Source organism: Emydura macquarii, unplaced genomic scaffold (genome assembly GCF_026122565.2).
Source record: "Emydura macquarii macquarii isolate MOO-44397 ecotype Brisbane River unplaced genomic scaffold, CSIRO-AGI_Emac_v2 contig_499, whole genome shotgun sequence".
In the NCBI taxonomy this organism is placed as follows: Eukaryota; Metazoa; Chordata; order Testudines; family Chelidae; genus Emydura; species Emydura macquarii.
The window spans coordinates 2,368,431-2,656,788 of record NW_027130636.1 but is presented as its reverse complement, the minus strand read 5'-3'; the positions used below and the strand labels follow the sequence as shown (position 1 = coordinate 2,656,788).

General features: G+C 44.1%; 1 protein-coding gene across 1 annotated transcript; it reads left to right on the top strand.

Annotated features, from left to right (window-relative positions):
• Nucleotides 1–252,003: 252,003 nt before the first annotated feature.
• Nucleotides 252,004–252,726, top strand: SOX14 (SRY-box transcription factor 14). The gene has a single exon (XM_067538623.1). The coding sequence runs from the start codon at nt 252,004–252,006 to the stop codon at nt 252,724–252,726; it is 723 nt and encodes a 240-aa protein (XP_067394724.1).
• Nucleotides 252,727–288,358: the final 35,632 nt, after the last annotated feature.

Below are 288,358 nucleotides of genomic sequence, written 5' to 3'. Positions count from 1 at the left end.
TCACATCCACCGCCTTCCCTTTTCCTCCTCCTCCTGGCTGTTCACGGCTGGGGTCTCCGTCTCAGGCTCCTCCATGGTAACCAGGGTGGTGTGCTGGGCTCTGGTGAGGTCTCCACCAAGTATAGCAGCAGATTTGTGGCTCAGCACTAGATTGATTGTTGGCCTCCCTGCTTTGTGGTATGCCTGGCGCAGTTCCTTCACTTTCACGTGGTACTGCTGCATATCCCTATCATGCCCCCACTCCTGCACTCCTATACAATCTCTTCGTAGATGTCCACGTTTCTGCAGCTGGTCCATAGCTGTGCCTGCACAACCTCTTCTTCCCACAGGCCCTGGAGATCCAATACCTCTTGTCTACACCAGGCGGGACCATGTCTGGTGTGTGCAGCTGGCACAGTTGGTTCGGCAGTGGCACAGAACAAGGAAGAGCTGCTAGGTGTGCTTGCCAAGGTGGGCAATCAGGAAGAGGCATTTAAGAAAATAGGTGGGGTTTCTGAAGGGGGAAGGCAGCGGGAAGGGCTTCTGGACTCCATTTCCCCTGGGTTGTGGAGTTCACAGTTGTGACCAGAGTGGTCACTGTCGCAGGGTACGGTGCATTGTGGGACAGCTTCTGGAGGACTGTTAGGGTTGACAAAGGTCATGCAGTATCTACACTCGCATTGCGGTGACCTTAGAGGTCTATGCCATCTGGGGACATGGTATTATTGTGTTGCCATAATGGGATGTGTACGTCGTCTCGAGACAAATCTGAGCGTAGATGCATGCACCAATCGATCAATGCAAGGTGACTTATGTTGGCCTATCTTTGTAGTGCAGGTCAGGCCACAGATGAGATCTGCTTCTGTGGAGCTGGAAGCACTGCCACACTTTGGCTTGATTCACAGTCCAGTGGAACTCTGCAGAAGCGACTGCTGAGTAACATTGGTGGACATCACAGTGGGGATAGCACTCTGTATCTTTGCCTGGCGTTTGGTGCCTGACAACCAGAGAGGCCACCTCTAATTGGAGTGTGTGTGTCTCTGTGTAGTGGTGGCTCTTCTGTCTTGTTCTCCTTGTGTTGTTCCTGGTTGGTTTCGCCGTGGAAGGACTACGGAACTTTAGCTAAACCTCTACTCCGAGGACCTGCGCAGATGCAGGCACTTTGACATGGAGTTGTCGTTGTGTTATAAGTGGAGTGCTTGGATTCTATCTCTGAGAATGTGTGTGTGGTGCAGGGACTTACCTAGCACACTTTCCTCCACAAATTATTTCTTCTTCATTCCTCAGGGTCACCAGGAAAGAACAATAGAAGATTTTGGGCCTGCCTTCCCCTCCTATGTAGACACTCTCTGAGAGAAGCACTCAGTGGAATGGCTACAGTCAGTGTTTGTGTGGCTGCAAATCATCTTATTTTGGCAGACATCATCTTGCGTTCTCTCTCACCCACTGATGTGTCTGTACCCAGTCTATAAGAGCTGGTTTTGTCTTGTTGGACAGAGAGATTGTGCAAGCAGGTTGAGTGCTTGGGCTTTGAGGCAGATGTGCCATAAATGTCTGAAACAAAGCTGCATACTGTCTGACCCACAGAACATTTCAAAGCCCAATCGGCAATCTGCATGCACATTCCAGCGCAGTGAAGGATAGACTGGTTCCCCTATCGCACAGTTCCATACCCAGATGTACTTTATGGCTGGGTCTACACTAGGGAATTTTATAACTAATTCCCACTGTGGTAAAGCCAGACATTGAACTCAGATCTCCGGAGTTCCAGTTCCATGCCTCCACCGAAAGATAATCCTTTTACTATGCAATGCCTTTTTGCTCCATCTACGCTGCAAATTATTTAGCTCTAGTTTTGCAATACGGCCTTTTTCAAACTAAATTTCAAATCTTCTTTCCTTGCAACAGCCAGAATTGTTCTTAGTCTAACATCATGTGCCTCTATATTTTGTGTTTTTTCCCCTTTCAGACCAAGACATCCTCAGTGTAAGTGGTAGCACACTCTATTCCTTCTAACATCCCTGCTACTTTCTTATGGAACATTTCTGGCGCTCTAAAGATACAAAAGGTTTTAATTATGATTAAGCCAAGACATTTCTACAATTTCCAACTGTAAATAAACAGCCTGTTTTGGATAATGGAGGTAATGGTTTGCATTTCAAATCTATTGATACAGTTACTTCTAACCTCTAATTTTTGCTTGTAATATTTTCTGTGTTTAAATCAATTTTTTCTGCCATTGAATGTAGTCTTTTTTTTTCTTTTTTAAACTGAGTGATAAAGCATATGTTTCATCATACAGTGATGGTATTGCCTTTTTATTCTTGGATATTTTTTGAGGACTTTTTCTATTGTTAGGCTGGATTGTGTTAACATCATCTTTTTTGGGGTATGAAAGTGGAAGGGCATGTTTTTAGATCTTGCTTTATAAACATGTTATTGATATAATAAATTACACATACAAATAAGCAAGATACCAAAAAGTAACCAAAGGGCACAGCTCAGTGTGCACCAAATGGCATGGTACAAATAAATAAAACAGTTGCCAGATTGGATCAGTCCCACTGTCCATCCGATGCAGTATCCTGTCTCCAACAGCGGCCAGCACCAAAGGAAGGAGAGGAAAACCCCCCGGGCCCTAGCCAGCAAATGTGGTATAATTTAACCCCTGTGAAAGTCTCATCTTAATGCCTAATTGTTGGGTAAATCATAGAATAGAACCATAGAAGTGTAGGCCTGGAAGGGACGTCAACAGGTCATCTAGTCCCGTCTCCTGCACTCAAGGCAGGACTAAGTAGTAACTAGACCAGGTGTTTGTCTAACCTGTTGTTAAAAACAATGACGGAGATTCCAATGAGGCACTTCTTTCACCTAGAGACAAATGCTGACCTGGTTAGTGAAAAGGCTCTCCTTCTTCACTGCTTTATCAGTACCCTTTTGTCTGTCTTGTCTTTTTAGATGTAAACGCATCCAGGCAGGGACTGTCTCTGACTCTGTATGTTGTTTAGCACAATGGTCTCTGTTCTTGGTTGGGGCTTTCAGGCTTTTCAGATACCATGCTGATGGGCCCAGTGTAAGAATAATAATATAAATAGTAATATAAATAATAATCTCTGAGACTTTTTTCCCTCCACCATTGGATGTACCTAAGTCCCAGCTCAACAGGCCATCCCTACTGAGCAAGGCACTTAAGCACGTGCATAAACACTTTGCTAAATTGGGGCCCTAATCAATTGTCTAGCTAAAAATCTTTCCATTTTAAATTTCACCATTCATGTTCAGAGCACGTCTGAACCCACTTTGTCAGGGGAAATGGATTTTCCTTCGGTAGAGTAATAATCATAGTTACCTTGATGTATAAGAAAATGCAGTATAGTTCCTTCATGCAATCAAATTCATCCAGCACCCCTGTAAATTATCCTAGTACATTATGTTGACTGAGGTCAATTAAGGCCACCATTAATAGGTTAGAACTCTTTTATTTCTTCCTGAGCTGTAATCTCCAAACCAGAATGAGTTTAAACAACTTCATTCAGTAACTAACAGTGACCTCATGTTGCTTTTAAACATACATCCCACAGCTATTACCTCATTGTCAGTAATTTCTCTTTATTATATGTTGCTGATTTTGCCCTTTATTTTAATTCATATTTGATTCTTGTCTAAATGGCTCCTGAAACCCATTGGCTTGGGTTCCTGTACCAAATTTAACAGTGAGCATGTATCATTCAGTTTCAACATTACTTGCTGTTCTTCACAGTTATCATTCCTGACATGGGAACAGGATACTGTTCATCTAGCGCTGTTCTAGCATTTTGAATTTCAGTGGTTGAATGTACAACACTTGTTTGCATATTTCTGCACAAACGATTCCTTCTGTTGTAATTTCTGCAGCCTTTCTCATATGCAGCATCCTTATTTCAACCACATCTGCTCATCTTTCAATTTAGTTTTCTGCTTACTGATGGCTCTGCCTATTTTTAATTAAACCTGCTTCCGAGGAGACCTCCACCCCAGGTGATTCTGTCTTTCCTTCCTGGGTGACCAGCGTTTTCTCTTGAGATCATGGCCCCAAATTCATATTACTTAAGAACATGCTGCTCCATCCCTGTTCAGCACAGCACTTAAGCACAAGCTAAATTTAAGGACATGTTTAAGTCTTAAGAGTCTGTCCTGCATAGGGATGCTTCCCTGAGCCAGGGCCTTTGGCATGTCTGTAGTTCTGTACATATCTAAGGCTTTGGGCCAAATTTTGCCCATTCCCTGTATAAGAGTGCAAGGAATGGGGGAAAGCGTGCAGAAGTTCTCCCTCCCAACACACCTTTGCCAATCCTGTTCAAGAACACAGCCCAACTGCAGTCCTTGTGATCAGGCTAACACTACCACCAAAAAGAGGGTGAGCTGGGACAGGCCCTGGCCCTACTTCCACCTCGCATTGGCTAATACAGCAGAGTAATTAATTTTTAAAATGTGTAATGGCTGAACGTTTCAGATACCATGCTGATGGGCCCAGCGTAAGAGTCTGGCAAGACTAGACTAGACTAGACTTGTCCTCTGGTGCCCTGTCAAAGATAATACAGATGATCCAAAAGAGAATGCTTAGGCCATTTTTGTGGCTCCAAATTGGCCTCCAAGGGCTTGGTTTCCAGACCTGTTAATGATGTCCGTACAAACGCCATTTCACATGCCCTACCAGGAGCGTCTCCTGATATCAGGCCCACGGGTACCCCTGGAACCAAGAAAGCTCCAGCCAACAGCCTGTCTATTGGAAGGGGCAGCTAGGAAAAAGCGCATACTTCATGGTACTAATTAATCATTGTGAGTACAATATTCTTTAGGAGTATTTTGGCCTCTTCTTGAACAAGGAAGTGTAGAAACTCTCAAAAAACAAGAAAAACAACAGGGAAAAAATGACCAGAAAGTTTCCACGTGTCAGGAGTATTTAGTTTGGCTTCATGATCACAGTTTTCAAGGACATAAAAGGTTGTTACAAGGAGGAGGAAGAAAAATTGTTCTCATTAACCTCTGAGGATAGGACAAGAAGCAATGGGCTTAAATTGCAGCCAGGTTGATTCAGATTGGACATTTGGAAAAACTTCCTATAATCTTTGATTGTTACTGACCGGGCTGAAGTTGACTTAGGCCCAGATCCCCAAAGGTATTTAGGCACCTAACTCCCACTGAAATCAATTGGCATAGCTACGGGTGGGCCTGAGTGAAGCATGACCCACACACTTTGAAAGCAGGCCCTCCCAATCAGATTTCATGCAATTCATCCCGTGGTTTTATCAGCCTCTGTTTTGCTTGTGACACAAGGCTTGTCCCCACCCGTGTCAACCACAGGCCCCACCAAAAAATCAGTTCTGGCCTCTAGGAATCCTGCAAAGACTTCCCGTGTGCTGAGCTTTACACACTGACTAATATCACTGACTTCCAGGCTTCAAGACATAACCCACAGCCTGTTTAGTAAGTTTAGTAAGTATTCTTACAAGGCCAGATGAAAGTCCTTTTAAGCCGATGGCAAGATTGATTTCTTCAGACTTCAGATCTGGCCTACACAGTATATTGCACAGTATCAAGCTCTGGCTAGCAATTTGCAATAGTTTTGAATAGAATGAAAAATAACAGAGATGTAGACTAGAGAATAACAGCCCAACATATGGTTACATTTAAAGTGTCAAATGTGGAGCCTAAAGGAAAAGGGAAGTATCGAGTGGATGTCTATCATTTTAAAGACTGGCCTGGCATATTCTTTCCCAGTACAGAACCATTAACCATTTTTTAAAGTCAATAATCAATGAGTGTCTAATTTGTTGCACTGACATTTGTGCTGGTTTCAGTTCAATGATTTAATTAAAAGTAGAATAGTTTTTTCAGACATCAAGGTGGGGGTCTCTGCATCCAGATAAATTTTGACCTTTGTGGTGAAAACACTTGAATGAGATTAAGCCTCAAATCCCACTGATCGAAGAACTAATGTCTCCTTTGACACATTTGATTGGTCGGGCCCACTGAATGCATTACTCAAGGGCTGGCAATGGGTATTTTAAGGTGATATGCATGGCCCAATGGTCATGCTGGGGAGAGGAAACAGCAACAAAAAAATAGACAATGTGGGGAGAGGAACAGTTTTAAAAAAGAAAAAAGCTATACAAAAACACCTTGGATCCTCTTTCCTTGCTCTGAGGTATCCCTCTTTCTTAATCTGCACAGCTGCAGCTTGTCCGGGAGGCCCTGGGACCTGCACTCTGCTAATTGAAGTGCAGATGAATGAAGGTTTTCTCAGTATGAAGTGCAGCTTTTCTTTATGAAGCACCATCTCAAATGCACCTAGTTTTGATGCCCGGGCTTGATAAAGACACATTGAAAAGAGGAGAAAAGAAATAGTAGCAAGGTACGCCCAGTGGAACAGCACTCACTTTAATTGCTTCTGGAACTTTTCACCTGGGCCTTATCAATAGGACTAATTCTCGCAGAGATGAGAACACAGGCAAACCTGGATCAAGAAAATGGATTTGATTTATTTCCCGTGAGAGATAATTGGGTTGTTTTCTCTTTGTTATGAAGACTGATAATAGCAAATGAATAAGCCTGGGCTTCTACTTAGCCATCCTCTGATCTTCCTGCGGTGGAGGGGGATGCTAACAATAGTGTGTTTATGGTCATGCAGTACCAGGAAAGCACGGCTATTTTTAATACAGTGACAGCTGGGCCCTTTCATAACAGGGCCTATGATTGTTATTACTGACATTATGGTAGCACCTGGAGGCCCAAATGAGATTGTGGCCCCACTGCGCTAGATACTGCACATATGTATAGCCTGAAACAGTCCTTGCCATGAGGAGCTTACAGTCGAAATAGACAAGAGTGGGGCAAATGAAGTATTATTAACCCTGTTGTATGGCATGGGAACCGATGCACCCAGAGATTAAGTGACTAGCTCAGGATGATGCAGGGAGTCCATGGCAGAGCCATGAATTAAACCTCCATTCCAGGGCTGGAGCCTGCTGCCTTAATTACAGAATTGTCCTTTCTCTCTAATTTGCTCAAGATAATCTAAGAGAGAGACAAGGTGGGTGAGGTAATGTCTTTTATTGGCCGAACTTCTGTTGGTGGAAGGGACAAGCTTTCGAGCTACACAGAGCTCTTCTTTAGGTCTGGGGAAAGAAAGGTACTTTGAAAGATAACCCTTGAAGCTTACTGCTTGCTGATCCTCCAATGAATCCATTGCCTGTTATTGATCACACTGTAATGCTACACCCTACTCGCCTTGTGGTCCCATTGACGCTATCAAAACACACGTTCATTCAACTATTCATTAAAAACGCATCCAACCTAGCCCAAGTGGCTGATGTCACGCTTGGTCAGTGTCAAACAAATAAAAGCGTGCGTGGCGGGGTGTACCAACCCCGCCCTGGGCCTGACGGGGTTAAAGGACAATCCTAGGCCCAGGTAGCTCCACCCCTCCAGCCCTGCAGAGCATGCTTCAACTGGAGAAGAAGTTGAAAAGGGAGCAACCCAGCTCAGAAAGGGGGAGAAGGACGATCTACCTCGAGGCTCCTGGACAAGAGCAGCAGAGAAACCTCCCTGAGAGGAATCTGTGTGTGTGCTGGAGGAGAGAAGCAGCTGGTAGGAAGTGACCCAGAAAGGGCAACTCAGAGAGCACTTTAGGGTGCTGGATACGGTCGACCCTCATAGGGATCCAACCCAGAGGGCCCGGACTCACCTACTGACTGCCTCTGCTGCTGGAAGTGCCTAAGCCTCCTGCCCACCTCACTCCCTTCTGGTAAGACAAGGGACTGGACTGAAAGATCTTCCCGCTGGGAGGTGGCCGCTGAGCCTGCAGGGCTCATATTAATTCCGTTTGCAAAATCTAGAGGCCAGTTTTTCAGCAGGTGCAAATCATTACAGCTCCATTGACTTCCATGGAGTTACCCTGACTGACACCAGCTGAGGATCTGTCCCAGGAAGTACCTAGCTAACAATGTTTTCCTGAAATGCAACGAACACATGTTTGCTTGGTCCAGACCTTAAACCTGTGTCCCTCTCACAGCAGGGAGACTCCAAACTAAAGGGAATTTATAACCCTTCCTCACATTGACTAGCACTTATTTACCCAATTAGTCCCAGCAAAGCACTGGAATGGGTTACCTAGGGAGCTGGTGGAATCTCCATCCTTAGAGGTTTCTGAGGCCCGGCTTGACAAAGCCCTGGCTGGGATGGTTTAGTTGGCGTTGGTCCTGCTTTGAGCAGGGAGTGGGACTAGATGACCTTCTCAGCTCCCTGCCAACCCTTATCTTCTGTGATTCTATGATAGCAATGGAATTGCTTGCATCAGTAGGAGCCAGGTTGCAGAGGCTGGCTCTTGCTTGGAGCAGCTGTTTGGGAAGGAGCAGTGTCACCCGGACACAGCTCCCTGTTAGCTCAATATGTGTCTCCATGACAGAAGGAACAGAGCCTGAGGTGTTTTGGTGAGTAGGGAGAGAAACTGAGGTGGGTGAAAGCATAGCTTACCCTGCAGACCTAAGGAATGCAGAAGAGAGGAGCGGACGTGGCTAGCTGGGCCAGAGAGGTGAGCTGGGGAAGCAAAAGAAAGAAGCAGTGAGGGGAAGTATAATCTAGTCCTGCTAACCCAGCAGAAGACCAAGAGTGAGCTGGGCAAAGCAGCGGGACGCAGGGGGATGAGACCATGTCAAACAGAGTGGAAAGGGAGTTCAGTGAGCACAGGCAGAATTTGCAGGCTGTGTGAGGCCTTCAGAGGGTGGTCTCTGTACTAAACATTGGTTCCAGACAGACGGGATTCCCGGACTGTATTGCCTTCTTTTTCTGCTGTATATAATTACAAACTCATGTCTGGTATGCTCCACACCTGAGTCCTCTGTAACACCGGTATTATCATCGGGGATCTCAGAAAACGTACCAGATGCCACAGAAGAACCTCTATGAACTCCACCATGGTCATTTATGGAGCTAGCTGCCTACAGGGGAAGTTACTCTTGATTCCCAGCAGTTAGTGATTGTTGTAAGTGTTAAATTCCAAGTGGGGATTTTCAGAATTTGCTCAGCATTGTCTGAGATTTGCTCCTACTGAAGGCAATGCTTTACAACTCACTTTGATAGGAGCAGAGTTTAGGTCAGGAGCATTCTCTCTAGACAGACATTATGGGTAACATTTTCAAAAGCACCCAAGTGATTAGGTTCCTATGCCCCATTAATTTGCCATTGGACAGCAGCACCTGAGTCACTTAGGTCCAGATCCCCAAAGGTACTTATGCATCTAACTCCTAATGAGAATCAGGCATCTGTGGAGATCTGAGCCTCAAACACTGGTGAAACTGTTACCCTGTCTCTCAGTTTAATTGTTCATCGGGTACAGCAGAGCAACATTTTCCCAGCTGAATGTTATTGACTGCTGCCACTGCAGCACAGTGGGTGTAACTCTTGTAGCAGCAGGAAGATAAAATATTAAATTTCTCGCTTTCGTGGCATGCCCAGCCCACTCCATTATATTCTTCAGTTTCCTAAACATTTCCCCCACATCTTAACTAACTGATCCTTAACAACGCACTTTAGAAGCTCAGTAAAAATGAATAATGTTATCCCTGAGAAAAATTAAACAGTATCTTGTTATCGGTGTTCTCCCATCTTTTTGAGTAAATGAGTTAAAAAAGAAATGGCCTGAATAGCAGATTAACCAACTGACAGTGCTAACCACAGTTGAGAAAAGATTTCCAAGTGGTGCTCGGCATTCTCCTTCTCTCCAGGGAAAGAACAGTGTTCGTATTCCTGAGGAAAGGTATTAATAAAAATGTTATTAAAAAATTAAATTGCCACCACCTGGGAAATCTAATTAAATACAGAAAAGTCTCATTTCCTATATTCCTACATTTATGAAACCCTCAGTTTACAGGTCATTTGGGTTTAGAAAATCATACAGGCAATTCCATTACAAATGGTGTGTTAAAACATTATGATCTGATTTGCAGAGGTGGTGAAGCACAGCTTCCATTGGCTTGTCTAGAAATTTTGTGCCCAACACATCTGAAAATCAGGGCCTAAATATCCCAAGTTAGTCACTCAACAACTGAAGCATAGGGCACTCGTAAGAATTCTAGTTGTAGTGCACAGTCTTGCTCCTATAGAAGTCAATACCAAAAAAAAGCTCCCATTGACATCAGTGGTAACAGGGCTTGGCCCATAATTGCCCTTGAACTTGATGGCCATGTCTACATGGGCAAAAAGGGTTTTCAGCTGTGACTACATCTGTGTTAAGAGGGGGGTTTCAACAGAGTTACCCTTACGCAGCTGGAGAACACATCCTTTTCCCAAGCTGTCCTGTCCAGAGGGAACAAGAATGGCCTTAACATTACCAAATCATCAATAATTTTTTAAATTGCAAACTATTTTCTTCTCTTTTTCAAGAAGAATTAACTAAATTAATTAATTGATTAGCTAAGGTTAGTCCTGCTTTGAGCAAGGGGGTTGAACTAGATGACCTCCTAAGGTTCCTTCCAACTCTAATATTCAATGATTCTATATGGAGCGTTTGAATGGGGTGGCAGCAAGTCATTTTTGAACTAGAGGGAGACCAAGAAACACTGACACATTCACAATTTAAAATCAGGGTAACTTTTTAATGATCTGTAATTCAAAAACCATTTCATGACTTTCCTTCAGACTTGGCAGAAACATTCTTCTTTGCTTTCAGAGTAAATCTGGCAGTGTTCGCCTCAAATCAATTGTCCAAGTCACAGTTAGGGAGGACAAAAATAAAGTTACTACTGGAAATATGGTAGCATAATCTAGTTGCAACTTAACTATGGAGAATTTACTCCATAAAGTTTTGTATTTGCAAACGTAGTTTCATAGATTTAAAAGCCAGAGAGGACAGCTGAAATCATCTAGTCTGACCTCCTGCATTATACAGGCCTAAGAATTTTATTCAGAAATGGAGGGAGATATTCTTCCCTGCTACAAAAATGAACATTGTTCTGACCAGTAAGTTCTAGTTGCACTATGAGCTAGACTGTGTATCTAGGATAGAACAACAATCCGAACGGCTAGTAAGGGTCCGTGTACAGATAATACCGCAGTTTATTTTTTTCTTTTGAATTTCTCTCCCCCTCTTTGCTCATTTGTAAATGATCTCTCAATGGCCCTGATCCTGGATCTGTGCCTGAGCAGAGCCCAATGGATTCCACTGAGCTGCTGTGAATGCAGTTGCCTGCGGTAAGAATACAAATGAATTACGTTGGGTTCAGTGTTTGCTCTGTTTTTCACCATATTATTATACTGGATTTACTCTTTTCTTGCTTTCTCAGAGTCTCTTCTAATCAGAATGTAAACCTAATAACCTTCATGTATGATTTGAATGTCTGATCCTTCTAGTGTTTCAGTGGATTTAAAATATAGGTACCCTGGGGTTTTTTCACTCCAATTAATTGTTCGTTAATGAAGATTGACTATTCCTAAATATTTTGTAGATAGAATTTTCTGAGTATGACGCTGAATGTGAACTTTGTCAAAATTCCCAATAGTTCTCCAAAACGTGTCAGCATGGTTTAACTGGCCCAATCCCATTCTATTTCTGGTACGAGAACATTAGCTAGACGTACAAGTTGCTGACATGAGAATCGGAGTGCAGGGATATCTGGACAATATTTATTCTTTTTCCTTGTGTTTGATAAAAGCACGGACAAAGTTGATGGAAGTAACTAATCGGATACCACAGATACATAGACACTGAGAAACTGCTAATTACAACCCAGACCAGTATTTGTCCGGGATCAAAAGGCAATGCATAGCAATCAATATTCCTGAGATTAAGGCTTTCTTTACATCCCACAACTACCGAGTGAGGAAGCATGTCAATTTCACTTCAAATGGCATGCCTGGCCCATCTTTCAGAAAAGATTGGTGCTGCAGTGAGAATGAGCACATTCTATGAGAGCACCACACCCCAGGACACATCAACCAGCTTTGATAGCTCACCATGCAGAAGAACTAATCCCAGACCATGGAAGACACCATGAAAACTGCTCTTGGTCATTGCAGTGGACCAGGAAAAAAGGAAGAATTGGAACCTATATTTGATGTAGTGATTACTTTTGCACGATTGGCTATATATCAAAGGATCTGCTCGCTCAGCCTCTGACAGTGCTGCAAGCTTGTGTATTTGCAGAAGAAATTAGTTCAGCATTTTAACGATGAGAGCCTAAGCCAAAACCCAACAAAGCCAATGGAAAGAGACCCATTGATTTCAATGGACTTTGGATCAGGTTCGTACAAATCTTTTTCTCCACTGTGAAGATTTTATCAAGATGCTTCAGAAACCAAGTTCATTATTTCATTGGATTTTCTCAAGGAATCGAGGAGAAGCTGTTCCAACTGAAGATCATAAGCCTCAATTTAGAAAAATATGGGACTGTCCACACAAATGTGGCTGTCTACTTGTGTTTTACTGCTATAACCGAGTGACTATGTGTAAGTACAAAACCTTTTGTACATGTTGTCCATGTACTGAGCTCTGATGCTTCATTCCTGATCAATGTCCAATGGTTCATGGGAACATATGAGTTAGAAAGCCATTTAATGGGGTCTGAAATGTATTTCAGAAGTAGGCAGCTGAGTGACACCATTTACGCACATGAAGGTTTCCAGAGTCAGGCTTTGTCTCATCCATAGATCTTCCTTGACCTTCCAAATCCACAGCTTTGCTGTGAAACTTACCAAGAGATTTCAAAGGTCTTGAATCTGTCCAAAACCAAAAATGAATGTATTTTATTTGGCGGAGACAAATGCGTGCCAGTAGTGATCATCTCTATGTAGCATTGCCATTCTACCTTGATGTCATGTACACAACTATGCATCCGATAACAAGGACCTAGCGCATCTTCCTCTTCTCTTGTTGACTTTCAGCCTCTGCATGCGGCTGCAGTGCCATGAATGGTACCAGAATGTTCCAACGCAAGAGATTGGAAAACTGCATACTACCTAAATGTCTAAAGATTGCCACAAGATCATCTTTGTTCAGGAGATTCCTGCCCACAAGCCTAACTCAGATATGGTAAAAGTGTCTTTAAGGCCAGGAATTCTGGAACACAGGAACTGATAACTCTCAATAGGACCAGTGCTCCACAAAGTACAATATCCAGCCCCAGATCCTGCTCCTCTAAATCACCTTTTTGCTCCCCACTCTGGCCTTCAGTGATTCAAGAATAGCTACTTCCTGAAAAATAAGGGTATGTTACTTAGAACAGAATCAAGAGTAGCTTCTTTTCTTGTGTGCTCTACAACTGCTCATTATACTGGTACTATAATAATAATAATAATAATATCTACCTCTTTGATAGTGCTTTGCATCAGTAGATCTCAAATTGCTTTAGAAAGGAGATCAGTAACATTATCCCCTAAACTTTCTTCCTGTCTATACACAGGTATTACATTAGTCCACTGATTAGAAGCATCCACCGTTTCCCAGAAATGTTTTTTATAACTACATTCTCATCTGTTCCCAAGCCTTCTAGATCAAATGCTTTCATTTTTTTAAAGTCTCTTGCATTGGGAAATAGCCGTTTACAAGGCCTAATTTTGCTCTCATAGCAGCGTATATCAGGATTAATTCCGCAGAAGTTTATGGAGTTAGGCCAATGTATAACAGACTGATAAGAGAACAAGGTCAGCATTGTTGGGTTTGTTTATTTGGAATTATGTGTATTGCTTTAGAATGATAAAATGCACCGATTCAAAAGCAGGTTCACTGCAAAATACAATCAGAAAGGTTTCTTACTTCACATAACACAGCAAAACAATCATTTACAAGCAGCTAATATTTTATTGTTGTTCAATATCACAGAGCTCAGAAAAGGACAGGGAAAAGGAAGAAATAAGTAAAAGCAAAGAAGTGGAGAATGGTAAATTTCACCATCCCTCAGCTTAGATTACTTCATCAAACAGGCCAATTTACAATATTTTTGCTAAAGTGTTTCACAAAAGAACCCACCATCAGTGAGAAAACTAGTGTGTTTTATCAGCAAATAACAGCACAGATTTACAGACACAGGGTCCCAGGACTGGTTGAACCCATTCCAACATGGATGGAGTGGTTTTTTTTCCCCCGTCGCCTACAAATTGCCATCAACAGAAGTTGAATTAGCATCCAGTTACTTTTATCACGTTCCTCTGAGTTCAGATACCCCAAGATACAAGATTCTAGAGAATTTGGTACTGAAAAAACACTGTTTTTTTTCAATATTATACAGAGCAAGTGACCAATATTAAGATAATTTTGGTTTCACTGTATGCCTGTATTAAAAGATTTTTAATTGCCATCCTCTTACATACACCTGTGACCTCAGTTTTTCCCGTCCTCTAAAGCAGCTGTAATTTCTGTCCTCTGATCGCCTGCAGGACAAGTAGTTGCCTTGTGTTATTCACATCTCTAGCAGATCTCTTTGTCTGACCTGATTGCTCTTCAGCATCTTCTAGTTTCTTACTTCTTACCTCTTACTGAAACTAAGCTCTTCAAACCTAGTCCATTTTCTGTGCCTGCAGTTTGGCTCCATTTTGGCTCATATTTAATAGATATATAAGTGCCTTCACCCCTCCTCCCCCCCCAAAGATTCCTTAGTTACAGAATGACAGAATGTTTGCTGTTACAATGGCCTCTTTTAGTGAATTAAATTAGTGGTATTCAAATGTATGGGTTTTTTTGTCCTTTTTTTTAGAGGTACACATATATTTGTCCATTTTTAGACGTACACATATATTTTATACAAATACAAAAGAAAGTTATTCAGGTTGCAAAGTCTAGCATTCAAGCATTAGGAAATGCCAGCCTGAATGGGGTCTGTACAACCTTAAGTCTGCCCCCTTCTTTGTAGGCATTATGATACAGTATTTAATTACATGATCCCTTGCTACTCTTTTCCTGCAGAGGGCAGGTCGTGCTCAGGGAATGAGGCAGCTATTGAATATTTATTTTTATCCTTCTCATTCAATGTGTGGCCCCAGACCTCACTGATCTAATTTTCACCTACGGCTCTGAATAGCAATCAGTGTTTGCTCCCCTTGTCTCCGGTCTTGGACTTCTCCCGGAGCCCCTCCAATTAATTTTCAGTTTTAGGTCAAATAGATCTAAATGGGGATGTTTCTCTCCGTGGATCAGGCTACAATGCAATCAAGCAGTGTGATTACAGCACATGTAGCTGATACCGGATCTAGCTAAATGAACGCTGGGTTGAGTAACAACAGCAATGGAACTACAGCAGCATGCATAGTGACCACTCACGTATGTACCCAGATTCCTGGGTCGGTAGAGTTAGCTTATGCTGAAACTTGCCCTGCCACTCACGCTGTTGCGGCTTCACGGCTATTATTACTTGAGCTAGCTCAGATATATCTACGTGTGCTGTAACCACCCCTCTTGATTGCAGCATGGATGTAACCTGTGTTTCAGATTATAACTCGTTGATAATGTGCAAAGTGGGGGATTGTCTCACAGATCCAGCAAACTCCTAGGTCCTAACCAAACTGGGATCAAGTCCATGCTAGCCATAATCATATTTAACCACACCTGCTGCTACCAGAGTTTTAGCCCTATTTGCTTCAATAGCATGGAGGATAGGACTCTTGTGAATGTGAACCATGTTATAAAGCAAAAACAACGAGAGTCCTGTAGCATCTTAAAGACTAACAAATTTCTGCGGGCATAAGCTTTCATGGGCAGCAACCCACTTCGTCAACCCTTGAAAGCTTATGTCCGCAGAAATTTGTTAGTCTTTAAGGTGCTACAGGACTCTCATTGTTTTTGCTGTATACAGACTAACACGGTTACCCCTCTGGAACTTTTCACCATGTTAAAAAGCCATGTGTGAGACCACATGGGGCTGGTTTGCACTGAGGATATTAAGGGTCTAGTGAAAGTCTAGCTCTATTGTTGCTATACAGCATTGGGTGTGCCGCTTTGGACAGGCCACAGTCATTCTTATAGACCTGCTTTGAGCTCACACTGGGGTTGCATTGGTGTGGGACCAATGGTAGGAGAATTCCCTAACATTCTCAAGGTGAAGGCAACGAAAGAGTGGATGTCTCTCTTGCACTATTTGGCTAGCACAGCAAAAATAAGTCTTGATCCATGCTGGTCTGGAAAAGAAAGTATGCTAGAACCCTGCTAGAATACCCAGTCTAGTTTTGATCCTAGTTATCCTCTCAGATAACTGCTTTTTTTTCTGTGTAGTCCTTCAGTTTTGATGAAACCCACCTCCGCCATATTGCTGGCACTGAATAATCTTGTTCCACTCCAAGATGTCCCTGCAAAGTGCTCAGATGGAACAGCTTTCAGGAACTGTTGCATTATTCCACTATCTCTGTTTCTCTGTGCTTGCCTATGTAATGTTCTTCCCTTACAAATTTCATCTTGTTGTACTGTGCATCCAAACGATTCAGTGATGGAGCGCACCAGGAAAAAAAATTATAATGCCATTAAAAGTTATCATAAATTTCAGATCAGCATCACTTCTAATCCGATACACAATTTTACTGCCTCTATAAAGTAGGTGATTTGCAGTGGTCTGAGGCGTCTCCTGGAGCGTTTTACTTCTTTTTAAATTAAACACACCAACTTTGTGCTGAATTCAGAGTGCGGACATAAAAAAAGGGGTAAAAAAGAGAGGGAAGGGACATCAGATGGGAATTGCAATTGAATCTTTATATATGCCATCTTGGCACTGTGGTACTAAATATAGTGCCAGGTAAATAAATGTGCTGAAATATTCAGAATAAAAAACAAATGTTCCAATAGCAGAAGAAGTGAGCACTGAAAATGTTTCCCTAGCTGCTATGCTTTAAAGTGCTGTTGTTTAAACCTCCTGAAAGCGTTGAGGTCTTATGTATTTAATGCACTAAATTATATACTGTGCACAAGTGTCTATTTTATATAGTATATTATGTGCTTTCTGAATGCTCCCACAGGGTGAGCAGTAAACACAGAATATCCAATTAGTATAAATGTGATATCATGCCATTTCACATATAAATTTTTTAGAATTGGAAATGTAAATAGACAACATTTTATAAAGAAGTATTTGAAGCTTAGATTAGAGATATAGTAATTATGCAACAATGCAAAAGCAACCTGCTTTGTAAATTCATAGGGGCTAAGGCCAGGAGAGACCATTGTGGTCATCTAATCTGACCTCCTTGATATCACAGGGCAGAGAATTTCACTCAGGGATTCTTGCATCTAATCCAATAATTTGTGGTTGAACTAGAGCGTGTTTAGAAAGAGATCCAGTCTTGATTTAAAGCCCCCAAGTGGTGACAAGGATATAATTTGCCATGGTTCCAATGTTGGCTGTTCCAATGGTTAATTATTTTCACTGGTTTTTTTATAAAGTTACATCATATTTCCAGTTTGAGTTGTTCTAACTTAACTTCCAGCCATTGGGTCTGTGAGGCCACTGTCTGCTAGATCAAAGAACTCACTGCTATCAGATTCAACCTGTAGACTGTCTTTCTAACACTCAACTGAGCTATTGCAGTTGCTGTTGTAAGAACAATTTCTAATTTAGTTATATCAGTTTATTAAATGACTCCTTATTTTTAACCTGTGTAAAAGTAGTGAGTGGTGTCCAGGGTGTAATAACAGTTCAATGTTACAAAAGGGTTAAAATAATTCCTGAGAGTGTAGTGCAAAGCCATACTCAGAGGGCACTATACCAGGGCTAAATGAAATATTTTTAACCTAGAGAATTTTTTTGGTTACTGTTACTGCCTTCTCAGAGAAATGACAGAGGTTAATGAAACTAATAGCACAAACTGTCCTGTTGATTGTGATGACGCTGCTGGAATTACTTGTGTGAGTAAGTGCTCACCAGTATCAGCAAGGAATTCACAACCTGGCCCCTAAAAATAAGTGTTTTATTAACTTTTCTGTTTTCTCCCCTCCAGCTGCTCTTCCTCTCGGGTTGCTGTAAAGCAAAGCAATGCAGTCATTCAACATTCCAGCCGTTCAAGAATAACTCAGTTTCAGCACTCCTTTCAAGGACCACCGTCATATCAAGAATCATAGACTCATAGGACTGGAAAGACCCTTGTGAGGTCACCTAGTCCAACCCCCTGCACTCATGACAAGATCCAAAATTATCTAGATCGTCCCTGACAGGTGTTTGTCTAACCTGCTCTTAAAAATCTCCAGTGATGGAGATTCCTCAACCTCCTTAGGCAATTTATTCCAGTGATTAACCACATTGATAGTTAGGAAGTTTTTCCTAATGTCCAATCTAAACTGCCCTTGCTGCAATTTAAGCCCATTGCTTCTTGTCCTGTCCTCAGATGTTAAGGAGAACAATTTTTCTCCTTCCTCCTTGAAACCAACTTTTATGTACTTGAGAACTGTTATCATAGCCCACCTCAGTCTTCCCTTCTCCAGACTAAACAAACCCAATTTTTTCAATCTTCCCTCATAGGTCCTGTTTTCTAGACCTTTAATCATTTTTGTTGCTCTTCTCTGGACTTCCTCCAGTTTGTCCACATCTTTCCTGAAATGTGGCACCCAGAACTGGACACAATACTCCAGTTGAGGCCATATCAATGTGGATTAGAGTGTAAGAATTCTCGTGTCTTGCTTACAAGACGCCTGCTAATACATCCTACAATGACGTTTGCTTTTCTTGCAACAGTGTTACACTGTTGTCTCATATTTAGCCTGTGATCCACTAAGACCCCCAAGTCCCGTTCTGCAGTACTCTTTCCTAGGCAGTCATTTCCCATTTTGTATGTGTGAAACTGATTGTTCCTTCCTTAGTAGAGTACTTTGCATTTGTCCTTATTACATTTCATCCTATTTACTTCAGACCATTTCTCCAGTTTGTCCAGATCATTTTGAATTTTAATCCTATCCTCCAAAGAACTTGCAACCCCTCCAGCTTGGTATTGTCTGCAAACTTTATAAGTGTACTCAATATGCCATTATCTAAATCATTGATGAAGATATTGAATAGAACCGGACCCAGAACTGATCCCTGTGGGACCCCGTTCGATATGCCCTTCCAGTTTGACTGTGAACCATTGACAACTATCCTCTGAGAATTATTTTCCAACCAGTTATGCACCTACCTTATAGTTGCTCCATCTAGGTTGTATTTTCCTAGATTGTTTATGAGAAGGTCATGCGAGACAGTATCAAAAGCCTTACTAAAGTCAAGCTATACCACATCTACCACTTCCCCCCATCCACAAGGCTTATTACCTGCCAAAGAAAGCTATCAGATTGGTTTGACATGATTTGTTCTTGACAAATTCATGCTGTTACTTATCGCCTTATTATCTTCTTGGTGTTTGCAAATTGATTGCTTAATTATTTGCTCCATTATCTTTCGGGGTATTGAAGTTAAGATGACTGTGTCTGTAATTCCCCAGTTTGTCCTTATTCCCCTTTTAATAGATTGGCACTATATTTGCCCTTTTCCAGTCCTCTGTAATCTCTCCTGTTTTCCATAATTTTTCAAAGATAATTGCTAACGGCTCAGGTATGTCCTCAGTCAGCGCCTTAAGATTCTAGGGTGTATTTCATCAGGCCCTGGTATCTTGGAGGCATCTAACTTGTCTAAATAATTTTAACTTGTTCTTTCCCAATTTTAGCCTCTTATCCTACGTCATTTTCACTGGCATTCACTGTGTTAGATATCCGATCACTACTAACCTTTTCAGTGAAAACTGAAAGAAAAAAGTCATTTAGCACTTCTGACATTTCCACGCTTTCTGTTATTCTTTTCCCTCCCTCATTGAGTAATGGTCCTACCTTGTCCTTGGTCTTCCTCTTGCTTCTAATGTATTTGTAGTATGTTTTTTTACCCTTTATATCTCTAGATAGTTTTATCTCATTTTTGTGCCTTTGTTTTTTTAGTGTTGTCCCTACTTACTTGTGTTATTTGTTTATATTCGTCTTTTGTAATTTGACCTAATTTCCACTTTTTGTAGGACTCTTTTTTGAGTTTCAGATCATTGAAGATCTCCTCGTTAAGCCAGGTGGTCTCTTGCCATACTTCCGATCTTCCTACGCAGTGGGATAGTTTGCTCTTGTGTCCTTAATAATGTCTCTTTGAAAAACTACCAACTCTCTTGAACTGTTTTTCCCGTTAGACTTACTTCCCATGGGATCTTACCTACCAACTCCCTGAGTTTGCTAAAGTCTGCCTTCTTGAAATCCATTATTTTTATTGTGCTGTTTTCCCTCCTACCTTTCCTTAGAATCACGGACTCTATCATTTCATGATCACTTTCACCCAAGCTGCCATCCACTTTCAAATTCCCAACCAGCTCCTTCTATATTTGTCAAAATCAAATCTAGAACAGCCTCTCCTCTACTAGCTTTCTCCACCTTCTGAAATAAAAAATGGTCTTCAATACATTCCAAGAGCTTGTTGGATAATCCGTGCCCTGCCATGTTATTTTCCCAACAGATGTTTGGATAGTTGAAGTCCCCCATCATCACAAAGGGCTGTGCTTTGGATGATTTTGTTAGCTGTTTAAAAAAAGCATCTTCCACCTCTTCTTCCTGGTTAGGTGGTCTATAGTAGACCCCTACCATGACATCACCCTGTTTTTTTATCCCTTTAATCCTTACTTTCAACAAGTCTGTCTCCTATTTCCATCTCAATCGCAGCCCAAGTGTATACCTCTTTGATATACAAGGCAACACCTGCTCTTTTTTTGACCTGCCTGTCCTGAGCAAGCTGTACCCTTCTATCCCAATATTCCAGTTATGCATATTATCTCACCAAGTCTCTGTGATGCCAACTATGTCATAGTTGTATTTATTAACTAACATTTCACGTTCTTCCGGCTTATTCTCCATACTTCTTGCATTAGTATACAGACATTTAAGATACTGATTTGATTTCCTCCCCATGTTCTCTCTTGTCTCTCCCTTATCCCTGCTATACGGCCCCAGTTTCTGACTCTTCTCCCAGGTTTTCATGTTTTTGACTTCATGTTTTGTCACCTCCACCGCCGAACCTAGTTTAAAGCCTTTCTCACTAGGTTAGCAGGTCTGTATCCAAATTGGCTCTTCCCCTTCCTTGATAGGTGGACCCCATCTCTACTCAGCCATCCTGCTTCCTGGAACAACATCCTGTGGTCAAGGAAGCCAAAGCCCTCCAATACTTTATGATTGCCAGGATCAAAGGCAGCTTGCAGAGCTGAAAGAATCACCATGGATGTCTGACGTCCATCCATCACCAGGAGATCAGTGAGCAACAAAACCAATGCTTGTTTTATTTATTTAATTTTTTTTACCATGCTCAGGCTTGAAAGCAGATTGACTGATATCTGGGAAAGCTGAAGGCTCTAGGTATAGATATGGAAATTAGGCATACACTTTTAATAGCAAGAGCAATTGATCATTTGAACAATTTACCAATTATTGTGGTGGATTCTCCATCACTGACAATTTTTAAATCAAGATTGGATATTTTTCTAAAAGATCTGCTCTAGGACTTTATTTTGGGGAAGCTCTCTGGCCTGCAGTACGCAGCAGGTCAGATAAGATGATCACAATGGTCCTTTCTGGGCTTGGATTCTCTGATATTGCCAGGGATGCCTCAGGATAAACGTCACAAACATCTTTCTTTAGGAAAGGGAGGTTCAAAACAGCTCAAAAACTGGTCAGATTGCATCTCATTTAGAAACAGTTTCTTAGGCAGGTTCCACAATTACTTCCTGAAGAACATCTGGCATAATGGCCTCCCAAAGATGTCACATTGCCAGTCTCCACCAGTTCACTTCCCAGTGCTTCCTGTTAGCCTTCACCAGATAACCACTTGCTCTCCAAAGCTCTTTGGTGCCTTCAGGGTCTTCACTGTGAAAGAAAGAGAGAGAGAGAATTTCAGGACTATAAATGAAGAGTTGATAGAAAACAGAGTGGAAAGGTGTCTGCACCTGTGAGGCCTCCAGCCGTCAGGGCATCCTGACCCCGGAGCTTCCACCCAAGCCCTAGTCTTGACTTGATGGGAATGTGGCCTGCATATCCCACTGACAAATGCCAGCTGGGGGAACTACCAGGTGTGAGAGGTGCTGGATGGTGGAGTCCCTCAGGAAACAGGTTAAAGAGCTGCAGGACAAGGTGGCTTGCTTGCCTAGTATCCCAGTGTATGAGGTTTTCATCGACAGGACTCACATGGAACCAGCTGGGATGGAGGTTGACTACAGCATCACCAGAGGAGAAAGGATAACCAGCTGCTTTATGGGGAGGAGACTGGCTGTTGGCCCCCTGGGGCAGTAGACAGTGACCACCCTGCACCCAGGTCTCCTGTTCATCGAGGTGAAGAACCAGTATGCTATGATGGCCACAGGAGCTGAGGAGCAGATCCAATGGCTGAGGAGGAAGAGTCCCCTTTGCCCAAGGCTGGTATGCTCATGGCCGCCACACCCAGCAGAAGAAGATGTCAGGTGCTAGTGGTCAGGGACTCCTTTCTGAAGGGAATGGAGACATCCATCTAACAACCTGAAATGATGTCCTGGGAAGTCTGCTGCCTGTCTGGAGCCCATATCCAAGATGTTGCGGAAAGATTGCTGAGGCTCATCCATGCTTCCGATCGCTACCCCATGCTGCTCATCCACATGAGCATCAATGATACTGCCAGGTATGACCCTGAGCTGATCAGCAGTGACCATAAGGCTCTGGGAGCTGGGGGGAAGGAGCTCAGAGTGCAATTTGTGTCTTTGTCCATCATCCTGGTTGAAAGTAAGGGCCCAGATGGGGACATGCACATCCTGGTCATGAATGCATGGCTGTGCAGTTGGTGTTGATGGGAGGATTTTAGCTTCCTTAACCATGGGATGTTATTGTGGGAAGAAGGTCTGCCGGGAAGAGATGGGGTCCACCTGACCAAAAAGGGGGAGAACATCTTCATGCACTGATTTGCCAGCCGAGTGAGGAGAGCTTTAAACTATGTTCAAAGGGGGCAGGGGACAAAATCCCACAGGTATGTATAAAAAAAGTGACCTTAACTGAGAGTTAGATGTTGTGGAGGACATGGAAAATTACAATAGGGTCTTAGTAGCAACAAGAGAGAAATCAGTGTGGGAATCTGCTTATCTCCTTAGATGTCTATTTACAAATGTAAAGAGCATGGGAATAAACAGGAGTGTAGGAAGCCGCTGTGGCCTCCCACGGAGCCAGAGCCTGAGGAAGGACCCCAGCGCTCTGATTGGCTCAACTCACGCCCTGCCCCGGAATCCGCCCGGCAACAAGGGACCCGGGCCATGATAGGACCATCCAGCCAGGCCAATTGGCAGCCGCAGGGCGGAGCCCCAACAGGAAGGGGAAGTACAAAAGCCTGGCCCCTGAGCTCAGTAGGGCCCAGACTGTTGCCAGAGGCAGACGTGCTGCCCCGCCAGCCGAGGCCTAGGCTAGAGCCTAGCCACCGCTGACGAACCCCGGCCCCACCTGGGCCAGGGGATTGGATAGGGCCCTCGAAAAGCTGGACTAGACAACCTGGCCAGGACGACTGGGCCGAGTTACCCCGACCCCGAGCCCAGGACCGTGCTCGAGAACCGCCAGACTGGGCCGAGACCCCAGACCAGCCCGAGTGGCGGGCACCCCCGGAGGCCGGGCCGGATTTGGAGGAACTGCCGGCCGCCGAGCACCTCCCTGCCGCAGGGCTGGACTTGGAGGAGTTGCCTGAGGCTGAGCTGCTCCCAACATATATCGACCTGGAGGAGCTGCCCCCTGAAGAGGAGCTACCTGCCTTACCCCCGGTCGATCAGGAAGGACTGACGGTGCTACCCCAGGTGGACTATTTTTGCGGCACGGAGGAGGCAGGTACTGGGGTCAGTGGGGAGGAAGGAACCCCTGCCTAGGGGTTGGAGCAACGGACTCTTGTTTGCTCGCCCTGCCTGAGGGCCTGAGCGATCCGCCTCTGCTCACCCTGCCTAGGGGTTGGAGCAACAGACTCTTGTTCGCTCGCCCTGCCTGAGGGCCTGAGCGATCCGCCTCTGCTCACCCTGCCTAGGGGTTGGAGCAACTGACCCTTCGTGCACTCGCCCCGACTGAGGGCCTGAGCGAGTAACTGCTACTCACCCTGCCTAAGGGTGGACTATTCGGACTACTCACTTGCCAAGTGCGAGCTATTCCCTGTCTGTAGGAAGCCGCTGTGGCCTCCCACAGAGCCAACCCTCCTACAAGGAGGAACTGCAACTATTAGCACTTAAGCTAAATTATGACTTACTCAGCATCACAAAGACTTGGTGGGATAACTCTCCTGACTGGAATATTGGTATAGAGGGGCACAGCTTGTTTAGGAAGGATAGGCAGGATAAAAAGGTTGCATTCTACATGAACAATATATACACTTGTTCTGAAGTCGAGCAAGAGATGAGAGGCTGACCAGTTGAAAGTCTCTGGGTAAAGATAAAAGGGGTAAAAAATAGAGTGACATCATGGTAGGGATCTACTATAGACCACCAAATTAGGAAGAGGAGGTGGATGAGGCATTTCAAAAACAAAGTATGGATGTATCCAAAATATAAGACCTGATAGTAATGGCAGACTTTAACTACACAAATATCTTTTGAAAGGGTAATATGAAAAAACACAAAATTTCCAGTGAGTACTTGGAATGTAGTAGGAATCCAGGAAAGAGGATTACTGTGCTGGGATGGTCTCTATCTATCAAATACTGGGAAGAGCATCTTTGGACATCATCTGGCTAACCTGATAAGGAGAGCTTTAACTAGGTCCTATGGGGGATGGTGATGAAAATCTGGCCAATGCTCATCTAGGCTCATGTAATGAAGACAAGAGGAAGGGACTAATTTCTGGAGAAGGGACTAGAAATCACAATTGCATTAAAAAGGGTAGTCTGCAAAATATCTTCAATGCCTATATACAAATTCAAGGAGTAGGGGAAAAGCAGGATGAACTGGAAGTCATGGTATATGAAGAAAATTATGACTTAATTAGCATTCCAGAGACTTGGTAGGACAACCCCCAGGGTTGGAGTACCAGCATTGAGGGATTTAGCTTGTTCTGAAAGGTAGGTATGGGGGAAAAGGAGGAGATATTGCATATGTGTCAAGAATGTATACACTTGCTCCGAGATCCAAGAGGAAGTGACCTCCTGAAAGTCTCTGGGTGAGGATAAAAAGGAAAAAGAACAGTAGCGATGTTATTCTGGGGGTCTATTCTAGACCACTAAACTAGGAAGAGGAAGTGAACGATTCATTCTACAAGCAGGTAACAAGATTAGCTAGCACGTATGAGCTACTATTAATGGGGGGATTTTAACTTCCCTGATATCTGTTGGAAGACTGATTAGGGACAACTTTTTGTTTCAGAAAGTGGAGGAAGTAGGGGGACAGTCATTTTAGACTTGATTCTGACCAACAGGAAGGAATTGGTAGCAAATCTGAAGGCAATTTGCATGAAAGTGATCATGAAAGGATAAACTTCAGGATTCTAATCAGAGGAAGGAGTGAGAGCAGCAGAACAAGGACAATGGATTTCAAAAAGGCAGACTTCAACAAACTCAGAGAACTTGTAGGTAAGGTCCTATAGGAATAAAATCTAAGGGGAAAAAGGAATTCAAGACAACTGGCAGTTTCTCAAGGAGGAGAATATTAAAGGCACAACTGTAAACCATTGTGATGCAAAAGAAAGATAGAAAGGAAAATAAGAGGCTGATATGGCTCCATCAGGAGCTCTTTAAGAATCTGAAAAGCAAAAAGGAATCCTACAAAAAATGGAAACATGGACAAATTATTAAGGAGGAGTACAAAAGAATAACACAAGCATGCAGGGACAAACTCAGAAAGGCTGAAGCACAAAATAAGTTACACCTTGGAAGGGACATAAAAGGCAAAAAGAAGAGGTTCTATAAATACAGTAGGAGAAAGAGAAAGATGAAGGAACGTGTAGGTCCACTACTTAGTGGAGAAGGAGAGTTAATAAAGAATGACCTCAAGAAGGCTGGGGTGTTTTAATGCCTATTTTGCTACAGTCCTCACCAAAAAGGTTAATGGTGACCAGATACTCAACACAATTAATATTAACAACAAAGGTGAACAAACACAAGCCAAAATAGAGGAAGAACAGGTTAGAGAATATTTAGATAAGTTAGATGTAATCAAGTCGGTAGGGCCTGACAAAATTCATCCTAGGGCACTTAAAGAACTAGCTGAAGCAATGTCAGGACTATTAGCAATTATCTTTGAGACCTCCTGGAGGATGGGAGAGGTTCCAGAGGACTGGAGAGGAGCAAACATAGTACCTATTTTTAAAAAGGGGAACAAAGAGGACCTAGGGAATTCTAGACAAGTCAGCCTAACTTCAATACTTGGAAAGATACTGGAACAAATTATTAAACAATCAATTTGCAAGCACCTGGAGAATAACAGGGTTATAAGGAATAACTGATATGGATTTGTCAGGAACAAATCATGTCAAAGCAACCTAATTTCCTTCTTCGACAGGGTTACTGGCCTAATGGATGGGGGAAACAGTAGAGGTGATACCTCTTGATTTTAGTAAGGCTGTTGACACAGTCCCACATAAAATTCTCTTAAGCAAATTAGGAAATGCGGTCTAGATTAAATTACTCTAAGGTGGGAGCAAAACTAGTTGACAGACATACTCAGAGTGTAGTTATCAGTGTTTCACTGTCACACTGGGAGAGTGTATCTAGTGTGGTCGCAGAGGGTCAGTCCTGGATCTGGTACTATTCAATATATTCATTAATGGGTTGGATAATGGAGTGGAGGATTGGCTTATACAATTTTCAGATGACACCAAGCTGGGAAGGGTTGTAAGCACTTCGTAGGACAGGGTTAGAATTCAAAATGACCTTGGCAAATTGGAGATTTCGTCCGAATTCAACAAGATGAAATTCAAGAAAGATAAGGGCAAAGTACTTTGCTTAGGAAGGAAAAATCAAATGCACAACTACAAAGTGAGGAATAGCAGGCTAGGCAGTAATACTGCTGAAGAGGATTGGGGGTTATAGTGGATTTATAGTGGATCACAAATTGAATATGAATCAACAATATGATGCAGTGGTGAAACTGTGGTTTATTAACAGGAGTGTGGTATGGAAGAGGTGGAAGATAACTGTCCCACCCTACTTGGCACTGGTGAGGCCTCAGCTGGATGACTGTGTTCAATTCTGGGTACCACACTTTAGGAGAGATGTGCACAAATTGGAGAAAGTCAAGAGGTGAGCAACACAAATGGTAAAAGGTTTAGAGGACAAGACCAATGAGGAAAGGTTAAAAAGCCTGTCATGTTTAGCTGTGACAAAAGAAGGCTGAGGGAGGACCTGATAGTCTTCTAATATGTTAAGGGCTGCTACAAAGAGGACTGTGAGCAATTGTTCTCCATGTTGTTCTCCATTGCTCTCCAGTGTTGTCCACACAAGGTAGGACAAAAACAATGGGCTTAATCTGCAACAAAGGTGATTTAGGGTTGATATTAGGAAAAATGTATTAACTATAATGGTAGTTAAGTTCTGGACTAGGCTTCCAAGAGAGGTTGTGGAATCCCTATCCTTGGAGGTTTTTAAGAACAGGTTGGACACCTGTCAGGGATGGTCTAGGTTTACTTGGTCTGGATTTAATGCAGGGGGCTGACCTGATTACATTTCTATGAAAAAAAGACCAAAGGGGAAAAATGTACTTATGTCTTTCCCTGTGGGTAAAACTCTGCATATCAGGCTCTACTTCAGGAGCAGCTTCCAGACTCCAGCCAACTACGAGAAGGTAAAAGAGAAAAGACGTTAGAATAAGAACACAATGGACAATTACAAAATCATGGTATGTGTAGGTTCAGCTATGTCTTACTGTTACCTTGTGCTCCACTGTCTGTTTGATCCTTCAGTTATTTTTTGTCCTATATTTAGATTGTCAGCTCTTCGGGGGTAGAAAATGTCTGTTTGTTCTGGATTTGTACAGCACCAAGCGCAATCTATGGTTGGGGCTACTAAGTGCTACAACAACGAACAACAATGACTCTGACTACTACTAATAATACATAAACTAATCAAAACCACCTTCCCTAAGAACTGTTCATCGGAATATCAACACAACTCCATCAGCACTCCGAGGCCAGCCCTCTCCCCCAGGATTCCTCATATGGTTACTATTAGCACTCATTATTTCTTTGTGGTGGCACCAATGATGTGCTCAGTGCTTTCCAAACATTCCCAGGGGATGGACCCTGCCTTGAGGAGTTCACAGCCTAAAGGAGGAAGAGGAGAACAACAAATAGAGATTTGAAAACAACAAGCTAATTATATTCACTGAAGGAAAGGCTTAAATGTGGTACCAACTTGTGCTGGCCACCACGCCGCTTTACTCAACATGTGGGAGGAGGAAGAGGCCGAGGAAGGTTTATTCTGATTGAGGCTTTACAGTTATGAAATTCTTTCGTTCTTTGTGAAATCAGGCACCGTCACTTTCTCGTTTCGGGGGAGGCTGATTTCATTTTGCTCTTTGTTTAGTTTGAATGTTTTACATTTTGTATTTTAATTAAAGTTAATTTTCTTTGGTCTGTCCTCTGTGCATTAATCCAAGGGTTTCTATGCAAAGCCAGCTCCCACCCATAGCTGGCTTGTAGCAGAGCTGATGATCAATGCAGGATGTTGTGAGCTCCTGTTGTGGCTTACTGGCTCCTTTACCCTGGGACATCCTCCTTCAGCATCAGTGTTGCCTTGAGGGCAGAGCACCAGACTGGGAATCAGGAGACCTGGATTCCTGTCTCTGCCACTGGCCTGCTAGGTGACCTTGGGCAAATCACTTCCCCTCTCTATGCCTCAGTTTCCCCATCTGTACAATGGGAATAGTGATACTGACCTCCTTTGTAAAACACTTTGAGATTTACTGATGAAAATTGCTGGAATACAAGCTAGGTATTGTTATTATTTTTTCTTCACCTCAACTTCTGAGCAGCAGCCAGCTGCCTTTTTCTGAACCTACTCTTCTGCACAGGGTGCCTCACAGCACATTGCACTCGGCCGCAGCCTCTAGGCAATAATACTCAATTTATTTATTTACACTTAATATAGTTTAAAAGATGCCTATCCAAAAGTGTAGCAACCCCATTGACAATGCAATGAAATCCCAGCAGCAATAAAGCGATAATTTCAATAGGAACTCTGCCAGCAAGACCCCACCAGAGACCTCACCAGAGACCCCTTTCCACCCTCTCCAAGAGCCCAGTCAAACACATACGCGATGTTTGCAGCGTGTTTGAAAGGTCGCCAAATTTGGGCCATTTTGGACCAAGGAGAGCCAGAGTCCTGGAGTCTGCAGACAGCACGCCCTGCCAGCTGCCTCCTCTCTTTTATATGACCACAGGGAGAGAGACGATTCCTCAAGTAGGGCTTTATAGACCAATGGGCAGCCAGTGCAGATCCCAGAGCACTGGGGCTATGCGCTCCCAGCAAGATGCCCCATTCAGTAAGCGAGCTGCCATCTTCCCCACCAGCTTCGGTCTCTGAATGGTCTTAATAATAATTAATCGTAATGCCTGATGATGGTGCTGTGAATTATTTCTACGTATATCCTTTCATTGGAATTTTCCCCATCTGTTGCTTTTTCCAAGGCCTCTCAGTTTTTGTGTAACAATTTACCTGTTCTTTGCTGCAATTTTCCACTGTGTTTTAACAAATTAAACATCTTTGTGTCTAAAGTTATGAATTTTGGCCATGTATTGGTATCCCAAATGGCTTTGTTCCTGGGTGCTATCCCCCAGACAGAATTTACTCCAAGTCCAGACAGCTATGTGTTGATTGCCCATTAGGGACACTTCACTGTAACAATGGGCCATCAAAGACATTCATCCCACCCAGTAAGCCTTTCCTGTGGATGGCTCAGAAACAATATGGACAATGACTGCTCCTGTGAATCATCAAAGCTTGTTAGGGACATGTGATATGTTCATCTGACCCTGGACTCCCTCTTGGACCAGAAACTTTCCACAAACAGAGGCTGTGAGCTGTGTGTGAAACAGTAAATTTCCAAGCACATGGTAAAGGGTATAAAAGACATCTCCATTTTGCCTCTTTCCTGCCCTGACTGCCTGGACTGTGGATTTACAACTAAAAGGAGCATTTTGAACTACGGACTGAGGCCCTTCCAATCTTTTGGAAGTTACCTGAGAGACTTTACAGGACAGCAGTTAATTCCAACACTGCTTTGATCTTGATGTATTAACACTGAAAACCCATTTATATATATATGATCTATTAACCATTTATACCTTTTCTTTTCTTTTCTTTTCTTTTCTTTTCTTTTCTTAAAACTTTAGTTTGTAGTTACTAAAGGCTTGGTATCAGTGTGATTATTGAGTAAGGCTATGTCTACACTAACGGCGGCAAAGCAGCTGCCGTCAGATCGACTTATCTGGATTGACTGAGCCGTCAGTGAAGACCCGCTCAGTCGATCCAGAAATGGACGTACTACAACCACCTCCTCAAGTGGCGTAGCGCTACATCGATGGGAATGCGGTGTCCGTCGGCGCAGTGCAATGAAGACAGCGCGCAGAAGAGAAGCGCAGAAGTCGACGGGAGTTATTCAAGTTGTTTGCGTACATTGCGTAACTCCCATCGACTGCTGCCGAATCGCCGAGGTAAGTGTAGACCAAGCCTAAGATCTGAGTTATATATTGACCGGGGTAAGTGGCTGATCTCATGAGCCATATATCTGATGAAACTGGCTTTCAGTAACCACTCATCTTAAAGTCTAGAGTCTGGGTGGTGAGAGAAGAACTGGAATGCCTAAGGAGACTACAAATGTTTAATTTTTTGTTAACCAATGTGGTGAGACAGAAGTTTACTTTTGATACTGACTTGGTGTAATCTAATAATAGAATAACCACCAGTTTGGGGTGAGTCAGCCCTACTCCTCAGCAGTTTGTCCTGCATTTGGCATCCTCACCTGTGACCCACTGAGGCATGGTAACGGCTACATCGAGCAGTTTGGCACAGTTCTGTAGTAGTGACAGATTCCAGTCAAAAAGAGCCTGGGATTGAAGCGTGGCAGGTGAGGACAAAGTGATATGGGCAGTGCTCTGTGGGAAAGCATGCACTAATCAACACAATTATTTGCTCAGTCCTCTAAGCACTGTAATTCAATGCAATATTTTTAAGATCATGTCAGGATTCAGAGTTTCAGTTGCAGCTACCAGTTACCAGTTGTGTTGCTGAGGTTCCATTGATTGTTGCTCAAGGGACAAGCTGTATGGACACTGCTGAATCGCTCTCTCCCTCTCACTTTTTGTTGCTCACTGTTCAAATTCGAGATTTGTTTAATCAGGACATATTAGTAACTTGACAGGAGTCTGGCTGGAAGAGAGAGAAGGGGGGTGGATATAGAAAGGGGAATGTGTCTCTATTGGCAGGACAAGACTGTTACTCATTTGTCAGCATTGCAGGCCAGATGTGCAAGGAAGTGGAATAATGCAGGTGTGGCTCCACCAACAGATACTGCACAGCCAGAAAATGTTACCTTGGTAAAGTGGGGTCAGATTCTGGTGTCTCTGTCATTTACTAAGCCCTAACCTATCACTTGGGATACATTGTATATGGAACAGTCTCTAATGTTAAAGGAAGGGTTTAAATTAGAATGGTTTCTCATTAAAACTTGGTGGATCACATCTATTTCCCATCAATTATTTCCACAGCAAACTGGCTCCGTGTACATGTGTGAGGGTTTGTGAGAGGAGATACACCTTTTCACCACCATATTTCAGGTTTGAATCTACATCCATCAGGATCAAGGCTGTGATTTTCTAAGGGACCAAAGGGATTTAGGGCAGTTGGGTAATGAACTCTTTGATAAATCAGCCCAGATATTACCACCCTTGCTGGCTGTTCTGTGGGTTATTATTATGTGTTGTATTATGGCAGTGCCCCAGCTGAGATTGGGATCCGTTGTGCTAGGCGCTGTGTATACTCACAGTGAGAGGAAATCCTTGTTCTGAGCAGCTTGCAATCTAAATCAACAAGACAGGCAAAGGATGGGAGAGAGAGAGTACTTTTCTCCCCACAGATGGGAAACTGAGGCACTGTCTTTTGCCGAAGGTCACACAGGAAGTCTGAGGACCGAACATATCATGTACTTAAAAATGATTTGGGACCCCAGGTCACCGAGCAACATAGGGTGGGATTTTCCAAAACTCTCAGCATCACCCTAACTCTGCTCTGAGTTCAAGTCAATGGTAAAGACCCCACTGGATTCAATGGGAGCAAAGCTAGGCCAACGCTGAGTGCTTGGGAAAATCTTCCCCTTCAGGTCACTTTTCCAAGAATGGAAGCATGTCAATATAGCCGTGCACAGAGAACAATATCTCTATATGCACTGATGCCCTAGTACAGACATGATCCAAAGCCCATTGAAATCAATTGTACTCTTTCTTTCTACAGAACACATGGGGTGGGCATCTTCCCTGAGGGTGGCCTGGTTTCTATTTTAAACAATGGGAACAGTTGTTTCATGGTCGGTGGGCTGGGTTATAGCATGAGAGGAGTTCGTGTTTCTAAAACTAAACCGGCTCTGTATTAAGAGATCTCTTTACAGAAATGCTGCAGCTGCAGCTAAATTCAAAGCCATGTGCACCCAGGTTCATTTCCTGGTGCCTCCTCCAAACTCTTCCCTCCTGCAACATAGGCACCTCCCTCCAAGTTCCATGCAGGTCGCTACATCTTTCCTTTGATCAGTTTTTGTTATTGTGTCTTTTGTGCCACCGTTTGCTGACTTGATGAGGCCAGAGGTTACTAGTACATAACCCACTATAAGGGCATGGCCTTTCCGACAGCCCATTGTGGCCTGCTAGGCCTCATAGTTCTCAAACCAGGTCTTCAAACCAGGCTCTTCAAACCAGGCTCCTACTTTGTCTTACTGTTGTTGGTGCAGACTTCCTTCCACCCTCCATTCTGTTGGGTGACATCCTCTTGGTCCTCTCTGTTGCTCATATACCTCATTTCTGACTCTCCTACTTCAGGAAAGCTGATGGTTGTGGTGTCAGCCTGCCCTTTGTCTCTGAGGAACTGGTCTGGCCACTGCCTAGACTTGGACCATACTTTAGAAACACCATACAGTGGCATCTTATAACTTTACACACAATGTTGTCATATACATCTTACCAGGACAATAATGATCAGCAAATTATGAATTTTCAAATCATAGAATCATAGAATATTAGAGTTGGAAGGGACCTCAGGAGGTCATCTAGTCCAGCCCCCTGCTCAAAGCAGGACTAACCTCAGCTATATCATCCCAACCAGGGCTTTGTCAAGCCTCAGCTTAAAAACCTCTAAGGATGGAGATTCCACCACCCCCTAGGTAACCCATTCCAGTGCTTCACCACCCTCCTAGTAAAAAACTTTTTCCTAATGTCCAACCTAGACCTCCTGTCCTGCAACTTGAGACCATTGCTCCTTGTTCTGTCATGATACCTCTCCTGGCATACTTTGTACAAAGGTTATTACAATAGTGTGCAAGGGGTAAATACAGGGGTACAGTCTGTTGTAGGGTTGTCACAGTTTTGTATCATGGTCCTGGATGGCCTCTTCCTTGACATCTCCTACAGTAAGAACATCATCAGATACAATCTTGATGCCGGGGAGTCCTTCTAGTGCTTGGTTCAGTTTACGCTAGAGCATCTCTGGAGCTTTGTATGGCAAAGGCTGTCAGGTGGGTGGAGGGCTCATGTAGCTCAATGGGCCAGAACTCATTCTTGTCATCACAGTGAACACTTGCTGTGGATAAACCAGGTAACATGTCCTCAATCGCTGGTAATGGGGAGTGACTTCTCCTAATGGTCTCTTCAGTGGTGTTGGGTCAATGCAGATCTTCAGTTCACCTGAAGATTTTCTCATCACTTCTAGGCTTCCCCTGGGCAGTTCAGCTGCTCTTGCCATTTGGAGGCATTTTTCTAAGTTTAAATCTGTTTCTCTTAACAATCTTTCCTTTAAGCTGGAATCGTGAGTCTCCCTGGTTTTCACTGGGGTATCTTTAATGTCTCCAGAGTTATATGTGAGCACCAGAGTTCTCAACTCTGTAACATAAGTATCGATTCCCTTGTCTGCTTCTTGATTTTGGTTAAAAAGAAAGTCTTTCTCCATAGTCCCAGTCTGTCTGGGGTCACAGTTCTCTTCAGACATCTTATCAGCTGTTCCCATGTTTCAGGGATGATTCCTGACAACAGAGTCTCATCCACTTTCCATCCTCCCTCCTATCCACTCCAATGAGATAATAACAAAATTTACCTTAGTTTCCTCATCTTTATCCCCCATGGTCAGCTCTGAACAGAGACTCAATTTTTGCTTCCACTGCTTCCATGCTCATAAAACGTTTTTTATCTGGAAATCATGCTTCCTAGTGGTTTAAGTCCCACCATGCTGCCTCTTTGCTCTGTTTCTAGCTGTTGCTTTGTTTTCCTGTTAACCACTCTTCCGTATTATGTGTTTCAGTAGACTAGCCGTTGCCACCATGTTTCATGTATCACATGCTGGGTGACAACATGAGTGGACTTCATGTTTCTAAAACTAAACTGGCTCTTTATTAAGAGAACTATTTACAAAGGTACTGCAACTGCAGCTGGCATTCCAGCCAGGTGCACACAAACTGACTTCTCAGTGCCTCCTCCAAACTCTTCCCTCCTTCAGCCTGTGCTCCTTCCTTCCAGTTCCATGCAGGTTACTACAGCGGTGGCATCTTTATGAGAGGTTGTCTCACTTATACATAGGAAGGCTTTAGTGAAATGGTAGATATCTTTATTGAAGGCAACCTATGGATTCAACCCCACAGTGAACAATGAAAAAGAGAGAGAGAAAAATCAAATGTACAAGAAGCAGACTCAGTAACATGTGGCAAGGCTACAGTGAAATGGTGGCCATCTTTACAGAAGGAATGATAATTTTATTCTATTGGGTCGCTTCCGTCCCACTGTAACTTTTGGGAAATGGCATATTGAATCAGGGCAAATTGTGAATGTAATGGGAAAGATAGGATACAACAGTTATTAATAACCTACAAGTTAATGTTGCCGTGTGTATATCTTGTACTAGTTTTCAATATGTTTTAACTCTTTGGAAAGATTGAAATAATAAATCAGCCATTTGCTAGCAAAAGGGATCCAAAAAAGGATGAGCCAGGGAGGGAAAGAAACTCTTCTTAAAGTGTCCATTTTAAATTAATTTTATCCCAGGAGGGAAAGAAAGTCCTCTTAAAGCTCCCATTTTAAATTAATTTTATCCCAGAAACAAAGTCACAGATTTAACTAAAAAATCCTCAGAAAATGTAATCTTGATCCACAGATCAAGTGCTGTAAATTTGGGATAGTGAAAAATCCAAACTCGGCCTTAATTACAGAGTTCACCTCTGCAACACTGGAACAGGGTGAGATATTGCCTTGAAGACACTGTCCTGTTTCAAGGTTGCTGCAGAAAGAAAACACCCCAGTGAAAACTCCAGAGTGCTTGTGTGTCAGGAGATGTTGCCCCTGCCATAGCAGTGTGTTGGGCAGGCTGAACCAGCCCTTTGGCTATTACCTGAGCGTCTCCTGCAGCAGGTTTCTGCCTTGCCACCAGGTAGAGTGCCAGAGAGAATAGACCCTGCTCTCCCCCAAGTGCAGCAACCATAATTGTGCATGGTTCTTGCATGGGGGCACATGTTTGGGGGAAGCCTCCAGGTATTCTCTTGCTGCTATGCACAGCCCAGGGACAATCTGGTTTCCAATATGTGACTATTTCTAGATAATGTCAACGTTCTATGCAACGTCATGTTTTTTTTTTCCTCTCTCTCTCTCTCTCTCTCTCACACACACACACCCAGGCGCACACCAAACTTTTTCCAACAAAGGTTTCTCGTTCTCTGTCCCACATAATTCCGGCAGCCCTAAAAAGGAGATATTTCATGCCCTTCTAATACAGCGTTTGCAGATAGGTTATATTGATTTAACTACGAAAGCGAATAAAAACCATAGCACTAAGGATAATTGCCAAATATTGATACTGGTAGAAAACTGATATCACTTAAATACAGAATATGGCCCTAATTTCCTATTCATATAGATGATTAAGTTCCACATTATGGACCAGATCCCCAGCTGCTGTTAATTAGCGTAGCACCACTGAAGTCAAAGGCACTATGCTGATTTACACCAGCTGAGAAACTGGCCATATATTTGTAAATGAGCACGTAAGAAACCAAGACAGCAAAGTATTTCACATTAGTTTAAACCTCTCCCACTCCCCCAATACTACTTTTTATATGGGAATTCCTCACAGAGTCTTAGCTACCAAGCATACAGCTACAGTCTTGTCTTGCTTTCCCCTGTCAGTAGTAATTACTCTGCACTCTTATGATTTAACGTAATACAAAACTAAGGAAACTGATGGGGATAAGATGGCAAGACAAGGTTCTAGATACTGAGATTCTCCTATGGGCAGGTATTCCAAGCAGTTGTACTCTGTGGATGAAATCACAGATGAGATGGGCAGGCCATGTCACCAGATTGTCAAATGAGCAACTGCTAAAGAAGATCTTTTATGGTGAGCTAAAGGAGGGAAAGCTCTCGCAGCGAGGCCAGAAGAAACATTTCAAAGACTCTCTCAAGTTATCTCTGAGGCGTTTCAACATTGACCCAGAGTTTTGGGAAGATCTTGCTGAAGATTGTTCTCCCTGGCAAAGTCTCATCCATACTGGTGTAGGCCCAAAGCTTGATTTTGTTATATTGATTTTATGTGAAATACTTTTATTTTTTTGGTACGTGATAAACCACTACAGCAGTCTCTGTGAGGCTTTGCATTTTGAGTATGTAGGGTGATCTGTTTATTATTCATAAGTTTGTTTGAAACCACCATTTGTTTGTCTGAAACTAACATTTGGTTATTGATTATTTTGTTTGTAAAGTTTCTCAAGATTATTTTATGAAACTATTGCTTTTGTTGAAGTACACATTTTAAAATTATTGCTTAAAGTAACATCAGCAAATGTTTTAAAACAGAAAGATTTAATGTTAAATAAGGATGTTTTGTAATAATAGTGAATGTTTGAAATAAAATGAAATGTTATTGTTTTTGGAGGCCTCTTGTTTTTTTAGTTACAAGTTTTAAGTAAATGTTAAAAAATTAGAGTGTAAATAAATAATGTGTGTATGTAAAACCAAAGAGTGGCGAAAAAAGGCACCAGCCTCAAATGTTCAAGGAAGTGAAAATAACAAGTTTTATGACCCAGACGGCCGAAGACTGCCCACCCTAATGACCCTAGAATTCACCTTAAAAAACAAAAACAAAATGAACTATAAAAAATAACAACGATGGTCATGCTTGCAAAACACGGGTGATTAATAATCACACCAGAATGCAGATGCAGCATAACAAAGCAGAACCTATAAAATGGCATAAGAACTTACCCCTATAAAAGGGGACAAAAAAATGAGGACTTTGGGTTTGGTTCTACTATCATCCTCCAGGAGCATCGGTGCGTGCCAGCAGACCCCTGCTCCCTCCCTCATGTCTTAGCCACCTGGCCAGTGGACTAACACGAGCAACTGAGGCTGGTAACTATACTTCATCTTTGTAGAACCTTGTGTGTGTGTGTGAAAGTGTGCAGGCAATAACTTTTTGAAATGTTTGTGTCCACAATAAACATGGCGTATCGCCTTGTCCCCCTGAATAAGATCCTGCTGTTTACTTTATGAGCATAACGTTTTAAGTGTTCTTTACACCAGCGATCATACTTAACATACCAAATCAAAATCACTCTTTAAAAATTCTCTCCTTCATCTTGGTTTTCCTATATATCTCCACAGTGATGCACACTGCCAGTGCAACGTTCACCTTAACCCGTTCCCCTTCCTCCCCAAGGAGAGTGCGCTGGGGCTTCCCCAAACTGTTCAGGCCATGACTATCCTGCCACTGACATCTTCATAAGGAAAAGGCCTCTCTTGGGATTTCCCTGCATGAAACTGCTGGCAATGGTGCTTTTCCCTTTGTGAGGTTTTAATGAGTTTGAAATTGTCTCTGCAGATTTGCCAGGAAAGAAAACGATGTTTATTTTGCTTTAGCTGGGATGCCACCCTCTAGACATGACGAAAGACCTCTGCACTCCCACCAGCCACAGCATGCACAGAAACGGGCTTTCGAGTGCTTTAATGGTTTTTACTTCTTTTTCCTGAATAACAAACACTGCTCCTTTCCTTTTCATTCTTGTTTTTTCGCCCTCAGGAACAGGGATATCACTTACTTGTACACTGACAAACTAGCTTTGCCTCTTTGAAATAGCGCCATTCCTTCATCTTCAGTGCCACACACATGTCAAATGACATCTGTACCAAAGTTTTGTCATTAGCCTGTGTTCATCTGCATTGGACTGTCTTTGTCATCTGTTAGCTTCTAGAGGTTCTACCTTTACCCATATGCTGTTGGAACATTTTTCTTACCAAGGCTACATCATCTATTTTAAATTTTCTTCCTGGCCTGATCTTTCTCTTGGTATCTTCTCCAGCTGCTTAGGCCATGTCTTCCCATCCCGATTCAGCTATTGCGGACATAGTCATGATCTTTGGATAGAAACAAGTGCCCCTAGACCATGCCTGACAGGTTTTTGGCCAACCTGTTCTTTAAAACCTCCAGTGATGGGGATTCCACAACCTTCCTTGGAAGCCTATTCCAGTACTTGCCCTTATAGTAAGAAAGGTTTTCCTAATATCTAACCTAAATCTCCCTTGCTGCAGATTAAGCTCATTACTTGTTGTCCTGCTTTCTTCAGTGGACATGGAGAACATTTGATCACGATCCTCTTTATAGCAGCCCTTAACGTATTCGAAGACTGTTATCAGATCCCCCCTCAGCCTTCTTATTTCAAGACTAAACATGCCCAGTTTTTTTTAACCATTCTTCATAGGTCAGGTTTGCTAAAGCTTTTATAATTTTTGTTGCTCTCTTTTGGAGACTCTCCAGTTTGTTCACATCTTTCTTAAAATGTAGCACTCAAAATGCATACAATACTCTACCTGAGGCTTCACCAGGACCGAAAAGAGCAAAACAATTACTTCCCATATGTTACATTCACCCCAGAATTATAATGATATGTCAGAATGATAGTCTTTTTTGCAACTGCTTCACAATTGTCTAGGTTGTTTTAAATTCTAATCCTATACGCCAAAGTGCGTGCAACCCTTCCCAACTTGATGTCAACTGCAAATTTTATAAGCATACTCTCCACTCCTTTATCCAAGTCATTAATGAAGCTACTGAATACTGGAGTCAGGAATGACTCCTGTAGAACTCCACTAGATACTCTTTTGAGTATGGTCAACAATCTGCACCCACCTTTTACTAATTTAATCTAGACCGCGTTTCTCTTGTTTGTCTGTGCATATTTCATGTAGTTCTATGTCAAAAGCCTTACTAAAATCAATATATATCACATCTACAACTCCCCCCCCGCCTCTGCACTAGGCAAATATTCCTGTCAAAGAAGGAAAGTAGGTTGGTTGGGTATGATTTATTCTTGGTAAATCCATATTGGCTATTCCTTATTATCTTATTATCCTCTAGGTGTTTATAAATTGATTGTTTAATCATTTGGTTTAGTATTTTTCCAGGTATCGAAGTTAGGCTGACTTGTCTATAATCCCCCAGGTCCTGTTTGTTTCCTTTTAAAATATATGTACTATTTTTTACCCTTCTCTAGTCTTCTGGGTCTTCACCCATCCTGCATGAGTTCTCAAAGATAATTGCTAATGGTTCCAAGAATGTTTCAGTGAGGTCCTTACGTACCCTAGTATGAATTTCATCAGGACCTACTGACTTGAACAAATCTAATTTATCTAAATATCCTTTAGATACATTTTTCCTTCATCTTTCTCTTGCTTCTGCTGTATTTATAGAACCTCTTCTTATTGCTTTTTATATCCCCTGCTAGGTGTAACTCATTTTGTCCTGTAGCTTTTCTGATTTTGTCTCTATATCCTTGTGTTATTCTTTTGTACTCATCCTTAGCAAATTGTTCTAGTTTCCACTTTTTGTAGGACTCCTTTTTGCTTTCCAGATCCTTAAAGAGCTCCTGATGGAACCCTATTGGCCTTTTACTACTATTCCTATCTTTCCTTTGCAGCTGGACAGTTTGCTGTTGTGCCTTTAATATTGTCTCCTTGAAAAACAGCCAGCTCTCCTGAATTCCTTTATCCCTTAGATTTTCATCCTATGGTATCTTATTTACCAGTTCTCTGAATGTTGGGGATGTAATGCCGGATCCCAAATTTTGGCTGAGCTGTGCTGAGTGCAGGACGCATAGTGTGTGTAGGGAAAGGTCACTTCTATTATTCCATTCCACTCCCCTCTTCCTGTGTCTGACTGGGGACCAAAGTGGCCCCTGGCATAACATAGAGTAGCCTAAGGGCTGTTCTAAACTACAGTGTTTAACACTGACCCCTGGGGCTCCCTCCTCTGGCCAGGCATTGAGGGTTACAATACACTCTAGCCACTCCTCCTCCCACCACAGCTCACCCAGGAATGCCGCTTATCCCAGAGGCACAGAGCTAGCTATAGCAGCTTTCCCTAGCTTGGAAACCACTGGAGCATGGCCCCCAGCTATTCTGTTAGGGCAGCTTTCTGTCCCCTCTGTGCCTGTGGAGCAGTGCATAAGGGACAGAGCTATGGGCAAGTGTCTGTCTCTTAAAGTGCTGTTCTGACCTAAAAATACCTGTGACAGGGTTACTTGGCCTTTGCTGCTCCCAGGAGGGGGCCTTGTGGTCCTACTATACCTTGTCCCGAGAAGCAGTCAGCTGAGAGGAGAACAGCTGCAAAGGTGAGTCCTCCAAGCTTACCTAGAGAGGACTTTCAGGAGTGGCCATTTTGGAAACCACAGACACCTGATCCTCCAAGAGCTAGAGGGTCTAGCAACAGCCAATCAGAGCCCTGATGGCTCAGATAACAGGAACTGTCTGGTCTTAGCATGGCAGCCCCAGCTGTGCCCAAAGGAGGGAAGGGGCCAGGCCAGGCCAGACCATGCCAAAGGAGCCTGCCCATTAGACAGAACTCATGGCTGGCTGAACTTACACAGCTGGGGTTGCAGAGACAAGGAACTGAAGATGCTGGCCCTGAGATAGAGCTGGAGATAAAGGGCCTGGTAGGAAGAGGCCCAGGGAAGAAGCAGCACTGAATTGAACAAAGCAGTACCTGGCTGCTGTGTATAGGGTCCCTGGGCTGGAAACTGGAGTAGTGGGTGGATTGTGGTTTTCCTACTGGCCCACATTGGCATAAACCCTGAGAAGGGGACAGATCTTATTGGAAGCCCAAACAAAGGGCTGAATTTAAAGAGTCCTGAGCTGGGGCTAAAGACACCAGCAAGGGCAAATAGACTCTTTGTTTATTGGACATTGTAATACCCCATAAGGGGTTCATTTGGACTTTGGACTTGGCCCATCAAGGTCATCCAGCAGCCTGTGGGGGGCACCAAGGAAGAGACCTACTCACCACCTCCTGGAGGTGCTCAAAAGGTGAGTGTCTCTGTAAAAACAATATTGCTATACCTAGGTTTGAACAGATTTCTCAGAAAGGATCATGAAAAATTAGAGACTGCAAATATTGCCGTAGGTGCTCGGCTGCTACCTTCTGAGTTGAGCTGGCTGAAAATTCAAAGTACAAAAATTCACAGGAATTTTCTGGATATTTTAAAACTTTTTTTTTAATTATTGAAGGTTTTCCTGAATTTTATGTCTGGTCAAAAACCCTCAGAAATTCAACAGTATCTGGGGTTTTCTTTTAATCAAAAATCAGAAACTTAGCCAAAACTCAAAATGTCTACTTCTGGGTCATCCCTGAAGACCATGCTTTTAGTTCTGCCCTATCATACAATGACCTAGTTCTTGGTAACTGATAAGTGACATTTCCAGTGGACGTTTTCTGAGGAACAAAGAATAGAAATGGGTAGGTAGAGTTCCAGTTGCAGATGCTATCGGGCATCTGTGATCCAAGACATTGCCAGCTTTCCTGATCTTTACATACATACAGTCCTACTTGAATGGTCCAGCATCTCTTGAAAGATCAAATGTAGCATCTAGTTCAGGCACCCTTCAAAGTGTCAGAAAGCCACCGGTCCTCCAATGCTGTGAGTAGTGCCCCTCATAAATGGCTCTGAAATAACCATCTCAACAGACAGCAGACCCCGAATCCCTAAAATAAGTGATGATCTTAAAATGTCTCTTTCTAGCCTCTGTTTTCAAGTCCTTGAGAAGAATTTTAGTTTAACTACTTTGGTCTTGGGACAAAGCCCAATCATACTGGGGATCCTAACTCTTAGAATTCATATCAGCTCTGCAACATGAAGTACAAGTTGTATCAAATGTGCAACTATATTTACTGCTAGGAAGGCTCTTACTACCAGGTGTTGCAAACGTGAGCAATGGGCTGTTTCACCTCTATGATAACTCTTTTTATTACATTTTGAAGCTATTGCCCCTGTATGCTGCAGTGTCAAAGAACTATCTGGATCAACAATTCCTCCTTTAACAGAGATTACCCATTGCTGAAGTGCCACTCTATATTACCACCTCCAGAAAACAGCATTATTCCTTACACCTGCTGACTTTCTGTAACTGGATGAACTGGCATTTACTTCAACGTTGACTCCAGTGATGGAAGGCTTTAGGAATGTTTGTGTACTCGGACTTATCAATCACTCCACTGAACTGCACCAGGCAGAGTATTCGGTCAATTGGACACGTGACGCTTGAGCAACTGTTACAGCCCACAGCAGCACACAGAGTGAAACTCACCTCCAGGTGGAGGGCTAGCATGGGCCTTTGCATCATTTAAATTACACTTAAGTCTTCAAAATAGGAGTAAAGTGAAGCGTATGTCTTTCTGCTGGCCCTTTGCACAAGGGTCAATTTCACCCTTAGAGCATAAAATCCATGCAGCTGGGTACCTGGTGTGTAGCGCTGAGCCAGCCAGAGTCAAAATCCCGACTTCAGAGCTGTAGGCACTCAGACACCACAGTCAAACGTTTCATTTTATATTTCTTTGTGGTCACCTGCTTTTCCAACTGAGTGCAATCTTCCACTGTCTGTGTGTTTTGTGTTCTTGTCCATGTGCCTTTGACTCAGGGTCAGTATGGGGACCTATCCCATAGGAGCAGAAATCCTTGCACAGCGGAAATAGGCAGGGAGCATATGGAGAAAACTAACTTCCCTCCATATGGAAGATGTGAGGCTTAGAGCTCTGTCATAGAAAAGCATAGCTCTACTCGTACAGCATGAATTGCTGAATCTCCAAGACACTGAGAGGATTTGGAATCTCTGGGAGTAGGGGGTGCTGAAACAAATATTGTGGTGGGGAGCTAAGAACTATGGGGGAGCTTACAGACCTGGTCCAGTTCCTTTGCCACTAATGGGACAGACACTAAAATTAGCCCAAGCTCTTTTGCTGCCTGCAACTATCCTCCGAAGCAGAGAGCACCATGTCTCTTCTGATGTAGAATACTTCTTGCTTACTTTATCTGTGGGATGAAGTTTCTGTGTTTGAGGGCAAAAAGACAAAGAAAAGCAGGTGGCTAGGAATGTCCCTTCTTGCTTTTCATTGGCAATGTTTTCTGCAGAAAGGACCTGGGGGTTACAGTGGACAAGAAGCTGGATATGAGTCAACAGTTTGCCCTGTTTGCCAAGAAGGCTAATTGCATATTAGGCTGCATTAGTAGGAGCATTGCCAGCAGATGGAGGGAAGTGATAATTCCCTTCTATTCAGCATTGGTGAGGCCTCATCTGGAGTGCTGTGTCCAGTTTTGTGCCTCCCACTACAGAAAGGTTGTGGACAAATTGGAGAGAGTACAGTGGAGGGCAATGAAAATGATTAGGGGGCTGGAGCACATGACTTATGAGGAGAGGCTGAGCTTACTAGGCTTGTTTAGTTTTCAGAAGAGAAAAGTGAGGGGGGATTTGATCACGGCCTTCATCTACGTGAAGGGGGGGTTCCAAAGAAGATGGCGCTAAGCTGCTCTCAGTGGTGTAAGATGACATAACAAGGAGCAATGGTCTCAAGTTGCAGTGGGGGAGGTCTAGGTTGGATATTAGGAAAACATTTTTCACTAGGAGGCTGGTGAAGCACTGGAATGGGTTACCTAGGAAGGTGGTGGAGTCTCCATCCATAGAAGTTTTTAAGGCCCGGCTTGACAAAGCCCTAGCTGGGATGGTTTAGTTGGGGTTGGCCCTGCTTTGAGCAGGGGGTTGGACTAGATACCTCCTGAGGTCCCTTCCAACCCACATCTTCTATGATTCCAGTGTCTCTCCTTCCCCTGCTGATGACTCTGGGGCATTCCGGTGGTTGCTGGCTGATGTTGCACAGGTTCAGGGAGGAAGGAAGGTTTAGTGATGGAGGTACTGGTGGGGGATGTAGGAGGTGCAGGTTCAAGTCCACGCTTTGCCCTGGACTTCCTGGGTGACCAGGGGCAAGTTTGTAGCCCTCTCTGTGTCTCAGTTCCCCATCTGTAACATGGGATCTCAGAGAGGAGAGGGGCACTACTGGGAATAGAATGTCATGCAGTCACACCCTTATGACTGGATTGGTCACGAGGCCATGAGGACTGTATGAATGACAGGAGCAGTCTGAGACGTCTTTGCTCCAATGTGGAAGAACTAGTCCCGAAGGATGATGTGTTTCCATCACAGAAGCTTGTCCCAGCTGAAAAATGAAGAGGACATTAATGCACCATTTCCAGGAAAGCAATGGTGTCCCGCTGAGCTGACTAAATTAAAACGTCCACGCCACAGAATTCTTTCCTGTGCACTTCGGTTGCCAGGCAGACTAAACCGTCTGAACTATACTGGTGGTGACAGTTGCTGAAAATAAATTAAATGTGATATTAAGTGTGTGATTTTTGCCTTGTGCACACATGCACACATTTTGGAATAATGTCATTCAGATAATAGAAAACCAGGGCAGGTGCTGTAATAATAAGGTCATCCAAACTTTATTCTGCCGCATGATTTCCATGCTATATCAAAAGTGAGATCTCCTCAGAAATAAATGGATAGCTGCACCAATATTCTGTGCTCCATCAGTGGAAAAATCCCTGGCCACCAATACTGAAAGATTGTTTCTTGCATATGGGGGATCATGCCTCTTTTGAAGAGATGATGCACAGAAAAAATGACATGCTTTTTAAGTGAAGAGAAATTTGGAGTGATTTCGGTGATACATTAGCCAGTAAAGATGATTAATATTGATTGTTTTGTGGAAACGGCTTGCATACACAGTTGGTGTTGGAGGATAAAATATATCAAGTTGTTGCTTGCTTCATCGGGAGTTCAGTAGAGGACTGTAATTGTATTTATTTATTTTGATAGTCAGGACTTCTGGTTGGTCTTTACTTTTATTTCTTCAATGTATATGTATTTGGTGTGTATGCTTCTTTTGCCTCTTGTCCTGCCCTCTGTGGCAAGAGAGAACAATTTTTCTCCATCTTTTTTATGGCAATTTTCAAATATTTGAAGACCACTATCATGTCACCGCAGATCTCCTCTTTTCCAAACTAAATATACCAGTTACTTCAGCCTTTGTTCATATGTCTTGCATTCCATCCCCATGATCATCTTTGTCGCTTGCCTCTGGATCCTTTCCAGTTTCTCCACATCCTCTCTATACGGCAGTGACAAAAATTGGACAAAGTACTCCATCTGAGACCCAACCCGCACCAAGTAGAGGGGTAATATGACCTCTTGTGACTTGCATGCTATGCCTCTGTTAATGCAACCCAAAATTGCATTTGCTTTTTTTGTAACAGCATCGCATTGTTGACTCCCAGATCCTTCTCACCAGGGCTGCTGTCAAGCCAGTTTTCCCCTTTCTGTATTTGTGCATTTGGTTTTTCTTCCCTAAATGTAGCATCTTACATTTGCCTTTGTTGAATTTCCTTTTGTTGTCTATAGCTCAGTTCTCCAATTTATCAAGATCCCTTTGAATTTTAGTTCTCTCTCCAAGGTATTTGCAACCTCCCCTAGTCATCTGCAAATTTGATCAGTATGTTCTCTATTCCTACATCCAGGTCATTAATAAAGATGTTAAATAACACCGGACCTAGAACAGATCTCTGTGGAACTCTACTTTCATTCTCTTTATCTGTAAAGGTAACAACTCAGCACAACTGAGAAAGCTAAGTCCACGTGACCAACCTACTCCAATTTGTTTGTTACATTCTGCATCTCTTCACATTTGTATTTCATATACAGTGCTGGCTTGTTTGTCTGGTAGATCATTGGAATGTCTTCTGAAAATTCCTGAATTGTTTATTGATTTCAAAATGGTTCCGTGTTTGTGGATCATTCTGGTGTCTGTCTCTGTGTTATTTTGTAATGCTATTTATTTATTTTTGGCACCATTCCTTGTTTGGCGTAGCATCTATGCCACTTGATGTAGCACAATAGAGAGAGCGTCAGCCAGAAGGTCTAAAATTCACTCTTTCAGTAGGAAACTCTAGTGAATTGTGCACTGAACTGAAACTCAGGCAACTGGGTTTAATTCCCACCACATTTGCAGACTCCCCAGGTGACATTTAAATCTACCCTGCCCCTCAGTGCCCCCTCCATACAATTGGGATAATACTGTACTAACTTACAGGAGGGTTATATGAACAAAATCTATTAAGGAGTGCAAATTGCTCAGGTATTATAGTGATTAAGGCCTTGTAATTACCTATGTGGATAGATTGACTTGTATAACTCTCCACAGATAGTCCTACAGATTTCACCAGGCCTATTTGAGGAGTAAGGCACTACTCCATGTGTGCGCCATAAAGATGGCAGAACCAGGGCCTTAATAAAGAAGATGGGCTCAGAGACGGTGTCTCTTCATGAATCTGATATTTTGGAGAGCACTCCCCTTACTCTGCAGAGACTGAGGGACAGAGGCTCAGAAAAAATGACTCAGCTGCCATGACTGTGAGCGTATTAAAGGTGTGTGTGTGTGTGTGTGTGTGTATAGAGAGAAGGATGGATAAAGTATTAGTAGCAATAGTAGGTAGGATACTGGAAGGATAGATCAGATGTAGCTAGATAGATGGCTGAGAGCTAGCTAGACTCTATGTAGGCCTCAAACATCCTTTGGAGACTCTCAGATGCACGAAACTGAGAGCAGAACCTGAGACAGGAGCTTGGTTATGGTAGATCACTCAGCAGGAGAATAAAGGATCTGAGGACTCTCAGAACCAGAGGAGCGAAGAGATCCCCTCTGCCAGCATAACAGCCGAGCTGGGTTTTTGGTCTGAGCCAAAGAAGAGCTCTCTGGATCAAACACCCCCACGGGAGACCCTGGCAGGCTCACTTGGGCAGGATCTGTGCTGTCAAGGACCGCAGAGAGATGAAGGTGCAGGGGTTCAGGTGGCCTCTCAGAGACAAAGGGGTTGAGTGCAGACAGTGGATTGGGGAAGCCATAGTTTTAGGTCACTGATTCTCCAGCCTTCTCCATGGGAAGGCAACCCCCATCAGGTTCCCTGCCAGAAGAACAAAGTGGAAACAGATAAAAAATATCCCATGAGGGGGCTGCGGGGTGGGAGGCTGGAAATACTTTAAAGTTCCTCTAGTCTTTTTGATGGGAAAACGTGATGGAAAGTGGGGGTTGGACTAGATGACCTCCTGAAGCCCCTTCCAACCCTCATCTTCTATGAAGGTGCCCAGGGGAGCAGGAGAAGGATGTGGTGAGCCCCTGCTGGCAGCAGACTCAAGGTACAGCACAGCCCGTGGCAGCAAGTCTCACAGCCAGGGGTGAGAGACGCAGGCTGGCGGGGCTTGTGCTCCAGTGCTGAAAAGGGCTGGGTGGACATTGCGGCTTCAGAGCCCAGCCCTCTCCCTAAACTTCAGATCTCAAGCTCCGGCCTGAGGCTGGACATCTACACAACCATAGCGCATGCCCAAGTCTGTCAGCCCGGCCTCTGAGACTCGCAGCTGTGGGCTGCCGTTCACATTGGATGTGACCCCTCAGGGGCACTGAGGGCAGAGGTGGCCATCGGCCTGGAAGCTACTCCTGATTTACACCATTGTGAGTGAGAGGCGGATCACTTCCAGACTGACAGCAGGGAGCTGTCAAGCTGAACCATGTTGGCTGTGCTCTCCATGTGGATTACAGATACCCGCCAGCGGCCATACCTAGGCACAATGGAGTAAGCTGAGTACCCAATTGCAGCCTCAGCTCTGAATTGCATTTTTTGTGTGTGGGTTTAAATCAGCCCCTTAATGTTATTTGAGCATAGATATATATATATATATTTTTTGGTGGTGGTGATGGTTTAGTTTCTCTCTTAACAGGAAAAAATGATCAAAAATAAGAAAACAATCACTGTTTGAAAGTGAATGAAGGGCGCCTCCCCCTCCCCCACCCCCTTTTCCTACTTTGACATCTCAGTGGTTTTTTTTTTCTCTCTTTTAGCCGTGGTTTCTGGAATAGGTGATAACTGCCAGTAATAGGATTAGCATTGATTTCTTTAGCAAGAACAGAGATGTGGCAGTTCCAGCCATTTACTGAACTGCCAGCTTTGAAATATCAAAAAAAAGAAAGAAAAAGAAATCTGCAGGAAAAAAAAAAAGCTTCTTGCAGCATTTTAAAGAAAGGAAAGCCTGTGTGAATTAAAATACACACACACACACACACACACACACACACACACAGAGTATATAAATATATATATATATCATACGTATATTATATATATGTATCTCGTTTGGCGCTTTTTTTGTTATTGTGAGATAAAGGATCAAAAGGACTGTCTCTGTTCTAAGCTTCAAGAAAGCCTTTTTTAAAATTCATTTGGCTTTCTTTAGCTTTCACTTGCTAACATATTTTAGGAGCTAATCTTACATAGTTACTATTGTATGCTGACTTTTTTTAACCTTGAAATGCAAGCAAAGACAGTGCGAGAAAGAGGGGGAAATAAAGAGATTCGTGCAAGAAAGGAAGAAAAAGAAAGGGGATGTGCCGATGGAGGCTGGCTGACTCTCTGGCGTTGACAAGTGTTGATATGGAACCCACCCGACCACAACTTTGATATCGCTTCGTCTTTCCTTATTGCCAGTTGTGTACTCCCACAAAGAGCGACGCAAACGGCACACCCAGCTCTCGGGGTCTGCACCAAACCCTCCCCATTTGCTTCAATAAGCTGCTAGGAGTCCTGGGTCACGATAAGGATGGGCCATACCTGCAATTGTTTTGCTTTATGGGCTTTAGGGCTGTGAAGTATCTTCTACTATCCAGGTGTCAGCTGTCCCCATTTGACTCTCATGTGAAATAATAGCTATAGCTGAAACTATGCCTTTAAACAACCCTTCCCCTTCTCCTAGGATTACCAGGGGCTGCCAGTTAAAAATATGGAAATCCAATGCTATTGCAAAAAAAGGGTGTACAATGCCAGCTCCTGCATCGCAATGATGCTTAGAAAAGAGTGGTGGGCAAACTTCCACTGCTTTCACATTTGGGTCCATTTTGGAAATGTATCCAGAGTCTCTGAACTAGTAGATGCATCAGATCCTGCAGACACTCTGTCCACACATAACCACCCACACTCCACAACCTCCCACAGTCCCTTCCTTCCAATTGGCTTCCCTTAGCTGGTCTTATTATCTTTGGGGTTGGCTCAGTGATGTTCTGCTCCACTTCCGTGTGTTTAAGAAGTGGCCTGCAAACTTCCTTCCCCTTTCAGCATATTTGGAAAAAGCCAGATAGGCTTTTTCCTCTAATCTCTTGGATTTGGATCTCAAATCTGCAGCACCCTTCGGCATTTTCAGAGAGCTGCTGGGAAGTCCTAGCCTCTACTGATTTCTTTGGAGGTATTTTGTAAAATGTGCAGATGACACCACGCTGATAGGTGTTGCAAGAACTTCAGGGGACAGAATTAGTATTCAAAATGAACTTCATAAGTTGGAGTATTGATCAGGGATGGTCTAGGTAGACTTGGTCCTGCCTCAGCATGGGGGGATGGACTATATGGCCTCTTGAGGTCCCTTCCAGCCCTACATTTCTATGATGTCTCCCCTCCATGCTCTGGAGGTGGGCAAAGGGTACCTCATATTTCTTTCTCTCTCTCCACCGAGGGAGCAATGAGAATTTATTCCCTCACTCCTTCAGCACCTGAGGAACTTCTTACCATCTCGGAGAAAAACTCTGCTGGGGACATTTCTGGGGGATATCAGGCACTTCTGCCCCTTTTCCTCTTCGTGGAAGAGATGAAGTGCACCTCACGTCATCTTTCACCCCTCCCAGGGGAAGCAAGTGATATCTTCCATTTCCTCCTAGTAGGGAGAATGTGTATTTTGTCTCCCACCTGCTAGGTTTGGAGTTTCCTGGCAGATCTCTTCTTCGGCCCATATAGATGTGCAGCTACCATGCTGCTGGTCAATGCTTCCATGCTTTGCTGTGTGAGCAGCAATGCCAGCTAGATTCCTGAAGCTGTATCTTCTTCATGGGAACGCTGTTATTTGCACTGGCTTCTTGCTTCCTTCTGGGAGAAATTGGAGGCATTGGTTCTGCATGATCTGGGATTTGGGTAGCTGGGATATTGTCTCTTGCCCTTTGTCAAACCATGGCAGATAAAGTTTGCTGGGCTGCTACTGGTACCAATTTGTGATTCTGAACTTTCCAGGACAGAAGGGCATTTCTCCAAGGAGGGCCCGGATCTTTAGAATTCACTGACCTTGGTGGTCCATCAGAGCCTGAGTTTGGAAGCCTTCAAGATAAAATGCAAGGCACATTTATTATTATAACCCTTGTCTTTCCACATCATGTGCTGGACTCTGTGCATGTGAGTAGTACCATTGACTTCAGCTGACCCATTCAGACGCATGCGGAAAGCTCTGCACGGGATGGAATTATTTTTGGGTTTCAAGTTTTTTAAAATGAAATCAACGTGTCCATGAAGCAGCTCTGATTTACTGTTGCTGAGGATCAGCCCCTCTGTGTGCAATAAATCTGTACACAAACATGTACTGGATTGTTCTGGTTAGTTTTCTTTATTAAATTTCAGCAGAATCATTCAGGGCTAGGTTGGGCCTGTGTCTCCTCTTGCTTCCATAAATGCAAATCAAGAATAACTCTGTTAAAGTCAATGTAGCTCCATCCATGGCAGAGGAGAATTAGGCCCACTAGTTCTAGAAGCAACCAGGTTTCATTAAATTGTATATAATTTGCTGGCAACAGTATGGATATCTACTTTGGTGGCCAAGCCTATGATGTCTCTGGGGCTGCCAATTCTATAGTTACATTAAGTAGTCCAATATTATTTTAGACCATCCAGTTTTCCCCCAGAAGATTCAGGTAAAAGACACAGAATTATCCTGAAGGGATTATTTATTTTTATATCCAATAATCGTGATGCTCTGGAGAACTGAAAGAGACCAGAACCACATCAAGACCCCATGGATTCTCCTGGTCTTCTTACAAGATAAATGTCTCATCTGGTTTAGTACCAGTGGCAGTTCTAATAGCCATGGCGTGGGTACCAGTCTTGGTTTCTTGACTAACAAAGGGACTATTCTAGTTAGTCCCAAAGTACTCAATGGTATAAAGGTCATCAGATTATTCATATGCCTTTTAGGGTCTGACACTGTCTACACTACAATGTAAGCCCAGGCTTAGTAGAACTTGAGTTAGCAGATCCTGGATTTGTTAACTTAGGGTTTGAGAGTCTCTGCTCATTTGTAATCCTAGATTAGAAATTGTTGAACATGGGTCCCAGCCTGGGGCTCCAATGGTGGACCGATCCTCCAAGAATGTAGCTAATTCTTTTTAGAATCCAGTTATAATTTTGACTTTCACAACTTCACTTGGCAATGAGTTCCACAGATTGACATTGTGTTGTGTGAAGAAGTAATTCCTTATGTTTGTCTTAAGCCTGCTGCCTTAAACCTGATCATCATTGGGTGAGCCTTGGTTCTTGTATTATGTGAAAGCGTAAATATCCTTTTCTTATTCATGTTCTCCACACTATTCATGATTTTACAGACCTCTATCATATAGAATAATAGAATATTAGGATTGGAAGGGACCTCAGGAGGTCATCTAGTCCAACCTCCTGCTCATATCTCCCCTTAGTCATCCCTTTTCCAAGCTGAAAAGTCCCAGTCTCTTTAATGTCTCCTCGTATGGAAGCTGTTCCACACCCTTAAACATTTTTGTTGCCTTTCTCTGTACATTTTCCAATTCTAATATAACTTTCTTGAGATGGGGCAACCAGCCCTTTACACAGTATTCAAGGTGTGGAGGCTTAACTCTGCCCTCTTATATGTGTGCAATAGAGCCATTAATTACATGATCAAATACTATGTTTTGAAAAAATAAAATACATCATGCATTTTTTCCTACAACTACAGATATTATGGGTAACATGCTGTAATATATTTTTTATTCCGTATACTAATTTCAATGGTATGAGGCTCTTGAATGTCATTACTGACTTAAGGTTAAATCCTCAGGATGGCTCTTTGTCGCCTTCAGATAAGACTAATGCAAGACAGACTAAAGAAGCTGAACGTGGCACCCTGCTCAGTGAGTGGGGCATATTACGCCACGCATGTCAGACGGGTGTTTCATAATCTGCACTGGCTGCCTCTTGGTTTCCAGGTGGCGTGAGAGGCGTTGGTTTTGATGAGAGCTGCTGGGAGGATGGCAATTCTATTGTGTGGCAAAGTTTGAGGTTTCATCATTTGTTTTCCTTCCACCTTGGAACAAAAGCAAAACCTCCTTGAATTTGTTTAGGACCATAAAATTCACAAGGCTGGGTGTGCAGCCTGGTGGTGGGGGCCTGAGCTTCACGTGAGTTATGTAGCCCAGATAAATCAAAGACTGGAACCTGGGTTTCTCTGCTCCCAGCACGGTGCCCAGACCACCAAGCTATAGGCAAACCTGTTAGATGAAAACTTCATTGACGTTAAAACAGCTCCATGAAATGTCAGCCAAAATGTTCCAACCAGCTCGAGCTTAACCCCATAAAGTCCTAAATGGCCTACGACCTGCCTCTCTCCCCATGAGCTATGGCTGCAGTTGACACCAGCGAAGGTGCCGGAGTTGGAGCTCTGTTAGCTTAATAAAGATGGAGCATCTGGCAGGCCCCGTCGACTTTGGAATTTTCTCCTCTTGCCTGACCTTGGCACTAAACAGATTGACTGTGTGTATTGCAAAGGCGTGCTGCAAAGCTCATGTCTGTACTTAGACATTGGGGAGGGAGGTGTTGCTTGAAGGAGGCTAGTTGGGGAGTCAGATGCTCTTTGTACTTGTTACCTTTTAGCTGTAAAAGGTGTCAGTATATAGTGGAGTTTGCTGAGGTGCTTGGCCTCTTCTTACTATTTGCTTATTTTAAATGAATGTCAAGGACCTTGACTCATGGATACAGGAGTCTCTATCTGCCTTTGTTTTATAAATCTAAATGAAAAGATCTAGTCATCTAAAATGCTCAAAAATTCAAAATGTTGGCAAAAGAATTTGGCCAAAAATATTCAGCATTTTTCAACTAGCTTTAATAGCTAAAGGTAGGTATGATTGTTTTACAGTAGTACCACAGAGGCCTCTATACAGGTACACATTACTCCTGTGTTCTTGGTTTTATCTCAGCAACTGGCTGATTTATATGAATTCTAGTTTTTGTATTCTTGTTCAGGTGACTTTTACATGTTTATCTATTGCCATCTATCTATATATCATCAACAGTAATGAAAGTAATAATAATCCTCTGGTGTTATTTGTCTTGCCATAGCTTCTTCAGTCCTGGAAAAAAAACAGGATCCAAACATTATTAAGAAACGAGAAGCTACAACAGCAGCTGCCCCTCCGAATACCTGTGGAGAGAGTGCAGGAAAATAATCGATAAAGTACAGGTTAAAATAAATCCACACCTTCCAGCAGCCATCTCACGTTTGCTGCCCCCAGTCACACTTAGGCACCCTTTACACGTGGTTTATAAAAATGAATGCATAGTTAATAGCTTGTTATATGCATGTTACAGACACGAGCAGCATGTGGCATAGAGGGTCACGTGCTCATCAATAGATGGTATTATAGATGGTTAGAAGCCAGGGCTGTATGCAACCTATTGACATTTTGGGATCTATAACAATGGATTAGCCATTTATTAAAATATCCGTTAATCATTTATTAGACCTTTATACCCTATTTATTAATGGAAATTTAATACAGGTGTGACCCCTGAGGACCACAAATCCTTCTCTGCCCCTGTATGGTTCGGAGGGTCAGCCAGCTAGGTCACCCCTTTCTGAGGTGTAGCTTTAATCCGCTCTCCGCTCTCAGCAAGCGTCTCTGGCTCCTGAAGAGGAAGCAGAGCAGGGAGCATTGAGTGAATGGCTAGCCACTGCTCTCCACGCCATTGCTGGAGCTGCAATCTGAGCAGGGTGAGCAGCAAAGAGAAGTGGCGGGGAGGGGGAGGGGGCATCCTAACTTCTCCTACGGGGCTGGATGAGGGCTTTGACAATCTAGCCCTGTACTGGCCACATGCCGGCTATAGGTTTAATAATACCTTCTCCTATAGATCTTATATAGAATGCAAGGGTGAGAGAGAAATTCCCTAAAGGGCTTTGTTCTCTACTGCTGGTTTGAATGCATTATTTAAGGGCTTTTCCTCTCTCCCCTCCTTTTTCTATTGTCCCATTTCCTTCTTCCTTCTCCCTTCTATCCTTTGTCCTTTCTACCTTCCTTTATTTCTGTCTGCGTCACTGAGAAGTGCTGGGTGGTTCTCTGGTCTAGGGAGGTCTCAGCGATATGGTGCTATAACATTTTGGTAGGTCTGGCAGGCCGTGGTCTCTTGCTGATTAGTGGCAGTAAAGTGTTCCACAGTTTGGGATGCTCTGTTGCATGCTACAGAGGGTTCCCCGCCCATTCCTAAGCCTTCCAAGGGCCCTCTAGAACCCCACCCTCCGTAGCTGTAAAGCACTCCATTGGAAGAGTTGCTTTCAAGAAGCCAGTTCCAGTAAATGACAATTTGTATTGGTCCTGCAAACTGTGCGGCCATTCTTGAGCGCTGTCTACCGTCACCTCATCTCTTTACAAATCTACAAGGTGGGTGAAGTCATTTCTTTTATTGGACCAACTTCTGTTGGTGAGAGAGACAAGTTTTAGAGCTTACACCAAGGTTGTCTTCAGGTCCCATGTAAGCTCAGAAGCTTGTGTCTCACACCAAAAGATGGTGGTTCAGTGAAAGATCCTACCTCATCCACTTTGTCTCTCTAACATCCTGGCACCAACACAGCTACGCTTCTTTCTTCTACAGAGCACTCCTTCCTGTAGCAGTGAATTTGCTCCCAGGATCATTATTTTCCAAGTGGGAATACACTAAACTTTGAATTAGAACTTCACTTTTAAACATGTACATAATTCAACACATACCTGTGTAGCTCAACCACAAGATCTTGGGCTAATGCAAGAATCAGTGGATAAATTTTCTCACTCATGATATGCAGGAGATGGGACTAGACGATCATAATGGTCCCTTCTGGTTTTTGTAATCTGCTAATCTACACTATTTCATTTTTGGGCATGGGCCAAAGCCCATCCTGAAGTCAGTGGGTTACAATTAACCTTTTCTTAGCATCTGATAACTTTTAGAATTTCAGTTCCACTCTTAAGCCCCATTCTGATGCTCTAATTGTGGCTGCCGCGCTGCGGGACGTTCATCGCTCCTTCCCAGGGCTCTCACAGCTCAGACAATCCTTTTATATCTCTTTCTCTTTAATTTCCTGTAATTAGCTATGCTATAGCTTGTGTGCACACCAGGGGACACTCGGAGAACAGAACATAGCAAACTCCTCGGAGAATATCCCACACCCACCCACCTATCCATCCTCTGCTGTTTAGAGCCATGCTGGGTTGCGATTGCCTGCAATGTCTGTCTTGGCAGTGTTCAGATTCAATTGATTGTTCACATCTTACAATGTCAGCTCATGGGGATGTCTGAATTTTACTGCTTGGGTCTTTTCCATTCATGATCATTTTTCATAGAAGCCCATATTCCAACAATTCCAGCACTTAATTTGACCTATGTTAGGGTTGGCTGGAAAACAGCCATGATGTTTTGCAAAGAACTTTGAGGTTTCAAAGTTGGCTTTTATTCTGTATTGGAATGCAAATAAGCCCGTTTGAAATTTTTCATGAAAAAACAGGAGATTGATCTCCCTAGAATAGCCAATAACATGGTGATCAGGGCATCCCCTCCAGGTTCAAGTCCTTATTTCAAGTCAAGCAGAGTAGGAACGTGAATCTGTCTCCCCAACCTCCCAAGGGAGTGCCCTAACCACGAGGCTACTAGATGTTCTAGCGCCTGCCTCGCCAACTCAGGTTTTTCACATAAAGGAATTGTTTTCTTGCCAGCCCTAGTTAGGAGCACTTTGCCATCTTTATGGACAGTGCCATATTGAGGCTCCATGGACAGGGCCAAAACTTACGTCACTGCTTCCCCGAAAGGGATTTTATTAAGTGAGCTGCTTTAACAGATGAGAAAAGGAGTGAGAGAGCCCAGAGGTTCCAATGGGCAGTTCGGCCTGCAGGATCTGGTTTATTCTCCTGGTTAATGGCAGTGTTTTACCAGAGGACAGAACACATGCCCTGCCACCTGGCCCCCGATCAGGATCCTCAGTTTTGTGGCCTCGTATCTGTTCTTATGATTATTCTCTTGCGTTCCCTTCAGTGGAGATTCTTCTGAACCTGCTAGAGCGTAGCAGCGGCCACAGGAATGCTACAGGCAACCTTCAGGGCTTGGATCTCCCAGCCAAGGTCTTGAAGGATCTCTAAAGGAATGGAAAACAGGAACAACTGACTCTGCCTTATATAAAAACAATCCTATGTCATTAACTGTATGCAGGATAGCAGCATCCCAAGGAGCCTCCGTAGAGTCCTGATGGTGACTTTCTCTTGGAAGTAAGCCCTGATTAGTAGGCCATCTAGGAAAGGGTAAATGTGGTACCCCTTCTTGTCAAACAGATGCATTTGGGACCATGAGTGCTTTCCTTGGGGGAAGGGAAAAGTCCAAAAGTCAGGACTTTGTACGGGACGTGGGTGCAGTTGTCAGAGAACCTCAGGAATTCCTCATGGCATGGCTGGATTAAGATATAGAGTTGAATAGCTGCCACAACTGACGTGAAGGTCACACCACACAACTCCACCATGATGTGTTAGTTGTTTTGTCTGAGATCTAAGGCTGTCCTGTCTCCTTTGGATCTCTTGGGCATCACAGGGAAACAGAGAAAATTGATTGAACTCCAGTAAACACTCCTGCCACAGCGCTTCCTTCACTGCAGTTCCCAGGGACTGTAAGATTTGTGCTCTGGGGACTGTGCCTTTAAGGGCTGAGCTTCCCAGACAGAGGATGAGTGCTGATGGCAGTCCCTTCTGTTCCCGGGCTATTCTGAGGTTTGAGAAATTGTACATCTGTTGCTGGAGGATTGGTGTGAGCCCATGTTGAATAATCTCCAAGATCCACTTGTCTTTTGTTAAGTGTTTCCATTGCTGGATAACCTCCTCCCCCACACACAGTTTCTTCCCCATGGACCTACTTGAGATGTGTAGATCAGCCACATCCGAGGCTGCCTTTCTTGGCTGGAATTTACTGTGGTTTGTCATTAAATGCCTGCCTGCATGTGCCACTGAAGGAAATGATTTCTTAGCTTTAGCGAGACCTCTCAAAATAGGTTCTTGTCCTAGCACTGCCTGCGGGGTGTTAGGTAAATGGAGGATCTCCTTGAAGAACTGCCGTGTCAGGGCCCTTCGTTGAACTGTGCGGGGTTCCATTACCAGGTGGCATTTCTGCAGCTGTGTCTAATTGCCAGTGCTCTGGGTCGAAGGTAATTGGAGAGCAACGAAGCGAGGGCCCAGACAGCTTTCCTGTGGCAGAGAAGTGTTTATTCTTGCTTCCAAGACTGCAAAGTGAACAGGAAGCTGACACAAAAAGCTGCAACAGAGCCTGGCATTTTGCACATTTCCCACCCCTTTGATTGGGCTCCTTGTTTTGTTCTGCCATTCTGAGAGCTCTCCTGAGGAGGCAGAGGGGGAGAGACGTCCTCTTGCAGGTCCTCAGCACCCCTCTTTTCTGCTCCCCTGATTCAGTAACCCTGCTCACAAAAGCTAGCGATAAAAAAACAATCCAAAGATTCCTTGAGCTGGTTCATGCCAAGTGATTGTAAATTCTAATGGAAGTGTGAATCGTAGAGGTCTTGTCCCCACCAAATGTCCATCTTTGGAGTCCCAGGATTCTGGATTTTTTTTAGAAGATCCCAGCCCATATATAGCAGCTTATGAGCCTATTAACACCTCTGAGCTAATGCAGCTAATCCATTAGTTCAAGAGGTGACTCCCATGATTTCTCATACAAAGCTCCAGGATTCAAGCCTCCAAGCACTCTTCTCCCAGAAAGCAAATTACCCACATACTGTGTTTTAAACTTCCATCTGCTCAGAAATTGGGACGGCGGCAGTTCCAGAGGGGAGAGATGATTCTGACTTGCCAGTAAGAGGAAGAGATTATTTGGCTCTTGCTTGAGCAGAAATTGACAAATCAATACTGGTTGCATGTACAGGTGGCCATGAGGCAATAAGCGAGGAGCATTCACCCAACTGAAATCATGTGACTAGTACTTCTAACGTAGTGTACAATGTAAAGGTGAAAATGGATGTAAAGGTGAAAAGTAAGCAAAGGAAGACGAATAGGCCTGTGTCACTGCAGAATACGGTATAATGCAGCGGTGTTCTTGCTGTATACCCCATAAATACCCAGCTTCGGCAGAGGAAATTAAAGCTGCAGCTAGCAGGCCAAATCTTTCAGATCCTGGCTAGCATGGACTTTCAAGTCATCTCAGTGACCTTAACCATGGTCAAGAACCCTTGGACATTGGACCATCCCTGAAAAGCCTTCAGCTAAATGTTGTAAGTCTCTCAGCTGCAAAATGCTCCATTCTCCAGTCCCTAGCCTTCAAACATAACACGGCTGTAATCTGCCTTCAGGAGATACATGTCCACTCCTTTTCAGCTCATCACCTTAACATCAAAGGTGAGTTACTCTCTGCAGAGCTGTCCTACACTTACATGGGAGTTGATCTTGCTGACACAGAACCTCTTCCATTTAATTCAGATCTCTCTGATAGTGTGGAAGTTGATCATTTCACAATGGCAAATATGTACAAGGCCCCTAACTGGTCCTGGCCTACTCCAAATATTCTCCCTAAGTTCCCATACTGTCTATGGTGGAGATTTTAATAGCGACCACACTACCTGGGGACACAATAGAAAGTCAGATCAAAATGGAGTGGACCTTTTGGACTGGACTTTGATCCATGACTTTTACCTCCTCCATGACCCAAAACAACGGGATACTTCCATTTTGCCAGGTGGAAGCAAAACTACTCTCCTGACCTCACCTGGAGTACCAGCACAGGCAATCATCCACTCCCAGGTATAAGCAGTGTATTGACAAACTTCCCACATAGTCAACATTGTCCGAGCCTTACCAAAGTTGGAGTAACCAAACCTGTTGTGAGCACCAGTAAAAGCCCTTCCTGGAACTATTGGAAAACGAACTGGCCCAGCTTTATGCAATGCATCGACTGATAGATCACTTGTATTCCACACAACGCATCTACTGAAGAAGCTTACATATTGTCCACAAAAGCCATTTGCAAAGCTGCCACTATGTCAATTCTAAAAGGTTGTTATAAGAGCTACAGTCTCCGCCTAGATGAGACGTGTGGAGAACTCCTCAAGCAACATGAGTGGCAAGCTAGACATTGCCACACATGTTTTAGACAGCTTGAACACTTCTAGAAGAGCAAGGTGGGAGCAGGCTGCTGTGGATATAAACGTGTCAAGATCCAGCCACAAAGCCTGCTCAGATAATCACTGCTCAGAAGCCTTCAGCACAGTGCCATTACCCAATCTCTCCAAACAGCATTGCTAGCCACTTGATAAATGTCACAAGGGCAGATAAGGACAAAAAGTTTTGAAGGAGAGGTGAAGAAGAAATGGCAGCAATATAAACAGTGTATACCTAAAACCAGAGAAGACTTCCAGCCTTTCACTGCAGATAGGAAGGGCGATTAATACACTGAAAACAGGTAAAATTTGTAGTCTTGATAACATCTTACTTGACTTCCTGAAGAACGTGGGAAAACTAGCAGAGAATGGCTAGAGTCATCCCCGGAGAATAAAATACCTAAGATCTGGTGCATAGCAGAAGGAATAGCCTTGCCAAAACTGGAGAAAAACCACTGTCTTGCTGCAAGTTACTTTCCCATCTCTTTGCTAAGCTGTGTGTAGAAATTACTTGAAAGGCTTATTCTTCTAAGAATCGCCTCCAGTGTTAATGATATCCTCAGTGTATCTCAAGCAGGTTTCAGACCAAGCCACAGTACTTGTGTTCAAGTGCTGGCACTCACCAGCTACATTTAGAATGGCTTGCAAACCAAGCAGAAGTCATGTGCAGCGTTCCTAGATCTTACTACTGTGTGACACAATCTGGCATACAGTCATACTGTACAACTGTCAATGGTGCTATGGAAGTGGATGGAGAACTGTTGCTGAAAGGCTGCTGGTTCTAAGTTTCACTTGGAGAAAAACCCAGCTTCTGGAGGTCTCAAAAATGGTCTACCTCAGTTCTAACACCAACACTTTTCAACATCTTCACAAATGACCTTCCCAATTTTATCTGTGCAGGTGACATCTGTTTAGCAGCATAGAATCTGGATTTCAGTCACCTAGAAGAAGTGTTGAATACTGACATGAAAGAGATGGCCCACTATTGCAAAATATGGAGACACAAACTTAGTGCCCAAAAGCGTGTTTCCAGATGCTTCCATCCGTATTACATAAAGGCCAACAAACAGCTCAATATATTTCTGAATTGTCACAGGCTTGTCTTCAAGCAAAGCTTGTGTACTTAGTTGTTACATTGGACCGTGCTTGACATTCAAGGAACACCTTACCAAGATCTCGCTGAAAATAAAGACAAGAAACATCCGGCTCAGCAAACTAGCTGGTTCTGCCAATGCATCGACACTGAGAAATTCTGGATTGTCTTGTGCTATTCTGTGGAAGAGTAGTGCTCCTCTGACGGACTCAGCTCTTCTCACACAGGACTAGTAGACATTCAGCTCAATAAACCAACCGGTTAATAACAGGTACCGGGGCCTGGCTGCCAGTCCTGTCGAAGGTCGACCCTCCTGACATCAGACAAGAAGTCACCTTGCAGAATTTGTTTCCTAAGGTGCAAGACATGCCACTTCTAACCATATTTAAAGATGTTTTTAATCCACTGAATCACCATTTCAAATCAAGGCACCCTGTTTGGACAATTCCCTTAAGGACCCTTGATCTCCCCTCCAGATGCTGTACTAGGTGGCAAGAACAAGCTTCAAACATATCCAATGCCTATCTCATGACAAATCCAACAGTTCGGCCCCCAGTTTTGACCTTCCGTGTCATCTTTGGGTAAAGCTGAATCGCTTCAGATGTGGTGTGAGCAGATGTGCTGATAATGACTAGAATTGGGGCTTTTGTGATTCCCTTCTTTGCCACTCTGGACAGTTGCACTCACTGGCAAGGGATGTCTGGTTCCCTTATGGAACTTTCACAATACTCTTCCCTAGCTATTGAATAGTTAAGACACTTAGACAAACACGTTTGATTTGACCATCTATCTATCTATCTAGTAAAAAGGCAAGACATTTGGGAAATACTCAATGTCTCATTGAATTCACATGCTCAAGTGCATTGCTGAATCAGAACTTACAACATAAAATGTTATGATGTTATGAAACCTAGGACTTGGTCCGACAGAACTTATTCATGAGAAACTTTCATTGACTTCTCACAAGCGTAATGTTAAGTAGGTGCTTACTTGCTTTGCTGGATTGGGGCCTTAGTGAATTTAAGCAAAGTGTAATGAGAGAAGTGTTAACGTCCATAAGTGTGGACGAGAGCTGGAGTATCCCGAGTTGCAGTGTAAAGTGTAACACATTATTGTTCCACTGGGGAATAAACTAAAAGAACAAGTGGCATCCAGTGTGGCATAACAAAGCACTGCCGGAAGATACGGGTGTAAAGAAGGAACCTGTAGTGAAAAGGGAGGAAGGGGAAGAGCACTAAAAAAGAATATACAGTCAGTTAAGGCTTGCAGGGAAAAGATAAGGAGAGCTGAAAGAGCAGAAAGGCTTAGGGGGAATAAAAAGAGCTTTTACAATTATATCAGGGAAAAGGGAATACGAGAGAGAAAGTAGTTCCATTAATAAATGAAGAGGGAGACAAAATCAATGGTGTTTCTAAAATGGCAGAGTTGCTGAACTCCCTTTCACCATCGGTATTTAACAAGGTAAGCAAAGAACAGGGGCATGGCAAGTTATTAAAACAAGGAGGGCTTTGGCTATACGATTCTTTGGATAAAAAGCAGTTTATGGGAGTATGTGACTCGGATCATCAAATTTGCTGTACAAGTTAGATAATGTGCTTTTCAGGGCCTTAAGGGAATCAGCTACTGCATTTACTAAATCTTTGGCAATTGCTCTTGAAATACAATAGGGCACTGATAAGGATGGGCAAATGTGATACTGCAGTTTTTTAAAAGTCCTGGCAATTACCATCTGGCAAATATAAATTCACTCCCTAGTAAAATACAATAACAAATACCAGGAGAAAGCCATATTGAAGCTCCTTGGGTGAAGTTCTGATCCTACTAAGGGTAATGGGAGTTTTGCCATTGAGTTCCGTGGGGCAGGATAGGACCCCTAGAGCATATCAGAACCCTAGGCAACAAGCAGGATGAGTTTGCAAAGAATAAGCACAGCAGGGCAGCTTGGCCATTTCTTTGCTCTAGAGGGCTAGATCGTGCCCAAGGAGCTGTGAAGCATGTTTGGGGGCAAGTGAAGTCGCCTAGACTGACTCAGCCAGAATTCCTGGCATGGGGGGCTCCCAGGCATGGCAGCATGGCAGATAGGACCCCGAGTCAGGAAAGCACTCTGTACAACGTTCTTCAAAAATGACATTTGCTTCTAAGCATTGTCACGTGGATGGAAAAACGGGCTGCAGGGCTGGAATCCAGAGACTCTGTGGTTGGCGGAGCCCTTGCTGACTGCCCATAGATTGCTGACTGGTCACACATAACTCATTGAAATCAAAGGGAAATCAATGGGAGGCAGGCACATAAATACCTTTAAAAATCTGGCCGATAGGGCTGAGTCCCCTCATTCTTTCCAATGGTTAAATTGCATTAAAAGCTAGATTAAAATACCTTAAATACTTTCCAAATATCACTTTCCCATATAAGCAATTGCTGCTGTTGCTTTGAGGTTGTTATGCGGTGGCGAGTGAGAGAGGAGAAGGTCTGCCTGACTGCAAATGGGAGACAGGTGTCCGTAGGATAACCTGTCTGGGAAGATCTGATTCATGACATAAACAAGCTCGAGCGCAGTTGCTGTATACAAAGGGTATGAAAATACAGTGATACAGCAACTATATTGGGTGGGATCAGGTCAGCATTGGGTTGGGAGGCAATGATCAGGGGAATGTCGGTGCCTGCCAGAGGGTTTATATTAATTTTTTAAAATGTAACATTTTCAATCATGAAGACATGAACAGAGCATTAACTAAGTTTGCAAATGGTGCTGAACTGGGAACGGTTCTAAATAGCAATGGACAAAAGGGGACCTGGATTATAAAGGACTCAGGACAAGGGTGACAACCAGGAATTAATTCAGGGATGTTCCACACCCTGTGTGCTGCAGGAGGTCAGGCTAGATGATCATGAGAGTTTCTTGCTGGCATAAACTCTCCTTGCTTCTTTGAAGTCCAATCTGTCGTCTGCTGGAGGCGAGTGAAGGCCTTCCATGTGCTTCAGTGGGAGTTGGATTAGGGCCAAAGTGAGATATACATCAACCTGGGAAAAGTGCACTCTGAAACAACTGGAAAATAATAAACGTGCACAGAGAAAGGAAGGTGACGCTTTAGATGCGCTACTACCAAAAAAGAGCTACAGTAAAGGAGTGCGTGGTCGGGGAAATATTAAGGGCCTGATCCTGAGATGTGTTCCATGCACATATGTCTTGCTGAAGTCTTTGGGATTTATATTTACATTCCACATTCAAGTCCGTAATATGACAGTATAATGAGACAGGGAAATTTTGGACTGTATATACTGAGATATGATGTCATGGATCAGGAGGGTAATAATGGTTCTTTATAGTCAAGGCCCCAGATATTCCACAAGATCAGAATTAATCTCTTGATACAGAACTGTGATCCAGAATCTCAACTTTCTTTTTTAAAGATAGTGGGTGAAATCCTTGCCTCACTGAAGTTAATGGATGTTTTGCCATTGACTTTAATGAGGCCAGGATTTAACCATTTTTACAAAACATTTTATTAAAGCAAAGTTACAATAAAATGTTAACATGCTACAGCATGCATTACTATTATTTAGTCAGGATCTGGTTACTATTCAAAGGATCTGGCTAAAGATTCTGGTTATGAAAATAACATTGAAAAGGTGACTCACCTATAAACCAGTGTGGTGCTGTCTGCCTGATTTTCAGAGAGCCTGAGACAATAGCTCTGAGGAATGTGAACATCCCCATTCATCTCAATGGGGTGTTAAGTCTGGAACCTAAAAATGACACTCACTCAGTCATAGGTTTGGGTCTATTACAAGAGTGGGTGGATGATGTTCTGTGGCCTGCATTGTACAGGAGGTCAGACTAGATGATCATAATGGTCCCTTCTGACCGTAAAGTCTATGAGTGTGAGTCTATGACAAGTGGCAGCATACTGAACATGTAGGGACAATGTAAAATAAACTAAATTTAATATAAAAATTAGTAACATATGGATGGCTGTACTAACTCTATAATCCATTTTCACAATTCTCTTAAAACCTCCATTTGTAAAATGAAACCGCGGCAGAATTTCTACTAGAGTGTTTCAAAATCTAAAGATGTCACTGCAGGCTGTAGGGACCGTGACACGCAATCTAGGGACGTTTCCTGTAGAATTTAAATCCAGCTTGCTACAGAGCACACGGGGGGCCTTGTTGGTTATATTCTGGTGAGACCCCCGCCTGGAATGCCACATTCCATTTTGAGCACTCCATTTCCCACAGGAAATAGATAAATTGGAAAGAGAGGCAGACGTAGTAAGAAAAGAGGGGAAATATTAAAGGACAATGTAATGTAATGTGACGGAGTCAGCACTGAGCACAGGAAGCTGCAATAAGGTAGGTTTCCTGTAATTAAAAAGATGATTGCTGTGGGAGCCTCACGGGTTTTGTTTAAAATGGCAGTTTTCCCACCATTAGTCTAGCAGTTCAGGTGCACTTGTCGGTAGGGTTAGATGACCCTGTGGTAAACATGCCAGCAGTCAGACTCTACTAAAGTTCCCAGCATTAATAACACCATTGGAACTGCCCCGTGTCTAATGTTGCCAGTACCGATGCCACCACTGGGTGAATAACAGTTTAATGAGAGACGAGATGCCACACTGAAGCAGGAGTGGTAGGATATTCACTGGGTCAAGAGAGGGGAGGATGAGAGCCTTTGAATCAGGGTGTGTGGAGGCTACTGGCAGGGAAAAGGGGGAGACAGATGAAACTAGTATCCTCAAGTGATTTTCTCATAGCTACCAAAGTGTGAAACTGGAAGTAAGAGTGTCTGAAGAGTGTAATTGTTTGAGGTGGTCGAAGATGGATAAACAAGAGTAATAGGGTGAGACTAAAACAAAGAAAACTGAGCAGTTTATGAGGAAATATTTCTGAAAAACCAGTTCTATTAGGCTGTGGGAAATGTTGAAGTGCTGTGTGCACCATTCCTCCCGTCTTAAACAATGAGAGTGGAGAAGGCACCAAAGAATTTGCTCTAGGGAACTTTTCTGTATTGGAAGGGGAATGGGTAATGTAGCCCAGGATTTGTTTTAAATCTCTAATTTCTATGATTTCGTGACATGCTAAATACACTGATACATAGTCAGCTTGGCATATCCAATTTTACTCTGCTACCAATAAGTAATTTGTCACACTAGACTCTTTGGGATGAATTCATCAAAAGGAACAACAGGGAAATGTTTTTTATTTGTAAAATGTGTGGAATTAGGGTGGGATTTTCAAAAGCACTGAATCCCGGCCCAACTCTGCGTCAGTAAAGTCACTGGGAAAACACCCATTGAATTGAATGGGAGCAGCGTTAGCCTGGTGCAGAGGGCTATTGAGAACCCCACCTTTGACTGAATAAAATCCTTCTTGTATTTGGTATTTCTTTGCTTTTTTTAAGGTAATATGAAGAAAAACAATGGTAAAGAATAGCTCTTATGAAAGCATCTGCTTTTTTATTTACGGAAAATGAATATTAAACAACTACGGAAGTTTTATCTCCAGTAATTTACTCAGTTGTGATTTTCTAAAAACAATAGTCATCTCAGCTCATCGCTATAGCTACTGGTTACAAAAATATATACTGAAGTTCTCTAATATAGTGAAATACCAAATAGGAAATGCCATGTATTCATTAAAATTTAACAGAGGCTTGAGGACACTGGACAGTGATATCCGTCCAGGTGAAGTTCATCCAGTTGTTCTCATGGCTGTGTTGAACCAGAGAAAATAGTTATGAATGAGGTCTTCATAGAAACAAAAGGATCAGACAACGGCTTCTTAGCTCACCTCACTTCCTTTTTCAGAGTAGAAGGATTATTTTCTTCATACCTCACATGCTCACTATTTTCCATCTGGGAATCGCAGTCAACACTTCCAGAGAGCAATTGCCTGGAACTCAACCACATACATATCTTGGATGTTGATTTTTAGTCACTAGCAACAGTAATCTGTGACACAGTGATATTCATACCTGAGACTGTCTGATGCATGGCAATGTATTTCCTTTCTGTCAGAAAACAGCAAGTTATTCAATTTTGTATGTGAGTTAGTTCAGAAAGGACAGCTTTACTGTCCTGGACCTAACAAAGAACACTGTGACTTCTACCCTTCCAATGCCCTAAGTACAGCCTCAACAAACATGAAACATTTTAGCCATTTGACATTGTTCCATTCCAAAGCATTGAGACTCAAGAAGAGCGTTTAAAACTCTTTATTACAAGCTCTTGCAATGATGAAATGCACAAATTGTCACCAGCTTCATCACCTCTTCAAGTGTTGTTGAGTTTACTTAACACAGAATGCCTCTTTATGAATCATGCAACGACATCCCACTGTTACTGTAACTAGGGCTGCTTGAAAAGGTTCCAATGACACATTTTCCCATCAGAAATTTTGGTTTTGTCAAAATCAAAATTTTCCGAGGGAAAAGATTGCTTTTGGTGGATTTTTTTCCCCAGGAGAACTGAAAACAAAATGCTTCATTTAGGGTCAACATTTATCTCTGCATCTGCCTGAGATGCTCCAGAGCTGCATCTATGAGTCCCCCTCAGTGGCTCAGCTAGAAGTTATAGGCCACAGTGCATCATGGGGGATGTAGTCTGGACAGGGAGCAGAGCCCATAGAGGTGAATGGTGTCATGAGGGACTTGGAACTACAACTCCTCTGAAGCGCAGTAACTCAGACAGATGCAGAGATTAACATTGACTCCACAATGAAATATTTTGTTTTGGGAATGTTGAAAGATTTCAATATTTCTGAATGAAATGTTGTCTGAACTTTTTGTTCTATGAAAAGTTTCAATATTTTGCATTTCTTCCTGATTTGCAATGAAAACAAACTTGAAATATTGGAATTTTTCAATCAGCTCCATTTGTAACCATCTTCCTTATCAAGTTACTGAATGAAACCTGCACTAGAATTGATTGTAGTAGACGCTCCATCTGTTCCCAATGACTCAATGCTTGTTGATAATGTCTGATTCTGAAAAGGCCTGAACCACTGTACCATACATATATTTACCCATAATTCTTCCCACCAACGCCAACAATTTAATTAGTTCTTCTCACATTTTGTCTCTTGTTGTACATCTCATGAGTCATGATACCTTGCCAACCATGTCTGAGAATTTAGATCAGTGGCCTAAAAAATGTTGGGAATATACAGTTTTTCAAGTCATTCATATGTTGGACTTTCTCTTCAGCTGCATTTCTGCACACAGCACAGAAATTCTCTAATGCATCAAATGATTTTCTCTTTGTTCTGAAAATTTCAGCACAAGAAACCATCACCTCCTTAATCAGCCGCTTCCAGTCAGTGGTTCCTAGGCAGTACAATATGAGACACTTGAGAAGTAACAGCAACCAGATCATTTAAATTATGAACAAATTTTGCAACCTTTTTGTAGCTTTCTTATCAGATATTCCTTTTGTTCTTCTCTTATCAGCCAGCAAAGATTCTTATAGGTTTGCTTGCAAATAATGTCTGAGGTTGAATGTTTTGGTAATCATACATTCTGAACAAAGAAAACGTAACCTAGACAAAACAGATGTGGATCATGTTTTGAACATTCTTCTAATGCTTTTTTGCCAAGTCTTATCACAGAAATGGCTCATCTCATTTGGCAACATTCCAGCCAGCTTCCCTGAGCTCTCTGCCCCCTACACCTCATGTTCTGTATCTTGATTCCTGTTCCCACTCACAGATTTGCCTCCCCATGATCTTTTTAATTCTTCAGAAGCTCTCATGGACCTTAGTAGAATCTGCATCAGGCTCACAGTGACTGTTGATGAATTACCACCCCAGAAGGTCCTGTGGACTTTAGAAGGTCATTAAAATAGGCTTTTAGATCCTATGTGGATGACAATATGTTTGTTCCAGGTACTGCATGCTGGGTAATAACATGAGAGGACTCCATGTTTCTATCATGAAACTGACAACTATTTCCACAGATGTTGCAACTGCAGCTGGTGTTCTAGCCATATGCACCCAGACTGACTTCCCAGTGTCTCCTCCAACCTCTTCCCTTCTGCAATCGGTGTGCCTCCTCCAAGTTCAATAAAGGTTGCTACAGTGCTAAACAACTAGGATTTGTATATGCAAACCAAAACTTGGGTCACTAAATGATTACAAGGAGAAATGAACCTTATCACTCCAACAGGCATGTGATCACTGCAGACACAACTTAAATATCTCCCATCAAACTCCAAATATTATTAAAATTCTCACAAAAGGGAAAAATGCATTAGACCTCATTGCTCCAGTTAGAATAAAAACACACCCACTGTCTAATGCTCTTGCTAGATTTTTCTGCAATTCTTGCCTCATTTTATTCCAGCTCATTACAAGTATCTGAAAAGCTCCCTGATCTTTATGGCCTCGTTAAACCGGCTTGGGTCATATCACATCAACTATCCCTGATTTTAACCCAAGTTTTGGGATAGGAATATGTAATGCCCGTCTCTTTCCAGGTTTATACCCCTCTTATTTCTGTATCACACCCACCACTCTTCCAGCTGAGGTGACCTGGCTGTGACTCTTTTCAGTGGCTGTTGGCTGACTGTGATGCTTTGGGGGTTCAACCGAAGTGGTTGTATCACCAACTGAACAACAACTCAGGCTGCCTTAAATGCTATGCTGCTCTGGCTCATGGCCCTGATATCAATAGCCAGCATACAAGCATGCGGGTCATACCCTGGCTTCAACCACCCAATTACTTTTTCAGGGTGACCCCCAAATTCCCCCAAGTTCCACATTTCACCCCCTTCAGTGACCCGCCCTCTGCTGGAGCACTTGCAGACGTTATTACGTTCACTGGTCCTTTAAAGAGACACTAAACAGCACCTCATTAATTTAACTGGGGTTTGACAAACACTCTTCATTCAATCACAGCACTGTGATGGTTTATAGTAAAGTTAAAAGAAGTTTATTAAACAAAAAGTCATAGGTTTAAGTGATACCAAATATAAGGAATAAAGCTAGAAAGAATTACAAGCAAACCTAAGTAAAAATATGCTTTTAGGACTAAAGCTTAATTTCAGCAAGTTACAATATTTGCCTAAGCAGGTTTCCCCCTATGCTCAGTTCCCAGAGACTTCAGCCCCCTGGGTTGAAGGACCCAATGTTCTGTGATTTCAGGAGCTCTGGCCTCTTTAGTTTCTCAAGTGATGGATGCCAAAATGTTTTTTTCCCCCTCTCCTTATATCTTCCGAAAGTTCATAGACCTGCTTCAAGAGGCAGGAAAGCTTCCTGGCGTGCAGACTCCATCCCCTGTCAAGATTAAGTAATCATCTTTCACAATTTGCTCACCTCATGGCTTTATTTACCTTGCATATCAATGTGGTTTTCTTTGCCTTTGGTCACACCTGGCTTAATTTACATCGGAGACACATTAAAGCAGGTGGAATCATATTCCTTTGTCTGGAGCAAGCATTGCTTAGGCACATTTTAAGAATGTATTTGCAGCACATATCCAGAAAGTCCTTTGTGGGCTTACCATATGTACGTCATGCAAGACTATTAAGGATCATGAGTTATTAGTTGTCCATGATATGTTACAAGTCACCTTTTGGCTCAGTATCATGACAACAGTGTGACCAGAGGCATAGCGGTGCTCTAAAAGGCTTACACTAACCTACAACCTTACTACAAGAAAGGTATGCCTGCCCTCTCTTACTTAGGGTCCTAGCTTACACCTTTGAGGACACTGGCACTCCATTTCCAGGGAGCACTGCTAGTCTTTGCTGACCTGGGGGATGTTAGACCAATATGGGGGAATTTTCAACTCTCTCTAGTAAGCAGTTTTCCTACCAGACCCATGCAAACTGAAAAATGTGAAAAATGCTATAATGGCAAATTGGCATACATTCACTGACACTGAGCATGCAAAAATTCACTCTTCAAAATTCTTGCACCAAGATTCTGGATTGTCATCTATGGGGCTAAATTCTGTCTCATTGCAGACATACCATGAAACGAGGGCAGGCGGAGGCTGAGGCAGACACCTGTCCTTACATAGAAGGGCTTCAGGGTGCTACGCATGGGCAAATCACCGTAGAACAAAGATTGATCGGTCCTCATGCCCTGCCCTGAGCAAACTATTCAGGCAGGGCAAGGAGGAGGAGGGGTTGTGAGCCTGCCCCTCCTGTGTAATAGCCCACAGAGCCGGAGCAGCACACAGAGGGGAAGGAAACCTAACACACGTCAGGTTTCTGTGCAAACTGAGGCTGGATAGTCTGCTAGCAAAGAGCATTAATTTGCACCCACACTCTGGATGGTAGAAGTTCTACACAGAGCATAAATCGCACCAAGAGCATAAATCAGGGAAGAGGCATGTATGTAGAGTTCATTGCTGGTGCAGGGTGCATAGATGCAGGAAGATGATCGAGGCCTTGATCCATGCCATGCCCTGGTCAGAGCGGACCAATGGCATGCTTTTTTCGTGGGCTTTGGTGGCATGATGGTCTGGTGCAGGAATCGTCCATTTCACGCTCCTCGTCTAGAGTGTGGCTTCTACGGGGGAGGGGGAGTGCTATCACCATGAATTGGCCCTAAGTAAGGAAAAACCCAAATCTGGCTCATTAGAAAATTAAAAACTATGTGTCGATGAGAAGAGCCTTTCCGCTTCCTTTGCCCCCCTGGCGTGGGACTTTCTGCAGTGGGTTGGTTTCTGTGGCCTTAGGAAGTTAGGTCAAGACCCAACCTTTTGTTTTGAAACCATTAAAAGTCCTATCCCGTGGCCCAAACTCACATGGTAAAACATCCACCAATGAAACCCCTTTCTGATTTCAGTGTCTTTTTCATGTGGGCACCTTCACCTGTGGACGGACCATGACAATGCTGCAAGTGGAACGGCAAAAGCATTGGTTAGCCTACACACAAAGGGACCATTTACCATCTGGGGAGTGGGGATGCAGAGAGAGAAGCCACCCGGGGTACCTCTTCCTAGCTGCATGCCTCTGAGAGGCTGCTAGAGATGTTCTTATGTCATATATTACAACGTGATCTAATAGCCTCAGGTCTGCTAAAACAAGGCAGGTGCTCATACTTACTTCACAGCAAACAGTGTCACACAGTGTGTGGTAAATAATAATGCACAGAAATACCATTAAAAAACTATTAGTGTAATATATTTGCCTCCACACGGCCGTGTAGACGCAGAACCTATATTTCCTGTTTATTTGTTCCATTTGTTTATTTTACTGGACCACCCCATAAACCTGGAAGAAACATGCTAGGAAAAAAAATTATAGCAACACCAACTATTCTGGGAGATACACGAGCCCCTCCATGTTTATCAGGTTGAGGGCACTGTATTTTGATGTCAATAAGCAATTTTTCCAGCCCGGTCTCCTGCCCGACCCTTTTAATCCATCAATATATTATTAGAGATAAAGTTGGTGGATGCCTGCTGCAGTTAGAAGATAAATGACATCTCTGAAGTCAGGCATTAAAGACTAGATTAAGGCCTTGTGACACCGTTTTCAGTGCTCATCTGTGCACTTCTGTTCAACCTATCACACTGAGTGACAAGAAAGAAAAATAATGAACTGGGCCAAGGAAAGAAGAAGGGAAAAAAAGGCAGAAAGAGAGAGAGATTTTTTCCCCCTAACAAACAAACTACATCAGTTCACACTCAGGATTAGACTGCATTTAAAGAAAGAAAAAAGAAAGGGGAAGGGGGGTGTGGGGCGGGTGGGAAATGGATGGCGCTATAAAGATTAAAATAGGAGAAAAGGAAAGTAAAAATGAGGAATTTCAGTTTTGTTTTGTCCTGAAGTTATTTTATTTTTCTCCTACAGGAGTGACCTAGTTGAGTTTGCTGGATCTGAAGGGTTTTGTCTGGAACCAAATCACATCCCATTGAGGAGGTGGGAAATGCATTCTTCCATGAGACTCAATTAAAATCTTCATGAAGCGTGTGTTTCTCCCCCCTTGATCCCCATGACTGGCTTTTGTCTTCGACTCCGGTTGCTATGCTGCATTAGTACGGTCTGGTTTTAAGACTGATTTTAACAAGGCTGTTGGTTGCATGACTACAAAAGCTTATGTCCGCCCCCACACAAAATGGTGCTAAGCGTGTGTGAGGTGAGTTCCTTTGGCACCCACCCTTAAGATTTTCAGGGTAGCGTGCAAGGAACTGGACTTTGATTAACCCTTTGAGCCCTCAAGACAAGTGCTGCATCTTCATCTTCAGGAAGCAGCAGTAGGATGCCGCCAATCGATACGATCCCCTCCTGGCAAATCTCGACCCCTCCCAGCTGTCTCAGCTTGTGTACACAGTTGTGCCTCTGCTACCAGCACCCAGAGATTTCCCTGGCACTCTGCTTCCCGCACTAGCCCCACACAAACGGCTGCTTCTCACTCCCATCCCAGCCTCCCACATCCTGCTATCCTCCTCTAATGACTGATTCCCCAACAAGTCCCAGGGCTGACTTCCTAATCATCTGCAGAGCCCTCAGCACACCCGTGCTGCTCACCCTGCTCTTTCAGAAGCGCCCATCATGGATTCCTCTCCTGGTGCTGCCTTTGCCACAAGCGCCTGGTCACCAATTCCCTCCCAGCTGATAAAGCAGTCATCCCCATCCCCTGGCTGCCATGCCCTAGGACTCTCTTGCTCCCTACCACCACCCACTCCTGATTTCACCTCCCGCTTCTGCAGTGGGATTCATGGTCCAGAGCAGCCTGACCCTGACAGATGGGCTTTTTTTTTTGCCCATGTGAAAAATGAATTCAGTTGATTCAGTCTACAAAAACTGCTAGGAGGATCTAGCTTGTGCACCTTGCCTGGGGCATGCCCAGGGCGGACTCCGTACTGCGGCAGCAGCCCTGCCTGCTGCTACCATGGCATGGCCATTGTGGCACTGGGGAGTATGATGTTAAGGGCTGAGCTTCCCAGGCAGAGACTCTGGGTGGAGCTGTGTACAGCTCTTGTTGTTATGCATAGCCAACTGGAACTGAACACAGAATTAAAGAGATCTCTTGCAAGCATCTTAAACACTGAGTGATCACTGAACAGCACAGGGGATGTGTGTGTGTGTCAAGCAGACTATTATTCTTAGGTTGCCTCACTAGAAGATACTACAGCTAAACAGGGGATTGTGCACATCAAATCGAGTTTGGCTAGGCATGGGGTATCTGACCCAGAAATGTCTGACAATGGGCTGCAGTGTAGTGGGCATGAATTTGCAGCGAAGTCCAAATTTAGACATGTAACCACTACCCCCCTGTTACCCCTGGTCCAACTGGTGGTGGAAAACGGTGGCAAAACAATAAAACATTGGCTGTGAAAGGCTGTGGAGTCAGACGCTGACCCAGAGCTAGCCCAGTTAATTTACACAGCAGCACCGCTGAACAAAGGGTTGTCACCTGCTGACGTTTTGACCAACAGAGGACTGAAAACATGACTGCCTGCACTGATAGAAAGTAATGTCAGAGTCACGGGGGACTTGCAGACATCTAAAGAGACAGATAAAGCAAAACAAAAACAAAAAAACTCGGTATGATCTGGGGTCCTGGGAACCGCCAGCTCGTCATTAAAATGACACCAGGCATCTATGATGGGAAACAGTGGGCACAAACCGCAGTGGAGGAGTCACAAGAGGTTGTCTCCCCGTCATAGCGGCGTGCCAGCCACGTGAGCTCAGGAGCTGCTGTTAGCCACGTGCATCCTCCATCCCCGGCAGTAAGTGAGACCACAGCCCTGCACATGTAACTGCCTCTCGTCTCACCGGCCGGGGCCGGGGATTAAAATACGTTTTATGGCTAAACACTCACACACACCTCTCCCCCTGGGATTCACACCCTCACCCCGAGAGCCATGCTACACTAATGTCCTGTCCCGGATGCAGAGGGGCAGAAACTGCCCTTTGTGGCTCCAGCACCTCGAGTGCAGTGCTGTGCCAGCATGCGGCTTACAATAGCATCAGGGAGGGTTACTTACCCGTGGTGTAGCCAGCCCATCTCTGTCATTACATATGGACCACGGTGAAAGTAGGCAGAGTGCACACATTTTGACCTGCAGTGGGGTTGTGAGTGACATTGTAGCCTCTTGGGAGGCTGGGATAAAAGCAAGAGGAGACCTTGTGGCTATCGATACACCGCAAACTAAGCATCACATGGTGTCAGAGGGACTAGCGAGGGACAAGAGATGAAGTGTATCTGAAAGGAAGCCATGTCCCCAACAGCCTGTCACTGGCTGAAGAGGAATACAGGTGGGGAAGAGGCACAGCCTTGATGCACTTACTTGAGCAGGAGGGGAAGCTGTACAAATGGGGCCGGGGAATTGTTTGAAAACCCCAGTGCGGATGCCTGCATTTGAGACGCTACAGCCATTTCCAGAGGAGAGACTTAGGCAAACTTTGTCCTGTAGCATTCATCTGCCTTTCTGCCTGGCGGGGAAGGGGACATAGCAGGGTGGCATATCTTCCTTTAGAAGTGGTGGCCAGGGGACTTCCAAACGGGTCACCTCTTCTGCTGCTGCTGTTTCACCTGCACGTCAGCCAGGCACCAGCATCTCTGGCATCCATCCTTTCAAATCCTCCAGCTTAGTGCATCTCCCCAAGCACCATCCAAGCAGACTCCAGATCAGTCTAATCTTCTCTAGAAGTTTGCTCCATGGCTGGATCTCCTCAGCCCAGAATTCTTGTCAACTGGCTCTCACGCACGTCATCCTCGACTTGTGATGGGCACTGTCTTGTTGAATATGGCAGACAGAACCGAAGGGCAGGGCAAGCTGCCGCATTAAAGGGTCTCCCCATCGTAGCACCCAACCCAAGTGTGCACAGCACACGTTTCAGTGCAAGGCCTACCCATGTCTTCTCCACCGATTTGCAGAGCAGAGCGTTTGTGTGATAAAACCGCGTGAAACCTAGTTCAGGATCTGACATCGCAAGCTGGGGTCTCCGTTCTGTTCAGCGTATACGTCCCTGCTGTCCTCTCTTTTGAAGATTTTATTTTTTTATCTCTTAAAAAAAAAGATTACTTTGTCACAATAATTCAGCAAAGGGTTTCTGCGCCTCTAGAAAATATTAATAGACTATTATGAGGTCCTACAACTAATTTCTCCACACATATCATCTGTCTTTGCATGGCTATTAAACTCCAACAATATTTCATGCAATGCTTTCCTGCTAAATTAATTTGGTTTCTTCTTCTCCTGCTCCTTTTTTTTCTCCTTCCACAACCTTTAAAATTAAATTGAATCTTCATAATTATGGCTTTTTTGTTGTTCCTCATATCTTTTTCTTTTCAATTTCCCTATCAAAGTGGCTATGGAGTTTAATAAAGATGTAAAGAAACAGAAATGAAAGTGTAAGAGACAGGAATGGGTTGGGTGAGTCAGGATCAGTGTTGGGGTGCTGTACACCCCAGGAGAGGGTGGGGCTGGGAACTATCTTGAGTAGCTAGAGTTGCTTCCAGCATGCACTGAAAATGGTAGCAAGGAGGTAGAAAGTCCCTTGGGGAACACTTCCGGCATAAGGGATCACACCTCCACCCTGGACACAGAGCCAGAGTCTTCAGCTCCATGCTCAGAAGTCCCAGGTGTAGGGGGAGTTCTGAGGCAGGCTAGGGCAGAACAGAGGCTAGGTGAGTGGGCTAGAGGAGGCAGGGAATGGGAGATATTGTTGCCATGGTAGACTTGTGCCCTGGTGGTTAGGTACCTTTGCAATGATCCACAGTGGCCATTGCAAGAGAAGCGGAAGTTAGCGTGGCCCTAAGGATGGCTCTAACCTGTGCTGGGTGGTAGGACTGTGCCCAGTAGCTCTCGATAGAGGAAGTGCAAACTGTCCACTTCTATCTCTGTGCTGGGTTAGACATAGACCATGTCCTGGAAACAAATCCAGCACGTCTACGAAGGCCATAAAGCAGGCTTGGCCCAAGTCCAAAACCTCCTATCAATAAAGGAGAAACCCCTTTGTTTGGCTTGAGTTATCTGTAGAACATCCAGAAAAAGTCTTATTTCCCATTGCCGCTGAAGTCATACAGAATCAAAACCAAAACCCTAAAATAACGTACGCTTCATTCATCTTCTATGTCTTTCTTCTGCTGTGTCCACTGATCAATGCTAAGACTACAACTCACTCCAAATTGTTGCATCTCTGTGACCATGGAAAGCATCACCTCTGCTCTGGGACTGATCACCTAATCACTCCCTCCACTCCCCCAAATGTATTTATCTACCTGGGATTTTGTATTGATGTCCACCACCACATTGTCTAAGCAACTCCCCGGTTAATTAAGCTGGAGTGGCAAGTTCCCCTCATGGGCTTCATGGAATCTTCAGGTCTTCTCCCTTCTTTGGTTATAGAAAGTACCGCTTGGAGTAGGGATCGGGGGGGAAGAAACTAATGGTGGTTGTAAACATTGCTCTACCTATGGTGGAACATCTCTGTCCAAGAGCAGGGTTTCACAGAGTTTCCAAATGCTCAGTTCACCTCCTCTCCCTCAGCAGGATCCCCTTGATCAAAAACAGTTTATCTGCACCTGTATCTCACACTTCATCTAGGGCTTTGGGGTCTGCATTGTTCTACAGCTGCCTTGGCAGTTCATACAAGAAGCTCTGGTCTCTAAGGTAGCTGATATGTAGTTTTGAATATCAGCTCCCAGGCCTTGAACTGGCAGTGGAACTTGACTTGGACCCAGTGGAGCAGTCAACAGGGGGATGATTCTTATGGAGGCCTAAGCCAAGCACGGGTCTTTTGCAGAGAAGGATTACTCCTCTCCTGAATTCTCAAAGTCTGAATTCTTCAGCCTTGTTTCATGCTTACCAATTTGCATGGAGCCTTGGTTTTGCAGGTAACTAAGTAAATTACATTTTGTTTAAATGATTAAAACAGGAGAAACATCAACATTTACCTGACAGCCGTCATTTTCTAGCTGGGCAGGTGAGCATAGGCAAACAACTTCCCTTGGTTTGCTTTGGGAAAAAAACAGTCAGGGGAGGGGAGAATGTTACATCTGCTGCAGTGGCGGATTAATGCATGGGGCCCGGCCAATTTGGGGTCTCCTGCAGGAGTGCTGGAACCTGTGTAGAAGTGGGGGGGGGGGGGGCAGTGCTGGAACTGTGGCCCCTCCCTTTGCTCCTCCTTTTCCCACTGGGGCCCCTCCCTCTGCTACTCCTCTTTCCCCCAGGGCCCCACCTCCTACCCAGGCTGCCTGGAAGCTGCACTAAGAGCCACCCAGGGAGCCCAGATCCCTGTGGGAAGCCCCGGATCTCCACCTGCCCCGGAGCTGAGAAAGCCCTGGCTCCTGGCTGAGGACTCCCCACAGCACAGTGCCAGGCAGGGGCACAGTCCACAGCGCTCCTGCCCCAGGCAGGGCTCACCTGCACGGACTGCGGGGAGGTGCTTGGGAGGGCAGGCTGACAGGATCCCAGCCCACCTGCACACTGCCGTGTGTTGTGAGCCCAGGTGCATGTTTTCATGGCCAACCTATTCTGCCAGAGCAAACACGAGGACAAAGGGGCTTTGTGTCCGCAAATTCAGGCTTGAGCAAAGTGGAAGTGGCACTTGCCTTTCATACCCTGGCATCTTGTACCAACAGAACCTCAACCCTGCAACCACACCACCAGAGACACCCTCCACATGGGTGAGTTCCCCTTTAACAACCTCTCCCCTCTGCTCCACATCCAGTGGCAGAAGGTACTCCGGATTTGCCATCTACATGGCTGGTTTCAGCTGTTACATTTTGCTGCTAGGTTTATGGCTACTTGGTTGCATTTAGAATGCAGATCAAAAGTGCCTAAATCCTTGGGTTGGTGCCTTTTTGTATCTGATTGCATAAATTGGAACATAAACAGGAATAATTCAGCAGGTGGCCATCTAGTGCCAGGGAGAGGAGAGCACTGGTATGGGCGTGAAATGCTGGGCACAAGCTGCCCTGACACAGCTTTCCCTAGGTGCCCTTGTTTTGGTGAGCGTCTCCATCAATGTGCGGAGTGGGCTTTCTGTTGTGCTGCTGGACGCAGGATGGCAGCATGGCGCTTGTGTACGTTTCAATAATCTAGGGGAGTGTCCTACACCGCTAGAGGCGGCTGCAATAAGTTGTGGCCCATTACCCAAGCGCTCTTCCCCAGGAAAGCCCTGGGCTACAAATCAATCCCATAGCTCATAACTGGTGACTATGCAGGGAAGCATTGCTCACCTTTTCCCGGCAAAATCAGGGTCAGTCTGCTGCCCTACTAAAGTTCCTACAGCAGTAGAGATGCTCCTGGGCACAACCTAAATTACATTAGTCTGTGATGTGGCACAGGCACGTTCAATCCTGGACCCGGGGAAGGGTACAACGTTTTTCAGTGTATGTGTAATTCTTCTCTCTCCTGGTTTCTCTTTGCCATCTTCCATTACATGCAATATGACATGTGGCACCACCTAGGCTGAGCAGAGAGCAAGTGTGAAAAATCAGGAGAGGGGGTGGGTGGTAATAGGCGCCTATATAAGAAAAAGCCCTGGATACCGGGACTGTCCCTATAAAATCGGGACATCTTGTCACCCTAGCATCACCATCTACACTGTGAATGGCAGAACACATCAGTGCAGTCCTGTCTCTCAGCTCTTGTTTGCATTTACCTCATTCCTTTGCCTGTTTCCAGCGCTTGTCCATCAGTGACAATTTTTGCAAGACCTTCCAGTGCTTGAAAGGTTTTCTAAAAGCAGCCCTAGTACTTTAACACAACAACACATGTTTAGAAACAGTTGGGTGTCAGGATTGTGTCTGCATTTGGGTGCAATCCTGCTGCTTCCCTGGCATGCTCCGTTCATTCCATACATGCCTATGAAATCCAGTTCTTAGCCTGCTTTCTCAGACTCCATTCGGCTCACAGCCAGCAAGCGCTTCTCCAGAATTGGTAGGCATTTTGCTACAGGGATCCCTATGATTAAAAATGTCATCAAGAAAACAAACCACATAATCGAGTCTGGTAAAATCTGGTCCATCACAGACTGAAAAATGGAAGCACGCTTGAAACATAATACAGCATAGTGGGAACTGATGTGTGTGTGTGTGGCTGATATTTGCAATCAGACACTCATCAGCGTCTGGATCTAGCTCCATTTTCTGTTACGCATTTAACAAATCAAGCTTACAGAAATAATTGCCCCTTGCTAGGGTCACAGATAAATCTTCTACCCTGGACAAAGGGTAGGTCTCATTGTCACTGCACTGATTTATTGTGACCTTATAGTCAGACCTGTCTAATTTTTGTACTCTGACTACAGGTGCTGCTCAGTTCTTTTTTTCCCTTTTTGCCTGTGACTGCTTACTAATCTTGATAGCTCTTGGCTCGCTGCCTCCTCCTGGGGGTGTGTGTGTGTTAAGTTTGTGAAATGTTAGTCCAGCCTCGAGCCAGCTCCTCATTTGGTGTAAACTGGTGCAGCTATTTTGGATTCCATAGAGCTATGCCAGTTTACAGCGTAACAGAATCTGAGCCCTTGAAATGAGGTACAACCTGGTTTTTGGTTTCATGCTTTTTCTGGGGCCAGACCCTTCCTTGGATGCAGCTTTATTGAGAACCAGGGTTTGTTATACAATTCCGTTATGTCCACACGAAACTTTCCGGTCCATTTTAGGAGGTTACTAGGAAGGCAGGCTCATTCCCTTTAGCTAGGAGTACAGACTATTCTATAAGTCTACCTGCTATTTTATAGAAACATCTGCTTGACCCAGCCTAGGGATTTTTTTTTCTCCTAGATAGGCCTTCAGCTACAGAGTGGGGCTTCGTATTGTGAATATAAAAGATCTTCATATTTATTGTTTCCAGGGGCTGAACTGAAGGGAAAAAGTAGTGGGATTTTCCTAAACTTCACTCAGAAACCAAGTAAAACCCTCTTGAGATGCCAAATGAGATGCTTGAAATGCCAAAATGAGAAACAGTAGCGTGTGCACATCTTCATAGTAGTAGGGTTATCCCTCCCCCTTTCCTGAGTGCTTTGATCAGCAGTGGAGCAGTTATCAGTGACGACACTGACACTTTCATCAGACTGGCCACAGGTTCAAGCAGCTATCACTGCCACAGTTTACATCTGGGTCACATTCTGAAGGCTATCTTCAGACCCATTAAGGGTTAGAGGCTCTAATTTTTTCAATGAAATCTTAGATTCTGGGGCACAAGACAGCACTGCCCCAAAAAAGTCTTCCAGCTTGCCAAGTCACCACGAACAGACCCAGTTCCCAGGCTGCCATCTCAGTACCCATAGCAATCTATGCAGGGAGGAAGGGGGAAGAAGAGATTTTCACCTAGCTCTGATTGACTTTCAGTGGGAATTGGACACCTAACTGCCATTTGTACCTTTAAAATCTCTCCCAGGGAGCATGATTCATAGATTTCAAGGCCAGTAGGGCCATTAAGTCATCTAATCAAGTCTCCTGTATGACACATGCCATTAAATTCCACCCTGTGCTGAGCCTAATGACTTGTGTTTGGCTAAAGCCTCTTCCAGAAAGGTCTCCAGTCTTGCTTCAAAGACACCAAGAAATGGAGAATCCACCCCTTCCCTTGTGTTACAAACATGTGTCTTATTTCTAACGTGAATTTGTCTGGGTTCAGCTTCCAGCCCCTGGTTCCTTGTCTGTCTTTCTCCACTAGTTTAAAGGGCACTTTAGTAACTGGAATTTTTCTCCCCAGGAAGGTGCTTATACACTGTAATCAATTCATCAATCTTCTTTTTGGTAGGACTGTGTTAGCCCTTTTAGGAACAGCAGTGCACTGGGATCCCCCTAAATCTTTTTCAGAGTCACACTTGCCAGGATAACACCTCCCATTCTGTAGGGATGGCTGACATTTCTTGTTTCTAGATGTATGATCCTGCATGTTTGGCTGCACATATTGTTTGAATGGGCCCAGCTTGCCAAGTGTTCCAGATCATGCCGTGCAACCGACCTGTCCTCATCATTCTTTGTGACTCTGTCAGTCTTTGTGTCACCCACAAACTTCAGCAGCAGTGATTTTAGATTGACTTCCAGCTCATTGATGAAAATGTTGACTAACACCAGCCCAGCGGATCCTCACTGAGTTCTGATCTAAGAGAAGTGCTTGTGATCAGACTCCAGATCTTTAGGGGAAGCCACCAGCATCCGTAAGACTATCAAAACTCAGGCTTGTCTTGGCCAGTAATGGCCTCTTCGGATCAGCAGGGATCTGCTAGTCTCACGTGAGTAGGACTGGAGGGATCAATATATGATGCGATTTATGAATATTTTCAGAAATGAATGTGGTGAGTTCCCCCTGCCACTATTAGTGAAGGAAGTGAGGGATGGGGGTACTCAACAGCTCTGAATATCAAGTCACTTAGGTCCCAGTTCAGCAAAGTTCTTATCCACATGTGTAACTTTTCGCATGTGAGCACTCCCATTGAAGGGAATGCTCACATGCTCAGAGTTACTCAGATGCTGAAATGAATCGGGGCTTTAATTACATACTTACCTGTGGAGTGAGGTGCCTAACTTTAGGAAGCCCTGTCTTTAAGACCCAGCTCCCCAAAAGTATTTAGGTTCTTATATTCCACTGAAACCAGTGGAAGTTGGGCCCACATCGGCAAAGGTTTTAGAATCCTAAGTGACCACAACTCTGAAATTAGTGGCTATGTTAGCCATCTAGACAAATACATGAAAAGGCAAATGAGTCACATTCTAGTTGCTTCCACCATCTTCAAAAGCTCAGATTTGCCAAAAGTGACACTGTTCCTGTGTAAAGTACACTATAAATTCCTGAAACGTGTTTGCATAGTGTCCCACACAATGGGGCCTTGATCTCAGCTGAAGCCTTGATCCGGAATAATAACAATGATGGATTATTAATTATTGTTGTCATGCGTTTGTCAATTTAAATACAATTTGATCTCTCTTTTCCAAGGAAACGAATAATAGACCTGTTATATTTTACCCACACATCCTAAAAAATGCCACAAAAATTGGGGGTGTGGTAAATAATGAAGAGGACAAGTCACTGGTTCAGGGTGATCTGGAGTGCTTGGTAAATTGGGTGCAAGCAAACAATATGCGTTTTAATATGGCTAAATGTGAATGTATACAGCTAGGAACTAAGACTATGTCTACACGGATGGCGGCAAATTCACCACCGTCAGATCGATTTATCCAGTTTGATTGAGTGGCAGTGAAGACGCGCTCAATCGATCTGGAAGTCAATCTATTAAAACCACTTCCAGAAAAAGCGAAGTGCTGCGTTGACGGGTACACCTTTCCTGTCAGCACAGAGTAGTGGAGACAGCCAGTAGAACAGAAGTTAGGAAGTCGACGTAAGTTACGCAAGCTACTCTACATAGCTGGTGTAACTTCCGTCGACGGCCGCTGAATTTGCCGGTCAGTGTAGACCAGGCCAGAGAATGTAGATCGTATTTACAGGATGGAGGACTCTATCCTGCGAAGCAGTGAGTCTGGATAATCAGACGAATATGAGCTCCCAGTGTGACACTGTGGCCAAAAGAACTAATGCGATCTGGGATGTGTAAAGAGGGGAATCTCAAATAGGAGTTGAGATGTTATTTTACCTCTATATTTGGCAGTGGTGAGGTTGCTGTTGGAATATTGTGTCTAGTTCTGTTCAAGAAGGATGTTGATAAATGGGTGAGGGTTCAGAGAAGAACTATGAGAATGATTAAAGGATTCATGCCTTATAGTGATAGACTCAAAGAGCTCCATCTATTTAGGCTAACAAAGAGAAGGTTAAGGGATGACTTGATCACAGTCAACACGTGGAACAAATAGTTAATAATGGACTCTTCAGTCTAGCGAAGAAAGGTATAACATGATCCACTGTATAGAAGTTGAAAGTCGGCACATTCTGACTGGAAATAGGGCATAAATTTTTAACAGTGGGAGTAAACAAACACTGGAACAATTTACCATGCGTTGTGGCGGATTCACCATCACTGACAATTTTTAAATCAAGATTGAATATTTTTCCAAGAGATCTGCTCTAGGAACTATTTTGGGGAAATTCTCTGGCCTGTGCTATGCAGGACGCCAGACTAGATGAGCACGGTGGTCCCCTTCTAGCGTTGGAACCTATGAATCTATGAACAATTGAATGCAAAAATCTCATGAAACATATCACTTTATGCAGAAATTTGTGTGTAATATCTCCTTATCTCTTCATTCTTCATAAACATTCAAAGGAATAATAAAATAGCTATCAGGCAACAGTAGTAAACATTTCTTTCCCTGAAGGGGAAAATAGGTCCCTTGATGGTGCATATTGCCTTAAACCTTTAGCTGAGGGCAATATATATATATAGACTTGGGAACTATTTTTTCCTTAGTGCACTATTTTACTGATATTTCCCTCACAGCCAGTCAATATTGTATAATATATACATAAAAATAATCCTAGATAGATGGACGAAAAACAAGTAAAATTCACCTCAGAAAGCCTTTTATTCCAACTGGAAAATTGCTCTGCAAACGTACTCAGCACAATACCCAGTACTTCACTCGAAAGTGACAGTTGCAGCTGTTCAGGTAGCTACATTATCTCATCTTTGGAGACAAATTTCAGGCTATATTTCACTGCTGCCTGGTAGTGTATATATGCCCTAAAGACTGCTCGAGCTATATCCATCTTGCTGTATAGATTTCAGGTACGGCTGTATACTTAGTAGCGTTTGTGTTTTTTTTAGTTAGGGAGAGTGGAAGATTCATACAAGCCTATTTTGTTTCCCCAAATCATGACATTTTAGTCAGGAGAGGGGCAGGTGCAGGATGTGTGAAAAGAGCAAAGCAACATCTTACTTCTTCTGTATAATGCTCAGGGATGAATGGATGGTCTCCTGAGATTGGCAGTGATTCTTGGGGGATCCTTTTCTAGCATTCAGCCATGCTCAATGTGACAATTCATGTCACAGGCACCCTGGTTACCAGCAGCAAAGCGGGAGGGGGCAAATAGTGCCTTTCTAGTAGCCCCCGACTTGCTCTCCCCTAGTGGTTATTACCCCTTCTCTCTCCCGACAGCTGCTCCCCCTCCCATCTCTGATGACTGCAGTTCCCTTGCCCCTATCTCTGGTTCACATTTAGTCCTGGGGTGAGATTTTCAAAGCAGTCTAGGAGATTTTGACAACTTTCTTCTGATCATTTTCATGGGTGCAAGTCCCCTAGATTGCTTTGAAAATCTCAGTCCAGGGTATTAAGTTAGGAGATCAGGGGATTAAGTTAGGAAAAGTAATATTTAAGCAGGAAAAATAGATTGATTCGGGTTTAAAATATTCTCTCACGGGCAATGGTGAAAGCTCCATCACTTAAGACTTATAAAAGCAACCAGACAAAGCCTGGAACAAATTACAAAGGCCATTTATACAAATTGGCTACAAAGGCCATATACAAAGGCCATCTCAATATGCTCTAATATGTCTTTCCCATCTCTAACTTCCGACAGCTTCCTATTTTTTTATTATTTATATTACAGTCGTGTCCCAATCAAGACTGGGGCTCAGTTGCGATGAGTGCTGTCTGCCAATGCATAGCTCAGTGCAGCATTAGGGGCACAGACTGTAAATTCTTCCAGAGAGGCACCATCTCAGACTTGCTGTGTTTGTACAGCTCCTAGCATTCTGGGGCCCCAATCCCACCTGAGGCCTTTCGGTATTACTGTAATCTAAAGAGTAAGAATAAAAACAGAGAGCGCTACGTGCGTGTTGAGTTCAGGAAGATACAATATCCTTATCCATGTTGCATAAAAGTGGAGATGTTCTAGGTGCCTCAGGCGAGATGGGTGCCCTGATGGTGTCAGTGATTGCATTTGTGAGGGGTTGTTCCTCTTTGGCAATCAGTGCATTCACCTGTTAGAGTGGTGGGATGGGCTTGCGGGTAGGACATGGTGCGAAGATGGAAAAGCATCCGGCTTTGATTCCGAGCTCTCATGCTGACTCCTTGGATGAGTTACTTAATCTTCCTGTGCTTCCACTGCCCATCCGTAAAAAGGAAGTAATAATGCTTTCTTTCTGTCTCATCTGTTTAGATTGTGACTATTTGGGGGTAGGGACCATCTCCTACTATCTGGATGTGCTGGTAATCCAAACAGGCAAAGGGTGAGAGAAGGAAGGACAGGGGCAGTTCTGTTCTAATTGACTGCTTTAGGAGTAAAAAGACACGGGTGGGTTCTGATCCTTGGTATTCCTTCTGAAGAAAGATGGCTTGTATAGGGTTTTGGATGATGGGCCAGGAAGTAGAAATGCCACCCATCTATTTGACATAGGACAAAGCATAGTCCGTAATTTGGGATTTAGAACAGGACACTTGAAATGATCACTTGGAAAAAGAGTGGCCCTCAGAAGTGGACAAAAACTGAAAATAAAGGACCAATTTTCTTCAGTGGAGCTTTGCACCAGCAGAGAATTTAGCCCCAAGACACGGCCCATATGCCTCGAGATTTTGTGAATCACTGTAGCTTTCTCCAGTTAGACAAAGCTGGAGGAAGGGCTACAGATTTGGCAAGTCAGCATTTAGGAAGCACGATTCCCACTACAGAGTCACACAGCAAGAATAAGAATCAATGGACCCCCACTGTAGTAAGAATGAGAAAACCAACAGTCCCCATGGAGCCATAAAGCTAGTATGAGAACCCACAGTAACTCCCATGTATATTCAGAAGAAGCAGGGAATCAAGAGGAAATAGGAAAATAATGGCTCCCAAAGTCGACCAATGTTTTTTTAGGCCCATCTCAAAACACGTTGATTCCAGCTGGGCAAGCAAGAGAAAAGTTTACACAGCCCTGTGAATAAAGTTACAGAATCAAGCATACATTTTTATCTGGCTAATTTTCTTTCCTGGAATTAATTGTTTGAGCGAAACAGAATAGAGAAACCTGCTGGAACAGGAAGGGAGAAAAGCCTTGGACAGAACGGAGGCGCCTCCCAGGCCCTGAAATTTAAGATCTTTATAAATGATGTGTTAAAACTATAGTGACGATAAGCTTATGAATCATGATCTATATTAATCAGGGCTGCTGATATGGAAAGATTAATTGAAACGTGCAGTTCTACACAAATGATAAAGTGGTAACAATTTAATATCAGACAAGAAGAGTGAAGAAATTACACTCCAAGCTTCATGCATCATTACTATGGATATTAATATTTTACACAGCGCAACAGCATCGGGAATCATAATGAAAATCCATAACTAGTGCACAGACATGATTAAATACAACAGTCTTTAGGTGCTGTTTGGTGACGGGGGTTGAGCCATATTTCACTCCTGCTGCCGGTGATTCAAGTGATAGAGTCTAGACGAGGGTGATTAAAAAGTGTTCCTCCTAAAGGCTGTTAACCTTTTACTACTGAAATGAATTTCTTTGATTTTTAAATTATGCCGCTCACTCTGGTTTTTTTTTCCCCCAAATCAAAACCTTGTACAGAATATCAATAAGTGGGTTCCCCAGACAGTTGACAAAGCACAAGTGAAGCACTTGGATCCTGTGCCTCATGCAACAGACCTTTTGGGGAGCGGAGGGGGAGAGAAATAAGGTGCAATGACCAGGTTTTGAGTACTCATCATTATTGAGGAATATATATTAGATGCTGTGGTGTGCTATAAAGGTTTTAGCAGCAGGAGTGTGGAATGGGTGCATTACTCACAAGTGGCAAAGGTCTGAGTGAGTTATGCAGGTCGTTCCAAATGAGCATCGATAAAAAACTTTATACCACGCCACTTCATCACGTCTTCTCTTTACACCCGATCCTTTGGTTTTAATGGGAGCTGGATCTGGGCCATTGTGCCACACATGGCAGAGAAAAAACAGGTCCTGATTCAGCAAAGCAAAAAAAAAAACCACTTAAGCACGTACTTAAATCCCTAACTTTGAGCACATGCGCAGGTTCTTTGCCGAATAGGGCCCCTAGATATCAGCTGTCCTCTGTTCGGGAATTGGAGGGAGAAAATGGCTTAAACTAACTTTTCCATTGCAAAAATGGCACAAGTTTAAAGTCCACTATCTCTCAGCTCTGCATGGCAAAAAGTGAGTAAGGGGCCCAGTTTTCGACAGGACAAAGCTCCCTCTTCTAGCTCTATAGTGTGATGAAATAAACTGTCTTGTGGCCTGCACTGAGGCTTGCCCATCCTGTGTAAAGGTAGGGTGTGGAATTTCTCTCCAAAATTACATTTGGGGAGAGGAAGTGGAGATATTTTCTGAAACAGGCTGATTTTAAAAAAAAAAAGAAAAAGAAAAAGCATCCATTTGGATGTGTTCAGGGGATTGGGATTTTAGAATAAATCCTCCATGAGATGGATTCGTGGGATGAATGCTGGTTAGACAGTGAAATGAGTATGATAAATACACATGATTCCACAATGTATAGTATGGGGATTGCTTCGATCGATCAATCGATAGATTATATGGAAGAGACATATATCGGTCTATATTACAGCTATATTACAGCTGGTTGAAAATGCCGAGGGAAATTCTGACATTTTTACATTCGTTTTTATCCCAACTCAGGATGAGAAGTTGAAACACCAAACATTTTCACAGAACAGACTGTTCTGAATAGTGTTTATTGGGAAATGTCAAAATGGGCCACTTTAATTTGTTGAACAGAATCAAACATTTGATTTCCTTTTGGGTCGATGTTGACTTCGTGTCCCCCTCAGCTGCCACAGTGCCTCACGGGAACCTCGTGTCCCTATTTTTCTCTTTAGGCCAGTCTCCCCAAAGGACCACATCTCACATTTACCTGCAGAACATTTCAATTTTGCAGAAACTGTATTTTCTGTCCATAAAAAAAAAAAAAAAAAAAAAAAAAAAAATCCATTTAGCAGGAAAAACCCAGACCGGTTCTAATATATATATAGCAAAGCTATTGGAAATTTAATTTTAGAAATGGAAGAGAGAAATTCAAAGGTAGCAACAGCATCAGTTCTATTCCCCACAATTATACCACTTAACTATACCGGTCTAGTTAAGGTGGTACAACACCCAGCTAGTGTGAATGCAATCATACCAGTATATACGTGCTTATATTAGTTTATAGTTTATTCCTGTAAGAGAAGGGGAATAAGCTATACTGGTATAAGGAACCTTTACACTGAGGTAATTGTATCCACCCAGGGGGTTGCACTGGTTTAAATATTTTGGTATAAAAATCACACCCCTAACTGACATAGTCAAACTGGCACAAAATCTGTGCCTAGAACAGGCCTCGGTGCCACTCAGAGACTGCCTGGCCGTTTTTGTCCCAGACGGCACCTTGGGCCCAGTCCACTCCCCAGTGAAGTCAACAGAGTCCAGGCTTTGGGTCCTGTCCGGGGTATAGCTTAACCTGCTAAAACTGAGCTACATCTGCTAAACTGTCTCTACACTAGGGCTAAAGGGGTGTTAATCGTTCAAACTGGATTGACTGAGCTAACTGAACCGCTTTTCTTAATCTAGACCAGGCTGGAATCGACACAGTGTCTATCTGTCTATGCGGTTAGTGATCTATACAGAAAAGGAGGAGAATATCAAGTACAGTGGCTCTCAGAAAATGCTTCAGCCCAAAGATCTTTTTATCTTTTCATTTGAAACCCTTTCAAGTCCTCTTAATAAATGCCTTCCCCATAAGGTGGGTGGTTGCTTATTTGAGGGCTCAGGCTTTGTCTGGTATTTTTTCAGGGTTGGTTGGAGAACCGCTCGTTCACCTGGATGATAGCTGTTGAACAGCTAATGTTTTTCAGGGTGGGGAAATAAGGTCCTGGAAAGAAGTTCCAGGGATGGGCCAGTACCCCATGTATTTGGTACGATCTGGGGCATTGCAAAAGCAAAATAGGAGACTAAATAAATCACCCTCCATAAGTATTTTACTCTAATGATAAAAGCCAGTCCCGCCAGGGATAGTTTAGCAATATCGAGAGCAAAAGATGAACACCTCCAAAGGCAGATTCTGTGTGTGTGTGTGCTTTTCCTGCAGCATCCCCAATGGACTGTATGTTCACAGAGGCTACCTTAGGGAAGAAATGTTGTCAGGTTAAGATTAAACTGGATGTTGGTACACAAGTCAACGTAAAATCTATAAGCCTATATGGACACTTGGTGCCAGATTTTCAAAGGTGTTTAGATGCTGTTAGTGGGATTTTCAAAAGTCTGCATTAGGTGCCTAATTTTTATTGACTTTCAATGGGATTGAGGCACCTAATCTTCTCAGGCATTTTTGCAAAGCCCACTAGGTGCCTATCTGCATCTTTAGGTGCCTAAATCCCTTTGTAAAGCTGGCCACTGAAGACCCCTCTCACTCACTGCCCCAAAATTATTTGGTTATGGTCACAAACCATAGGTACATGCACTAGGACAAAAGGTGGCATTGAACCGCTTCACAGGGGATAATGAAAACATTGTGCTTCTAATGGCCTATTATGGTGCTCATTTAGATCTGGAGAGACAGAGATGCAAAAACTTCCACTCTGACTGGTAAACATGAAGGCATCTTTGCCCAGAATGAAATACATGAGAGCTTGGTTTGAGGAAATGGTCTTCTGCTGCAACTCTCAAGAATTCCAACAGTTACTGAACCTACAAACAAAACTCCAACCAACCAACCAACACCACAAAACTGTACAGACTGGGAAATACCTCCACGTAAATCTAACCAGAATGGAGGAGATCCATCACTTGCTCTGCTGGCTCACAGGAATGACCAACTGAAGACACATGATTACCTGTTCAACTGCGACTGAGGTGGCGTCCATCTAGTATTGCCTTCCACAGATCAGCAGCTAAAGCTAAAAGTCATCAGTCCAGACACAGCTCAGAAGCAACATAAAGTCCCATTCCCACAACTTTTGTAACTGATTAAAGGCATGATCATCATAACCAGTTGTGACAAAGCTCTGCCTCTACCTCGGTGGGTCCAGCACTTCCTTCTAGCGGTAGGTCAGGGAACGGCTTCACCCTTAGAGAGGCTGTATTATCTTCCCCATGGAAGAACACTAAGAATGACTGTTCCCTGCTGTTCCCTGGTCCTGTCTCTGGTTCTCAGAGGCCCTTGTTTCTTCACTGGGGCTCTTGACCCCCAGTTCATGGCTGTCAGGGGGTGTGGGAGACAGGTCCCATCCTTGATTCCGGCTCCAACCCAGGGACCCTACAAGTAGCAGCCTTGTGTTGTGGCTTCAGGAAAGCTGCCAGCTTCCCTGGGTTACTTCCCCATGATCGCTGACTTAATGTCCATGCCCTGCTCGGACACGGGCCCTTCCTGGCCTCCTTGCCAGGGGAGGCTCTTGACCCCAGAGAGCCCCACTGGATGTGGTAGTGCTCAAACCAAATGTCCAGTTCGATCTTCCCCTTCTGGCAGGGTCTCTTCTACCATATCGCACACATCTCCATTCACTTGTGGGTAATGTGGGCTGCTAGTAATATGATCAACATCATATTTCATTCACCATGATTTAAATTCTGATGCAGTGAATTGTGGCCTGTGGTCTGTCACTTGTTGTTCTGGAATACCAACATGAGCAGAAGTGCACTTCAATTTCTCAATACACTGCAACAAAGTTTTGTCTTTCAAGTACATTCGTGCTATGTACATGGAAAAATAGTGCACAATGACCAGGTAATGATTTCTCTGAATTTGCATAAATCGGCAGCTTGTCTTTTCCAATGTCTCTCCGTTAGGGGTGTTTGTACACCGTATGTTTTGGCATTGTCTCTTTAGTTGATTTGTACTGAATCTCCTTTCAGAAGTCCAATCACATCAAATCTTCCATCAAATTCTTCCACCTTTCTCAAGAGGTCCATCATGGCTGCCATACTGGGTCTGAGAACATTGTTGGTCTTTGATCCATTGATCACATGCACTCTGAATGTAAAGCTTTTGTCTTTGTAAGTTGTTTCTGTGAACAACTGGCCCATGCAGTTCAGAGTATCTCCAAGGCTAGTAAGAGCTGTGTCAGGTGACCGAAGCTCAGGGAGGGGTTGAAGATTATAAATTCCTTCTGAGATGATTGTGACAACAACTCCTGAGTCAATTGCCTTTCCATGAATATCAGTTTCACTCTCCAGGCAGGCTGTGTGTCATCACATGATCCCAGAAACAATGGCTTTTGATTGTTTATAATGAGAGTCAACTCCCTGACTACTTTGGTGCAGCAAACAACTGCAAAATGTCCATATGGTTTAAAGTCCATATTTAATACACCATGTGCCTCTGCCTGGACAAGCATCATCTCTTGGGATATGACTTTTTCCATACCTACTTCTTGTGTGCTGGGATTTGTCCCTCTTAGCCTCGGGGGTCTTGTGATAGTGACTTTTAATAGTCATGTTGAGTCTCTTTACTGTTTCTAAACTAGTTTCTTGCTTTTCAAGTTTGGCAAGTTGTTCTTGGTTTTGTGGTCTCATCAGCTCAGGGTGTTTTGCTATTTGAAGAGCTGTGCGTAGGGTTAACACTTTTTAATTGTAGCTGCTATGAAAAGTATCTGTCAACCCAATAACCAGCCTGTTGTTGATATTTTCATGTTTTGTGGTTCCAAAATCACAGCTTTTAGCCAAAGCATGCAAAACTCCAACACATACAGAGCTACTGAGTGGCTGAACAGTATAACAGTTTTGCATTCCATACTACAGTTGATTCCATAACAAAAATTTCAGTATAATACAGTTTAGCATACTATACAGTTTACCATACTGCACTGTTAACCATATCGCACACACCTCCCAATGGTATTTTTAGGAGTGCTATGCTGAGTGGCTATTGCACAAGATCTCAGCTGCTCTGAAAGCCTTGGTTCTGCCCGGGGTAGGATTCCCCTACCACAGACACTATGGAGACTGCCCTCAGGTTGTCCTCCATGGACCCCCTCCCAAGCCTTGGTGTGGAGGGCAGGGTTCAAGGCGTATGTTGCGGCGGGGCCAAGCCATGCAGTGCTATGGAGATTCCAGGTAGTGCAGGCTTTCAGGGCTGCTGAAGTTACCCCAGGGGCTATTCCAGCCCCCAGAGTAGCCCAGGAGCAAGATGGAGCGAAGGTTGTTTAAAGCCAGCATCGCGCTCCCCCCACGTCCGCCTGGGCTGAGTGTTCGACGCTGCACCCCTTGCACTTTACATTTGGTGGCTGTTTCTAGACCCCACGTTTATTCTGAAGAATGAAAAGCACAGGGAATGAAAGGGGGAAATAAATGAGGTGAAGTTGTGTTTTTAACAGTTTGATGTGTGCCATACAGCACACAGGCCATGTTCCACAGACATTGGGGCACATTGGAGAGCTCGGCCCTGATCTTCAAAGCCCTGTAATGAACCGGGCCTTGGATTCTTAAAAAATTAATCTCATGTTCTGGGGTCAAGTCTGTCAGTTCCATTCCTCTGGGACAATGGAGCTAGATGCTAGGGTGGAGCTAGATTCAAGGGTCGTTGCAAGACTGTGAGACTCACACCTGCAACCACCTCAGACCTGGCCACTTTCCATTTTCACCTTGCTTTGCTAAGGAGAAACGCAGACCGCCAGCATGTCGTAACAACCATAAAAAAATCTATACACAATTTTCCTCCCTGAGCAGAGGAATGGAGAAAGCACAGGAGTGCATCACATTTTCTAATACACCCTTGAAGATGATCAGATCGCAAGGTGATGGGTGCCCTATAAGGACCAGAACAGGATCACTGATAAAAAAACAAGGACATACAGAAAAGGAATGTAAAGCTCCTGTACTGGTCACCATTCCCATACTTGCCATCCCAGATGAACCTCCTTTTGGGTACATATGGCTCTCCCCCATGGAAAGGTTTGAAAACAGAGAGCTGGGAAAGATCAGCTAATAATCAATGACATTAATTAATACATGACTCACAGAGAGATCAGAGTATCAACCCAAGAATGACGAGTAAATACCAGCCAAAGGAAACCAGCAAAGCTGTAGTAATTTCTACTCAGTTACCCTTGAGATTTGGCTCCAGATTCAAAGGATAGGCAGGCAGAAAGGGAGGTTGAAAGAAGGGGGGAGCAGGCGGGGGAGTTGGCTCATATTCTACTGTGACCCAATTCCATACAAAGCATCCTGTAACAAAACACGTCTCTATCTACAAAGTACAAGAAATCTTTGTTTTCAGTACAATACTTATCTGCATTTAGACCGACGACGGCCGTGGTTGGCTTATTTTCATGGCTCCAGTTATCCTTTTCATCCCTCTGTCTCTCTATCTTTCTCTGTGTGTTTTTGTAGCTTTTTCCTCATCCTCTTTTCTTTATGTTGCAGGTTTACCAGTAGAACAGCAGACGCAGGGTTCCATGAGGGATGAACTGATGGTGAAATGCTAAACACGAGCTTCTGCAGAAACACTGGCATGTAGCCGGAATCATGTAGTGCCCGGAAAAGGGTCACCCAGGTGCTTGGAGCATGAACAATTGTGTGAGCCCTGGAGACCAACAAAGATCAGCAGATGATTGTGAACTCACGTGAGTGGGTTCCTGTCTCTGCCACTCACCTGTTGTATGACCTTGGGCAAGTCTGTTGGTAACCGTTTCCCCTCCACCTCTTTGATGACCTTGTCTTTATTGGAAGCTTCTTGAGACAGAGACTGTATCTCCCTATATTTCTGTACAGCACCTAGCACAATAGAACCCTAGTCTTGGTTAGGACCTCTAAGTAATCAAAAACAACCACAACTCCATGATAACTAGTCGTTGAATGAAATTGTTGGATTATTTAGAAGGATTGCTTAAGGCAGAAGTGTTGCTTTTTGGAGGTTGTCCTTTCTGTCAGATGTACTACAGTTGAAAACTCTGAAATGTCTTGGGGACTGTAAAAGAGCTAGAAATTCACACAGCTACAATAGAATGCGCACTCCGAAAATGCTCCCTATCTTCCTCACTAAGCATGCACCCTCATTCCCTTGCTGTGTCACTGTCCCTTATATTGCACTGTTAACATCCCCCCTTCTCAGATCCTTGCATGAGCAAGTTCTCCTTCTCAAGCTGCTGGTAAAAGAAACGATCTGACTATAAACAGGAGCCCCCTGAGATAAATGCACGACACATGCAGAATTGGCATCCCTCACCTCCTATTCACACCAACCCACAGGGTGGCTGCAGGAGCTAATTTCCAAAAGTGACGAGCACTGCACAACTCCCATGGAAGTCGGCCAGATCTGCTGGGTGTTCTTTTAAGAAGACGGAACTACCAGGCAAGGCAGAGACCTTCCTCCCTTTGTGAGGTTTGAACCCATCTAGACCACATGGTGTTACAGCTTAGTACCTGATGACAGCTAAGTCATTTAACTCAAAGAAGTGGGATACAGGAAAGTCCAGCAGGCCTTCACCAGAGGAGCATCTTCACCCTTCTCTAGTCTAAGGCGTGAGCTTTCCCGGGCTCCCCCAGATCACAGATTTGGGCTCGGGGGTTTTAACTATGGGTTTCTAAGTTGTCCGTGGCAGCTTCTGTGCCTATATGTGACAACTAGCTGAAGCTGTCTGGGCCCGCTGAATTAGGAATGTTGCTGAAGGTTTCCCGTCATCGGTTCTTGATGCCTCTCTGTTTTCTCTTTTTTAAATGTGTTTTTAATCTTGACCTTTTTCAAACCCTTGCCTATTTGTGGGGCATTTGCTTGTTTTTAACCCTTCCCCACTCCTCATTTCCTTTACCCTTTTCTGTATTTTAACCTCCTATGATTTCTTTTTTTTTTTTAACCCTAGCCTATTAGGGATGATTGTTGCTTCATTTGATTATAACCTTTGGCTAATATCTATATTTTAAATGACAGTAGAAATCGATATGAAATGTAATACACTAAATTCCACAGTAATCACGTACTTTACACGACACTGACATATTTACTCATTTGGAAGCAAATATACACATCCTCCTTCTGTCAACCAAGCCAGAGAGCTCTATTTATTAGATAATCAGTATGATGTTGTCCTGAAACAGCTACCTGATCCTCAGGATGCCTAGATTTTCCACGCACTCACATATTTTGCTTGGTCATGTTTTACCTCTGGCAGTTCCTGGATTCCTGCCTGGGAGCTGTCATTCATCGGTTCCATCGACGTGCTGGGCACAGTCAGCAAGGGCAGGGAACGCCATGGGTTGTCTGCTTTCCCCAGAGCAGATGGCACATTGGTCTGTGTAGCTCTCGCTTTCTCTCTCCCTTCCCTTAGGTGGCCTTGCAGTGCTTCTGGCCGGTGGCACTCCTTGCTGCCATGAAGGCATCACAAGAATCACTGTGCACGGCCAGGTGGAAGTGGGGGATGGAGCAGACTGCTGTTCTGACAGCCGGAGCAGACTTGATGGGGAAAGTCAGGCAATATTTTTGTTTGTACTGGGGGCTACGTTCATCCCTTTCCTTGACTGGCCAGCTGGGACTCGTGGTGGTGCGGGGTATGTTAGTGATCCAAATTTGTAGGAATCTGACAAGGGGTCCCCGAGATACAGTCCCCTCCCTCCCTTCCCCAGATCCGCTGCTAACAAAATTGCCTGGTTTGTCTAACCATTTTTCTGAACACCTGAAGCTCAGACTATGGTTTTGATCTTCCCAAACTGATCTCAGCCTCTCGGGATTTCTCTCAGCCAGAGCATGACACCCTGGACCCTTTGAGGCAGCAATATTGAAAGTTAGTCAAGGTTAAGTTTAGAACTCCAGGTCTGTACATCATTCGCTCAAATCAAAGAAAATGAAATCTGCATTTTGCAGCAAGACGAGGGCTCTGTTAACAGCCAATAAGTTCCCAGGTAGTCTGCTGTTACCGGCCCTGTATGGCTCAAGGAGACATGCTGCGAACATTGAAACTCAGCAACACCTACATGCTATGAGTTCAGCCCCATAGGTACTTTTCACAGAATGTGTGTTGCGCCTTTTGCTGGGGCAAAACTTCCGAAAGGAGCCACAATACCAATATTTCTGGTTTACAAGCAATATTTTAAAATACTCTATAATCCATGTGTAGACTCAGATTTTATTGTAGAAATACTGTGAGGAAATGAGCATGAATTGAATAGAGACAAGATGGAAGACTCTACTAGATATTTAGTGTAATGTAACCATGACTACAGCTGGTTGGGAATTTTTCATCAAAATGGTTTTTCATTGGAAAATGCCGATTTGTTGAAACCAAAACTTTTCATGGGAAAAGCTCAGTTTCAACACATTTTCTGAGTCAAAAAATGTATTTAAAATCATTTTGGACATTTTCTAAGTTGAAAATTCTGGTTTGGCTGTTCAAAATGACTTTTCATTTTGAAATTTAAGCTAATAGTAAATGAAATCTGTAAAAAATTAAAATTGGTTGAGTTTGAAGTGAAGAGTTTTGACATCTTCAAAATGAAACGTTCAGATTGACCTAGACCAAAAATTTTTTTTTTCCAGATTTTTGGTTCATGACATTTTTTGAGATTTTGGCTTCATCGCAATTTAGAGCAGGAGAATATTTTGATATCTCAAAAATGTTCCCATGCAGCTCCTTATAAAGGCAGCACCTCTTCGGTGATGAGCCAGAACGACTGTTTGCCTCCCTAGTTGTCTGATATGCCTGCCTCATCTCTTTGATTTTAATGCGGCACTGCTGCACTTCACTATTGTGGCCCTTCTGCGCCATACCACGCGATATCTTCTCATAGATATCTAAATTTCTTTTGCTGGCTTGGAGCTGAGCCAGAACAGACTCTTTGCTCCACAGGCTGATGAGATCCAAGACCTCAGTTTGACTACAGGCTGGAGCTCTTTTGGGACCTGCCGTCACTATGAGACGTTCTCTCCCTGCTGACTGAACAGGAAATGGGAATTCAAAATTTCCCGGGGCTTGAGGGGAGGAGCTATTTCCTGTTTACATGGCCACGGTGCAACAGAGTGCAAATGTCCAGAGCGGTCTCAACAGAGCGTTATGAGATACTTCCCGGAGCCAATGACATCGATTTACGTTGTGCTTTGCCTACACTGATGCTCGTTCGACCCATAGATTCGACTTCAGCGCTAAGCCACCTGCGGAGGTAGTTTTATTAAGTTGAATTTTACTGTGATTTAGGTCGGCGGAACTGACATGCCTGTGGAGACACAGACGTTAGGTGGTCGACGTAAGCCGCGTTACGTTGACCTCCATTGTCAGTGTAGACCAGGCCTGTATCACAGTTAGATGCTGCTCCAACTGACCCCTCCGCAGATCAATACAGCTACAGCTAACACAGAGAAGGCAGCTGAAGTGCATGCAGAGAAATGCTGCAGTTCAAATCTGTGGACCACAACACAAACAATGGCACATTCTCTTAGTTCTTCCTTATATCTACTTATTGTAGATACATGGAATTTAAGACCAGAAAGGACCAGGACGTCATCCAGTCTGACCTTCTGTATAGCACAGGCCAGAAGATTTCATCCAGTTACTTTTGAATTGCACCCAGTAACTTGTGTTTGACTAAAGCATTTTACATAAAAATCATTCAGTCTTGATTTGAAGATATCAAGAATTCAAGAATCCACCACTTCCCTTGGCATTTGCTAACTTTTGCACCATCCTTCCTGAAACATTCTTGGTAGACATTGCCAGCTACAGGGGGCAGAGATAAGGTTGTTTTGTGGGGCTGGCATCTACCTTAACTTTGTATTTCCTGGTTTTCATACGTTTAAGTTAAGTCTCTTTCCGCTTTCTAGAAGGTCACGAGGCACCAATGGACAATCTTAACACTGTGTTAATGACATGTGAGGGCACTTAATGGACAGTAGAGCTGGGCAAGATTTTTCCTTCCCCCAGGAACAAAATTGAAAAAAAAAACCCGAAAACATTTCAGTTTAGCAGAAATGTTTTTCATTTTATGAAATTTATCATGGATTTCAAAAGCCAAATCTATTCCAAAGCATGAAGAGACTCTGGTTTGAGACACAAGTTGAGTGAACGTATCAAGTATTTATGTGCATGGCTCATCCAACTGAGTAAACACCACATGACAACATGTCAACATTTGTACCCAATCAAAAGTTACTCTCAGAATTGGCGAAGGCAGGAGCAGATGCAGACTGGAGCAGGAGTAGAAGAAGCAGGAGCAAGGGCAGCTGGTTGAAACTGTTGGCCATGGGAGAGTTCCTAGTCAGGGACTGGCGTTGAGCAGATTTAAGAGGCTGCTTCTCTTAAGAGCCTGTATAACTACCTTGGGATCATGTGTGTGGGTGCTCGCCTGTGATTGGCTGGACCCTGGTTGACTAGCATACGGCCTATCTCAAGATCTACAGGTAACTGTCTCTGATGACTTGTCACACTCTCTGGGTCAGGGATGACCAGTCAGGTTCAAGCAGCTCAGGCTCAGAGGTGAGTCCTCACAATTACATAGTGACCAACTGGAAATGGAAATAATTTCAAAAACTGGAAGAAAAAAAAAAAAGTGAACATTTTTTGTTTGTGAAAAATAAAGCAGAAAAAATGTGTGTGAAAACCATCAATGAAAGTTTTTTATAACTGAAACATCTTCATAAAGTTTTCCATTTACAAATATAATGCTATTTTTTGACAACCCCTACCCCCTCCAAAAAAAATGTTGAGAAAAGTTCAACCAGCTCTATTTGATTGGTCTGTCAGCTTCAGGAACTGCTGTCTGAATCGGTATTGTGATTGGCACAGGATATAAACAGAAGCCAAGAGAGGCAAAAGAAGCTCCTCCCCAACATGCTCATATTAGGATAAGAAGAGATATACTCACAGAAGCATATTCAGCTACACATGGGCAAGTAAAGGATTCACCTATAGCTCCACCCACACCCAGTCCATTGCTATATGATGCCAAGGCTGCACATCCATGTCCTTCTTCTTGGTGCTACCATTATACCCACCTAATCTCAGCCCTCATTGGTCTAGGTATTCTTGTTCTCCTCCCCTTCTATTACTGAGCCATTACAAGGATTCCGGTAGCTTGAATTTCACTATTAAGGTTCATATTCAAAACTCACTATAACTCAATGCTTTATATGGAGGTGAGCAGACTTGCAGTTCTCTAGGTATCTGGCGCACCCCCAGGTTGCTGTCTCTGTCAATCCTGCTCACCCCCCAGCTGCACCCACCCCAGCCTGCATCATACCAGGAAGATATAGGCCAGGAAGCCCCAGCTGGTTCCGGGGAAGGTCAGAGACAGCTCCCCCCAGTGATATGCAATCAGTAAACAGCTTCTTCACACAGAGTCCAGACACCAGGCCCTGAGCCTCACGCTGACCTCACTGAGATCTTTGTCCAATATTCCCTGCCCCATCCACTGTGTTATCGCTAACGAGTCCCCGGACTCCTCTGTTCCTCAGATCCCTGGCTGGATATCACTGCAGGCCTTGGGCTAGCTGGTCTCACCCCCTCGCACACCTAGGGCCTCTATCCACCACCCGCCTACACCCGGGGTGAAGCAAGATCATCCTCCTTGTTCCTTTCTGGGCTCAGCTACAGGAAAAGCTCCTTCAAATCAAAATCCTTAATTGCATCCATTTAATCTGGGAGCCCAAAGACAAGTGTAATCTGAATGGCACCACAGCTAGTCTATAACGCCCTGTCATCACGGTGTTCCCAGAGTCAATGGCAGAGACAGAAAGACAGAGAGAGAGAAAGCAAGAGAGACTTTCTCACATGACGAGGAAGTTCACCAGACTCATGTCTTGGTAGCCTTCAGCATCAAAGCAATGACCCTCAGAGCTCCTACCTGGGAGCTCTCCATCTTAGGTTTCTCTCAGGTAATCTCAGAAGCCACACACCCTGCCAGCCATGTTTCGGACTGGAACTTTGGCTGTGCAATAAGGAGTGCAATGACTTGCTCCACCTCTCATCCTGGTTAGGCCAATTCCTCCTTCAGGTGGAAACAAGTGTTTTCCTTTCCTCATAACATGAGGAAAACCCCATCATGGTCCAGCCCCTCAGAACACTTGGCCAGGTTCCAAAATTTACTTTTAACTATCCTTATCCACCAAGACTCGCTGCTGCTGTAAATCCCCTCCCATCCCCGGACCCACAGAGATCCACTGGTTCTCAGACAATCTACACCAGAAGAAGCAAGAAGGAGAAAAACTTGAGGGCCTGTGTGGGGACACACACTCTGCAGCAGACAGACTCAGACACAAGGAATTTCTGCAGACCTGTGCCACTGCCATTAAGAAGGCAAAGGGAGCCAAACCTGCCCGAGGGGTAGCAAAGTTATGCCCCACAAAACTTCTCATGGCAACAGATTGGTTACTAAGCCCAGACACCAGACAACACCTCTAGTTGCCAGGAATTTATAAGCACTGTCTCTTTCTCCTTTCTTATCTGGCCCTTTCACTGCCCTATCTGGCTGCCTCACAGATATTAGTAAATGGATCCTCTCAGCACCCCTGGGAGGTAGGGAAGGACTCTTAAAACTGAGGTGCTCGGTGTCTTGGCCAAATTCACCCAAGGAATTTGTGGCAGAGCTGGGAATTAATTTCCAGTTTTCTGAATTCCTGGTCTGAGACCACCCTTACTGACCTTAAGTGGGACCAGCCTTCCTCTCTGCAACACACCACAAAGCTTTGAGTCTGCCCACTGCCCCTCTTGGACTGTAAAATAGAGAGGACAGCTGGTATGCCTACTAACAGAGATTGCCAACACCGCCCATCACAAGTGGAATTTGCAACCTAGCCTGAAACTTACGATTGTCCAACCGGTACCACAGAAACCGTTGCTTGGTACGAAAAACCTTGCAAACTTTCCCACGCAAGCTAATTGAGAATCTAGAAAACAGCAGCCTTCTAGGCCCCCTGCCAGGACTGGCTGGATCCCTCTCAGGCACACTTCAGACCGGGACACGACAAAGAGGTGCCATTTATTGCCCGATGGAAGGACTATTTCCATCCCTGGACAAAGGAAGTACATCCATGTTCACCTGCAGGGCCCTGCCGTGACATTTGATACAGTTGATCACTGCGTGCGGCTCTACACGTGAATGGAACACACAGGAACTGCACAGTTTCTTCCTTTCAGGCTAAGCCTAGGGGATTCTTCTGGGCAGCTGTCCCTCCATCTCCCGGGCCATTGCCTGCAGAGTCCCACGGGTACCAGGTCTCCCCCACATCTCTGTGACGACACGTGGAGGTAGGTGGAGCTACAAGGCATGATGTACCAGCTCTCTGCAGAGAGCGCTCAGCTCTCGATCACTTGTATGTCCAATGTAAAGAACAACCTGGCCGAAGTCAGCACCTAGGTGAAGAACAGCTGGCTAAAACAACCCCAGCAACATGGAGGTGATGCTGGCTGGAATGTGATGTAAGAACCTGAATAGACTAGACCAGAGCGAGGAAACATTGAAGAATGCTCCTCTGATATAATATCTCTATTGCCCACAACACCTGTTCTCAGAAAAGGAAGTCAGTCTGTAGCCACGAGATCCTTTTGAACTTCTTTACACTACTGGATGCTCAAATCACACACTCTCTTTCCGTCTGTCACCAATCCTACCAGACGCTGATCTGGCCACAGCAGTTCATCCCTTTGTGTTCTCCAGGTTTGAGAACTTCCACTTATGGCCAGGAATGAAGTCACATGTCCTGAGAAAGCTGCAGGGACAAAACAGAGCAGCTCATCTGCTTGGTGACCCAGGTTCCTGTGACCACTTCACTCAGGTGTCTGCTTTCTGCATTGGCGCCCCACTAAACAGATAGTTCATTTCAAGAGCTCTGCCCTCATTTTCTGAGCCCTCCATTGGACTGTACCTAGCTACTTAAGAAAATGACTCTCCCTCCACAGCCACGATCTCCCATGGTAGCAATGTTTCACCTGAACCATGAGACAATGGACCAATGAGAGGAGACTAGGAGAGAACTTTCCCGGGAGCTGAACCTAGCCTGTGGAACTCACTGCCACAAGAGACAGGAATGATCACAGACCTTGCTGCCTTCAGACCTGAAGGCAAAGCTCCTCTCTTTGACTTCACCTTCCCTCCCTGGGTTTGTTCATGTGCTTAAGTAACAAACAAATAAATCCCACAAGAACCCTATCAACTAATCACACTAGTTCTTCTACAAAACGAGAAGGAACAAAAAAAGAGGCATTGTGACTGTTATTTCTAAATACTCATGAGGTGCTTAGCTATCATGGTGATGGTAGCAGATAAGAACCTAGCTAGATAGACAGACTCCTAAAAATATATATTAATACACGGCTGTGTTCTTAGCATGTGTATGTGAGTGTTTAGTATATAGAAAGTTCTGTGTCGCTTTGCGCCATCAACTCAGGGTTAACCTATTAGGATTATCAACAAAGCTTGGGAATTCTGGGAATAAACAGATCCACCACTTTTCCAAGGGGACACAGAAAGAAAGAGAAGTGGGGGGGGAAAGAGGGGTTGGCGAGAGAAAGAATGAGAGAGAGAGTGTACAGGGAGGAGGGGAAATGAAAGAATATTATTTTTTTTTGTATCTGTCATTTCCCTGCTATCTCCCATATGACTTCTTAATCCATCAGAATGCTGGGAAGATAATGTTTTGGGCGAAATAACATGAGAGAGAGGATAGACTCCCAAGGACCAATATCTTTATTGCTCGGAGGATAAACGGATTATGTCAGCCATTTTCTGTTGCTGACAGCTTTTCTTATTAACCGATTTTATTTTTTAATCTTCCAGGGAAGAAATATGGTTTTATGTCACAATAAAACGCCGGTCACATCTAATTCTGCCCTCAAACAAACAGATTTCTGAAAGCCTTGCAGAGAAATTTGAAATAACTTTAAAGAGGGGTTTTTTGGATAAAGTCTTTATCCAGAGGCTTGTTCAACCGCAGTGTAAAAGGTTTAGAGAGAGAGTGTGAGACAGAGAGAGAGAGAGAGAAGTCCCTCACAGTTGTTTTTCCTGGTTGATCCCTATTAAAAGAAACTCTTCATTGTGGCATACTCAAGGAAATACAACTCAGACGAAAGAGTCACATGAATGTTAACAAATATGACTATTTGTGTGGCTTATGCTCTGCGCTGGGCTTAGAGATGTTGTGTGTGACACTCAGAGAATGAAGGAAGCAATCATTAGAATCCCAGCAACCTGCTTAACTGTCTTCTTTCAAACTCCCCCTTTTGATCTGACACTTTTTTCTTCAGTTTTGCTGGGATTACTGTGGAAGATGCTAATAAAGTATCATAGACATTGTAGGCAGAGTGATAAGAAAGTCTGTTCTGATGAAACTTTGGAGTTCAGAGCAAGCCGGGTTTTTACTTGTTGCTCAGTTTCCTGTGTAGACCTGAAATTTACTCGTGTTTTTGTTTCTTTCTTCCCCTGCCCCCCTGCAGAAAATGATGACAGGTCCTGTATATTTCAGGCATGTACCTTCCCGGAATTTATACAAGTCTCTAATAGGCTAATCACTTCCCAGATTTGTATGGATATTTCTCTTCACCATTCCTCATTTACAAGGGCTGACCTTAATCTTACACACAAACTCACGTCTATTCCTCAGTGATAGGATGCTATCCTAATTGTATGTATTAGAAATACTGAATCATGAAATAGAGGTTCCAGAAATCTATATGTATGCCAAAGGAATGAACTCAACTTACTTTAAATTTCCATTTCTAATACAGTGCATTTCCTCTCTGTCTCTGATTAACTGAAACTCCTGGTTACCTACAATTCAGTACCTGTTGACGTTACTTTGGAGTTTTAATTATTATAATTAGCATCTAGAGATTGCAACTGAGGTTTGGTTCTCATTGTGTCAGGTGCTGTGCAGATACATGGAAACAGACTGTGTCCATCCATACCAGCTTACACTCTAAATAGGCAAAGGAAGTCTTAATATTTCCACTTGACCCAGGAGGAACTGAGCCAGCGAAAGATTAAGTGATGTGCCAAGTATCCCAGAGGAGGTCTGTGGCAGAAGCAGATCTCCAGAATCCTCATCCAGTATCTCAAACACAAGACCGCCCTTCCTCTGTCTTCAGTGCTGTCTGGGTTTCCCAAGCCAACACTGCAGCGAAGAGGAGTTGGTTGAGACTGGCCAGCATTGGTGAGGTTGAGGCCTGAAGTGCAGTGAAAATAAGGCTAGCTACAATGCAGACCACCTGGCTTTAAAGGGAGGATATTTGCAAAGCCGGTCAGCCTGGCTGGCATATTCTAAACTTGAGGGAGGCAGTCAGCACAGTCTGAGGTCTGTGCTCTAAGGCTGAGGACCCATAGTACAGAGTGAAAGGATATAATAACATGAATAATACTAATCATTAAAGATTGTGTTTAATGAGGAAGACTGGAACAGGGAATACTACATAGAGGAACATGAGAATGTCCATCTAGACCAGTATCCTGTCTCTGGCACGGACAAGAGCCACATGTTTCAGAGGAAAACCCTTGAAAGGAGCAGTGTTGGGATACTCTGCCTCCAGGGACAGATGCGTCCTGGCCCTCATTAGTCAAAGGCTTGCTCGTGCCCATATCCAGAATTATTTATAACTCTTTTTAAAATCCTTGTTGTTGTTCTAGTTCACAGGGGAAATGTCCAGTCTTCTTTTAAATCCTGTTCATGTCTTAGCCTTGGTGGTTTCTTGTGCCTGTGAGTTCCACAGGCTAATAGCACACGGTGCAGAAAACATTTTGTTTAAATTAGTGGACTTTCAGTTGCAGTGAATGTCTCTTATTCTTGTCTTATGGCAAAGGGTGAATGGAAGTGCCCAATATACCTTCTCAAGACCATTCACTGTTTATTTACCATTAGCACATGACCTCTTATTCCTCACCTCTGTAAAATAAGCAGTCCCAATCTTTTCAATCTCCAATGAGATTCTCTTCATGCCTCACTCAGTCAGGTCACCTGCATGCACTATTCCACATGAAGCCGCTCCATTGATTTACATAAGCCATTATATTTTTCATTCCATTCCTTACCCACCCCAACGTTGCGCTTGCTTTTTGACCCCTCCCGTACACTGAGCAGAGATCTCCACTGAATGTCTGCAGTGGTGCCAGCTCCCTTTCCTGACCTGAGTTAATTTGGGGTCAGCGCAGTCCCCTTTCAGTCTCTGCTCCAGGTATTTATCACGATTTCAGCCTCTGCTCCAGGTATTTATCACGATTGCGGCTGATGGCCTGAATAGGCAGCTGGCTCTCTGTTGACACAGCTGGGAGACAGGTTAGCTTCCTACAGCCCCAGAATACAGGCTATTGCAGAGATCCAGCTGTACCGTTCACAGCTAGCGCGCATGAACGCAACTACTAATTTTTTGGTGTCAAATGTCCACCCAGCCCTGGTACTTATCTGGCCCCATCACTGTAGTGTGCAAGCACCACACAATCTTTAATATATTGATTCTCACAACCCCCTGAGTGGTAAGGAAGTGCTATTACCCCCCCGTGGAGCTGGAACAATTTTTTATAGTGGGGGGGCAGAAAGCCATTGGACCAAACTGTAAAGCCTGTATCTGATGAAAACCACTTCAAGCCGGGGGGTGCGGCCTAGATCCACCACCCGATTCCCCCATAGAACAGATGAGGAACTGCAGCACAGAGGGTCTAAGTAGCTAAGGTTGCATGCAAGATGGACATTTACACAGCAGTTTTCCTTCCCACCTTAGCCAGAGACTTGTGCTACGGCAATTAATCAAACAAGATGACAGCACAAGTACTCGTGACCGCTATACAGTTTGTGTAACTGTCAGAGGGGCGCACTGGGCCAGCCTCTGCACAGGTGCACAAAGGGGAGATGGCACAAGCGGCTTTCTCCAACCCTTGCCTCCTCTTGCTTTGCCCTGGTCATGACTGCAGACCTGGCTTTCACTTTTGAGCAAAGACTGACCCCACTAATGTCTCCAAAAGGGGCAGGACAGGAAGGAAGCTGGGCCACTGGGACTGCACATGACAAGTGACTATTATCTCTTGTGACTGGCTGATGACAGTGCTATATAAATGGAGTGCAATCAAGTCAATCAATGCCCCGGCAGATATCCGAGATACTGTTGTGCGTGGAATGGCAGATGTCCCAGCCAGCGCCTCAGTACGAAGGCATCAAGACAGAGACAATGAGAGGCGGCCACAAAGTTCCCACATTGGACTGAGAACATGTACACAAACCCATTTACTTCACATGATTGTGACAAGAGGAAGCAGAATATAAAACCTGGTAAACAAATGTGTCTCATGGATCAGGCTGCTCCAAAATCTTTCCTGTGAAATTTATTTTTGAAGGACAAATGGGATTTAGGTGAAGCAAAAATTGTTGTGGAAAGTGTCTGCATCCCTTGAAAATTTTTGATTTTTTTTGTCCAAAAACTGAAAAACCCCAAATGCAACAAATTTTTAAGTCTTTGGCCAATGTTTTGGGGTTTGGGCCAATTTTTTTCAAGTTTTCTTCCCTCCCCCCCCACAATAAAACACTGAAAATTTCCACAAATGACTGGGTTTTTTTTCTACTTTTGTCAACATTTTGCATGGGAACCCCCCCCCCCCCCCCCCCCCCCCCCCCCCCCCCCCCCCCCAAATCCAGCTCTACTTGCATTGCTTTCTCACTCTTGCAGTTAGGATGCAACCCAGGTATTCTTACATCTGGTGTCCATGCTCAGAGCCAAATATCATGGCCTTCTTTGTGAAAGGAAAAAGGAAAATAAAAGATTGTAAAAGTCCTAGAATTCCTTCTGCCAGCTGATCTCCTGCTGTCTTTTTTTCCCCGAATTGCTTCCCACCCTATCTATAAGAGATCCAACGCTCCATACTTTGTTCAGGTTCTGCTCCTGTGTATAAAGATCATGAATGACATTGAAGTCAATGACAAAACTCCTATTGACTTCACTGGGGCCAGGATTTCACCCCAAGTCATTAAGTCAGGGAACAAATCCAATACCATATCACCCAGGTGAGCAGTCCCACAGTTTGATTGGTAAATCACGACTGTTGAGTATACTTTCTCTCACGCTTTTGCTTTCTCTGGTTTTTCACAGCCTCTATCACTAGGCCATCTATGTACCAAGTCTCTAGTTCAGCACAGTACTTAGGGATATACCTAATTTTAAGCATGCAGGTTGCCCAGTTGACTTCAGTGGGTCTCCACACATGACCAAGTTAGGCTTGTGCTTGGCACAATTCAGGCCTAAAGGAACGCTCACTGCACAACCCTCACAAGCAAACACTCTTCACTTTGTTTGCGTAAATATTATTGTGCAATTATGGATCATGACCAAAAAAAAATCATAGAATTCCAAATCTATTCACAGCTAAACCCTCTCCCCCACAAAAAAGGTAATTTGCTTAGCATATTATTTATTACTAGGGCTGGAACTAAAATTCCAGATGGAAGAGTTTTCCATCAGAATATGCAGTTCTGTCCAAATCGATACGTTTCACAGGAACATGTTGAAGTTGATGAAATTTTCCATGGAAAAAGCCAAAACTTTTCATTTTCACAATGTCAGAATGTTCTGATTAATTTTCTTTTGACTTTAACATGTCATTATATTATATAAAAATAAAATAAAATGAATCAAAGTAATAAAATTGAAATAAAACGTTTTAACGCTATCAAAATGAAATGGTTCAATGGTCTGAACTGATTTTTTTTGGTGCAATTCTTAGTTTGGGGGAATTTTTGTAATTTCAGGCTTTTACTCCAATTTGGAATGACTTTTTGTTTCAAAGTGTCAGAATTTCTCGTGGAACAGAGATGTCCCGACCAGCTCTACTCATTGTGGCTGTGCTCCACAACTCAGTAGCTTGCATAGATGCAGACTACATTTGGGCAAACAATTCATAACAAATAAATGTATCTGGAAATTTAACATCTTATACAAGCCCCCTACCCTTGATTTAAAATGATTAAGCTACTCAAATTTATCATTTTCTTCTACTTCTACAGCTGGGCTTGTAAATGTCCTAAGTCAAATACCTTTGTAATATACTACTTTCATTTGCATGCACACCACCATCTGTTCTGTGTAGCTTTTATTTGTTTGTAAAGTGCCATGCACACTTACGCTGCTGTGTAAACAGCAAGACCATCTTAACGGAATTTTCTGCAGCTGATATTCATTTCTTCATTTTCAAACGTTTCTAACTTTGTTACTTAAAGATCGTACTTCCCTCCGCCAACCTACTAAAGGACATGATGCTCATTAAGGTTTATGTAAATTTCAAAGCTTGACTATTTTTGAAATATCCCAGCACAAATAAACAAGTGGTGAGAAGTGGGTTTTTTGTTTTTAAACAAAGAAAAAGGTATATTTAGTTACCTGCTCATAATTCCAAATGGCTCAAGGTATTTCACTCAAAAATACCTTCAGGCACAGACCAAGCTTGGAAAACTTCAGGCCGAACTAAAAATGTTATGAACCTGGGAAGACAGAGAGATAGCACGGGAACTGCTCTGCAACCCAAGCTATGGGAGTCGTGGCCACTACACTCGGGGACTCCAATGGTCTGGATGCTTGAACAGGTGGTCAGATGTGAACTCCTAGAGAATGAGGAGTGGAAGGGTATGCCAGGTGTCAGGACATATCTATGTTCACAATGCCACAATAATCTTTTCCGATGATCAGTTATAGACACATGTCCTTAGGATTCACAGAGCTCTACCTTTAGAATCATAGAAGATTAGGGCTGGGAGGGACCTCAGGAGGTCATCTAGTCTAACCCCCTGTTTAAAGCAGGACCAACATCAACTAAAAGCAACTGTAGATCTAATTACATCTAATGTAACTGAACTGAAAAGGGTACTCGAAGTTCTCACCTTCGGAGCACTCACAGACTGAGCTCTTGCAGGGCAGTCCTCTGGATCCTCTAGCCAGGAAGAGGACGCTTCCTACGGGGGTGATAACATATCATCTTCCCTCCTAGGGAGATCTTGACTCAGAATCCCTCGGTTGTTCTCCGGGCAGTCTGGTTTTTCTCGCTAGTAACTTGAAGTGAGTCTCCCTCCAGGGAGGAATGGCTGGATCGTTGGCCTTTGCATATAGCAAAGCTGTAGCTCGGTCCAGAAAAACACAAGGTCTGAGGGCTTTGGGGCTTATGCTGATCACCTGATGCTTGCCAGCCACCTGCCTGGCCTGTGGAAGTAAAGCCCGCAGGAAGCAGTTCTTCAGGAGCCTTCATTTCTCCAGTCTTGTGGAATAGGGAAGAAGGGGGCAAGGAAAGTGAAGGAGATGGGTTATGGCCTCCAGTCCCTTCCCTTCTTCATCAACACCGCACCTCTCAGCACACACCACCCCTGCTTCTCCAAACCAGGACAGCTCTCTTCCCCTCAGGGCATGCCCAGGATTGGAGAGAAGGTTCTCCAGCACTTCTCCCCCCACTGAACATTTCTTTTACTGACATTTGATGGGCCCCTCGGGGAAGCTTCCTTCTGGAGCTGCTTACTCTTGTTCCTTCTTCTGAAAGCAGAGCTACCTCAGCTGCATCAGTGAGATCAAGCTTACTGTAAACAAGAGGGACAGTGTTGCTCGAGGGGCTGGCAATAGGTCAGACCAGATATTTGGTGGGGGAGAAAAAAATAAGATATTTCGTGGACGAATTTTGAGGTTTTTTTCCCAAAAGTTTGTGATGAAGTTGCAGGTGGAAAAAAATTCCACACCATTCCTGGGGGAAAATCCTTCCCCGCGCCTTATGTAGCGTGGGAACTTGCCTTAAGAAGGTTCAAAGTTGAACGCTTCCTTAGCCGCCAGTCTGGCGTTCATCTGTAGTTCTCCCGCATTGAAGTCTTGGGCATTTTTCACACAGGAGACAATAAAAGGTATTGTTCACAGTTTCTGCAATATTTCTGCCAGCTAAGAAAATGAAAAAGCCTGTGGTTAGGAATGGGTGAATAGCCTTTTTCCTCTAGGATGATGGTCTCTATCCGGTCCAGGTCAAGACTTACTGAAAGTCATTACCATCTGGCGTCTCAGAGACCTGAGAGAAAAAAGTCTGCTGGTCTCAATGAAATTCCTAGCAGATGCGTGTTCGCATCACCGCACTCTCTGTCACAACTGGACCTTGCTGACAGCCTCAGCAGGCAGGCCAAGGACCACAAGCCACTGACGCACAAAAGTAAGAGTGTTTAATGGGACAGCTGTTTTAGGCTAGTTACTGGCGCTTTCCTCCCAATAACGCTGCTAAAGGGTCTGGTTATTTTGGCCTGTGCCCCTGGGGTACATGTATAATATTTGTAAATGTGGCAAATTGAACCAAATTGGTCAGATAGCCCAAAAGATTTGCTATATGGGCTTTTCTGACCCAAGGGACTGCACAGATTTCTGGGAGCGGTTACCCAGTGCCAAACTGATCTTTCTGGTTTCATGCGCTCGGAGGAAGACAACTGCGCGAAGGTCCTATACAGAGGAGCGTGGGCGTCTAGGACCTTCTGGTTCTACGGGCGGGTAAGTTTCTTTCTGGACTCAAGGCCTTCTCCGCAAAGGTGCCTGCCCCTTCTTTGCAGCAGAGGCACCTCTGTCAGCCATATGCGTACTGGAGCCTCTGACACACATTTGTACGGAAAGGCTTGAGATTCCCACTAGCAAGAAGCCATGATGCTCATTGCCAGAGAGCTACCATGCCTATCTGGGGACCTATGACTTTTCAGGAACAGCACTACGCCAGCAAAGCCCAAACTGGCTGTTGAACCTACAGTCAGGTGCGTAAATGTAGCTATCAGAGCAGACTGTTGGAGCTCCACAGTGTGGGGATGACAGCACGGCATGGCTTTAACTCTATACTCCTCCCCTACACATCATGTGCTGTGTGAAATCTTCTTGCCACCACCTCTCTGTGTATGGACAATCTAGTTACACCATCTTGCTTCACTTACCTAACAGGGCCAGAGAAGAGCTCTGCTTACCTTCCATTGCACAGCTGGTACAAACTAAGTGAAGATTGGCCTCTAATTGATTGGTGCTGGGGAGTCCCAAGAGTGCAAAAAGCTGCTCCTACACCACCATTCTTGCTGTCTCCAATCTAGACGGCAAGGAGGTGGAGGGGACACAGGGTGGCTGGAGCATGATGTGTTCCAGCAGTCCCCATCTGGCCATGGACCCTTGGAGATCACAGCCAGCTGGCATATGTTAGAGCAACCCCTAGGCTGCTATAATCTGGGGCTGGAGTCAGGAAGAGAATCAGCGCATCAAAACTAACTCCCCACTGCCACCACACTGAACGCAGCAGAAGCTGAGCATAGCAGAAAATCTTGGCCAGCTTCACCTCCCATCAGTATTGCTGAATTACTACTTCCTAATAAGAGCTCTTACGTGACAGCTTTTTTGCCCCATGATTTTATTATGCGAGCTACAAGAAATCCTATACATTCTGAATGGACATCCTGTCAAAATCCCGGTCTAAGGAAGACTGGCCAACATTTTTCAGCTTTGTGTACCTAAACTCCTTAATCCATATTTAGCCCCCTTAACCCGGCACCCGGGTTTCAGATATGCTTTGCACCTGCAGCTCAGCTCCCTCTGGTGCCTTTAAAGTAGCAGCTAGCAAACAAGCATCCTACCCAGAATGGTGCTAAAACCCTCAACAGTGCGGACACCCAAACAAAGCAGAAAACAAATAAAGCTGCATTAAGACCAGCCCCATTAGAAACACAGAAAATAAATAAATGTTGCTTTCCAATGTGGAAAAGAAAAAAAAAAATCAATAAGGAAAGAAATATTATTTTTAATCTTCTAAAGGCTTTTACAAACAACAGGGAAGGGGAAAAAAATTGAAAACCACAGAAAAAAGGCTTGCCCGTGTCCTTTTAAACTTTATTTATTATCACTCAGTCCACATCAACCCCTGACTGCATGATAATTTGGAATTTCATTTTAATTTCAGTGTATCGTATAATTCAACAGAGCTTTTCACATTGTGTGTGTATGTGCTGGAAACTTAAAATAAAAATCTCTCTATAGGAAATGCATCAGAAAAAGCCCCATAACCCTTCTGCAGCAGTTACTTAATTTATAACATGAAAAGGGTTTGTGCTAAAATATGATAAAAATAAAATCAACAAACTTCAAAACAAGGAATGTTCCTTAATAACATGCTTAAACTTGAAGGGTGGCTGCTGCTTGCTTTTCTATGGTGGTGTCTGGTCCTTGCATTACAGTGCAAGTTATTTTGAGACTGGCTTGAAGGGCCGTCTTGTTCAGCATGCTGCTTAGATCTGTTTAGTGCCATGTATTAATGGCAATTTACAAAAGAAATCTGGTACAGTTGGGAAATGAGGACGTATGGCCCTGTTTAGAGGTGGGCAGGAACATGCAGCTTCCTGCCTTGCAACTCTGCAAATAGCTTTTGTGTGTTCATGATGGCGACTGCTGTCCTCTGCTCCAACTAATTGCCCCCTGGCTATAAATGGGAGGTATTCAGGGGCAGGCCACCCTCAGCCTTGAGCCCTCCGCTGTGTAACTTTCTCCGTCCCAACCCAGCTCACCACAGCCTTGAGTCTCTGACTTCCAAGACATGCCACACGGCTTGATTTATTTTTCCCTAAGGTTCGCAGGTGGACAGGGCACGGGCGTGGCTTGGGGAGAATTGTACGCTGTGGATACGGATGTATTTTAACTCAGTTTTTATAAACCGCAAAGCACGCTGTAAATCATAAAACATAACCCGCCCCTGCGAATCCTAGTCTCACGCGAAGAGACTTCCAGTTGTAATGGGGGTAAATAGCCATGAAGAAATGCGCTAAGGGTACCACATTTCAGTCTCACCTTTGCCTCTCTGGTCAGGATCTGAAATCAAATTACCAGCCAGATGATTAGAGCACTGATGCCCCAATCTAGTGAGCATCGCAGTCAATTTCCATTGAGTGCAATAGGCTTTAGGTTAAGCCCGCACACACGAGGGTGCCAGATGTCATTCAGAACAGCGGGTGCCTTCCCTTTGTCAATTCACCAGAGACGATGTTGCAAAAACATGTTGTGAAAAGTTTCTCTCTCAGCTGCTTCAGGTTCATTGGCACATCCCAAACCAAAACCCTTCTAATGTTGTCCGGGAGTCCGTCAGACAGAGGGCTAGTTAATAACCAAAGCTACTACCAGGAATAACCCATTAAATGCACCTGGAATTTTCTGCACACCTGTGTCTGTAAGATGATGACAATCTGTCCAGGTGGGCCAGTGCTTTTGCAGGACGGCACCTTATAGAATTCAGACAGATCCGTTGTACAAAGAAAAGCAGCAACAACAAAATCCAATCGGTGAATGTGCACAAAAGCAAAGGAAATGCTGCCTCTCTCTGACACTGGATGTGGACTTTGTGTGGAAACCAAGGCACTGTTCCAGTTTGCCTTGAAATACTTTAGAAGCACAGAAAGCAGTTATCCATTATTCCCAAATCCAGACCCAGCCTTCAAGATGTTTGCTGGGATACTGACATTAGAAGCATCTGAACCAACTGAGATCAGCACCCTGTTATGCTAGTTAGAGACAGTCCCTGTCCCCTATTATAGCGACAAGGCAGGCTAAGAAAAGAATATTCTCTCCATTTCACAGCTGGGGAACGGAAGCACAGGAAGATTAAATGACTCACCCAAGGAGCTGGTGTCAAAGCCAGGCATTGAAGCCAGATCTCCTGCATCCTAGTCTCAAGCCCCTTCTCACGCCTGAAAGCAGGTAACTGGGCTGGGTGCCACTCACAGCTGCAAAATCACTTCTACCATCAAGGCCCAGGAACTGGCAAGCCAGATATGCTTTCATGCAAGCTGGGGGAGGATACGGTGCCTTCTTGAACTCCACAGATCACAGGAGTGTAGCACTGCCTGTCTCTGGAGATGTCTACACTGCATCTGTAGCAAGGGTGACAACACTAGTGAAGACATGGCAGCACAGGATAACAATCTAACCAGAGAACAAGCCCACCTGGGGGCCCTGGGTGCATACGCTGAGTGCTAGCCTGTGGCACCCCATCCACACTGCGATTGTTCCCTGTGCTGGCTAGATTAAAGCTAGTGGGGGTACATCTACCTGTTCTGCTGTTGCTGCCCCCCTCCTTCCACCCTGCAGAAATAATAGCAATACTTACCTCTTACCTAATGCTTTCCAGCAACCCTCTTTTTTTTTATAAATGGGAGCTGAAGCCCAGCGAGGCCAGGGGACTTGCCCATGATCACCAGGAGGCCGGCAGCAGAACTGAGCATAACCCAGCCCGAGTCCCAGCACAACCACTCCGCCCACTAGACCAGACTGCTTCCTTGTCCACTGTTCCACGTGCAGGTATCGCATTCATTGCCTGGCTCCCGATCAGGTATGTCTCAGTCCACACACAGGCATCTCACCCCGAAGTTCGAGCCGGGGAGGAAGGGAGAGGAAACTTCCTGACGCAAATGGCCCGGGATAACAAATGGCTGGGCCCGGCCCTTGTCATCCCGGTGCTCAGTGGATTGCCACCATTTTTCTCGCTAATCACGACTGCTTGGAAAACAAATTCCTTGTTTGTTTTTGTAGAATTTTATTTACAAAAATTCCAGAACATTAATTTACTTAATAGACCCCCGGCTGCAGATGGTGCGTTTTGCCCAGCGTGCTGGCACTGGCTCCGGGCAGAAGGAACCTCATATATTTGTGTCAGCATTCTTCAGCAGCCACGTTTATCAGCGGGCTCCTTAAGTGACAGGCACAAAAGGCTTGTTTGGGTACTTAAAACCACCAGTTGTCACGCAGCAACGCATGTCCCTATCTGCCATTGGTGAGTTGTTTATCGAGCCTGAAACGAAGATGACACAGCCCTGGTGGGAAGCTGATAGACAAATAAATTATGTGTTTTTTGACCGTCCTCTTTAAAGGACAGCTGGGCCCGTGTCCCTCAAAGCAGCTCCTGAAAATTGTACTCAGGGAGCTTTTCATTGTGTATAGCTTGGAAATTAGTGCTGAATAGAAAGATTACAATTAAAAATGTCATTTCAAAGCCTCCTGATGCATAGGTACTTAGGTTCCACGGCCAGAAGGGATGATCACGACCATCAAGTCTGAGCTTCTGTATAGCACAGGCCAGAGAGTTTCACCCAGTGATTCCGGCAGTGCTGGAAAAAGCAACAGGATTTGTGATCCCACAGCTGCCTGGGAGAACCTGAGCCTTTTCCCTGCGGTTTTGCCGGAGCCAGGGTCGAGCCATCAGGATCCGGACTCTCGGGTGATCCTCAAGATCGGCAAAAGCTGGCTCAGCCCCTTGCCCGCAGTCTAACTGAAATGCCCCCCAAAAGTTTCTGATCAGTTCACCTTGTTTGCTCAATTCTGTCTGCCCCTGCTTTGAATTGACTGGGAGCAGAGGATGCTCAGCACCAGTCAGGAGTGGCCCCAACGTCTGAATGCATAAGCTTAATGTCACCACTGGTGGGAACTGAATACAGGACGTGCAGTACCATGAGAATGCATCATGCTGTCTTGCCTTGGCTCCTGGGCCAGCTCTGCTAGCTGGAAGCAGTCGCTGGCTCATAAGCTCTTTATTTGAATCAGCCACCCTTGCTCAGAACTGATCCTAAAGGTTTCAATTAGCCTCTAAGGCTTAAGTGAAGCATGGCTGGCTCTCTACACCTGGGTGAATTTTGCCCCCAGTGAATTAAACGAGCCTAGGAAAAAATATCCCTCGTCTGTATCCAAGCACTGCTCTCTCAACAAGGACCATGCCGGAAACCTGAACCTTTACTGCTTGCACCGAAGCGGCAGCGTTTCTAGCTCGTCTGCCGTCGGGCCGTTTTCACAAGCAGATGAGTTGGTTTGAAGGTTTAATGGTCAAGCCCAGTGTATAATGGTGAAAGCTGAAACAGGAACGTTACTCGTAGCTGGCGATGTCTGCGGACAGCCATCCCAGCAGAGGATGGATGGATTCAAAGTGTGTTTCACATTTGAAGGAGGTGTATACAGGTAGTTTGGAAGAGAACACCCCCCGCTGGGGTTAATTTAAAGATATTCCAAGGGAGGGACTAATTGAATCTACCCTGGCATTTTCTTTGCACTCATCACTGTACAATCTAGATGCCGTACGCACAGTTAAACAAAACATTTTTCTCTTTGCAGGTCTTGATGCTGCACTCATCACTGTTGGAGCTGAATGTCTCACAAATTCCAAACGTTATGCATCACGATATGCTCTTGGCAACTTGAGTTGCTAAGTAGAGGATCACCATAGCCTGGCATGACCCAGATAGCATGGTGTACAATCAGCTGTGGGTACAAAAGGGGACTTGTTTGCATCTGCATCTAGTCACAGTGAGAAGCCCTGTAGGACCTACCGGCTGTAGACCAATTTGACTATCTGAGAGCAGATATTCTGGGTGGTAAGTGATTTTACGATGGCGGCAAGGTCTTCTAAGCATATCCCTCTCCTTGACAGCATCATCTGTCCATTGCCCAGCTTAGCTTGGGCCAGCTGCTCTTTGCCAGGTGCTTCTCTCTTCCAGGTACAGAGAACACAGAGCAGTGTGGGGAAAACATTGGGGCGGTGGAGAAAATTAAATTTTTGGAGACTAAATGGGAAACGGTGGAGAATCCTGAGAAGTGTTTTCGTTGAACGATCGTTATGATTTATTATTATTATTATGGCTTCAGTAAGTCTAAGGAGCCGAAAGAGGGACCAGGGCCCCATTGTATTAGCACAAAGGTCGAGAGAGCTTACAATCTAGGTTCTAGACAAGCAACTGGAGGTGATGGCATAGAAGAACTGAGAAAGGGCTCTAAAAGGGAACAACATTTTACGGGACAGGCCAGGTGGGCCCCATTGTTATAACTGAAGAAGAGTTCAAGAGGTAAGAAAAAGCTTTTGGATATTTAATGGCGATACAGCCCAAGACTGTTGCTGACAGCTGCTGATGACATCAACACCTGTGTACGTGAGAAAAGGTTCTTTCTCCTATCTTCAGGATGCAAAGAGGGGACATCCGGACTTTTCTGGGTGTGCATTCAACTTATAACTCCCCACTGTCATTCCCTCTTTGCTAGCTTTCTGAAACATTTCTTTTCTAGAATTTTTGGGACCATCTGACTGATCCCTTCCTACAGATCACAGATTTATCTACGGGAGAACCTCAAAGTTATGAACACCTCTAGAATGGAGGGTGTCTAACTCTGAAATGTTCGTAACTCTGAACAGAACATTATGATTGTTCTTTCAAAGGTTTACAGCTGAACCTTATCTTAATACAGTTTTGAAACTTTACTATGCAGAAGAAAAATGCTGCTTTTAACCATCTTAATTAAAATGAAACAAGCATAGAAACAGTTTCCTTACCTTAGCATATCTTTTTTTTTTAAGTTTCCCTTTATTTTTTTTGTAGTTTACATTTAACACAGTACTGTACTGCATTTGCTTATTTTTGTTCTGCTGCCCTTGACTGCGTACTTCTGGTTCCAAGTGAGGTGTGTGGTTGACCAGTCTGTTTGCAGCTCTGGTGTAACTCTGAGGATCTACTGTATCTCGATATCTGTCTGTGGTTTTCACCTCTCTCAGCCTCCTGAGATACTGGAAGGCTGAAGCCTAGGGGGTTTATTTTCAAGGCACAAAGAGCAGATAGGTGCTCAACTCCCATGGAAAGTCAACAGCACCTAACTGCCTTTGAGAATCTAGCCCTGAGTATCCAGCTACCTACCAGAGCAAGCTGGCTAAGAGTCAACAACTGAGAGCAAAAAGGGAGACTGACAGACGCACATGGCTAGACAGCAGAGGGCAGGGCATGGGTGCTCCACTGCTTGGGATCCAGAGATGTTGGTACCAAACCAGACAAAGCAATTTGTAGCACCTTGTGTTCTTGAACATGAGCTTACAACACATGCTCTTTGCTACACACAATGGCCCCAAACCTGCTCCAGTGAAGCAATATTGGGTGCAGTAAGTGTAAAAGGGCTTTTTCACAGCTCTCTTTCCCAGAGTTGGGCTAGTATGATTTTGCTAACTGAATTCTGCTAGGGGAACAGTGTTGCACAGTAACCTTCTCACTCCTACCCAGAGAATTTGTGTTTCTCTTTTCGCTGACCACACATCTTTGGCAAGCTGAGTACAGAGCTGTTGTGGTTTTGTCAACAGTGGGGTTTCCCCATTATTTCTCTTGATTAGTTTAGTAACAAGCATTATGAGCATGATCTAAATGTTATGGGATCATGTTCAAAAGTGAAGAATGATGTTTGCCTTTTGCAGCCTAGTTTGGACCTCATTTTCTCTCTAATAACAGCAATAAAGTTTCTTGCTGCCCGAAATCTCTTGCAGTGGAAGAGACGAGACAAGATGTTCTTTGGTTACGAGAATCTGAGAAATTTCTGCCATCACTCCCTTGTGGGCAGCAGAGGATGCAACTTCCACAAAGCCTGAGAGGTGGGGCTTGCCATGCCAGCAAGCCCTCAAGATTCGGGTATTAGGATTGGGCAAAATATTTTTGCAAAAAATAGAATATTGCCCAGTGGGCCTCCTATGGGAAGAAGGGTTCACTGGGGATAGAGTTCTGCCTCCCTTTCTAGTGTACATTTGCCAGTTTTCAAGATGTTCCTCACACACACACACTTGAGGAACATGCAGACACATCCATGTAGAAGGAGTTACATACACACACACATGTAGGAGGCAGTGGTGCTGGAACAGTCTGTGTGGTGGGGGTGCTGAGAGCCATTGAACCAAACTGCAAACCCTGAGTCTGACGGAAACCACTTCAAGCCAGGGGATGTGGCAGCACCCCAGTCTGCGCAGGTCCACCAAGGGGCAGAGTTCAAAGCAAGAACCTAGCCCTTCGCCCAGTGTGGAATTGCAATCCTCACATATCCTGTGCTGAGGGGAGCAAAGGGACTGCTCATTCCTGCTACCTCACAGGAATGCAAAAAGAGTCCTTTGCCTCTGTGAAGGACTATAAGAAAAGCTCTTATGATAGGTAGGGGAGTGAAAGAGTCTAAATGAGCCCCATCTTGGAACTGCACAATGTGGCCTGTCACCTGTGGGCCTTGATTGGACCGTCAGCAGTTCAGGGTGGGGAATAGCTGAGTTTTTGTGCATAAAACATAATATTGTTGGGGGCTAAACGAACTGTAACACGCTACATAGAGCTGGTCAAAATGTACTGTCGCAACACCCTTTCGACAGAAGATGGCTTTTCGATGAAACAAAGGGTCACCGGAAAAATCCCATTTTCTTAGAAACTTGTGGGGACTTTTGTGGAAACACTACAAAATTGAAATTTGTTTGGTTTAAAACAAAATAAGTTTAGTTTTCAGATTTTTAATGCAAGCCACAGAATTGACCAAGAAAACTTCATTTTTCTCCCCCCACTTTCATCAAAATTTTGGCCATGAAAAAATAATCTTGCCCAGCGCTAACAACAACTGTTAGAAATAACCAAACAGGCTGTCCCTGGGCGGATTGGGGAGACAGAACCCTTTATTGCCTGCTCGTTGCACCTTGACGCCACTAGTGAGCAACGAGGGGGTTACTTTACAATTCTTTTATCCATAACAGTGTGTAAATGTGTACATTTCCAGCAACTCCCCATAGACCCTTATTTGGTTACACTGACACCTATACAATGAACGTTAACAACGACACGATGAATACAATTATACCCGCTCCTGTTTGTTGTTTACAGGATTACCATACAGAGGGCAAACACATCACCTTAAAACCTATTAATTTTACACTAACATTCTTTGAAGTAAAGGTATGCTGGAGGGAAGAAAGATAATGCTTTCTTCCCACCAAAGGCCTTGAGCAGGAGGGGGAATAGTTATTTTGTTAGCCTTATCCCCTACACAGATGGCCAGGAAGGGAGGAAAAGAAGAGAGATAACAGACCCTAACTAGAATTCATACCAATTAGCAGAGACAAGGTTTACCCATGCCATGACCCCGTTACCTGTAACTTAGGCCTGACCATTTGTCCAGCTTTTAGCTCTTTACTCTTCTACAACCACCACTTTAGCTTTGGCCCTCTTGAGGTACGGTATGCCCCTCATTAGCCACTGCCAACCGGCACCAGATTTGAACCAGGAAAGTAGGAGAGAAACATTTTGTATAGTATTGAAGGCTACATTTATCCTAGTTGCTAACCCACTTCTCAGATTGAATGGAAAAGCAAAACTGTGCCATTTGTTTTTTAGCAATATGTCCACTGCCAGCATGTGATTCCACAACTTCCATTTGAATTAAAAGAGTTATTTCCTAAAACAAACTATTTTAAACCTAACAAGAAATAATCCTTCCTATTTGAAACTTCAGAACTCTTCTGATGAGGATAATGAGTGTGGATTTTGTTTCATTAAAATAAACTCAAGATGAAACAACTCTGTCAGCTCCGTTTCTTTCCTTTACCCTCCTCTCACACAGTCAACTGTGTTTTTCTCCATTGTGTTCTTATCTTCTGTTGTAAACAATGATTTATAGAGGAACAATACGTACATTAAAATGAGTATCATTATCTTAAGCAAATGTTATATTTAAATAAATGCTACAGGGCCAGATCCTTGATTGGTGAAAATTGTTGCAGCTTCCATTGACTCCAATGGAGCTACAGCAATTGACTCCATCTGAAGATTATCATAATATTTCCAACTGCATACTCTAGAAAGATAGAAAACTGCCTCCAAGGCCAGAGGTGCTGGGCCTCTGATACATATTCTGCAAGCCCATGTGCTGTATATTTCAGGCTCCGTTGTGTCTGATTGCATATGTGTGTCATAAAGAGGGGGAGGGGGCACTACATGTTGTGTAGATTTGACAGAACAGCTTTGTGTCAAATGAATAGGTGGGTTTATTATATACATTGCCTTGCTCCAAGCTTCAGATGAGAGAAATCCTATAATCCCGCCCTGATTTAAGACTGGATTAATGTGGATTTGTTAATAAAATGCTAGTGAAATCGAGAATAATTTGTAATTAACTCAAAGTTCTACTCCCCGCATCCTTTGGAATATTTTAAAAAGGCATTAGGAATGGTATTCAGTGCTTCACACATGCACTCCGAGAGCCTTGGCAAAAAGACGAAACCATTGCAATAGATGCAGATGAGTTCACTGCCAAAGAAACACCATCAAGATAGCAACGGAGCGCTGGCCGCACCTTCATTTCCGGGACTTTGAGAACTGTATTTTTCTATTAGCAGAATCTGATTCAAAATTAATATGTCAACTATTTTTACAAAAACCATATACAGTCAGGCAAGAGTTAGAACAGAGAAATATAAGGTGAGCAATAAGAAAATGACAACCACAGTATGTTTAGAATGAGAGCATTAATGATGAGCAGTTCAATCTGATCAACAGCATTAAAAGATCGTGTACTGTATACATGGAATTTAGACAAGATACTTTTCTTATCTAAAGTCTTTACGGACACAGAGAAACACAGGATTTACCCTTCCTGATCAGAATAGTTGGCCATCCATCTCAATAGCCTGTCTGGCAGTGTGTGTGTGTGTGTGGGGGGGGGAATCTCCATAATGCACAAAGAGAATTTTGCAGTCCTGGATGATTTTTATCTACAAGACATGAGGGGGAGGAAAGGTAACGAAACAAGCACCAGCTGAGTGATGGGACCATCGAGATGTGCGCTGCACGTGTAACCATGTGGTCACATTATTGTCACCTCTGTCAAGGATCCTCATGGACAACCTGATTCAAAGCACACAGAAGACAATAGAAAGATTCCCACTGACTTCAGTGGGCTTTGGGCTAAGGCCCATGATGACATGTTTTGACCGAAATGCTCTTCAGGGCAGAGCAGCTCCCACATCCTCAGTGGGGGCCTAACCACCAGGCTATTGGCTATTTTGTTGAAGCTGTTCCACTTTGTATAAATAATTGAATATTCAGTGAGCAAGACAGACTGACGCTATAGCCCAGTGGTTAGGTCATTCACTTGGGATGTGGGAGGGAGAGATTCAAGCACTTGCTGTGTCTCACACAGAGTAGGGTTTTGAAAATGGAGTGCCCGTACGTGATGTGGAGTCTTTCTTGCTCTCCGAGACCTGAAAATTTTCAGTTGAAACGGATCCATTCCCATGCAGTTTTGGGCTTTGATGAATTGGCATTTTTTGATGGAAAAACCATTTTGCTGAGAATTCCTGACCAACCGTACTCAAAATGTAATAACAGCAACCACAATAACAACAACTAATAAATCCTTGCTGATTGCCGTAGTTATCAGATTACTTCCAGAATGAGGAAATCTGATTATCTTTATCTTGGCATTCATAACTACATGTTATGCTTCACCACCAAACTGGCAAGGTTTTTTTTTTCTTTTTCAAAATCCAGCAAGAACATTTGGCTTCAGCACTGATTTTGCTATTGAATTCCTCAGGCCCTCCATTAATAATAATAATAAATACTAATTTACTGTTATTGCAGTAGCACCTACAATCTCCATTCATAGAACAAGATCCTCATTATGCTACATCCTTTATTTGTTCTGAATGTAGTTTTACTGGATTACTTCTTTTTCACTCTGTTCTTATAGGAAAATAGCATGCCTCTTATAGTTTAAGAATACTTTTAAGTACTTTTTTTTAAACTTACAACACACGCTGTGTATGCTACTTTCATGTCCAGTTTGCTGGATTGTGTTAGCTGTCAACAGCTTTTCGGACATGGTGTTGATAGATAAAACTCTGATTAACTTTATTGATTATAATGTAAACTCACTCACTCCACATCCATACCACAAATATACTTCACCAGAGTCTGAAGATAGGATGAAATCCCAATGGCCAGACGGGATCTGATCCAGTCTTAAGATGTGGGGAGCTGGCACTACATGCTACAAGTCGGGGCTCTCATTTGATGTCAAATTTCAAGGTACAGATGTTTTGGTCCATCTTTTATAGTCCGTTCCGTTGCATCATCTATCTTGTTGTTGTATTCACCTTTCTATGGCCTTGGCCTTGTACCCACAATTTCAAGCGAAAAGTCCCGGGAAGGCCGCCATCATCCTTCACCAGTTGTTGTTTTCAGATGTGCGCACAAAAAGTCCCGGTAGGCCGCCAGTTATTGTTATCACACAATGGAAAGTCCTGAGCAGACCCTTAACTCCCACTTTCTGATTTATTACTTTGGAATGTATGCACACACTCTTATTAAGCTCACTTCCTGCATACTGGGCCTCAATGACCCATAGCATATTACACTGGATACAAATATTTATATTTTTATGGGTCCCAACACCATCAACGAGAATGGCTGTAGAATAGAAAAGGGTGGAAGATATTATCAGAGAAGATCTCAAGCCAGAACCTCAAATTGAAAGCCATTAAAATGTTTGCCAGGTGTTAAGAGTTGAGACTCTACAATCAAACTAGTCCCTGCCGTTTTGGCTGCAGGTCAGATGCAAAACCACAAAAGGGGAGGCGGGATCCATCCTGGATGCAATCAGACCCTAATGCCTGATTCCTGAGTTCCCAGAAAGTGAAGGTGAAGGGTCAAAGTGCACATGCAGCTACCCCTTCTTTCACACAGTGTCAGGAGGAGTTTCCTCTCTTTCCACCCACCTTTATTCCCTGTTCCTACATTCCTAGGGCCAGTTCAAGACCATGCTCTCAGTCCGCTCCCTCACCTTGCAAACAGTCATATCTTTCAAAGCGTAGGAGAGAGAGGGCAAATATGGCAAGAGATCACCCAGGCTGAACCAGGAGATCTTCAATTACCTGAAATTTAAAAAAAAGTCGTACAAAAAGTAGAAACTCAGTCAATTTATGAAAGATGGATTTAAAAGTAAAAAATCAACCAAACAAACAAACAAATAAAAACCACAACACAAGCATGTAGGGACAAAAATTAGAAAAGCACAGGCACAAAATGAGATTAAATCAACTAGGGTCATGAAGAGTAACGAGAAAGCATTTTATAAATACATGAGTAGCAAGAGGAAGACCAAGGACAGGGTAGGCCCCTCACTCAATGCGGTGGGAAAGACAATAACAGAAAACGCAGCAATGGCTGATGTGTTAAATGCCTTTTTTGTTTCACTTTTTACCAAAAAGGTTACCGGTGACTGGACAACTAACACAGGGCACATCAATGTAAATGGGGTAGGCCCCGAGACTAACATAGGGAAAGAACAAATCAAGAATTACTTGAGCTGCGTCTACAGTACAGACATTACAACAGCATAGCTGCACCAATGCAGCTGCGCCACTGTAAGATCTCCCGTGTAGCCGATGGGAGACAGCTGTCCCGCTGACATAATTAAAACCACCCCCAATGAGTGGCGGTAGTGCGTCTCCTGCCGACATAGCGCTGTCCACACTGGTGCTTTTTTTGGTCAGGGTTGTCTTTTTTCACACCCTCGGGTGACACAAGTTTTACCAACAAAAGCCTTCCTATAGACCAAACCTTAGACAAGTTAGGGTAGCGCTGGACAAAATACATTCTAGAATAATACTTCAGGAACTGGCTGAAGCGATCTCTGAACCATTAGTGTTTATCTCTGAGAACTCGTGGAGGATGAGAGAGAGCCCAAATGACTGGAAAAGGGCAAATATAGTGCCTATCTATAAAAAGGAGAATAAGGACAACCAGGGAATTATAGACCAATCAGTTTAACTTTGGTACTCGGAAAGACAATGGAGCAAATAATCAAGCAATCAGTTTGTAAGCACCTATAAGATAATAAGGTGATAAGTAATAGTCAACATGGATTTGTCAAGAACAAATCATGTCAAACCAAACTAATATCCTTCTTTGACAGGGTAGCAAGCCTCAGGGATAGGGGAAGCAGTAGATGTGATAAATATTGACCTTAGTAAGGTTTTTGATAATATCTCACATGACTTTCTCATAAACAAACTAACTAGAGAAATATGGCTTAGATGAACCTACTATAAGGTGGGTGCACAACTGGTTGGAAAAGTGCACTCAGAGTAGTTAGGATTGGTTCAGAATCAAGCTGGAAGGGCATATCGAGTGTGGTCCTGCAGGGATCAGTTCTGCGCCCGATTTTGTTCAATATCTTCATCAGTGACTTAAATAACGGCATAGAGAGTACACGTATGAAGCTTGCAGATGATACCAAGCTGGGAAGGGTTGCAAGTGCTTTGGAGGACAGGATTAAGAACTCAAAATGATCTTAACAACCTGGAGAAATGGTCTGAAATAAATAGGATGAAATTCAGCAAGGACAAATGCAAAGTACTCCACTTCGGAAGGAATAAGCAATTGTACAAATACAAAATGGAAAATGACTGCCTCAGAAGCAGTATTGAAGAAAAGGATCTGGGAGTTGCAATGGATCACAAATAACTAAATGTAGTCAACAATGTCACACAGTTGCAAAAAAAAAAAAAAAGTAAACATCATTCTCGGCTGTGTTAGGAGGAGCGTTGTACGCAAGACATGAGAAGTAATTCTTCTGCTCTACTCAGCACTGATAAGGCCTAAGTTAGAGTACTGTGTCCAGTTCTGGGTCCCACACTTTAGGAAGTATATGGACAAACTGGAGAAAATCCAGAGAAGAGCAACAAAAATGATTAAAGGTCTAGAAAATATGGCATATGAGGAAAGATTGAAAAAAAAGGATTTGTTTAATCTGGAGAAGAGAAGACTGAGGGGGGACATGATGTCAGCTTTCAAGTACATAAAAGGTTGTTACAAGGGGGGTGCATGTGAAAAATTGTTCTCTTTAACCTCTGAGTATAGGACAAAAAGCAATTGGCTTACATTGCAGCAAGGGAGGTTTAAGATTAGGCATTCGGAAAAAACTTCCTAACTGCAAGGTTAGTTAAGCATGGAAACAAATTATCCAGGGGAGTTATGGAATATCAGTCATTGGAGGTTTTTAAGAATACACTAGACACACACTTGTCAGGGATGGTCTACATGATACTTGGTCCTGCCATAAGTGCAGGGGACTGGACTAGATTAACTGTCGAGGTCCCTTCCTATCCACCATTTTTAGGATTCTCTGATTCTATATCAGCTGCTATTGATCCTAAAAAAATCAAAAAACCCACCACAGCCATCTTCCACCAAATGGTGTGAGAGAGGCACAGAACGACAGACCAGACCTTGCTTTCTTATAAAATTGCAACAGCATGTCTGAATCTCCCGCAAAGTAAAACAAATACAGGAAATATTCTACAAGGGGCCAATTCTGCAAAGTCCTGAGCATCTCCTATTAGGTGTCAGGTACCATTAACTACTACTTTTAACAAGTAGTAACTGCGTACTGTGACAGGGTCAGGCCAGAGGGCTACTGGAGAGCATAGCCCCAGGCTCAGCAGGTCCCTTTTCCCTTGGTAGCTGAGCAGGGGTTACTCAGGTTAATTAGGAAACCTGGAGCCAACCAAGGGCCTGATTAGGGCATGTTAAAAGCCTCCCCGTCCAGTCAGAGAAGGGTGTGACTGGAGTTGTGGCAGTGAGGCGAGCCACTAGAGGGGTTGAGCAGGGCTGGACGCAGTCTGAATTTAGGAGGGTGCAGAAAGAGAAGCAGAACGCTGACAGGAGAAAATCCTGCCCAAAGAGGGCGAAGGACCTTTCCTAGGCCTGGAGGCCCAAGGGAAAAGACCCTGCCAGGAGGGGAAGATTGAACTGGACGTTTGGCACGGCCACGCCCAGTGGGGCTGTCAGAGTCCAAGAGCTTCCCCAGACAAGGAGGCTGGGTAGAACCCCTGCTTGAGCAGGGTGCGGACATTAAGCCAAGGAACATGGGGAAGTAACCCAGGGAAACTGGCAATTTTCCTGAAGCCATAGTGTGAGGCTGCTGCTTATAGGGTCTGTGGGTTGGGGCCTGGAGTGGAGGGTGGGACCGGGCCCCCCCCATCTCCACCGACCGTTCGCTGGAGGGGTGAGAGCCCCAGCGAAGAGGCAAGGGCCTCCCAGGACGGGGAGTTAGCAGGGAGTGGCCATCTCTGAGAGGCGGAATTACCCTCACCGACCACTAGAGGAAGGGAGAGTGCTGAGGTATGAAGCCGTTCCCCGACCTGCCGCTAGAAGGACATGCTGGGCCCACAGGGACAGAGGAAGAGCTTTGTCACCCCACTCAGCGCCAGCGCATAGCATCGATCCCAAGAAAGCAACTGGCAGAAAGAAAAAAAAACCCATAAAAACCTTACTCGACACCTCCCGCTGACACTGACTAGCCAAATCCCCACAGGGAAGAGGTGCCATTTAGTTTTCTATGGCAAAACAGATTTCTGTGAATAAATCTTGATTTGACAGGAAGCCAGACAAATCCAGCCATCCTGAGTGACGTGTATCTACAATATTCCAAACGACAGAGCGTACTTTAGAGAAAAAACAGGCTGCATCAAGCCTGACAAATGCAACTGGTGTCACAAGCCTCAATCTTTAGTATAACTATTGCTATCATTCATTTCACTTTGTCTTTGACCACTTCAACTGAAGCGTTATCATTCCCTGCCTTGACCACTGAGCTGGGCCCTTTACCATGCCCAGAAATTGACGCACAATACATTCCTCTGATGGATTAGACTCTAGTGCAACAGGGGGCTTTAGTCTATTAAAAAACCCCAAAAAACAAGGAAGGACTGCATGTAGCACTAGCCATTATAATATAGCCTTACTCCTGGGGCAGATGTCTGCTGAATGACACTGCAGAGAACAAAAATAAGGAAGACTTTTAATACCCAATTTAGCCGTAGGCCTTTTTTGTTTTGTTTTTAAAAATAGGGCTCAATCCTCAGCTAGGACCAGATATTCAGAAGAGCACAACTCCCAGCTAGGCACCAAAATTAGCGAGTAGATTTTCAAAAGATCTCAGCAATTTTTTTTATTTTATTTTTTCTAATGGGGTTGCAAGTGCGATCGCCAAGCATTTGAAAACCCGGCTTTGAATTCTTTCAAAAATCTGGCCCTATGCAAACCTCATCCCTGAAACACACGTGGTGTCAATAAAACCTTCGCCTTCTACACCTCTTCCAAGCAGTTGGCATTCTCTCCCTTACCTGTGGAAGTATTATCCATCTGAGAGTAGCAATAATTGGATACATTATGTATAATTGCACGGTGTGTGCGCATGACTGTTCTGCGTTCCCTCAGTGGACCACACAGGAACATTTCTGTTCTTGATCTTGAAGGCTTTTCTGGTTGCCAGTATGTACTGTAATTAGGAGAATGACAGCACCATGTAGATCACAGTTTCTTTATTCCAGCAAACCTTTACCAGCTACAGCCCCTTAGCATGCAACACTCAAGTGTGCTTTAGCACCACCTAGCCTAGTCCCAAGGGAACTGACATCACCAAAGCTTTCCCTTGTGTGATACACACCCTTCCCTGACACTCTGTTACAGCCAGCATTACCTATGGTTTGAAGGTGCTCGTAAACAAATAAGTGCTCCCTTTGTTTTAGGAGGCGTGGCAGGGCAAATTTCAAAATTTAAAAAAAAGATTTAGTAGCCAGAATAGGCCCTCACCTTACAAACACACATACACATGTGTAGTTTTCACCTCCGGGTAGTGCCAGAGAGTGCTTATTACTGTAATAAAATAACATTACCCCGACTAATCTTGCAGGACAATAGTTGTGGTCTGGGGGGACACCTTATTCACAACCAGGGTGCATATTTAAAAAAAAAACAACCTCTTTTTTGTTGTTGTTAATTTTGTTTTATTATAAGCCTATCCCGTAAATGGACATCCCGTAGATGTAGCACCAGTGCTTGCCGGAGTTGAGCCCCAGCCTGGCAATTCAGAGCCCTGCACCTCTGGGCTTGACAGTTCATAGTCCCAGCACTGCTGCATCAGTTATGAATGTGAAAAAATTGCTGGAGCCCTGGCATCTTTTTCATTACAAATTAAGCACGGCACAGCACTTTTGATTTGCTAAGATGACCCATGATAGTTGCAATCCATTTACTTTCCCAGAGAGAGACACTGAAAAATAATGGATGTAAATGGCAGTATATAGTTTAGTAGACTTCGTATGGATGTATGGTAATAAAGAGGATAAAAGGGGGAATTTTCATAGCTAGCCAAACAGCAGGATCCTGGTCTAAAATTACACTTTTAGTAAGACTCGGCAAAACATTGTTACACAAATAACAGCGGCAACTGCAGGGTCATCAGCATTTTTTCAGGATGGCACATTGGCAGCAGAATCTCTCTCTCTCTCTCTCTCTCTCTCTCACACACACACACACACACACACACACACACACCCTGGGTTAAGCCTGATGGCGAATGTTTTTGTGTGATCTACAGCGAAGATGCTTCCAGGAAAAGCTATTACGCTACAGTGATGTGCTCATGGAAAGGCTCTAGAGACAGTGATGTAGCAACAAAACACAACAGCAACATCCCCCTCCCCCTCCCCTGACACAGGATATGTGTCGGTCACATGCAACACCTGCACTTGCGGAATGACAGCAAACGCTATCGTCGTGTGAGGCACACAGTTTGTTGTAACCTCCCTGCGCCAGGGCAAGGACATCAGGCTAGAACACAGCCATGCCATGCGGGCCACAGGGCCTATCTGCACTTGCAGGCTCCTGCAACTTGAGGAAGTAAATGTGTGCCACTCTCAGACATTTCCCACTGCAGCTCCCACATGATGCCATGCTCCAACTCCCCCTTCCAGTGGATGTGGCTGCAATTGCAGTGGAGCATATCCCCCATCTTTGAGGCAGAGAGGATGACAAGGCCTATGGAGAGGCAGAATGGGAGAAACGACCAGAGAAGATTACAGCAGTGGCCGGCAGTGCATTACTTAGCCTCCTCTCCTCCCCTTCCCGCCTGACCTGTGCAGCTGCTCACCAGCTGGTTGGCGAAGTGGAATTGTTGCTAGCTCAGCTGCATCTCTGGCAGGCAGCCCATCCACTGGGGGCATGACAGAAAAAGAGGCTGCACCAAAGAGAGCCCCCACAGCTGGCTGAGGTAGGCGGAAGAGTCTGCAGCGAGTTCTCGGATGCTGGGGAAGAGGGAAGTGGCTACCTATTAGCAGGTAGCGAGTTTGACCCTCTGTCCGGTCAGAGGGCCAGGTCTGGTGAGCTAGGAGCACACTGCTCTGCACCCGTGTTTGTCCACAGACAGCCTATGTGCCCAAGTAGCCAGACTGTGGACTCAGCTCAGGTGTGTGCTTCTGCACCCAGCCAGGTAGGTGTCCAGCTCATGTCAGCTCAGTATTCAAAAAAGGAGCCCCTCAGCAGTGCTGGGGGAGATGGGAACAAGATCCAGGCAGAGGAATGTGTGTGTGTTCGGGGACGGGGTTGCCTGAGTTTTGGAAAGGCCGGGGAAGGGTGAGAAACATCCGTCCCCATGCAGAATTCACGTGCATGCTCCAGCTGGCATCTTCTCCGCAGGCTGCCATGAAAGAAGCCAAGGAGATGAGGAGAGGAAGGATCAGCTTGACAAAGCCCTGACTGGGATGATTTAGCTGGGGCTGGTCCTGCTTTGAGCAGGGGGTTGGACTAGATCACTCCTGAGGTCCCTTCTGACCCTGATCTTCTATGAATCGAAGTGAGCCCTGCCTCCCCAGGTCACTCTTGTGTTCTCTCCCTAGCAGTTAACACAAACACACCCTTTATTTCTGTACTCCCACTCTTTATTCACCTCTGCAGGGAATGCTTCCTGCACTAACCCACTTCTTCCTTCAGTTGCTATTCTCTGGCGTTCACCCTGCGTGAACTCTCCAGCACTAACCTGGCACCAAGGAGAATAGCCTTCCAGCGGGAGGAGGGGGAGACAACAAGCTAATTGCTTTTCAAATGGAGCTTGGTAAATCTATGATGGGGTTACCACAGCTCAGCCAGGCCAGAGAATCTAGGATCTTGTTTCCCAGGAAGTGAGTGTGATATATTATGGGAGTGGAACAGATGTAGTAGTGATCAGTGAACACTAGAGGTGGTGATCAGAAAATATTGCCCCATTCAAAATGGGGAAGAACTAGACAATTGTGACCCTCCACACTGAGTCCATCATCTTCCTGAGATAGTCAGAGCCCAGTGCATTCTATCATCCAGGCCTCCTGTTTATAAAGGGTCGGTGACCGAGCCAAGGACCAGAAATAAAGTGTGTTACTTAGGTGATCAGTCTGGAATTGCAAACAACACATACCATCCTTGAGACCCTTTGTGAATAATCCCCAGTGTTCGTTTTTACTGTTTGCCCAATAATTTTGAATACTGTATACATTTGCAAAAATCAGACTTGCTTCATGAAGGCTTCACAAACTGGCAAAAGCCAAATTATTTTATATACCTCTGTCGTGCTTCCTCTTATTCATATCCTCTCTAAATTAAATAGCCTTATAGCCTTGATCTTTTTAATCTTTCTTCACATAGAAGCCTTTCCATGCCTGTAATAATTTCCTTTGCCCTTCTCTAGACCTTTTCAATTTCTGCATTCTGAGATGGGGTGACCAGAACTGAACACATTATTCCAGGTGAAGGAGTATCATGCAGTTATACAATGCCATTATAATATTTTCAGTATTATTATTCTCTCTCTCTTTCTGAATTCAACCCAACATCTTGGCGCTTTTTTTTTTTTTTTTCTCTGATCGGTGCTGCACATTGAGCAGACGTTTCCACCCAGCTCTCCATCACGATGGTAAAGATTTTCAAAAATGACTAGCTGGAATAGTCAGAATAACTTTGGTTTTGTCCTGTTTTATTATTCTGTGAAATCTGATTTAAAGGAATTGGGGATAACACATAGAGGAGACCAACCCTCCCCAGTCTAGAAGAAATGCATCTGAGATGAGATGTTCAAAATACATAAGTAGGTGATGCATCCATCTGACAGTGATGTCAATGGGAGTTAGGCAACTAACCTGCTTAGGTGCTTTTGAAAATCCCACTACATGCCTATCTGTATCTTTAGGCATCTAAATACCTTTAAAAATCTGGCCTTGAAACAGTCGGCGAGGTGCCATAAACAAGGCATCTGGATGTCCAGTAGAACCCCCGAGTTACGAACACCTCAGGAATGGAGATTGTTTATAACTCATACTAAAATGTTATGGTTGCTCTTCCAAAAGTTTATAACTCAACATTGACTTAATACAGCTTTGAAACTTTACTATGCAGAAGAAAAATGCTGCTTTTAACCATCTTAATTTGAATGAAACAAGCACAGAAACCATTTCCTTACCCTGTCAAATCTTTTTTTTTAAACTTTCCCTTTATTTTTTTTAGTAGTTTCTATTGAATACTGCACTGTGTTGTACAGTGTTTTTTTTTTTTTTTTTTTTTTTGTCTCTGCTGCCTGATTGCATACTTCTGGTTCCAAGTGAAGTGTGTGGTTGACTGGACAGTTTGTAACTCTGGTGTTGGTAACTCTGAGGTTCTACTGTACCTTGTATGGGTAACGATCTCCCACAATAAGCCATAGGTTTTTACGTGAAATGTGAAAATACATGCCCAGTAAACGGAGATCTGAAATCAGTCTTTGGTAGCTAAGGAGAGAATGACTAAGGCTAAGGTAACCATACAGAATCTAAACTTTCTTGTGACACATTTGAGCTCCCAAAAGGTCTAATGTGGATTAGAGACCTTCATCTTTCTTTGGGATCAGAAAGTACCTGATATAAAATCCCTTCGCCTGAAAGTCTTCGGGAACTTACTTTTCTGGCACTTAACTCTAGCAGTGAGCAAATGTCTGATCTTAGCAAAATCTCATAGAATTTAAGGTCAGAAGGGACCATCATGATCATATAGTCTGACATCCTGCACATTGCAAGCCACAGAACCTCACCCACCCATTCCTGTAGTAGACCCATAATCTCTGGTTGAGTTACTGCAGTCCTCAAATCATGATTTCAAGACTTCAAGTTACAGAGAATCCACCATTTACACTAGTTTAATCCTGAAAGTAACCGGTGCAGGATTCTGCAGAGGAAGGCAAAAACCTCCCTAGGTCTCTGCCAATCTGAACCTGGGGAAAATTCTTTCCCAACCCCACATATAACGATCAGTTAGATCAGGGGTAGTCAATTATTTTTTTCCAAGGTCCAAATTTCTTGGTCAAGACTCCAGAGAAACATTTTTCACACTGCAAGTGCCCCAGTTCAACACACACACACACACACACACACACACACACACACAATTTTGAACATTAAGTAATATAGCCCATTACTTATATTTTTAGTGCATTAAATGAAAAATAAAATAATATCACTGTATAACCTAAAAATAACCTCCAAGAAAGATGTAATAAATTACATCTGAGACTGTGAGAAAGTACATAGATAAAATGTCAAATAGATGCAAATATTAGCATTAAAACCATTGTCTGAAAGTGTTTTAATGCTAATATTTACATCTATTTGACAGTTTATCTAAGTTTTGAATTTGTTTTCAGTTTACAAAATTATTAGCTATGGTTTTGTCAAATAAAATTATTGTAGGCAGATGACGGACAGACGGACGGGCAGACAGATGAGGGGATGTACAGGGATTGATGGATGGATAGACAGACAGACATTCAAAACTTTCAAGCCTTTTGTGGCTTATTTAATATTAGTATCAGAGCTTGAAAGAAAATAATACTTAGTACACATGAACTCTCTATCTGAGCTTTATGATTCAAGTATTTCCAATAACAAATACACACCCACTCACACACGTGTATTAAGCAAAAGAATCATGAATTATTACTGTGAAATACCTGTTAAAACTGTAGTATCACTACTGAAAACATAATTTTATACAGCAATGCAAATTTAAAATAAAATATGTATAACTATAATACTCAGTATCAGTGGGAAAAGTGACAAGGCCTCTGCTTGACAAGAGCCTCAAAAATTGGAATGAGTTCAGCCAAGGTAAGATGGAGGCAATTGCACAGATGATTATCAGTCCAAATGGAGCAATTATGCAATTTAATGTTCATTGTTGAGAACCCTGACTCATGCACGTATGTTGAGCCAAACATAGTCAAGATGTTAAATGCCTCCCTCCGCAACTGTGGACACTTGGAGTCCAGCACAAGAGTTATCCAGAAAGTTTCAGATATAGTTTCAGTGTGCTGCACCTTAAGCACTTCATCTGCTTGTAAATCGGTAAGCTCCAGCTGTAGTTTTGCTTTTTCAACATCTGGAAAGGGTGCTTTTGCTTGATTGCAACAAGTGTCCTCGGCTTGTACCATGAACGTGTTTTTTTACTAACAGGAAGACGTCTTCAATGCTTTTAAATTCTTGGAACCTCTGCTGAAAGTTTTGAAGAAGCCTGTCCAGAGATGACGCCATCTGATGCTGCTGTCCCGGCAGCATAACAATGTCGGGAAATGCAGCATCTCTCCGGTTTCCAAATAATTTTAAAGAGACTCAGTTTGTTTTGAAATTAAGAGACACTACTGTGGAGATCCACCTCATTGTGATTTTGCCCCAGTAGCTTTAAGTTGAAATCATTTAAGTGGCCTGCCAAGTCAAGAAAGAAGGCCAGGATGCTCATACTTATGGCATCCCTCAAAAACGTGGGTAGCTCTTCTGCCTTTTTCCCTAGAATTTTATGTTGATATTCTTCCACATGAACCTGATTTTCCCACTGCCTTCTTAGTACTTGCCCTCTGCTCAGCCAGTAGACGTCATTATGAACCAAGAGGTCATGTTGTAATTGGCAGATACTTCTGAAAGAAAGTTTTTAAACTGTCTGTGTTGCTTTGCTGACTTGGCCTGAAGGAAGTTGACAAGTTTAATCACCATTGACATTACATTACCATACTCATCGCCAAGCTTTGCACAAGGTGGTGTTTGGTAAATTACACAGTGATAGGAAATCAAATTGGGGTTCAGCTCTTGCAGATGTTTCACAAGCCCTGAGTGAATACTGATCACGTGAGGAGTGCCATCTGTTGTAATTATCATAGAATCATAGAATATTAGAGTTGGAAGGGACCTCAGGAGGTCATCTAGTCCAACCCCCTGCTCAAAGCAGGACTAACCTCAGCCATATCATCCCAGCCAGGGCTTTGTCAAGCCTCAGCTTAAAAACCTCTAAAGATGGAGATTCCACCACCTCCCTAGGTAATCGATTCCAGTGCTTCACCACCCTCCTAGTGAAAAACTTTTTCCTAACGTCCAACCTAGACCTCCCCAACTTCAACTTGAGACCGTTGCTCCTTGTTCTGTCATCTGCCACCACCGAGAACAGCCTAGCCCCATCCTCTCTGGAACCCCCTTTCAGGTAGTTAAAGGCTGCTATCAAATCCCCCCTTATTCTTCTCTTTTGAAGACTAAACAAGCCCAGTTTCCTTAGCCTCTCCTCATAAGTCCTGTGCTCCAGCCTCCTAATCATTTTTGTTGCCCTCCACTGTACTCTCTCCAACTTGTCTACATCCTTTTTGTAGTGGGGGACCCAAAACTGGACACAATACTCTAAATGCGGCCTTACCACTGCCGAATAGAGGGGAATAATCACTTCTCGTGATCTGCTGGCAATGCTCCTTCTAATGCAGCCCAATATGCTATTAGCCTTCTTGACAACCAGGGCACACTGCTGACTCATATCCAGCTTTTTATCCACTGTTACCCCCAGGTCCTTTTCTGTAGAATTGCTGCCTAGCTCGTTGATCCCCAGTCTATAGCTGTGCATGGGATTCTTCCTTCCTAAGTGGAGGACTCTGCACTTTTCTTTGTTGAACCTCATTAGATTTCTTTTGGCCCAATCCTCCAGTTTGTTTAGGTCCTTCTGTATCCTATCCCTACCTTCCAGGGTATCTACCACCCCCCCCAGCTTAGTATCATCCGCAAACTTGCTGAGGGTGCAATCTACCCCATCTTCCAGATCATTAATGAAGATGTTGAACAAAACCGGCCCCAGGACCGACCCCTGGGGAACTCCGCTTGTGACCGGTTGCCAGCTAGACATGGAGCCATTGATCACTATTCATTGAGCCCTATGCTCTAGCCAGTTCTCTATCCATTTTATAGTCCATTCATCCAACCCATACTTCTTTAACTTGCTGATAAGAATACTGTGAGAGACAGGATCAAAAGCTTTGCTAAAGTCAAGGTATATCACATCCACTGCCTTCCCTACATCCACAGAGCCAGTAAACTCATCATAGAAAGCAATCAGGTTGGCCAGGCATGACTTTCCCTTGGTGAATCCGCGTTGACTGTTCCTGATCACCTTCCTCTCTTCCAAGTGCCTTAAAATGGATTCCTTAAGGACCTGCTCCATGATTTTTCCAGGGAGTGAAGTGAGGCTGACCAGTCTGTAGTTCCCTGAATCCTCTTTCCTCCCTTTTTTGAAGATGGGCACTATATTTGCTTTTTTCCAGTCCTCAGGGACCTCCCCCTGTTGCCACGAGCTTTCAAAGATAATAGGCAATGGCTCTGAAATCACCTCAGCCAACTCCCTCAGCACCCTTGGGTGTATTGCATCCGGCCCCATGGACTTGTGTATGTCCAATCCTTCTAAATAGTCTTGGACCTGTTCCTTCAGCACTGTGGGATGTTCACCTCCTTCCCATTCTGTGCCACCCAGTGAAGCAGTCTGGGAGCTGATCTTGTCTGTGAAGACAGAGGCAAAAAAGGCATTGAGTACGTCAGCTTTCTCCACATCCTCTGTCACTAGGTTGCCTCCCTCAGTGACACAATCTGAGTCACTTCAAAACTTTCATTAGACAAAAAATGTTTGAAAAGAATTAAAGAAATCCTCACCTGTTGTGTGATTGATATGTGGTATAAGGGACAACAAATTCTCCACAAATTTTTCTCTATCAAAAAAATAGACATGCACTGTTAACTGAGCTTTGTCCCTGATATCACCGGATTCGTCCACTGCCACTGAAAATTTTCCCATTTTCAGTTTCCCACACAACTTCCTGAGAACATCTTGTGCCATCATCTCAGCGTGCCTAACAGCTGTTGTGGCTGAGAATGGCAGTTGACCAAAGGCATCAACAACATCTTTCTTCTCCGCAAAAAGGGTTTCAGCTGTAGTAACCATACACTGCTTAATAATGTTTGGATCATTAAAAGGTTTGCTGTGTTTTGCCATTACTCTCACACACTTCAATGAAGCTTTGGTTGCCTTTTCCAGAGTGAAAACACCCTTTGAAATAATATTTGTGTTCTGAAAATATCCATCTTTTAATGAAGCAATCTTGTCTGATTTTAAATGGGAGTTCAGTGGATATTTGTGATCAAAACCCATGTGCTTTATTAAGCCAATTCCTTCTTGTCCTCCCCTCGGTGAACATGGAGAACAATTGATCACCATCCGCTTTATAACAACATTTTACATATTTGAAGACTGTTATCACATCCCCCCTCAGTCTTCTCTTCTCTAGACTCAACGTGTACAATTATTTTCTCATAGGTGTAGTTTTCTAATCCTTTTTTATCATTTTTGTTGCTCACCTCTGGACTCCTTCCCGATTTGTTCACATTTTTTAAAAAATGTGCTGCCCAAAACTGGACACAGTATTCCAGCAGAGCTCTCACCAGTGCAAAGGAGAATGATACAATTACCTCCCTGCGTCCCACATACGACATTCCTGTTAATACATCCCAGAATGACATTTGCCTTTTTTGCAACAGCATCACATTGTTGACTCATTCAATCTGTGATCCACTCGAACCCCTAGATCATTTTCTGCAGTACCCCTGCCTAGCAAGTTATTCCCCATTTTGTATTTGTGCATTTGATTTTTCCTTCCTAACTGTAGGACTTTGCACTTGTCTTTAATAAATTTCAGTGTATCGATTTCAGACCAGTTCTCCAATTTATCAAGATCATTTTGAATTTTAATCCTGTTCCCCACAGTGCTTGCTAGAAGTGCATCACTGCTGACAATTAGCATTTCTCCAAGATCTAACAACTCATACTTTCTATCTGTAATAGCACTATCTGATGACTGCCTATAATGCTACAGGAAAATCAATTTGTCTATCCATTCATTCCTTTTAGGACTTTGATCAGACTGTCAACAACAGCACCAATTAATGACACTTGCATTGCTCTTTTTTGTAGCGAAACATCTGTCCTTTGGGAACTGCAATGAAATGAGCAATGTATTTCAAAAGGGTCCCAAAAAGCCCATAAATATTAATGTTGGTTGGTCACTGCTGATTTGGGAGGAGTTGATTAACCAGATACCAAAAAGTTAAAGTCTCCTTATCTTAAAACAAATATTCACCGGTGTAAACTGATTTCAAATGAATTACACCAGTTTTACAGCAGTGTAACCCAGAGCAAAAAATGTGTACCCCATTATCCAATCACCTGAGCAATCCATGCCCCCACAGTGCTGTCATTTAAAATAGTAATCCAAGGAAACCTAGGTTTTGTAGTGGACTTGTACATTGGAGAAGATTTAACATAATTATTACTATTTTCCTTTTGGCACTGAAAATAGGAGCTTATCATCAAAACAATAGTTAATAAAAAGTTATAACCCAGGTAATGCCAGGCTCCTAGGATCACACTTGCAATGTGCAACATGTTTTCCCATCAACACACATCCACATGCATGCACTTGCAGATACCGTCATACCTGCACTCACACATGCACGCAAATCTCGAAAAGCAATTTTTCCTTAGCATCAAGAAAGTTCCTTTTTTCCACTTAAATGCTTTTCTGATTCATTTTACTTTATTTTATTTTTTTTATTTATTTCTCTGCTGTATCCTTTTCAATCTGGAAAGTGACTTGGCCTCTTTTCTCCCATCTATTTTCCTCCTGCCACTATTCAGTTTAGGCATGAAACACAGACCTAGATTGAAAGCATTCAATGGCCATTCAATCGGAGAAGAAAAGAGCCCCTCAGTGCTTTATTAGATATGAAGATCCACAATAAAAATCAATTTCTGCCTCTTTATGCAGTTTAAATGACAAAGCACCCACCCATTCTCCAGCCATTGTGCCTGGGAAATGTAATTCAGTGCCGGAGCTGGGACCAGAGTACCATGGACTCTCCGACCTGCACTGGCAGATTCCAATATGATACAGACCTTCACAGATAATGAGAGCCACTTCATCTCACAGCAGGAAAAAAGTTATCTGATATTTTTGAGGGTTAAAAGGCTATGTGGGCAGCATTTTTAATAGCCCTCTAAATCAGCATCTTAAAAATACCTCTGTTTTTTTCCCCTTTTCCATTCCCCATCCACTACCAAGCACCACGCTTGCGATGACCAGCAACAACTCCATCCAGATGGGGTGGACTACGTGCCCTTGGGGTAGGGTCTTTCCCAGGTACTTAGCTCCAAGGGGAAAAAGGAGAGAGAACACCTGAGAACTCCAAATGTGTTTGTCCATCAAAACCATCTGCAGGAGTTGGTTCAGAGAGTACCTGAGCCTCTCCGGATAAATGAGGAAAATGTAATGTGATCTGCTGTATGGCAGGTTTTCAATGAGGCCTTAAAATCTAAGGGCCCATTTGCTCTGTGTAGACATTAATGGTCCTGTGGTCCGTATCATAGAACATTGGAATTGCCATGTTGGATCAGACCAACAGCCCACCTCATCCGGAATCCTGTATCCAATAATGAATGGCCTGTACAAGCTACTTCAGAGGACGTTTCAGGCCCCTTGCACTGGGCAGATATAGAATAACCTGCCCTCAGGGAAAGTTTCCTCCTAATGCTCAATAGTTTGAGGTTGGTTTGTGCTTTAATGCACGAAGGTTTATATCCCTTTTAAACCTCCTATTTTTTTAAAAAGAAATCCTTACTATTGTAAACTTGGGATCCATGTAAATATTCAATCCTTGTTTGAATCCTACTAAGCTGTTGGCCTCAGTTACATCTAGTGGCAGTGAGTTCCACAGGTTAATTGTGCCTTGTGTGAAAAAAGCATTTCCTTTTTATCAGCTTTAAATTTACCACTTTTCAACTTCATTGGATGCCCTCTTGTTCCTGTATTATGGAAAAGGGTAAGTGAAATTGCCCAATCAAGCTGCACAAAGCATTCATTCTCGTGGATATTGTATTATTTTTATTTAGAGATGGATGGAAAAACTTTACCAGCACCATTTTCCATCAGAAAATGCAGTTTCACTGAAATCAAAACACTTTGCAAAATTGTGTAGATTTTGCAGTTTTATTTTGGTCAAAAATCTGGAAAAATTACTCCCGACACTATCGAAATGTCCCATTTTGATATTTTTGGAATGAAAAAAAAATTATTTTTATTTCTGAAATGACTTTGTTTTGAACTTCTTAAATTCGGTATGCTGTTATATACTATAGCATTTAAAGAAAGTCATCAAACCAGAATGCTTTGATTGATCCAAAAACTATATTTTTTAATTTTGTGTGTGTGTGAGAGAGAGAAATGGAATTTCTGTTCTCTGCACAGTTCAGATTTCATTATTAGAGGAGACACTTTCCTTAGGGACGTTGGCCAAAATTCCTCCCTTCTGGTGCACCATACTGTGAGTGAGCTGTACATCTTGCTATCCCCTTCACCCTAGAGAAGTGATGCATTTTAGTGAAGTGATGATTTGCCAAGTTCAACATTATCTTTCAGGAGAAAACATGCTATATGTAGGGCTTCTGTTTTTCAGGGATTATTTTTAGCAATTTTTTAGTTATATGTAGATGTCCAAAAACCTGGGTGGGTGGGTGGCTTCTCTTTGAGGCTGTAACGAGAAGATTTTTTCCAGGTATTTCTCAAAATTCTTGTTTAAATAGGATCTACTTTAATTTGTATCATATGTATAAAAATGACATATATGTTAGTTTAAACTTTGTATCCTTGTTATTGATCCTCTAGTTTAGCGTTTAGTGTATTTGTTCCCTAGCGTGCTTTAACATAGAACTGTTTCAAACACTGTTTCAAACTATTCAAACACAGTTAACCCTCGGGAACCATTAGCGCCCATCAGCAGGGTCTACATGGATCAATTCATGCACAACACGTGAGTGCGATTTGAAAGCATACCTCGGTAGTCTGTATCAGTGGTTCTCAACCAAGGGTATGTGTTCCCATGGAGGTACGCAGAGGTCTTCCGGGGGGTACATCAACTCATCTAGATCAGTGTTTCTCAACCTGGGGAACGGTCTTAAGGGAGTCACAAGTGCAGGGCCGGCGTTAGGGGATGGCAAGCAGGGGACCCCGTGAAGCTAATATGCTTCAGCCCCGGGCAGCAGGGCTGGGGCTTGACTCTGGAAATGGGTACGGTAGTCTGGAAAATTTGAGAACCACTGGTCTATATTACTGCTCCACGTAGACAAGTCCTTAGACAGGGAGCAGGGAGATCAGCTGTATAAACAAAATTGCATTGGGACAGAGGTGACGTGAACATGAACTGAATAAATGTTTCTTGTGTTTATTGGATAAATCCAGATTTAATTTTTTTTGCATCAGGGTGTTTTCTTGGTGTTTATCAGTTAAAACCGGAAAGCAGACGCCCTACCTGTATAGTACAGAAGATGGAGTTTAAGCTTTTACAAGCTTTTACAAGGATTATTTAATGTTTTGGTTTGTTACGAAACAAGTTTGCATTTTGTGGGACCCACCCTCCCCCAAATTAAACCTACGTTTCGGCTCATGAATATGTAACTAAAACCCGGGATGTCAAACTTAAAGGAATTCCCACGCTTTGGAAAGAACTCAACCATGCCATTGTTTTCCTTCGCCCTGGAACATAACTAATAACTTACCCAGGAATGACTGTTTTACAGAAAAGGGCTTGCACTTTAAACACGCGCTTAACTTTCCAATGATTTGGCAGAGCTGGCTTCAAGTCTCTGCTCCACCACTGACTTCCTGTGTGAGCTGGGCTGAGTCACATGGCCTCTCTGTGCCCTAATTCCCCGCCTATGAAATGGGAACAATTCACTGCCCTGCCTCACAATGGTGCTGAGAGGATAAATACGTTCAAGTTTGCAAGGCCTTCAGTGTTGGGGACCAGAGAAGTATTTTATATTGATAGGTTTAAGCATGTGAATAATCCCAGAGAAATCAATGGGACTCCTAGGGTGCTGACGTGGGGCCAGATACGCCTCACATAGAGTAGAATATATTGAGAAAATGCACCAAATGAACTATTCAGGGCCTACGAAGCAACCCACCCATTGTACAAAACCCTAAGTCTAGAAATATGGTATATTATTTTTGTTTCCAACCTTGGTCGTACTGGTTCAGAGTTTATCTAGGAGGTTCTCTTTGGAAAAGACCTCTGATAGTTGTCGCAGAATAAACATCCTATGTAATTCATCTGTCCCTATAACATAGACTGTTAACCTACCTTGTGCCAAACTGAGGACTAACAGACGGTTCTTTCATGGGGTCATCCTGCCCCACACAGAAGAGTAAGGTGGCACTTAGTCCATGGCATGCTAATTATTAAACTGATAGACAGTCTGCCCCCAAACTGAGCTGGGATGCAGGAGGCCTGTGCTCAATTTCCAGCTCTGCTGTAGACTCCTTCCGTGATCTTGTCACTTCATTTTTTGGGCCTCTGTTACCCATCTGCAAAATGTGAGGAAGGAACAGTTCCCTTTTCCTACCTTTCCTTTGAGAATTTAAGCTCTCGGGAGCATGGACTGGGTCTTATTTTGTACATGCACAGTAACAATATCCTAACACTTTTACTCGGTTGATCTCAGAGAGCTTTACAAAGGGCAGTATCATTATACCCATTTTACAGATGGGGAAACTGAGGCACAGAGAAGTGAAGTGATTTGCTTCGGCTCACTCAACAGGCAAGTGGAAAAAGCTGCCAGGGTCCCAGGCCAGGTCTATCGGCTAGGCCACACTGCCTCCTGAGGCCCTGATCTCATTTGTGGTCTCTAGGTGCTACCTTAATACAAAACGATACATAATATCAATGTAATATGTGCCTCGCTGAGGCCTACATCTCTCTGGATCCAGTCTGCATGATTTTCATGGAGAGAGGCCAGAAAGAACTGAATGTCAACTTGCCTTGAGCCCCGCAGTAAGTGACCTGGGGTCGGGGACCGCCTTTCTGCTGCATGTCTGTTCAACTGAGCCCTGATCCCTGACAGGTGTCCACAGGCACTGTTGCAACACCAACAAAAAATAAGTGAATTGCCCCCCAGAGGTCTTCTCCTCTCTGTTCGCCGACAGAGAGGATGCTGCAGCTGTGGGTCAAGGAAGAGACTGAGGGGATCTGCTCGCCACGGCCTTTCCTTTTGCTCTGATTACATCTCGTCCATGTGCCCTGAGACGCTTTAGACTGGCACAGCTTAGAACCAAAGGAAATTGTATTCGGATAGACTACTTCTGAATATGCACGAGTTCCTGAACCGGGCAGGTAAAGCACTCGCTGCAGAGCAGTGTTGCCCAGTGGATGAGGTAGGTCTCATTCATGTGCAGGTGTAACAGCAAAATGCTAATGAGACTAATTCTCTCCTCCGGTGACATGAGACCGAAAGACAGTTAATTAGGACTAAAGGAAATGGGCCTTCGCCGTTTGGCAGAAATGGACTGAGCAAGTTTAAGCCACACTGAAGCTCTGTGCACCATGTGTTGAATCCAACGGAGGAATTAAAAGCATAAGTATGGATTTAATATTGCTATAATTTGGTGGATAAAGGCGGCTGCAAGTCAAAGCAGTGGCATCCTGCCTCTAGGTGGAGCATAAGACTACAATTACCCTTCTCTTGAACAGAGGGGTCCCACTATGTAAGTTCCAAGAGGATCCCTTTCCTTGGTTGTAGTTTTTCCAGGTAAGTTGATAGCCTGACCTGTGCTGGGCTAGCTAATAAAAGACCCTGAAGAAGATTTATTGTTGGGTTAGACGTCATCTGAACCCCGCCACAGTTGAAGTATTTCAGAAATGGCAACTCCAAAGTTTGCCACATAGCCAATCTTCCAAAAGCTTTTGACTCCAGCTTTTGCTGCTGACTGCATGGAGAGGACACGTCTACAGGTTCTGGATTTCAGCCACGCTACACAAGGGAACCAATAAGATGCTGTTTAACTTGCTCTTCTAGGCAGTGAGGGATGAGGATGAACATATTGATAAGGCATTTGCATTTCAGGAAGAAGGCCAGGAAAACAACGATGATGTCATGATAAAGACACTTTCTCTCAAGGCACAGTATCAAGAAGGCACACTTACGCCAGCATGGTCAGAACGGTGGTGAGGTCATAGAGGTGTTTGTTAGTGTTTATTTGGATGAGCTGGTTGAACACTGTGACTGTGGGGAAAATAACTAAAAACAATCAAGAAAGGTACATGGAGTTGGTATTGCTGTTCCAGATATGCAAAATGCTGGTATCTGGGAAATAAATGCAGGCATGACATGCAGTCATCAGGACAACCAAGGGGGAGGGGGAGGGGAAGCACAACAAAGAAAAGAAGTAGGGAATGCAACAAATCCGGCTGCTTTGAGGAGACTTGCTATACTGAAGGATGTAATTGCCAAAGGGCACAGAAGAGCACCAGAGAGATCCTTCTGAAGACAGATTACATGTGAAGAGGACACTGACAAGCTATGGCATTTGGAATGCTAGCTGTATACATAACAGGACAGAGAAGTTTAAGATTGATAAAGGTGCAGACATTGTTAAAATGTCCCAGAAAACATACCAGAGTGTAGTAAATACAGCTAGATCCTGTAGTAGTTACGTTATACATCCCTGGAGAGAAGTCACAATGTCTAGGAACGTTAATGGCACAGATGAAATACAGAGGGAAAGTATCTCACTCTAGCATTTTGGTGGGAACAATCTGCTGGGCAGAGGGCTGCTATGTAAAATAGGTCTCACGTGCCAAGTGGAGAAAGGAAATCGAGATATTGCTGGGAGCATGAGCTTGCTTAATGGGAGTTTAAGACAAAAGCTCTTCTCTGCAGTATTACTGCACTTCTCAGGATACCCTAACCACTGCTTCCAAAGATGGACTAAGAGGTAATGAGATGACAAATATAGACATCATAGAGGCAGTTACTGAGCCAACTGATTGGTATGCACCAATGCTTTCTGTGGCAACAAAGAGTAAGGGAATAAAGACATGATCCTCAATGAGTCAGAATGAGTGCGTCACCATTGAGTTCTATGGAGTTACCCTGATTTAGACCAGTTGAGGATCTTGACCACAGAATCTGCATAAACCTGAGGTGGCTGAATGAAGCAGTAAAACAGAAATGGTCTGTTCCTGTGATTTTATATAATGTTGCTTCTAAACGGTCGGGAGCCTTGTTTTCTCTTGCTGCTCCCATTGGGTTTGGGCAGATACCGCTGCACACCAGCAACTTTCACCGTGTTTACGACCCCATTATTATTTGCACTGAGAAACCTTTAAACTACTCTGGGGCCTTAAAGTTGGCTTACATGCCATTTATTCATACTGTAAAGGGCCCTTTACACGGGCAGCTTAGCAGAACTGAGGATGAGACCTTCAGTTTTCAGTGAATCCCATTTGGAATCACCTCTGCGCTGGACTATTCCAGAGAGGAAAATGACTGAGCTGCCGATGGGATACAAAGGAGTGGTAGCCATAATGGGTGACGTAATCACATATAGGAAGGAAGAAGAGGACCATATGAATGTCAAACTGAACACTCAGAGCATCTGGATTAAAGCTAACCCAAGTGAAGTGCATGGTCAAGAAAAGTGAGACTGAATCTTTTGTATATATAATGAGTAAAGGTGGATTAAAACTAACATAATCAAGGTCAAACCCATTAAAACATTCCCAGCCCCTCCTCACCCCCCAAATGTTACAGAGCTGCACTAAGTGATTAGCATGATCAAATTGTTCAGTAGATTTCTACCACTTTTGCCCTCTGTCACCCACTCAAAGGCTGAGCTATTAGGATACAACAACAGGCACTGTAGAAAATTGATCAGACAGACAGAAGTGTGGGATATGAAATAGTCTGCAGGAACCAAAGATAGGTTAACAGGTTGTCTCACCAGCAAAGGAGAGTAGGTAGGCCAGGAAGGGGCTATTATCTTGATATACCAGAGAGTGTTAGCCAACAAAAATACATCCACAGAAGCTGTCATCTTCAGCTAATACTGTTATATTGCCAGTGCAATCTTACATCCAAAAGGTGCCTTTGATTTACATGGATCTCACCTAGCCATAATGAAAATGAAGTTTGGCTAGAAGTAATGTTTGGGTGACAAGGGCTAGTCGAGGCTCTAGAAAGGGAAATTACAGCCACTAATCCAGATTCCCAGCTGATGTAAACCAGCACAGTTTTATTGACCGTAACAAAGCAATTTATACCAGCTTAGGATTTGGTGCACAGTAACCACCACTGAAACATACAAGAAACTGATCTCTAGCACAGAAATGGCCACTAGCCCCTGGGAAAGAATACACATAGATTTTGCAATAAACAAACATAGTTAGCTGTGGCGAATGCTTATTTCAAGTGGCCAGAAGTAGTTCAAGATGCCATTTGTTTGCTGCACATTGTTACCTGAAGAGACCTTTTTTGCTAATAGTCCTTAATTTGTTTCTTAGGAATTTCAGCTATTTCAGGTGGAATTTAGAGATGCTCCTCACCCTCCAGCATCAAATGAGTTAGCAGAAGGTTTTGTGCAGATGCTTAAAAAGAGCATTAATTAGAATAAAAAGGAGCGATGAAGCCAGCAACATTGTGTAGGCGAGTAAAGTGTTAAAAAGCTGGACAAATAGTCAGGCCTAAGTTACAGGGAACGGGGTCATGGCATGGGCAAACCTTGTTTCTGTTAATTGGTGTAAATTCTAGTTAGTATGTTATTTCTCTTCTTTTCCTCCCTTCCTGGCCATCTGCACAGGGGATGAGGTTAACAAAATATAACTATTCCCCCTCCTGCTCAAGGCCTTTGGTGGGAAGAAAGCATTATCTTCCTTCCCCCCGGCATACCTTTACTTCAAAGAATGTTAGTGTAAAATTGATAGGTTTTAAGGTGATGTGTCTGCCCTCTGTATGGTAATCATGTAAACAACAAACAGGGGCGGGTATAATTGTATTCATTATGTAGTTATTAATATTCATTTTATAGGTGTCAATATAACCAAATCAGGGTCTATGGGGAGTTGCTGGAAATGTACACATTTACATACTGTTATGGATAAAAGGATTGTAAAGTAACACCCCCCCCCCCCCGTTGCTCACTCGCGGCATCAAGGTGGAATGAGCAGGCAATAAAGGGTTCCGGCTCCCCATTCTGCCCCGGGACAACCTGTTTGGTTATTTCCAGCACATTGTAGTTGCAAACGGACTGGGACAGATCCCGGCATAGCTCCGCTGATTTTAATGGAGCCATGCTGATCCACCCGCTGAAGATCTGGCACACAGTTCCTAGATATGTCTATATCACACTCTCCCGCTTAAAAAACCCCACTAGAGCTAGTTCTTAAATGTCATTTATGAAACAGATTAGAATTATTTAGACTGGATTTAGAAAAAGGAATAGAGAGAAAAACCGCACGGAGTGAAGAATTCTCATATTATGCCTCTCTGAATACTAGACCTAGAGCAGAGGGTTTTAGTACAAGATTGTAAGGGAAGGAGCAGGTGGTAAAATACATGGTCAGAAAGGTATTGGGTTAACTGATATCCCTGCTAGAAGTAAAATGGGAGGTAATTCAAAGATTCATCAATTTGAAGGCTAGAAGGGTGTATAACACAGGCCACAGAATTTCACCTGGTGATTTTTTCTTTGTGTCCAATGCTTCATGGCTGAACTAATTATGGAGAAATGTATTGACTAGTTGTTCCAAAATAAAAGTTGAAAAGGAGGAACGGCGCTGAAACTGGAGCACATAACCATGTAGTTACTAGGAAGGAAAGTAAGCCCACTCTTATATCAGACCGCGGACGATGGTGATGATAATGCTACTGAAGAAGAAAATCTCAAAATGGAGATGAGACACCAGAGGCAGAACAAATGTAGAAAGCCCCGTGTGGCAGGTTTCTTTGCATCCTTTACATTTCATGTAAATGCAGGTCTCCCACAGGATAAAACTGTTACATAAATAATAAATTAAATTGATAAGAAATAAAGGCAGCTATGGAGCCTGGTATGGGCCTGGTAGCTGTGGAACTGTTGGCTTTATTTTCCCACCACTGCACTTTTAAATTGCTAAGAAGTCCATCATTTTGAGAAGAAGAGTTGCTGCAGCATTTTGTGGAGCACAGACACACAGAGTTCTCTGAGGGGAACTTTCATTCTTGTTTTATTGTCCTCCCGTGATCTAATGGGGGTGTCACACTCATTTCGAGGAGAGGGCTGGATTCTCTGTTTAATCCTGGACTGTGGCTAGGGTATAAATTCAGAACTACATACATCCCACAATGCACAGTAGAACTCCCACTGGAATTAATGGCTTTGATCTAGTAACTAAAGTTTTAGTTATTTATTCTGTTTTATTGTTACATTCATCATTTCATTAGGAAATATGCCCCCTTTCAAGCACACTGCTATTTCTATCCTTTGTTTCTCTTCATCCCTCTTCCTCTGTTCTCTATAACTCCTTCCCCTGACTTTGTTTCCTCTGTTCTTTTCTCTGCATTTTCTCCTCTATAGCAACTCCCAGTTCTCAGTGTCATAGGCTTCACTGCCACCTGTGCTGTCCACTAAAATGAGCTATTGTTGACATTAAAGAGTCATGACTGGGTTTTAGAATTAACACTTTATTCGATGAATGGGGGGGCAGGAATTTGACACCTCTGAGTCATAGTTTTAGGCTCTATGCAAACACAGGCAGTTGTCACTGGATTGGTTTATTAGAAAATTAGAAGTCATGAGACCTATGAACTTCCTTTTTAAAAACATTGAAAGCTGGGATCCTGCACAATGTGACTATATTATGCAGGCTACATAAATACGTTATGCAGGTAGGAGTCGGACCCCAAGTTGTAGGATTGACACTCTTGCTATAGTGTAAAAATCATTCTGACTGAAATTATCTGCTTGCTCTTTGTGTAATGTAAAGAAAAAATGTAATAAATAGCCTTCTTTATTGTAGTTACCCTGAAAGTTTGGGGTCTTTCACTGTTTCTTCAAGGCTGTGAAGCCACAACTAAAATCAAAAGCAAAGGTAGCTTTGGTTTTCAACTTACCTATCAGAGATAGGCCAAAGTGACTTTTTGGTTTTGCAAAAATATATTGGTTGGGTTTGGGTTTTGCAAAAGCAAAAACCAAACCACAAGTGTTTTCGAACCCAGTTTTCATTTGATCAGAGCTAAAATCAGAAAGGGTTAGTTCAGATATCATTTCAAATGATCATTTCAAATATTCACACAAACAGTTGTGGTCATTTGAATTAAGAAGATTTGCTTAGTAGTATTTTGTGGGTCCGTCAATTTGCCTACCGGCTGGTATCCCCACAGCTCCCCTAGTCCAGCTGTAATATAACCATCAATAAAGAAAAAGGAATCATTAATGATTGAACTTTGACTATGTGAAGAGGGAACATAGGCTAGCAAACTACATCCACAGCCGGGTACCTACGCACACACACAGGCACATACACCGGGTCAACCTGGCCCCAATTCTCAGATGACACAGATCAGCAAAGACTGGCTTAAGTCAACAGAGTTCTGCCCATTTACACCAGCAGAGGATTCCATCCAACGTCTGCAGTAGGAAATAATTCACTAAAAACTGAGCCCCTTTCACCGGGCTTAGAGATCTGTCGGAAAATAGGAGTCAAGCGCCTGACTCTTCATGTTGAAAACATTTTGTCGCTGGTGTGGTTATTTTTTTTTTGTTGAGAGGTGTGTCATTTCATTTTTAGGTGGCTTAGACTGCTGCCCAAGCCTTGGCCTGGCCTAGAATTGGATATTTTGTCACCACTATGGTCAGAAATCCTTCCCTCCCATTCTGTCAACTTATGAATTCAAGGCAGTCTAAAACACAGCAGACCTTTCAACCAGGCTCCGCAACATGCAGATCCAGTCTTTGCTTTTCCTTCGTAAATGAGTTTTCTAATATCCTTCATCCCCCTCCCCCAGGGAAGGGGTAGTCTTTATTTATTTAGACCGCTTAACTGCCTGATCAGAATGGCCAGCCTGCGAGGGGGATCTGAACAGCACCTTATCTGGGGTTTCTTTCTCTCTAAAGCTTGACATCAGAAGCTTTGCTGAATTCTTTTTTTTAAATTACAATGGAAGAGAATGGGATGGAACAGTGAAGTTAAAATAAAAATTAAAAAAAAAACTTTTAAAAGTACAATGTGAATGGAAAACTATGGTTTTACTCCTTGCCTTAAAGTAAAATAGCTTTTATCCTCCCCCCCACCGCCTCCTCTGCCTAGATAATGCATTTGGTTAGATTTATTTGCTCAGCCCAGAAAACTTGACACTAAGGGGATTATTTAGTTTTAGATGCGCTGTAGTCCATAGTAATAGCCAACAGGGAAAGCAATGAAGCAGCGATATTAGCAGGAAGATGGGAGGGGAGAGTGGTTGGGGGAGGAGGTGGCATAGGCTGCAGCTAAGCAAAACTGCTTGCATAAACACCATTAAGAAGATTTAGACATTGCTTTCCTTATCATCAGCACTCCTGGAAGAAATGAAAAAAAAAAAAAAGAGAGAGAGAGAGAGAGAGAAACAAAAAAGGAAAAGGGACAGGCCCTGACTTGCTGTGTATGCGTTTCCATCAAGATTCAATAGAAAATAAAACCACCCTATGGTCCAACTGCAGCAATTCTGCCGATCTCTCCAAGTTGTCTCATCATGGTCCCCAAAAGACATTTGTTCCACATGATAGAGGAGGAAGGAGCAAGCCCATAGAAAAGAACACACACAATTCCACACCATATATTTGAAATTAGGGCAATTTTATACATAGCCATAGAGCACATTTGTTTTTAATTTCTCTATACAACACTTGAATTTTTTTTGTGCTCTGCCAAGAACATTAAATCTTTCTGGAAAAGGAGAAACTAGTGTGACACCAATGTAAAACTTTAATTAATGGAATAATTAGTAGTCCAACTTGGTAGAATAATAATTGGTAGTCCAATTGATAGAAACTCAGGGCCTGATCCAAAGTCAAGGGCAGAACACACTGACTTTGGTGGGTTTGGGAAAAGGAAGGGTCCAGAAAACTCAATTGTTCAACTGAAATAAATGGTTAGGAAAATCACAAATGTTAAAAGTGCTTTCAAAATGGACTCAGTCCTATTCACAGGCAGTCATTCTGTATCCCGTTTGCTGATGCCTTGTCCAATGCAAATGGCTCAGATGATGGAACTTAGCTCATATGAATGGTGGGAGTTAATTTTCAACCCTTTTTTTGAGTCCAGCCTCCTTTTCTGCTTGTGGGATATCTGCAAGGACACCATGGTTTCCTCATATGTATTCATTATTTGAATATATTCACCTTTATTTTTTTACTCTTTGCCTTTATTGTGAACATCTGAAATTCAAGATGTGTTACTTAGTGATGATTGGTCCAACAGATCACATGATATGGAATGAATAAGCCATTTGAGCATTCTATTTTTAGAATGTTTAAATGGTTAAATGCACGAGGGGAAGGAGCCACGCTGGGCTTGACACCGCCCCTCCCCTAGGATAATGTTTAAACTAATTAGTAAACAGTAAGGCTGTTGCTTACCATTTAAACGTTCAGCCACTTACAGCCCTCGCCTGAATGACTGTGCAAGCACTTTGAGAGCAATACTTGTCCATGCAATTTGGAAGTTTGAGCCCTAAATACACTTTTAAAATATGTTTTCTCCATATATTTGTTTCAGTCAATCTCAGACTCTCAAATGTCCAAGGAAAGGAAACAGAAATGTTATTGCAATATTAGAAATTTGAAATGAAATAAGCAAGATTTTGAAAGGGGCACAAATACTCTTTTTCCAGGGCATAAATCAATTTCTAACTAATGGGAAATAATAAGAAAATTTCCTTTGGGGCAGAGTATTGCTGACCTGCCTACTGGATGGTTTCTTGTACCTTCTTGTGAAGCAGCAACTCCTGGCTAGGGCTGGTGAAAAAACAAGAACTCTGCTTTATGAAAAAAACATCAAGGTTTTGAAATTTGTTTTCATTCCACTGTGGAATAAAATAGAGTACTTTCAAATATCTTTTGGAAAAACCCCCGGAGACACACACATTGAATACGGGAAACCCAAATTTAGGTCCCTTCTTTGCTTTTGATGAGAAATTCCATCCTGGACTTGCAAAAACTTTTGATCAAAATCAACATCTTTCCACAAAACCTTTTGGTTTCGATTATCACCTATCCAGTAACCTGAGGACCCTTGATTACCCTTTATAAACACACTAACAAACAGGCAGACCTGTCAGTTACCCCAATCAATTCCAATAACCCACAAATGTGGCAAAAATCAATTCACCTTCCCATATGCTCCACGCCACAGACTCACATCTCTGTGACCCTGCCTCACCCAGAACCATCTCCTTACCAAAGCAGGAAAAAAGATGGGCCTTGGGGCGCTTTCTGAAAAACTCTTAGCATCCTGGAGAGAAAATATGTTCCAAAGGTCCAAGGCCTTAATGGAAAAAGCCCTGCTACCTGTCACCTCTCTCTTACATCAGAAGGTTTTTTCTTCACTGACTGCAAACATCACAGGCGGTCTCTTAGTTAGATTGGTAGCTCCCGGGTGATTTAGGGCTTTGTAAATCAAAATCAACATAAAAATCAATCCACCAACCAGCAGGCAGTCAGTAAAGATTATAGAGCACAGGTTTAATATGTTTATGGAAAGAAACACCACTTAGCCAGAGGGTTGCCAAACTCTGCACTATGTTCCTATGTGAAAGGGAAGCAAGCATGGATGAAGCATATTCATTTATATCTGACAGTGAATATTCACAGGACGATTTTTGCATTCATTGCCCAGTTTTATATTTCCTTGTCACCTAGTTTAGTTCATACTCAGCCTCAGATTTTCTCAATCTTAATTTCATTCCATTACTTCTAAGAACCTAGGTCCGTCAGCATGACCAGCATGAGTTTCTACCACTTGGGACAAAGGACCATCTCCATTAAAGAGAAAGAACAGACCCATTAATCTCTTATGTGGACCAGTCACTAGAGACCCACACTCGTCTAGAATGGGTCACATCATCCCCATCCTGGCTCTGCATATCCAGACCACACCAACTAGCATTTTTGTTGGCATGTCACATTGCGAAGTAAAATCTAACTCACTGCCTACTATCATACCTACCTACTGTTTAGGTTTGTATTGTGTTTTTCCATGCTGCTTTTTCCTACAGTCTCCTCGCTCAGATTATTCCACACACCCTACAGCTCCTGCTATATTACTTTGTTTTTTTCCAAGCTATGGGTAGGCCTCTGTTTCTTCACTATGGGAGAATCCAGAGTGCTGACTCTACGTCCAAAATCCCTGGACATTCAGATCCACTGTTTTGGTTCAGGCCCATCCATAGTTGTACCACCATTTATATCACTGTAGAATTGAGCCCAGAGATCTCCATTTGCATTGTTTCTGTTCACAGCAGCTTTGAATGTACTGCCCCTAGTGTCTCCGGGCCTGGGTATTGCAGCCCGTGTATTACTGAGACTGCCTCTAACGTAAACGAATGCTGGATTTGTGAGTCCCACGAGATCTTATCTCATAGGACACGACTCCTCATGAGGCCCAGTTTGGATCTCAAGTGGGTGTGATATTGGTGAGCAGGCCTCCATGCGGGGAACGTGGTAATGGCCAGGTAGATGGCCAGACAGGGATGCAAATATTTTTCACATTGGTTTCATCATCTGTATACTGTACTTCTGTTTTAAATGACGCAACACCACCCTCCAGCTGTGCGCATAGCTGGCTCATGTAAAAGCCTGTGATTACAGCTGTTTCTCTCCTCCTCCCACTCTGGGTAAATTCCAATTGTTTGTTGCACGCACTTGTTGTGTCCTGTCTTTAAACAGACCTGGATCTGTCAAACACATTTAAGCACGCAGTTAGCTTTATGCACACGAGTATTCCCATTGGCTTTGACGGGAATGTCTTCTTCCAAAAATCCTTGGCTTCTTATTTCATAACCCCACCCCTGGAGGTTTCAGAAAGACGAATCCTCACAGGGCATAAAGTCCAGCATATGCAAAACGCGTTTGGCCTAAGTTCTTTGGGACAGGGGCTGCCTTTTACAGTGCCTAGCACTGATTGCAATTGACGATACTGGGCACAATTATACGAACAACAGCAGCAATCATAATGATTTTTAAAATTAGTATAATGCTAATCCCTGTCTTTTATAGAGCATTTTACATAACTAGATCTCAAAGCGTTCACAGAGGAGGACAGGGCCATTATCCCATTTCACAGATGAGGCACACAGACGTGACTCAACTCACTCAAATTCATTCAGCAGGCCAATAGCAGAGCTGAGACTAGCCTCCAGATCCCCTGAGTTCTAACCCCGTGCCTGCTCTGACAGGCCAGGAGAAAGCTATTGAGGAAGAGGAGACTACACTGGGTCAGCCCATTAGCACAGCAAAAGTGCTCAGCACAGCCATGTTGGAGACCAGGGTTTCATTTCTGCCCTAGTCTTCCGCTGCTGAACCTGTCAAGGAGTGGAGCTATGCCAGAGCAAATTCCCACACTTCTGGCTGGGGGGAAGGAATGTTTTGTATGATCTAGTGGAGGCAGTTCCCATGGAGGTGGTGAAATGCCATGCAGGGGGTCCTAGCAAATCTGACATGGACATGAAAGATAAAAGCATAAAGAAAATGTGGGGAATACATTTAAAACAAATGCATCTTCATTATCCACGCATGTTAGCCTCTCGAGTGACCGCGTGATCATTTTTTCTTCTCCCTCATCCTTCCCTTTACTTCCATCTCCTCTGATAAAATCGTGACTGATGTGGAGAAAGTGAATAGGGAAGTGTTATTTACACCTCACATAACACAAGAACCAGGGGTCATCCCATGAAATTAATAGGCTTAATTAATAGGTTTAACACCAACATAAGGAAATATTTGTTCATATGACACACAGTCAACCTGTGGAACTCATTGCAAGGGGACATTGTGAAGGCCAAACAGTATAACTGGGTTCAAAATGCAAATAGATAAGTTCATGGAGAACAGGTCAATCAATGGCTTTTGGCTAAGATGGGCAGGGATGCAACCCCATGTGCCGGGTGTCTTTAACCTCTGACTGCATTGGTCACTGTTGGAAGACAGGACACTGGGCTAGGTCGACCATTGGTCTGACCCCGTATGGACGTTATGTTCTCATCGTAAGTTAGGGTTCAAATGTGCCTTTATGGGGCACCGCTGCTTTGGAGACGGTGCTGAATCACACTGCCTCAAAACACCTACTGGAGCCGCCACCAACACGAAACACACTTTCCTCTGCACCCCATGACTCTGCCTTCTATCCCTCTCCTCTCTGGGCCCAGGAAATATGTCTCTGTACTTTCCGGGACCTGAGGACTGCAACCGTGCCAGGATAGATGCAACTTCACTCATCCAATAACCCTGTACATTTCAATTACTCTTGTGAGTAAAAGCACTTGTATGTTTAAGTAGTCGCTGTATCAGGCCCTGGGTGGTATCCAATCTAACCATGTGCATTGGCATTAAACCACATTTCTTTCGCTTCATTTTTAAAAAAATGACAACTTACAGAGAAAAGATGATGTTTAAAGCATTGGACTTAAGATCAAGATATTTGGTTCCGTTCCTTTCTTTGTCACCAGCTCCCTCCATGACCTTGGACACATCACTTAACCCCACCAGGCCTTAGCTCCCCACCTGTCACACCAGGATAATAATCCTTTTGTCTTGTCTGCTTCAACTGGAACTTTTTGAGGCAGGGACTGTCTCAGAATATTTAAATGTACAGCACCTAGAGAAATGGGGCCCTGACCTCCCTTGGGTGCTATCATAACACTACAGAAAGAATGTAGATCCATTTTCCTGTGGTTGAAGCTTTCAGATTTGCCCTTCACAGTGCACCTGAGGGAGGTGTGTACCCATTATCTTAAGTAGTACTGTATGGCTCCTATTCACAGACAGGGTGATTCTTTGCAATGATTAAAAAAGTAGCATGAAACCTCTGCAATGTTTTGCAGATATAAAATTAATACTCTGATTTATTGTTACAGATCCACGAAGAAGGCTGAGTTTAAAAGCAAACGGAGGCGGGGGTGGAGGTGGGGGAGGCGGGTGAGGGCAGGGAAATCAAAGCAGACCATTAGGAAGAATGCCTAGAGCAAACTGCCTAGATAACCAAAAAGTTAATCCAGACCTGGGAGAGAGAGCATTGGTAGGTAAAGCCCTTTAATGGCCTAAGTCCTATGATAATTAGTCTTGCCCTGGAGGTAGCTCAGAGTGAGCCACTCCAGCTTGAAATGGAGCTTGATCTGCCACTGAGGCCGTAATCCTCCCTGCACAATGAAAGGTGAACTAATTCACTGAGTAAACACTTTCTCCAGTTACTTACAAGCTGTCTTCTTTCAGCCCTATTCCAAATAGATTCACTTTCCAAGGCTGGAGAGAAAATCAACTTGTTTTTGTTTTTGTTTGTTTTTTAAAAGCAGCTGATCATGGCTGCTATGTGTTTGGACTTCCTCAGCATCCAGAGCAAATCTGGACTGAGATGCTCTGCTTTCCCCCTGCAGGCATGCGTGCAGCAGCCATTTATTTTAGTCCCTTACAATGGCAGTGAACAAGAAAGGAATTTCCACTCCTATTTCCTTCTGCTTCTTCCCCACTCTTCCTTTGAAAAGTAGCATGCTTGGGGATGTTGGTAAGGCTTGTGTGAACCTTACGGACACTTGGCTCTGAAAACCGTTCACTCTACATGCCCTTCGCTCACCTGAAGGCTCAAAGTGGGAAACAGCCTTGGCAGGAATTAAAAGAAAATTAAATAGCCAAGCAAAGAAACTTCCAATATCTTCAACTATTGCAGCTGCCATCAGATTTTCCCCTGCCCCTTTTTTTTTAAATGAAATGGGAGTATCTGTGCGTTAGCATTTTACCACTTCGGTACATCCTCTGGAATACAGTGCATATGATGCATGCCTTCACATTCCATTAAATGTTAATACTCCTGTCACTAAGGGCAAAATCTTACCACCAGAGCTTCAGATGCTCATCTGTGTAAAGCAAGATAAAATAAGGTGTGTGGTGGACAGAATCAAGGAACTGATGCTCTTTGACCACTTCAGACTTCATTGGTGCTGACATCCACCTCTGTAGGTTTTCCATGGTCCATATGGTGCTGGCACAAGAAGTGACGTGGAGAAAGAATGATCTAGTTCTTCAGGAACTAGACCAGAACACTATAATGCAGAGTTCGATCCTTGTGACACACACACAGTAGAACCTCAGAATTATGAATATCTCAGGAATGGAGGTTGTTCGTAACTCTGAAATATTCATAACTCTGAACAAAACATTATGGTGGCTCTTTCAAAAGTTTACAACTGAACATTGACTTAATACAGCTTTGAAACTTTACTATACAGAAGAAAAAAGCTGCTTTCCCTTTATTTGTAGTAGTTTATGTTTAACATAGCACTGTGCTGTATTTGCTTTTTGCTTTTTGTCTCAGCTGCTCCCATGTTGCATAATTCCAGTTCCAAATGAGGTGTGTGGTTGACTGGTGAGTCGTAACTCTGAGGTTCTACTGTATGTGCTTTTTCCATATGCTTGATGTTTTTTAAAGATTGCTTGTTGTAGTCGTGTTGACCCCAGGATATTAGTGAGACAAGGTGGGTGAGGTCATATCTTTTATTGGACCAACTTCTGTTGGTAAGAAAGAGTAATCTTGAAAGCTTGTCTCCCTCACCAACAGAGGTTGGTCAGTAAAAGATATGACCTCACCCACCTTGTTTTTCAAAGGGATATTTACTTCAGATGATCACTTGAAACTCTCAGAAAAATAGGAAACACCTCAATATGACTGGACAAAAATACATATGGAAAATAATTTACTATTGTCTTCCAAAATTTTAAACTTTAAGTATGAGTCAAAAGGATCCAGTTTTGTTCTGAGATTTTATGAACCCCATAGGCAAAATTCTCAGATATTGTAAGTTAGCATAGCTTTATTGACCCTCAGTGTAGCCACACCAAGGAGGACTGGGCCATATGTGCATGAGACAAAGATGGTTGCATTTTTGTTTTATTTTAAAATTGACAAAATCTCAAGATTCCAAATGTAAAAATATATATATCAGGGAAGTTTTTGATGAACTCTTCAGGATTTTTCCCTTTGCATTTCAATCATCAATAAAGCTGACCATTTTCCAAATTATGAATTTGAAAAAAGTAAAAGAAAGTTAAGAAAAATCTGCTAACCGTCCCCTCTCTCGCAGTTGCATGGCGAAGGTGTTTACTCCGATTCCTATTACAAGTTTGTTAGTGGCCTTTTAGATAACTTGGAGGGGTAATGTGCAAGATGTGGGGTGGGCAGAAAAAAGTTACGCCAGAAGAGACAGTAATAATGTGTTTGGGGGTAATGGACCAAAAATAATGGATCAAAGTTTTAGCCGGAGAGGAAAGGGTAGATTTTTGCAATATTGCAGAGGAAATTGTGATAAAATGCAAGCGGGTTGGACATTTATGTTCAAAGTGTTGTAACTCCATCTTGTAAACACACTTTATACTTTTCACATGCGAGTGCTGGTAAAGAAAAAAGGGAAACATTTTGCAGAGTTTATTTCAAACCACCTTGCTCCCTTGGAACAGTTTCCCACGTCCTGTACTCCAAGTACACTTTTCCTAAGATTGTTCCTGAAAACAAACTTTTTAAAAAAATTATGTCTTCCAGTGATTTATCTTCAAGCTGTTGCTGACCCTTGATATTGCGGTTGAATTGTTATCCTGTGTCTTTTGTTGATCTTTCTGAATTAAACCATAAGATCCAGTGGGCAGGACCAATCCCAAGAAGAACATTCTGCTTGTTGTAAGCCTGGAACGAAAGCCATAGGAGACATTAGTGCTGACGTGACCTGGCTTCCAGGAGTTGAAAAGCAGATGCATGGCATGGCTTTTACTACAGACATGTTTTGCACAAACCATATCTAGCCATTCTCACAGCTTGATTTTGTAATCAGCCTCTTGGTGATAGTAAATATGAGTTGACAGACTGTGTGGCAGGGAAGTTTATGCTATGAGAGGGTCACTTGAATCTCGAGAACATGGCCCCAGAGTCGGAGGATTAATATTTCTGTTATTTCCAGTAGGACCTTGGTATTTATTGTAATATAAATGTGCATCAGATAAAAGTGAGGAAGATCATTCAGTTTGCGAGTGTAAACCAAAACAGCCCCTTTCTCCTCCCCACCCCTTTGTAGGAGTAGCCATAGTAACATGGCTAGCCCCAGTGTGAACCCTGAACTTGTGCTGAGGGAATGTGGATTGGCAACCCCTTGCCAAACTCACATCCTTCCTGAAGCAGAGGAGTGGTCAGAGAGGGGCAAGGAGTTGGTGGGGCCTGTCTATTGTCCTCCAAGAGCAGCTGGGCCAGTGCCTGGTGGCGGGGTAGTAATGTACTCGATGTGCTCCAGGACGCTCGTTTTTTTTGCTGTATACAGACTAACACGGCTACCCTTCTGGAACTTTACGTGATGAGAGAAAGTGAGGTAGTGACTCGAGCAGCCCTGTTTTATGAACACTTTCCCTTGTAGAAAACGTGTTGGGGAGCAGTATTACTAGCATTGCTTGGAGCTACGGGAAAAAAAATCATTTTTGAAGTGCATATTCAGATATATATATTTTTCTTATGCAAGGAAAATGGAAAAGGAGTGGGGGGGAAAAAGCCCTCCTTGCATTAGCAGCTGCTTCTGTCTCGAGGCACTGTAGCGATGATACCTCATCCCAGCCATTCAGCAAGCCATTATCATTTTCCCTCCTTCCCATTATTCGCCTTCAACCTTATCAGACACAAGCATCACCTCAGACGCTCCAACTGGAGTCTTGTAATTGTCCCTGGTTAGTGCTTGATAGCACCTTGAACCGCCAGAGCAATCCCTGCTTTAAAAAAAAAAAAAAGGTCTCCACAAGGAGACGAGAATTTGCCTGTGGCAACGTAGGCTCTTTAATAGCTAAGTCTCTCTCTCTCACACACACAGATAAATGGAAAGTTTTTTATTTATCACCAGCCTTTTTAGACTGCCTGTTAGGCAGTGATCACACCAGTTATTACAGGGTTTGTATTATTATTATTTCCTTAGGGCCCATGACAAAGAGGGAGGGGCCCAGGACAGAAGGGTGAAGAGGTAGAAGGGGAGGGTGGGGAAAGTGTAATAAGGGGAGTGGGTGGCTTCCGGAGGAAACAGAACATAGAGAAAATTTTGTTGGGAGCTTCGGTGGGGAATGGGAACCTGGAGTCCAACTGACAGATGCTCCCTCCTCGCGTCTTGTGCAAATTGAGTGTGAAAAGCTCCTGACTAAGAATCGTCGTGCCCTGAACCCATTTAGCCCAGGCCTGAACGACGGCTCAAGAAGCAAGGCAGGGCCAGAGAGCAGAACGGAAATAAACAAAGAAGATCTCAGTGTATTGGCACATGCGACAAAGGAGGGCGCTTTGTTCAGGATTCACAGCCATTAAGACAGGCTGGGCTCATGGGCCACACAGCAAATAAAAATAGCAACCTGGGGAAAAGGAGACTAAGTAGCTGGATGAAATCCTGGTCTTGTTGATGTCAATGGAAAAACTCCCATTGACTTCAGTGGGGTCAGGGTTTCACCTCCCACCCCTTATTGGGTGGGAACTGACAGGTCCACACGCCTCAGCTTGTAATTCCTGCGTTGTATTTCAGTACAATATCACGGCCTTCTGATATCTAAGATTCCTAAATACCTAAAAAAGGAAGGACAATCCCCCAATGAACCAAGCTTCATTCATGGCACAGTTTCAGTGCGTAGCCAACTAACACGCACACAGGTTCGGAACGGCCTATTTTCCTTTAGAAGACTGATGTAGCTGAAACATCACTGTCCCTGTATGCCTACGTGTCCAAACCTTCATAACTGGGTAAAATCAAAGCACTGAAAGCCACTTCTCCCAAAGCACTACCAAATATCAACGATATACCCCAGCAGCATTGGCATAAAACCTGTCCCAATAAAGTCAGACATTTTTTTTAAAATTGGGACACTCACGTCCTCTACCGAAAAACAACTGAACCAGGGACTCCACACGTTAGACCTGGAAGAAGGCTTAGCAGTAAAAATCCATGAAACACATTTCCAAAAGTGACCAGTGATTTTAGATGCTTCCATTGCTGAGTGCCTGACTTGAGACACCTTCAAAGGGCCTGATTTTTACAGGGGAGGCGCTCAACGCTTTCTGAAAATCAGGGCCCTTGAGGGTGTCTTAAGCCTGGAATCCAAAAATGGAGACACCTAAAGTCACCAGTCATTCCTGAAAATTCCAGCTATGAGGTTTTCCATAAAAGTAAGGTCAGCTACTTCTTTATCTTCCAGTCTCCCCATGATTCTCATGCCCTGCTCCAAATTTTTCAGTCTCCTGTTTCCAGTTAAACTGGCTTTAATTTCATTTGATAATTTCTGTCTTTCAGTTGTTTGCAGACCCAGCTTTAAGGTTTTAGCTGTGATAGCTTCCATGAGCTCTCCTGTGTCATCCATCCTCTCTTTTCTAGTACTTGCAGCTGGAGAAAACATACGGTCACTTTTCCTTTAAAGAAAACATGCAAAGATTAAAAATGGATTTGTGCTATGTTTTGTTCCTTTATGTTATGTGTCTGGAAGGCCTAAAGGGTTATTCATTCAGTTAAGACTTTTTTTTCCTGCATGGATTAACATTAAAAGTTCAGGAGGGGTTAATCATCTGTTTTTCCAGAAAGACTCTGGATGACTACAGATCTAGAATGATTATGTCATCATCTGAAATCTGGCTAAATGAGGGAATTTTTGTTTGCTGTTAACAACAATTTAACTTAGATGCCTGAGAAACACTCAGGTGAACAGGTGCATTTGCTAAAAAGATTCAACACCCACCACCTCTTCAGTTCTCAGCGCTGAGAATATTCATAAGCCACTTCTCTGGGACCTCCTATGAGTTCTCCAGCAAAAGCCAGAGTGGTTCTGACTTGGCATTCCCAAATCCTGATATTTCAAAAAGGTAAAAAATAAAACAAGGAGAATTTAAAAACCAAACCAAATCCACAATTTTTTCTGGTTCATTTTGCAGCTCCAAATGTTCCCAAAGTAACAAACAATGAATATTCCTATATCCTGCTGTTGGCTATTTAGTTCTTGTAGACGTAAGAGACCTCTGCGTGTACACCTTTGGGGCTTGTCCCCCACCTTTACCACTATCGGATCATTAGTCTACTAGGTTTTGTGTGCTCTAGTGCAGGCAGACACAATAGCCAACCATTGGATCCAGACGACCTTCCATTTTCAGATTGGAGTGGTACTGTGGCATTTATACCTTGGAGTACACTGCAGTATTGTTGCAATGCTTGCATGTAGGAATTTCCCCTTGCCTCCCGTTGAGATAAATTAGCAATTCCTGCAAAATAGAGAGACTGTAAATTCCACAGCAGCTTTCAAATTTCAACAATCAGATCAGAGGAGCCGAGCGGAGGAGCTAGTGATCCTGGCAGCACCACAACAGAAAAGTTACAGTTTAAGATGTTCTTTCCCTGATCATCTCACATCCTGACTACACCATCCTTCTTCTTGCTTACCTTGGCATCTGCAACCATGTGATCCTCAGGTCCATTCCAAATGCTGCTGCTGAGAACAGCTTCCTGGCTTGTTGCTCTGTTACCCCTTTACACTGCTCCATGGATTTCCTTTCTCCCACCGCCATCATACCCAAACTTGTCCTAATTTTCAAAGCCATTCACAACCTAGCCCAGCCCTACCTAGTTTATCACAAGATCAACTGTTGCTTATGCTTCACCAGTGGTGACAGCCTTGATCACCCACTTGCCTGTGTCTCCTGGAAACACCTTCACCCTTTCCCACCTGCTGCCCCCCTGCAGGTAGGAAAAAACCACTGTGAAAATCCGCAAAGCAACCACCTTGTCCTCCTTCAAATCCCATCACTTCTGCCGTGAGGCCCACAGAAAACCGCCCGCTGATATCAGTGGGGCAGGTGGTAAGCTGTGATATCTGTGACTGCCACTGAATGTCTATGACTTGTGCACATGGCTAAAACGTTCTGTTGTTTCGGTTATCTTTCCCTCCTTCCCGCCTCAGTCTCATCCTTTGGGTCTTTTAGATTGCAAATTCTTTGGAGGCAAGGACTCTCATTTGCTATATACTTGTATAATGTCGAGCCCTGAGCAGACAGAAGGTGCTCAGTGCCGCAGATAACACCACCTAACAAATTCACTTGACATTACATAGGACAATCCCTTTATTTATTTTTTCTAAAAAGCACCATCAAGTCAAATTTGGCCTAAAAATTGAGATTTGGTAAAAATATACTCACCAAAATGTTTCCTTGATATTTAAAAAAAAAAAAAAAGAATCAGTATTCCCTTGGACGGAGCTGGGCCACATTTTTCAGCTGAATCATTTTTTCCCTCCCTACCCCAAATTGGGAAATACATGCCATTCTCAAAACAACCAAAGGAAGTGGTGCTGCGCCCCCTCCTTGTAAATTTAAGCCTAGGAGTTGGGATGCTCACATAGTCCTAGATTCATTTCTCCCACCACCCAACGTAGAGAAGGGACTTGAACCAGGGTCCCCTATCTCTCAGGTGCAGGCCCTAAACACTCAGCTGTGGGAATTTCTGGTATAGGATCCCTCAGTCTCCCCTGTTCAATTTTGTATCAATTGTCATTAGAGCAACAACTTAAACTGCCCCGCTCCTAGATATGTGCCCTATGACCAAGCGGCAGAGTCATTCTCACTGGCCCATTGCCATTCAGTCTCATCCCCACATCAGGCAAAGCGGGAAATTGAACTCAGGTCTTTCCCCATACCAGCTGACGGCCCCAATCACTGAGCTATAAGGAGGACACCAAAGCCATAATTTTCTCCTCTGGACATTTTGTGTATCAAGCCTTTTAAAATGCTCAGTCTGTTTTGGCTGGAACAAAAAACTTGTTTCATTTGACCCAGAACAGATCTTTTTGATTCACTACATTTTTTTTTCTTTTGCAATTTTCAGATTTGGATTAACCTGAACCATTTTTCTGTCAAACTCCTATGTATGCAACAATATATATATATTAAAAAAATACTGTTACTTCTTTTGCCAGGCTTAACACGTAATGTTTGATGACTTTCTAAGACTGTGGAACAGACTTTTGCTCTCCCCATACTGCCTGTTTTTCCCTGTAGAAAATAAAAGATGCACCTAAAGAAGCCTTCAGGTGCTCAGTATAGGATCAAAAAGCTCAACTGCAATCAGCAAAGAACAAATTTGATGGGAAAATATCTGAAACAGATCCTAGCATGCAAAATTATCATCTTATATGACAGGGATAAATCATGCATGCAAGTTGTGAATCAAAGTCATGAAACAGGCTATAAATGCAATAAAAAATAAAGTATTCAAAAGTTTAACAAATGGGAGGGAGGGAGGTATCAAAGACGCCTCCTCATCTGGAGTGCCATTTGGTCTAGGGCCAGCCCTGATTCCCACCATAGCCATGGTAATCTTGTTGCCCCTTCCAGCACCGGTGTCCTGTTCTAATACCAGTGTCACCCCTCTGTAAAGTGGTAGCAGAAGTCAGAGCCTTGCAAATCAGCTTCCCAGTGGAGGAAGTCATTGGAGTTTGAGTATAGGCTAAGCGTAACTTGCTTTACTACGCATATACAACAGTCCTGGAACAGAGCTGGTCGAACAGCATCCAGGGCAATTCTTTCCTCCAGAAATCTCAGCCCTACACCCATGCTCAGAACCCAGAGTGCAACTCTGCCTTGAAAATAGACTCTAATCAGAGCACAAGGCAGACAGCAAACACTCCTGCTGCTTAGTCAGCTCCATCTCTGCCGAAGCTGTCTCTCCATAGAACCTAGCATAATCCAGACTAACACCACCACAGCTTGCTTTCCCAAGAGTGGACATTTGCTCTCCTACTAAAAATGAGGAAGGACTGTGTACTGCTGTGCCACACGGTGAGGCTGGCCATCACAGTGTAATTCTGTTTGTATGGTTGCTTTTGGGAGTTTACCTTTTAAGCCATTATATAATAAATGATATAATGTATGAGCCATTGTATTTAGCAGTGTGTGCCCGCCATGCATATTGAGAAGACACATTACAAAACAGCAGTGCACCTCCGTGCAGATCTGGCTTATATGCCATGCAGGGTGGCCAGAGTACATTACAAATCCCAGTCTGAGGAAACTACCTCAGAGACTTCCTGGGTGTCCTTACAAAAGTCAAGCTGTCGGTGGGATCTGTGCTGAATGGATTTAGCATCAGTATATTTGTGAGAGGAATCTCTGACATCGTCTAGAATCTATACGTGGGATAAATGCAACACACTGTTTAAAATGCCAGCAGTACATGGTGCCTTACACACCAGGCCTGTCATTGGTGGAGCTGCACCAGCAGCATGGTGGGAAATGAACGAGTGTAAACAGGGCCAAAGGGAGAATTCCATGTGAGCAGGGAGGCCACCCAATCAGACTGCGGCATACAAACTGAATGGCCTTTTATTTCATTTCAATGCACCAAACAATTCCATTGAGGGGCAGCGCTTTGCTTGCACAATTCTTCCAGCAGCATCAAGAAAATGGAACAAGGCAGAAGGAAGGAACATCTGTGGAGCTCATTGGTAAATCAGAACAGTAGGGAAGAATCAGATACAGAAAAGCCAATTGAGATTTATAGATCAGAATTTTGCATTAAAATGTGAGTGCTGGATCCATAAAGCTGATCATAACAGTACCAGGACCTCACAGTTTCAGCGTATAAATCAGTCTCTTGTATTCCCAATGCAAAGAAAAAATTTGTAAATGAACACTTTTTACTTAGAACTTATTGGCATGCCTCGTGATTATGTTGCAGGATTTGTAAATCTGTTTTAGGATTTGTAAATCTATTTCCTGACTTATAAGCCAATCGAACGTTTCAGAAGTCAGTCGGGTAGTTAAATCTGATGCTAAAAGTCACGGTTTGTAAATCAAAATGCAGTTCTTCGGTTTCCTGAAAGGATTTATGAATCTGAACGGAGATACCTAAATCTGGTTTATTAAAGTGCTGATTTATAAATAAAACCCCGAAGAACGGCTTGGCTCATGGCAGACTGAGTCAGGCTGTGCAAAATGGCCTTGACAGGGAAGTCCAGTGCTGTCTATCAAATAGACCTGAGACCTAGTGGCAGCAATATGTATGCTGCAGCAGATCACATTTCCTTAACAAGAAAAGGCTCTGGGACCCTGTATCTCAGTGTGATATTATGATGGGGATGTTTTGGGAAGGGTTACCCAAGAGGGGAGACTACAGTGATTTTTATGGCAGACAGTTATTGTTCCCTCCTATTTAGGGACACAAGTGGCACCTAGTTAGGGCCATGAACTCCAGCCCTTGTCCCCTATAAATGCAGAGAACCCTTAAAGACTCCACAACGACCTATTAGCTTTGCAATTTCCATTGGGGCTGTTCTCACATCACTTGCTGCCTCAAAAGTTTATCATTTTAAAAGTGTCTTATGTTAAAAAAAAATTCTACAGTTCTAAAACTTTTTTTTTTTAAATACATTTAAATGTTAAGCTGGGGATTTATAAATGGGCTATTAAACTTTAAGAGTTTCATTATAGTTTTTTTTTTAAAACCATAATTACTTTAGGTAGGGGAGGAGGGTTCGTTCTATTTTATTCCTGGTGGAAACGATACATATATATGAAGTATCCATATAAAAGCTGGAACTGAGCTTATATTAATACAGTTTAACTGATATTCAATAACTTCACCCTCCCTTTTTCCTATTGTCCATATTTAAATACTTCAAAAAGAATTCTAATCAAGTGGAAATTAATAGGGAAGGAAAGACTAGGGCTAGCAGGAGAGGGCTCTAATCCCACTATCTCTTAATATTTCAAAGTCTCTTTTATTTTCCTAATAAAAAAAGAGAGGGAGAAGAGAAAGTGGAATTAATCCAGTGCTGTGAACTGTCCTCTCGTCTTACTGCTTTAAATAAATTCCAAGAGCATGTTACACACGAGAAGGCCATTCCTAGGCCGTTGCCAACCTCTGCTGTCACTTCCCAACTTTTCCCTCTTGCCTTCCCAAAGGGTGGGATTAGTGAGGGAGGACAGTGGTGGTAGCATTGCCACACTCAGGCATTCAAACACACCCCCCCCAAAACCGTGAGTCAGGCCTCGAAAAATCATGAGCTTGGCTGAAAAATCATAAGATTTTAAAAAATAAAAAGAGAAAGGTTGGGGTCTTTCAGACTGCTTTCTGAGCTCTTTGAGTGTACTCAGGTCATATTTTTGGGGTGTTTTCTTGCAAGCCCCAGGACTGAAACTTACTTTAAAAAAAACAACCATAAGACTCTCAGATTTAAAAATCACATGACTCTAGAACTGGGGCTTTAGGAATGACACCAAATAGCGTGTGATTCATGACTGACAAGTTGACAAGACTGGCAAAGCTTACACTGTGCATCGGTGTGAAAATCTTCCGGTTATATCCCCAAAGATCTAGCTCACACCACCGTGCTGGGTGTCAATTTTTTTTCTATTTAAGTTTAAAGAAAAAATGTTGGCTCATCGAAGTTTCTGCTGCCCAGGAATGAATCCTGAGCTTGAACCAAAGTTGATAAAAACACTGTACAGATAGTTCTTCATAAAACAAAACTAAAAACCCCAGACAAACCCTGGAATAGTTCAGATTCTTGTTCTCCAAAGATATAAGGCCAGGTCCTTTGGCTTTGAAGGAGCTGCACCAGCTGAGGAACTGGCCTACAGAAATGACCACAGCTGGGCTCTCAAGCCCCACATTCGGTGGGAACTTCTCCAGCTCAGTATTCACAAGCCCCGACCCCTTTGCACACTTGCTGAAGATACGAGGGTGTCTCCATGGGTCAGCTCCTTTCACAGACATACTGCCAGATAAGTAGCCAATTTAAAGGAATGTATAAAATATCTAAAATGCAAGATATACAGTCTGGGTGAGGGGTAGTGGTAAAACATTAACCTGGACATATACAGAAGATAGTTATGGTTGGTGAGTTACCTACTGCTTCTCCTGGGATGCCTGCTAAATCTGAAATTTAAGCAGACTTAGTTATAAAGAACACCACTGCAGTTGCAGGTCAGCAACAAACTCCCAGGGGAGCAGTGGGGGGCAAAAAACCTAATTGGCATCAAGACTGAGCTACGTACGTTTATGGAGGGGGTGATATGATGGGACTGCCTACAACGGCATGTAGCCAATCTGCGACTGCTAGCAGCAAACATCTCCTGCGGCCAGAGAGGGGACATGAGATGGGGAGGGCTCCGAGTTACAACAGAGAATTCTTTCCCTGGTGTCTGGCTGGTGGGTCTTGCCCATATGCTCAAGGTCTAACTGATCGCCACACTTGGGATCAGGAAGGAATTTCTCTCCAGGTCAGATTGGCAGAGACCCGGGAATTTTTTTTTTTTTTGCCTTCCTCTGCAGTGTGGGGCACCGGTCATTTGCAGGTTTAAACTAATGTAAGTGGTGGATTCTCTGTGACTTGAAGTCTTGAAATCATGATTTCAGGATGTCAGAAACCTAGCCAGCGGTTAGGGGTCTATACAGGAGTGGGTGGGTGAGGTTCTGTGGCCTGTGTTGTGCAGGAGGTCAGACCAGATGATCATGATGGTCCCTTCTGACCTTAGAGTTTAGGAGTCTAAACTCCTACCTTATTGTGTTTGTACAGACAAACGAACTTACGATGTCTGTTGTCATCCCATCGTTGTAAAGGTAGGCTGCTAAGGTGGAGTGGTCAATATTGCAAAGCCACATAGAACATCAACGTATGGCATTATCCGTCTGAACGGACTGCCACTTCTGGAGCCCAAAAACCTCCAGGGATGATTAAGAAACCATGTGAAAAAGACTGCAACTGGCTTGCTCAGAAGGTGTCAGGGGAGCATGCCTTTCACAACTCTCCCTGCCAGCCTGGCGTAGGGACCGAGAACAGCAAAGGGCTAGGTGATCTCTCACTTGGAGGGCCAGGGTCTCCGTTATCCTGCACCTCAGCTGCAAAGTGCTACCATCCTGATACAGTCCTGTTTTTACAGCCACTTGGCCCTGGTGTGAGTGGCTGCCCCTTACTTGGCCTGTCCCAGGTTCTCCGTTCACCCCTTGGGGCTCATCTGGGGATAAGCTCTCAACCAGTCTGATGGTGGTTGACTCATGGTCTCTCTCTCTCTCTCTGTGACTCTGCTCCCTCTTCGTGGCTTTGCCTCTGGCCAAATCACTCTATTTTCTCCTTCTAGGGTAAAAAACTGTCTCAGGCTGTCTCCTGATCCTCTGCCCAGACAGTGCCACTTCCCCAGTGGCTGGTAGGGGAAACTGGGCCTGACCATAACTCCCGACTCCAGCCCAGGGACCCTCTGACTCGCAACCACAGTCTACATAATCCCTGTTGCTGTTTCCCTGGGCTCCTTTCTATCTTCCTTTCTCTGTCTTTCGGCCCACACTTGGAACCTTCTCTGCGCCCTGTGGCTACTTCACCCTCTCTCCTGAGTCTGAATTCCCAGGCAGGATCCCCCCTAGGCTCCTTCTTGTCTTTTACCAGCTCTGCTCCTCTCTAGCGTGTGACTGTTGACCCCCTTCTTGCTCTCCAGTTCCTGGTTTTATACCAGCTCTGCCTGCCCCTGCCCAGCTGGACTTTGCCATCAGAGCATATCAGCCCTGACTCTCTGCCGAATGCAGCCTGTCACAGGGATAATTGGCCCATTTTTCACTTGCTCAGGCCTCGTGTGCGGTGGACAGTCCATCACATGACCCTTATCCAGTTCCCTCCACCACTCTGACCTCCCTCCCTTGTGCTACTTCCCCCATCTGTGTGGAGCAGCTCAGCGAGCAGCAGCTAAGATGGCTGAGATGCTTCTGAAGCTTCAAGGCCAAGCCACGTTGGACTGCTTATAGCAACTTCTGGCTGCATCTCACATCCCGTAAAGGGGCCACACTTCAAGGATGTTAAGGACCTGCACCACATGATGATCCTCAAGTGGGGAGAGGGCTTTCTGGCAGTCTTGGGGGCCATTTTTGGGCTCATGAAGTCCTAAAGAGGCGTTCAGCTGGGTCTCTCTCATTATCTCACGCTTCTGCTCCTAGCAGACTCTGGCTTCACTGTCTTGCCTCCTACAGCAAGCACATGGACACGTAATCCATCCCAAAATAGAGAAGCAGGCAACAAACAAAGCAGAACCTAATAAACGTCTGGTGAGCAGAAGAGTTGAAGCACCCTGAACCCGTAAATTGGGTGTAAAACTCCAAAAGGCCCCATCCAGTTTCCTCTCCCAAGCTTGAATCTCTGCAAGAGGGCTGACTGTAACTGCACACAAGACAACCATGGGTATGTATGTCTGTGCTGCATGCTAATCCCAGGCTCTCAACCGGGTTTGAGCCCAAGTCTCCCTTCCTTTCACACACAAATCAGTATGACTCATGTCAGTGAACACCCAGAGCCTAGGACCCTGCTAAGTGGCTGGGTCAGAGCCTGAGTCCCACTGTGACTTGGGTCCCAGTCCTGTAATTTTGCAGTGTGGAGACAGTTCAAGCCACAGAGTGGAGTCAGAAAGTCTGTGTCGTGCAGTAAGGACGTGTTAACATGGCTGAGACCTGGACCCAGTAATTGTAAACCCAGGTTTACAGTGCAGTGGGGATGCCCAAGGGGGGCTTGGAAACTCCGAGTCCACAAGTGTGTCCCCCACAGACCCGTCTTAACGATCATAAAAGCGTAAGACTGGAAGGGACCTCAAAAGGTCTTCTAGTCCTGTCCCCTGCACTTACGTCAGGATTAACTATTATCTAAACCATCCCTGACAGGTGTTTGTCTAACCTATTCTTAAAAACCTTCAGTGATGGAGATTCCACAACCTCCCTAGGCAATTTGTTCCAGTGCTTAACTACTCTGACGGTTAGGAAGTTTTTCCTAATGTCCAAGCTAAATCTCCCTTACTTCCATTTAAGCCCATTGCTTCTTGTCCTATCCACCAAGGTTAAGGAGAACAATTTCTCTCCCTCCTCCTTGTAACAACCTTTTATGTACTTGAAAACTGTTATGTCCCCTCTCAGTCTTCTTTTCTCCAGATTAAACAAACCCAATTTTTTCAATCTTCCCTCATAGGGCATGTTTTCTAGACCTTTAATCATTTTTGTTGCTCTTCTCTGGACTTCCTCATATTTGTCCACATCTTTCCTGAAATGTGGCATCCAGAACTGGACACAATATTCCAGTTGAGGTCTAATCAGCGTGGAGTAGAGCGGAAGAATTATTTCTTGTGTCGTGCTTACAACACTCCTGCTAATACATCACACAATGATGTACGATTTTTTTTTTTGCAATGGTGTTACACCGTTGACTCATATTTAGCTTGTGACCCACTATGGCTCACAGATCCCTTTCCGCAGTACTCCTTCCTAGGCCGTCATTTCCCATTTTGTAATGCGACGGAGGGGAGACATACTCTGTGAACCTCATTATCCCTTCAGGGCACCATTCCCATTGAAGTCAACGTGCAACTGACGGGATAATTAGGTTCCTTTGGGCTGCACATAAACATAACGGACACATAATGCCCTGCCAGGACAGCTTTGAGATGACCTACGAGCTCCAGGCCACCCCAGTTCCGGCAGTGGGGGAGGCAAACAGAGTGTCATTGAGGCTTGGCGCTCCTGGAGTCAGCAGGACATACTGAATTGGTGTCAGATGAAACCAAACTTTGGGTGGACTTTCCAAGGTCCAGTCCAGGTGGTTGGCTAGGAAGGGGCTGAACTCCATCAATAACGCTCAGGGATGGCTCTAGCCATTTTGGCACTGTAGCCACAGAGCAAGAGAGAGGCTGTGTCTAGGATGCAGGGGGACCTTGTGAGGGACACTTAAAGGGGCAGACATCCCCAAAATCTGTCCTTGTTTGGCTGGGCCAGAACTACCCCGGTGTGCTGTTCTCCATCCTGGCCACTGCTGCTGGTGCTGGAGGGGGGGGAGGTGGGGTTGAAGGAACGCCCTTGAAGAGGTAGAGCCCCCGGAAAACTAGAGGGTAGGGAAGCTGGGCCAAAATGGGTACCCTGCAGGGTAAGTGCAGCCAGGTCACCTCCCTGGCTTTGGCAGAACCCCAGCCTGATTTCTACAGTGGCTCTGGATAGTCTGAAAGGTCTGCCCGCCAACTGGGGACAAAGAAGTCACACCCAACTCTGTTTCAGCCTCCTGTGCCGGCACATTCGTTCTTCTCCCACACGACGCCAATAACAGAGTGATAGCCCTGATTTGGACTGGTGCTGTAGGAGCCTCTTTCCCTGGCTGGTGGCCCTTCAGAGTTGTAAAAATGATATTTGTGGCCCTTGAGCCAATCACTGGGCTAGATGATCACAGTGGTCCCTTCTCGCCTTAAAATCTAGGAAACTTCCAGCTGGGAATCAGGGCTGATCGTTAGCTGCTGCTTAGCTGGACCAGCTGATACCAGCATCTGCCTGCTGAACTTCTCCTTAGGCCGGGCCTTGTTGCTTCCTAGCTCCATATGCAGTGAAAGGGGCAGACTGCCTTGCGACAGAGTGTCAGAACTGGTTTGTCCCACCAAAGGCTGCATTGACCGGGGCAGTGAAGTCAGGAAAGGATGCGGATACGTGCTCGCTTTCTGCACGCTCAGATATGGCCAGTCTCCTAGCCGGGAGGAATTAGCCGCAGCTAGAGCTAACTGCACTGAGAACCAAGACCCGAATCCCTGGTTCCGGCAGAGGAGCGCACGTTGCAGCTGTGGAGTCCAGGGTGCAAAAAAAGATTCCCAGGAACGGAAAGAGCAGCCTGAATGGTACGGCCCAAAGAGACATTGCTCAGCGTGGACTCGATTCTGATTTTGCCACTGACTTCAGTGGAAGCGGGGCCCGTCTAAAAACCCCACCCTTAGAATGCTAGTTTTAAAATTAAATCTGCACAAATAAAAAGGCAGACTAGTTAAACCATGCAACGCATTTGTGTCCAAACTAGAAATTAACCATAGAACAATTAAACCACCATTTTATTAATACTACGCACCGGGGGCCAGGTCAGTCATTCACCTATTGTTATGATTACTTTGTACTTCGATTGCAGTAGGATCCAAAATATGGCTGGCATTTTCCTAATTCATAGGAAAACACAATCCCTGTCCCAAGGAACCTGCTGTTTGGACTGACAAACATATACCTAGAGTCAAATTCAGCCATCATGTAAGTGGTCAAAACTCCACAGACTGAAAGGAGCTTTAAATCTTAGCCCAAGGCTGAATTTTGCCTTCTTCTTGTTATTGCTTATAATAATCAAATCACTCTTTTGAAAAGTCAACATCCTCTTTGTTTTAGCTGCGCTTGTCGTAAAGTGGTGTCTCTGCTAGGAGGAAATGGCTCACCCTAGCAACCAGACAGGACTTTGCAACATCCTAACAGCTGCACCAATTGTGGGATCTCTGATAATGGCTCAACAGTTCAATTTGTGCCAAGAGTTTCCTTGAAAAGGGATATTTGCCATTTGTAGTTCTCTTCTGACTCATTTTTTTAAATGACTTGCAATTATCATTCTGAGCATGTGTGAATGTTCTCAGGATGAAAAGTTATGTGGTTGTTGAGGTGCCGGGTTTCTAATTACTTTTTCTAGACTTTCATACTGAAAGTCTCATTTTATTTGGAAGCCTTTAGGTTAAAAGCTACAGAACATAGACTCCCACCACCCATAGCCAGCAAGAAAGTCATATGATTTATTACATTAGACTCTGCAGCCTAAGGCAACAATGAAAACACAGATTTTATTTTGGAAATTGACAAAATTAGTTAACATTTGTGAGTGACGTCTAGTGTGCAAGAGCATACAAGTTATTTTGGTTGTAGCCGTTATCCTGGCACCGGGCTTACTGTGAGAGAGGATTTTGAGCATGAAAGTTCAAATGATCAAAGAAAGAGAGGAAAAAGTGATTAATTATGATTGAAACTAACTGAAAACAAAGACGGAATGATGCATGACAACTAATACCCACCAAGCAGAAAGCAAAAGTGAGTTACGATGACTTACAGCTACTGAATATGAAGAGGAAAAAGAAGTCTGCATCTTCTTTACAATGTCTTCAGTTTTAAAATGGAGCAAACAAACAAAACAACCCAAGTCACACACACAAATAAAAACCAACTACCAACAAACTAAAAAAAACACTCTCTCTCCAATGAAATTCAAATACACAAAGAACTTTGGTAAAAATGGTTCAGGTTGCTAAAGACAAATGATGCCCAACTCATAACACATGAAGGTCAGGAAATTCAAAGCAATGACATGTCACTATTGTCACGCTGGCTGGATGGGGGGGCATTTATTAGATTATTTAGCATCAGTATGGCAAAATCATAATAATTCATATGAGATATGCTTTGTCAGGTACCGTTAGAAAGGCTGTAATGTTCTAAGTAAGAGGATAATGTTTATGTTCATGTGTTACATGTGTAATGGAAGTTATGGATATGTTTGTATCTATATTTCAGTTTGCACTGTGTTTCTGGGTGACACCCCAGACAGGATGGCTGCAGCACGAGCACCTGCTTAATGGCCCAATAAGGAAACTCAAAGGTACAATGGGCCAGGGGGAGAAGCCAAGGATATACCTGATTAGTCACCAGTCACTCATGTGACCCTGGACTCCATCTTATTCCTGTAAATTTCCACAAGCAGCATGGCAAAGGCCAAAGGACATAAAAGGCAGCTGCACCACATCCATTTTGTCTTTGGTCTTCAGCCCACCTCTGGATCAACTCATCTACAACTGAACTGAACTGAAGCTGTGAAACAAAGGACTGAGGCCCATCCAGGTACTGGATGTATACCAGAGGGACTATACAAGCCTACAAACTCCACAATTCTATTAGAAACCTGATGTATATTGACTTTCAAATCAATTGTATGTGTCTGATTGATTTAATCCTTTAACATTTCTCTTATAGTTTGCTTCTTTCTTTTGATAATAAATCTTTAATTTTAGTTACTAAAGGATTGGCTGGCAGTGTGGTGTTTTGGGTAAGATCCAAACTTATATTGTTCTGGTACTGTGGCTGACCTTTCGGGGTCAGGAGGAACCTTTTTGGTAAAGAGCATAGAGTTTTAAATAACTGATCTCTTTACTGAATCTAGTGGCTGATTGGGAGCCGAAGACTGAAATGCAGTAAAGGGGGCTGTGTATATTTTTATTTTGGCTTCTTGATATCCAATGTGGGGAATCAGAAGCACTGTTTGTGGCTGGTTGGGAAGTCTGACTTCAGTGTCACCCACCAGTGTTGGGAGAATCTGCTCTCCTTTAACAGCCTGCCCTGACCTTGGCATTTTCAGGTGGCTACCCTAGGCATGGACGGGTCACAACTATGTATGTCTCCTTCCTAGTAGGGTGACCAGATGTCCTGACTTTATAGGGACAGTCCCAGTATTCATGGCTTTTTCTAATATGGGCACCTATTACCTCCCACTCTTGGTCCCGATTTTCACATTAGCTATCTGGTCACCCTACTTCTTACACATATGTATCCACACCTTCTCACAAACACACACCATCTCTACCCAGATCAAATCAGTCACCACCATTTACAGTTACCAAGGTGAGTACAGTCAGGAGAGAAATCAGACAAAAAGACCTCAGATTATATAAAATAATGAAGTGACATTCAGCTTGGGAAAATATCAGCTAATACAGTACGACTGGAAGAAAATAATCCAAATCTCCATATACTTAATAGGAGATAGAAATGTTGGAAGCTATAATTCTGGAAGACACTGACTGGCGGAGAATGGACAGCACATAAGACAGGGGTTTACACTGTGATATAGCTGCCAATGAAGGCCAGTGCAATTTTGGTTGCATAAACAAAGCCATCCCCATCATGGAACAGGCAAGTGGGCTACACAGTGTCTGTAAGACCATGGGGCTTGAATGCAGGCTGGCTGGCTGGGACTTACTGCAATGGTAGCAAGCTGGGGCAAAGCAGGGCTTGTCTCTGCAGGCCTGACTCAGCATGTTCAGCCATCACTAGTGACTGGCAATCTAGGAGACTTGCTTGATCCTGGGCTACTGCTGAAGTTCTAGAAATAGAGAACACTTTTCAGTTGTGTTTGCCAAAGTGGGTGAGACCCTCTGGTGGATGAGGACTTATAGCTCCATGCTTTTTGGAATACTCTAAGGTGTTCCATTTGAGGACACATCTAGAAACTTCCAGCAAATGCAGAAACTGGCTGCCTGCATGATGAGTGGAGTTTCACATTGAGAGCACCTTTTGGCAAGTGTTGTCAGCAGCTAAAAGGGCAAGGTTCAATTACCTAGGGGCTTCTGCTGAAAACTTAAGCAACATCGGCCCAAGGCCCCCCCCTCCAGAAATCTGGGAAACTATAAACAGCACCCTGGATTCCCTTGGTAGGAAATACTTCCCCACCCTTAAGCACTAAATCCAGAGGGTTAAACAAAGAGAACTTGGGGGACTAGAGAGGGAGACATAGATGGGGGAGAACAGAATAAATTTGGGAAAGCCAGCAATTAATCAATCAACAGTATCTAACCTCAGTCCTTCTCATGCAGCTGTGAGTAGCTGGTGCAATTCCAGCCACTTCCCTTTCCTTCAGCAGCTCCCCACTCCCAGCTGGTTGTCCTGGGTCAGAGTTCAAGGATTCTGACACATCAATGTCCAGCCACAAAGGAAAGCACTGCCTGGGCCACTCAGTGGCTTTACCCCCAACCCAGCTGAAATAAGATCAGCTTTGATTGCTGGGTAGGGAGGCTCACACTGGAGTCCATTACATAGACTGCTTCAGCCCCAACAAACTCACTGCTGCTGCTATCTATTGCCTTACCACTATCTCAGCTTCTCCCACCCCATTGAAAACACATTTGTCTTAAAACTGCCTTTGTGCTAAATTTTCAGATAGAAATCAGTAGTTAATAGGGCCCACCACAGAGTACTTATTAAGAGAAAAATTCCCCCATAAAAAGATAAGGACACTCACTGACCCATCTCTGCCCAAGGGTCCGGACCCAGCTGTGCCTCATCATGGTCACAGTGAGGGTGCCACTTCACCCGATGGCACATTTGGTGTAGTTCTCTTCTTCCATTTCCAAACAGGGATAAGAGCATTTCGTTGCTGCAGACTCAAGATGTAGCTGTTTTGTAACCAACATGCCCCAAACTGTCACTTCACAGAAATGCAAATGAGGCCTGACCCCTCCACCAATAGAGGGTGACAGAAAGCTCCCTCCCCCCCTGGGATTTTTAAGCAGCTGTGAGCCACCCTGCTGCCTATTCACCAACAGGTGTCAGTAGTGAGCTCCTTACATTCTAGGGCTTCAGGTCACGCGTAAAACACCAGTAGTCTGCAAATTGCACTGGTTGCCTCTTGGTGTCAGGACAGAATTCAAGATGCTGGTATTGACCTCTTGAGTAAATTCCTAAATTGACCTATTGAGTGAATTCCTGTCTTCTCGGATGATGCTGCCACCATTGAGAGCATTTGAGACACCCCTTGTATCCCTTGATGCAAGAGAGAAAAAGCCACTGGCAGGAGATTTTTCATGAAAGCCCCTCAGTTCGGAATCTCTCTTTCCCAGTGGTCTCCAGAGCCCAGATCTTTTAGCCTGGCAGACATGCTGCCAAGCTCAGCTTCTTTTCTTAGCATTTGGGGAGGCGGCAGCATGATGGTCCCACCTTGGGATTTAAATGTGGAATGAAAAGTCTGGCTTGAATTTAGAGTTGGTCACCAAGCCTAGACCAAGGTATCGGAAGAGAAATTGGGCTGTGTGACTTCTGGAGCTAGGTTCTGGGATGGATCAGAGGGAAATGTGTTAACTGCAGCTTCAGTCAGTCCCGCTTTACCATGGGGAATGGAGCAGCAATTTTCTCTTTGTTTATAAACTCTTGGGCAAGCTGGACTGATCCCATGCTGGGGGAAATGCCAGCTGACAGGGTCCATCTGTCACAGTATAAGACAGAAATATACTCTGCTCTGGTTGGCAATCTTTAGGAGGAGCAATTGACACCTGCACTTCTTAACAAGCTTCTGCAGCCAATCCTGAATTACACATCTCCCATAAAGACTAAATGTATCATTTGAAACTTAACAAGAGAGGAGTGAAGCGTAGGGAGCTTTAAGGCCTGTTCTGACATTGAGTACTGTATCTTTAAGGCTGAGAACATTTGGTGTGGCAGCGTTTAAAAGATTTGTCGGAGGCCAGACATAGCTGGAGTGAGCCTGCACCCAGGGACCAGGTTGGGAAGCAGCTCTTAACAGGGACTCGCACTGAAATTGCCTCAGCCGTTCTGTGCTTATTTTTTCTCGGTGTTTCTTTCTTATTCCAAGTAACATCATTTTAGATTCTTTTAAAGCATATTTGGCTTATTGGATTCTGGAGACATACCAGCCCTTTGCTTCATGCACGTTTCCCCAAGATCAGTGCAGCTCTCTGGGGGTTCTTGAGGGACAGATGATGACCTCATTGGCAGAGCAAAGAGTGGAGACCTCAGCAAGGAAAGCAACGTGGAACTTGCCTCTCCCTGGCTCCCTTTGCCCTTGCAGGATGGCATGATGTGACCCAGTGCTACCTACTAGTCTATGGAATAGTTGCTCCTTCCAAAGGGAAATCTGGGAGTGGCCCTGTTTGTAGCTTTAAAAACTATACTCAATGATCACAGCAGGACAGCCCTGCATTGGCACGGAAATGAACTTCGAGATCTAATAGACAGAGTTGATCTCTAGCTTCTATTATTGTTAGGGTTCATTAACTAGTGGAATTCCTTGCTGGAGGGTGTTGTTATTGACACAAATAACTTAATAAGATGCACAAAAAAATTAGCTATTTCTGCCTATAATAATAGAATCCCCAATGTTATAGCACTGCACAGTTTATCAGATGCACTGAACATCTTTAGAGCTGGGTGAGTTGTTAGCTGCCAACTGTGTTCAAGGTAGCTGTTTCTTTTCACACGGTGTTAGCAACCCAATCATGATTCTTACAAATATGGTTATTACTCCATTTGACAACAAGATTTCACTACAGATTCTTCACGAAATGGATCTTATTTATATTATGGTAACACTTAGATGACTCCACTGAGAGAGGGCCCCAGCTTGCTAGGGGTTGTTCGTATTCATTACAGCTTGTTTGGAATTTCCATCAAAAGTGGTTTCCACGGAGTTCAAAATCGACTGTGGGAAAATGTGGACTTTTTGGTCAAAATTTGTAGATTTTCTGTTCGTAAATGTAAAGTGTTTTATTTCACATTGACGTTAATCTGCCTGTGCCTGAGTTGCTGGGATACCTCATGAAAGTTGTAATGTAGGTGGCTCATGCCCCCATTCCATCTTGTGCGTCAAGGTCCTGACCAGACTACCTCTCCCATAATGCATTGCAGCCTCCTCTCTATCAACCACCACGGTGCAGCATGGGAGCCCCATGGTCATGGTGCGTTGTGGGAGGCGTAGCCTGGCCAGGAATCTGGCCCATAGGAGAGAATAGGCAGGAGGCGCCAGAAGTACAACTCCCATGAGGGACTGCGGCAGCTTAGGCAGATGCAGATTTATGTTAAACTGACTCATTTCAAGATTTTCAAACTGAAAATTTTCAGGACTTTCCATTCCACAAAAAGGTTCAATGTTTCAACTTTTTGTCCTGATTTGGAAAGAAAGTAAATACTGAAATATCGGAATTTCCCACAGGATGGCAATTCCTGCTTTTTGATCCGCTCCAACGCACATTGTGAGAGAAGGCCTCTGCAGCAGATACCTTACAATCTAAATAGGCAAGACAGACAAATAAAGTTATATTATCTCTCCGTTTTACAAGTGGACAGCTGAGACACAGAAAGATTCGTGTCACAATTTTCGGAATGGCTGAGCACCCACACCTCTCACTGAAATCAGTGGGAACTGAGGATACTTTGCAGCTCTGAAAATCAAGCCTTAAGTGACTTACAATCCCATTTCAGTGCCTTAATCACAATAGCATCTTCCCCTTAGTGGTTTCTGTGGGTATTTGATGTTCATGAGTTGTGCCGTGTGATTGGTCACCTAGGTACCCAGTACTGTTTTGGTCCCTGATTGGATGGCCCAAGCTTTGGAAAAAAGAAGAGTCCCTTTTCTGTTTGTGATTTGTCCACTAACATTTGTCACTGCTCAACAAAACTGTTGTACAAATAATACAAAGAGCTTTCCAAAAAGGCCAGGAAAGCACTTTTCAGTGCAAACATTCTCCCAACTACATATACTAGTGGTGCTTTTGCTTTTTGCAAACATTCTTGCAAATAAAGACTCACCCAACCAGTTATCCACAAATAAATGAATCAAAAGGTTTGTGAATACCCACTCAGTGACCTGGCATGTTTTATTTGCAAGACTGTTCAAGATACACTTTGGCTGCATTTGCATAATTCTACCTATCTTCCATTTCTAACACAGATATTTCTAATGTAATCCAAGTACTGCTTCCTTTTTATTGTAGCTAGGTAGTTTTGTCTTTCCTGAGCTATATAGTATAGACAACTATGGTATGTCTATACCACATATAGATGTGATATAAAAATGGAATACTGGTTGAGATGTCATTGGTAATCTAATTTCTGGCGTAGAAATCACTGTTTCCATATACAAACGTACATGCATGTACTCTCAGTCATGCATACACAAATATGCTCAGACAACACATGTACATGCACTCACAAATCTTCATTCACTAACAGACTCATCTCCACACAAACGAATACAAAATGCTAGCTACATGACTGTAGGAGAGAAAGATAAAGTAATGTGAATACAATAACCCATAAAACTCAGCAAATCCTCCAGTTAGAATATAATTTTACTGGACAGAGGGGAAAAATAGCTTTTCTCCCAGAGAAAAGGTGGTTTAAAATTCAAATTCATTAAAGAAGGCTAGCTGACACATTTCTGTATTCTTGGAGGAGGTATATCTAGTTAATTTAATGCACTGTCCAATTAAAGAGAAGTGGTCCCTTATTACAGATATGATTTATTCTTTGATAAACCACTGATTTATGGCTCACTGGGGTATATGTTTAATACTGTCAAAAAAATAATAATGAAAGGACACCCAAAACTATCTGCAGCGCAACAGCAACTCAGTCTGAAAAGGATCTGAGGAGGCAAAGGCCCCCGGGAGTTAAATGTAATCTTTGCCTGGGATAAAAGCACAGCGAACTGCTGATCTTTACAAAGGGATCCTTTGCCAACCCCACCCTTCTAGATACATCCACCTCCCTTACCAGCACAGCCCAGACTGCCCTCGAAAAGCACAGATTTTAAAAGGCAAGGGGAAAAAAAGAAAAAGAATGATTGTTAGTCACTATTTTGAAAAAACCACAAACAACAACAACAAAAATACACCAAACAGAGACAAAAGACCTTGCACCCCTTTTCTAGCTGGGTTTGGCAGTGAAGCAACATGCTGACTCTTGGTACCTACACAGCATCATTAATTAACTATTCAGTTAATTATTATTGGCAGTCATTCTAATATCACAACATTGCAACACACCCAGACCTGCTGACACTACACACAGTTGGTACTAAGTTGTACTAGGCAGGCTGTGCTGTGAACAGAATTGCCAACTGCAAGTGTTCAAAAAGCATGAGTTGGGCCTCAAAAAAATCAAGACATTGGCTAAAAAATCATGAGTTTTTTTATAATTAATAAATATTGGGTTCTTTTTCTTTGCCTTCTGGATTTTGAATCTTTAGGGCACACTTGGGTCAGAGTCACAGGGTTTGGTTTTTTTGCCCCCATGAACATGAAGCATAGAAACTTTTTAAAAAAGAAAATGGAAGATGAGATTCTCATGTAACCACAGGACTCCGGGAGCTGGAGCTTGAAGAAAAAAACAACTATCATGGGAGTGAGAGAGCTGACAACACTGCGAGTAAGGGACAGTGTGATACTCAGTGCCCTAGGGGGAGCTCAGGGAAGGCTTTTCCCTCAGGCCACAGACCCCAAGAGCAAAGATTGTGATTGTCCAGATCCTTACAGTGGGGACAGAGGGTGGGGGAGAACTCATTGTTCCACGCCCAGCTGCCCGTGAAAACCTCTGGGACTGTCTAGCTCAAAGAGAACCAACCAGGCTTCCTCTGAATCAGATTTTTCACTTTCACTCAAAATCAGACCATTTTAAAGACTTTGGTGTTTTGTGGGCTGATTCCTCCCCCTGTTGTAGTATGAGGAGTAGAAAAAAACCCTTGTTTTTAAATTGAAAAGCAAAATGTTCCCCCTAAAATTAAAAACACATTTTTTTTGTTTCAAAGGGTATGTCTACACTGACGGTGGCAAATTCGCCTCCATCAGACCAATTTATCCGGTTTGATTTAGCGGAAGTGAGGACCTGCTCAATCAATCCAGAAGTCAATATAATAAAACCACCTCTGGAAAAAGAGTAATGCTGTGTCGATGGGGACGCATTTCCCGTCAGCGCAGCATAGTGGAGACAGCACGCAGAATGGACTTTAGGAAGTTGACGTAATTCGACTGCTGCCGAATTTGCTGGTGGTAAGTGTAGACCAGGCCTAAGTGTTTCACAGAAATGATTTGCTAACCAATTCTACTAGTTTATATCTTAAGACCCCTGTAAAATTTCCTTTAACACAGTACCCCGACATTATACATTTCAATGTAGCCAGTATAAGGACCTACATTAGGGGCCATAATTTAGAAATATGGTAAAAGCCCCAAGAGTGATCACATATGTTTGCGTCTCACACCCATGAATAAAAGCCAGTATAAAACCATGAAAAGGCAGGGGAGGTTTTATATTTCAGGAAAAGATTGATTAGAAATACCACTTTCTTCCCATTAATGACCAACCGGACAAAAATTCCAAATGGCGAACTCACTCTGGCCAGTGCACATGCAATCTTATGTCACCCGCACGAGGGTTGTCACTGAAGTCAATGGGGATGCTCGTGTGCAAAGATACGGCATAGATTGTTTGCCCGTATGAAATAAGGAAAGGTTCAAGTTTAGACTGTCAGCTCCATGGGGCAGTGACTCTCTTTTTGTTCTGTGTTTGTATAGTGCCTAGCGCAACGGGGTTGTGGTCCATGATGGGGACTCCTAGGTGCTGTGGTTATAGCGTCATCCCTGAAGTGCCTGGGAACTAGAACTGGTTGGAAATCTTTGAAATTCATTATTTTTCTTTAAGAGAAAGGATAATTGTTTTTAGAAAAAGTGTTTGCAACTCTTTCTTTCTTTTTTTTCCATCAGCTCTGCTGGCCACACGGGGAGAGCCCCTCAACCCACAGCACAATATGAGATCTTGGGACTTATGCTGCCAGAGGTAGGAGAATTACAAGCTTCTTTTTGCCCTTGTCGCTGAGTGCTGGTGTGAGCGGGCGGTATGCGTTCCCCAGACTGTTTTGCCATGTGGCCCTGACACACATGGCTGTGCTGATGGCTCAGTGCAGTCAGGGCAGTATTTCTGGACATCCCAGCTGCTAACCATTGGAGCAAGGGAATTTTATAATGACTTTATTGTCCATTCATGGTTATTTAAATGTCTCTTTGCTTAGCTGAATTTTGGACCAATGGCTCAAACTGTTCAGGGGGTGTGAGTGTGATGGACTGTACCCCTATATCCACCCCTTGCTCACTGATGTAATGATCTTTGTACAAAGCTTACCTTGTGAGGTATCATTTGAAAACTCATCATTGGCTGGTCAGTGTTGTCCTGGTAAAATATATGTAGTAACATTGTATATGAAGTTATAAGATTCCACTACATGGTGTTTTAAAACAGTGTTCCAAGTCTGGGGAGCCGCCAGACCAGTTCCTCAGAAACAAAGGCCAAACTGATACCTCAGCCAGGTGTAAACAAGGTCAATGGACCATTACCTGCTAAGTGGCCATTCATTGGCAGGAAAAGGGGCATGGACAGAAAATCTACATTTTAGCAAAGCAGCAGCATCGGTTTGCATCCACACAGCCTGCCTGGTGCTTTACTCCCACCTGGAAAAGCTTCTCAAAGGGAGGGCAGGACTATAAAAAGAAAGGACAGACACTCCAAGGCATCCTCCCCCCACCTCCTCTCTTTCTATTAACTGCATGAGAAGGAACACGGGAAGCAGCCACTATACAGATGAAGGAATCCTGGCCTAAGGAGTTTGGCCAGTAAGGATGTTGAGAGCATGTGGCGAGAAAAACTTTGCTTTGACTTTGACGTAGTTCATTAAGTTAGGCACTGGCTGTGTTTTCTCTTTGCTTTTCTTGGGGACCATTTCTGACTTTTACGCCCCATTGCTTGTATTCCCTGAAAATCACTCGCTCTGTAGTTAATAAGCTTGTTTTATTGTTTTAATCTCATCCAGCGTTTTTGAACTGAAGTGTTTGGGAAGTCCCCATTTGAGATAACAGGATTGGTGCATTTCCTTTCTATCAATGAACTGATGGATTTTATTGAAGCAGGTATTGTCCAGGAGAGGGCCGGGCAGCACAAGACGTACATTCCTGGGGGAAGATCTGGGACTGGGAGTGTGCTGGTGTCACTCGGCGATGCAATTCAGGCTGGTGAAAGCCTAGGTGTGACTGGCAGGCTGCAAGTGCATCCAGACTGAGCTGGGGGGTGACTGACATGCTGGAGGCTGTTTATGAGCCGGCTTGATGGGAGGCTACAGCAGCAAAACGGTGTAAGGGGCACCCCAGCCTAGAGGGCAGCTACTCACTAGTCTAGATTGTAGCCTGGGTATGTCAAAGCAATGTGCACAACGGCTCTGGAGTGAGAAAGGCAAGAACTGAATAGGCATTTTCACCACCAAAGTTGCGGCAGAACGGCTTTGGCATCAGCAGGTAAAGAGAATGGAGACGGCTTTCCTCCCAGACTGGTGGCTGGGGCTAACCTGGGGCTTAGCAAATGCCAATGCAGGCTCAATGTCATGCAAAGGCGTGTGAGGTACATGGTTGATTATGGGCATTTTTGTCCAAAGTACCAGTACTTCTCCCGGATCCACCGGAATGACTCAGTCCTCTTCAGAGGAGGGATGGTGGATGTGTACTGTTGCCACCGAGGGGATGTCTGTACTGCACCTCAAGGTGCGATTGCAGCTCGGGCACACAGAGCTCTGATAACTGTACCTAAAAATTGCAGTGTAGACATAGCGATGCCGGCTGTCCAAGCCTGTCCAGAACCCTGGCTACCTACTTGCATTGCTGAACCCTGCACAGCCACATCAACGCTGTTATTTCGAGCTCTGCTATTGCAGGTAAAGCTGGTGCAGACGTGTCTACAGTCACACCTTGGATTGCAGTGTAGACGTACCTGAGAACAGAACCTGGCCCAGAAGGCGCCCATATGGAGAATGGAAACAAGAAGGGACCTCACGTGCCTCTGATGTAAACCAGGATTAATTGTGTGGTACTCAGTGGAGTCACTTCATTAAAACTGGTTTGAGTGAGAGAAGAATTGGGCCCAAGGACTAGACAGTTTAACTGACATCCTAGCTTCTCTTTGGCCCTAATTCAGTAAACCAGCTACCTAATGTAGAACTGATATGGCTCCCTCATCACCACAGTATCTGAGCACCTTACAATCTCAATGTATTTATCTTCACACCCCTCCATGAGCCAGGGCAGTGCTGTTATCCCCATTACATGTATGGGGAGTTGAGGCACAGAGAGGCTAGGTGACTTGCCCCGGGTCTCACAGGAAGTCCTGCCAGTGACCTGCTTTGTGGCCTCGGACAAAGCACTTTTCCGTTTCTGTCGCTCATCCCCTGCCTTTTGTCTGTCTTGTGTATTTATTTTGTAAGCTTCCTGCAGCAAGGACTGTCTCTTACCACGTGCACGCACAACATCTAGCAATCCAGAGCCCTGCCCTCCGTAAAAAAGGCCTCCTTTTGTTAGTTGCTCATTCAATCGTTTGTCACCAATTGGACATCGCAGCAGGTATTTAGGTTTGAAATTCAAAGATTATGTTATAAAAAACAAAACCAAGACCCAAACCTCCCCGCACAGCCTTATTTACTTCATGTACACAGTAACAAACAATAGTTGCGGGAATCAAAGGTATTCAGTTTTGGGGTTTTTTGGTGCAACTATCGATTTTCTGTTCTGGATCTCTAATATCAAATATGTATGACTATTAAATGCCCGCAATCTACATTGGAATGGACCCGCTAATATGTCTTTCCAGCATACATTCTGATAAAGTCTGCAGATGACACAAAGACTGGGGGAGTGGTAAATAATTAAGAGGACAGGTCACTGATCTAGAGTGATGTGGATCGCTTGGTAAACTGGGTGCAAGCAAACAATGTGCATTTTAATGCCATCAAATGTAAAGTCACACATCTAGGGACAAAGAATGTCAGCCATACTTACAGGAGGGGGGACTCTTTCCGGGGAAGCAGTGACTCTGAAAAAGATTTGGAGGTTACGGTGGATAATCATGAGCTCCCAGGACGATGCTGTGACCAAAAGGGCTAATGCGATCCTTGGATGCATAAACAGGGGAAATCTCGGGTAGGACCAGAGAGGTTATTTTACCTCTGTCTTTGGCACTGGTGCGACCTCTGCTGGATTCCTGTGTCCAGTTCTGGTGCCCACAATTCAAGAATGCCGTTGATAAATTGAAGTTGGTTCAGAGAAGAGCTATGAGAACGACTAAAGGGTTAGAAAACCGTGATAGACTCAGGGAGCACAATCTATTTAGCTTAACAAAGACGTTTAAAGGGCGACTTTATCCCACTCTATAAGTACCTAGAGGGGGAACAAATATTTAATAATGGGCTCTTCAGTCTAGCAGAGAAAGGTATAGTATGATCCAGTGACTGGAAGCTGAAGCTAGACAAATTCAGGCTGGAAATAAGGTGTACATTTTTAACAGTGAGGGTAATTAACCACTGGAACAATTTTTCAAGGGTCATGGTGGATTCTCTGTCGCTGACAATTTTTAAATCAAAACTGGATGTTTATCTAAAAGGTCTGCTCTAGGAATTATTGTGGGGAAGTTCTAAGGCATGTGTTATACAGAGGCCAGGTAAATGATCCCAATGGTCCTTTCGGGCCTTAAATCTATTAATATATTTAGTTAAAATACTGTAGTTCTCTAGCCACTGTTTGTCTCTTTCCAGCCCCACCGATGGTATCAAAGGACAACACCACGATACATGTACGCAACAGTGGCGATGGGGGAACTGCCTTGGGAAGAGGAAGTGCCTTACCCCGCGAGGGACTTGTTCACCTGGACTAGAGGCGCCCATCTCTGGACCGTAGGAGGCAAAACAGCGTCTTCTGAAAACAGGGCAAAGAGTAAGGACACGGTCTTGGGGTTGCCTCCACTTGCTTGGGCACGGGACTGGCTAAAAATATTACCCTGATCAATCAGAAAGGAGAAAAGCGACGGTGCGTTTCCTTAGCTCATCCACTGCGCCCACACTCGGAGCTGCAGGATGTGTGGAGTGAGGGGAGAATCCTGTCAAGTCCCCATCATGCTGTGTGGGGCAGCGCGAGGGGTCATCTCCTTTAGGTGCATGCGTGGGCTGAGCTGGACTGGACCACACCACAGGGCTACAGACACAACATGGCACCACCTGCTGCCCTGCCTCCAGGGGGTGCAAGCTTTTCATTCTGCTGGGATCATTGGGTCTTGGAGGTGCCACCCTGGCACGTGGCTAGTTTGATGGCCAGGTGGCCCTGCTTCCTCCCCAGCTCTTTCTGTCCGCTTTGTGAAGCCTTGAGAAGTCTCAGGGGTGCATGAAGGGAGGAGGCCTGCAGTTGTGGGGAAGGCACGGGCTGTGATTCTTCTCGAATGCTGCACAGGGCCATAAGGACAGAGTCTGTAATGTCCCTGAGTCTCTTAAAAGCACATCCATTGTAGGCCCGGTCTGTCTTCCTCCACCGGTGCACCCGTAGACCAGCAGGGCTCAGTTTGGCCCCTGAATGAGCATTAACTTAGATCACAAACAAGACGCCACTGCTGCGTTACTATGCGCGTGCGGTTATATTTAATGTGCTTCGTCCGAGGTTCATGAAACGGGGTGAGGGGCTTCAGTGCCCACTGCAGCAGCGGGGGCATGGAGGGGGAGTTGGACAAACCGCGCCAGTTTAAAAACACGGCTAGGGAGTGGTGATCCCTGGGACCGTTGCGGGTGCAAACGGCTGTGGGAATGGCTAGCTGCAATGCCTGGTCATGAAGCAGCACAGCCTGCTAGTGCAGACAGACCCCTAGAGCTTGTTTTCGTTGGTTTCTGCTCAGCTGGAGAATTCTCCTGGGAAACCCAGGGGTTTGGGTTATAAACTCACCAACGATGGTGTTTGAACCTTCAAAAGTTGGACTGGGAGCTTACCTGACCTGTCTGATATAGCCAGGCATCTCAGGTCAGGAAAGGGGAATGGAGCAAAAAGGTTGAGGTTTTTTGCTAGCCCCTAAATGGAGACTCAGGAGATCCGGGGTAGTGCCCAGCTCTCTTGCAGACTTCCTGAGTGACCTTGGGCCAGTCACTTCATCTCTCTGTGCCCCAGACCCTCATCTGTAAAGTGGGGACAAAAAGACCTCCTTTGTTATGTTTTGCCTATTTAGATTGCCAGCGCTGTGGAGCAAGAATTCTCTCTCACTTGGTGATTGTACAGCACCTAGCACAATGGGGCTCTGAGGTCAGTTGGAGCCATTGGGGGTTCCCATAATACAAATCATGATAACAAAATATCACCAAAAAATGGTTCCAGGTGGGGTGGTCATCAAGCAGGAGCACCTTTGCTGTGGCTTCTTGTGGTGCTTCTTGCCGCTGCTAGCACTAAGAAATTAGCCAGAAATTCCCACCTCTAAGAAAAAGGGGCTGGTTCTACATGCACATGGCTAGCGGGCAGGTTTGCATGTTGACGATGAGATGTGATGGCCCTACACTGAAGCAAGATTGGACATAAAAACATGCCACATTGAGCTCAGGCATGTTAACTGGTTTTGCAGATACCATCAAAGATATTTAAACAAGCCTGATGCTTGAACACGCTTTGCAGCTGGTATGTTATACATAACCTATGTCGAGTCAGTGATAGCGTCCTTATCTAAAGACAGAAGCCAGAAAAATTTCATCTGATGTGTTTTGTCAGATTGTTCCCTGATATAGACAGAAGGAGACTCATTGTGACAAAAGGGTGATCGCATCCTGCTCTCAGGAGTCTTTGGGGGTCTCACTCCTCCTGGGCCAGTTTGTCTCCCTGCCCACTTTCAGCTTCCGGGGCTGGTAAACAAGGGAACAAACAGCAGAGACCACAAAGCTGTTTGTCCCAAGGGCCATCCTAGAGCCTCAGGTGAAAAGCATAATGTGATAAACTGCGACTCTGCATCTTGCCCTGAGTAAGGGGCACCTCCCCAGGGGCATCCCAAAGGCACAGTCTTTTCACGGGTCTCCTGGAGGGAGGTAAGCTGCATCAGACAGAGAGTACTACTTGTAGCCCACAGAGCTAGCTTTACTATTTGTTTTATTCAGCAGTAATGCAAGGAACCTACAGGCGTGTATCCTGTAAGTCATTGGCTTCCAGTTACCATCAGGCTTCAGGCCTATGAACTCTGGCACAGATAGTTGGACTAATGGTCACCCCTAAATTTTGGGGAACTGGAAATAGAAGATTTAAGGGGGAAGTTTGACCATAATGACACCAGCCAACCACAGGAACACGAGCTAACACCAAGCTTTTGGATATTTTAGGATGGGAACATCTGCAGATGTCCCACCACAAGAGGGCCATGGCAACAAATTGACGTATATGAAAATAAGTTGAGATCATTAATATACTAACCTATAGGAGAAGGGCAGCCCAACATTAATAGGGTGAGGAAATACAAATAAGGAAGAGGGGAGAAATCCCTACTGAATATCCATTAGACATAGTGATGTCAGCATAACACATTATAAAAGGCCAGGAGGAGAGAGAGAGGTAGCCCGTTTGAGGTGCCAGGATGATGGATCCCGATGGTGATGAGGAAGGTGATGATGATGAGGAAGATAATGGCAAAGCTTTCAGGTTGTTCTGCAAGGGATGGTGTGAGTATACAGATGTTCAGATGTTCACTCTGCATTATCTCTATTTAGCTTGCTGGGTTAGAGGGTTTGTGACTTTGCTCAATGTATTAATCAACTACGGTAAGTACAGAAGGGTTCCTAAGTGTTGCAACAGTGAGTGAGTGTTGCAACTGTTCACATCAGGGTTCCCAACCAAATGGTAATTTAATAATACTGGGCCTGTTCTTGGGGCGAGAACCTGTCACACCTCAGAGTGATAACTGGGAATTTTTAATTAGGATGAATGATCTGGTGGGATTAGGTTCATGGCTGCTTTTGTCCCTTGCCCATTAGGGCAAGCTTTGCCCTGGGAAGCGGGGAGCTCTGTGACATAGTGAAAGTTAGCAAAACTCACAAAGTCTGCCCAAACTAGCAAATCTTCCCCCTTTGATGTAAATGCTGAGATTTTGCCCTGGAAAACAGTTATTTTGAGAAATGTTTGACGTTTTGCAAAATGGGAGGACTCCAGAGTTCTCTTCTGTTACTAACTTTGCTCTCTAAGGGTCCACCCCTGCAAAATGATCTGTGGTGGGGAACCCCGGATCCCAAACGGAGACCCATGGACGGTCACTGATGCTTTGGGAGGGCAGAGGTACCTCTCCACAACAATAACCATAAGGAACACAGAGGCTGCTTCCGCCATCTTTGGTCACACTGCGTGGTACTAACCGACATCAAGTATCTCAATGACTTCAGTGGGAAGGAGTGCTTACTTGTGTAGGTGCTGCTTAGTGTGAATAAGGGCTGCAGAAATGGGTTCAAAGTTACAATGCTTCCCTCAAATCTACTGCCTGTAAGTCACATGGCTCAGTTTGTCTGATCTGGACAACTTCCCAGAGTGTTGGGGTGGGTCGGGACTCTCACTGTGGCACGTCCAGAAATAAGCCTGTAACAGGAGTCCACTACTGACAAAGGAACAGAGAAGCCGCCCATACCAACTACCTCCAGCTTCACAGACAACCCAGCCACTTGCACTGCCAGCTGCAGTTGCCTATTGGCACAAGTATTTGTCATATGAGGCTACGGTTTGCTTTTTCCTTTTTCCTTTATTCCCCTCATAGTCCTAGAAGACTATTGAGACAAAGCATGGTCTAATGGTTAAGACCCCAGCCAAGGATTTTAGAGATCTAGAGTTAGGTCTCTATTCTGCCACAGGCTTCCGGCATGACCTTGGGCAAGTCACTTAGTCGCTATTTGCCTCACTTCCTCATCTGCAAAATGGGGACAATCACACTGTCCTACCTCCCAGGGGTGGTGTGAGCACAAATCCACTAAAGATGGTGAGGTGCTCAGATACTATGGAAATGAGGGCCAGATAAGTACTTAAGATGCATAGAAAAAAAGGCGAGAATTATTGAAAAGGACCAAGGGGATTCTCGCTTTAGAATGAATCTGTCTCAAATGAAGAACGGAGCATTTGGTACTGTAAAATACTCCTTATTGCTATAGCCAGAGGCCATGAATCCAAAATGAGCAAGTGAACCTAAAACTAACATCTATCATGTGCACACATGAATTTTATAGATTCGCACTCCTTACCTGGAGGCTGGTTGATATTTACATGTTTGCAGCCTTTTGGCTAATCCAAATGTTAGAAAATAAAAGACGAAGCAATGCTAGGAGCCATTCTGACCTCCTGAAAGCCAACCCAGTGTTCTGAATTTCTGGCATGGCTCATCTCAGAGAGCTGCACTGAGTGTGGGCCTCGTTTGGATTTTCGTTGACTTTGTGAGTCTAAATTCCTAGCAGACCAAACACCCAGTCTCCTCTTTGGGTGAATTTATTTAGTTAGTTACAAATAACGCCCACCATCTCTGCTTCTGGAAGGCCTCACACCAGTGATAAAGCATATATAATTGACTTGAAGCGAGTTAAATGGATTTATATTAGCTGAGAATCTGGCCTAGTAAGTACATAGGTGAAAGTATAGATGCATTTCCCAGGCCAGAGCAACTGATCTTGGTAGCCCTGACATGGAGAGACCTTTTGTGTAGCTGTGTATGAAGGAACTATGATGTGGAATAATCCATCTCTTTTTCGGAATTGGGCCGACAGTCCAGTGTTAGCAAAGAAAGAAATCAAGAGTGGCAATTGGACCAGCACTGCACATTATGGCCTGGTACTTGCACTGCTTGCGAAAGCTGATCCAGACTAGATGCACATAGTCAGGGCCCGGATTTTGAGTGGATCTATAGATCAGTGTCCCCATGGGTTGCTGTTTGCCCCTTTCTCCCGGTCAGCATCACTGGAGGGAGGGCAGGAAGGGATGAAAGAAGAGCAAAAACAAACTTTCTCACTGGATCGGTTGTGTCCCCAGAAGGACTCTGTAACAGCCAAAGAAACCTCGCCTAGCATGTGCCAGAAAAGACTGAGAACTTCCTCTTCATCTCCCTCTCTTGCCTTCTCCCACCTCAGAAAGTAATCTCCTCCTTTCGTCACATATTATTGAAATCCCAGCTCGGAAAAAAAACCCTCTCATTTTTGCCTAGACGGAGAGCATGTCATTTGGAAGTGATGTGCAAGGCAGGAGATAACCAGGTAGAACTCAGCGATTCGCCACAGAAAATGGCTCCATGTAGGGCTGTAATGCTATCAGAGCCTGTCCCCTCAATAGCTCCTTACTGCTCCTGAGCTCAGAAACTGCTGATTCAAGAACTTTGCTGGTAGGGGTGGAGGAGGAGGGAAAGTGGGGTGGAGGGAGCTGTGGAGATATGTGTGCATGCGTGTGTATATATATATAAAATAGAGCATTTGTGGTCCTAACTGAACACATAATAACACAGAGGCTTTTTTTTTTTTCTTTTGGCGTGCTCTCTTTCGGTCTTATTCTGTGCCCTCATTTCATGCTTTAGTTGTGCTGATTGGGACGACCGAATCCCCTCAGCTAACTGCTTAGCCCAAAACAGTTGCACTTCAGTTTAAAATGGATAGAGGTTAGAGGCTAGCCGAAGGCAGGCGGCGGATTTAACAAAGGCAAATGGAAATCTTCTGGGCGGTGCGGGAGCCTGAGTCATGGGAATGAAAGATCTCCCACCACACAGGAGCTGGGGAAGGAAAGAGTCACATTTCCCAGACATGTCTCATTTAATTAATGGTAAATACATACATATGTGCATGCAAAGTAGAGGGGAATGTTCTCTATTAAAGGAGATCTACTTCTGGACCATCAGTGCTCAGAGGAGTGAATGGATGGGTGGCTATTTCATGCACACGCAACTGCCACCACTGGTTGAAAAAAAAGGGAAAAACCAGTTTTAAAGAGAGTAGGTGGGAGGTAGAGCAGAAGACGCACTGCACAGGAGCATTCCCAGTCGGATCACTGATGTATTATCTCTGGAACACGGCCTCGGTTGTTATTTTAATGTTTAACGGGAATTGGACATCCAAATCCTTTAAGTGACTTTGTGAATCACAGCCCAAAATTTTCACCCCACACTTCTTGTGGGAAGGAGATGACTTGAGAGATGGGACATATGGGATCACCCCGTAGCATACATTTTGTACAAACTTGTATGGAAACATCATCCCTCCCAGCAGAACTCCCACAAGTTTGGCAGGGGGAATTGTCCAAATGTGAGTTTCCATCACAGGGTCCGACACAAGGTAACTATGATAACCCCTCGCTGCTCTGCATGCCCAACTTTACAATAACATGTTGACAAAACAGACCAGCCCTCTGGGTGGCTCGGAACACAATCAGTAAACACGCAACCTCAGTCCATACAATGCGTTCAGCTATCTCTTAGAAGTCTGTCAGTCACCCACCACAAAGCCTCATGGCACAGTCGCAAGAATTAGCTCACCTACCTACAGGCAAAAGATGCTCGAAGGAGCTCTAACTCCACCAACGAGCCAATTTGGTCCTTCCAACCTCAGTCCCTGGGTCCCAGATTGAGACACCTCCTCCCCTTGGGCAGCAGCCAATTAATATGTGCAGAGCAGACTCTCAAGGAACCGTACACTTAGGCTGCTCCTTAGGCCTGTCTCCCTCTCCTGAGTCCACGCTCCCTTTGGGCCGGCTGGATCCAAGCGGCAGCGTGTGCCCCAGGCATTGGATCCCTCCCTCCTTGGTCTTCCCATTCCTCAGTGAGAGGAGAACTGGCAGCCGGGCACAGGGACTGGATTTCCTACCAGTTCTCTATTGACCCAGGCCATGCTTCATTTGTAATAAAAGAGGTGCCAGGGCTCAAGCCATTTTTTTTCTTTCATAACTAACGTGGCAAGCCCAGAGGTGCCGGGGCCGTGAACTGCCAAGCCCAGAGGTGCCAGGGCTCAGCCCTGGTACAAATTAAGCACTGGGCTCTGGGTGGTGGGGAGAGACCAGCTCCCCTCCTGTCTCAACCCCTAATCCATCAGGGCTCCCCAGCGCTACCGCTGACATGCGGAGTGTGTGCCTGGGGGGGCTCGACCCCTGGAAAAAGAGGAAAATTCCTCCTCCCCCCACTGGACTTTGCCCCAGCTTGCCCTCTGGCAGATCATGGGGCTCTACTCTTCTAGGGAAAGAGCTGTTTCTCTAGCCTAAACTGACAGCAGCCTCAGCTGCTTATTCCCTAGTGAACTGATGAGGAGCTATCTTCCTCTTCTCTCCTTCCCTGTCTCTCCTGCCTGCGTTTGTCTGTGTCTAGCTCAGACACATTAATTCAACCAAACCGAAGGCTTGCGAGCAAGCATAGGGTGTGTTTGACAGCCCAGTTAATATTTTACATCATACAACCAGGGGTAAAGAATTGGGAACTGCAACTTTCCTTCGTGCACCAGTTAATACAAAACAAGATTTTAACATAGAGGGCCAAATCCCTGGCGTAGCTCCAGGAAAGCAATACAGGCGGTCCCTCTTACTGCCAGAGGAGCTGTGCTGCTTTACACCCATGTAGGATCTGGTCCCATGTGTTACTGTTAAACGTAAAGCCATCACATACAAACATCCCTCGCCCTCACCAAGCACTAGCCACAGAATCACAGAAATGCAGGGCTGGGCCTCAAGATTTCAGCTAGCTCAGCATGTGATGCATTCAAAAGCATTGAACTCATCAACAATCTGCAGCCGCTCCTGTGTGAGGGGCATGGGTCAGAGAGACAAAGGGGCTTTCCCGGGGGCATAATGTTGGTGGAACAGCCCTGCCCCATCTCCTTTTGCTGCCTCCCGCTGTCGGAGGCACGCAGGGAGAGGGATGGGAGAGAGGTCCAGAGGGAGGAAAGGGAGTGGCCAGAGTACATTACACTCCCATTAACTTGGGCCGGCGGAACACCCCTCTGTGAGTGTGGGAAGCTGCTGTCATTTAGAGCAGCCGCAGGGGCCCCCTCTGCACCTTGCTTTTCTCCTGCTGCTGGTGGACTGTTCATTTCCCTGTCAGCTCTCTGGTGGGGTGCTCCCTCCCAGAGACCACTTCCCCAGCCTCTCAGCCCCAGCAGTCCTAGTCGATGACCACTTACAAAGGTGACCCACTCCCCCCGGCCCAGTCAACTCCACACTACAGCTGCTCCACTTGGCTTAGAGATACCCATGGCCTTTGTTGCCACCTTCTCAGCCAGAACCCAGCCTGCTAGGCCACACCTGTGATCCCAGGTGGGGCAGGGACAGGACTGGGCCTACTTGCTGCCTCTCTTTGCTCCCAGGTTGTCCTGCCTCTTAGGGTACATCTACACTGCAACAAAAAAGAGCAGCTGTGAGACTCACCACCTGGGTCAACTGACGTGTGGCTCACGGACTTGGATTATGGGCTAAAAATAGCAGTGTAGATGTGCTTGCTCAGGCAGGAACTTAGGCTCTGATACCCAGTGAGGGCCTGGGTCTCACAGCCCAAGCAGCAATGTCTACTCTGCTTTTTTTAGCCCCGTAGCACAAGCCTGACTCAGTTGACCGAAGCTCTGAGACTCGCTGCCCCAGGCCTTTTTCTTTGCAGTGTAGACATGCCCTTTAGGGTTCCAAAGTTGCTCTCTCATTTGCAGCCCTGTTGCTCTCTGAATACTATACAACTACTCTTAAGCATGCTTGGATTTACCGTGAAGGCCTTGGGATAAAGGGCATTGCAGAAATGGATATACACTGGAAGTTTATCTGTTCTGTAGTCATTTTCCATGTTGTTCATTGTCATCTTTGGGGATATTTTTTTGGTTAGCAGCTGTCTCAGTCAGACTGGACATCGCGGTACTTCTGGGATCACCCTGGTCACGCCACACAGAGGCCTCCGTTTTGAAGAGCGCGTTGACCCATCCCCGCTGGCATTATGGTATGTGCTAGGTCACCCTGGTGGGGGACAGCGGTGCGCTCTTCAAAATGGCACCCTCCGGGTGTGATACCGGATAAAACTAAGTCTGGTTTCACCTCTGTGCTGAATGGGGGACACACCATAGGAAAACACGACTGTCCAGCTTAAAACTGGATGAATGCCCACCTCGTATCAGCAGTGCAAAGAAAGAAATGGGAACTTCCCCCTTAAAAATTATTCTGGGGCAGTTCTGTGGCTGGTGTTACACAGGAGGACGTCAGACTACATGATCACAGTGGTTCCTTCTGGCTTTGGTATCTATGGAAAACAAGGTGGGACATTTTTGGTGGGCAGGAGGAGAGGTTGTTAGAGTTTGTAGACAGGGCATGTGGTGATGGTGAGAGATCTACAGGCCACTGCATAGTGGTGAAGACTGGAGCCAAAGGAAGCTCCCATGACCAGAACTTCAGTAACATTAACGTACTCTTCCAAGTAACAAACGCCTCCTCCCTGAAGGTGTAACATTATCAGTAGACTCACTGAGTCCATCAGACAGTTTTAACTCAGGCAAAACTCCCATTGAGTTCAATACACCTTTTTGTCTGAATAAGGACTCAGAAAGTAGGGGACTTTGGGCTAGATTTTCAGAGGTGGGTAGCCACCTAATTGTGCAGATGAGTGCCATGTGGGATCTTCAGAAGTGCTTAGGCAGAGATCCACAGAGGGATTTAGTCACCTAAATCTGGGTGCCCTGAGGCTGACGCCCGACCTGGAAAATTTCATCCTCAACGATTAAAATTTGGCAAAGTTATAAGCAACTGAAAATGGGTATTCACTGGGAAGTGTCCAGCAACCTTAACCAGAGGTGTGCCACCTGCCCCACATATAATAAAGGCACCTGACCCCCCCCTTCTGCACAGGCAGGGCAAATTCACCACATGCAGATCTGGAAGCGAAATCAGGCTCCATGTTTTTAATTATTGCTAAGCAGTTCCATTTATGCTCCGAGGGCCATATTTTCTAAAGCGCTCAGCATTCAGCTTCTCCCATGTAGACACATAAAGGAAGAGGCCTCACATTCTCAGTAAGGACAATGGGCGCGGCTGGATGCAGACCTCTTCTGACAATCTGCCCTCGCTATTGAGCGGTGAGTCTTCTCAGAGATCTGGCCTAAAAGTCACAGCCAGCCTCTTAGCCGTGATGCAGGGGAGGCATCACGATCTCGTTAGCTAGTCCAAAGAAAACTCCTATATCCAGTGGACTGGGCTAATGGTAGATCAATCATTTGTCACATGCCACAACTCTGCTACTGCGTTGAGAACAAATACAGTCAGGACTGATCTCTTGTCCCACCTTGATTCCTTTGTATAGCCTGGGAAGGAACTAGGGCACACCAGCTTTTTATAACATGGTCCCGTAGCTGTTGGGGCTGCATCTGAAACTTAAAATACAGGTTCCAATGGTTCCTCTACAACTGATATTTCAGAATCCAGTTCAAGTGACTTTGGCAGGTCACCTTTTAAAGCACAAAAAAAGTTCTGCCAAGAAGAAAGTCTGCCAGGGCCTTCTCACATTCCAGTAACACCTGGCCCCTCCAAGGCCTTTTCACAACCCACAATATGGCATTGTGATTAGATATAACCGGAAAGTGTATTTCCTGCCCTTCAGTAATTACACTGGCTTATGGGAGCTTTATTCGGCCCGAAGCCTTATTATTCCACAGAATGAAATTCTGTATAATTTTCTTCCCCTCTGCTGCACAAATGAAAATCATATTTTGGTCTGAGTTGGGAAGAAAGGCTCAGTTATCACTTGAGACCATGGTGTTACTTTCCCCTGCAATGAAAAAATCCATCTGGGTGTCCGACCCCTTTCACCCCCCGCCGCCTCTCCATTCTGCCTTTTGTATGCTTATGAACCTTATCAATTTCCACTGCTGCAGAAAAGTGCACCTAGCTCGGTACATCCCCCCTGGTTCTTCACACTCTAATGGAAATGCACATGCGTAAGTGATAAATGCATGCAAAGAAACCTGCACTCTGCTGGGGAGGGGAGGATGGAGAGATAGCAAGAGGGACTGGAAAGAAAGTCGAAGGCCTTGTCTAGAAATAGTGTCCAGCAGCTGGGGTAGCAGCATCAGTGTGAACCCCTGTTGTGGTCAGGCTAAACCATCATAAACAATGATTTGCACCAATGCAGCTTACACTGGTTTAAGCACGTCTGAGCTCTCCCGGTGCAAACAGCAGCTTTACCTGTCTACACTGCTCACTGATGGCTGAAATTCCCAGTGTAGTGAAGGCCAAAAGCCCTTCATTCCTGGCTCTAGCTGGCAGTTAGTGAGTCATGCAGGAGAAGTTTCTTCCTTTAAAATTACAAGGAAAACAGAAAGAGAAAATCTGTAAACTCCAGTTTTTACATCACCATCCTGATGAGGGACTGTTAACAGCTCGCGTGAGCTACAAGTTTACAGAAGTGTATGACTAATGTATGCCCCCCGAGCCTATGTCTACACTTAAACCACTGCAGCTGCGCTACTGCAGCACTTCAGCGTAGACACTACGGTGATGGAAGGGGCTCTCCCATCACTGTAGGCCTGGTCTACACTACAGAGTTAGGGCAAGGCAAGACCACTTATGTCAACCTAACTATGGCGGCGTCTACACTTATCCATGAGCAGTGTAGAGTCAAGGTCGATTGTAATTAGGTCAACACAGTGTCAGCGTAGACACTGTGTTGCGTATGTCGAGGGTTACTGGCTTTCAGGAGCCATCCCACAATGCCTTGCGCTGACGGTACAACCGAGACAAGCACTCCTGGGGAGAACACGCACCACCGACACAAGGCGCAAAGCGCAGACATTCACAAGGGATGTACTTACTACAGCGGCTGTATGCCCACGTTAGTTAAGTCAACCTAATTTTTCAGTGTACACATCGCCGTGGTCAATCCACCTCTCTGTGTGGCGGTAAGTAAATCGACGGAAGAATTTTACACCATGGTTAGGTGGGCTTTATCTTGTTCAGAAGCGGGGATTTTTCACTCCGCAGGCCGACATAGCTGGGTCAAGCTAACGTTTTAGTATAGACCCCGCCTTAGTCACATATTTCAGTATCATCCTCCATGAACTGCCAATTACCCATTATATCCAACAACTACATTTTATAATGTCTTATTAATTTATGTTTATTATGGCCAGTGGGATGCCTGGTTTAAAGCTTTCAATCCATGATGTCCCATTATGACCAGTACATCTGATCTCCTCCATAAGGCCTTGTCCTGTGCACATTTAAGTCCCTCTGGAAGACCCACTTCTGTTTTGCAGTCCCCAGTAAATCAAGCTGGTTTGGAGCCCTCTTTGTTGTTTTCCTCTGTGGATCTTGGCTCGTATGCCTCGCGTGTGTTTGGGGAAGGTTGGAACCTTGGTGTTCCTAGGGGAGGATTATGTACCTCAGAGTTCATTTTACTTCTGTCACAGATTTACTGTGACCTTGCCCAGTGGCTTAGTTTGTCTGGGCCCCAGTTCCTCATCTGTGCAATGGCGTTTCCCCGCCTTGCAGGGGTGTGGTGAGGTAAATACATTACAGGTTGTGAAGTGTTCAGATGCTGTGGAATGGGGGGGAGGGGAGAGATAAGTGCCTGTGTTGCATAAGTCTTTCTTCTCTTGAATGACTGGAAATTGTCCGGCACCTCAAGGGGGCTAACTTAAATAAGCAGATGTCCTTTATTACATATTTAACAAATATTAAGCTAACGCCACCCACTAGTTGCTCTGTGTGTTATAACAGCTTTTTCTGGCAATGTTTGCAACGGTATTAATGACACATTTTTAAAATCGCCTGCTGGTTTTGTATGAAGAAACCAGTGCCTCTTGCCCAGCTGATTTTCACATGTTCTTAGAACAATAGAAAGCTGGCGCCGAATGGGTGAATCACACGGGAAGTGAACTTCTCTGGTGGCTGCACTCTTGGAAGAAGTACTTCTGTCCTCCAGCACACTTATTTAAAGAGAAGAAAAGAACCGGAGCAGGCCCCTCACCGATGACATTGTTGACACTGGATTCAGTGGGAACAAGGCCTTCCAGAAGAGAATAATTAGTATTGACATTCAGGAGTCAGTCACGGAGCTGTCAATGAAGATGCATCATCTGAGTGGCTGGAGGAGGTCATGGCATGCAGGGGAGCATTTGCCTTTGCTTTTTGGCCACTGCCCTATAAAATGAAGTGGGAGAAGGGAGGATCAGTCCGTTTAACAGGTCAGCGGCAGCGGCACTATCAGATGCCATGCTGAACTAATTCCTAATTGGGGCAGTGTTTGTCAACACGGACAGAGGCCTAATACACTGTAATCTCTGGAGCCACAAGCTCTGATAGAGATCTTAATCTCCCGCTCTGTTCCTTTCACATGGCCGCACACTGCTCTGCCCCACTGCCACACGAGCAGCCCAGCTCCTGAATAGCTGGAGGTTTTAAATCAGTCTCTTTTTCATATGCACTGAAGCCAGACGAGAAGGTTAAGGCCGGAGCACTGGGAAGCAAGGGAAAGCCTACAGAGGTTTCATGCCTTGAACAGGTTTGATTAATTAAAATTGTAAATGAATTGTCCTATTTGCTGTCCTGAACCTGCACCCTCTGAAAATCAGGGCCCTGTAAAATGTTTCACGCTGGGCACCCAAAATCACTCACCCCTTTTGAGAATCCTGGCCTGTGTCTATAGCTATACATTCCTTTCTACCTAGGAGCTTATAGGGCCCTTACCACCACAGCACAGGAGCACTTCAAAATCACTGATGGATCTTATCCCCACAGCCTCCCAGGGGGCAGGGAACTGAGACGCAGGACAGATGAAGTGACTTGGCCTAGGTCACAGAGGAGGTCTACGGCAGGCTTAGGAAGGGAACCCAGTCTTCTGGGTCTAAGATTAGTCCACAGTCCAGAAAGCTCTCTTTCCTACCAGAGTCTTTTTGCTTTACTGGGAAAATTTGTAGGCTGGCCTCCAAATTCAGTTCCCTACCACTCTTTTCTTCTCTCTGTTCCAGCAGTGATATTAGCAGTCTCTTCTTGTATGTGGAAATAGGTTTTTGTATATGGAATATGTTCTCATGGAAGCTCAGTTCACATCTGCAAATTCAAGGTGTGTGGAAGGAAGATTCTCAGATTTATATAGGTTTTAAGGACAGAACAGAACTATTCTGGGTCATCTAGGCTGACCTCCTGTATAACACAGTCCAGAGATCCTCACTTAGTAATTCCCGCATCAAACCCATAACTTCTGGTGGAGTTAGAGCAGATCTTTTAGAAAGACAACAAATATATATCCTGAAGCGATGGGGAGCCTCCAAAGTCCATCTGGCAAGGAGGAATCCTGTAGATTTCCCTGTTATTTCAATGTACTAAGAAAACTTTGCTGCAGCCAGGAGGTTACAATTACTTGGGCCAAGATTGTCAAACAATGGGTGTGCCACCAAGCTGTCAGCGGGTGGGCAAGTGCACAATTCCCTTGGAAGGCAGGATCCAGCAACTGCCCCACTCTCCCCAAAGTCAGTGCCTTTTCCCCCAAGATATTTGCCTCTCCCCCTGCTCCCCCACCCAGCACTATTTCAGCCTCCCATTCTTATCTTAGAATCATACACCCGTAGACTCTAAGGTCAGAAGGGACCAATATGATCATCTAGTCTGACCTCCTGCACAATGCAGGCCACAGAACCTCATCCATCCATTCCTGTAATAGACCCCTAACCAATGACTGAAGATTAGGGTTGGAAGGGACCTCAGGAGGTATCTAGTCCAACCCCCTGCTCAAAGCAGGACCAACCCCAACTAAATCATGCTTAAACTAAATCAGGTGCTACCTCTTCTCCCCTCCCGTTGGGATGAGCTGAGTCTGGTTTACATAGGCCCTGACCCCACCCAATCCCATCAGCATCTGAGAGGATTGATTAATTGGAGTCAGCTTTTTGCAGATTTGTTCCTTTTTTTTCCCCCTCCCCCATGTGACAATTCACTCTGTCACAGGGGCCTAGATCCCCAAAAGTATTTCAGTGCCTAACTCCCATTGATTTCATCTAAATACTTTTGAGGATCTGTTCCCAGGTGCCTAAAATTGGGTTCCTAATTTAAAGAACCCATATGACACAATTTTCCTGGGACAGTCCTTGTTTTCCTTGTGATGTCTTGGTGTCCCTAGAACTTCTTTGGGGATACCTAAGATGTTCTGGTTTTTCATGTCGTCAGTTGAACAGCTTTTTTTATATATATAACTACAGAACGGTTCTTCAAGGTGTATTGCTATGCCAAGGGGAATTTGTTCTCTGGGAGCAAACAGCCCAGTGGAACAATTGTGTTATGTGGTGGACAGTGTTTGGAATGAAGAGAAAGGTCAAAGTTGTTCTTTTGCTCAAAGCGAATGTTAATGACCCTTGCTTGGTGCTTCATGATAAACTCATTCAGACACTAAGATACTGGAAAAAATTCTCCATATTGAGAAATAACCCCATGTCACTGCTTGCTGGCAGTAACGACACCAGCACTCTCTTAAAATAAGTCATGTCTTTTGCATGACTATTTTGCTTTCCTAGCCAATGGCACCATAAAAGTGTTCTGGTTTTGGATTTTGAAAATACGGTCACTTTCTCCTAAGTCCACAGATAAGTGGCCTAATTTTCAAAGCTGCCGAGTACCCAGCAGCTCCCATGGAAGTCAATGGACTTAGCTTAACGCAGGCACCCATTTCTGAGAAACTTGGCCTAGCTCACATATTCTGAGAAAGAGAGATTACTGAGGCTCCTCTCAGACAAATGCACGACACACACATAAACTGCAAGGATAGCGCTTTGGTTGTGTCCTTTGATTGCGTCTGTTAGTGTGATCCTGCTCTTGGTGTGTAAAAGACATAGAGCTGGATAGTGTGCATGTGCTGCAGGAACTCACTCAGACCTGGTTTAAAGCTACAGAAGTTTCACTAACGTAACCCTTTATTTTCTCTTCATTCTTTCTAAAGGGTTTCCTCCTTTGATATCTGCTGTTTCTCTTCCAGGGAATAGAACAGGTTCTTCCAGACATTATGGAGAAACAAAGGAAACCATCCAGATACCTGAGACTCCATGGAATTGTCAGGATGTTTTTCCAGCCTCTATGAATTCGCAGAATGATCATGTGAATCCATGGCTGTCTTTGTCTATAACAACGCACTGCAGTGAGAAATGGCATCGCTCCACGCCATAGCGTGCTATTGTCTTTCTTTTCACGTCAGCAAAAAGAGCCATTCTCAGCCAACCCTTGCCCTGGCATGCAATGCAGTTACCTGTGATTTATTGATGATAATCTTGGGGAAAGCCATTTGTAATCGAACATACAACAAAGACATTCTCGTGCTGAGAGGGAGTGATAACGCACCATTTAGTAATTTTTGTGCAGTCAGTAATTTGGAGAATGAATGATAATTTCTAGACCTGAAAACCTGCAATGACAACCCCGAGTGTTATTCTCCTCATGAATAAAGACACCTCACTCTCTATGTCTTATGATAAATTCCTTTTATTAGGGCCACTTATGCAGGACTTTATCTTAATCGTCTTATGTATGGGGCAGTCTTCGTGGTGAGGCTGCATCGTTTTTCATTACAGCCTCAAACCTACAATGTGGAGTAAATAAATATTAGTCAGTGATATGAAAACAGTCATTTGAATGAAATAGGCTTTGCTAATGCAACGATCTCACTCACTAGCACACAGCATATTTACCCAGTAAGACACACCAGGGAGCAGCGATTCCTTTCTAATATCACCATAACTAGGATGGGTTGTGAGCCATGAAAGCTGAATATCTTTGCTCACCATAGGTGCGGTAATATTAAACAGGATCAATTCACCTCAATGACAGAGTGCGTCACTTACGGCCATTATGAAAGTGTTTGTTTAAACAACTATGGCTTTTATTGGCTTTCAAATTTTATGACCAAAATATGGTAGAGAAGCTTGGAATGCCCAGTGACCAATGAGGCTCTCTGCTTTGATGCACACCGTGTTCCTACGGCTTGCCAAGATTGCATGCAAAAAGAGTTATCGAAATAGCTATCGAACTATTCATCTTTGGGTCACTGCTATAAATTCAACCCTGAAGCTGCGATGGGACAGCTTCTTAGTGAACCGAGTTGGGGGTTTTATTCGCCGGTTCAGTAGTCAGATACCCTAATTTCAGAAATCACCATTACAGCTGGCCCCTGATTGTGAGAGGGGTTTTAGGAGAAGGAATGAGGGCTGAGCTGGGCATGGAGACTGAACTCCCCTTACAAATATTGTATATGTTACATCCCAAACAAGCTCAATGCAAAAGCCTCTAGAGGCACAAACTTGGGTACTGGATTGATCCTGGTGCTTCAGGATTCAGCAAAGTAACACACACAGGTCCATCCCCCACCTACGTTGGGGTTCCCCTTTGGCCACCTTCCGAAAGCCCTGGAGAAACGTCATATTTATAAACACACGTGCCCCTGTGTGTGAGGTTCCAGGGCTTCTAGCAATCTCTCCATGTCCCCAGATGCCCGGAGGTAGGGCTGCAGCACTGAGCAATCAGGGAATTCGGTCTCTGCTGTGGAGTCAACTTAGACTCCCCGTAGGCCGCTGGAGATGACACTGTGATTGGCAGCTCAGGAGTGTGGGCAGGAGGCGGCAACCCTGGAGCATAGATCCTAACACAGCCACACAGATGCCCCCATGGATTGATAACAAATGGGTGTGCAGCAGAGCCTGGCTCAGAGAGGTCTCTTCCACATCTCTGGTCCTTGCTCTTTTTGCCCAGTTGCTGGTATGACGTAATTCCAGCTAGCCAGTGAAGTTTGGATACGTGCAAATCCTGGTTCTTTGTCTCACATTTCCAAGGGGAAATAGAAGAGGGTAGCTTCTGAAACCACTGGAATCAAATGACCTAAATGACGGAGCCCATGAACAACAGGAAAAGCTAAATGAGGTGGGAATAATGTCTTAATTGGGAGTGCATATTTTACCCTTCTCTCTCCCCCACTCAAACACACACACGTAGCACTTACGGAAAAGAAAAAGGCGTGAACATCTTTGTGTAATGAAGGGAAAGCCAACTGGTCGGGCAGTGCAACGTGCTAGTGCCAGCCCTCTGCAGTACTCTTAAAGAAATTTCTGGGGCCACCATTCTGATATATACCTACTGTTTAAACACCATTATACCCTCTGCACTAGAGCCTGCAAGCAGACATTCTGTGGGAAACCTTCCCAGTGCCAGAGCTCTGTCATGCTGTGAAATGCCCCGCTAAGGGTCGGTTACACCTGCGAAATTCCTTCCCCATGACATCCCTGGTTGTCACTCTCCAGCCCTGCCATCTGGCGCTTGTGATCGCCCCCTCTTCTGCACAGCTAAGCCGTGACGAGGCTGGGCAATACTTGGACAGCAGGCCGTCACCGTGCTTCTCATACTGACCCAGTAGGTGAGAATTCTCACGCACTTTTGGTGTTAAAGGGCACTGTGCGGGAGAAGAGGTTTTTTTCAGATGAAAGGCAAAAAAGGAAGCCCTGGCTCCTTTGGAAAATGTCCAGCCCCCCAGCACAGCATGTTAACCTCTGTGTCTGCTGGCCACATTCCCATTTTAAAGAGTGACATTCTGCCTCTTCCATGCCAAGGTCAGTTCCAGCTGAATTAGATGACCTTCTTCCCTTCCTGTCCTAACAGTCATAGTCCACACCTACTACTTGGTAACTTCATGGTGATGGGTTTTCCAGTGGATTTCTCTGCAACACAACTGCTAAAAACCTCAGCAATCACCAGCTGAGCAAACACTAGCATCTAAATCATGCACACATAACAACACACCCCTACATTATTCCCACCATTCATGCCACCCCAGCATAGTCCTTCCAACACAGGCCTGTGCTCCTACCCACAGTCGGCACGTACAATTGAACAACACCGAGCACAAACTGCGACCATAGAGTTTTTCCTTTAATGATCACAGGTTTAATAATAATAATAATAATGCCTAGCTCTTATATAAGTCCTGATTTACACTACAGAATTTCTACAGACTAATCCACACCCCTGAGCAACGTAGTTACACCAACCTACGTGCCGGTGCAGACAGCGCTATGTTGACAGGAGAGCTTCTCCCACCGGCATAGCTACCGCCTCTCATGGAAGAGGATTAACTATGCCAATGGGAAAGCTCTATCCCGTCAGCTTAGAGCACCTTCATTAAATCACTACAGTGGCACAGCTGCATCGGTGCACTGAGAGAATACCTTTTATTGGGCCAACTTTTGTTAAAGAGAGAAGTTTTCAAGCTACACAGAGTTCTTCTTCGGGTCTGGAAATGGTCATCAGCATGTCACAGCTAAATACAAGGTGGAACAACAAATTATTAAGCATAAAGTGTTAAGACGTTGCAAGAAACCATTCAAAGTGAAGCAGGCAATTACCATGTCTGTAGTCATCGGACAAAGGAGAGTTAGTAAGATACAGATTGTTGTAACGTTGCAGCTCTTATATAGTGCTTTTCTTCATATCTCAATATACAATCTTCCCATCTGAGCAATATTGCCATCTTCTTGTTGTTCATATAGAAAGTTTCATATGCTCCTTCTCTTTTCATATATCCTTAGAAGCAAATTTCTGTTAAAACAGAAAGACTATAAATATAAATATACATATATATATATATATATATGTATATTGCTAAAAATATTTTGATCTCTTTCTTATCTGCTATATATATTTTAAAATACGCATCTTTCAAAATGCAATCTGAGGAAAGATGACACTGTGGTTAGGGCACTACTTAACACTTTGGGAGATCTCAGCTGAAATCCCTGATCCACCTCAGACTTCCTTTGTGACTGTGGGTTATTTGCTCAGTCTCTTTGTGCCTCAGTTTCCCATCTAAAATGGGGATAACACTGTCCTTCCACACAGATAACTATATTAGACATTGTGAGGCCCTCAGATACTCTGATAATGGGAGCATATTAGTACTCAGATAGTACTTCATGGTCAGAGTTAAAGTTATGTATTGATACTGCCGGTTTTAACATGAGAGATGAGCATAGCCCGAGATTTCTGTGCCCCCCTCATCAGGAGCTCTTCTGGGTCAAGCTTTTCTGGCTCCAAACATCAGCTTGGACAATTCAGCACTCACACGGCAAACTCAGCAAATGAGCAGGTGTGTGGAAATACTGGTATTGAGTAAATTTATGAGCCTGTCAAGTCCTGCCAAGGGGTGATTTTTCTGACTACCTTTTCCCAGCCATAGCCCTGATGCTGTACTCAGACATGCAGAAATGGAGTCTGGGAGGAATACACACTTGTTTCTATGTGAAACATGGAACTTCATTCCACTCTGTAGTTGGTAGTAGCTCACACAAACCCCGGTCCATCAGAAACATAGTTCACATCGCAGTACAAATGCAACAGTGGAAGACATCTCCCGCAAAGTAGGTTTTCTCAGGATACAGCAGTTCTATTCCAAACACCATCTAATCTCCATGCTGGTTGCAGCAGTTGCCATCCTATATCTAGCAGCCACACTTGCATAACGTAACTGATCACATCCGCAGGAGACTGAGAAAGCTGGGAAGCAGGTAGATCCACCTCCAATGAAGTTCCCCACAGCTCCGCTGGGATGCAGACAATGCAAATCAGCATCAGAGATGCAAATTCTCTGACCTTCTAAGTAGAGCTGGGCAAAAAGTTCTAGACAAGTGGTTTGTTCACCGTAATACGGAGTTTCAGGTCCACCGAAACTATTCACAAATTTATGTCAAGTCTGCAGAGTAGTTTTGACCGAACCCCAAAACGGAAACATTTTGGTAATTTCAAAACATGGTGTTTCATGTAGTTTTGAACAGAAAAAAAAATGTGTTTAAGCTTTTCAGGCATTTTGACACAAGCAAGCAATGGATTCATGGAGGAGGAACATCGCCTGCCTTTCCCTCCTTTTAAGTTTTAGCCCACGAAGTGAGGCAGTCACCTGAGATTTGGGAGTTCCAGATTCAATTCCCCCTCTGCCTGATGTGGAGAAATAATTTGAACATGGGTCCTGCCCTTGGCAGAGAACATCCTATTCACTGGGCTATAGGATATTCTGACATGCTTTTTTCTCTCTCTCCTCCTGAAATTGTTCCCTTTTTTTCCAAACAAAGAACTATTCGAGCAGAGACTAGAACGTGGATCTCCCACAGCCACGGTGAATGCCCTAACTACTAGGCTATAGAGACTGTCACAGAGGGGTCACCCAACAAAATTAATAGGCAGCAGGTTTAAAACAAACAAAAGAAATTACTTCTTCACACAATGCACAGTTAATCCGTGGAACTTGTTGCCAGGGGATGTTATGTACAAAAGTATAACTGGATTAAAAAAAGCATTAGATAAATTTATGGAGGATAGGTCCATCAAGGGCTATTAACCAAAATGATTAGGGTTGCAATCCCACACTCTGGATGTCCCAAGCCTATAACTTGCAGAATCTGGGAGTAGACTGAAAGGTTACTCAATAATTGCCCTCTTCTGTTCATTCCCTCTGAAGAACCTGTCATTGGCCACTGTCGTAAGATAAGATACTGGGCTAGGTATCCATTGATCTGATCCAGTATGGCTGTTCTTATGAATGACACAACTCTCCCATTGGCTTCATTGGAGCCAGATTTTCACCCTAGGACTCTTTGTTGTGTTTGTCTAGCAATGGTGCAGCTGCATGGTGCGAGGTACAGTAGAAGCATAAGTAGTTTTTACCACTGAGTCATCTGATTCTGCTCTCCCATAAGGTCTTTTCCCCAAAACAACATCCATAAATCGTTTTGTAAAACCATCACTGAACAAACCAGTTGATGCAACCGTGTGACCTAGGCAATGAACACGTTCTGAGGACCAGATTCTTAGATGGTGTAAATCGGCATAACTCCGTTCTGTTTAATAGACCTACATTCATTTTTTGCCAGATGATGATCTGGCTCTATTTGTTTTGGATTTCAAATTCTTCATAATTTTGTTCAGGTCTTAGACCCTGATTCAGAAAAGCCTGTAAGCACATGCTCAACTTTGAGCACAGTGATTTCAGTCTCCCTGATTTCAGTGGTGCTCAGGCATGTGTTTAAATGCTATTCAGACTAAGGATGCTCCCCTCAATCTGGGCCTTGGATACCAATAGGTTCATTCTAAATATGATCTTTAGACAGCTAGGGTTAGGATGAGCGTAATTCTTAGCAGTAGACTTCTTGTGTGAATACTTGTGTGTTGTGTTCACAAGATCAGAATTCACTTATTTCTAATATTCTCTAAAAAGTTGTTGTTTCTATTAATACTCCTGGCAGTCAAGTAGGTGGCTGACATTCTTGGGAACAACCCAAATGTGGGAATACAACCATCAGCTTTCTACCCAGGTTATTGTTCCTCTGATAACAATAAAGGAACGGTACCTGAATTTAAGAGGTGTCAGGTACTACATTGAAAGCAAGAGGAACAGCTGCTTAGATGTCACTGCTTGTGTCCTGTAGCTAATCAGGGAAGCCACTGGATCTTGTCAGTCCTATCAAGCTATCCTATATGACTCCTTCTTACTGTAGTACTGGAGCACCTTGTTGACTTTTAGTTATTTAGCCATACAACACTCCTCTGAAGAAGAGAAATATTAATCTAATTTTGTAGATGGGGGAGCTAAGGCCTTGCCCGACACTATACAGGAAGACAGTGGTAGAATATCCTAATGCTGCTACCAGTTTAGCTGAGGCTACTCTTTAGTTGCTGCTGTCTTTATGGTCGTGTGCGGAGACGAAGGCAGTTTTGATGTCAGGAGGGAGGACGTGTGCACAGACCCAGTGGGCCTTTGATATTTATGGCCACCAACAATGGGGTCAGGTCATGACCTGGCTGCTCATATAATGCCCTGGACTGGCAATTCATAAGGTGAATGCTTGCAGCACTTCACCACGTTGGTCTCTATGCTGCCTGTGCGTTCCCTGACAGTGCTGCTTCTGGAAATGAAGAAACTGGTGCAGACTGTGTCCCTGCTTCAGCGGCACAACCCCTTTGAAAACTTTCATAATGAGGGTTAGTTTTTCCTATCTAGTTTACAGTGTAGGAAACAATTTCCACACCCCACACCTTGGATATTAAATGGATTAAGGCAGATTTAACATTATAAATCCATGACGCTGTCAAATACGTTCCAATAATCACCTGTCTGTTTGGTTTTATTTTACCCTGATCAGTCAAAGAATCCTTTACATAGAAAAGATATCAAAGAAGATGTGTGAGTCTCCTTCCATTGATCTGAAAAGGGCGAGGTCACTGGATGAATTTAGGATTTAATTTGATTCATCTGCTTTTGAACCATGCTCACTGTCTGATAGCGTCTGTTTCTCTCTTGATCTCTGCTGATTACACATTTTCTTCTAAATGATATTTCTGATGTGCTACCATTATTGCAAGTTCCTAATTGAAGTCTTTGGTCAGATCTGTATCTGGTTATCAGCCTTTACTGTATATACACTATAATGACTTGAATATTTGATCTGTATCTTATGGTATTTTCGGTTCAGTGGTGAGAGACGTTACCATGCGTTTTATTGATTTATGCCATTACATGTATTGAAAATGTAACAATAACAAACAGCAGGCACAATGTTTGCTGCCTTTTGTCCATCACTGAGGAAAACGTTACATAAAACCACTCCTAACACCAGTCATCAAACCCAACACGTTGCCATTTATCGTTATTCTCTGCATGGGATGTTACAGCCAGCATTCAGTCACCCTCGCTGTCCAGTGGTGCTAGTTGGTGCTATATAACTAGAGAAGAATTTGGATCATAAAGTGGCTTTGAGTGTATTCCGCAGTACAGTTCCAAATCCAATTCATTTCCACGTAAAATTTCATGATGCACAATATCAAATCCTTTAGCAAAATGCAGATGCAGCACCCTGGGAGAAAGGAGAGAGCTCTCAGGGATGACTTTGTGCTAGGTGCAGTGTCATTCTAGCTGTGTTGGTCCCAGGATATTAGAGAGACAAGGTGGGGGAGGTCATATGTTTTATTGGACCAATGTCTGTTGGTGAGAGTGCCAAGCTTTCAATCCACACAGAGCTCTTCTTCAGGTAGCTATCAGCCTGCTGCTGGATTAGGAACGAATGGTAACAACCCATGGATTTAGGGGCTCAGACCCCAAACTTGGGTCTGGGTGTGTCAGATCGACCTCTGACAGACAACTAAGGAGTCTGTCTCAGTCTTATTCTGGCAGCAGTTGCATAGTTTGTCATACCAAGGGCATCTCTCAGAACAGAATGGGACTGGATCACAAGCTTCTCTACATGGATGCTGAAATCAGCTTCCTGGAAAAAGCCTGATTGTCAACCCCCCAGGTTCTCCCCGCACATGTCTAATTTCCCCAAGCAGAAACTGGTTCCCCTGAAATTTCACACACCACATCTAATCCTAGGGTAGGATTTGTCTGGAAAGTCGGGATAAAATTAAAGACACTTTATGCTCGAACTGTTGACAGCATTTGCCCTGTCGTTGGCTTTTGGAAACACATCCTAAGCTGGCTCAGAGTTTCTCCATATGGCTTGGCCAACAAACTACAGATTTGTTTTATTGCCTTTGCTGAGATGAAGGGCCTTTTATGGTTGACATATTACTTTTTATTTGGAGCAGGGAGTGGGTTGGCAGCAGAATTACAACGACATGTAACATGAAGAGCTTGTAATGGGATATGTAGGGAAGGGGTTTAATCAGTGGCTTATTAGAGTAATGGTAGAAAGAGAAGCCACTGAAAGGCTGGGTGAGGGCCTCTAAGCGAAGATGATGAAGAGGAAGAGGAGGAGGAAGACAGTTTCAGGCAGGCCGCCACTTTTCTGGCCTGGTGACAGTGATTCAAAGTGTCTCCTCAGCTTGGGGTTTCTGGCCAGTGTGAAATAATAGCCTCTATCTGCTTACTGGTTTTAAAACTTTTTTCTCTGCCTTTAATGCAAAAATAACACTCAGAACATTAAGTACAAAAATCAACACAAGGGCCAAATGGAGGGTGAAGCTCTAAACCCCCAAACCTCAGTAAATGTAAAAGCTGAGGATCCATTAGCAAGATGATTTGCCCCATCTGTGACACACCCTGCCCCAGCCAGCTTTCTGCCCTAGCCCAGTCAGTGTCAGTGACCCGTTACTCGGCAACTGCCTGCCAATCCTGGCAGCCTGCCAACACCAGGGCTCCAACACCGTGGGCAGTACGATACCCAACTGAGCCCTCCAGGGCGCTGGGTCCAGTTCCACTGAATTCCACAGGATTCCTGCACTGGTGCGGGAATAACCTGCGAATCCAACAGCAAGGGCATTGGTTTTATACAATCCCCACTGGAGTTAAGTGGGAGAATATATGTGCCAGCTCTTAAGATCTGTAGCAAAAAGCCAGGCAGGGGCAGGGCTAGGAAAGATTCTAGGGAAAAGATTCTCTGTACTGGAGAGAGAGAGAGAGTTGCTTCTAGGCTATCAGTTTTCCTTATCCTAATAAACCTCCTTGGCCAGCACCTGAAGAAAGTGTCCCTTTACTGTCATCATTGCTGGGTGAGGCCACACTGCCAACTGACAGAGCTCACGTGTGCTAAGTCAGCATAACCGCGCCACCACTTCTTGTCCTCTGGTCCCCTCATTTATCCTTCCCCTCGTCCATCACTTCGCTCGCCTTCACCATCACGCTGCTGCTCCTCGAGGTCCGGCCCGTTCTGTCGTCACCCCTTCAGATCCAGACACAGAAAGTAAAGGGAAAAAATATCCCAGCCTACAACGGCCTTATCCTTTTGAGAGCAAACTCTGGAGTATCTAATCATGACTTGGTTTGAGTGCCAGAGAGCTAAAGAGACCAGATAGCAAGTGTGAAAAGTCGGGATAGGGGTGGGGGGTAATAGGCACCTATATAGGAAAGAGCCCTGAATATCAGGACTGTCCCTGTAAAATCAGGACACCTGGTTACCCAGATTACCCAGAGAAAACTTCACAGCTGGCAGCCTCTGCTAAGGCCAGACAGCAGGATAAAATTGTGGGGGTGTCTGATGCAAGCAGTGAGGTGCATGGCTGAAGCTGGGAGTGGGAGATCATGGGGAAAGAAGCATGCATAGCCCCCAACTGCACTACGTTTGGCTCCGACAGTCTCCTACTTTCATGAGAGCTAGAGGGGTTTACTTCATCTCCCCACACAAATAAATCACAATTCAAAAAGGAAACACTGGGGCCATGTGAGAGTGGAGAAAGAAGCAAGCACTTTACCCTACAGGGCTGGTTATAAACTGCAGGATTCCTGAGCTGTCCCCTGTCTGCAAAGTGCTGAGACAACAAACTTAACCTCTCTGTCCACAGAGCGCCTATCAGCCATAGTTATTAAATCCCACAAAAGGGAGAAGAGGAGAAGTGAATAGGGTTGAAAGAAAAAGCACTTTCCCCATTTGGATTACCTCCTACAGAACAGGACCTGCCAGTGAAAGGCGGAGAGTGTAATTGCTGGCCTGAAAGAAAAAAGAAAAAGAAAAACTATAAAAGGAAAGAAAGAAAGAAGGAGGAAAAAATTGATAATGAACAATTTATCCTCTGAGCTAACGGTTAATTAATTCTGAAAATATCTGTCAGGCTAATAGAAGGGGGGAGGGAGGGTTGTGCCACCTAACACAATTAGTAAAATAATAATAACAAAAAAAGGAAAAGAAAAAAAAGAAAGAGATTTTTAAGGTGTTGCTATCTTCTTAAAGACCAGGCCCTTGGCTTCCCAATGTCATTCTCAACACACTTTTTTTTTTCTCTCTCCCTTCGTCTCTTTTCAGAAATTGTTCTCATGAATGATTTATATATGTCTAGTTATCTGGAGTGATTTCTATGGACCCGGGCGCATTGCTGCATAATTGTTAATTTTAATGCCATAATAGCTTCAGATGGAGGAAGAGATTAGGCGTTTATTGCACAATTAAATGAAACATACTTGAGAATCACAAAAGGTTCCGTAATTATTTCAGACCATTAATAAAATGGGCATTAAATTATATGGGACACAAAAGGGAAAGGAAATAGATTTTCATTACAGCAATAGAAGCCGAGAGTAGTAATAGATCCTTGTTGAATTCTCTTTCTCTCTCTCTCTCTCTGAAATTAATTGTTGCCCGGCTTATTTCAAAGCAAAATAAAAGAGAAATAAAGTGTGTTAAAGAGCCTCTGATGAAAGGGCTTTGTTTGATAAGGACAATAGCCAGTGATACACTCTGGAGGGGGAAAAAGGGGAGTTTTGATTTTGGCTTCCTGCCCTTCAGTCCTGAAGGCTGCAAGGGGACTTCTCTTGCCATTTCCAATACCACGATGCCAATAGAGGATAGGAAAGTGGGGAGCCTGGGAAATGCCTCCCCTCTGCCTTTAAGATGTATATAGTGGACGAACCTCCTTGTGAAACCAACACCTACATTTCTTGGATTATCAGATCCTGGGCGTGGTGAAAGAATCAGAAAATACCACAGAAGCCTTTGCAGATGCACTGGGTTCATCACCAATGGACCTGATGAGTCTCTGGAGGTTTGACCAGGTGCCCACCAACCCTCCATCTTGTTATTTTCCACATGCTCTATTACTCCTTTCTGGTACACCTCTAGTGTGTGTCATCGGAAGTATGGCAACAGCAAAATAATGAGGAGGTGGGAAGAAAGAATAGCACAATCGAGCTCTGAAGTTTGTTTCCAGCCAGTCAGGTTACTCATCCTGGGGTTGATAGCACTCACTTACAAAAGCAAGGATGAATAATTTCCTCTGCTGCAGCAATCTCTGGATGAGGTTCTCTATCCTATATTCTGCGGGAGGCCAGAGAAGATGATCGTAATGGTCCCTTCAGGCTTTAAAATCCATAAATCAACCCTGAACATTTGCAACATCCTCTGTAGGCAAATGACTCACTCTGTAATGGAACGACTCCTGTAATAACAAAGACTTCTCTTGTAACTCCATTGCCACTATTGCCCAAAAATTCATTCAAAGTAACTGAACGGCAAAGAACCTCTAATGCACGTGTGTGACTTTAAACATTAGTCAAGAGCTACTAGTAGAGAGCTGTACGCAGGAAGCCATTTGCAGGTCCCAGTAACAATGCTGATTGGTCCTTCAACCAGGAACAATGCTACATATTCTTGAGCTTCATCTACTGGTGCTTTACCTGTTAACTATTTACCTACAGACAGACACAGAGCACTCTCATAACAATATCCATAACTCCAAAACTACTGTACTGATCTACAAAACAACCCATCTCTGGAGGGTCTGACTTGAGCCCTTTCTGTTTAACTCATGCACAGATTTTCGTAGCAGACGTGTCGGAGACCCAAGTTTAAGAGCAGTGGAAAACAAACATTACCTTCTTCCTTTTGAAAACTCTGCCCCGTCCTCATGCCTCTATTTATCTATGGCCAGATTTCCATACACTTACTTGCGCTGAGCAGCACCCTACTCCATGGGCAGTCCTGTTGACTTCAGCGAGCATGCTCATAGAGTAGAACACTATTCAATGTGATTGACGGTATTCGCATCTGGCTCTTTGGACACACACACAAAAGGATTAATGTTCTAAGTCATGGAGACGTATTTGTGCTTTGGCTGCTTACCTAATACTGCAACAAAAGCAGACACACCGATGCAGTGATTGAAGAGAAAATGATGGACACAGTCCTGCCAGTTGTTCAGCCCCCCTCAGTTTCCCAGGGAAGTCACATATAGTTGGGGACCCTTCTGGAGGTGCTTAGCAGTTTGTATGCTCTAGCAGGAACTGAGAGCCACAAGGTGCGTGAGGTCATATCTATTATTGGACCAACTTCTGCTGGTGAAAGAGACAAGCTTTCAAGTACCACATGGTTGGCCCTGCTTTGACCAGGGGTTTGGACTAGATGACCTCATGAGGTCCCTTCCAGCCCTAATCTTCTGTGATTCTATGATTCATCTTCAGGTCAGGAACTGACAGACTTGCACTAGATTGACTTGATTTATTCCTTTCCAATAGACACTAAAGAGTCCAGACAGGCAATTGGGCCATCTACAAAAGTCATGACATGCAGAACTCTTTACAGCTCAGTCCATCACCTGTCCAATTCCAACATCTAAGTACAACCTTTGGGGGAATGTCATGAAACAACATGTGCTGTGATGCTAACAATGACACACAGCCCTATGAACCCTTTCCAACCAGTGGAGACCTTGCCATTTCACACAACATGCAATTCATGGGAGATGCTGGAGCATGAACAAAGAAGAAGGCTTGGCTCCCGCTGACTCCAAGAAAAAACAAAGAGATGCTAAACAGCAGAGGGGAAGCTAATAAGGGGTAAATAGTGAGGTGGCAAAATCTGCAGATGATACAAAATTACTCAAGATAATTAAGTCCAAAGCAGCTTGCAAAGAGTTACAAAGGGATCTTACAAAACTGGGTGGCTGGACAACAAAATGGCAGATGAAATTCAATGCTGATAAATGCAAAGTAATGCACACTGGAAAACATAATCCCTACTACACATATAAAATGATGGGCATCTAAATTAATTGTTACCACTCAAGAAAGAGATCTTGGAATCATTGTGGATAAGTCTCTGAAAATACCTACTTGATGTGGGGCGTCAGTCAAAAAAGCTAAATGAATGTTGAGAATCATTAGGAAAGCGATAGATAATAAGACAGAAAATATCATATTGTCTCTTTATAAATCCATAGTGTGCCCACATCTGAAATACTGCATACAGATCTAATCGCCCTATCTCAAAAAAAAAAATATCGGAATTGGAAAAGGTACAGAAAAGGCCAACAAAAATTATTAGGAGTATGGAAAAGCTTCCTTATGAGGTGAGATTAATAAGACTGAGACTTTTCAGCTTGGAAAAGAGAAAATTAAGGGGGGATATGATAAAAGTCTATAAAATCATGACTGGCATGGAGAAATAAATAAGGAAGTGTTATTCACCACTTCTCATAACACAAGAACTAGGGTCACCAAATTAAATTAACAGGCAGCAGGTTTAAAAAGAACAAAAGGAAATATTTCTTCACACAACACACAGTCAACTTGTGCACCTCCTTGCCAGAGGATGTTGTAAAGGCCAAGACTATAACAGGGTTCAAAAAAGATTAGATCAGTTCATGGAGGATAGATCCATTAATAGCTATTAGCCAGATGGGCAGGGATTGCTGTTTGCCAGAAGCTGGGAATGGCTGATGGGATGGATCGCTTGATGATTCCCTGTTCTGTTTATTCCCTCTGAAGCACCTGGCATGGGCCACTGTTGGAAGACAGGATACTGGGCTAGATGGACCATTGGTCTGATGCAGTTTGGCTGTTCTTATGTTCTAATAAGCACCACCACCTAGCTGTCGATTAAGGGCATTTGTCTTCAGAAATTAAGGTAGCATGAGATCTTGAGGTCATGTGGGATTCTTCACTGAGCCTGGACAATCAGACTGCAGCAGACCCTAAAAGTGCCTTCTTCCATCTCCAGCCAGCAATAAGACTCTTTCCATTCCTCCTAAACACACACTTGGCTTTAGTAGTTCATGTGTTTCCTCTCTCCAGACTGGCCTACGGCTGCTCCGCCAAGAAAAGAAAATCATGAAGAAGGCACAACTGGTGCCTGAGTGGGAGACGTCACAGACAGAGTAGGACACACTGGTGGAGATGCTACACTATACTATGGAACAGCTTCCCCAGGATTTCATTATTGAAGAAAAATGTATGGCAGCATTTCAGTCTGAGGGGGAAGAAGAAGAAGAAAGTAACGCGAGCTGACACCTTGAACACCACAACAATAACCTAGGGTACAAAAATTTAAGGACTTGATAAGAGAGACAAGCTTTCGAGAGACACAGAGCTCTTCTTCAGATCCAGGAAAGGTATTCAGAATGTCACAGCTAAATACAAGGTGCCGCAGATAAGGAATTAACACATGTGCAAGAGGCCACTCAAGGTGAAGTGGGCAGTTAACACCTCTATAGTCGTAGGACAGAGAAGGGTTAGTGGGTTACAGATTGTTGTAATAAGCTATAAATCCAATGTCTATATTAAGTCCATGAGTTTTGGTGTCTAGAAGAGTTGTGAATGTAATGCACCATGAAACCAATGATATACATAACATCAAACTGTCTCTGGCACACTCCCACACCAGCATCAACTTCCCAGACACCAGGATCAGCTACAACGATGGAACCCTATAGACAACTATGTACAAAAACCCAGGGATCCCCACACCTATATTCACAGACCCAGCAACCAAATACTCCAAGAAATCTGTTATCTACAGCCAGGCACTCAGACCCTGCAGAATATGATCCAAGGATAAAGCTCAGGATACACATTTTAACACACTTAAAACTACCTTCACTAAACAAGGACGCTCCACCAGAGACCTAGATTGCATCACAGAACAAGGCACCCAAGTACCCTGAGAGAACCTGCTTCAATACAGGGAAAAAATATCCTTGGAGCAGCTGTCATCTACTACCCCACACTGGAAGCCATATGGGGTATCATTAAACAGTTACAACCCATACTCGATGAGGACCCCACTCTGAAAGAAATCTTTCCTAAACCCCCTCTTCTGGCCTTCAAATAACACCTCACTCTTCAAGCTCATCATCAGAAGCAAGCTCCCCCAAGACCAGGACACACCAACTCAAAGCGGCACCAGACTCTGCCAGAAGAACGGATGCAAAACCTGCAGACATATCTTCACTGCTGCGATGATCAACACTCCCCACAATGCACCTGTCAAGAGCCATAGCTCCTACATGTGCCTATCACAACAGCTGGTGCATCTCACCCAGTGTGCTGACTGCCCCAATAACAATTATGTGAGTGACACCAGGCAATTGCTACTTTCTCGAATGAACTCATTCAGAAAAACGATACAAGAGAAAACCACCACATCATCTGTCGGTGAACACTTCTCACAAAACGATCGCTCCATCCGTATCTGACCTGTCATTCCTCATCCTCAAAGGAAACCTGCACACCACCTTCAAAGGATGAGCCTGGGAGCTTAAATTCATAACTTTGTTATGCACTAAAAATCATGGATTCAATAAAGAAACTGGATGTATGGCTCATTACAATAATCTGTAACCCACTAAACCTCTTTTGTCCTATGATTACACAAGTATTAACTACCCACTTCATCTTGAATGGTGTCTTGCAACATGTGTTAACTCCTTATCTGTCCCACCTTGTATTTTAGCTGTGAGTATCTTTCCCAGACCTGCAGAAGAGCTCTGTTTAGCTTGCAAACTTGCCCCTTCCACCAACAGAAGTTGATCCAATAATAGATATTAGCTCACCCAACTTGTCTCTCTAATATCCTGGGACCAACATGGCTACAATGTTGCCAACAGATTTGTTTTGGGCATTAGAAGCCCAGAGGTATATGGTTATAATGGAAGATAATGCTGTGGCTGAAGTTTTTCTGAGGCTTTATAGTACAAGATTCAGTACCGCAAGGTTCCTCTAGAATACAATAAAAATCAAGGTATAAGTAGAAGGTGAATGGAATAATTTGGACTTGAAAGCCTACATGAGAAATGTACTGAAAAGTTCACTCGAGCTAGATTAGGTAAAGGGCACGTGGACTGAATGGCTGCTCTGTGTACCTTCAAATGCTCTGTCAAATTTTTGCAAGACCAGACCTTTGCCGCATGCCTGGAAAAGTTCTTGAGAACTAGAAGAACTGATTAAGCTAAGTCCTCTCAACTGTGGAGATGGGCAGCACCCTGGGCATGTATTCTGAAACAACTTGGGAGTGATCATGAGTCTGTATAGTTTGAGCTAAAGAACCAGGCTCCCAAGATAAGAGCTGTAATATACCCCTAATCTTTTTGGATTAGTCATCAGGGTCAACATGTGGGATAGACATATTCCAGTTGGTCAGAGGCAATAGCTTTGACAAGTACCACATCTAGAAAAAATAAAAAACGGAAGTTCTGAGAAAATTGCTAACGATGAACTTCCAAACAAAGGTGAATGATGGTTCTCAGTTTCAGATATTCTTAAAGAAGAGTAGTGTCAAATACAATTTTCACTGGCTGTGATAACACTGAACTCTTTGTTGACTAAGGACCTACAATGCCAGAAACGTAGACTCTGTTTGTATTGTTAGCAGAGGGGCAACAGTTTACATCAATTGATTTGTTTGCATCTTAACAGCAGACAGAGATCAAAGAAGAGACTTGAAAGTTTTTTAACATTAGAATTCGTAAAGATTTGCTGCATTTAAACAGGTTTTCCAATGATGTGGATAGCACTCCAGCTGTATCTCAGTCTATCATGGATTAAAACCTATAGGGTTCACTTAGTTATCTACCATCTGGATGACTCAGTCATTGCAAATAAGGAAGCTCATTTGGTAAACCTGGACTCAAATTGATCCCTTTTGTGTCTCCATTGAATTCAATGAATTTCACCAGGTGTAATTATAGGCACTTGCAATGTATCATTCAGCCACTAGATATCTCTGAGTGCCATACCAAGTTCAATATAAAGTGTTGTCCCTGGTAAACAAAGAAGACTAACCTGGAACTCAAGCTGCATGGAAGTCGTTTAGTTGGTTGGTTGGAAGTTTTTAGTTCCTTAGCATAATAAACACTTCCTGTTTAAAAAATTGCATATATCATTACACAGTAGTGGATGGACTAAGCTCCTGGACCTAGTGTTAAAACAGTCTGGATTATAGCTGAAGAAGGATACGTGTGATTTTTTCAGTCACAAGTTACATATCTAGTTAATTGATTTACGTGGAGGACCTCTCAGAGAAAACTGAAGCAATGACCTATGGAATTGGGCAAGATTCTAATATAATTTACACCTGTTTTATTCCAGTGAAAAATCACAGTTCAGTGCAGCGAAATCTATGCTGAAGTAGAAATAGGGGCTCTCTGTGTGAGTTCTAAAACCAGAAAACAACAAGGTTTTTTTGCCTGGGAGGAAGTTTTCATTGATTACAGACCACAAGTCACTTGTTAAGATTGTTGGACCAAAGCCGGATGTATCAGTCTTAGTGCTGCTAGGCTAAAATGATGGGCTTGGTGTTACTATCGTATAAGCAATCTTATACACATAAAAAGCTGATGCATAATTGGTATTAGCAGTGAAAAAATTCACCATAAGCAAAACCTATTTCCAGAGTCTCCTTTTTGAAAGAACTTCCTTTTACTACACCACGGACTGAGGAAATTTCTCTTTTCAAAGAAATGAAGCTGTATATACCAGAGGATACTGTGAATGTTCTATTGAATGAGCCACTTCAGCCATACACAGTCCAAAAGATGAACTTAAAGCAGAGAGTGTATATTGTAGACACAATGGCAATAGTTCAAATGAAAACTGTCAGCAGAAGCTATTTCCCTCGCCAAATTTGGACCAGAATATAGACTTGGTGAGCGTGCTGCATGAAGGGTGCCAATGGGGCTACAATTTGTCTGCCACTGCACCCTGCTATGATTGGAATGAGCATCAGAATCCATGGCACAGAATTTATATCAACTATTCAGAGAAGGACATGGGAGGCCCGTTACAGTCAGCGCATCTGTGATGGCCAACACTCTTTGGTTGACATTAGGGATTGACCCAGTGATCTCAGGAGCTAAAAGCATAAATCTGTTCAGCTTGAGATAAAGAGCCAGGTTCCCAAGTAATGTGTGCCTATTATCTTTGGATTGAGCGTCAAAAACTACATGCAACATGGAATACTCCCTGACCTTCTTCAGGTGGTGAGAGGCAATCCCTTGTACAAGCCCCACAACCTAGAAAATCCCCTGAAGTGCTGAGAAACGTATTTGTTAAACTTGAATTTCCAGATCAATGTGAAGAATGCCAGGTCTCCATTTCACATATTCATAAAGGAGCATGGTATCAACTCTATTTGGCCAGCACTTCAGCTGCTGTAAATCATCGAAGCGCCACTGGCTTCCTTGTGCAATTTTACACCGTCGGAACGTCTTTCTCAAAAGAGTTAGCAGCTTTCTGCTCTGCATCAAAAAAGCTGGGAAACAACTTTGTCCCACAATGATGAAGCACAATAGATTAAGATAACAGTTTAGGCACCAGCACTCCATGGTGCAGCTACTCTGAAAGGTTGCTTACTCCAAAAACCACAGTGCAGAACAGCTCACCATACCTGACTTACTTCTGACCTGCTGTTTTCAGACCCGTTTTTTTTCTTGAGTCTCCCTAAGTCACAGAATGGTTGCAAATAAAACACAGCTTTGGAGAAAGGGGAACTCAAAAGTGCAGAGTCTGTTCTGTAGGTCTCTCTAAAATAGGTGATGGATCTTAGCCACCACAGCAGTCTTTCATGTATGCATCCTCACCACGTCCCTGTGAGGTACGACAGTGCCATTGACCTCATTTTACAGATCAGAAACAGAGGCACCGTGAGGTTAAGTGACTTGTCCGAGGTCACACAGGAAGCCTGTGGCAAAGCAGGGACTTAAACCCAGATTTTCCAAGTGGCAGGCTGATGTCCTAGCCACCAAAGAATCCTTTCTTTCAGGTAGCAATCACCTGTGATGGAGAATCTTTATGTGAGGCCCTATACTTCTGTACTGGCTCCAGGGCCCCTTGGCAACATGTTTGTCATCAAGCTGAGCTGCAATGGCTGCTGGATCCCCTCTCCAGGGGCTGCTCCTTCTGTGGGGCATTGAGTCTCAGCAAGGAAAAGGGGCCTGTGCAAATGAATGCTGACCCATGGTTTTCTCCATGATTTTTGTGTGGCAGAGGATAGAAAATAGAGCAGGATGGGGCCCCAAGCCATGCCCCCTCCCCATCAAAGAATTTGGACTTACAGAGGTGTGGATTTGAGGCTCCAAAGAGAGAACGAGCATGCTAAATAGCCATTGCACCACAGCCATGATGACCTCTGGGCTGGCATCCGCAGGTGTCAGTTCCTCTCCACTTGAAAAAGCACAAGGGAGACGTTGGCCCATTGTAATCAAGCTGTAAAATTCAGCTCTTCTCAGGAGAGAATAAAATGTTCTCCGAGCCTGAAACTTTCAGAGCCCCTTCCTCGATGGAGTGAAGTGCGTAAAGAAGCCCTTTTGCCTTCCCCTGCAGGGATCTCACCATTGGCTTGCTCAGAGGCTCAGTGGGCTGTGCCAGGTTTTAGGCCCGTCTCATGCTCTGTGTTGCAGGGTCAGTTGAAGAGAGAGAGAGATTGAGCCAGGTGGAGTGATAAGGAGCGTTTATTCGGTTACAGCTTCTAGTCCACTCATTCCCCTTTGTCACGCGTGTCCAACAAAGTGAGCCCCGAGTTCACTACTTTGCAACTTTTCATCTAAAAAAATATGTAAATACACACCCTTCTACAACGCCCCATAAAATCCCTATTTGGTGATATAAAAGATTATAAATGAATATTAGTGGCTAGGGAAGGTATATAATTATATCTGACCCTGTTTGTTAGTTCCCACAAAACTCGCGTACAATATACCTTTATCTTAACAGCAGGAATGACCATGAAGCCCCTTAACAAACTAGCAACAAGGGAAGAACTAGGGGGAGAAATCCCAAGCCTTCGCTAACAGACATGCTGCCTGGGAAAGAAGAGATAACACCCTTTTACCACATTCTTGTCCAGGTGTTGAGAGGGGGAACGAAAGGGAGCACACAGCCAACTCATGTTACGCCCTCGTTACCATGGTACCTATCGGGTAGGACTGCCCTGCTCCAGCTACTGCTAGAAAGTTGTCCTGATTTGCTCCCTCTGTCCCTAACTTCAAGGCTAGAAAAGTGCTGTGGTTTGCACATGAACATTGCTTGTGTAGTACATGGCTTTTTCAGCCCAAGTCAGGGGTCCCATGGAGGACAATTTGTGTCCAAAGCCTGGGCCCAACTCCCAGCCCCCCAGGAATGTGGCCCAGTGCTGACATCCTTTGTCCCCACGCCCACACTCTGCAATGGAAAATGTTTTCCTCTGAGACTGACTCAGGAGCGACTCCCAAACGAGAAAAACATCAAATGTTTGGTTGTATTTTTCTTCCGGTGGGGGAACTTAATGCTTCCAGGGGAGCGTTGGTAGGTAGGTGCTTTCTGGGATTATATTTTTGTCCAGCAACCAAATAATTTATCATCCCAGCATGCATGCACATGAGATATGCCTGTTGCTATGCCCCAATGCCTAGATATTCCTGAAGTCAAGAAAGCATCAGACTTGGGGCAAGGAGAGGGGGAAAGAGGATGTGATGGGACTGACGCAGATGTATGTCATGAACAGTGAGTTGAATTAATTATTATTATTTTCCATATTTACGTTATAGATGTGCTGATGGCGGCTTCACTGTGGTTTTACCTATACATGCATAGAGGTAGACAAGGTTCTTGCTGGCCCAAAGTGCTTACAAGCTAAAAAATCCTACAATATTACTCAGCAGATCTGCTCCCTGTGTGTCACCACAGTCCATCTTAAAGAAGAGACATTTATTAAATACAACAATCACAAATGATAGACACAAACAAACAGGCTTCCACACAGCTTGAGTTCCTGCTTTGTCTTCCTTATATACCAGGAACCACACCCTGCCTGGAATGTTATACAGCACATAGGTATAGCTAGTGACTCAATAATACGTGTCAACTTTTCATTACAGTGTATGTTCATTCATATCTAATGACCTTAGTGACAACTAATAACTTTTATTGCTCTTTGCTCTGGTTAGCCCGGAAGAGCCATCACAGTGGAGTTTGAGTGAGCTCCGTCTTCTGCATCAACAAGAGAATGGTTTAGCAAAATTCCAATTTCTGTGCAAATCTAAGGAAGGCAAGGGGCTTGCATATGTGTCATCGAGAGCCACATCTAGAGGCAATGAGGTTGTGCAGGTGTAATTGCAAAATCTTTCATTGATGATGATGAATGAGCTGGAAAGAAATCAGCTATGACTTGCAGGCCTTGTCTATGACAGCAGTTTTCAGGAAATCCCCATCAATGTACAACCATTGTGCAACTCCGCAGGTGGGAGTCCCAGCAGGCGTGGCAGAGCACGGACAAAGCTCAGGCATTTTTACCATGGTGATGTCTAGCCCTGCTCAGAGCAGGGTGAAAACGCCAGAGTTTTAGTGTAATAACTGTGATTTTACCCTAATTGTGAGCTCAGCTGTAAGGAGTGAGTGAAAGTTCATAAAATATCACAATAACCTATTGCAATAAATGTGGATGGGAAAAAGACACAAAAGGGAGAGACAAAGACTGAATTATACCAAACAAAAAGTTCTCCTGCTATAACTCAAGGACTGTGTTAAAATCATGCCTGGTACATGAGAAAAGTTTGGGATCAAAACTCAATGGACCAAAATTGGAGTGTTGACCTAAATGATGGAAACCCAATGAGGGGGATGGGCTATTCCCCCATCGCTCCCTCTTGGGGGCCTTAAAAGAAAAGACTTTGTGGGGAAAAGAAAGTAGGAAAGGAAAGCAACAATGGCTGACTGCTGGAAGGAGAAGGAGTGAGTTTCACCTTACGGCAGCCACGCCCGTCATCTCCTGGGAACTACTGGAACACCACGGGACCCTCATCGTCCTGATCGTGGGAGTTGTCCAGCCCAGACTGGACCAGAGAGAGGGAGTCAAATGACACCACCCCCTCCACAGGCATCAGCAAAGTCCCGAACACCCACTGGGATATGAGACTTTGCAACACAGCTGTAAGCCTGTGACCAGACAGAGGCAGCTAAATGCAATGCCCTAAATAGCCTGATGCTGTTATGAGTTTTTCAGGCCTCAGCATGGCTAATAAAACCAAGTGCCCTGCCTGTTTTTCCAGCAGTGAGGTTGCAAGTGAGAGTCAACATCAGAGGCACAGGTTGAATTTTCTGTTTTTGCCATTCTTTTCTCTCCCCTCTTGTGTTTGTCTTCTTCTGTCACCTAGAAAACAGGATTGGGCTTTAACAACAACCTCTTAACTAACTTTTCCTCTTTCCCCCCAAAGTACGGTTATGACCAGCAAAGAGACTGTCAAAGAAGGGCGGTTTCCGTCTCAAGACTCTCTACATCTAAAGAGAACCCAGGATGTTGTTAAAATGAAAGCCTAACTCAATACTTTACATTTCCAATGCTTTTACTGTTTTCCCTTCTTTTCTGTACCTTTAATAAAAGGTTCAAAGCGTGTTTGCCATGGTACGAAACAGGCTGTGGTCCACGTCTACCAAACCCTGAAGCTTGTTAAAAACTATTTAATGTTGGACGGTTTCATGGTCATATTAACACCTTTGACTCTTTGGACCCCTTTATTCCAGCTAAATTAATACAGCAGTGCTAGGGTACACACAAGGCTCAGGCGTTTTTACCATTGCATTGTCTATCCCTGTTCGGAGCAGGGTGAACATGCCCCTGAGTCTGGTCTACGCTAGCTGCCCCACAGTTGCCGTTTGTGGTGGGCTGAGACAGTGAGAGAACAGTGGGAAAAGCCAAGTGTAGACACAGTCTCAAGTTATTGTCCGGGAGGGTAATTAACCATTGGAACAACTAGGTATTCTCTGTCACATGGAGTCTTTAATCAAGACTGCTTGTCTTTCTAAGAGATGCTGCAACTCAGCCAGAAGCGATGGGCTGGATGCACAGATGAGGTCCCCTGGCCTGTGCTATGCAGAAGGTCAGACCAGATGGTCACCATGAGCCCTTCTGGCCTTCACACTGATGGATCTATGAATCCCAGGCTGCATTGGCAGAGCTGGTGCCTCCCAAAGCCGTCGGCTTCCCTGTGATCTGAGCGCCTTTGGTCAGGAATCACTGAGAGACCACAAAGGTGGAAAGGCCAAAACAAGAACATTTCTCCATCACTTTTCAGAGCCCACCTGTGTTTTAAAGGCAGCCCGGGTGATGCAGACAACATGCACAGCAGCCATGCCTTGGTCACCCACAAGCAGCCTCAACCTGGCGGCTGCTTAAGATCGTCACTGGAGCCTGCCTCTGCTCCCATTAAAGTCCCATTAAACGCTCCACTGTTGGTGAGGGGAGCAGGCTCAGCCCCTTAGAGAAAATGAGGGGCAGGCTCTAAGAACACAGTGTCCTTCTTAGTGGGCAGCTCAGGGCCTGCGGGCATAGGGCGGGCACCGTGGCGGAGATCTGGGCAACAGACCAAGTGCTAGAGGGAAAGGTGGCCTCCTCTCAGCAGGGATCACCCCTTCCTGCCACTTGGGATGCCCGGATCAGCACAGGGCCAGCTACTCTGTGCTGGTGCTGGGCAAATTCTTCCCGTGGCCCTGGTGGGCTGTTTGTGGAGCCTGTACGCTGATGCAGCAGTGCATAGGGGCGGGAACGGGAGACAGAATCCCCACTCCAGAGTTCGTCCTGGTTCATCAGTCTGCAGCGCCAGCTCTCCTCTGTTCACTTCGCCATGAGGGATGTCAGGTGTCAAAGCACCGTGCTCTCCAGCCTGACAGGAGCCTTTGTCTGCACTGCGGCAGGGTCAGGCCAACAGACAGGGCTGTAAGAAAAGGAGCCCAAGACTGAAGGAAACAGAAGGAAGAGATTTAGGAAGAAGCAGGGGAAAGGTGTTTTAAAGACGATGGAGACATTTATCCACAGGGAAGAGTCGAAAATCAAAGCCAGGTAACAGATGTACATAAATATTATTACAAATACTATTGTCAAGAACTGGCTGCTGTGCACCACTTCCCTCTACTGGATGGAATGAGAACTGCTCAACTGTGTGTCATGGGCTCTTAGAAGGAAGCGTGGTTCTCCTTTAGTTGGAGTGCTAGAGACCTGAGGCTTTGGAGCTAAGTGCTCTCTGTGCTGTCACTGTGAAGCTCCAAACAGCCCTGGGTGTACAGCGGAGGGACAATCATGAAGTCCTACACTGATTTGTTGCAATACCAGATAAGCAAAAGAATACTTAAAGGGAAAAATAAGAAGCTAGAGAGAGACTCAGAATCAGGAAGGGGCGGGGAGGGGGAAAGCCTTAGGGAGATGAAAGAAGATTGGCGTTAGAGGAAAATAAATAAGAAGATAAAATAGAACATGAACAATACAAAGTATTAAAGATTCTCAAAAAAGATGAGGAAAACAGACTTAAATGCTGCAAGAAATAAACACAGACACAAAGAGGAAAGCATATTAGAGAGGACACAAGAGACATGGCAAGTTTTGCTTTAATTTTATTGAAAGTTTACTGTTTAAGGGCCAGATATTCCAGCCCGGCCTCATGGTGAGTCACACTTACTTGGGTGAGAAGTCCGCTTGAGTAAGTGTTGCAGAATCTGGCGCTAAATTTGTTACATGATAAAAGACTCTATAAGATTATTGCAAGAGTTTTAGCTCTAAATAAGGTTATGTCAGGGTTTGCTTATATATAAGTGAATGGTTTATAAATCTTAATTCTTTCACTCTAGCCACCCGGCAGGTGCCATCTGGGTCCTTTGGGAATGGTGCAGCGCTGCCCTGCCCAGAAGACAGACATTGCTACAACGTTTCCCTCTTTGTCAAGACACTAACGCCTCCTTCCATTCAGATTTGCTCTTCATTGTACTGCCCTTGGAAATGAATCAGTGCCGACAGGGCAGTGATACTCGGGATGGAGACTCAGTCGCCATTGTCGCAGCCAGGGCAAGAGTAGAAGCTGGACCCAGATAAAAGAGAGAGCAAGCCTACTTTCTCACGAGTTACACATTTCTTTGGGGACACGGGAGTGATCCCAAAATTACGGTGATTTTTAGGGTAGCACCTAGTGGCTCCTACTGAGATCAGGGCCCCCTGCCCAGAATGGACGACAATCGTTGGAGAGCTTACAGACTAAACAGGAGAATGAGGCACAAGGCTGGAAGAAGGACACGTTATTATCCCCACTTTACAGCAGGGCAATTGAGAGCCAGAGATTAACGGACTTGCTGGAAGGAGTCTGTGACAGAGCACAGGTCTTCCGAGTTCCGGTCGACTGCCTCACGTACAGGACCATTCTTCCTCTCACTGCACGCCAGCCATCTCTTGCTATGGACATCTCTCTTGGGTGATTCTGTAGCTCCTGCCCCAGCCCACATTTCTTCCTGACCCGTCTGCCATAGACTTCCTGTGCCCTTGATTGGCAGTGTTCTGCTAGGCTCTCCCTGCTATACTGTCACTTGCGGGGGGTGGCCCTCTGGCCCTGGGTCTGGGCAAAAGCAAAACACAACACAGCATGGACTTCTAGATGCCAGCTTGTTAGGCCATTGGGGTACTGCTCCGGGCGTGAAAGGCTGTGTATTCCTGGTCACGCGGCAAGATCTGCATGACCCTTTGTTGGCCCTGCCCTTGGCGGGGCCATCAGACTGACATCTGGGCTAGCTTCCAGCCTTTATCTGGAATGTTTTGTGTTAAAAACCACAACCACTAGATGCTCTCTTATGGTATCTTCTGTACTGATGCTACAGTCACAATCTCTGCTCATTCATGGAGGGCCCTTGTAGGGGCTTCCGTCTACCACTTCTTCCAATCTGCCGCACTCTTATGGCTCTGCCCCGTGGTAAGGCCACCCTCACTGTGTATTTACACTCCGTTTGAGATGTTATGCTTCGCAGACCTTTTAGGAACAAGATCCCCCCCAGCCCTCCTTGCAGGGCAAAGACAAATGATGTATTACTATTTCCAGCATCCCCTATTGACCTATTAATCCAGGAGCAGCCCTTCATACTGCATTAAATGACAGGGGGGGTCGGAAGCCAGTGCCCTCTGCAAATGCCACTCCACAGGCTTATCCAGGGAAAAAGCCTCAGGGACTTTGGCATTTCCTTTTCCTTTGGTCCCTGCTGGTTCAAAACAAGCCGACGTCTGTTGCCACCTCGTATGACGACGATCATGGAAAGAATCGCTTTCTGCTAACACTGAACAAGGGACTTGGTTAGAATAAGGAACAGCATCACCATTAACAGCAATTCTCCATCTCCTTCACTGTAGCGTTTCCGCCAAGAACCTTCCCCAGCCCCTCCTGCCTGCCTTTCTTGTTATAGATTTAAAGAAACAGTCCAGAGACCCTCACACCATCCCTCTTCCATGGCTGGTGCTATGCAGTCCTCTGTGTCAGAGGCTGGCTCTGCCCAGACAGAGATAACCTGTTTTGCCCAATCCTGGGGGTGAGGAGAGGAAGTAGCAGGAGCTCTGAGTAGCGCAGTGGTGCTTGACTGCCTCTTTCAGTCTCTCAGGCCCAAAGGCAACCGTGTACTAATCACTCAATTCCCCAGCTTAACGCTGGGAAATCCACAGATTGGCAGCGGCTGTGTCCCTGGCAGCTCTCCAAAAATCATGGCCAATTCAGGAATTCCTGTCGTCTTTGCTGGAGGTGAGAGGGATGTTCAGAGAGGCAGGACAGGTAGTAGTCACTATTTAAAACAGTCTTCACTCCTGAGATACCGCTGCATGGCTCTGTACTTAGACCAGCAAAATACCTGCAGAGCCTTAGATGAAGTGGTGACTGTTGCTGAATGGGGCCCATTTCTGGTAGGTACCAGAAGAGCAACAAAGCCAACAGCCTTTACTGAGAGTTTTAAGCTTGCTTGAGTTGTCTGGAGGATCCAGGACAACTGGAGTAATTAACCTGCTTTCATCAACCATGCTCCCTGTTTATTAATGTCTTGATTCATAAAACTGAAACCGCACCCTATTAATGTTCTGGAGCAGACGTACCTAGCTAAAGGAGATGCCAGAGGCATTTTGGAGGCGGCATCAGTCATGCAAAATTAGAAGACACTTCTAATATAAACCAACACAAACCTCCTAAATTGAGGGGGACCAGCTCTCTTTTGTTTCTAATTGGACTCACCCACTATTGAATGTTACCCCCCTCTCCACTAAAAGGTCAAAAGAGGCAGAAAACTTCTGGTGCTGCAAGCAAGATTGGATTAGAGAGTCCTATATGGGGGTCAGAGAGGCACAAGCTTTTAGCAGGATTTCCACTATCAGAATGAAAGCTTTAGGATTTCTCTTCACTTCAAAGAAAAGATGCCACTAGAAGCACATCCGCTCCTTGTCACACTGGTAGGCAGAGTCAGTATTAGCATCATGGACGTGTAAGCAGAGGAAGCCAGGGGCTCATCACGGTGCTTCCTTGCCATTAGAACCTTACAGGGAAATTTTCAAAGCGTTGCACAAAGATTTACCCACCCAGCTTCCATTGACTTAAATATTAGCAAGGCAGCTAAATCCCCATGCACGGCTTTGAATTTTTTTTTTCCCCCTTAGGAAGCAGAAAGAGACAGCTTCTGTTTCAAACTCAAAGGGGGAATCAGAAGGGACTTTTATGTAGGCGTTAAGCAAGCCCACAGCACAGCACCTGCTCTCGGCAAAGCTTCCGCCCCAGCGACCTGTGCTTAGCTGGTTCCAAGCAGCCCTGAGATTGTCATGCAACGCTTACCACTCTGCAAAGATCAGACTTCATATCAATCTCTATGGGAGCCCACTAGGTGCCGCCCTCTGTCTCGATACCTCACTGGCTAACACGGCCCTTTTGTCTATGGTTGTTCAACCAATCTTCAGTCCTTTTGGCAATGCTCAGATATCAGTCAATTTGGCTTGTACACCAGATTCTCAGCTGGTGTAAACTGGCATAGCTCCTTTCACTTCACAAGCTGATTCACAGTTGTTGATAATCTGGCTCTAAGTTTTTAAGTAAGATTTTATGAGATAATGTATCAAATGCTTTATACTTCTACTAAATACTTCTACTTCTACTGGCTCTTAGATAGTGCTTCTCATAGGAGAGCTTAAAATGCTTTACAAAGGAGGTCAGTTTCATTATCCCCATTTCAGAGATGGAGAAGCAGAGGCACAGGGAGGTGAAGGGATTTGCCCAAGGTCACCCAGGAGGCCAGTGGCAGGGCCAGGAATAGAATGGTGGTCTCCTGACTCCCAGTCAACTGCTTGATCCACTAGGCCTCACTGCTTCCCCTTCTGTAAAGTTCACCTATCAAATTATGTTAATGTCAATTAAAAATGCCATCAAGTTTATCTGGTACTGGTTGCTCTCTATTAGTCTATGCTGTCCAGTGTGGATGCTTCCTGAAGCACACCCATTACTCTGGAGGAAAACTGAGTGAAGTGTTAGTGTAAAGGGGAACAGGCAGCAGAGCTGTGTTGAAAAAGGCACCTCTAAAAAGTGGCCAAGTCATACACAAAAGTGTTTTCATGGGTGCTGTGCAATTGAGACTGTGGGTGTGGTTCTGCACATTTGAGTATAGTACACATAAACACAGTAGCGGCTGTGCCCTGGTGAGGATCAGCAGCAACTGCACATTTTAAGCTTTATTTATTTTTTAAGTACATTTCTAGGCCAATTAGTAGTAAAGAAAACCTTCCAAATATAACCCAAGTGCAAACCAATGCTGTGCTTGGGCCCCACTCCTGCAAAGACTTAAAATAAAGGTAGCCCTGTGCAACGGCTCATGCACTTAACCTTCATCCTGTGTTCAAGCCTTTTTCAGAATCTGGGGCATGCACTGGTCCAAAAATCAGAAAACACATCCAGATAAATATTGATGGTCCTTATTACAACAGCATCTGAGCACCTCCCAAGTTTTAATGCACTTAGCAGATGACAGAACAAGGAGCAATGGTCTCAAGTTGCAGTGGGAGAGGTCTAGGTTGGATATTAGGAAAAACTTTTTCACTCAGAGGGTGGTGAAGCACTGGAATGTGTTACCTAGGGAGGTGGTGGAATCTCCATCCTTAGAAGTTTTTAAGGTGCAGCTTGACAATGCCCTGGCTGGGATGGTTTAGTTGGGGTTGATCCTGCTGTGAGCAGGGGGTTGCACTAGATGACCTCCTGAAGTCTTTTCCATCCCTATTCTTCTAGGATTCTGTGATTTGTCCTCATGACATCCCTGTCCCCATTGCACAGATAGGGAAGGGAGGCCCAAAGAGACTAAGCCAACTTGCCATAGAAATCACCTGGGTCTCCTAAGTATTAGACTAATTTCCTAACTAACAGACCATCCTTCCTCTCTTTTTGGCATATTGCAAACATTCTCTGTCTCATTATGGTTTATAACAACCCAGTTTTTTGTTTCCGAATTTTCTGAAGAATTGGTTTTGAAACTAGTCTTCAAAACAGGAAATTTGTTAAACTTGGTTTTTGTTTTTTTTTAAATTTTGAAATGGGAAAATTTCAAGGAAAAGGAAGGTTCCAGTTCTGAAAGAAAACAGTCTTCAATTCTTGACATTTTCTGCTTGAGGGAAAAAAATGTCATCAAATCACAGAATCGTAGGACTGGAAGGGACCTCGCAAGGTCTTCTAGTCCGGGCTCCTGCACTTATGGCAGGACCAAGCATTATTTAGACCAGCGGTTTTCAACTGGTGGTATGCGTACCACCGGTGGTACGCCGAAGAAGGCTGGGTGGTATGCGAGCTGTACCGCGCCGCCGCTGGAAGGGCCCTCCCACCCACCCTTGCGAAACTCTGCAGCTGAAAAGGGGAAACGGCGGAAGGGTTTCGGCGGAGGGCATTGTTCCCGCCATAGCCCACTGCGAAACCCCGCCGCCGCCGAAAGTCCCGGCCCGCTGCCGCCACGAAACGCCGCCACTGCAAAACGCCGCCGCCACCAAAAGTCCCAGCCCCCCCCCCCCCCCCCCCGCCGCGAAACCCCGCTGCCGCCAAAAGTCCCCCCCCCCCCCTTTTTTCCTGAGTGGTACTCGGGAAAAAAAGGTTGAGAACCGCTGATTTAGACCATCCCTGACAGGTGTTTGTCTAACCTGCTCTTAAAAATCTCCAATGACGGAGATTCAACAACCTCCTTAGGCAATTTATTCCAGTGCTTAACTACCCTGACAGTGAGAAAGCTTTTCCTGCTATCCAACCTGAACTACCCTTGCTGCAGTTTAAGCCCATTGCTTCTTGTGCTGTTCTCAGAGGTTAAGGAGAACAGTTTTTCTCCCTTGTCCTTGCAACAACCTTTTATGTACCTGAAAACTGTTATCACATCCTCTCTCGGTCTTATCTTCTCCAGACTAAAGAAACCCATTTTTTTCAATCTTTCCTCATAGTGCATGTTTTCTAGACTTTTAATCTTTTTTGTTGCTCTTCTCTGGATTTTCTCCAATTTGTCCACATCTTTCCTGAAATGTGGCACCCAGAACTCAATACAGTACTCCAGTTGAGGCCTAATCAGTGCAGAGTAGAGAGGAAGAATTCCTTCTCGTGTCTTGCTTACAATTCTCCTGCTGATACATCCCAGAATCATGTTTGCTTTTTTTTTTTGCAACAGTGTTATACTGTTGACTCAAATTTAGCTTAACCCCCCCATCTCTTTCTGCACAGTACTCCTTCCTAGGCAGTCATTTCCCATTTTGTATGCGTGCGACTGATTGCTCCTTCCTAAATGGAGTACTTTGCATTTGTTCTTATTGAATTTCATCCTATTTACTTCACACCATTTCTCCAGTTCATCCAGATCATTTTGAATTTTAATCCTCCAAAGCACTTGCAACCCCTCCAAGCTTGGTATTGTCCGCAGACTTTGTAAGTGTACTATCTATGCCGTTATCTAATTCATTGATGAAAATAGTGAACAGAACTGGATCCGGAAATGATCCCTGCAGGACCCCACTCGATATGCCCTTCCAGCTATTGACTGTGAACCATTGACAAGTGCTCTATCAGAATGATTTTCCAACCAGTTAGGCACCCACCTTATAGTAGGTTGTATTTCCCTAGTTCGTTTATTACCAACCCATAAAACGAAGCTGGACAATCCAAAAGTTGAAAAAAGTGAAAAGTGGAACCCATAAGGTTTTTGCAGCGCAACCAGCTGGCCAAATTCTTGCCTTGAAAGTTGCTGTCCAGAATGTTTTGAAAAAATTGGGGAAAAAAACCCAAACAAGCTTTCACAAGGAATTCTCCCTTAAAAAAAAAAAAAAAAAAAAAAAAGCAATCCATGTTTGGATTTTAAAACACAATGTTCAAATAATTTTGACCAGCTCTCCTGCAACAGTGAGCCGTAAGGCATATGTGGCAACCGCCAGGTGGACCTCCGTGCCTGCCCAAAGCGCCATTGTTCTCAGAGGGCTCTCCTTGGCCACAGGAGTCTGTAGAGATTACAGATACCTAGAACACTGTGTTTGGGATGAACACTAGACTCTGTGTTTCCTATTAACACGGACTCTTATCTCCTTGCTCTATGCCCCTTACTGGCCGCTCTGAGTAGTGGCACTAAACATTCACAGCTAACACCCCAGGGTCTGCCCAGGTGACTCTAACTGCAGGCCCAGGGCCTAAGAGAAGTGTGAGCTCCTCCATTCATCCCCTCCATTCACACTCCCGGCACTAAGTGGCTCTCATACAGCCACAAGTGGTTTGGGGATGTATAAGGAGGTTATCCACCTTTCAGGCCTCATGGCCTGGCAGGTACAGTCCCAATCCTAACTCCTCTACTTGGGAGAGTGCTGGCACTGCTCCATCTTTCCGCCCCCAGGGCCCCGTGGACTGAGCATTCCTGACACCTTTTGGCTAGAGCCCTGGAATTCAGGCAATTAAATGAGCCAAATCCAGCCACAAATTGCACCCACAGCTGCATGCTCATGCAATTTTTTAGTGCACGTGGCTCGGTGGGAAAGGAGCAAAGTGGATGCAAAATCTGCAGGGCAGCCAATCAATTCTGTTTTGTTTTTTATTCCCCCACCCTTAGGGAAAAAAACATCCCAGCTATTTTTTAATCTGGGGACCTCATACACAGACAAATAAAATACTCTTTCTTGTGCAAACCAGGATAAGAAAAGATTTTGAAAGCCCTAAAATTCTCTTGGCTGCTCTCACTAAAATATTCCCTCCCAGCCCTGTCTCTGTGAGAGATCTGAAGCCCCACTAGTTAGACCTGGCACACCTCCTATTTTTAAATCTTAGGTCACCCAGTCAAGGATCAGAAACAATACCATTTTACACAGGTGACCAAGCACACAGCTGATACTATTATGAGTAATCATGCTGCTCAATTCATGGAGAATTTATAGGATGTAATTTCTTCAGACAAGTGACTCAGTAAACAATCAGAAATAAGGCCTAGATTATGAACAATCCTGTTCTCTTTGTGATCAGAAGAAATTACTCAATTCTTTTGATGAGCAATGCTAGGGCAGGGCTCACCAGATGGCACTGTTACACATAGTCTTACAAGTTATTTTTCCTGGTGTGCGAGCAAGTTTTTAGTCTTTGAAGAAATGCTGTGTTGTTGTTGTTTAGCCTTGTTGTGCATTCATCTTTTGAGAGAAGTTGTGGCAGATAGCAGAGAGTTTGTTCTGTCATTTATTCTCCATGTTTGAAAGCAATTCTTGGGACAGAGTAGGTCCCTGGGAACTGGGCATTGGTGTGCAGGCTCAGGTGTCAAAGCCATGTATAGTGGTGACATTGGGGTTCAGAGTGAGACACTGATATCAGAAGAAAGGGCAACATTGTTTATCAATATAATTCAATTTTCTCTGGAGACAGTTACTTACTAAATACCTTCCTGACATATTTATGTTGTTTGGATTTGAATTCTTAAGGATTTCTGGAGCATTATTATTAATATGGAAAAGAGAATAAGCTAAACTTATCTAAAGCCTTTTTACACTGATAAAACTGCATCCACACTAGGTGTTGTACTGAGTATAACTATATTAGTAAAAAAATCACACCACTAAATTAACCTAGTTATACCAGTACAAAAACGGCATACACCAGATCTCAGTGATAGTACCGGGAGAGAAACAACAAGAAGTGGATGTGAGGAAGAAAGGGGTTTGTTTCTATATATAAAACAGTGACCAGCTTGCTCAAGTTGGATTTTGGCAGTGAAATAGCTTGTTTTTCCCCTGAATTCACTTGCCACGGGAGGTGTTTTCTTGATTTCCTGTTTGTGATGTCAGGATATCCTGAGATGATATGCAGATTTAAGTCACATAGCCCCTGGTTCTTCTATAACTGATGTCACAGCCTGGCTGCTAATTCATACAGTGGTGGTGGGGAGTGAGGGGTGAGATGTTTCTTTGAATATAATACTCTCTGAACTGCAATAAGATCCCTTCTCAAGGTCCTACTTATGAGAATGGTCCTTCCTCAGGTAAGGGACCTGACTGAAATCAAGGGAATTATGTGCACGAGTAAGAATCAGTTCCGGAAACAGCACGGCCAAGGAAAAGCCTTAATATAGGCTTCATCCTTGCCCTGTGAACTTGTAACTGTCATTGATTACATCCCTTTTCACAGCAGAACCTTAGGGGAGTTTTGTTTGTCTTCCTAGGCCAAGACCTTCTTGCGCCGTGTGGTTTTTCAATCTCATGGTGCCCATTGAGGCAGAATAATGACACTGATTAAGAGTGTTTATACAGCACTGACTCTGTTATTGTCTTGCCAATAATGGGATGCTTTCCCAATTGACAGCAATGTGAACTAAGCACTAGCTCGGAGAAACGCCAGCCACTGCTCTTCCTCCTCCTCTTTCCCTCAGCTCCCAGCTCTGCCAAGGGTCTAGTCTTGCAAATTGCTGTTCAAAGGTAGTAAGCTTTCTTTTACTCCCCGCCCAACTGCGGCATTGTCTATGTGGCATTCTAATAACCACTGGCTGTTTGGTTGGTTGGTTGGTTGGTTGGTTAGTTGGTGCTGAAACTGCTTAAACATGCAATTAGCGCTCTTGGACTAACTGAAGGACTGGCTGATTTGTTAGGCCTCAGGCTTGCCTTGGGTAGGATTCAGGCCACCACGGCAACAGAGGGAAGCTGAAGTAGTACATCTGTCTCTCTAGGTGCATTTCTTCTGACGTGTGGGGAATGTTTCACCTTGATATTTTGAAGCTTCTTCACAAATGCTGAGGGGAATTCCAAAAGAGTGACCATTTTATTCACTGTGTGCAGACATTCACAGAAACAGCTCTGTGTCCACATAACTGTCTGGGAAATGGCTATTCTTCATCCCGAAATACAGGAACCAGGGCACTGCTGAGTGATCAAGTGCATTTGCTATATACTACTCTTTCTTCCTCATTTGGTATTGTCATGTTTGAACAGTGGTCCATTCCCAATCAGGGTGAGGAAGCAATGCCATGTGACCTAACTCACCAATCGCACACCACTAACAATAAATAATGTACATCTACACCTTGGTGGCTGAAATGAGTTAACATAATCTACTCAATGCTTACTTATTATGAAGGATAAAGATAGTCACAGAAATCAGGATCGCTTTGCAAATGATTCATGACCATTAAAAATGCCCAACAAGCTAACTTCCTCTGACATAAAGTGACAAGGATGCTTTGGGGTGAAATTTGCAGGTGCTGTGGGTAGGGAGTGCACTGTAGCAGGCTTTCCTTCTTTAATTTGCTCCCAGTAGAAACTTTCCTGGCCATGTTTGGAACAAGATATAAAACATGTATTTCAGCTAGGCCTTCCGTTAACTGCAGGTTCTGGAATCTCCTGTCATTTAGCCTACTGGTGAAATTGTGCTCCCAGAGCCCCTACCTGGAAGGTAAGCTGGCGTTGCACAGCGGGGAGGATGGGGAGTGCAGAAATGTTGGATCCGCGTTGTCTGGATCTGGATCTGTCTCATCTGGAGGTGGGTTTTGGGCTGGGTGGGTGGAAAATGTTGTTTGGTTTCATCTCCCAACCTTGTAAAGTACAAGCAGCAATGCAGTAAATTGTCGCAATAAATAAATAATGACTATCTGGTGCACTCTTTGTTCTAGGTGAGTAGATACACAGCCACTGGATCCAGAATAGTTTCACTTGGATAAGTATGCAGCTGCGATGTATTCAGCTGGGGGATGCCATGACCCTTGCCCCTTGAGCATGAAGGGCACTAAACACAATGGAAAGACTGGGGTGACCCCACTAGCCAAACCTCCTCCTTCCTCAGTTTGTAGAGGAAGGATACAGAGGAGGCAAAGGCCACGGTAGCCCTGAGGTTGCAGGAGTAACTGTGAAATGGCTTCTGAGGTGCCCCACTGCCTGTACGGGGGGAGACTCCATACCACCAGCCCTTGCAGAGAACACCAACTTGAAGACCATTTGTTTGGGCTTTCCACAGACGTTGAAGATTTGGTCCTAAAAGGGAACAGCCTTATAGATACAAGTCAGTGCAGTGTTAGGCTGAGGTGGTTGTTGTTTCCTGAAGATTATGAGTAAATAACTTGCTTTAGCCTAATGCTGCACCGATGCTAGCTACTGGGCTAGCTTATGTGAGCAGTGGGCTGTTCCATAGTCCCTATTGCTTCAATTTTGTGATGCCACATTGTATTATTATTTATTATTTGTGTTCCCATCACGCCTGGGAGCCCAGCCAGGGACCGGGAGCCTATTATGCCAGGTGCTGTACAAACCCCGAATAGGAAGACAATCCCTGCCCTCAAGAGTTTCCAAGCTGAGTAACTGCAGGGCTTTTCTCTTTTGCAGACACTGAACGCTAGTGCATTTTGTTATTTTGGTATTAAAATTCGGAGTGATTTTTTTTTTTTGTACATCAAATGTCTTTGTATTCGTTTCCAGAAAGAAGTGCCTGGCATTAGTCCTAGCATTGATGGTTGATTAAAGACCTGCCGCTGTAATTTCTGAGCACAGTGCGCAATATTCAGTTAAAATATAGTAACTTCCTCATTCCGTGATCATATCCTCTGCCCCAGTCCTCCAATTCGTGAGATTTCCCCTAATGCTGGATGTACTGGCTAGGAGACTGGTTTCCCAGGGAAAAGAGGCCAACACTTATGGTAGTAAGACAGCCACATCAGAAATGGGTATTGTGTTACACGGCCTGGTAAGGGTGAGAGTCAAGCTCTGGGGGATCTCCGGCAGCAAGTTCCATAGTCATAGAGCTGCCCCTGAAAGCCCCATTTCCCTTGGATCTGGAAGGTCAACCTGAAGACAAATAGCCAGAGTATTTTCAGGACCTGATAGCTGAGATAATTTGGCCTTTGAGCATTTAGGGCATTTTAGTTCATTATCAGGACCTTGAGTTGTACCCAGAAGCAAATTATGGCCAATGCAGAATCCAGAGCATATATGTAATGCACTGATGAGTGCTGGAAGCTGTCAGTTTCCCCTCCATGAAGAGCGCCCCACAGCCTGGATGGCGACCGAGAGAGGGAGAAGGTCACAGGGGACCACCTCTGAGAGGGACGGATGCGATCTCTTGACTGGCTGGAAAAGGGAAACCGTATTCTGGAGGCTGTTGCTTTCTGGGAGTGCAGAAGAGTTGGATCCGTGTTGTCGGTTTCTACCCGTAGCCTCATCTGGAGGTGGTTTTATTCGCTGTGATATTTCCAGAGCACTAATGTCAATGAGGCAGTTAGAAAGGCTGACTGTTCCACGTGAGCCAAGTTGTACATGTGGGATCCTGGATCCCAGTGGTTAGATGTTTGAGGTGGACCCGTGATGTTAGTCCCCCCAGTTTCTTTGCTATCCTGGAAGAGTTGGTACTTGGTTCTGTGATTTCTTCCCTCTCTAAAAGAGCCTGAAAAGGCCAAAGATCAAACCTTAAGAATATGGTCAATCTCAGGCAACCAGTGCAGATTAAGAACCAGCTTGAGGTACCCATGGTGAGATACTGCACTTACCAGGCTATCCAGTCTTCAGGGCCTCGGTGGTTTTGCGGTAGAGCCTCATCACAGGGTTTGTGATTTGGTTAAATGTGTTTGGATGCCTTAGAGAGAAAAGGAGGATGAGATCATATCTTTAATTGGACCAACTTCTGTTGGTGGAAGAGGCAAGCTTTTGAGCCACACAGAGCTCTTCTCCAGGTCTGGGGAAAGAAGCAGAGTGAGCTAAATACAGGTTGGGACAGATTGTTAAGCAGAAGGGATACAGCCTGCTGAAGCAGTCACTTGAAATGAAGCGGGGGTTAGACTATTATGAACAAAGGGTTTGATTTGGGAACTTGTTAGTTTATTTGGGGTTTTTTCCCTGCTGTAGTGAGGGGGCATGGCTTCCCTCCCAGACTAGCAGGGAGGAACTGCCACTCAACCCCCCAGAGGGAGGGACCAGGGAAGCCATGCCTGCCAAACCAGAAGCAGAGGGGCGGGGCCAATACAGGAACAGGACGTATAAAAGGGGGCCATATGGCTCAGTGGGGGGAGAGCTGCTGGAGGAGAAGGACGTCTCTCCCTATGTGCTGGGACTTGAGCCTGACCGCTGCCCTGCTGATGAGCTGCCAGAGCTGCCCACCGGCTGGAGCACAGAGGACCTGGAGGAGCTGCCTGACGCTGGTGACGCCGAGGAAGGGGATGATGATCTGGACCATAGGTACCCGGACACAGGGGTGGAGGAAGTAACCCAGAGGTAGCCGACCTCAGTCTGGTTGTGCTCAAGTTGCGGCTGGAGCCCCACTGACCCAGGGGTGGAGCACCCCGCCACTGTCAGGGCCCTGGGCTGGGACGCAGTGGAGTTGGAAGGACCCCTGTCCTCCCTTGCCACCCCACCTCTGGGATGGCACCTCTGGGATGGCCGGTGAAGCCCCGGTGGTGCTCACCCTTACCTGCGTGCCATAGTGGGTGCTGGTGCTCTCCCCAATCTGCTTGCTTGGCCCCGCCCAGCCTGAGGACCAGGGCCACCGACTCTTTGCCAATGCTGCCTGGCCTGAGGGGCCGAGCGACAGGCTGCTTATGGGCCTCGCTCGCTGGAGGGCTCGAGGCTCTAGCCTATAAAGAACTAATCCCCAGGCTATAGCTTGCCCATACAGGTGTGGCTGAGAGAAGGCGTGGCTTCCCGCTGAGACTGACAGGGAGGGGCAGGTCCCTGCCTCTACTCCTGTATTCAGCCAGTCCAGTCTGACATTAAGAGTTTGTTAGTGGGATAAGATGTTGAACAATAACTTTGATGAGGTTGGCATCATCTGTACCTAGAAAGGAGATGAGTCTGTCTGAGGCACACGGGATTAAATTCTTATCTTCTTTTGACAAGGTAGTTGTGGCTGCTGCTTGTCAGGTGGAGGGAGGCATCATGAGAGTGAGAATTTGAGTGTTTCCATGCAAGGAGTTACGTACACACAACTGTAGTTAGGTGTACGGTCTGCTCACCCTGGAATTTGGCAAGAACTCTGAAATTAACAGCCTTATTCTTGTGAAGTGTTCCATGGGAATTGAAATGACCAAAAGGGGTTAGATTTATTGTGTTTCATCTGAAAGACTAGATTCCAGGGATTTACATTCTTTTGGACAAATTATACCCATGTAGTTTAAACAGGTGGAATAAATGAAGCGTATGAAGGTTGATAGTAGCATTGGTATTTAGGACCTCATATTGACATCAGTCTTCACACTGGTCTTCTGGCCAGCTTATGGCATTAGCAGAAGTTCCACTATAGACTGAAAGAAGCATGTAAGTTTCACGACTCCCCTAGGAGGTGTGAAAGTATTGGTTTCCCCTGAGAGGCAGAGAGGTCAAGTGATTTGCCTCAGGCCACGGGCAATGTGTAACACAGGCAGGAATATGTTGCTGTTCTCCGGACTCACAAATCTCGGCTCTAATCACAAGACTGCTCTTCCTCTCTCGGGCAAAGCACTTCAGCATGCACTTAACTTTAAAGCATGTGAGTTGCTCAGTTCAAATGGAGCTATTCCTGTGCTTAAAGTTGAGCATGTGCTGGCGTGCTTTGCTGAAGTGGGACTATGATTATGTGCATTTGTGATGGCAGACCTTCTGCAAAGAACACATTTTAACCCAACAAGGCAGTTTTAGCAAAACATCTAACTTAATTGTATGCTCATGTCTGAAACAGGCAGATTTTAAATACATTTAGCAAACATAAATGTAAACCTCCTTTGCTAGAATAACAAATGCACTTGAAATGCCTTAGCTATGCAGTCACTGTAGCCCCATAGGCTTTTAAATGCCATTCATCTAATTCAGATATCCAAATGCAAACACCAGCAGTCAGGGACAACACATTAGATTTGCAAAAATGTGGAGTTCATAAACCAGCAACGAGGTTACACAGATCGATACACAGAGTGTTTTCCTCTGTGCCATAAAAATCTTGAACAGAATTAGATTTTTCATATGGCCAGTTTCAGAATGCTGGGCATGAGAAAATACATCAGGATATAAACTCCATGCAAACTGTTGCAATAGATGTTGGCCAGGTATTTCTTTAAGTGTTTTGCAATGTAACAGTCATATCTAGGATATTAACGCTAGTCGTAGGCATTCTCTGTGTTGGCTGTGCCACTGTAAGAGCGGTCGTGTAGACATGGCTTTAGATAATGCAACTATATTCTGTAACCAAGCTCCAAGGCATTAGCAAACTTACAAAACACAGCTGAGATTCAAACTCAAACCATATAAAATCCACATCATGGGGTGACCATGTTGTGCTTACTACGCAGTGCCTATGGATCATTTGTAATTGCGGTGTCCATTCATGGCCAGGGCCCAAGCATAATTTTTTCAGGCCCAGTACAAACTTGTAAAATGGGCCCCCTCCCACACACATACCACGATCCCTCATCCCATACATACAATTTCATGAGCCATGAACATTTTTTTCCTCATGATAACGGAGGTTGCAGCCTGGGCTGGGCCCCCCAGGGCCTACGGGCCCCAGTTAAGTGTACCCTTTCTCCCCACAACATGTGGGGGCCTGTTCATGGCTAGTCCTATGCATAAGGGCACGAAATATCTCATCTGTTCACCCATACATATCTTCTCTCAATATTGCCTAGAGCTGTTTGGAGCCAAAGTTATGCCCTGAGCACATTGCAACTAAAACAATGTCAAGAGCAAACATGGCTGTTGCTAGCACCATTCACAGCATTTTTCCCTTGACTGGCATGGACAGAGAATGATGCTGGATTTTTTTTCCCTAGGAAGCATGTTATAACTATATTATAAAACCATGCCATAGACAACCTCAACTAGCACACTTATTGGGGAAAAATCATGGTTTGGGAAATGTTTTGGTCTCATTCTAGCAACAATCACACTTAAATACAGATGTTTCAAGCAGAGACTCAGCTGTAGCATGGACAGGAATTGACCAAGAAGAGTAATAGGTGCTTAATTTCTTACAACAGAGACACCAGGTGCCTTAATACAGATGTTCCCTAAAAGTACCAGAAAACAATGTGCTAGCCGAGTTTGGTTTTATTGTGTAGATGAGATCTTTGCATGGACAGATGTTCATTTTACCTACAGAGTGTGTCCTTGAGCTGAAAAGAAGGCGGAGTGTGAGAACAAGTGACAAGTTCCTTTCTCGTTAACAAGGGACTACCAGAAATGGCAGTTTTAAAAGACTAACAAACAGCTGGTGTGTCACTCATTACAGTCTTTGATTGCGAAGGAAGAGCTGTGGATATGCATGTAGTACTGAAAGCTACTGTACTAAAAGTACTGCAGGGACTGAAAAGAGGATCAGGCATCTACATGGACAGTGAAATCATACAGTGACACAATGATGAAGTTTAAAAAATAAACACAACAAAAATCAAGTTTTGGAAGGGCTATCGACTCATAGACTTTCAGGTCAGAAGGGACCATCATGATCATCTAGTCTGACCTCCTGCACATCGCAGATCACAGAACCTCACCCACCCACTCCCGTAATAGACCCCTAACCTCTGGCTGAGTTACTGATGTCCTCAAATCATGGTTTAAAGACTTCAAGTTACAGAGAATCCTCCATTTACGCTAGTTTAACCCGCAAAGTGACCCGTGTCCCCTGCTGCAGACGAAGGCAAACCCTGCCCTCCCAAACAAATAAACTCAGGTTCTTTGCTAATGTGTCGTGGGAGAAAATTCCTTCCTGACCACAAATATGGTGATCAGTTGGACCCTGAGCATTTTGGCAAGACCCACCAGCCGGACCCCGGGAAAGAATTCTCTGTAGTAACTCAGAGTCCTCCCCATCTACTGCCACATCACTGGCCATTGGGGACATTTGCTACCAGCAGTCACAGATCAACTACATGCCACTGTAGGCCACCTCATCAAACTGTCCCCTCCACAAACTTATCAAACTCAGTCTTGAAACCACTGAGGGTTTTTTTTGCCTCCACCGATCCCCTTGTTCAAACTCTCTGACTCATGGATGGCATGAGCCAACCTCTAACTAATGGGGTTAGGTAGAATATTTCCCTGGAGACAGAATATCCCATAACTGCCCACTGCATGGGTTTTTGCACCATCCTGAGAAGCAGCAACTACTGGCCCCTGTCAGAGATAGGATACAGAACTAGATGGATCTCAGGTCTGATCCTGTCTGGCAATGCTTATGTTTTTTAGCTGCAGTATAGTTTCTTGCTCCATTAAATCTATAGCTACGTACTGCTATTTAAAACTTACTTTTGTTAATGTATTTGTATATATTATAGAGACAAGGTGGGTGAGGTAATATATTGTATTGGATGAGCTTTTGTTGGTGAAAGACGCTTTTGAGCTTACACACAGCTCTTCTTCAGGTCTTTGTAGATGTGTTTTTTTCTCTCTACCTGTGGGTGTATAGATAGTTTTCTTTGGTTATCTATCTAGATATATAATTGAGCAAGAAAGTATAGAACAAATATGTGTTTGTGTGTGTACTATGCCTCCCTGTTTAATGAGTATTACAGATTCCTCACAATATGTATATATTTTATGTGCATGCATATAATGTTTTGTATCTCTCTATGAGTGTGTATATAATGTTTGCTTATGTATGTCTATAATGTGTGTATATATGCATATATAATAACCAAATAGGAAAAAAATGTATCACACAATACTCAGCCTATTACCCTGAGTTGATCACATATATTTTAAGAACATTGCCTCCAGTGGAAATCTAGCAAGGCAATTCTGATATAGGAAAGGAAAGCTGAATGCATGCAGAGCATCAGAAAAAAAATCATTTTGTTAAATGGCTGTGGAAATCACCAAGGGGCTGAAAGCCTATCGAAAATCTGCACACTATTTTAACACCCTTAAATTAAAATGTTTGGTGTTTAGTGCATAAAATGTAATTATATAAATAAATGTAGATAGATGTAGATCCACTAAATTCTATATTATTTCCAGCAGTGAGTCTGCAACCTAACATCAGATATAAGTAGAACTATATTTTATAAAACACATTTTTCTTCATAGGAACTACAAATTTCCAGCAACTAAAAGTTTGGATCAGGGACACCTTCAAGTTCAACACATGCTGTGCTAGCTTACTAGAAATCAATATCTGAGAGAAATCAGAGAGAACCAGTCCATTCCAAATGGTCCTTGTATATTCTGTGCTCTTTGTCAGTGACTTTTATGAGTTACAGTCGGGCCAGCTGGATTGTAATTCCTATCAATGTATTTGTTTAAAAAAAAAAACAGCCCCCAAACCCAACACAGTTCTGCTTATGGCTGATGTTAGGTTGCAGGCTAAATGTTCGAATCTAGTTAAAACGATTTTAAACGAGCTAGCTCCGAGAATATAATTGTAATGCTTCCATATCATTCTTATTCTTATCTTTCTATATTACTCTGATGCCATTCAGGAATAATAATTACACTGTTAGTTTTGGTGTCTCAACAACCTGGCCAGGGGAAACGGATTTCAGAGCAATCTCCTTGGCGTCATTGATAACTAGCAGCATAGTGGGGGGAGTTTTTAAAAGCCAAGGGACATATATATATATTTGCAACAGGTATTCTTCCAGAGAAGATCGCCTATATTATAAATAGGAGTTCAGATTAACTCTTTTTAAAAATGGAGCCATGTACCAATGAAACTTAACAAAAATAGCGCGATGTGGCCAAAAAGTCCTCTCCAAATATATAGATCTAAGGTGTATGAATGCAGCCAATCAAAGCAAAGCCGGCTATTTTCTATCATCAATATTCCAAACAATCGTGAACTGATTTGAAAAACTCTTCCATGGCACATCGGGCTTGCAACCCCATCGTTCATTTCCAAACGATTTGTCCTGCTAGCTGCATGTTTGAAAAGGGTGCCAAGTTTCTCTTGTTGCATCTGCCTGGGCAATGACAAATGCTATATCGAGACAGAGAGATACATTAAGAATCTGAACATAAGCAAGGGGGAGAAGGGACGGTTTTGTGTTTTCAATAGTGAAGGGTAAAGAACATAACTTGTGGGAGAGAGGCGCGTAATAGCAAGCGGGGACTCTTGACGCCTGTGATTTTTAACCCTGGAAATCAACCAACCACCCGTTTCACCGGCCATGATCGCTGACATTCTCTCTCGCCAATGGCCCCAGCTATCAGACTATCTATCCCTTTATCGATGGATGCTTCGCTGATTGCCGCCGCAGCTTCCTGCTGAAGAGAGGTGTTGTCCAACCAGCCCCCCTGGGGAAATATTTCCTTCCCAATCTGAGGCTAGAGCGGCCCCCCGGGAATGTCGGGGTCTGCCTGCCCGGCAGGGGCCGACTGGCACAGGGCGCTAGGATGCGGTGGGGAGGGAAACTCCCGCAAACTAAACGCACACAGCGGGCTGCACTTGTAGCGTCTCCAAGCAAGCCCTGATCGCCTTCTCCGGCCGGCGGAGAGGGTCCAGTGGAGAGCGCCTGCTGCCCTACCAGTAAATGTGCCTCCGGAAAGGAAGAGGTGGGGATGGGGATGGGGGGGATGGGGATAGTCCAGGTAGATCCGCAGGGAGATGCCCTTGGGAACGGTCCCCACTCGCTGGGATTTTCCTCCCCGTCTCACGGTGACCTTCGGCGCAGCGCGTCAGGAAGACCCCGGGGGACACGGGCGGCCCGTCCCCCAACACCTTCCCCTCCCCCCCACGTCCTTGGAAAGCCATTGATCAAAAGATCAATCAATAGGCGAGTGCCCAGGGAAACCAGCCCCGGCCCGGCGCCGGATTGACTGGCGCCGGCTTCCGCGCGCTAATTCTGAGGCGTTGAGCCGCGCCGAGCCGCCCTGCGCCTTGCACCCCCCCTTAAAGCTGACCCTTCCAGATCCGTCTCCCCCTCCCGGCCCGTCTCTACGGGGGCACGGGGGAGCCAGGCCAGGGGCCTGACACCGCCCCAGCCGAGCAGCTTCTCCAGCAGCTCGCCTGGGACCGGACAAGGGACGAGAGGGGAGAAGTGGTGCCCAGGCGAACAGGCGAGACCCTCCTCCCCGCCATCCAGCCCAAGGAACTGCAGCAGGACCAATTGCTTCCTTTGACGCGGGTCTCAATTCCTGGATGGAAAAGCGGCGCTGCAAGGAAGAGCAAAGAAAGGGGCCGCTCCCCCTCTCCCTCCCCCCTTTTCCTTGTGCTCTCTCTTTGCACCAGGTGTCGGCTCGCAGGGGTTCGGTGCAGGTTACTGTCTGAGCACTAAACGCCTCTGACCCCGCGCATCTCTCAGCATTGCCCGAGGCGCACCACAGCAGCGCAGTGCCTCCTCGCTCCATTAAAACCCTTCGCACACGGATGCAACTAGTCCACCCAGAACCGCCAGTCAAAGCAGCAAACATTGGCTGCGGTCAGTATTAACCGGCCCGTCCTTGCGGGGCGGGGGGAGGCATGAATCCACTCGATTTCGTTACCATCCTTCCGATGGCTAACACTAAAACAACTCTCTCGGTGCCTGGCAGGAGGCGGCGGTGTGCGCATTTGTGCAGCTGGCTCTGGCAGGATGGAAAGCAGCGGAGTTGAGGTGAAGGCTGAAATTCATAAACTTCAGGAGTCTCCCAGCGCCAGGCTGGAGACACAAAAGTATCGGGGGGGAGAGGGGGCGAAGGTTGCAAAATACTACTACTAAAATGGATAAGAAACGGTCCTTTTCCTCGGGAATTCCAGCCTCCAGTTCCCACAGGCTTCCTGTGTGCAGGGAGACAAGTAGAAATACCAGTACATTCAAAGCACTCCTTGATTTTCATATGCATGAACTAGCCGCTCGGCTGCAGCCTCTAAATATGCACGGGGGAGCAAAAGTCGAGAGCCCTAGGCTAGGGGGAAATGGATAGGGCTGTAAAATGAGTGGTGTGTTACAAAGAGTTCCCAGCTACTGCCTAGTCCGTTCCAAATACGCGTCAGGCTGCAGCCTGGCATCGCAGGCGAAAGCTGCGTCCTGAGAAATGCGCGCTGCACTGCCGTGAATTTAACGAAAAATCTGTTCCGCTCCTGCACAAACGCACAAGTACAGTCTAAGTAGCAGGTGATGCCTCAGGCATTCACCCGTACAGGTGACTGGCCTTTAAATCATTCCCCGCCTCGCTTTAGCACTGACATTGCATTGCACTCATTTCCTGCAGATTCCAAGTTGTGGGGGAAGCAGGAACAAGAGACCAGGACTATCATTTCAGTGAAAAAGGGGGGCAGGCCCTCACCCCCTTAAAGAATGCAATCTTGGTGGCTATTTCCAATCGAGATATGCCTCCGGTACGCATACCTGCAGATAGATCTGTATTGTTTTCGGTTTGTATTGGGGGCTGTTGTGGAAATAAAGGATAAAGGCGCGGGAGCGAAGTTATATATTGACGTCTTTCCACGTCACCTGCTTTAGCCAGGTTCTAAAAGGTTCTGCGCTGAGGGGTGGAGGGGTTTTTTTGGGTGAATTTATCTGAACGCCCAATGAACTAGACTACCCAGTCTTTAAGGGTCGATTTAAAAAGAGATTAAAGATAACCAGAAAATATTTAGCGCTGTCAGACTGGTAAAGTTCTCTCTTCCCTCCCCCCCCCCCCCCACTCGATTTTAAATAGATTATTAAAGATGAAAGCTAAATATAGGAACAACTGGAGATGTTTAAGCTTTATTTTAAACGAGGCTTTTTCACCAGGCAGGTGCAGTTGCCAATAACCCTTTAACAAACCCCGGCTCTAGAGGGACTCGGGACAATTGTTTCCATTTAATAAATATTTTCCCCAAGGGCATTTCACATTAGGCAGGCAATTATTCAAAGAAAACAGGCATGCAGGTTGATTCCTAGGGTTATGTAGTGTTCCTTACGCGAAGAATTATAACCTATCTTTAAAAAAAATGCAAACCACCAGATAATAGAAACACACCATTCTCCAAAGCAGGACAAAAGCAAGGTGCAAAGTGTTTATTACTCCTCAGACATCCTGCCATCCGAGCCTCAATAGCCTCCATCAAATTCATCCAACTAGTGGGGTTCATTTTTTTCCAATTTAGAATAAATCTGGAGGCTTTGAAAAGGAAAAGGAAAAGGAAAAGGAAAAGGAAAAGAAAGAAAGAAAGAAAGAAAGAAAGAAAGAAAACATAAGCCCTGTTAAAAATGCAGGTGTGAAGTTAACTGTTATCCCCAAAATAAAACAGTAGTTTATCTTTTATACTAACCGCCGCCCCTTACCATTTGTATGACTTTCTCTAATGAATATTTTAACAGTTATGCATGGTGCTAATACATTATGTACATAGGTACAGTATGGATAGGTGGGGGGGGGGTGGGAGGCTAGATTGAAAGCTTGTCATGCTTCGCCGTTAGACACAGGATGCCTGTGCACAGATGTAGCTGTGTTAATGCGAGTGTTGTATAATAGCCATGAGAACGTACCCGGTATATATTAGGTATATATAATGTTGTTTTAAATTTCCCTAAAGCAAAGGTGCTCGCTCTTCCCTGGGGTTTTGTTCGCTCCTGTGGAGAGAGGGTGGCAAGGAAGGGGGGAAGCGCTGCCTTGCAGTTCACGTGTGGTGCCTTACTTACAAAGTCGCACACAGCTAGTTTGTGCTTCTTGTTTTGCTGGTAGAATCAGACCCTTTCTCCCCAGCAGCCCAGAACTATAGCGAGGCGGCGTCGCGGAGTTTCATCTGGTGCTATTAATGCGACGTCTAACAAAAGCATTCCCTTTAATCCTGTGTGTTTAGTGACTGCCCCCCTTTCTTCCTCTCTCCCCCCCGCCCCCCCTTTTCTCTTCTCCCTCTCTCTCTTTTTAAGGTATTCTTCTCTCCAAGCTGATTGGGCGCTCAGGTTAGGAGTGAACGCCCTGCGATTATGTCAGATGGCGTGCAATCCGGAGCAAGGCTAGCCTTTGAACTTCACCGCTTTTGGCTCCTGGTCCTCGGCTGCTCCTCATTCCGGGCCAGGTGCTTTGCCAGGCTAGACCCCCGTCAGCCTCTGCCTCTGCCAACCCGCCCTCTCCCACGACGCGCACACACGCTGGAGAGGCTGATCGCTCCGATTTGAGACACTCCTGGATATTTTTTTTTGCCTCCCCCTCTCACTCCTTTCCTCCTTCTTGCCTCCCCCCCCCCGCCCGCCGCAGCCGCCCCCGGCTCCCCCAGCGACACCCCCTCCCCGCCAGCAGGTGCCTGTGGATTTGCCGGAGAAGTGGTATGATTAGCTGAGAGTTTGGGGGTTTCTTTCCGGCGGCTGCTGGGCGCCCAGGCAGGCGAGTCGGGCAGGTGAGCAGCGCGACCCCCCCTCCCCTGCCGCCCGGGGCATCATGTCCAAGCCCACCGACCACATCAAGAGACCCATGAACGCCTTCATGGTGTGGTCCCGGGGCCAGCGGCGGAAGATGGCCCAGGAGAACCCCAAAATGCACAACTCGGAGATCAGCAAGCGGCTGGGCGCCGAGTGGAAGCTGCTGTCGGAGGCCGAGAAGCGGCCCTACATCGACGAGGCCAAGCGGCTGCGAGCCCAGCACATGAAGGAGCATCCCGACTACAAGTACCGGCCCCGGCGCAAGCCCAAGAACCTGCTCAAGAAGGACAGGTATGTCTTCCCTTTGCCTTACCTGGGCGACACGGACCCGCTCAAGGCGGCCGGGCTGCCGGTGGGAGCCCCGGAGGCGCTGCTGAGCTCCCCGGAGAAAGCTAGGGCTTTCCTGCCTCCCACCTCGGCACCCTACTCCCTCCTTGACCCCAGCCAGTTCAGCTCCGGCGCCATCCAGAAGATGAGCGAGGTGCCGCACACCTTAGCCACCGGCGCCCTGCCTTACGCCTCCACCTTGGGGTACCAGAGCGGGGCTTTCGGCAGCTTGAGCTGCCCTACTCAGCACACCCACACCCACCCTTCGCCGACCAACCCGGGCTACGTGGTGCCCTGTAACTGTACCGCTTGGTCGGCCTCCAGTTTGCAGCCGCCCGTTGCCTACATATTATTCCCAGGCATGACCAAGACTGGGCTAGACCCCTATTCTTCAGCGCACGCGGCCGCCATGTAAACACCCCCACCCACACACCCGGGTTTGCAGCCACGCCTGGGCCATGTACATAAGAAACGGCAGAAGCAAAAAAAAAAAAAAAAAGCCACCCGCATGGGGAAAGCGATGCCAGTGTATCTGATGGCACGTGGGGGAGAGACACGCACACAAAAAACAAATAAAAGACTTCGCCAGGAACTCCGGGACTCTGCGGTCACAGTAAACACACACACAGAGATTTGTCTCTCAGCATGGGGAACTGGAATGGAAGGCGCAGCTAGGTGCAGAAACCTGTCAGAACTGCCAATGTGTGAAATGAAATCTTTGCCTGCCCCTTTGGACAGAAGGCCAGGCGGTTTTTTGGATCTTTATTTATTCTATTAATGTACATGAGTTCTATATTCTCTGCTGTTCTCTGGACTTGCCTTTCTGAAGTCCTGGTATTTATTATTTATTATTATTATTACTATTATGATTTTCCTTTTGCACATTAAAAGACAAGATTAGCTGTGTTATATATATATATACATATATATACATATATTTTGCCATCAAGCACCGATAGGTAAAAATTGCTTTTCATGTCAAAAAGGCTCTTAAAAGTTACAAAAAAAAAAAAAAAAAAAAGAAAAAGAAAAAAGAAAGAAAGAAAAAAAAAGAAAAGAAAAAGAAAAAAACGAGAGAGGGGGGAACGTTTCTCTTCACAACATGATATGATAGTGTTTGCTTAATTTAAAACAGATAGTCTTTCAATTTGTGTGATCCAGTACAACTAGACCTAAGTTTATTTTAGACAGAGCGTCAGGTATGAAGTCAGGCAGTAGAATTGTAAAAAATAAACCAATAAGAGTAAGAATTTACAAAAAAAAAAATGGTAATTTCAATATGTTTTAACCATGTCTTTGAAAAAAAAATGTATCCAGAAGGATTTTACCTCGTTTAACCTGTTCATTTGGTGAACAAAGACATTTTGAATAAAGACAATCTGTCATTAAACAAGTAAAACCATGTGGTGTGAATAAAATGTCAGTTTCCTCCGAAAAGGACAAAAGCAAAGCTTAAAAGACTGAGTTGAATGGGACTAGCTAAAATGCTTCTGGCCAGGAGAGCATTTTAGGGCCCGATCCTGGGGGAAAAAACCAAAACAATTTAGCTCGGTGAGTAACGCTACACGGGTGAGGGGCCCTAAGTGAATTCAGTGGAAACTACTCACTTAAGGAATATTACTCACGTGCGTAAATGTTTGCAGGATCGGGGCATTTACAGATTATACATCTAGATCTATAATTTTAATCTCATGTCCGATGTTCACTCAGAAGCCTTTTGCTATGGTTTCCTTTTGATCGGTGTGTGCCTCAAAAGATAACCATGTCTAGTGCGGAACTCTTTGCTAAAAGTCAAACAAATTGACTTAGTAAAAACGGGAAGCGGACGGTGCCTGTCTCATCTTTAAGCTTGAAGGACAGAATAGAGTTCCCGGTGTGTTTTAAATACCAGTGTATAGCTACGTCTAGTTTAACTGATTTATGAGGACTTCTCTCAATGTTTTACAAAAACCAGGCTCCTTGGAATTTACTCTTGATCCTGGTTACAGGGGGAAAGGATGGAAATTGACAATAGACAGATCAGGGCGGCAATGCGTCTACTTCGGAGGATCCAGAGGGCTCTGGGCGTTTAACAGGCGAGAGAAAGTTCTTGCTTACAGCCCATGGTGTTGACAGGACTGTCAGGAGAAGAGATCGCACTGCAGAGGTAGCTCAGGGCAGCAACTCCAGGCTTTTCAGAGTTCTGGTTTGATGCGAGTTATTTGCTTCGCCAAACGCCCAGCCCCTTTAAACGTGTCAAAATCTTTTTTGGGGGGTCCGTTTCCCTTTCCCTCCCTCGGTGAGCGTGTGTGTGGTATCAGCTCTTCAAAGCTGTATTTTCTTTTTCTCCTCCTTTAACGTTCAGTTTAACTTTTCCCAGCCAGCAGGCTGGAAATATAAACAAACTCCTGAAGCTGCAAATAGTGGATTAGCATATTGTCCTGAACAATTAGCACTGTTTGAGGGAGTGTGTGTGTGTGTGTGTGTGTGGGGGGGGGGGGTGGGTTACTATTCATCAGGTCCCTTTTGTGGGATTTTTCATTTTTGAGAAAGTAGCAGTTGTCCATCTGGTTGAGCTGAATGGCAAAGTGATCCATGTTGTATATGCTTTTCTCATTAAGTGCTCTTTTGAGACCTGAGTTAGAATTAAATGGCATAACACAATTAACATACATGGGACCTGAATGGAAGGGTAAGCATATAAATAATAGATAGATAAATAAATGAGAGATCAGGAGAAGGTAAACAAAAGAAGAGAGGAGAAAAGGTTTGAAAGGCGAGGTTAGAATGGCTAACCACGCTTGCTTAGCATGACAAAACCCTCTTACAAATCAGGACAATTAGGGGACTGGCTTGACGACGGCTGCAATCAGGGGCACAATGCTCCGGGACACTCAGGGAAAGTCCCAGAGAAAGGACCCCAGCAGCGTGGCAATGAAGGAGAGGCAGGAGCAGGAAGGTGGGTAGGTTGGTTTGCTGATTTAACCCCAGCTGACAGTTGCTGTCAGTCTCTGTGATAACACTCATAGCTCAGTGTCCTTTAAAATCTACCTAGATTAGTTTTACACTGGTCTAAGGTAGAGCTGGGTCGAATCTGCCGCCTTCTCCCCACCAGCCTTTGGAGAAGACAGCTTGGGAAGGGGGGGCAAAACCCGCCCCACCCTGCAACCTACAGAATTTAGCAAACCAGAGTTTGTTTGTTTGTTGCAGAGCCTCCCCTTTCCCCCACCTTCCTAGGTAGGTCTGGAGGCTCAAGCCATTCGTCCCTTTGACTAGTGCCCCGGTGCTCTCCCAGTAACCCAGTTAGGCTGGACAAGGCGATCTGTCCCGAGCCGTCAGGATCCTATCCACTTTTCCCAGACTGAAGTATTGGAAAGTGAAGCTCCGTGGGGAGGTTTTAAAGGAATTGGATGCTGGGGTAGTTTTATCTCCCTCCTATAAGAAATGAGCCTGGGCAAAATATTCTAAGCAAAATACCCCCCCCCCCCCCGGTTGATTTGATGCATCACAGAGGAAGGCTACAGAGGCGAAGACTTTAAGAGAGGTTTTTCCGTTCTTGTTCTCTCTCTCTCACCGATTGCCAGGTCTGTCTTCACCTCGCCAGCATCCCCCCCCCCCCCCCCATCGAGTCAGCCAAATTATCCCTTAAACTGGCTTCTCCGTCTGCAGGTGCGTAGCTATTTCACTCGTGGAGATAAACATATTAAATAATCGTCATGACACTGAAATGAACCGATTACTGACTTTGATGTCAAAAGGAGACGCCCCCCTCCCCCCAACACAAAAAACGATATTCCCTAGAGGGGAAAATGCAACTCCTTGTCAAACCTGTTTCCCCACAACTGTCTGCCTCTTTCAATAAAATCATTAAACAAAGGCTGCAGGGGTATTAGACGCCACGCCTTCAGTCTGCTGCCAATCTCTTTCCAAACCATATCGGTAGGAAATGGGACAACCCAAGACGATTCGTCCTTGCTGGAGCTAAAACCTCTTGGTTTGCTGGGGCGGGAGGGTGTTATTCACTCTCCCGCATAGCTCGCAGGGAGGACAGCCAAAAAGGACACTTGGGAGGGCTGGCCAGGAGCAAGCCGGAAAGTTTGATGCGTTTTCAAATCTACCTGAGAATGAAAGAGCGATCAGGCAGAAGCTTTAACACAAGTCAATCATCAGGGGTAGGCGTTGCGTTGGGAGCTTGGAACACGTGTCACTGTTTCGAGTCCTTTTCCTGCTGTCTTGAAATTAACAAGTAGCCGAGGGCTGAAGGAATAAGGGGGCTGATTTCATTTGTTTGTTTTCCTGGTCGAAGTAACTTATTTTAAGCAATTCCCTCTGCGGCCGCAAACCAGGTCTCCGGTCAAGCGAATGACACAAACGCGCGAAGATGATCTCTATTCCATTTTAAAAAGAACCCAAATAATAAACTTCCCCGGATAGTCGTTTGGTTTTGTTTAGGATTCTGGCCGCAGATAGTCAGTCAAAATAATTTGCGTCTCCCTCCCCTCCCCAAAGAAATCAGAAGAAAGGAAAAGCAGTCAGTCCCTAATTTGGTTACCACTATCAATGCATAATTGTTTAAGAACTTTGCTGTGTGTGTGTCAGAGAGGTAGGATACACAGAGAAGCATTACATGGTGTTATAAACTTTATTTTAAGGGACATATTAAGCCATAAGAAGTCTCAGAGATATGACTTATTTCTGCTTATTAGTGATAATAGCAGAGTAAATTTGCTATTGAGTGTATCAAAGCCATTCAAAGAGACTTTGAAACATCAAAAAGATTTCAATTGTGATTTTCCGGTTTTATTCCAGACCCCAACTCCATGTAGTGTTTAAAAGTAGCTGGTGATCAGAAATACACCTTCATCCTGTGTTCTAAATATCTCAGGAATTCAAGAAACAAAACAGCCCTCCCCAGCACCCCACATCCACCTCCTTGATAATTACACAGGGAAAATCCATACCAGCCATCAATGGAAGGCTGAGAATTTGGAGCTGTGCGTTCTACATTTGTAATCCTTATCTTCATTACACATAAACACGTGCTTTGCAGAACTTCAAAGGTCTGATGTCAATTTGTGCAGGTGAGAACGTGCCCTCATATTACAAATCAAATAAATAAATAAATAAATAAAGGAAGGATCGCCCTCAGAATGGGATGTGATCTTTAAGATCCAGGCACAGAACAGAGATAAATGCACTTAAGGACTATAAAATTAAAATAAAATAATAATAATAATAATAAAATCCCACACTTTTTTCCCACACCTAAACTGAGCAGGTCTTTGTACACCTTGCTAAGTGCCTGCTATCTAGGCTGTAATCTCTCCTCTTCATCTTTGCTCCCTCATTCATGGCAATAACCCAAGTGGGTTATTTTTTTAAAATGGGGTGGGGTGGAAGGTGAGGAAAGAATCAGAAAAAAATTTATGTTCTTTTTAAACCGAATGAAATTGACTGCCTCCCCCCACCCTCCCTATCATACACCTGAGACTTTATCACTGTGGTTCAGGGAATAAGCCTGGGAAAAAAATGTGAATCTGTATCCTCCAGATGGGAAGCAGGACCGTCAGGTGAGAAAGAGACAATGGGTGGGGAACCTGAGCAGCAAAAGAAAGAGATCCAACGTATGGAGAACGATAGTCTGTGCTTTAAAACAAAGAAAAGGTGGAAGGGTGTTAAAGAAGGACGTGGGGGGACGTAGTGATACGAGAAAAGGGGACCAAGGGAAAGCGAGTTGGGGCGAAAAGGTGCGAAACCTAGAGTCACTCTGGGCTGCAATAAACGAAGGTACAGGAGAGGGAAAAATGATAAAAATAATGTGACTGGAAAGCTAATGCAAACAAAGGGAGCGGAGGGGAAAAGGAGCTGAACAGCATAGTTAGAAAGGAAAGGATGGCCAAGGAGACAAGAGATCTAGTCCCTTCTGAAAATGGCACTGAAGTTAACGTTGTTCTCCTGCTACTCCTGTCGCTACTTTTAAATTCGGAGAGAGAGAGAGAAAGAAAGAGATGCGTTTGCTGTGCCTGTAATTTCCCTTTCGTTCTCAGTTTTACCTCGTGCCTTTCTTTTAGTCTTTCACACGCCTCTGTGCCAGCGGGGGTTGTTTTCTAGGAACATCAAAGGGAAAATCTAGCCCTTTTTATTAGAGCAAATAACCAAATACTTCATTATTACTGAGCACGCCACATCTGACTAGCTACACAAGAAATAACGCGCAGGGTCTGTGGCGCTAACATTCCAACAACCAAATATTGGTGCATGGAGAGCCCAGAAATGAAATCCAGGTTGATGCCAAGTTAAAAAGGAGAGAGACAGGGAAAGAGCCTCTTCGCGGGTGAGAGAGAAAGACAGAGGGAGATACGAGTAGCTGGTAATTATTGAAATATAAGATGAGATGAATTCAAAGGAAACAAACTATGAAAACAATTGGAGCTGAGTGAAAAGCAAACCCAGATTAGAATTTGCTTGTGGTTGTTGTCTGTGTGTCCCTCCCCCCCCGCAACCCATTGTCACAGTGCAAGGCAATGGGATTTGCACACTTGAGGTGTAATAGCATTACTGCATTAATTAAAATTTTCATTTCACGTCCAGATTGTTTACTTATCTGCTAGAAACATATGTTAAGCGAAGTTAAGATTCTGGATTCTGCACTGTTGCCCAAGGTGCAATTCAATATGGGACGGGGGTGTGAAAGGACGGCTGCAGATTTTTTTTTTTTTTTTATTACATCCTCCAGTCTTATCTCGGTGCTGTAAATTATAAGGATACTCCACTGAACTGAATATGAAGATTGTGTTTTTGAACATCGCTTCCCAAAGCGTGCACATCCCGGCTTTGAAATGAAACAATCCGCCTTGCGCCAGATTGGATTCATTGCAAACCTTCCCGCCCCAGATGGCCCCCCCAAGTGCCCACTTTAGCGCTGCTGACCAGAGGCACCTTTCCCCTCCTGGATAGAAGGAGTTTGAAGAAACAACTGCACCAGGGAGAGCATTGTGAGAGAAACACTTTCCCCCCTGCCATCAGCACAGACCTCCCCCGTTATCACTGCTTCTGAATAACGCGGGTGTGACCCAGATCACACTATTGTAGCAATCAATCCCATGGATATGTGTATTTTGCAATTACCTCTATAAAACCATTTGCACATTATATATAATTTTCCTCCAAAGCCTTTATTTTTAAAGGGGGATCCGTCATCCTTCAATCAGACTAAGCAAAATAAATGCATACATTTGAACAAAAATATGGAGATTTTTCCTATAAAACGGAGCAAAGGTAGCTAAATTTCCACGTCCTATTTTCTATCTTTAAAAGAAGAAGCCCTCTCCTCTTCGGAAATACTGAAAAATGGAGCTGTGCATGGATATGAACGGACTAGCTCCTAGTCAAGTGTTTTTTAGTCTATTTTATTTCAGCAGAACAAACCCAGAGTAGCACCAGAAGTGAATCCAATCTCTCTTATCTTTTCCAGGCTCCTTTCAGGCTGAGATCAGAGAAGGGAGAAAAAAAGGAGAGAGAGTAATTGTTCTTTTTTTTTTTAATACGACAGACACCGCTTTCAGGTCATTTATATGCCTAATTTAGTGATAAAAGTCAATAAGCAAGGATCACAGTACTAGTGCCCTCCTAGTAAATATTCCAGAGTAAGGGGGGAAACCACAGTTAAAAAAATACACTGGGCTCTTCAAAGCTTCTTTCTGCCTGATCATAATTGTAATACGTGTGTCTTTATAATGTAATTAGTTGGATTTTTGTTTGGCGGTGACAGTCAAACAAACGGGCCTCTTTCTGGCAGCTAAATTTTTATCTGGCTCTATGTTGCAGCTTTAATATAGACGCTCGCTATACGCACACAAAACACTCCAGGAAAAATACTTTTCCACATGCCATGTTCCTGATCATAACCAACCCCTGGGAGGAAACATTGTGGGTTTTGTAGCACAGAAATGCGGTGGAGGTTAAGAAAGAGGGAGACAAAAGCCAAAGTTGAAATAAACACTTTTCGTTCCAGTGTTTTTTGTTTGTTTGTATTTTGGTTTTGTATTGTTGTCACTTTTAGTGTGTTTGGGGAAGGGAGGGTTTTTTTTGTTTTTCTAATTTTTTAAGAGGGCCTCTATGAAAATGGTAAGGTGTCATCCTCTCCTCGAGGTCTATCTGTAATTGAATCTAGGTCACTATTCTAAAGCAAGAAAAGTCTGCTTCCCACTTTTCTACATCAGCCTGGAATTTGGGGGAAGAAAGGAGGGGGTCTCGCAATTTCATTTAAAATGTAATGGTGGATGAACTGATAAGCAAATAGGGAAAAAGGCTCTGCTTAAAAGAAAAAAAATGGCATGGTTTTAATATGCTTCCAGATGGGGGGAAAATGATTTACATGGGAGTTTATTTCCTCTTTGCTGATATGAAAGAATTACAGATACAAAACCCACTGATCTATAGAATAAAAAAAGAAAAGAAATGTTATTTTCCTGTAAAGGTATCAGTTCATTTATATTCATTTAACCATCCATCCATCAATTCACTTTCTCACTCCTTGCACATTCTCCCTGGCTCTGTTAAACCTTCCCCACCAATATACTTTTCTAGAATATACAATGAAGTTTCCTCTAAAAAAAAAAGAGTCTCAGTTGAAGTAGGTAAAGAGAAAAAGGTTTTTCCCTTGCAATTTTTACATTATGAATTTTTAGGAGAATTTTCAGTATTTTAAATATACATATTTTTACTTCAATTTGGAGAGATTTTGTTCACACACATATATTCACTGTATATGTATACACTGTATATGTATACAATATTTACACTATATATATGTATGTAACATATACATTATATATGTATGTATGAAATACACAAATATAAAAACATGAATGTATTATATATATATATATATATATATATACACACAACATACATACATGCTTTATATCTATATAGTGTATTCATACATACAATGTACAGATGTAGTGTGTATATTCATATTGTCTCTATATATAGACGCAGTGTCCAAAAACTGAAGCAAATACACACACACACACATATATAAAACATACCTAAAATCATATATATCTATGAATGATTTTAGGTGTATTTTATATTTATATATATAGACACAGAGAGTGTTAAAGAAACAAGATGGAAGATTATATATATTTATATATATATAAATGCATTTTAAGTGAATTTTCAATGTATTTGCTCAAGGAAGGACATGGAACCGAGTTATAATTTACTTTTTGTAAATAGTAACCACCTACAGCAATGAATGAATCTCTCCTGTTGGCAGCAATGCATTCTAATATTAAAGCAAATCCACTATATGTAAGCTCTTGCTTATCCCTATTGCTTATGTGTATTAGGTAGTGGTATACATTGCTGGAAAGGGGTTGCTCTCCACCTTGGTCTGGATTTGACAGCCTTTACTCAGTTGCATAGTTACAGGCATGTCAGTGGGATTACTCACCCGAGAAAAAGGTTGCACCATCAGGCTTCCTGTTAACTCATTTAAGTAATTTCCTGGATGGCTTTCCAGCAGTTGAAAATGGGATGGGGTGAAACTACTTGAATTTCTGGCCCAAATGTTGTTGTAAAAGCCATTTTAAAAGTTGCCTTTATATTGTACAAAACCATATTTATTTATTTTGATTTTTACAACTTTCTGTTAAAAGAGCTCCTTTCGGCACAGTGGGTGTCCTTGACAGTCTTTTTAAAATACACATATAACCAAAGAGACCTGTCAATTCCCCCCAGACGAAACATCTCAGCAATAACATAGATATCAGCAACTCAGTGGAGACCTTCCGTGTGTGGATCCGCTATAAAAATGTAAACCAGAATCAATCACAGATTGAAGTTGCCGGAGTAAACAGTGTAGGTGACACCTCCAGATGTTAAACCTGTTTTGTGTTTCGAACCCATGCCTGAATAAATACATAATGATATCACATAATGTAATTCATAATGGTATCACCATGAAGAACTGTTAAAGAAATAGGTGGTTGAAAGAAGATTCTTGAAGATAATCCTTTTTAAATGTTTCCTTAAAATGCAAGCACTAGTGGAAGTAAGGCAGGTTTAGTTCCAACATCTTAATACACTGGATGTCACAGTTTGGATCGTGTAATATGTTTCCTTTATCTTGGCTTTCATTTTCATTCGGGAATAAACTTTCTTAAGGATCTCATTGTTCTTAAGATTCTAAAATGAAAAATTAACACAAAGGCTCAGTCTGGATCCCATTTAAATCTATGGGAATTTTGCCATAGATTTCCATGAGAACAGGTTTAGGACCAAAGGAACGGGGGAAAAAAAAAAAAAAAGAAGGAAAAACAAACGTTTTGGTCTGGAGTTTAAATGCTGTCACATAGTGTTTAATTTTTTAAATCATTTTAAGCCATCACTTTTGAGCAAATATCAATTTTAAATGGTTTTACATAATTACTCATTTAAGTCATTTTGGAGGCGCGTTTTAATTTTTCTTTTTATCCCTGGTTCCGTGAAAAATCCATTAAAACCGAGCCTGCTCTCTCTTGAGCTGTTTGCTTTGAGATGTCTTCGGACTTTCCTGTCCTGCTATGGAAACACAGAACCATATCACCTATTAGAATCGGTAAGTAAATTGCTCTTTCTTTCTCTTCTCCTCCTCAAGGCCGTGTCCATTTAAGATACTGTGGGGCCATATAATGAATTGTAAGGTGATGGGATCTCTGCCCACTATTCCACCCTATGTATGACTTCTTTTATCCTGATTGCCCACCGGCAGGGCCCATGGTGGGGTGAAATGTGGGACAAAAGTTTGAAAAGGGGGACACAGAAAAATTAGTCATTAAGGAAACTTGAAAACTGGTGGGATTCCTTCCTTTTTTCCTTCCTTTCTACAGCCTCAGTCTCATGACCCTATCTTGCTGACATGAGTCATTTTCAATGGGCAAAGTGAGGTGGTGCTATATTTGTGTGGAATGTAATTAACGTTGGGGCTGAAATGTGCGATGTCCCTTTCAATGAGGGACAATGGACCAAACCTCTGAGCAGCTTCAGACAGCCATGTTTAAAATGAAATTCGCCTGCTAGAGAAACATCTTGTGCCTGGTCTTCCAAACGTGGACTGTCCCTTCCAAAATTAACCTGGTGCCAACTCTGGACAGGCAATATCCTCTTCTGGACTAGGAACAGGTTTAAATCCCATATTTTGTGACCCACCAAAGAGTTTTATTCTATTGGAAGTGCAGGAATCTCCCTTTCCTATGTCATAAGGACCTCAGTAGATTGTCAGATATTAGACCATAATATTGTGACATTGTTATGTATGGGGAAACTATTTTAGGTAAGCTTAATAGGTTTTCTGAAATGCATTAGTTACAATTTTCCTCTCCCTGTATTTGGATTACTGCTACTATGGGAACCTCTTCAGACAGTTGGAGAAATATACAAGATAACCAACATCAAGCCTAGGCCTGCACGCATTGGAAACAATGGCAAAATTTCTGTTGACTTCAGTGAGATCAGGACTGGGCCCATTAATAGTCAACTCTAAAATAGTTTGGCTGTAAAATAGACGGTGTGTACAGAATGCATAATGATGCATTGTTATATAAAGGTTTTATCGGCACCCATCAGGATGACTGTATAATTTGCTCGCGGCTTCTCCGCCAATGAGTAATGTGGCCATCATACTAATAAAACCGTTATACCACACAAAGCCATCATATGTTCTCCCTCTATCCAGAGATATATGCACATCTACACAGTCCAAGGGCTGGGGTTATGGAAACATACATCAGTGCATGTGCAAACAGAGCACAGAGAGGAGATGGGCGGGCATTCGATTGGAAGAAGTGCAGATGACACACATCAAGGCAAAGTGCACCCAGAAGGTTGTGTGCAGGGCATCTGACTCCCTTAAGCTCCTTCAAAAATCTCTGCTGTAGTCGATTTTCAGAATTGGCCCTGGTGGGAGCAGGTTCACAATAGCTGCATGGGCAGCCGCTGTAAATTAAAATCAGCAGCAGCGGAGATGGGACAAACTTTCATTGCTGTTGAGCTGGAGTGAGTGTGAGAGACGGAGGCAGGCTGTCAGATCCTTGGGGGATGTAAACCGTAGGTCGAGCTGGCCCCATCACAGCAAGCCACGAACACTGCAATGACCTGGAAACAAGCCTCACCTCCATTATTTGTGCTGCTGTGTCTCATACAAAAGGAAGAGGGTCCCCCACTAAAAATCTCTGTTAACAGCAAAGTTCAGAATCTAGAGGAACATGAGGAGAAGCCCATAATGAGTCCAAACCAGGCCAGCAATCACGGACTATAGAGAACACAAGGAAACGAGAAAGCAACAAGCAACCAAACCTGCCTCCTGGTAATGGAAAGGGTGGAGCATTGCTCCTCTTCTCCCGTAGCCTCTTCTAGGGAGACTCTGAAGCCAGTGGAGAAGCTACCCCTCCTAGCAGATCCCAGGGTCAGATGAAGACTGGAAGTGGGGGGAAGTGGAGTGTTTTCATCTGGCTGTGTGGAAGTTGATGACATCTGAAGGTGGGAGGGTATAGTCCAGGGGAAACGGACAAGTTGTTTCTTCTCGGCAGGTGGTATTCATTCCCCCAAAAGGCTGGGCCACTGGCATGGAGATGGTCAGGTTTTGCCTTCCTAGTTTAGAGGACTCTCAGAGATGCTCCTGACCGCCGGCCCAAACTCTCTCTTTCCATAGGCTCTGATCAATAAGAATCTGGCTACCTAGGAAGCCTAGAGGCTGCTAGTGGTTCCTGGGGGTGCCCAGAGCCCTCAGAATCAGGCTCTGAGGGCAAGTTGATTGCACTCTTCTCCAGGGAGGTCCCATGGTCTAGGAGTTTGTGAAGGGCTGAAATAGCAACATGCCCCCATCTCCGAGAAAGGGACCTTCAGCAATCACCCTCCCCAGTCTGGCGCCCGCCTGCAGGCATCGTGGGGTTGCCAGCCTAGATGTTTCCTGAGCCTGGATATGCTCGCTGGTCACTGCTCCGGACCAAGAGGCAGGCTGCTGTCTGGCAGAGCCAGCCACGCTGCAGAGGAGCTGACTGTGATGGCAGAAACCTGTCATGTGGGGAGAGAAGACGGAAGCGTGTTTGGCATGGAATTACCCAAGCAGAGGGCCTGGGTGGTCATTTGGCCTCTCGTTCCTTTTCCTTTAGAGCTCTCCCGTGGCTCTGCACAGCAGAGATTCTAAAGACAATTGCCCGTCTCTTGTACGGATGCTCTAAATGGGCTGGGGGCTGGTTCCCCTTTTGGTTCCTTTCTGATATGTAAAGGAGGGCTGGGACTTTATTTATGTATCTGCTTGTGCTTTAATTTCAGAAATATCTGGGTTAGCACGTCTGGTCTTTCCTGATTTTGCTGGAGGGTTCAGGTGTCTATACCTCACATCGTTTTCCCAAGTTTTGAAATCCTGACTTTCTTTTTTGGTAATTTTTTTGCAACTTTGTGTGTGTGTGTGTGATTTTTATCCATTAGTTTATAGAACTAGTTGAAAATTTTTGCAAAGTTTGAAATATTGATGATTTTTTTTTCTCACAAAACCTTTCGGCCTTTTTTTATGCAGTGCTAATGTTAGGCTCTTCTCCACAGGTAAACGAAAGAAAAAGGGGTGCTGAATCTTTATCTGAGACTGTCTTTCTCCCACATGTTGATTGCACATTGGCATTAAATAGACATTAAGGATGGGGACATTAAGCAACCCGCCCACTCAGAGCCTGACTAAAACATCCTTTACCCTCCGAGGTACTCAGCTGTCCCTCTCTTGTGATATTACAATTTCACGAGTTCTCCACGGGTCCATAAAAGTCCATGGAAGAGAAGAACTGAATTTCTACCTGAAAAACTCAAAGAAAAAAATTGCATCCTCCCCAGCTTTTCAGGCCTTCTTCATGAAGAAGCACAAAATAAGGCCACAAAATCATTTTCTGTCTTCATTTGCTGGTCACCTCAAGGGTGGATGAGTGACTCCTTTAATAATGATTTTTCCTTGGAGAACATTTCCATGATGAGTTTAGCAAGATCCTCATCCGTGTCATCCCCCCATTTTCACAGGGCTTCTTATCTTTGTCTTGAGGAGCAGTAAGCATCAGGACACCTTCTCAGTTCAGTCATTCCAGTCAAAGGCTGCATCCCCAACCTTTTAAAAAATAATACAAGAGTTTTGCCTACAGGCAGACTAGCCTATGTTTATGAACCATTTTAGCACGTGGGGTGGCGTATGACCCCATACTAATTGCTCCATGCCCAAGTAGCTACTGCAGGGTAAAGTAGCTACTGCAGACTTAAAGAAATACAGATACTTTTCTTAAAATGGAAGCAGACATTTTTATTTAAAAAATAAACAATTAAAAAAAAAAAAAAGAAATCTTCGCACTTATTTTGGAAAGGTAACACCATTCCCCAAAGGAGAGCACAAGGGACCATTAAAAGGAAAATGTAGTGTGGGGTGGATGTGTTTTAGATTCATGTATTCCAAGGCCAGAAGGGACCGTTTCGATTGTCTACTCTGACCTCCTCTGTAACACAGGCCATAGAGATCTCCCAAAATAATTCCTAGAACTGATCTTTTAGAAAAACACTGAATCTTGATTTTGAAGTTGTCAGTGATGGTGAATCCACTGGTAAATGATCCTTGGTAAATTGTTCCAAAGGTTAATTACCCTCTCACTGTTAAAAATGTATGTCTTATGTCAGCCTGAAATTGTCTAGCTTCAACTTTTAGCCATTGGATCATGTTAGACCTTTCTCCACTAGATTGAAGATCCCATTATTAAATATTTGTTCCCCATGTAGGTACTTATAGACTGTGATCAAGTCAGCTCTTAACCTTCTCTTTGCTAAACTAAATAGATTGAGCTCCTTTGAGTCTAACATTGTAAGGCAGGTTTTCTAAATCTTTAATCATTCTTGTGGCTCGTCTCTGAACCCTCTCCAATTTTTCAGAATCCTTGAATTGTGGGCACCCGAACAGGACATAGAATTCCAAAACCATGAGTGGTAGAAGCATGCTCTTTTTAAAAAATGAAAGCTAAGATTCTCATATATTCACATAACTCCAGGAGGTGGGGCTTTAAGAAAAATACCAAATATCCTGAGGGTATGTCTACACTACAGTGGCATAGCTATGGTGCTGTAGCTGTAGCAGAGATGCTTTCTATGGAAGAAATTTAGTAATTAATCTACTCCTTCAAGAGGCAGTAGCTAGGTTGCGAGTTCCCATCCACCTAGCCATGCCTGCAGTGGGGATCAACCTAATTACAGTGCTCAGGGCATGACGTTTTTCACAGACCTGAGTGATGTAGCTAGGTCAATCTAATTATTAAGGGTAGGCCAGGCCTGAGACTTGGTGACAGAGTGAGCAAGAGGAAGGAGTTTTCAGAGAGGTGGGCAGAGCCCTGACAAAGGATTGCGTGGAGAAGTATAGAGCAGAGAGCATGCTGTAACTTCTCTGTGAAACGGAGGATCCTTACTTGGCCTTTCCTGAATCTAAAAAATAGTTTGGTTTTGTTCCGCAGGACAGGCCGGAGTTCCAAGTGTGCATGTGCCTTGTTTTGATCTAAGTGGTTTTGCCAGCCTTAACTGATAAAAATCCACATGTATATATAGAAATACAGACAAATGAATGATGGATAGATATATAGATAGAAAGAAAGAAGATACAATGCACTGAGGATTAAATATATGATAGGTTATATTCAATGTTCAGACACATATTGCCTCTGTTGGTTTCTATTTTTCATTGTTGTTTTCCCATTTGTCAAGCTTAGATGAAGGGATAATGAAGTAAGTGAATGTTAACTACAAATTAATCATTCAAGCCCTGATAGCATAACATGGATGTCTGTTCACTTACCCTCTGAACCCAGAAGCGTTAGTAAACTTTCCATCTTGGTAGCATCTAAAACCATCAGGAGATATAATAGAATGTAAAACTTCAAGAGGGTGAAAATACTGATTGAAATTACTGGAAGTAGTCTGAGTTTTAACTGTAAGAAAAAATGTAGGCATCTTTTGGAACTACAAACACTGTAAGAAGAGTTTGGGAGGAACAATTATTAATCAAAGTCAGATTTGGTTTGGCTCTGTTCATCTACGTAAAGGAAATATACGATTTTTCTGAATTTGGTAGTTTTGGTGGTTGTTCAGTGAAGGATGGTTTATGGACATATTGGGCCAATGGGCTTGTTGTAAACTCTACTCTTTTGTTTTGGAATATGACATTTGGTCTGCTTGGCCGATTCCTGAGTTCTCCTTTGGGTATTTCAGATGTGGAGTTAGCTCTGTGTGATTGGTCACCTATGTCACATGGTGCAATTTCCTAACCTTGAGAAACCAGAGCAGTGCTTGAAGAAATCACTCAATCTCTTGTGAGAGGCTAGGGGGCACTTTTGACAAAGATACATAACAGAAGGTAAACAGGTATGAGAAATTATAGGGCATTTAACATCCTTTTCTGTCTTCTCTTGTAAAACAGCATTATATCTGACTGCATATACAAACCCAGATTTGATACTTTCTTTTGCACTCTGCAGATTATCATGCAATCTCTTATTGTTATTTATTAATTACATTATTAATTATTATTATTATTATTATTGTAGTGCCTAAGAACCCCAGCCACAGTAGCTCATCAACAATTGCTTCCGTCCTATCTAGATTATCAAAGATCTGGACATGTGACTTTGGTGAATCTCAGATGCTGATGCACTCCTGAAGGGAAGTTGCTTTTATGTACATCTACTAGAAGGTGCAGAGTTCTGAACTTTCTATAGTGAATTGGACCTGCCAAAACACTTTGCTTGTCTCCCAGGCTCTGGCATCTTGAACTCTAGACATGGCCTCTTTAACTGTTCATATGGATGGTGCTAATATTTGAGAGACTCGTTCAGATCTGTTGGATCTATGCAAATCCTTATCTTGTTTTATTTTATTGTGGTGATCATTCTGTTCACCCTGTCAGCTGATGTCTGTGTTCCAGGAATAACATCTGATTTTACCATCCCCTGAAGTTCCACTTTTTACTTTACTTCTCAGTGCACATGGGTCTTTAAGTGGTGTATATATTTATGGCAGCACTCTGTGAGCTATATCAATGGATACGTTATCTCTCTATTACACCCCAGTCTGTTAAGCACGTCATAAAATGCTTGAAGTATATCTTTTCCATCCTGTTCTGTAGACAAATTATACACAATTTGATCATTTGCATTTGCAGTTTGGACTTTGATCCATGCAAACAAGGGAATTTCTTTTCTACTGTTTCATAGTCAACAGAGTGGTATTTGTCTTTATACTGACATGCCAGAGCATCTTTGCCACATGGTCTCATTTTGTGCTCACTATAGGAAATAAACTGAGTTCTCAGGTGGTCACTAATCACTTTGTGTGCACGTGCTGTGATTACTTGGCACTCATCTTTGAAATGCACTTTTGTACGTCTATTCCCAATGTCAGCAACCAATCTGCTGTGGAACCCACCCACTCCTGCTGTGGTGCACAGATGAATCAACAACGCCTCATGATGGACAATGTTAACGGCAGCGGACAGCTCCACTAATATCAGCATGGGTTCCTGATCTTCATCCATTGTCGGGAGGAGATCATCTACCAATGCAACAGAGCATTCTCGTGTCATACCCAACTCAGTTCCCAGGCTCACAAAGCTCTTAGAGACTTGAGACCACCAGATATCCACCTTCAGCACAACCTTAACCAGAAAAGGCAGATGAGATACACAGCGATAATTGGACAGATAGTCAATGTCTTCTGGAGAAAGGACAGACTGATAGATTCTCTTAAGGTGGCATTAACACAGTCTCTGATCAAGAAACTACTGCTTGACATTGACAATCTCTGCCAATAAAGGGCTCGGTTCTTCCTCAGATATATTGGGAGTTTCTTACCCAGTATTAAAGGCGTCCACTGAAAGACCAAGTTAGAATTTACTTGAATGATTGATAATATTCACTTGGTCCCTTTGAGGAATACCCAATTGCTGTAATAGTCTGCAAATACTTCACAAGTCTCAACACTATTATTTATTTTGGATGCGAGGAGTAATATGTGTCATTCCTTTAAGTTTTCAGTCCCACAATTTGTCACTTTTACTGTCCTTCTCATAATACCTTTTGTTCCCAGGCCCTTTTTCAGTAGTCTCATCAGGACGCTATGTTTCTCTTTCGTATTGATTAATTGTTTGAGGGCCTTTTTTGATTCCGATGATTTAGGAATGTTTTCCAAGTTTTGGTTTTCTTTAATTTATTCTGGGTCCTTCCTATTTTCAAATGAGAGACCCTGACCTTAGTCTTCTAATGCTCTCACCATACATTTCCTTTCCTGTTAGCTCTACCATTCACTTGGAAGTATTAAGCAGTATTCTTCTGAACAGCTTTCACTTGGTATTCTGTAAAGCCAGTTAAATCTCTGTGTCTGCATTTCCCATCCTTTCTTCTATGGGTGCATGATCAGACCAGGTAATATTCCTTATGTTTGCAGATTTCAACCTTTCCATTAGTGAGCCAGACACACACACATAGCAGTCTTGATGTTTCCCCACTCTTCATTTCTTCATATTCCCTCCCTCACTGTCTCTCACCACCCCAGCCAGTGTCAATAATAAGTTGTATTGTCAATGTAAGCATTAACAGTGTTAGATTTTATTGCTTGCCTATTACATTCTATACACAATTAGTAAGTAAGTCAATGACCTCCTTTACTTTTACAGGTCAGGAGATCTAACAAAGCAGAGGCCATTTCCATCTCCCCATTTCATCCATCCTGCATCTAATGGTGCCCCTGAACTCACATCCTCTCTTCAGGTATCTTGCTAGTTCCACTAAGTGTGAACTTTCATCTCTCTCTCTAACGATCAAGTACTTACGGGGAGGAAGGTTGGGGAGAGGAGGAAAGACAGGCCCTCAACATGCATTGGGACTCCTCTTATCAAATGTTTTCTCTCATGTCACCAGTACTTTCTCATCTGTATATCAGCAATTCACGTTTGCTGTAATGCAGTTTTCTAAGAGTCATGTTGTAGCTTTCCCCTAACCCCTGAACTTAGTACCACCTCTTCAGCTGGTGTCACTGACTCAGCATAACTCTACTCAACTCAGTGGAGCCATGTGGATTGACACCAGTTGCGGATTTGGCCCACCTTGGTTCTTTACAATGTGAGAGCTACTTAGCTCTTTGTTTTTCACTTGTTCCATTTTGCTTTGTGTCCACCCTTGTGTCTATCAATCCTGCTCCAAATGGCCAGTTTTTTTTCTAGAAAATCTTTTCATTTCCTTATCTTGAAGCAGTCTCCTCCCTTTGGGTTTTGCTGCTTGCCCAAATACTGATTCCTGCTCTTCTGTAGTTACTTCTTGATCTTCTTTAACTGCCCTCTTTGATCAGACCAAACATACAATGAGCTATTGTATGACAGCAGTAAAGGAGCAGAAAGGGAAAGCCCCATCCATAATGTCTGTCCTTTTTTCTGAGCTCCCCAGTTGTTTAGCTCATTTCTCTGTGCAGAATTAAGGCAGAGAGAGCTCAGAATATCTGTTTTCTGATATTCTGGCACCCCTTTAATTCCCATATTATTTCTCTATTTTCTGATCTTTGTGGGCATATCCCAAAGTCCTGAAGGCAATGGAAAGACTCCTGTTGATTTCTGGGATCTTTGGATCAGACCCTATATCTTCTAGATTATTTTACATATCTGTCTCTTATTCTCATCTGCTTCGCTCTCGCTTGCAGTCTGGCAAACTTGATCTGAATTTTCAAGTGCTCCTGTTTCCTCTCCCAATTCAATTGCTTCTTATTTTCCAATGGTAGAAATATCTACTTGGATATTGGGCCTTAAAGTCTTGAAATGGAGCAGCAGTTCCCTGATGCCAACCTTAGTTGCAGGTAAATTCTTATCACTCACTGCACAGTGCTGGCTGGGAGCCATCTTGTTTTCTGTTCCAGATTGAGTGGGGTCACCCTGCAGGAGAGGATCTTTCTTTTTCTTGGAGAAATATGTTTTTATATTGGAGACTTTTATGAGTTTACCACAAGCTTGTGGAAGACACAGGGTTGAGGGGACAATGCATCTGTCTCCATAAAGCTAAGGCCTACAAAACCATCTACAACAGGATGAAGCTGAGCCTGATAAGAACCCTTTTAGACCCCACTGAAGGGCAGGTCATGCAGTGGTAGAAGCTCACCCCTCGTGCCACCATGAACCTTTGAGGTGAGATGAATGGGGATTTAGACAGGTAAGCTCAGAGCTGCCATATAGGACTCATCTCCTTGGCAAACGTCCTCGCTGCCCCAGGCATGGTTGATGGCACACATCCCTCTGATGGTACTGAAGGGAGGGGAGCCCAGAGATATAAATAACACAAACACTCAGTAAATACAATAGCTATATGAGATGGCATGATATTGTTTATGTGGACGGTAGCTGAATTTCCCAGCTCTAATCCTGACCCTAAGGGCTTTGAGGGCAGTCCTGATACTTCTAGGTGAGCAGAGATCAAAAGGACTGGGACTGTTCAGATTTGAAAAGAGCTGACAAAGCGGAGGCATAAATCATGAATGGTGTGGAGAAAGTGAACAAGGAAGCATTATTTGCCCCTTCATATAACACACGAACCAGGGTGTCACCCAATGAAATTAATAGGCAGCAGGTTTAAAACAAACATGAGGAAATACTACTCCACACAACGGACAGTCCACCTGTGCAACTCGTTGCCCCGGGATGTTGTGAAGGGCAAAGGTATAACTGGATTCACAAAAGAATTACAGAAGTTCATGGAGGATATGTCCATCAAGACATAAGATGGCCAGGGACACAACCCCATGCTCTAGGTATCCCTAAATCTCTGACTGCCAGAAGCTGAGACTGGAAGATGGGGGGTGGATCACTCAATAAATTGCCTTGTTCTGTTCATTCCCTCTGAAGCACCTGGTACTGCCCACTGTTGGAAGACAGGATACTGGGCTAGATGGATGGTTGCTCTGACCCAGTATGGCCATTAGAATAATAGAATCAAAGAATATTAGAGTTGGAAGGGACCTCAGGAGGTCCTCTAGTCCAACCCTCTGCTCAAACCAGGACTACCCTCAGCTAAATCATCCCAGCCAGGGCTTTGTCAAGCTGCATCTTAAAAACCTATAAGGATGGAGATTCAACCACCTCCCTAGGTAACCCATCCCAGTGCTTCACCACCCTCCTAATGAAAAACCTTTTCCTAATATCCAACTTAGACCTCCCCCACTGCAACTTGAGACGGTTGCTCCTTGTTCAGTCATCTACTACCATTGGAAACAGCCTAGCTCCATCCTCCCTGGAACCCCCTTTCAGGTAGGAAAGGCTGCTATCAAATCCCCCCTCATTCTTCTCCTCTTATTCGGTTCTTAAGTAGGGAGGAAATGTTAAGTCAAGATGGCTGTGTGTTGAGTAGAAATCATCTCTCTCTCTCTCTAACACATACTCTGGCACCTACATATAATTATGCACCCATATTAGTTTGTCAGAAGGCACAATTTCTCACCAGAGTTGAGTCTCTGCTTTTTTTTTTAACCAAGAGACAAAGGATATCAACTTTGAACCTGGCTGATGACCTCTCAGTCTTCCAACATGCTCGCAGGAAAGAAATAATATATTAATAGAGTTTAAGGCCAGAAGGGGAGACTGTGATCATCTAGTTTGACCTCCTATATATCACAGGAGAGAGAACTTTTTTGAATTAATTCCAGTTTGAGCTAGAGCAGATCCTTTAGAAAAATACCCAGTCTTGATTTAAAAATTGCCAGTTATGGAAATCCATCACAATCCTCGGTAAATTGTTCTAATGGTTAATTACCCTTACCATTACAAATTTCACCTTATTTCTAGTCTGAATTTGTGTAGCTTCAATTTCCAGCCATTGGATCTAGTTATACCTTTGTCTGCTAGATTGAAAAGACCAGTATCAAATTTCTGCTCCCCATGTAGATACTTCTAGACTGCGATCAAGTCACTCCCTAACCTTCTCTTTGTTAAGCTAAATAGATTGAGTACCTTGAGTCTATCAGTCTGAGGCATGTTTACTAATCCTTTAATCATTCTCGTGGCTCTTCTTTGAACCCTCTCCAATTTACCAACATCTTCTTTGAATTGTCGACACGAGAACTGGACACAGGATTCCAGCAGCGGTTGCACCAGTGCCAAATACAGAGGTAATAATAACCTATCTACTCCTAGCTGAGATTCCCCCATTTATGTATGCACAGATCACATTTACCCTTTTGGCCACAGCATTGTACTGGGAGTGCACATCCAGCTGATTATCCACCATGACTCCTAAATCTTTTTTCAGAGTCACTGCTTCCCAGGATAGAGTCTGCCATCCTGTAAGTATGGCCTGCATTCTTTGTTCATAGATGCAGTTTAGATTTAGCCATACTAAAATGTATATTCATATATTCTAAATCCAGAAGTGATCATCTAGACTTGTGATGATCTAGTCTGACTTCCTGTATAATACAAAGCATAGAACTTTTGCAAAATAATTTTAAGAGCATATCTTTTAATAAAACACCCCAATCTTCATTATTTGCTTGCTCTCAGCTTATCAAACAATTCAGATCACTTTGTATCAGTGACCTGTCCTCTTAATTATTTGCCACACCCCCAATATTTGTGCTTCTGCTTCATTAATGATTTAATTTTTTTGCTTCCAGTTCATTGATCAAAATGTTAAGTAGCATAGGGCCAAGAACTGATCCATGTGGGGTCCCACTAGAACTACACTTACTCGATGATGATTCTCTAGTCACAATTACATTCTGAGGCTATCAGTTAACCAGTTTTTAATCCGTTTAATCTGTGCCATGTTAATTTTTTATCACCCTAGTTTTTTAATAAAAATGTCATGTGATACCAAGTCAAATGCATTACAGAAGTCTAAATATATTACATCTACACTATTATTTTTATCAGCCAAACTTGTTGTGATCTCATCAAAAAAAGATATCAAATTAGTTTGACAGGATCTATTTTCCACACACCCATATTGATGGGCATTAATTATATCATTTTCTTTTAAGTCTTTATTAATCGATACAAACAGGGCTGTAAGATCCATCACATGGGTTACAGAGCGAGCATTTGGAATCTTAAAAATTATATTCAGGTGCCCGCACCAGACTGGTGGGACACTGCTATATGGCCCAGAAGAGAGCAACAGGATTCTCCTTGTATATGTGCTGCGCCAGCACTGCCAACCAATGCAGCTTTGCTAGCATCAGCATTTTGCCATCTGATGGGACAAAGAATAATACATGGAGGAGTCTGAGGGGACAAGGAGGACGGTGCTGGCAGAACATGGAACAATGACCCCAGCCCAGGACTTGATCACAGGAACACGAGGGGCCGCATGTTATCACCAGTTTTGCAGGTAAACTTGTCAATTCAAAAACACAAGCCCAATAATGGACAGAACAGTGGCTCTGGTGAAATGTTGCACAGGGTATGCAATGTGAACGGCATGGTAAATATTATTTATGGGATGGTAACACCTAGAGGTCTCAGGCAAGAATGGGTCCCTGTTGTGCTAGCTGCTGTTCGAGTAAGAGACCATCCTTGCCCCCCCAAAAGCTTATGGTACACAGGGTGGGAGAAAGGCAGAGTCATTCTCTCCATTTGACAGATGGGGAATTGAGATTCAGTCAATGGCCTGAGGCACGACAGGGACTTTGCAGCAGAGGTGGAGATGAACCCTTGCCAGACCTGGTCCTGTGTCTCATCCACAAGGCCATGCTTTCACTGAAAAGGATGGCCCAAGACTCTGGAATGGAAGAGTGTCCACAATAGAAAGGGAAAAGATGCCCATTTACACTATACTTATTGAGTGGGATGGGGGTAAGGGATGGAGATTCATCCCTCCATTAATTCTTAGGCTGCCAGCTGTGGCGTTTGAGCCTAATGGGGCCTTGTGGTAAGTTCAGGGTAGGTGACGTTGATAGGCCCAATAGATTCATTGGACAGATGCTCTGGGGTTGTGCAGATGTTGTCTGAAACAGGCCATGTGGTGGCTTGATCCTGCTCAGCAGGAATGAAGGGGTGTGGGACACTTCCTGGTGCTGCAGCTGATGTGCATTCCCCACAAAGGGAACTGAGAACTCTGCCTGCATCCTTTGTGTAGAAGCCACGGATGTTAGAGAAGGCCTTATTCCTTGGAGCACGTTGAGCCACCCATGCTGTGCAATTGACCTTACCTGGGTCTGTGTTCATTCTGCTAGAGCAATGAGAATTGTCCATGCTGTACCATTCATCTTCAGACTTTTTAATGTCTGCAGAACCTCTTTGCAGAAGCTCAGGAGATAAGACTCTTCTTCCCTTAGGTGTCCCAAGGGAAGTGTAGCTTCCTGGCTAGTTGGGAGGTTCTGCAGCTCTAGAGTTGACTGAACGTAAAAGGGGGAAACGGGTAGAACTCACCTCTGGTGTGTCCAAACGGTAATCAGCTGAACACACAAAGGGTGATGTCATCCGTCGAGAAGGAGAGCCTGACTGGTCAATCAGCCTAAGTGTGACACTGGCAGACTGCGTTCATGAGCACTGATCCAACAGTGCAGCCATTCCTCCAGGAAGGAATACAGTGATGCCAATCTAACGGGTCACTGTAATTGGCTGCCTCTTATCTCTCTTGTCTTTTCTGCTATCTCCCCACCCCAGTGACGGCATAGCTTTATAATGATAAGAATGCTGCTATGGAGGAGTATTTTGCTCACTTCATCAGTATCCAGAACCTTGCGGTCCTTAGACAGATGTTTGACCACATGCAATTCAAGATTTCCTCCCCACCCCATGACCTGAATTTCAGGGCTAAGATTTGCAACAGCTGCTACATTTCTTAGGAGCCTATATCCCATTGACTTTCAATGAGGTTTAAGCTCCTAAGTCACTTAGGACTTTTGAAAGTTGGAGCCCAGGTCCAAGTCTTCTCTAGGGAAATTTGTGCTATTTCTAATTGCAGGAAGGCAGTGTGGAAACAGCAAGGTGTAATTTAATCCTAACTTTTTCCATATACCAATTGTTAAATTAATAAGTGGACAAGAACAATTCTGATGATCTGCCTTCTGCTTAGACAGGCACATCAGAATAATATGACTCATTGTTTACCCACTGTTTGTCTGGATATTCCTGGAATTGCACCACTGAACGGCATAGTCGTGCTGCAGTTTGGGGCTGCAAAACCTCCTTCTAAATCTGGCTGTGCAGGGTTTCCTGGCTGGTCCGAGGTAACTTTTTCACTTAGATGAAATTCAGCATGGAAGGATGCAGTACTTAAAGGATTGGTAGTGTGAAAAAAAGGAGGACTTTTTGGGCAAAACGGTTCACATTCATGGCTGGGAAGATGTCCTCCCTGAAAGCCAGTTGGCTACATTTTTTTTCTCTGACCTTTTTGAAGAGTGATATGATTGGCATCCAAAGGATATTGCAAGACTAGATGAGTTGTATTCCCAAATAGTTGATATAATTCATGGCCCATTTCAAATTAATCCTAAAGATTTTCAAGCAGTGGATAAGTGAGCCCCTTTACCATTGCCTTCAACTTGGAATAATTGAGTTTAAAACCAGAGTCCTCTTCAAAGTCTTTTATTTCCTGCACGATATGGGGCACCGAGGTCTTGGAATCTGTTAACAGTAATAGCACATCCTCCTCATGAAGTACCACTTTATGCTCAGCGCAACTGGCCTGCACCACATATGTGCACTTGGAAAACCTATTTCTCTGTGCATATAGTGCTATTATTGTGAGGCTGAACTATGGGAGACTTCAGTCCAATGCACACTATTCTTTCCTCAGCTCAGCTCCCAACAGGACTTTTCAGCAGCTGACCCCACGTGACGCACTGAAATACACCTCTGCAGCTCCTAGATGTAGAAGAATGGCTACCTGTCCCCCCCACCCCCCACACTCATGCATGAAAACTTCTGCTATTACCTGATGATTGACGTCATGCCTGCCTGAAAGCTGTTTGATCTTGACTCACATTGCCAAGATAGGATCCCAAGGTCTGATTCTCATTTACAACTAAGACCTCTTTGCGATTAATAGCAACAACATCACCACTTAGTTCTCATTGGGCACACTCATTGGCAGATTTCCAAGAAGATCACCCTCATTATCCCCATTTTGCAGATGGCCCAGAGAGGGGAAATGACTTACTCAAGGTCATGCCCAGCAGGCCAGGAATAGAAGGCAGGTCTCTCGAGCCCCGCAGTCTAGCGCTCAAGCCATTACACCCCACTGCTTTCTAAAATGCCCTTAAAGACAGTACAAAAGTACACTGCACCCCCTTTGAGGCCCCTTCCCATTGCCAGAGTGGGATAATGGGGCTTTTGTGTAAATGAGAATCAGGCCCTAAGTCTTTGGACATATTTTGACATGTGCGTTAAGTAAGGAGTTAGACCCATTTGATCTTTGTTTTCAAGGTTGTGCCCAGGAAGTGCACTTAAAAGAGGACTATCTCTGTGACTAGTTGTTTCTTCCCAGCTGTTGACGTTAGAGCAGTAGCAGAGAGAAGCAGTAGAAAGACAGTTCTTTGCCATTCTTTCCCCGGCTATTCCATTTTTGTGCACTAGGTCACAGCGCTATCTCTGTGTCACGCATGGACTCACACTTCCTGGGTGTCCTGCTTTTCAAAACACCCAAAGGCCGGCTGCTCGGCCCCCAGTACATTCACCTGGGCTGTACTGAAATGGTTAAAGTGTTAATTCTTTGAGAGGTATCCTGCTTTTCCAAAGCGTTTCCCACCATCCCTGTAGTGCTGGGTTTTCTGTGCCAGACACTCAGAGGATCCCCTCCAGGGCACAGCCAATTCTTTCCATCTCTTCTTGATCCTTGGTGAATGGAACTCAGTTACAATAACGTGATCCCTAGTTATATTTGGTTGTTTCCACTTCCTCTCACTTACTCTCCAAAACAGCTCAACTACTTAGTTTTCCATTCCCCTTCCCAAGTCATGTTTCCCTCACGCTCAGCTCTTTCTGCCTTCTCTTGCTTCTTCTTGACCCAACCCTGTTTACTCTTGTTTTACAACTAAGACCTTTTTGTGATTAATAGCAACAACATCACCACTTAGCTCTTATTGAGTATGCTCATTGGCAGATCTCCAAGAAGATCACCCTCATTATCCCCATAAATTATGTTAGACTCTTCCCATCTCCTTTCTCTCCCTTCCAGATGCTCTACTACATGGTGGCGAGTGGTGAAAACATTGACAAAGGACTCTTTGAAATGTAGGCTACACTAGTTCTCTCCCCCTCTGAGCCCTTGCATCTATTAACATGTTCTCTCTCCTTGTCCAGCAGAGAGATGGGATATTTTAACTACAGTGTGATTTTCAAAGCCACCTAAGAGACTTAAATTCCCAGTTTCCATTAAAATTTACATGAAGCGGACATCTAAATGCCCTAGGTGACTCTGACACTCTCAACCATAAGGAAGATGGAAGCTTCATACTTCCTCCCTCCTTACTGTCCACCCATCTGAGAGCCAGGCACATTCTGAAGTTAATGGGAGCTGCTAGTAAGGTGGATATATAAGATGAATAATACTTCCCTATTTCACAAGGGTTATATGAAGATAAACTCATTAACATTTGTGAGGTGCTCAGATACTAGATTGATGTGAAGGGACAGGAAAGCCTATAAACAAACAAGACATATGTCATGATATATGGAATCACAGTTTATCTTAAACAGGAAGCATTTAATGAAAAAAAAACAGCTGCAAACTATGGACAAATAAACAGACTTCTACCCTACTTAAGTTCCAGTTTTGTCTAGGTTGTTTACCAGGGCCCATAGCCTGTTAGGAGCTTTAGATAGCACATAGAGACATCTAGTGGCTGAATAATATACAGCAAGTAAACATTTCATTAGCACAAAAAAAAAAAAAAAAAAAAAAGGGAGAGAGAGAGAGAGAGGAAAAAGGAAGAAGAAGGAAAATCAATACTTTTATAAACTCTTGAATTGTGATAGACTAACCTAGTTAAATGACTGTGGATAGTTAACACCCCTGTGTAGTTTTGATCTAGCATACGGACCTGGTATGCACTACATCATTCTTATTATTCTATCTTTCTGATTGTTCTGGAAAGGATGCTTGCTTGAAGCTAACAAAAACTGACAGAAAAAAATGAATATGCTTTGAAAAGCTTGGCTTTTTAAGAGGAAACAATTTTTTTTTAATTCAAGTTTTAGACCAGGGCTCAAGTCATGTCAGAATGCTCTGGAATGTTACTCCAGAAGTGTGTTCCGGCACGTCTTTTTTTAGGACTCACACACTGTTTTGGAGTCTTAAAATTAATCAAGACTTGTTTTGCTTTCGAAAGCGGTCTTTTCTGATCATCCTGCCAGCCCCATTGAGTTTCAAAGAGTCAAGAAGATGCTGCAGCTACTGTTTCTGCACACTGAGCTGCTCTCAGTTCTTGCTCAGCAGGACAGCTCAATTGACATTTCAGGGGAAAAAAAAAAAAACTTCACTCAAAAGGACAACATTTTACCATAATTGGGAATATTTACGGAATAAATTAAAATGTTGAAAGTCCATTGCAAAAGGGGTCCTCTGTTGAATTTCATCACACATGGTAGCAAGACAGGATACTTTCCATTTTAAAGAAGGTCATCACCTCTCCATTAGAAACTCCATTTTGAACCCTTTTCCACGTGTCCTTTAGAACAAATCCATACCACACACATTTTTAAACTTGCATTCCCTTGCCACAATAGAATTCTTCTGTGTGAGCCAAATTTGAGGTCAATCAGATATGGTGTTTTAGAGATATAGAATTAGAAAAATAAGAGGGTCTTTCACTCGTTAAAGGGGCTTGCAAGGATTTATTAATTATTATTATTAAGAAGAATGTTATATCTCCAGACTAATATGGCCAGGTAACTCCACACTTACAAGTCCCTTAACCTGAAAATCTATAGGCACCTTCTTACCTTTAAACACCTGAGTTATCCCATTGATTTCCCTTGTGCCAAGTCCTTGGGTAGAGTTTGGGGTGAGACAATATTTGTCCTTAATATATATATATATTTCTTCTCTCTAGTTTAGGCCTGGGCTCCCGGAGCTGCTGGAGAGGGCAGGAATGTGTGCTGGTGAAGTCCTTGCTTAAAGAATTAAACCATTTTGGCTCCACAAAAACGTTGCCATCTTGGCACTCAATGTGCATTATCTGGATTTATGACATCCAGGTGGCTTCAGATTAAGATGAAGCCTTTGATCAGCCCCATGTTTCTTATCTCCTTGTCCCAAGTTTGAAACCAAGAGAGATGGTAAGCTGCTAATTATGTCTTCTGTTCGTTCTCTCTGTGTGTTGGTGCAGGACGTGTGGGTGTGAAGGAGTTAGTTTGTGTGTGTAAGAGACACATCATTACAATACCTGAAATGGCTCCCCCGCCCCCCCCTTATGCAGGCTCTGAAAGGCCACCAGAGCTCCCATTTGGACTCCAGAGTCCCATTGAGATCATGACAGCAATGTTTATGTGCTATTCTAATGCTGGTTTTAGCAGCATAAGTGCTTTTTAATGCATAGCATTACAGCTAGTGTGTCCTATTCTCTCCCGTACCGAATGGCTGTCTGGAGGGACGTAATTCCAGCCTCTGCCTCTGCACGCGGTTATTTACAAGCGCAGTTACATGCCCACGTCAAACCTGGTTAGAGCCACTATTGAGCTGTGTTTAGTTAGAGTAATTTGGCAAGTGATACAGACGCAGCGTAACAACCACTCGGATAGCACAGCCCCTCTCAGATACGGCAAGGAAGTGCTGTCTGTATTTTTGCAGAGAAGGGCCAATTCATCAGGCCCAAAGGGAAGAGCCATGGCAAAAGAACCACAAAACAAATCCCCGTTCCTAAAGATTTGCTCAGGACACCATAGCAGCTAGAAGTGTCTATGATGCTGTGTATCCTGGTGAATCCGTCAGAGAGACTCTGCCCCACGTGCATGCAAGAATCCATGCGAGGAGTGTGGGCCTCGCCCTGTGTGAAATCTAGCTCAGAGCAGCTCCATCTGGGGTCAGCCCCTGGCAAGCTTCTGTTAACTCACAGCTCCCAAATGGGGACTTCCCTACCTAGCCGCATCCACACGAGGTTTACTGGTTCACAGACACAACAGACAGATCCTCGCCAAATACCTCCTAAAGGCTCTGGCTATTCAGCACGAAGCATTGCGTGTGCAATAGAAATCAGCTTGAATATGATTGTCTAGAAACTTTAGTTGCTGTGGCTGGTTCAGAGGGATCTGTCTATTATAGCAGCATTTAGTTATGTTGCCCCACTTTCTGCTCTGATGGAGTGCTCTCTCTGAGGCACTGGAAACCTCTGATTTTGGGAAGGCAAGTGTAAGCAGCCCCTTATATACTCTATGTTAGGGAGTTGTGACACTACTCTGTTCAAAGCTCACCAGTGGAAAAAAATGACACTTTGTTATTGTGCTTTGTCTTATTAGATGCGTGAGATGTAGCCCATTTCAGTAATGATTCCCTGACGTAGTAGGTAGCAAGCTTAGGAACATTTAATTGATGCAACTGCAATAGCAGGGGGAAAATGGGCACTGCGTCCAATACAGAGGAGCGTATAATCACTGTGAATTGTTGATTACTGTGAGACATCCACAGAAGAGGTGCAGTTAGCAGCTACTGGTTCGTTAGCCCATGGGTGGGGAACCCTGGTCACCTCTTTAATAATAATACTATGCTCTTATACATCACTTTTCCTCCACAGATTTCAAAGCAGAGTGGTACCATTGTCACAGAGTTACTGATGGGGAAACTGAGGCACAGAGAAGCAAAGTGACTTGCTAGGGCAGTGGCAGAGTTGGGACCAGAACCCAGAATTCCTCAGTCCCAGGACAACATTCGATCCACTGGACCTGCAGTTAAACCATTTGGGTAGAATAACTCAGCCAAGCTGCATGTGGTTCAATGACTTTATGGGATTGCTGGGTGGGGAATAACACCCCGGCCAGTTCAAAGGGATTAAGGAATGATCATCCATCTCCCTGGTGCTGGGTGAGTTTGTGGGGACAGTACATATCTGTTGGAAGCTGGGTGGGACACCAGAGAAATCTCTCTCCTGGCCACAGAAATCTCTTTCTCCAGAAATCTGGCCACTGCTTTATCTTCTCCTCCTTTGTTTAGCGCCTGCCTGGAACAGGCTCACTGAAAATGATTTGCATCTGCCTGCTTGCCTCTTCTCCACTGGAGGTGGGAGCTCCAACCATTTTAACTGCACGTGCTCCAGCGAAACGTTAAGCCTACATCTAGAGGGGAAAGTGTTTCCCAGGTAAGCTTCCCTGACCAGGGCTGGCCTGACAGGCAGCTCTCCCCTCCAGGTAAGAACCTGCAGCCTACCTAACTTTCCCATGTACCTAGTCCTCCGTTCCCTTTACCCATCCTCTGCTGCTTCCCAGCCAGTTGTCTGGCTCACTTGCATTATGTCTCCCCCAAGGGCCAGCATCTCCCATCTACTTCCCCCCTCTCCCAGCAGCCAGGAGTGTGGGTCAATAGCACATGGACTTTCAGTTCCTCGTGTTTCTCTGTGGTAGGCTGGTCCTGGACTGGGCAGCAAACTGGTCATCAAGCAACTGCCTGGAAAGTGGGGGGAAGCCATCAGATCCAGAGGTTTCTAAAAATAACGTTAATGATCCACAACTGCAATTCAGTATAAAAACTAATTTACTGCCCCTTTTTCTATACCTCTCATGTCACTACAGAAAGTCCAGCTTGCTGGAAAATTCAACAGCTAATTAATTACCACGGCCGTTTCCTGGATATTCCTGTACTCTGGCAATGGGCCCGAAGAGATACAATGCTGGATGTTTGAATGGAGCACAAAGGCAAAATGTTCCATTGCAATACAGAACAATCCTTTGCCACAAGGCCTGGAAAGAACGTGGCTACAGTTCGGCTGCTAGTATGCTGAAACCATTGCCTACCAGGCTGGCCAGTGCCATCTCATTGTTTCCTTGTATTCCCCTTTCTATTTGTCTGTCTCCATCTGTTGTTTCTTGTTTCATTCTTAGACTGTCAGCTCCTTGGGGCAGGGACCATCTTGTTCTGTGTTTGTACAGTGCCTGACACAGTGGGCCCGGGCTCATGACTAGGACTCCTAGGCACTACGATGATACAAGTAAATAATAATAATAATAATAAAAAACTCTGGGGTCTCCGTAGCTATGGTAATTCTGGATGACCCTGCCTATGACTGATTCCCTTGGGTGATTAAACTCTACACAGATCGCACATGCTTTGACCAGGTATTGCCTCAGCTGCTGCCTCAGCAAATGCCATTGGGAGATATAAGGTGACATGGAAATTCCTGCTCAAGTGCCCTTGCTGCTCAATAGATATCCCCCTTGCAGAGCGTTACACAGCACTTGCCCATGCCTGGACTGAGTAAGCATGGTGGTCACTGCATTTCACCAGTCGGAAAGCCCTGGGATGCTGGAGCAATAGCAGATGAGCTCGTCTGATTCAGGCTGCAGCTGGGGCAGGGATCAGGGCCAGTTCTACTTTGGCTGTTTCCTGTTGTGGGGTCCTGTAATGACGACTTAATACCTAAAGCTCTTGTGCATGCCATCAAATTTCAGCGCCGAGTGGGGAAAAGAGGACAGGAAAACCATGTACTAGCCCAGATATTAAAGCGAGATTTCTTCAACGGAGAATTTTATCTCCAATACGTTATTATCTCAGTTAGGTTCTCTGTATCAATTAGGAACTCAATAAAGAATGGCTAAAGCAATTCAGGATTCTCTCCTTAATTGGAAAACACAACCAGTTATCAAACCCCACTCTAACTCAGTAAACAATAGCCAGTCAGGGAGCTGGGGGGGTGGCGAGGAAACAAAATTAAGTTCTAAAATGTAGGCCTGGGACTCTTGGGACAGTGGGGCATACCTGGCTGGAGAGTGTGAGGATGATGTGAGGGATGGGGAGTAGGGAAGGTGCATCAGACACTAAAGAGGTGTGGGTGTCCACTCGGTGCCCCAATGCCTGGCGGAGTCACGGCAGGCAGTTCTCAAGAAAGCGTGTGAGCCCTGAATCTGCTTGCAGATGAACACAGCTGGTGTTCTGTTCCCGTCAGGCTCAGGTATGTCTCAGGTCCCATCTGTCCTTGAGGAAGCAGGGAGTCCCAGGTTTCAGGAGATGCTTTTATTGAATAATCAAATCAACACCATGGATGAGGCCTCATTCAGTGCTGGACTCAGGACCCCTAAACGTTTGGTCTGCAGGTGCCTCTCTAGAGTTCTTCCCATTAGGTATCCGCAGGATTTACCAGGCGCCACTTCTTCCCCAGCTGTATGCGTCTGCAGCGCCAGCCTCTCAGCTTCCTTCTGTAGTCTCACCTCACTCAAAGGTCCCCCTCTAGTGGCTGCAAGCCATATGAGCAGATCTGCTTGCTCCCGTCCCCAAATCATGGACGTATACATTTATCTCAAGTGGGAGGGGTCTGTGCTTAGAGGTCCTCCATTCGTTTCCCAGTGACGACCCAACCAGGGGGTCCTTATGAAGATGTTTCTGCAGCTTCTCCCTCCCCCCATGACAGATAAAGCTAGTCTCTGAGCACATCTGGAGTGGTTGCATTTTATGTTTCAGGACCCGGGTCACGTCTGAGCACAGACCATGGGAAAGACTCAAAACAGCAAGAGTCAAGACTGAGTTATGGCAACTGCTCGCCTGAAACCAGCCACTGGCAGCACCTCACAGAGTCCATTATTCAGTGTCACGGCTGTGCAATCGCTAATAAAATACAATGTATACGTTCCTAATTTCTGGAGGTTTAGGGCAATATCCGTCATTCCTGCCTGGAGAGCAATGCAGATCACACAGGCTGGTCATTATGGTAATTGCATTTGAGGAAGCTTGCCCTATATTTTTGAGGTGTGTGTTGTGCAAATTGGGTTAGTCCCCAAAGGAAGTGACTGGACAATTAAGGGATGCTGCTGGACATTGCATTGGAGAATGAATCCTTGCTGTGCCTCTTCATGTTGGAGAGGTCACTGCAAAGCTTATTCCTTGATACACATTTACTCAGCTTACTTTTTTTAAATGAGTGCCCTGGCCAGGTGGAAGGGGCTAATATATCAATATCAACAGTGGCCCGAGAAATGATTCTTTGCCTTGTGAACAGGTTGATTGCAGATGAAATCAGTGCAGATAAATACACATCAGAAGGCATAATTAAAGATAATCACACACATTACTGGGTTCTGAATTAACTCAGGGAACAATCATGAGTGCCAGGTATCTACAGGGGTCAAAAGAAGACTATCAAACTCATTTCACTTGTGACTCAACTCAGGATTTCAGCTCAGATTTCCAGAGGGGAAAAGCCAGTCCATTAACTCGCTATAGAACTGAGCCTTCTTTGGCAGGAAACCCTTCCATCTGTGCCCAGTTTTCATTTCCATAGCCGTGCTAATTCTAGAAGCATGACATTGTTAAAACGAAATCTCTTTCTTTAAAAAAAACCTGAATCTCACATTTCTTGGAGCTATATAATGCTGTTTTCAAGAGTAAACAGGGACTTGCCCCAAGAGAGAGGAACAGAAATTCATTAGGAAAAAAACCCCTTGTCATTATGAGGTCTAATGAGCTGACATTGCTGCTCAAGACAGATCTGTCACTATGGAAAAGGCAAATATTAGGAAAGCAGGATAAACAATATTTGCAATACTGCAAAGACTTTATCTGCCCCCTCTCTTCTACTGGTGGGGGGCTTAACTCTTTCCAGTGCAGTGGTCCTTGGAGAGGCTTCTATGTTATTTAGCTTTGCCCTTAGTACAGGTGAGTTTGTCTTCAAATCCAAGAGGGATTGGTCTTCAGTCACTTTTGGTTTGATTTGCGAATGGTCTTCCTTAACTAACCGCAAGGTATAGCCACTTAGATTGTTCTGCCTGCCATGTCTTGGAAAGGCCATGATGTCTATGGAAACAAAACCTCAAGTGTGCCTTACAGTATCTTTCCACTGCTAAATATAACCCACCAACTCCTTCCACCAAGGACAAAACACACTGCAGTGCTATGATGCCATCTAGTGGCAGTACCACGTAGGGGCATTTAACTTAGACACTAACTGCAAGCCTTTCCAGAGAAAGTATGAAAGGCTAAGCTGTTTCCACGTCAAAGACTTGTGAATCACAGCAAGCCGTGGCACTGAAAAATGTGCAGCTGTGTTGCTTTAGCCCCATATTTGATCACTGGAGCAAAACACACTAACCAGGGATTAGAATCCTAGATAAACTGTAAAGATTTGTGGAAAGACTGATATTTTACATTAGAGGTCAATTAACTTGTCAACTCACAGTATTCTTCAGCAGTCCTAGTAGGCACATGTGGCTAACATTGTCTATGCATATCTTTTGCATTCCCTGTTTTAATGTTTGCATCCTTGACTGTGGAAAGAAAATGACTGCTTGATCTCTGAAGGCGGTGGGATGTATGCTGGAACTTTTCCTTCACACGGTTAGCTGTCGTTCAGGCACAGCAAACAAATCAGATTGCTTCCCCCATATGCTGAGAGGGTGAACGTTGTAGAGATGTTTCAGAAATCTCCCTGGGTGAGGCTGAAAGCCTGTGTCTTGATGAACACCTAAGAAGCACCTGTTCCACCCACATTTTGGGAACAATTGACATTACCTACAACACGATGACTAGAGACTCAAGCAAAAACCTTTTTGTAAAGGCCTTGTGACATAATTCTATTCTGCTACCTATAACTGGGTTCCAAAAAGACTTAGCTACGTTCATGGAGTATATGTTCATCAGTGGCTATTAGCCAGGATGGTCAGGGATGCAACTCCATGCTGTGGATGTCCCTAAACCTCTGGCTGCCAGAAGTTGGGACTGGATCCCCTCGATAATTGCCCCGTTCTGTTAATTCCTTCTGAAGCACCTGGTGCTGGCCACTGTCAGAAGACAGAACACTGGGCTAGATGGACCATTGGTCTGACCCAGAGTGGGTGTTCTGAGTGAGTGGTGTTGTGACTGGGCCCAACGGTTGCTGAGTCACTCAGGATTGGCCTGGTCAAA

Coding starts and splice junctions, on each gene's coding strand:
- SOX14 (XM_067538623.1), top strand. CDS start 252,004: ATGTCCAAGCCCACCGACCACATCAAGAGACCCATGAACGCCTTCATG.